This window comes from Myotis yumanensis, unplaced genomic scaffold (genome assembly GCF_028538775.1).
Source record: "Myotis yumanensis isolate MYYU_CA2020_CCGP unplaced genomic scaffold, mMyoYum1.0.hap1 SCAF_10, whole genome shotgun sequence".
In the NCBI taxonomy this organism is placed as follows: Eukaryota; Metazoa; Chordata; class Mammalia; order Chiroptera; family Vespertilionidae; genus Myotis; species Myotis yumanensis.
This window is the reverse complement of record NW_027223761.1, coordinates 44,464,471-44,747,464: the sequence shown is the minus strand read 5'-3', so window position 1 is coordinate 44,747,464 and position 282,994 is coordinate 44,464,471. Positions and strand designations below refer to the sequence as shown.

Genomic DNA, 282,994 nt, shown 5'->3' with positions numbered 1-282,994 from the left:
TTACAGTGATTATAGAAATATAGTCTCGTAGCCACAGCTGACAAGAGAAGCACAGAGTATACGCTGTATTTTAAGTGTGAGATTCTATTAGGACATAGAATTTTTGCATCCTATCATACTCAACCAGTCTCACCATACCAGATACATTCTCATTCATGTCAAGTTCAAAGTCAGTCATATCTCACTCATTCACACAGGCACCTGGGCAGATACAGGTAATACAGGTGTTACCCATAGCAGCACTCCTGTGCAGGAACATGTGCTGACTCACCACCTTAGACCTCCTGGGGCCCAAAACCACCCTTCCCCTAATGTCAGGAGGGAGAATCACCCCATCATTCACACCAAACCTGGCTAAGTTCCAGTTCTAGAGAACTGGACTGCTCCCTTCAGCCAGCAACACTATCAAACCATAGGGTCTCAGGCCTGAACAGCTCCTGGGAACATCCTAGCCAACCTCAAGGCAAGAAGCCTTTTGTAAACACCACACAGATCATTCAGCTCCTGCCTGCACATCTAGTGACAGGGAACTCATCATGTCCTTTGTTGGGAAATCTATAGGACAATTCTAGCCATTGGGCTAAGCTGTCTGCCTAAGCCCCTCAGTTGTCCTAGCTCTGCTTTTTTGGCCAAGAGTATATCCCTTCTCTGAATCGGATATTTTTATACAGAATTTGCCTTTTGCTTATTCTTTTTTTTAAAATATATTTTTATTGATTTCAGAGAGGAAGGGAGAGAGAGAGATAGAAATAGAAACGTCAATGATGAGAGAGAATCATCGATTGGCTGCCTCCTGCACGCCACCTACTGGGGATTGATCCCTGCAACTCGGGCATGTGCCCTTGACCAGAATTGAACCTGAAACCATTCAGTCTGCAGGCCAACACTATCCTCTGAGCCAAACCAGCTAGGGCTTTTGCTCACTCTTAAAACCAATGGCATTGCTGCTTTGGTTTTTTAATTATTTAAAAAAATTTTTTTCTTGATTTCAGAGAGGAAGGGAGAGGGAGAGACAGAAACATCAATGATGAGAATCATTGATCAGCTGCCTCCTGCAGGCCTCCCAATTGAGGATCAAGCCCACAACCTGGGCTTGTGCCCTGACCAGGAATCAACGGTGACCTCCTGGTTCATAGGTCGACACTCAACCACTGAGCCACACCAGCCAGGCCTGCTTTGGCTTTTATTGTCTTTATCAGCAGACTACTAATATCAGAACTGCTTTCCCTTTTTTATACTTGAAGTTGACCTTTGATATCTAATGGAGAATTTATTACATTTCTTCATCTTAGTCTCTGCCCAGAGTTCCATGGTGTCAGAATCATTGTATATTCCTGATTATTAGCTTTGCCATCATGGAGGCTGTTTACAGAATGAGTGTAGACAGCTGGCCCCTTTTCCCTCCTATGTAACCAAAGCGTGCCTATGTAGAACTCCCAGGAAGGACACCACTAGGAGGCTACGCAGTGACTACTACTCATCCAGGAAGAGACCTAGGTAAGGACACATGGGAGCTAAGGTTTCTTATTCATCCTTTCAGTCTCAGCTCAGGTATGTCCTTGAACTCTCCTTCCAAGCTGAACTGGGCTTTCCTTTTCTTTTTTCTTTTCTTTTCTTTCTTTTTTTTTTTTACCTAGTATGACCTCACTGGGCACCACACTGCATGGTGCCAAATGATACCTCTGGTGCTAGGCCCAGGGTCTGCATCCAGGAAATACTCAGTAAGATTGAATTGTGGATGAAATGGAAAATAGCTCAGGCTGGCTATCTTAATGGGATTATACACACCTATGGCAAGACACTCGAAGCCAGTGCTGCACTTGCTCCCACAGGCACTGCCTTGGACTTCCCTGAAAACGACCACGATCAAGAAACACAGCACTCCTACCTGCCTGCTCTTCTAAAGCAGGGAATCAGACTACCACCCCTTCCCATACAGGGAGCTGCTGCATCTCTGGAGGCTATAAGATCACTTACCACTAGGGTCCAACTCTTTCCTATCTCAGGAGTAATCCAGACTTAGTCACATTACCAGGCCTCAATGTTTAACCTTCTTGTAAGATGTATCTCATAGGGCAGCTCATTTAACCTTACCCATAACAGCAATGGAGTTTTCAACCTCTATGGGTTCTTCTGGTGTTAAAAACACTCTTTGAGGGAGGGTTTTTCACTGAGAAAATTTCAGTTGCCTGGTTTCCTGAGTTTTGTGCTTTTGAAGAGACATGGCCTTGTCCTATCCCAGTGAATAAAGCCTCAGACTAGATTTGTCAAGTGAGCCAGCATTCAAGACTAATCAAGAAGGCCTTTGCGGTGGTAGCCACCCTCCCTATTGTCAGGGTAGTCACTCGCCCCAGCACATCTGATCTATCATTAGATTCTTCACCCCCCGGGCTGGCTCTCACCCACAGCCCCCTTCTCCATAAGCAGATGGGAAACTGGCTGCCACACTCTTCTGAGCCTTCTCCAGTTTTCTAATCAGAGCAAAACATGACCAAAACAGAAGAAACAGTTTCTCCCACCAGTTCTTCAAAATTAGGCCCATCTGTTTTCCAAAGCACTAATCCAAAGTGCCAGTGAGTACCCTGGAGGGTCAACCGTGGCCACAGGAGGGAGAGAACCAATTTAGCTGCAGTTTGTGTCTCACCATACTTGCTACTTCAGGATACCTCCCACCCCTGCAGTGGACGCAGAAAGAAGACTCATCTCTCTAGCCCTGTGAGGCACAGTCCAGGAGGAAAGCCAACCCAGAAAAAGCAATCAGTGGCTTTGGAGTCAGAGGACCCAGCTTCCAGGCTATGTCAGGGCCAGTTCCATCCGTCAATGAGGGCCACCCCTTTCACAGCACCCGGCTATAAGGTAATTAATGAGTGTGGTATGTAGACCATTAGGAGCCAAGAGACAACCAGAGATACTGATCAACTGCATTTTTTCTTGAAAATCATTTTAACGAACCTCTTTGGAAGAGGTTAGACCAGATGATTTCAAAGGTCCTTCAAAGTGCTGGTTTACCATGTATGGCATTGACTCATATATCGGTCCTTCAAATTGGTTTGACAAGTTTAGATGAAACAGGGATATATTTGTTCTCTGTTGGATGAGAAACTGCCACCAAGCCAATTTTGATGAGTTCCTGAGCAGTGATTTCAAAAGAGGGTATTTTTAAAAATCAGATGTTCTGGCTCTGGCCAGATGGCTCAGTTGATTGGAGTGTTGTCTTATACACCAAAAGGCTGAAGGTTTGATTCCTGGTCAGAGCACAAAACCTGGGTTACAGGTTGGATCCCTGATCAGGGCACATATGGGAGGCAGCAGATCAATATTTCTTTCTCACATAGATGTTTCTCTCCCTCCCTCCCTTCCTCTCTCTCTCAAATCAGTGAACAAGTACTCTGGTGAGGATTAAAAAAACGTATCAGATGTTCTGAGTAAAGCCCTAATGTGCAAGGAAAATGTCATTCTATGCATTTGTTCTTTACTTGGGTTCTTTTTTGGTGTGTTCATTAGAAGAATGGTTGAATATCAGAATAACAGTTGTAAATTGGAAGTACCTTAGAACTCAGAAGACATAGCTGTACACTACAGAAGCTCCATCTTACCTAATTTCCCCATAATTCTGAATGCCAAAGCAGACATTCCAACATGGGGCATCTCCCCAAGCAAAAGTAGCATCAAAAATCACAGTCACCCAGCCGGCGTGGCTCAGTGGTTGAGCGTCAATCTATGAACCAGGAGGTCATGGTTTGATTCCTGGTTATGGCTCAATACCCAGTGTGGAATGTGCAGGAAGCAGCCAATCAATGATTCTCATCATTGATGATTCTATCTCTCCCTCCCTCTCCCTTCCTCTCCCAAATCAATAAAAATACATTATATATATTTTTAAAAATCACACAGTCTAGGCTTAGCCCAGATTTGCCTGAGATTGCTCTCCAGAGATCAGATTTTTGCCTAGAAACAGAATATTTACTTTCATGAGTTTGCTTTACTATCGTCTCAGCTTGGGCTTCTCCTCAAGAAGGTAAACATCCATTGAAGAATGCACTGTGGTATTAAATAAACAACACATCATCCCATTTGATTCCGTGCCATTTCCTTGTTGGCAGAAGCATCCTTGACAGGGCATGAACTGTTCTAAGTCCTCTGTCTTTGTCAAAATATTCTTTATGCGTGTGAGAGGTGGCCAGCAGTGGCAGTCCACAAGGATCTAGACCCCTTGTCCAATTCTAACGCACACAGCAGGTTGAGTAAAACCAACCCATTTTCTATTTCTAGGTGGGTGGGGGAAAGGCCCTAAGGACAACTGTGTTTGTATGAAGAACTGAGAGTAAACAACACACACACACACACACACACACACACACACGGGCATTTATGATAACCACTAGAGACCCGGTGCACGAAATTCGTGCACAGAGGGGTGCCCCTCAGCCTGGCCTGCAATGACACAAGTGTTCCATGCCCGGCCTGGCCAGAGGTCCTCCGCAGCCGGGTGCGGAACACTAGCCTCATCACTGGGGTGATGACGCAAGCATTCCCCCGTCCCCTGGCCACTCCATGCCTGCTGCCCAGAGGCCCTCCGCAGCCAGAGTGGAATGCTTGCCTTGTCACCATGGTGACGAAGCAAGCATTCCGCCAGGCTGCTCATGCTGCCCGCTCTCCTTGAGACTGGGGAACTCCGGTGGGGCAGAGAGGACTGGGTGCTGCCATCTCGTGGCTATGGGTGCCACCATCGGTGTGATGGAGTGATGGTTAATTTGCATATTACCCTTTTATTAGATAGGGTTGTTTTCCTTGCAGTTACCCATTCTCTCCTCAGGACTTGAAGTGTTCTGCTGGAGGCTAAGGGTTGACCCCACCTGCTCCCACTGGTGGCACAGCTTGGAGGGTGAACAGGAGAATCTGACTGTTGCCTTCTGTAGCCAGGGCCCAAAAGCTACTTAAGCTGTAACAGCTTGATCTTTGAGGAGTCACTGCCTGTTTTTACCCCTTCTTGAATTAGAGAACAGGAAGGTGAGCAAGCCTGACCTTACCTTGGCTTTGTTCAACCAGTTCTTGATTTAAGACACCAGAAAAGGCAGAGAGGCAGCCTGCTCCAAGTTTGAGGTTGCCTCCCACACTTACAAGGCACTAAGGAAGCATTTACTCACTCAAAGCGAAGTGTGTAAATATTTTTCTTAGGAAGAAAAAAAATACTGATAATACATAGAACAATGTGCACATACAGTCTTGGCACTTTCCTTCATCCAGTTTAATCAACCTCTAAACTGGTGACCTCTATATATCTTGAAGTATCTTTTTCTGTAGAACAATCCTCTTAAGAAAGTTACAGTGGATAACACTGATGTATAAGGATACATTTCTGGATCCTCTTTGGAGGAAAATCTATTCAGCAACCCCTTTCCCTAGAATCTCACTGTGCCCCCACACACACACACACCTTCCCCTAAGCAGACCTGCTTTCTCTTTGAGTCCCAAGAATTTATAAGTAGCTATACTAGTTCTAAAAACCAGGCCCAAAGACCTCTCTATGGGTTGAAGGAAAAGGCTGGGTGAGAGAGATTTAAGTCCCTAAGTTCTTGATTTTTAAAGAAAAATGAAGGACTGGCTGGGTTTTAACCCTTGGTAGTTAAAATGACTGTTCCAATAAACATATCACTTCCCAAGGCTCCATATCCACCGTACACTATGGGGATTTTCCCTACCTGGGTGTATATTCAGGGGGATATAGGTGCCTTTTAAATCTAACTTAAAAAACCAGGAAGAAAAACTGTTAAAAACAAAAAGCCTCCTAAATCATTTGGTTGTCCCCCTCATTCTCAAATATTGTGTGTGTGTGTGTGTGTGTGTGTGTGTGTGTGTAACTTAAAAGACTATTTATTCAGACCCTAGAAAACTATAATATAAAATAGGACACAGGGTGCTGGACATCAAGTTCCTAATTTCTTAAAAAAGAAGAGGGATGGCAAGGGGGAGAGTATGACTTGGATCATTTCCATGCCTGCCTATTCCAGCTACATGATATTTTATGGTTATGCTCCAGCCTTCAATTTTTCTTTCCTTCCTCTCCTGCTGGCCCTCCATCTGAATTAAAAGCCAGGCAAGAAAAAGGAAAGAAATCCCACGTTGCTGCCAGCTCCAGTTGAGCGGTTCTGATTGGGGAAGATGTTAGGAGGTTACTAAGTTGAGATGTGGCCATAGATGTGGCCACAGAGCAGTGGTTCTCAACCTTCCTAATGCTACGACCCTTTAATACAGTTCCTCATGTTGTGGTGACCCCCAATTTCATTGTTACAAATTAAACATAATTAAAGCATAGTGATTAATCACAAAAACAATATGTAATTATATATGTGTTTTCCGATGGTCTTAGGCGACCCCTGTGAAAGGGTTGTTCGATCCCCAAAGGGGTCGCGACCCACAGGTTGAGAACCGCTGCCATAGATGCTTTATGCTAAAAGCAGCTTCTGAAGAGATCTTTATTGTCCTATGATCACTGAAGGATAAAATTCATTCTCTTCTGGCAAAATTACTTAGGAAGTGGAAAGCAGTGTTGCAATCACATTCACAAATACTGATGGGAATATCTAAAATGTTCAAGGCAGCCTGCTTGGTGCTAGACAGTATCTTGAATGGCACCATCCAAGATCATCTCTATGAAAGAAGTGGCCTTTCATGAGGCCATTAACAAACTCTCCAGCCACATATACATTCAAATACATTCCATTAGACACGGAGCTCCACAAGAGCAGAGGCTGTCCTTCCCATCTTTGTATCTCCACGGCCCAGCACAAGTGGGCACAAGTTCGAAGCTCAGCCAATGTCATCAAATGGAACAGAAAGGATGAACAACAGCACAGCCTTCGGTCACCAGCTTCACCAGTCAAGCACAGTGGCAGCTTCCGATTTTAGTCAGTTTGTAATCATACTGCAATTAATTAAGCAGCTTTAATCTCTTAAGGGCTTTTTAGGGAAAATGAACAAAAAGCACAGAGAGAAGGCATTCATCACCAGTGCTCTCTCCAGGCAAAAATTTTAAAATTAAATTTACAAAATGAATGAAGCCACTTACAAAAGGTTTTCCTGGGAAGCCTCAGCCAAAGAGAATTAACCTTTTAAAAAGAGGCAATTACATGAAAGGGGCCAAGGGCCGGATACATACTACCCTGATTTGACACCAACCCAACAGGCCCAGGTGACTTCTTCCAACAGATACAATCAACAGAGTCAGGAACGTGTTCCCAAGTGTCATTCCCACCCCAAGGAAAAGGGCTAAGAGCCCCCTTCTCAGGGCACCACATTGCTTAGATTTCCCATCAGAATGACCTCCATCCTTCATAACTTCCCCTTTAATAAGAAAAAACAAAGACTGCATATACACATGAAACAAAGATAGTAGGACATGAGAAATTTGTATGGTGAATCAGATTCCAATGATTTGTGATAAATATGTTTGCTTTGTGAAATAGTGCATCTCTCATTCTAGCTGATAAACCCTCCCCATTATTCTATTTCCCTACCTTGTCTTTCTTTTTCTCCAAAGAATCCATGTCAGCAACTCCATATGTGATCGATTTCACAACCAAGCAACAGGAGAGGGGAAATTTTTCAGAAAGAAAAAGTGTTCAGGTTTTAGTTATTAAGTATGGGAAGAATCTTAAAATACAGATAATACCTTAGTGGTTTTTGCCTCCTCCAAAGCCAAGCAGATTAAAAAGTAAGCCTCATCCCTCCTTAACCTAAACTGCTTTGCATATATTTGAAGTACTACTGCTCAGCTGGAAGTATGGGAAACAACTGTCAATACCATTGTAGGCACCACAGCAGGGCTAAGGGGGAAAGTCAGTAAGCTGGATCCATAATTTGGAATATTCTCTTACCAACAAGTAGCTTTTCACTCTGCACCTGAAGCTAAAACTTGTTGCTACTACTATGTAATTTCTTAAAATGAAAGTATTACTCTGGGGAAATATTTAAAATATATATCTTTTTTCTATTAAAAATATTTATCTTTTTTTCCAAAAACAAAAATCAGTTCCAACTGAAAAGTATTTTTCGAATTATCGGAGATATAGAAAAAAGTGGCAAGTGGAAAAATAAGTCTTTCCTACTGTCAATGAGATTAGCCTCCCAATAATACTAAGATCCAAAAGGAACTAACTGAAACGGCAGTAACTGGTGTTTTCTCTGTGGGCATTTAGTAAGTCACCCTCTGTCTCCTGCAGACCAGTGCCAGCTCTTCTATCCTGGGCACCAATGTGCCCTCCAGCAGCCTTTGGAGGGCATATGTTGCTGGTAGGACCTAGAACTGAAGTGGTGTGAATATAAAGTAATGAGACTGATGTGTTTTTTAAACACACATCTGCATGTGTGTACGCACAGAGAACACAGGATACATACATTCAGGTGAGTGATACTCCCCACCAAAGCAGTCACTGAGGAGGTTCCACATATCACAATGATCACCAAAATGCTCACAGCATCTCTGGAACTTATCTCTGGGAACTGTTTGTGAGCTGCACACAGAATGGCTCTGGTGATTTTAAAGGTGCACCTCATTTATGATTCCAAACCTCCTTGTTACCCCACCTTCTCTCCCAGAGGTTTCAATAGCTTCTGACTAGTTTGGAATTTAAAATTTTCTCTCCTAGATCCCTAAAATATTACAGATTTTCACAGAGAAGGGAGACAAGACTCCTGAGAAGAAGCAAAATAAGGGGATAGAGTAAATCCCTAGTGACCCTGATCAGTGAGTCATTGTTCTGGATCTTAGCTTCTGCCTGAATAAGAGGAAGAAGTTGGAATATTTAACCATTAAAGTCCCTTCCAGTTCTAACATTTTAGGAGTCTATGTTTCCAGATGTTTCTAGACTTTGAGGACAGTTCCAGACATGTTTTCACCAATGGCAACATCATTGGAAAAACGATGCAGTATCCTGTTGGGGCCACTCAAAGGGGACAACATACATTGGGATATATAAGCTCTGAAAGGTTTGTTAAATGTCAGTCATGTGACTTTATAGTAACAGCTCATACATGCACAGGGAATGTCAGCCCATCTGAGATTCCCTAAAATCACATCTTAACCCCTATTCTCAATGAGCCCAGATGGGCAGGAGCACCAAGCACCACCAGGGATGCAAAAGACACATGGTGTCAGCCGCTAAGGAAAATAAACCCCAAAGGTCCATGGGACTGAATTTACCAGCTGCATCCAGCTAGATACCTTTCCATAGTATGGAGTTTCAGCATTGTTCTTGCCTGACTTCTGGGCAAAGTTTTTGGACTTTAGATCAACATTGCAGATAACCCTTGGCCACGTGGAGAGTAATAATGATGTCCAACTGTCTTTTATCTCACAGCCTGGAAAAAAGGAGGCTGTAAACTGTGGGGGGTGGGACTAATTGCACAGTAAAGGTTTATAGTTCCAGTCAATCTCAGGTATCTGCATGTGGGTTTTGCAAAATGGGTACTCAATGCCTAGCCAGCTTCCCCTAGACTCCCCTGGCATGACCTTGGGTTGTAGTCCATATAACAACCTGTCAGTGTGGAAAATCCATGGGATTTGTTGTCAGGAGACCCAGTGGTCAGTCTGGGATAAGCCACTTTGTTGAGAGAACCTGAACACCTGCACTGCAGTTTCATCATCTAAAAATGGGGTTAGTCCCACTTACACGTTAGGTCTCCTGGTAAGACCAAGTTCAACAATGACTGATTGGTCTGTCAACTATATAGCATTAATCAAATGTTACTTTTTAACAGGGAATGTTAATTAGCTTTTGTAGAAGCATAAACTCACTGATCTCATTAGGAATATTTACTTGTGACAAGGGTCAGGAGAAGGGCTAACATGATCTTTTGGAATCTGCCAAAGAACTATACTGTTCCACTTCTTTGAAAAAGATGGAACTTATTTTTATCTGCAAGGCCGATTTAAAAATACACTCTGTTAAAAGAAGTCAGGAGATCTACCAGTTGAGAAGGTATCCCCTCTTTCCGCTACCATTTCTAACTCTGGCCATTGTGCTCCTGAATCTCATTCCAAGTGGGTGCTGCCAGATTTGGCCCGAAGCCCTCAGGCCTGGGTCACCTAGGGGGTGAGGCGCTTCTGGCCTGGGTCACAGGGAAGCAGACACACAGTTCCCTTGGATATAGACTACAAAGGCCCTGGAACCTCTCAGAACCACATCGGGGTGTTTTGCCATGAAGAAAAACCCCAAGTCAGAACACTCTGCTCTTCAGTATAAATGACCAAGCCCAAAACAAAGACCTCTTAAAAGTAGGTAACACTGTTCATGAGGTGCTACTTGGCCCCGGCCATGTTGCTGGACCGTAAGAGATACTGATCCACGCTTCCTTTTCGCCGACTCACAGTCCGTCTCTCATTGTCAAACATGCGCTGCAATTGCAGAGCCAGCTGCCTGTCTTCTTCCTCTTGCTGCAACTTCTGCTCCATCTCTCGCAGGACTGGGTCTGCTGGGGCCAGACCCAACTCACCACTGCTCTGTCGCCGTTTCTTAAGGGACCCACTTTGTTCCAAGTGCTTGGTCTTACAGTGTCTTTTCCGGCCCCGACGCAAGGCAGGAAGTGGCTCCTCACCTAGGTTGTCTGCCAGGACACCATTGGGCAGATCAAAATGATTCACTGTCTGCAGCTGTTTCTTTGTTTTGAGGACCCCACCTGAAACACTGTTTTTGGGCAGCACTGAGTTAATCGCCGAGATTTTCATGGCTGTGCTTATACAAGTTTTGTCTAACTTGGCATCTGGGGTTGACCCTGACCCTTCAAACTTTTCTCTCAAAGAAGTCCCACTGGCTCCCGCTCTGAATTCTGAAGAACAGCAGGTTTCCAATGGGATCTCAGTGCTCCTTTTACTGTCACTGCCCTGTTGTGCTTTTGTTTGGCTAACAGAGGGGAAATAATCCGGGTCAGCGGGGGCAGGTCCAATACACTCAGAGAGCACATGCCCCCTGGACAGTCTTGTATTTAAAGCCAGACGCGGCCTCTCCTTGCTAGAATGGGTAACTTCAGAAACGAGCATGTCTTCCCCTGTTTCTGGAGCCAAGGAGGTGAGGGTGGCTTTCGAAAGGGTTTTTTTGATCTGCCGTTCCTGAAAGATCTGCTCCCACTTTTTGAGGATCCGTGGACTGGCCTCATAAGAAGTCTGCTTCTGTAGGCTTCTGTTTAGGTTGCGGGGTGTTGATTTGATGATGAGGGGGCTTAGCACACGGCCATCAGGGAGTCTCTTGGGAGGAGTACATGGTGAGCAGACTATGGGCTTGAAATGGTTGAGTTCTTCGGAGATGCTGTCATTGCTCTCAGGGCTGATGGAGCGCTCGGGCTTATGCAGGGAAGCCAAGGATGAGAGGGAGCTGAAGGGCAGACGCTTTTCAATGGTCAAGTCAGGGGCGGAGAGGCAGCGGTTGTTCTGAGTGGACAAGAGGACACCAATGATGGGGTTGGAGGTTGGGGTTATAGTTGTGACCTGAAAGAGGTTAAAAAGATTATACATACATACATATATACGTGTGTGTTTTTCTTCATACTTCCTTCATAATGGTAGAGAGAGAGGGAGGGAAAGGATAAGAAAAGGGATAAAGAGTGATATAAGCCTAAGAAAAGGGGAAAATCCCTAACCTAGAATGTACAACATTTTCAGAAATTCCTACAAACTTGAAACAATACAATTAAAAATCTATAGGGAAAAAAGTCATCTAGAACTTCTAAAAATGTTCGTCTATCAACCCTCATGCCAACCACCTGGCTACCAATTCACACTGTCTTCCCATCATAGCTATTTATAAAATTCCCCAACGTAACTAGTCTGCCCAGGACCCTGTGCCTCTTCTCATGGAATGGTTTCTTTCCTGGCCGTGGACAGGCGGTGGCAGACGGGACTGGATGTCCAGGGCCTGTGTCTGAGGTGTACCTTGGCTTTGCTGGTTGGGGCTGCTCGGAGTCTGCTCCTCGTTCTGTCCTGAGCAGTGTCACTGCAGCTCTGACTCCTTTCAACCTTTAGGTTCCTAAAAAAGAATAAATAAAAGACAAATAGTCAAGCGTAGCCCATAATACTAGCTAAGGGGGGAAAAATGAAAATCTCTTCTGTCTTTTCAAAGCCACCCACCAAGAAAGACAATTCCTTTGGGCAACTGCAATGGGAAATGAGTTAATTTGGTAACAAAACACATTCAAAGAACAAATCCTGTCAAAAGAAGAAGAGTTCTCCGGAGAGGACATTTGGTTTAAGCTTTTGTTTCCAAACTAGAACTGCTTCAATAACACAAGACTAATGGCTGTTTTGCTCGTGCTTTGAGAGATACAGGGCTACTTTACCTTCCTTAATAGAGTGGACACACTGTTTAATCACCTTTGCAAACAACAGATTTTCCCCCTTCAAATGTCTCCACAAACAATCTAAATCAGCCATGAAACAAACATTTACGTACCTACAAATATGTAAGTACCTACAAAATGCCATTCACTGATGAGCATTATCTGGGCAGTGAAAACACAGAGAAGAATAAGATATCATCTAAGTCTTCAAGGAATCAGAGTCCAGTGAGGTATACAAATAAATAATTCAATACCATACAGTGAAATGGTACAACAACAAAAAAGTGAGCCTAAAAGACAGACTGGCATAAAAGAGGGGGTTATTAGTTACTTGGGATGGAGTGAGAGCAGGGCTAGAAAAGCCAAAAGTCAAGGTGGACACACAGTCATGCAGATTATTCCAAACAGAAATTATTTCCTTAAGTAGTTTTACTTATCTTTGGAATGGAACACATCATATCTACTTTTTTTGTAGCAAACGACTTACTTTTAAAGTTTTACTATGTCAGAGAAAATTTATAAATGTGGTAATAAGGTATATTTTCAGGGCACCTCTCCTCTTCCTACATCTCTAGCAAAGGCCTGTCCTACCTATGACTTCCATTCCAGCATTTCTGTGTTATCCCTCCCATTCAAAACTTCCCATCCTATGTCTTATGGCCACATCACCTTGCTAGATGGCTTCAATCTGATGAACAAATCTATGCTATGTTGTCAACAGGAGAAAGTGGTGGCCAACCTGCATTACATGTCTGCACTTCAAGAAAATTCAACACTGAACCTAAACAATGTGAGAGTTGTACCCTCTAGTGTGAGGTTTATTTTGGAACAGGCAGCAAACTTCAATATCCCCCTATAAAGGCAGCTTAGAAGTCAGCTTGGTGTGTATTTTACCTAGACCAATACTGAAATCTATCTGTACCCCCAGAACTTACACAAACTGTCAGTGTTGTAAGGCACCCAGAAGTAAACTGGATTGCAGATTAAAATGTCGCAGTGAATAACATGTACTTTGGGTCAGGGGGAATGGATATGGAGCTGAAAAAGACAGCATTATTATTTCAAATATATGACTTGTTTGGCATGATTTCATTGGAGAAAGAAGTAGACACTTAGACATTAATCAACCTAAGAAAGAACTTGGTAACTTTCAATAGTCACAGCAGTTCAGTGATAGCCCTAGGAGGTACTGAGCTCTATGTCATTAGGTGTTCAAACTGAGGCTACACCTATACTTTAAGGTCCAAACATTCCATAATTAAGAATTAGCTTAATATATTTTTAAAAAGTGTTTATAAATCCATTTCATCAGCAGTAACAGAGTCAAATTTAAAGACACTGACTACATCCCCAAGTTATCAGAGGTACAAATGACAAGTACCCAGTGGTAAGGAGAACCTCTTTATATACACACTAAATGCAATTTGTGGTAAAAATAATAAAAAGGCCCAGGAAGGAAAGCTACATTTGCATCACTCAAGCACACCAGAAAGACACCCAAAGCAGTTTCTGATAATTTAAAATCTTTTGGGTAAGCCTCAGTATAACTGAAATTGTCATTGCTTCTTCCATTCATTTGGTCAGCAGACTTTACTGAGCGCCAACTCTGTGCAAAGCAATAGAGACGGACTGACAAAAAGGTAACCTTGACTAGCAAGTGCATCCAGTCACTGAAGTCCACCGCACCAGAGAAGGACAGCGCTATAGGGAAGCAGTATTTATATACTGCCAAACTCTCTAAAGTTATATTCTAAGAGTTGTATAGTTTTAGCTCTTACATTTAGGTGTCTGGTCCAATTTGACTTAATTTTTGTATATGGTGTGAGGTTGGGGTCTTCTGTAACTTTATTCTTTGGCATGTGGATATCCAGCTGTCCCAGTACCATATGTGAACAGACTATTCTTTCCCCTGTCAAGTGGTCTTGGCACCCTTATTGAAAATCAGCTGACCACAGATGAATGAGTTTATTTCAGGACTCTCAATTCTATTCCAAAGATTGATATCTCTACCCTTATTTCAGTACTACACTCCTTTGATGGCTGTAGCTTTGCAGTAAGTTTTGAAATTAGAAAAGTATGAGTCTCCACTTCTGTTCTTTTTCAAGATTGTTTTGGCTATTTGAGATCCTTTATAATTCCATATGTGAATTTTAGTATCAGCTTTTCATTTCTGCAAAAAAAGGAGACTGGCATTTTAATAGGTATTGCAATGAATCTGTGAAACCAGTCGGGGAATACTGGCATCATAATATTAAGTCTTCTAATCCATAAGCACAGTGGTATTTCCTTTTATCTAGGTCTTCTTTAATTTCTTTCAACAGTGTTTTGTAGTTTCCAGTGTCAAGTCTTACACCTTCAGGGTTAAACTTATTCATAACTATTCTATTCTTGTTGATGCTATTGTAAATGGAATTGCTTTCCTAATTATATTTTCAGATTGTTCACTATTAGTGTATAGAAATTCAACTGATTTTTGTATCCTGCAACTTTGCTAGTTTATTAGTTCTAATAGTCTTTCATGAATTCTTTAGGATTTCCTATGAATAACATCAGGTCACTTGTAAATAGAGTAATTTTACTTCTTTCTTTGCAATCTAGATGCTTCTTTTTTCTCAACTTTACTGAGATATAACTGATATATACAGAGTGGAACAAAAGTAGGTATACAGTTTTGAGTACATGAAACACAGTTTATTCTTGTATTATTATTTATTAATTGTATTATTTTCCATACAAACAACTGGGAACCTACTTTTGACCCACCCTGTATTATAATGTTGTGTAAGTTTAAGGTTATTTTCTTAGAGGTCACCCTGGGGATTATAATTAACATCTTAATTTATAACAATCTATTTCAAATTACTATGAACTCAACTTCAATAGCATACAAAAACTTTGATCCTATATATAACTCTATCCCCCCCATTGTGTTGTTACAGGCACACAAAGAATCACAAAAATCATGAATGTGAAAATATTGTATAAACAATAAACATAATATACAGATATTATTGTAGCATTTGGTCACCTTAAGAAGCTTCAAAATGCTGGCTGAAAATAGTCAAGAGCAGTAAACTTGATATTATTCTTAGGCCTGAAAGAGCTCAAACAATACCTTCACTAAAAACAGGGAAGTAACTATCCTCCCACCTTTGTATACATCAGTTTCTGTATCCCCAAACCCTAACACAGTGCTGGGCACATAGTGGATACAGTCAGTAAGTTTCTTGTAAATGAATAAAAATATGTATAGAAATGCCTCTTTTCTTTAAGGAAAGAAAACTTTAACATTTATTAGGAATCTATTATCTGTCAGGCACTGTGCTAAGTGCTTTAAATGTAGTGTATCTCATTTAATCCATACAGAAACCCTATGAGATAGTTATCACCCTCCTCAATTTATGAAGAACTGAGGGAAGTTATCTTTCCCAGGTAATACAGCTGAAGCCAAGATTTCACCCTGTATCTCTATGATCCCAGGTCTGAGCTCTTTCTACTGCAGCATACTGATCTCACAGTCTACTCTACTTTGCCATAGAACAAAACTAGCAAGTCAGGGAAGCTCTCTCTCCCAAACACAAAATTAAATCATAAACAAGAGGAAGCAGCATTGTCTGAAAGGCAACTGGTTTAAAATCTCCACTGCCAAGAAGCCAGACTGTTTCTGGGATGTCTAGTTAGGCTCAAAATGCCCATAACCACAATGACTTACAAACAAAGAAAAGGAGGGACAGCCAGTATAAACATGCAGCTGGAAAGCTAGATTTAATCCTTATAAAACACTGCTTAAAAAGTTTTCAAATGTTAATGCATGGTATAAAACATCAGACAGCTCATACTCTCAATTGCTCACTCATTACTCTCACCCATACCACATTAGTTTCTTTTAATCACATTCTCAGGTCTGACAGAGCTGAGTACCACCAAGAAGCTAAAGGCTGGAGAAGACCCTCCTTCCAGCCCCTGGCCTGGGTGTGTGATCCCCCTTCACCAATCCCCAACCCCACAACATACACACATATTTGAATGAAACCAGCAACTTCCTTAGGCCTAGTTGTAGCTGCCATACAACTAGAAATGGGTGAAATTTTGTTACAATCCTTCCCTTGTGTATTTATGATCTGGGTTATCGGGCTTGTACATACCAGTATTCTTTCTTTTTTTAAAAGTGTACAATTACATTTTTAGTATACTCAGTTACTAAGCATCACCACAATCAATTTAGAACAATCCATCACCTCATACCCTTTAACTAATACTCCCAAACCCCACCCTTCTCCTCCAGCCCTTAGCAACCACTGGTCCACTTTGTCTCTACATATTTGCCTGTTGTGAACATACACTAGTATTCATTTGCAGATGAACAAAAACACTGTTTCCACAGCATAATGCAAAAGGATTTGAGTCTCCTCAAACAGCATGATAACTGGACAGCTTCTTAGATCTCTGTAGCAACCTGGTATCTTTTTAGAACAGGCAGGGTATAAGTTATCCAGCAAAGAGAAGAAAGGGAGCTTTCTGCTGCAAAGGTAGATCATTTCAAGGCAAAGATCCAAGCACAGAGCCTTTTAGCACAGGGTTCTGAGAATGGTTTGATAGAAAGAGCATAGATTTACAGTCAAGAGAGACCTGAGTTCCAATTCCATCTGTCACTCCACAAAGGTGATACATTCTTGGGTGAGTTATTTAACTTCCTTGAACTTCATTTTTCTTAGCTGTAAAATGAGAATAATATTACATATCTTGTAGGCTTAATGTGAGAACTAAATGAAATGAGGTAAAGCATTCAATAAGGCAGGAAGCACTGGGAAAAAGCTAGCTCCCTCACCATCTGGCCAGGCCTCCTAAAAACTACCAGGATATTTCTATCCTATTATATCAGAGATATTATTGACACCTCTAAAACCTGCCATTCTTCTTAAGTTCCACATCACTTCTCCTTAAGTTATTTTCACTTTCTAGCCATATTCCATTACTTTTAACAGCATAGGGATCTATAAGAAGGTCATGGGGACAACCAGTTTTTTTTTTGTTTGATCTAGTAGAGAAGAAGGTCATTAGGAGTAAAAAGAAATAAAATTTAAAAGCAAACAAACCAGTTTTTTAGATATTTAAAATAAAATTTAACTTTACAATTGTATATCAAGTTAATTTTTTTCAATTAACATATATTTTGTGATTAACTTAGAAGTGACCTAGGTTTAACTATTATTCTGTCTGCCTATTTAGAAGAAGTTTCATTTTCGAAGGGCTATAGAACTTCATTAATAGTGCTGCAAAGCCCTCTTAAAGGCTTTTAATTTCTTAAATGAAAATAGAACAAGCAGTTGGCAAGACTCAGCCAGAATCTGTTGATGGATTCCTTCTAAAATAACCATCCTATCAGACCTACTCACGCTTACCTCCTTCATGCTTTTGGGCTCAAGAAAGAAAAGTTTATAAAGTAGATAAGTAAAACAAATGCAGACTTATTTGATTTAAATACAGTTGTAAAAACTTTAAAAGCTTTTACATATGAATACTCTTTAGGAAAAGAACTTTCAGAGAAAAACTTCTGTTGCTGCTTGACAGACAGAAAAAGTGCAGTTGAAATATCCAAAAACTGTTAACGATGCTAATTCTTCATTTTTTAAAATTGTGGTAAAATATCCTATATAATAAAAGCCTAATATGCTAAGTGTCGAGTCATCTGGTCGGCCATTCAACCAATCAAAGCGTAATATGGTAATGATATGCTAAGGCCACTCAACTGCTCGCTATGACGTGCACTGACCACCAGGGGGCAGTTGACCGGTTGACCAGTCACTATGATGTGCACTGACCACCAGGGGGCAGACAGTAGACCAGTTGCTATGATGTGCACCGACCACCAGGGGACAGACAGTAGACCAGTTGATCAGTCACTATGATGTGCACTGACCACCAGGGGGCAGACGCTCCGACCAGTAGGTTAGCTTGCTGCTGGTTTCCGGCCAATCAGGACTGAGCAAGGTGGGTTGGACATGCCCTGGAGCCTCCTGCAGTCCCTCCATGGCTGGCCAACCTCCCACATCCCTCCCCGGCCCTGATCATGCACCAGTGGGGTCCCTCGGCCTGGCCTGCACCCTCTCACAATCCGGGACCCCTCAGGGGATGTTGGGAGAGCCAGTTTCAGTCCAACAGTGGAACGACCAGTTGCTATGATGCTCACTGACCACGAGGGGGCAGACGCTCAATGCAGGAGTTGCTCGCTGGTGGTCAGTGTGCTCCCATAAGGGGAGCGCTGCTGTGCCAGAAGCAAGGCTCACAGCTGGTAAGTGCAGCCATGGTGGCGGGAGCCTCTCCCACCTCTGCGGCAGTACTAAGGATGTCCGACTGACAGACATCCCCCAAGGGCTCCTGGACTGCGAGAAGGCACAGGCCAGGGTGAGGGATCCCCTGGAGTGCACAAATTTCATGCACCAGGCCTCTAGTTCGTAACATAAAAGTTACCATTTTAACCATTTTAAGTTTACAGTCACATTGTTGTGCAACCACCACCAAGCTAATTCTTTTTCAATATATCCAGATGCTTCAACTCATTGTCAGCACTAACAACCCTATATTGTTTTCCCAAATAACATTTGCAACTGGAACTCAATATTTTCTTAAGGAAAAAAGCATGTTGACTAAATAAGAGATGCAATCCACAGTATTACCATAATAGATTTTCCAACCTAAGGTTTCCATGACATCAGTAAACTATTTCCTAACAATCAAATCCAACTGTTTTAATAACTATACTAATAACTGAACTCAGCCCACAACTTTGGATATTGTTAGGAAATGAATACTGAAGTCCAGAAATGTGTAATACTGATCACAAACATTTCTTAACAGTAAATTTTAAGTGAATATATTCCTATAAATTAGACCCATTGTGGCTCAATGATATAGGATAAGGATAAGGATGGGCCAAAGAGCAGGAAAAGAAGATATAGTACAGATATTCCAGAGCCACACATAATCAAAAGCACACCACACCATTTAGGCTTTGTTTTGCCCTTTAGAGAAGAATTTTCTAAGTTCCTTGATAGGCATTTCTAGGTATTGACATATTAACCTGCAACTAGCTTTAAAATAATTAATTACAAGGGTAGACACTGGAACTGGTGATAAATAATTCATCTGTCTAATAGTCACTCCAATTAATTGGGGCAATTTGGCCTTGGCATCATATTTGGATATTAATAAAAACATTTCCAAGTCATTCTAAATTGTGAGATACTGATTTATCACAGATTGGCTAAAGCAACATTTATTTGTTTCAGGAAGTATTTATTGTGACTTGATTGGAAGAATGGCATGACCTTTATCTCTTTTCAGTAGATCCCTCTTATAATCAGTAAGATATGCCTGCTATGAATGGGGGGGCAGGGGGGGGGGCTCCATATACACAATCAGCAGCTGACAATTCTTAGTCAAGCAATCTTTAACTTTAGGGGGATCTATAGTTAACTCATATACACAAAGCAAGCGTTTCATCTTCATCATAAATGTAAAGTACAGTGGCTTACATCTTACATCCTACCTACTGGGTTCCTAATGACATCAGTCAAGCCTAAGTGACAACAATACAGTGTCCATTCAACAAATCAATGAGGGAGTAAATATTCTAGGAAAGGGCCTTCCTGGAACAAAGAGTTACCATTACTAGAGAAGGGAAGGCATTTAAGGGAAGGGGAAGGGGAAGTGACTTTTACTCTCAGAAATAACAGGAAATCAGACTATTCTAAAAGAATATATATAAGCTAGAGGCCCAGTGCACGAAATTCGTGCACGGGGGTGGGGGGGTTGGTCCCCTCAGCCCAGCCTGCACCCTCTCGAATCCGGGACATCCCTCTCACAATCTGGGACCTCTAGCTCCTAACTGCCTGCCCCCCCCCCCCCAACCTGATCACACCTAACCACCTCTGCCTGATGGTCTGATCACCCCTAACTGCCCCCCTGCCAGCCTGGTCAACCCCAACTGCCCCGCTCTGCCGGCCTGATCACCCCTAACTGCCCCACCCACTGGCCTGGTCGCCCCTTACTGCCCCCCCCCCGGCCTGGTCACCCCTAACTGCCCCCTGGCTGGCCTGGTCACCCCTTACTGCCCCCCCTGCTGGCCTGGTCACCCCCAACTGCCCCCCCCACCGGCCTGGTTGCCCCTTACTGCCCCCTGCACCAGCCTGGTCACCCCCAACTGTCCCCCCCTGCAGGCCTGGTCACCCCACGCAGCCTGCTGTTCAGTCATTTGGTCATCCCTCACTAACCCCCCTGCTGGCCTGGTCGCCCCACGCAGCCTGCTGTTCGGTTGTCCGTCCGGTTGTTTCGGTCATGATGGCCCCTGGCTTTTTATATATTAGAATAGGATTCAGATACAAAAACTACATCAGCGATCACAATAGTACATATTTCATAACATTCTTAAATATGGTAGCTTTTTGGGTCATATTTATTAGTGACTAGCTATAAAAAGCCTTCAAATAAAAAGGGTCCAGGTGTATGTCCATAGGGGCAGCAAGAGAGATCGACTTCACAGTGTTGCTGGGAAGGAAGAGAGGAAGACTAGAAATAAAGGTGAGCAATGCCAGCTTTAAACAAACAAAAAAAAAGATTACAAAGTAAGTAATGATTGTCTTTATCATCTTTATATTAAAACAAATCATGGCATGTAGTAGCTGCTCACAAATGAATGATTCCTCTATTTGTTCTTCCCTTCCTTTTCTCTCTATCCTTTCTTTCCTCCCTCCCTCCTTCCCTCCCTCCCTTCCTTCCTTCCTTCCTTCCTTCCTTCCTTCCTTCCTTCCTCCATCCATCCAAACCGGCATTTTTCCCCAATCATCCAACATCCAATTCAATTACTCCCTCTTTTCCTCCCTCGGGCCTGCAAAATCTGAAGGATCAAGAGGTTCCTCTGGCAAGGTCTTAAAAACTTTTCAGCAGTTTTCCCACTTGAAACCTATCAAGATATATTTTAGTTCTAGGCATTGAAAATAAAATCAACTCTGGTCTTCCTACTAAGAGAAGAAAGTCCACAGAGAGAATAGAGGACACGTCAGCTGAGGAAGGCTGCATTGTTTCTCCCAGGATGGAAAGTTCACACTTTGCAGCAGAGCAGTTAGCACAATCTTATCCTGAGGATACCAGAAATGGGTGAGATTCATTTTCTTTAAAAATTCAGGTCAGCCCCTTGTCCCTCAACCATATTTGAAAACCAGTTCCCACCTCCTTTCCCCACTCCCACCTCCCCCAACGTGGCTACCACAAATACTTTTGCTCCCCCAGCCCCTTTTGCCCCAGGACCCAAAATGAAAGAACCCTGACTGAAGTCAGCGTCAGCCTCTTACCCTGCCAGGAAAGCTAAGGAGTAGGAGCTGTTCTTAGAAACAAATGCAGAGCGATGTGTCTGTGTCATCTTGCCTCGGGAAGGTTCTTCATTCTCTGAATCTGAGAGACGCGCAGGGCACTGGCAGGAGAGAAGGGAGATAACAGTGTCCATTGGGGTTCCCATTGATTCTCCCATAGCTACTGTTTCAAATCTCTCCATTATGGCACTTCTACCTGAGCTCCAATCTATGTTTGTGTTTCCAACTGCCTCCTGGAGATCCCAATCTGGATATCCCAAATGTAGCTCAAACTTTATATATCCAAAATCAAACTATCTATCTACTTTAAGCCACACTACCAACCCAATTGGAAGCCTCAATGTCATCTATGACTCTTTTCTTTCCCTTTCTTTGAGGAAATAATAAATTATATAGAGGTTTTGAGTACCCCAACATTTCTAAATATTGTTTCATTTACTGTTTATATCAACTCTATTGAGAAGGGATTATTAGCTGTATTTTACAGATGGAAAACTGAGGCTCAGAGCAGTTGATTTGCCTGGGACTGTAGAGTTAATAAGTAGCTGACACTGGTTCTTAAATCCAGAACATTTGTCTCCAAACTACCTCCATGCTATTTCCACTCTACTCCATTCTACTGCTTAACAGTGGTTCTCAACCTTGGCTGCACATTAGAATCACCTGGGAATCCTTTTAAAATCCTGATTTCTGGGCCTCATCCTCCGGAAATTCTGTTTCATTGTTATGGGGTGGGGCCACAACATTAGTAACAAAGAAACAGAATTTCCGGAGGATGAGGCCAGAAATCAGGATTTTAAAAAGATTCCCAGGTGATTCTAATGTGCAGCCAAGGTTGAGAACCACTCTGCTAAAATGTCTCTTATCTAACTCTTCCCATGTATACTCAATTGTCATTGCCTTTCCTTAGATTCTCATCATCTTCTGCCTGGACTATTGCAATATCTACTACTGGTCTCGCTCTCTTCAGCCTTCCTTCCTTCTAATCCCCTTCATACTATCAAACACACAGAATCCTGCTTAACTATTGGTAACTTCAGGATAGAGTCTAAACACCGCAGCATAATTCAATAATCTTCAAAACTAGACTCAACTTTCTTTCATAGTTTTTCTTATACCAGTTCCCACACAGAGAACTCCTTGAATTCTAGTACAACCAAACTACTTTCTGCTCTCCACATGTACCATAAGTGTCTTTCAAAACCTCTATTCTTTTGGACATGCTATTCCCTCTGCCTAATATTCCCCTTCCACATTCTCTGCCTTTCAGAGGCATCTTAAATGTCACTTTCTCTGAAAGGGCTTCCAAATATCACTAGAGTCACCCTTTTCCACCTTTGTTTTATTTTGAAATCTTTTTTTTTTTTTTTTTAGTCTTTTCAATTTACATTTGAAGTTTCTTTTATATGTGCCTTTTGCATTCAATATATAGTGAGTATTATTTGCCTTGTTACTCAATATGAAAGTCTTTTTAGAGGGAGAAAATAATCTCACTGAACTCTAGTTTCTTATTTAAGAGTCTGTCTTCTGCTTCAGACAATAAACTCTGTGAGAGCAAGTGACCATCTTTTCTTTAAGAATCCCAATGCCATTATAGAGCAGGTAAACAAAACATATGTAATCATTTAATGATTAACCTGTTAGCTAATGATCAAATGACTACCAAAATGAGAGTTACAGACAGAGGCATGCAAGACATCATCTTATGGCTCAGAGTACCCTGCATTCCTGAAATACTTTGTTATTCTCTAGGCCGACAAATACATACATACATACAATAAGCTATGTTTCCTAATAGTTAGTCTTTGAGAAATAGGATTACAGGGAAGCTTTTCAAATTTTGTAGGGTACAACTCCTTAAAGAACTCTGTGGTACAAACTGTTCACTGGAGAAACTTTTAAACAGTACTAACCCATTATAAAATTTTATATAATATTCTCTTTTCAACTCTGAGAGAAAAAAAAAAAAAGCTTTGACACCTATAGACTCAACAGGGAATAAGTAATGGCAATTTCTATTTAGGTGTTTCCACATAATCAATTCACTACCAAATAAAAGAATGTCCAAGTCCCAGCTCTATTACTTAACTATCAGGGTTACTGTAGGTTAGTTGTTTATCTTTCCGAGCTTCCGTTTTCTCGTCTATAAAATAAAGATTGCTCCATCTACTGTTAAAGGAGTTAGTATATTAACAAGTAGTAAGTGCTCAACAAAAGATATATATTTATCAAATTAAATACTATTAATCTTTTAAGAAAAAAAACTTTAGCATTATAATAGATATCACTAAGTTAGTTTTAATTATTGAAAAATACATTTACATTATTATAAAGAATTATATAGATAGACAGTACCTCCCCCCAGCTCTCTATATTTCCATTCCCAAAAAACCTAGAACCATAAGAGAGGAAAAGATTTACCTTTCATCTTTCCCTTTAGATAAAAATAAGCCTATTGCACTACAAATTCCTAAATTGGTATAAAACATGCATAATAAAATCCCAAAGTGATATTTTTTAATTTACATAAAAAAAATTAAAAGAATGACAATATCTAGAGTTGGCAGGGTGTGAGGAAATTAGTTTAGTACTTTCTTAAACTACCAGTGGGAGTATACCTATATACAAACTTTCTGGAGGTCACATTAATAATAAGTACCAAAAGTCTTTAAAAGGACACTCCCCTTGACCTGATCATTCCACTTCTGATAACTTATTTATTCGAAGGAACTAATCAGAATGGTGGTTTAAGATAGCAAAATATCAACAGGAGGTTAATTAATTTAATTCTACTGTAAAGAATATCAAGAGACCACTAAATAAGGATGTAAGATTCTTTATTTACATGGAAAAACATCCATAATTTAATAGTTTATAAGAAAAGGCTTAAGAGAGTATGCACACTGGGTTCCATTTTCTAAAAATAAAAAATATATATTTAGTATATATGCACTTAGAAAAGAAGTTTGGCAAGACATTTACTAAAATGTTTATATAAGTTATCTCTAGGTTGTGGGATGACAAGCAATTTTTCACTTTCTGCTTTATAATCTTTGGTACGACTATAATTGCTATACCAAATTGTTTTCCAATAATTCACATTATTATTGATATCAATTGTACCATAAAAATAATAAAATAAACACTGCCAATTTTATTTCCATTCCAAGCAAATAACAGATGATAATTTCTGATTCTGGAATAAGCACTTTCCTTCCTCCATTTGAATTCAACTTGACAAACTTGCATCAAACACTCACGATATGCAAGGTAGTGTAGGAAATTTTAAATTAGGTTAAGACATTCCCATATTCAAGAAACTTACAAATCTAGTAAAGAAACACAAACACGCAAATAACCATAAGATAAGGGAGAATGAAATAAGTCCTATAAAAGTTACAAAGTAGAGGAAGGGGTTCTGGGAGGGCAGAATGGAGTAGAGAGAGGTGGGAAATCTCTATAGGTTCCAGGAAGGCAACAACTTTTGAACTGGACACTGAAAGATGAATAGCCTGTCAACAGGTAAGTTGGGTGACATTTCAGTGAGATGAAGATGTGAGAGCAAAGACTCTAAGGAGGGAAAATACAGAGTATATACTTGGGGGAAAGCAAATAGCTCCATTTCTTAGAGTTTGGGGATGTAGGCAAGGATGGAAATACAAGCTAAAATAATACCAAGGACCTGAATGTTGGAGTGAAGAGTTCTCACTTAATTTCTCAGGAAATACAGAGTTCCTGAAGTTTGTGGGAAAGGAGTGAAATAATCAGTCCAACTCTAATCATAACACTCTCTATATAAAATTTAATCCTTCATCTGGCTTCCCTCTAAAATCTACTTGAGCTTCTCTTTGGTCTCAATTTGAATATAGCCTTGACTAAACTAAATGAAATTATCCATTCAACACCAAAAATTCTTAACACATATTTAAAGCAAAATTAGAGCCACTTAAAAGGCCTCAAAAATATAAAAGCAAACAGAAAAATGGTAAAAATCACAAAACTCTAAAACTTGAAGTGTTCATAGGTCATATTTTATTCAATGTGTTTTTGCACACAAAATTTTCATAACTGGCTATTACCAATAAAAACAGTTCTGAGAATGTGTACTTCTTGATTCCTTTTAAGATTAAAAGTAGTTTTATGCAATTGATTACTATTTCAAAGATGATAATGGAAAAAGAAAAAAAAATCTTAGAGCAATTTCCCAGTCTTGACATGAATTTATACTAGAGATCATTTCCTGGAGAAAATCTGGATCTGGCAAGGCCAAAACAGCAGCAGGTCATCTTTCTATCCAAAGACCATAGCAAAGGAAAGCGAGCTTCTGCGTTGTTTCGCCTGTGGCCCTAGTGGACTTTCCTGCTGGGGTGAAGTCACAGGCAGAATTGCAGTCTTTGGACCACAGACCATAGTTGGGGCCATTAGTCAGAAGACATACTATATGCACAAGACTATCATTTATTTCATTCCTAGCCTCTCTGATAGCAGTCTTTTTCCTTTTGTAGTTCCCAATAAACAGAGCATTAAGAGTACACAGCATTTTGTGTTTGTTAAACTGAATCTTTTAGAAGGCTGAAACCCTATAAAATGCAAATAGTTGTTTTTAATAATAATTAAATAATAAAAATTATTATTATTATAATTGGATTCAAAAAGCCCCACATGCCTGTTGACAATCAGCAAATACTATCAATCCAAGAAAGCTTAAATAATTGAATTTTTTGAAATTCAGGAACAATGTCTTTGCAAAGAATATATCAAAAGCACAGAGAAATTAAGTAACGTGGCCAAAGTTATAGTCTGTTTTAATGCTGGGACCTGTTCAAGAGGCAGACTTATGAAGCAGAGATTTTTTTCCCCTCTATTCTGCTATATTGTCTGTCTTTATATATGGTAAAGCTCTATTAATTCTGGTTAATTAGAAAGATAACTAAAATACTAACAAGCCTGAATCATAAAATATTTTAAAAGATATGACTCTATAGATATGTTAAGCACATACAGAAAGCAATAAAAGATGTCCAATCCAATAAAACTTATTAAAGAAAAAACTCAATTATAATTACCCATTTGAGCTAATCAGTGGACCCTGCAAAAGTACTTTAAATATACCACTTCTAACCTTTTCCAGTAATTTGCTTGGTAAATAAGTAATGAAAAAATTTCAGGCAAGATTTAGCTCAATTAAAAGTCTAATTAGGTTAAATTTAAACTATGTAATCTAATACCTTATTCCTAGTACTGTGCTGTTTAGAATAAAGAATAAAGGGAAATTCAAGCTTTAACGAAATCTAGTAGAAGATATAAGACATACAAAACTCAAATATGAAGCAACACAAGTCAAAATATGTACAAAATTTACCACAAGTAGTCTACTGCACTAGGTTTTCCCTTTCACCATTTTCTCCCACCGTCCGCTTAATCTTTCTACACATGTGTCATCCCATTCATAAATTACCCTCTCCAGCTCTCATCTGGACACTAACTTCTCACAACACTTAGACTGCACAGTCAGTGACTATTAGTTCACCAACACAGGCCTTTCAGATCCCTGTCACCTGCGCTAATTGCTAATGTTGAGGCAGATGTCCATCAAAACAGTGATCTACTTACACGCTCCAGATTGGTTTTCAGTACCAATGGCTCATCTCTTTTTTTCTGTTCGTCCATTTTCCTTTTCCCTGTTTCTGTGTCCTCTGGTAACAGCTTGTGGATTTTATCTTCGGAAGTTTTCTCCTCTTGTAACTTTTCTTCTTTCAGCTAAAAATACAAATCACACTGAGACAGTAGAATTTTAGGCAACTATAAACTTAAAAATATCTTTTCATCAGTAGTCTATTAGAACAAACATCACATGGCAGTTTTGAGACTATTTTCCTTATTGGATAGAAAACCCTCTTAATTTTTAATTACGTTAGTTTTTACTTGACTCTTGCCAAGCATACACTTCATGGCTTAAGATTTAACTGCTCTGCATTCTTGAGCAATATGAAACCATACAAGCTAGTACACAATCAAAAAATAAAGTTTATTCATTTAGTTAAGAGAGGCTGAATATAAAAACCTTCTTATTCCCATAAACCAGATGGAAGTGTACTGGACCAGGAGAACAACAGAGATATAGGCCACAGAGGGTTAGAGAAGCTGGGCAAGGCAAAATGGGTCTTTAGGCCTAGTAGCAACAGAAAAAATGACTTTGTCACAGTTCCAATGTCCTACAATTTGTGCTATTAACTTTGAGTTCAGAGAACAGGTCAAGACACATGACTTACAAAGAAATTTAAGGCAGAGGTATCTGCTCCTCATTTGGGGGAGGTAGCATACATTATGAAAATAAGATGGGCTTTGGGATAACATGGGTTCTAATGGTTCTGCCACTTATTTACCAGCTAGATGATCTTTGGCAAATGAACCATCATATGCTCACCTGCATAACAGATAATGCTGCCCTGACAGGTTTTTACAGTGGTTAGAGCATCGGCAAACAGACTAAAGGGTTGTAGGTTCAATTCCAGTCAAGGGCATGCCCCTCAGTTGCAGGCTCAATCCCCAGCCCAGGTTGGAGTTTGTGCAGGAAGCAACCAACTGATGTATCTCTCTCACATCTATTTCCCTCTCTCTGTGTCTCTACCTCTCCCTTCCACGCTCTCTAAAAATCAATGGAAAAATATCCTCTTAAAAAAACAGACGTTACTTACTTTGCAGATATAGTTTGAAGAAGTAGATGAGAATAAAGTACTTAATGTTGTGTCTTGCTGTGTACTTACAGTACATCAAGAGTTTCCTTCCCTAATCTCCTTTTTATTCTATTTTCACTGCCCAGGGTTTTAATAAGATTTAAATGACAATGTATATCAAAGCAATTACAGGGCACTAATATTTTTAATCATACTTACAAAAAAATATAAAACTAAAGAATAAATATTTGTCATTGGCTGTTACCTCAGTGTTAAAAAAACAATAAAGATTTAGTTTTATCTTCCTAATTTCTTTAGGTCTGATTCCTACAAGTCTGAACTAGTCTTTAACACACTGAGTCTAATTCAAGGTGATAAATATTAAAAGAACACCATACACAATGTTGTATCAGCAGATTCGAATGAAATAATGTACTCCCAACTCTTCCAAAGTCAAACAAGAACACACGAGGAAGAGAAGCAAATCCATATCCAGGGAGAAAGCAATCATATGCAATGCTAACTGCCCATGTGAATGATCAGTGTTGATGATCTTATATGGGAAATTCTTGTTCAACAATTTGACCACAGGCTACCCACAGGGGCATTTTACTTTAAGAGGATAAAGAGGTAGAGTGGCGCAAAAGAGAACAGGTTTTAGCATCATAATAATCATCATTTCCTGAACTCTATGTGCCAGGTGCTGAGCTTCCTCACTTAAGAAAACTGAGGTTTAAGAGTTGGTAATGTGTTCAAATTCACAGTCATAGCCCTAGAGCTGGATTCAAGTCTAGGTTTATCTCAGTGGTTCTCAACCAATGATCTCACCTCTCAGGGCACACCTGGCAGTGTCTGGAGACACTTTGGCTACAACTCAGGGGAGGAGCGTGTGTGCTGCTGCCATCTAGGGTCTTGAGGCCAAAGGCTGCTACTAAACATCCTAAATGCACACGATAGCCCCCAATAACATATACATGCACAGAAGTTACAATTTTTTAAAAACTAAATATTAAATTTCCTTTAATATATTTTAGCGTTAATGTGTTTAGTGTGTAATGGTATTTACATACTATGCCCTATAGCTGTAAATGTGTGTTTTAGAATGTATCCTTATGGCTCCTAACAATGTTTATCTCTGTTCTCAACGTTTTTGACAACAGCCTTGTGTTGCTGGCAAAACCACCTTTTCACTGCAGTGCTGAGTCTCTGCTAACACAGCATCGTCTTAGCAAAGCTAAAAATTTACACAGTTGAAAAACCCATATACCCATTTAAATCTTCACAAGATCATGTTGGCGTTTTCTCTATGCTGAGTTCTGTAGAAGTTATTTTTTTGTCCTTTTGGTGGTTATTTATAAGGACTTGAGAACTTGGTCTCTAGGAAAGAATTTTTATACTCACGGAAAATGACTCTGGAGTGTCAGAAAGCAGCATAAAAACTTGAGTAAGACATCAATAGCTGTTATTTATTAAACTCTTGTATGTTCCAGGTATTATGTTTATAGAGTTTACCTCATTTAATCTTTAAGGGCTCTGTTTGTATATATCATTATCATTTCATAGACACAAAAAAGTAATACTCAGTATTTCCCAACGTCACCATGATTGAATACTGAAGAACTTGAATTTTATAGTAAACCATTGGTTTCAGATACCACAGCATGACTGGCATTTGGGGTTAGATAACTCTCTGCTCTGGGGCGGGGGGATTGAGCAGAGTCTAATAAGAAGGCTTATGCATGAATACTGGCCCAATCATTGGCTACCGAGGACAAAATGAGAAACTCTATCAACTGTATCTCAAAACTGTCAGTCTGAAGTGAGAAAAAGGGAAACATGTATCTACTGACTCCCACCTCCCAATAACCAAAGTTTGCTCCACATAGTGTTAAACACCCCTCACACTGGCTTGAACAACTTAAGTTCCCAAGGTAGGTACCACAGCTCCTACAAGAGAAAAGCCCTAGAGCTAAAAGCAGGAAGCAAGCAGTTGGCCCCTGAACAAGATCTCAGGTTGCACCAAAGTGAAGCTGCCCACTTCTGTAAGTGGAATGATTTTTATTGCTTCCTTTTTTAGATGCTAATTACTAGAGAAAAACTATTGACTTTTGTACATTAATCTCATCCTCAGTCACACCACCAAGAATACCATGAAAATTTTCCTGAAAATGGCTTCACTTTGCCCTTACATTTAAAAATAAACTTTAACAAATCAAAGTATTATACAGTACACAGAAAAGTATACAAATCATAAATGTAAGGCGTGGTAAATTATATAAAATAAGCAAATCCACATAACCATCACCCAGATCACAAAATGGTATATTACCAGTATCTCTTGTGCCTACTCCTCACCCAAAGTAACCACAATCCCAGCTTCCAACACCAAAAAAAATTTTTAAAAATCGTTTTACCTATTTCTGAATTTTACATAAGTGGAATTATATATACATTATTTCTGTCTTTCTTCAGTCAACATACTGTTTGTAAGATTCATCCATGTAAGGTACATATAGTTTGTTCTTTCTCATTGTTTTATAATATTCTATTGTTTGCCTACAAAACAATTAATTATTCTACTGTTAATGTATATTTGAGTAATTACTAGTTTTTGGCTATTTACACTTAAACCGCTATGACATTTTTGAATATCTATCCTGATACACATACTGTTCTGTGGGGTATATTCTAGAACAGATACTATTTACTCATCACGTATGGGTATGCTGCCATGGTTGTCCAAACTGGCACAAATTACACTCTTACCCCCCAAAGTAGCAGAATGACAGTTGCTCTCAGCCTATTTGTCTATTTCAGACATTCCAATAAGTATATATATTACTGATTATGAATTCAATTTGCATTTCTCTTCTAAAGATGTAGAGGAGTTTTTCATGTTTACTGTTTGGAAATCCTCTTTCACACAGTGCAGTGCCTATTCACATTGTTGCCCTTTTTTCTTTTACATATTTGGGTTCCCCCCTAGTAATTTGTACGAGCTATTTATATATTTTTGGACCCTTATCTTCAGTTTCACTTTCTGCAGTTTTAGTTACCTGCAGTCAACAATAGTCTAAAAATATTAAATGGAAAATTCCAGAAACAATTCATAAGTTTTAAATTTTGTGTGGTGCTGAGTAGCACAATGAAATCTCACACTTTCCTGCTCCATCCCATCCCAAGATGTGAATCATCCCTTTGTCCAGCAAACCCATGTTGTACATGCTCCCCACCTGTTGGTCACGTAGTAGCCATCATCTTGGTTTTCAGATCCACTGTCGTGGTATCATGGTGTTTGTGTCCAAGTAACCCTTATCCAATATAATAAAGAGCTAATATGCAAATGGTCATCATGCCATCACACCATCACGCTGTCACGCCAGGGCCGGGGGACCTGAGGCAATGTCCCCGCCCAGCGCCAGGCCGGGGGACCTGAGGCTGCACCCCCCCCGCCTGGTGGGGCTTGACGGGGGACCTGAGGCTGCGCCCCCCCGCCTGGTGGGGCTTGACGGGGGACCTGAGGCTGCGCCCCCCCGCCTGGTGGGGCTTGACGGGGGACCTGAGGCTGCGCCCCCCCGCCTGGTGGGGCTTGACGGGGGACTTGAGGCTGCGCCCCCCCCGCCTGGTGGGGCTTGACGGGGGACCTGAGGCTGCGCCCCCCCGCCTGGTGGGGCTTGACGGGGGACTTGAGGCTGCTTGACAGGGGTGGGGCCGGCTGGGTCTGGGTCTCGCACGATTTCAAGGTTCGCGTGGGTGGGCGGGGACTTGACTCTGGGTCCCGCGGCACACCCCAGACTCTGACAGGAGGGAGATTTTCATATACATTTTACTAATTTTCTTTCATCCCTGACACTTCTATTATAAAGGGCAAATAGCAATATTAAAATATTTCCTCTAATTCCCTTTTAATGTGCATGAATTTTGTGCACTGGGCCACTAGTTTTATTATAATTGCTCTATTTTAACACTAGTTATTGTTGTTAATCTCTTACTGTGCCCAATTTATGAATTAAACTTTTTCATAGGTGTGTATACATAGAAAAAAATATAGTATATGTAAGGTTCAGTACTATATGCTGTTTCAGGCGTCCACTGGGGGGGGTCTTGGAACATATCCTCCACAAGTAAGGGGTACCATTATACAAAAGAAATATATGTATTTATGTATGTGTGTGTCCATATACCTTTTCCCCCTCATACAGTAGCTTGCCTTTTTTACTCTCTTAGTAGTATCTTTTGAAGACACGAAGTTCCAGGTCTTAATGAAGTTTAACATTAGTGTTTTTATATCCTCTTTAAGAAAGTCTCCTATGTTATCTTTAAGAAGCTTATTATTTGAACTTTCACATTTAGATCTACAACCCACTTAGAATTAATTTTTTAAAATCAACTATGCTAAGGCATACTCTACATAAAATAAAATGAACACTTACAGAATGTATATACCTCAATGAGTTTTGACAAATGAATGTATCTATGTAACCATCTCCCTAATCAAGATATAGAACATTTAAAAAAATTTTAAATTTTTTTATTGATTTCAGCAAAGAAGGGAGAAGTAGACAGAGATAGAAACGTCAATGATGAGAGAGAATCATTGATCAGCTGCCTCCTGCTCAGCCCTCACTGGAGATTAAGTCCACAATCTGGGCATGTGGCCTGACCAGGAATCCAACTGTGACCTTCTGGTTCATAGGTTGATGTTCAACCACTGAGCCACACCGGCTGGGCACTATAGAACATTTTTACCACACAAGAAAGTTCCTTCAAACCAACTAGCAATCCATCTTCCACCTCATTCAGCCCTAGCCACCCCCTAATCTGATGACTATGACTACAGGTTAGTTTTGCCTATTATAAAATCACACAGCATATATTCCTTTGTATCAGGTTTTATTCACTCAGCATATCTTTAAGATTCATCCATAATACTGAATTTATTATTAAGACATTCCTTTTGTGGATGAGTTATATTCCATTGTATAAATGTACCACAATTTGTTTATCCATTCAAGTGTTGGACATGTGGGTTGCATTTAATTTTGGGTTACTATGAATAAAGTTGCTATGAACATTCATGTCTTGTGGACAGATGTTTCTATTTTGCTTGGCTAAATATCTACAAGTGGAATTGCTAGATTGCACAGTAAGTATATGTTTAAATTTATAAAGCAACTGCCAAAATGTTTCCCATGGTGGTTATACCACTTTACTGGCATACCTCAGAGATACTGCAGGTTTGGTTCCAGACCACCACAATAAAGTGAGTATCACAATAAAGCAAGTTGTAATGTTTTTGCTGGTGGAGAGTCTTGCCTTCAATTAAAAAAAATGCAATATCTGTGAAGCACAATAAAGCGTAGTGCAATAAAATGAGTTATGCATGTTTACTGTCACCAGCAATGCATTGTGACAGAACTATATTCTGTTCTGCTGATCTATATGTCTTTTCCTTATGCCAATATCATACTGTCTCAATGACTAGCATTATATGTGTCTTGAAATCTGGTAGTAAAGTCCTCCAAAAACACAGTCGCAATTCACAGACAACATAATCCATGTAGAAAATCTACTAGAACCTACAAAAGGCTACTAGAACCACTAAATGAGTTTAGCAAGGCAGTAGGATAAAATATAAAAATCAACTGTATTTATATACTTACATGAACAATTAAAAATTTTAAATGCCATTTATAGTAACATTGAAAATATGAAACACTTAAGATAAATCTGACAGAAGATATGGAAACTGAAAACCACAAAACATAATTGAAATTAAAGGAGCCCTAAATAAATAAGAGGATATATACATCATGTTGGTGGGTCTGAAGATTCAATATTATTGAGATGTCAATTCTCCCCAAATTGATCTGTTGATTCAATGTATCTACAATCAAAACCCCAGCAGACATTTTTGTACAAATTGACAAGTCAATACTAAAGTTCAGATGGATATACAGAGAACCAAGAATAAGCAAAATAACTTTGAAAAAGAAGAACAAAGAGGATTAACACTACCAGATTTCAAGACTTATTAGAAAGCTACAATAGTCAAAACAGCATAGTATTGGTGTAAAAACAAACAGATCAATGGTACAAATAGAATATAGAGCTTAGCGAAAACTGGTTTGGCTCAGTGGATAGAGCGTCGGCCTGTGGACTGAAAGGTCCCAGGTTCGATTCCGGTCAAGGGCATGTACCTGGGTTGCGGGCACATCCCCAGTGGGAGATGTGCGGGAGGCAGCTTATCGATGTTTCTCTCTCATCGATGTTTCTAACTCTCTATCTCTCTCCCTTCCTCTCTGTAAAAAACCAATAAAATATATTTTAAAAAAAAAAGAATATAGAGCTTAAACGCACAAATATATGGATGACTGGTTTTTAACAAAGGTGAAAAGAAAATCCAACCGAGAAAGGAGTCTTTTCAACAAATGGTGCTAGAACAACTAAGACATCCATATGCACAAAAAGGAACTTGGATCTATTCCCCAGGCCAGATATTAGAATTAAGTTAAAATCAATTATGGACCTAAACATAAAGCCTCAAACTCTGAAACTTCTAAAGGAAAACATAGGAGAAAATCTTTGTGGTTTTGAGCTGGGCAAAGCATTCTTAGAAAAAAATTTATAAACTTATGCACTCTAATTCTGAAAGTTAAAAACTTCTGCTCTTCAAAAGACTACAAGAGAATGAAAAGACTGACACTGGGAGAAAAATATTTGCAAAGCATATCCCTTATAAAAGACTTGTATCCAGATTATATAAAGATCTCTCAAAATACACAATCCACTTTTTGAAAAAAGGGCAAAAAGTATGAACGAACATTAAACCAAAGAAAATATGCAGAAGGCAAACACATGAAAGATGTTCAACATCATTAGACATTAGGAAAATGTAAAGTTAAACCAGAATGAGATACCACTACACACCAATTAGAATTGCTACAATTAAAAAGACTGGCCATAACAAATATTGGCAATGAGAGAAACCAGAACTTTCATACACTACGAGTAGGAATTAAAATGGTAAAATCATTTTGGAAAAGTTTGGCAGTTTCTTTAAAAAAAGAAACTTACACCTAACATATAATTTAATGATTTTACACCTAAGTATTTACCTAAGAGAAAACAAATTACATATCTATACAAGGACTTGTACAGGAATGTTCATAGGAAGCTTTATTTATAATAGTCAAGAACTGAAAACAACCCAAATGCCTATCAACAGGCAAACAGAGAAACAAACTGACAAAACCATACAGTGAAATACTACTCATCAATAAAAAAGACTAAGCCATTGATACATGCAGCAAGTGAATGAATTTCAAAATAATTATGGCTGAGTGAAAAAGCCAAATAGAAAAGCATAAGCAACATCACAATACAAAAGAGAGATAAATTGGACTGCATAAAAACTAAAAACTTTTGTGCACAGAGCCTTAACAAAAAATGAAAAGACGACCCACAGAATATAATAAAATATCTGCAAATCATATATACATCTGATAAAGACTTAATATGCATACTACATAAAGAACTCTTAACAATTCACCATAAAGACAACCCAATTCAAAACTGAGCAAAGGACTTGAATAGACACATTTCCAAAGAAGAAATACAAATGCTCAATAGCACATAAAAGATGCTCACCATCACTGTTCATTAGGGAAATACAAACCAAAACCATAATGAGATACCCACTAGATGACTATTTAAAAAAAAAAAGAAAGCCGAACCGGTTTGGCTCAGTGGATAGAGCGTTGGCCTGCGGACTCAAGGGTCCCAGGTTCGATTCCGGTCAAGGGCATGTACCTTGATTGCGGGCACATCCCCAGTGGGGGGTGTGCAGGAGGCAGCTGATCGATCTCTCCCATCGATGTTTCTAACTCTCTGTCCCTCTCCCTTCTTCTCTGTAAAAAATCAATAAAATATATATATTTTTAAAAATAACAAGTGCCCAGCAAGAATGTGGAAAAACTGGAACCTCATACATTGCTGGTAGGTGCAGCTGCTGTAGAAAACAGTTTGACGACTTCTCAAAAAAGTAAACACAATTATTGTATAACCCAGCAATTCCACTCTTCGATACACACTAAAATAATTGAAAGCAGGGACTCAGACAGACAGTTGCATGCCAATGCTCATTGTAGCATTATTCACAATAGCCAAAAAGTGAAAACAACCTAAGTGTCCATCAAGAGATGAATGGATAAACAAAATTGTATGGAGTATTATTCAGCCCCATAAAAAAGAATGAATTACTAAAATATGCTACCGTATGGATGAATCTTGGAAATAGTATGCCAAGTGAAATAAGCCAGACACAAAAGGACAAATGTTGTATGATTTCACTTATATATTTAGAATAGACAAATTTATAGAAATAAAAAAATAGGTTAGAGGTTATCAGGGGCTGGGGGGGAAGCGGAGTGGGAAGATATTGATTCAAGGGTACAGAGTTCCTGTTTGGAGTGATCAAAAACTTTTGGAAAAAGATAGCAGTGATGGTTGCATAACACTGTGAATGTACTTAAGGCTACTGAATTTTACACTTAAAATAGTTAAAATGTCAATTTTTTAAAAATGATTTTAACTTTATTTTTTTACAGAATTTTATAATTCTGCTTTGATATAAACAGGAAAAATAAAGCTATTTTAATTTACAAAAACTCTCCCTAATCAAATGTTTTAACAAGATATTTTATTTTATGCTAGAGATAGAAGAGGTGCAACTGCTTCTAGAAAATTCTCTAGTTTGGCTTGCAACTAGCATTGCAATGATTTGAAACTGTTCTCTAAGCCATAAAAACTATTATACTAATACAGTAATCGTATAACTACTGATCCTCTCCTCTCATAAATAAAAGAGATAAGGAAAGACAGCACATTGCAGAAATAGCCTAAATAACCTACTATTCTAATTAAATTTAATCATGCTTTTAATTTCCCAAATGTGTTATTTTCTTTAAAAAGCACATTACTTGATAAAATTGTTTTTCCTCATCTGGGTAGTTGTAAGTAGCAAAAGGAAAAAAACAACCATGTTTAACATTTTTAGATTTTGAGCATCCTACAAAACAACTGTTCTTTCCTCCTGCAGTCAAAATTAAAACTTATTCTTTTGCGTTTTCCCTTCCTGGTACTACACAACTTACCTGCTCTTAAAGATGTAGAAGATTCAGTATCTGTTTTCTGGTTCCGGAGAGAGACAATTTCAGCACATGCCATAAGTAAGCATTTCCTCAAACATTACATAACATTTCAGAGGAAGAAAAAAATGTAGCAAAAAGAACTCTAGAAATCTTAAAATACCATTAGTTCTATCATGAGCCAGCTATACATCCTTACACAAGTTTATTCTCTTAAAAGAAGTGGCTCTGAAACTATTTAATCAACAATTAAATTCAATCAGCATTTGATGACTACCTATGTGCAAAACATTATATTAGGTGCAGTGGAGAGTTAGTGGAGAGTTAAAGAGACTAAACAAACAGATCCAACTTGAAAGATTTCACAATCTAATAGGAAAAAATATTTTTAAACAAGCAAATAACCTGCTACTTCTGCAATGTGACAAAACATATTTTAAATTTACCAGGTAAATATTAGCTTCTTTTAAAATAAGTAAATTATTTTTAAATGGAGGGGTCAGGGGTAAGGCCAGTTCAACATTCAGCTAATGATTCATTACATAGCCATATAGATTTAAGTGAAATGTTCAAGTTTTAATAAAGTACATCATATTTTACAGTTCATGGCAGAAAGATAACACAAGAGACGTTAAAGATACATAAGTTCAAAGATAATTAGGTCCTAAAAGTTTACTTACCTTTAAACAAATTCCTTCACAAAAGTCAATGTCTGCATTATAGAGACATTATTCACTTCAGTAACTCATTGACCATATCTGATTACTCTGCACTCTGGCTAAGGACTAAGAACTGCATGCTTACTACTTGAATAATTTAGCCAGCAATGGGGAGAAAATACTCCTCAAAAAAGAACCAGCGGGGAGGAGAAAAAGAAAATGGATAGGTCAGTAAACCAATTCAGAGAAAGCCTAAACCACTCATGTGATCCACAGAATTATCGAAAGCAGTTCATCTTTCCCACTACAGAACCCAGGGAGATAAGCGCTCTAAGCAAACGCTGTTTTTCCCCTACCTTCAACCTTCCAGAGTCCAATGAGTCAAAGACAAACTAGAGCATGCTGGATCACATGTTTCCCAACTCTAACATAAAGCAACAATTATTTAACCACGTGGTCAAAGTTGAGCACCTAACATACTGCATAAACAGAATTACTAATGGTATAAATAAGAAGCTTAATACAACAAATAAATAGAATTTAAAGAGATGGAGTCAATTATTTCAAAAGATAAAAATGCCTAACAATCTCATAGAGAATGGAAACATAAAATGAAATCAATATTAAAATAATTTCTCACTGCAAATTATATTTTCATTTCAACATATTGACTGCAGTCAACAATATAACAAGAATATGTGTGTGTATACATATATATATATATATATATACACATGTATTTTTTTCAAGAATGAATAATTCCTCAAACAATAGCAAGATGGAGGACTGGGCACATGCTAATAATCTCCCTCCACTTAAAATGCCATAAGATGTCATAAAACTTCTTTTTAATACACTACATCTATAAAAGCACAGAAAAGCAACAAAAAAATCATGTTATTGGCAGTCAAAATTGCAAATACCCAAAAGATGGAAATGGTTTTCAGTAAAGATTATAAACAAGCAATTCACAAATAACATATAAATGGCTGGTAAGCATAAGATGCTCCTACTCTCTAGTAATCAGAAAAATGTAAATTAAAGCAATGAGATATTTTATCCAGCAGAAAGCAAAATATTAAAAGGAATGATAACAGTTTAGAGCACGGATTTGAAAAAAAAGGGAGGCTCTCATTTATTATTGGTGAGAGAGTAAGCTGAAAAAGTCTTTTTAAAGGGTAATTTGTTGATATCCACCAAAATACAAAGTGTATATAGACCCTTCAAATCTGCACTTTCACTTCTAGCAATCAAACCTAACAGAAGTATTTGCTCATATATGTTCACGTGTGTTCAGTGCAGTTCAATAACTTTTAAATTGGGGGAAATAAGAAACAATTTAAATGACCAATAATAATGGAATGATAAGTGAATTATGCCTTATCTTCTAGACTATGAAATATTCAGGATGAAAAAGTATCTATATAAAAGTCCTCCCCAGCAAAATAAAAATCATATTGTTGGTGAAAAAAGCAATGGATCATATTATTCATCAAAAATCCAAGCTTCTTTCAAGTATTTACCATCAGACTGACACACCCAAGACCCCTCTTTATGGTAGTCGCCTACCTCTCTGTCCCCTAATTCACAGAAAAACTTATCATCTAAGTTTCTCTCCAACTACTTCAATGATCATTCCTGAAGATTTCAATATCAGAATACTCTCTCAGTTCCTTCACCTCCTAAATAAATCTTTTCTTCCCTCCTACTTCAGTTACATACTCCATGCTCATAACCTAAACCTTGTCATGTCCAATAACTAAATCTCTTCCCAGTCTCACTTTTAAGCCTCCCACATTTAGACCATCACTTCCTAGCTTTCCAGCTTTACTTGTATGCTAATAGCCTTAGTTTTACAATTCTTTACCACCATTAAAACTTTCAGTCCATGGATCATACGGCTCTTTCACTGTCCATCCTGTATCTCAATTCCCTCCTTAAATAACCATGGTCCAAAAACTATAACAACTTCCTTGTATACACCTTAAAGTACACTACATCTCTCCCTCCAACATACTTCTGGCAGAACCCTAACCTTGATTAACTCAACATATTCCTTATTCCAAATGTGTCCTAACTGGTTTTATCTCCATTCTTGATCCATGAGGAAGAGCTGCTAGATGCCTACCCAATATCCATTCTCTCCTTCCTCAATAAGAGAACCTTGATTCCACTTAGGAAGCTAACACACCCAGGTAAACACTCTATGCTTCCGAGCCCCCTGGCAACTACAGGAAGCCTGCGGCACTAGAATCCTATATGATAAAAGGCTAATATGCAAATTGACCAAACGGCGGAACGACCGGTCACTATGATGTGCACCGACCACCAGGGTGCAGACACTCAACGCAGGAGCTGCCCCCTGGTGATCAGTGTGCTCCCACAGGGGAACGCTGCTCAGCCAGAAGCCAGGCTCACTGCTGGCGAGCGCAGCAGCGGTGGCGGGAGCTTCTCCCACCTCCATGGTGGTGCTAAGGGCTTCTGGACTGTGAGAGGGCACAGGCTGGGCTGAGGGCCCCCCCCACAAGTGCACGAATTTCATGCACCAGGCCTCTAAGTATAAAATAAAAGCGAAGTCTCTGGTGGAGCTTTGGAGAAGGCTCTTTAAAAGGATCCAAGTCAGCTGGCATCTGCCTTCTGTATAGATGTGATTCTAGAGAAGGATCTGCCACTTTACACCACAATGAGATAGGTACACTTGAAGATGTTGAAATAGAAAGACAAAAGGAACTTGAATCCCTGATGTCATGGAGCTGCCATATCAGTCCTGGACTGCCTAACTACAGTTTTTTGTTACTTAATAAAAATAAAACTTCTAGTTTGCTTGAATCATTATTTTGTGGACTCTAGTATTCACAGTAAATACAATTCCTAACTTCTTAGGCCCATTGCAGCTTATTCCCCACAAAGCAACCAGGAAACTTTTAAAAGTATAAACCAGATTACTTTACTATCTTTCCATCACATTTTAAATAAATTTAGGTTCCTTACCAGGTAAACTAGGCCTTCTTTGATCTGGCTCTTCTATCTCTCCCAGCTCATCTCCTTCCAAATCCCCACACCATCCTTCCATTCAGCTCTGGCCACACTGTTCCTCAAACAAGCCAAACTTGTTTCTGTCTCAGGGCCTTTGCATTCGCTGCTCCCTTTGCCTGGAATGCACTTTCCTCATACCTTAACTTGGTATGCTCCCTCTCTTCTTTCAGGCTTCAACTTAAATGGTGCCTTCTCTGAAAGACCTCGCCTGATCACTCTTATCTAAAATAGTCCCTTCTACTGACTAGCTATGTCCACACACAAAAAAAAATTCAAAAATAAAAGTCTTTTCCACTCCCCTTAACTTTTCTTATCCTGCTTTGCGTACGTGTGTGTGTGTGTGTGTGTGTGTGTAGTGTGTGTGTGTATGTATGTGTGTGTGTGTGTTTTTATTTACTGTCTATCTTCCCCACGAGAATGGAATCTCACTAAGGGCAAGCACCTCAGACCTCAGGTTATCATATTCACCACTGTATACCCAATACCTGGCATACAGTAGGGACACGGTGAATAAATGAATACACACCATGATTTCATTTATACTGAAAAAGATTAAAGTGTGTACATGCGTTTGTGTGTGTGTGTGTGTGTGTGTGTGTGTGTGTGTGTGTAACGGCCTAGGAAGAGACTGAAAATAAGGAAAAGAGAAACATTCACCTTTCGCTCTGCATATTCCTGCATTATTTTTTAATTTTAAAAAAAAGACAATTTTGACATATGGCAGGAAGAAAATTTTAAACATACTTAGAAATATAAACTTATTTATAGAATCATAAAATTTATAAATCCATAGTAACCTCAGTAGGCATAACACTATCCCATGGGTTGAATAAGCTATGATTATTAAGGAAACATCTTTTAAAAGAACCAGAATTAGGGGAATAAAATTTCTTGTTAACTTTTTATAGCCCGTATAAAGGATTTTACTGCCCCTTACACAAAATAATAAAGTATACTAAATAAAAAATGTATTAATAATATGTTAAACATCAAGTTAGTAATGGGGAGTCCTATAGAGTTCATTTCCACTTACCATCCCTTGCTCAGGACCAGTTTTTAAAGACATTCCTCCCCTAGAGATTTACCTAGATAACTATATATTTCTTTTGTTTCAGAAAATATGCACTCTGAGGCATCTTTTTCTCTATCAAGTTCTCCATAAAATGTCTAGTGCCTTTTAAATTTTTTTACAACTTTATTGAGGCATATTTTACATATTTTATAACTTATCCATTTCAAGTGTATAATTTAATGATTTTCAGTAAATTTCTCAAGTTGGGGAACACACCATAAATCAGCTTTAGAAATGTTCACTACTAAAATAAAATCACACCCATTTATTGTTAATTCCCATTCCTATCCCTACTCCAATCAACCATTAATCTGTTTTTCTCTATACATTTGTCTATTCTGAACATTTTCTATAATGGAATTATATAATACACTAGAGGCCCGGTGCACAAAAATTTGTGCACTCGGGGGGGAAGAGGGGGTCCCTCAGCCCGGCCTGTGCCCTCTCGCAGTCTGGGACCCCTCAGGAGATAACGACCTGCTGGCTTAGGCCTGCTCCCGGGTGGCAGAGGGCAGGCCCAATCCCTAGGTGCAGCCCCTGGTCGGGCTCAGAGCAGGGCTGATTGGGGAGTTGGGGCGCCGCCCCCTGTCATGCACAGAGCAGGGCGGATTGGGAGGTTGCGATGCCACCCTCAGTCACGCTCAGGGTAGGGCTGATTGGGGGGTTGGGGCACCGCCCCCTGTCACACTCAAGGCAGGGTCAATGGGGAGGTTGCGGCGCCACCCCCTGTGATGCACAGAGCAGGGCCAATCAGGGGGTTGGGGCGCTGCCCCCTGTCACTCACAGAGCAGGGCCCATCAGGGGGTTGGGGCACTGCCCCCTGTCACTCACAGAGCAGGGCCAATCAGGGGGTTGGGGCACTGCCCCCCCCCCCCCATCACGCACAGAGCAGGGCCCATCAGGGGGTTGGGGAGCTCCCCCCTGTCACGCACAGAGCAGGGCCCATCAGGGGGTTGGGGAGCTCCCCCCTGTCACGCACAGAGTAGGGCCGATAGGGGAGTTAGGGCACCGCCCCCTGTCACCCACAGAGCAGGGCCAATCAGGGGGTTGGGGCGCCACCACTGTCACACTCAGGGCAGGGCCGATGGGGAGGTTATGGCTCTACCCCGTCACACACAGAGCAGGACCCGTGGGGCGGGGGGATTGGGGCACCACCCCCTGTCACACACAGAGCAGGGCCGATCAGGGGGTTGGGACGCCATACCCTGTCACACACAGAGCCGCAGGGCGATCAGGGGGTTTGGGCGCTGCCCCCTGTCATGCTGATCTGGTGCCAGGAGGCCTCGCGGCTCCGCTGATCCCGGTGCTGGGAGGCATATTACCCTTTTACTATATAGGATAGAGGCCTGGGGGCTGGCTGGTTTGCCCTGAAGGGTGTCCTGGATCAGGGTGGGGGTCCCCACTGGGGTGCCTGGCCAGCCTGGATGAGGGGATGATGGCTGTTTGCAGCTGGTCACACACCCTTCAGGGTGGGGGTCCCCACTGGGGTGCCTGGCCAGTCTGGGTGAGGGGCTGAGGGCTGCTTTCAGGCTGGCAGTTTTGACTGCTTTCAGGCTGGCGGGAAGCTCCCAACCACTCCTTTTTTTCTTTTCTTTTTTTCTTCTGGGCCAGCTTTAGCTCTGGCTCTAGCTCTGAGGCTTCCGCTGCTGGTTTGTTTGCGGTTCTATAATCGAAACAATGTATAACTTCAGCTCTGAGATCCCAGCCGGCTATATTTGTTAGAATGTTTCAAACTGCCAGCTCAGAGTCCGGCAAGTCAGGCGGGGAAAGTTGGAGTCTGCAGTCACTGCAGCAAGCAAGCCTCATGTTCGCTTCCAGCTGCCTGGCTGCCGGCCGCCATCTTGGCTGACAGTTAATTTGCATAAGGATACGCTGATTAGCCAATCGGAAGGGTAGCGGTCGTACGCCAATTACCATTTTTCTCTTTTATTAGTGTAGATGGCCTCTTGTATCTGGCTTCTTTCACTTAGCCTCTTTTTGGGGTTCATCCATGTGGTAGCATGTACCACTGATTCATTCCTTTTTATTGCTGAATAGTATTCCATTGTATGGATGTGCCAGTAGTAACTTTTGATTTTATGACTTGAATTTTCATTTTCCAGGTTGTACAAAGAATGCAGGATAACTTGGGTATTTGGGCATAGATCCCACAGAGAAGGACCTATAGTTAACTTTTATTTAACCAAATAACACGTGTTTTTCAAACACAATTCACTTTACATGATGAGAATGTCCTAGCCTCCTTCAGCATTACGCCATCAGTCCTTTTAAAACCATCTTCCTGCACCTCCCTCTTAAGAGGAACACAAGTAACTCAAGGTTTCTTCTCTCAAGGCTTATAAAAACCTCTACTCTTACCATGCCTTTTGCTTTAACTCCCTTTTCTATCTCCAACTCCTTGTTTTCTCTTTATCTTCAAGCTAATAGCTTTAAACCATATTCTCCATGATCCCTGAAACCCAGGTACATGCCCTTGACCAGGAATCAAGCCCAGACCCTTTGGTCAGAGGGCCAACCCTCTAACCACTGAGTCAATGCCAGGGCCATGTTTTTTGAAAAGGAACATTAGAGCTAATTATCTGCATATTCTAGAATTTTATTTAAGAGGAATCTGTGGTTCTTTTGATGTGGCCCTTGAGAATAATTTCTTACCATGTAGAAAAAGCTTTGTAAGTGATTTTTTTTTAAACACAGAATACAAATAAAAAACTCACAATACCAGTATTAAAGGAGAATGACAGCTCAACTCAGCATATGACATCCTCATTTTTAAAAGGGTCAAAGAATGTATAGTAATTAAGAACAGTTTTCTATTATCTCTTTAGCATGGCCTTGTTAATACTGATTTTTTTATTTAATATAAAATTCTACAAATAATGTTACTGCCTCGCCTCTGCTTTTGAAAATGTCTGAGTCAGATTAAGTGGATTACTCATCTTTATAAAATATTAAACATCCACAGGTAGAATGATTATCTAATCATTTATGAATGTGGGTTAAGAGACGGTGCTACAGGAAGAGGGCTGGGGAAGGATGATACAGATTTTGTAACATACTTCTTATTACTAGCCTTTTTAAAGTCTTAATTCTCTAAGTGATTTCCAGACAATTAGCTTGAAAACATTCCAAATAAGATGATGTGGACACAGGTAAAAGCTTTCCCAAGGGTAAAGGTTCTCTAGGAAATTATTTCATTACCTTCTTACTGGCCTAAGTTACAGTTATTCTGGAGTATTTAACAGAGTAAAAGCAATAAAGGATAATATCAGTTACATGCAATTAGAACCTTGCAAGATAAGGAGAAATAGTAAAAGCTATTATTATTAAAGCTTGAATGTTAGCGTTTAACTAACATTTAAATGCCAAGAATACCTCTCTTGGCGGCCAGTTATTGCAGCAGATATGTGACAGGCGCTATGAGCTACACTTTCATCTTTGAAAGGACAGCTTAGAAGGGGGTTCTTAGTTAAGATTTACTCTACTCCCATTATAGCTACAATCTAACTATGCTGGTATAATGTAATGTGTAGAAAGACAGGCTCTGAATTGTAAATTTAAAAAACCCCTAGGCAAACCAAAACTCTCACTAAGCATTCTTTAATGCCATTATTTTAATTTACTTTTAAAAAATGAATGGCATGATAACATGTATACTATACCTTTCTCAGGCTTTCATATTCCTCACGAAGTTCCCCAGGCTTGCTTAATTTGATTGGTGTTCTGAATATAAACTCTGGAAGAAAGGGAAAAGAAGATTTTTAAAAATACATATTTTTATTGATTTCAGAGAGGAAGGGAGAGGGGAAGAGAGATAGAAACATCAATTATGAGAGAAAATCATTGATCAGCTGCTTCCTGCATGCCCCACACTGGGGATTGAATCTGCAACCCGGGCATGTGCCTTGACCAGGAATCAAACCGTGATCTCCTGGTTCATAGGGCGGAAGCTCAACCACTGAGCCACGCCGGCAGGGCAAGAACATGCTTTTTAATAGGACGTCCTAGGAAGGAACCAACCAACACCTCATCCTACTGCTGTCCCCACATTATCAACTACATTAAAAGTGTGGTCATCTTAACTTGAATATTCATTCATTCATTTAACAAATAATTATTAAGGGTGTAAACCAGGCACAGTTCTAAGCACTGTAGAGAAGCAGTGACAAATAAGATCCTAGCTCTCATGGAGTTTACAATCTGTGAAGGGAAACAGACAATAAACAAATATATGAGTGTATATAATACAACTGATGGTGCTAAGTGCTATGGAGGAAAATAAATGTAAAATGGAAGAAAAAGATTACTTTATATAGAGTGGTCTGGAAGGGCCTGACTGGTAAAGTTAACATATTAAAAGACCTTAAGGAAACACTTTATTTAAAGGTCTTAGTTCAGTGTTACCAAGTAACATTTTAAGTGAGCTAAAGTTTTGTTCAGAATACTTTATTTTTCTATTTCTTTTTAAACGCTGTCACCAGATTGTTTTCCTGTACACAAGCTGTAAATATTTCCAGTATAGAACCAGATTTTTTTTTATCCTCAAAGACTTCAGTGGTTTTGATCTGCCAATCAAGTAAAAACTCTTCAACATGTCATTCAAGGTTCTCCAGAGACTGCACATAAGCATCTTTCTAAAGCACTGCTTCTCTTGACCCTAGTTACAATATATATGTTGTAATCTGTTCTGCTGTGTTTTTAGCTAACATTTTGAATCCGAGATACTCAGGCCACAGGAGGCACACAATATATGTTGGTTATATAAATAGATGATTAAATCCAAGTTAAGAACAGGAATAAAAGATAAGTTGTAAATGTTGTCAAAAAGGAGGGGGAAAGTACACATAAACTCCGTAAGTGTACATGACACTTCTAAAGACCCCTATGTATATTCAGTGATTGAAACAGTATTTATTTTTACTTTTTAATAACTTTACATCCCATTGAGGTTGATAAATACTTGTTGCAGAAAAGTTGACTTCGTCATTTTTCAGTTGTCTCAACTATTTTACAAAGACTCTTATTTAGGACATCTGAGAAGAGTGGAAGATACTTAGAAACATTGCATCTAATGCAGATGTAGAATTAGAGTAACTTAAAGGTCTACCAAGTACTAGAGAACTGTTAGACCCTCGGTATGGGAGATAAAACATTCCACTATACATTGGTGTTGTACGTTCTGTGGATTTTGACAAATGTATAGTGACATATGTCCATCATTATAATATTGCACAGAGTACTTCTCTGCCTACGAATCCTCTGTGTGCTGCCCACCCCTGTCCATCCTGGCAGTATTTGGTGAATGTAAATTGGTACTCCTCCCCTACCCCTGCCCAGTTTTGTTACTCTCAAATAAGTCAAGGCATAGTAAGATTTCAGTCAGTATGTGGAGTACCTACTTGGCCTTATTTATGAACTTATTTCTAAATAAATATTTCAAAGTGAATTTAATGAACTTTAGGTGCTTACATCATTGTAGGTTTACCCTTGGTAACAAGTCTACCATCCTGACATTGATTATGGGGGAAGCTATGTATGTATGGGAGCAGGAAGTATATGGGAAATCTCTCTACCTTTCTCTCGTTGTGAAGCTAAAACTGCTCTAAAAAACCCCAAATTATTTTTTTTTTTAATAATAATAAGCAGAGCAACAAGATGCCAAAAGAACCAGAAAAGAACCTTAGTCCAGGGGAGTTATTCCCAATCTCACCAATCCCTCCACCAGCTTCTACGGGGGGTTTTCAAGTGTTTCTGTCGCACAGAAGCAACCACTCACCCTTCCTTCATCTCACAGAGAAGTGCTAGCAAGGACTTTAGGTGACATGGAGATGCTGAATATTTTGGTATTTGTAAATGAATCTGGTTCAAGTACTTTCTGGATGTCTGTCCTCTGACTATTATGTTTAACAGGAAGGGGAACTCTAACAATATGATGCCTTAAGAATGACACAGACCTGTGGCTAGTAACCTAAGCTGACTACTGCATTCAGTGTAATGTAAACTGTAGGAGCAGCTACACTTCCTTGAAGGTCCTTCCTAAAAAGGATTTTCTCTGGGGCGTGGTTACTGGATATTAATAGAGGCAAACAAACAAAACAAACTACAAGACATGTTGCTAACTGCACCAAACCCTCAGGAATGAAGTGTCATTCATTGTCAAAGCATCCACGCTCAATACAAAATTAGAAAAAGAACCTCACTGAACTTTAATGGGAAGATGCTACCCTGACTACTATGTTTGAGTTTCTTACTCTGTAGGTTCAACTTATCAGTGCAGCAGAATGACTGAATACTCCCACTTACCAGCTATTTGCCCTTGGGCCAATAAAAAAATCTCTTTAGCTAATCTCCATCTCTGTCACCACCACCAGCATCATATGATAGCGGGCCGTTATGTAACACATTATACCAAGCCCATTTCTAAGGACTGCATAATTAACTCACTTAATCTTCATGATGATCTAATGGGGAGATACTATTATCCCAGTTTACAAATGAGGAAACAGAGGCACAGAGCCTTTAATTTGCCCAAGGCTACAAAGCTGTAAGGGAAAGAGCTATATGACTTACACCCAGGCAATCTAGCTCTAGGATCTGTGTTCTCACTCACTATGTCTTATTACCTCTTTAATAATTTTTTAAAAGCCTAAAGACCTCTTTAATAATTTTTAAAGCCATATAAGATGAGCAAAAGACATTTTAGATTTATAAACATATTAAAATCTGTTCAATTTCATTAATATTTCAAGAGATTAAAACCTTTTAAACCAAAATGCTTTTATGTATCAGATAGGCAAAGATAAAAAAGTGTTTGATGAAGGCAAGAGTTAACAAGGGCATCCTTTATCTTAAAGATAAGTATCATACAGATGTACAAAGATGTACACATAAGAATGTTCACTGCAAATCACTCAATACTGAAGACTGTAAACAACCTGTCCTTCAACTAGAGACTGATTGAGTAAATTACCAGATAACTAAGAGACTATGAATATATTTCTATCCTGTCTATGTATATGCCTGGCATGGTTTCTTGGTTTACCTGGTAATTTTCTTAGAAAGTCATTCATTGTACATATATAAAAAACTGTAGAGGTTCTGGATGATATTATATTCCTACAGAGGATTCACCATGTTCTCTGATTAGGCAGTTAGAATGGGGGCGGGACATGAGCTGATCCAAGGCAGGCTGCAATCTTCGCAAAGCTTGTAAAGCTCATTCTACCCTGGTCTGTAGCCTTTCGAGGGTCCAAATGAGTCTGGGGTGTTTACCAAGCCTGCCTTCCTTAGAAGGTCCTAACATTTTCTCCTCAACACTGCAGAACTGCTAAAAAATGCTTTGCTTTTCCGTATCTTTCTGTGAAACCTCTTAGCCTTTTACTCTGCACAGTTTAAGACTCAGCAAACGCCTCAAGAGAAAAAAGCAGGTGGAGGGGGCAGAGGGAGGGGGATGTACCTCCTTTCTCTCTGGTATCTGGCCTCTCAAGTTCTGGTTGCCTTGGCAGCCCTGAACTACATTTTTTTTTTTAAATCTCTAGCTCTATGAAGAAAGCTCCGCTGGCTTTTCTGCTTCTTAATAGCTGCACTCTCCCTTTGCCAAGAATCCACAAATGTCTGAAGGTCCTGGCTGCCTTGGCAACTTACCAATGCCTTCATATAGATTTTTTTCTAAATCAGGCTTTTCTAATTATTCTCAGCAGTAGTTTTGGTCTGCTTCAATCTGTTCCATCACAGCAAGAAGCAAAATCTACGTTCTTCATAAGCAGTGGAGAATATAAAATTCTCATCATGAAAACAGACACCATTACTAACGAGGAATGAGCAATGAGGAAGACGACAAAAGTAGAGAGTATTCCTTTAAGAAAGTCAAGAAAGGCATATAATAAAGGTCGAACATAAATGGTCCAAGTCCTAAAGAAACTTACAACCTTACGAGGGAATGAAAAATATATTTGAGTGAAACAATTATAGAATGTCAGAGAGTTGTAAAACTAAATGCCCAAGTGCTGCATAGAACCCCAAGAGGCAGAAAAACACATGTAAATGCAGGGATACACAGGAAACAAGGGGCCATTATCCGTATTAATCTCAAGGTTACCTGCTTATACTACTCACTAATCTTCCAAGCAACCACTGTCAAATGGAATATGCAAAAAGAGAAATCTGAATGTTAAATTAAGCATCCAGAAGAAGTAAAAAGGTAGAAACACAGGGAGTGAACCACAAATGTGTTTTAAAATCAAAGTAAAGTGGTTTCTATTTTATTTACTATTTTTTGGTTTATCCCTAACTCTCCAAGAGTGCAGATGGCAGCCAAGTACCAACTAATGCAACTGCTCATTTACCCACTTGCCCAAGACAAGTAACAATTTACAGTTGGTAATATAAAGAGTGTTTACCTGGGAAGAAGAGGAAATACACAGAGAAAAAGTTAAAAGCTAATAAAATATTAACATCAAATGTTAAGACTAATTACTTAAGTACCATAACAAACACCACAGATAACTACTGCATTAACTTAAACACTATTTGTGTTTTAAAACTATCCTTTGGCTCCAGAGACAGATGCATGGAACAGACTGTGGAATCTCAGAGGGAAAGCGGGTTGGGGGAGATGGGGGGGAAGAGATTAATTTATGTGCATAGATGCATAATCCATGAGCACAGACAACAGTGTAGTAAAGGCCTGGGGCAGGGGGTGAGGGCGGGCTAGAAGGAGTCAATGGGGGGAAGGGGGACATCTGTAATACTTTCAACAGTAAATATAAATTTAAAAAATAAAACTATCCTTTGGCAAAGAACTAACCAAAATATCATAGCCCACATACAAAAAAAAACTTATCAAATGTTTGTAGACACTTCTCCAAAGTGGACATAAGGATAGCCAAGAGACACGAAAAAAATGCTCAGTCACTAATCATCAGAGAGATGCAAATTAAAACAACAATGAGGTACACCTCACACCTGTCAGAATGGCTATCATCAACAAATGACTAGTGCTGGCGAGGATGTGGAGAAAAGGGAACCCTCATGCACTGCTAGTGGGAATGAGACTGGTGCAGCCACTATGAAAAGCAGTATGGAGTCTCCTCAAAAAATTAAAAATGGAACTGCCATTTGACTCAGTGATCCCACTTCTGGGAATAGATTCTAAGAAACCTGCAACATCAATCAGAAAGAATGTATGCACCCCTATGTTCACAGCAGCACAATTTACAATAGCTACTAATAAAATTGGGAAACAGCCCAAGTGCCCATCAGTAGATGAGTGGATAAAAAAAGTTGTGGTACATTTATACCATGGAATACTATGCAGCTATATAAAAGGATCTTTTACCCTTTGAGACAGCATGGAGGGACTGGAGAGTACTATACTAAGCAAAATAAGACAGTCAGAGAGAGACAAGTATCACATGATCTCACTCATATGTAGAATCTAATGAACAAAATAGATCCAGATCCAGGGACATAGAAACATGAAACAGACTGACAAATCTCAGAGGGTAGGTAGGGGTGGGAGCAGGGGTAGGGGGAGAGAGAGAGAAAAAAAACATCACCTTGAGAGAAAAAGGGATTGGTTGCCCAGTGATCTAACCCACAACCCAGGTATGTTCCTGGACAGGGAAATGAACCCACTATACCCTTCAGTATACGGGACGCTCCAGCCAACTAAGCCACACCAGCCAGGGCTTGCAGTTTTATTATAATAACTAGAGGCCCAATGCACAAAATTCGTGCAAAGGGCTAGGTCCTCAGAGCTGCAGCTTCGTCCAGAAGGTCATCCAGAAGGATGTCTGGAAGGTCGTTCAGCTGTCTGGTCTAATTAACAGATTACACTTTTATTATTATAGATTTTATAGAACGAAACACTAGACAAGCACGAGGGAAATGACAAAATTGAAGGAAATAAAGGGAAAATAAGTTCACTGTTATTCAGAAAAATAAAAACCAAAATTGGATATGTTATCTTCAGGCTTAAAAATTTAATTGTACATACATGTAATGAGAAAAACTGGCTTAACAGCAGTTCATGTGGGAGGAAGGGGGAAGCAATTTTGTTTCTACAAATTCAGTATGAGCAAGGCCAATGTAATTTTTGGTAGTAGTAATAAGAATTTAGCATCGAGATGAAGAGACAGTAAGCTGCATTATACTTTGCATTAGTCAGCCATTATTTAAAGTATAAGGGTCAGTTCTGAGTGGCATCGTTAAAGATGACCAGAAGGGTAAAGAAATTATGACACACACAAAAAAAGAAATTATGACATAGGACCAAAAACTTTAAGGTCTTTTTTAGGAATCTTTTCCCTTCATTAAACATTTACTGAGTACCTAATACATTCTAGGTACCACATTAAGTGCTGACTACACAAAGACATAATCCCTGACCTCAAAGAGTTCAGTGTACTACCGGAAACAGACACACAAACATAGAACTAAAATCCACTGACATGGCAGATGCATATACTCACGTGGTGGCACAAAGGATGGTGTGACTCATATTTGAGTGAGAAAAAATTTCACAGAGCACTTGTTTCACCTGGGTTTAAAAGATGAATATTTTGACAGGAGGATAAGAAGAAGGAGTATCATAAGTAGAATAATCATAGGTGACAAAAGGTCAAAAAGGTTTCAAAAAGCATACTATATTCCAAGAACTCTATGTGGTCTGACCACAATCTTGAGATAGGAAGGAAGAGCACCAAAGAAATGAATTTGAGAACTTTAACCTAAAAATTTAGGCAGAAATAATCATGGTCTTTAAATACTTGAACACTGGCCAGGCCAGTGTGGGTCAGTGGCTGAGTGTCGACCTATGAACCAGCAGGTCACCGGTTCCATTCCAGGTCAGGGCACATGCCTGGGTTGTGGGCTCAATCCTCAGTACCGAGCATGCAGGAGGCAGCCGATCAGTGATTCTTTCTTATCATTGATGTTTCTATCTCTTTCTCTCTGAAATCAATAAAATTATATTAAAAATAAATAAATACTAGAACACTGAAACTGGGGAAGCAGATTTTGATTCACTAGAAAACTTAACTTTTAAACAATTAAAATTGTCCAAAAATAAGAGAGTAATAAGTACCTAGTCACCAGAATGGGAGAAGTATCCCCTATTCCAGTGTAAGATCAATCTCCCCCTGGTGTTCCAGATCTCATTTGCTCTCACTTCTTCATGAACGTAGCTCATTCAGTTTTCTCCACTCTCTCCAGCACCATTGATTTCTCCCTCTCTGCTATAATAATATACAAATTTAACATCCACAAATGATTTATAATGCCACCTGTCATCTACCAAATTCAAATATATGACAGCATGTTACTGGAGTCTACTCTTTTTTTTTTGGACTCTTTAATTATTTAACACTGGTTATTCAACTATGCTGACACCAATACCTGTTTTAATTAATATTTATAATAGTTTAATTTTTGATAATCAATGTGTTCCAAAATCAGCTAGGGCAGAAAGGAACTATTTTTAAAGTGGAACTTATCAATAAGGATGATTAGTGACTAAGAACAGTTAACATAATTTCGGAACACATTGTTTATCAAATATTAAACTATTATAAATATTAATTAAAACAGGTATTGGTGTCAACATAGTTGAATAACCAGTGTTAAATAATTAAAGAGTCCAAAAAATCAATTATTTGCCAATCTTATTAAATCTATTCCCATAATCATTACCTGCCCCCTCTCCCTTTGAATGATTTTGAAACAAATTCCAGATATCATATCACCTTACCCAGAAACATTTTAGCATCTCTCTTAAAGGGTTCTTTTAAAACATGTAACCAGAAAACTACTGTCACACTAAAAACTTAATACCTTTAATACAAAAAAAAAAAAAAGAAAGAAAGAAAATCCAACCTGTATTCAATTCCAATCAAATGCTTTTATAGTTTTTCAAATCAGGATCCAAATAAGTTCATACACTTAAACTGCAGATTTCCCTTCTATTGCTTTTTCTTCTTCACATATTTGTGGGAGAAAATGGGCCATTTGTAGTTTGCATAAACTGAATTTAGCTCGTTGTATCCATGTATTACTTAGTGGGTAGATTTTGCTATTTACTCAATTTGGTTTTTTAGTTCATTTCTATTCACATTTTCCACTTATTTCTGAGTCAGGTTATATTTTTTTAAAAATTGACTATTTTATATAATTTTTCAAATCCATGGGCATAAAGTTTGCCATATTCTACAGTTAATGGGCTTTTAAAAATCTTTATCTAGAGATGTATTACCTGTTTCACTCCTAACGTTATATATGCCTTCTTGCTTTTTATTTTTCCTTGACCAATTTTGCCAGAGACTTGGCTATAATATCGATTCTATGTTAATTCCTCAACTAGATTTGGTTTTGATTATCTTGTTTTCTATTCAGTAATTTGTTCTTTTTCTGATCTGTTACTTCCTTTAAGTTTAATCTGCTGTGAGTTTTCTAACTTCTCCAGTTAGCCACTTAATAGTTTTCGGTCTTCAAGTACCTTACAGATTCTAGGACATACATTTTTCCATATTAACATCTCTGAAATTGGGACGTTTCCTACAATTGGAATCTTATAATCACTGCCAGCCAGCAGCAGTGATGCCACTCTCATTGCTTACATAGGTATGAACATAAGATAATTAAAGAAGAAGCTTACAAAAACTGTATAGTGGTTTGCCAATTAACCCTGATGGCATGATTGGACAATTGTAACCTCTCAATGTTAACCAATAAAACTTTTACAGACCATCTGAGGAAGAGCTGGGTCTCATCTAAAAAACTTTTGTGGATACCTTCTGGCAAGCTCAATAAAGCATTAGCATCAAAACTTTATGGGAGCCAGAAGTTTGAAAGAAAATGCTGGAGATAGTTGTGAAGTACTTTTAAGAAATGCTGTATCACCTGACCAGAGTGGCTCAATGGTTGAGCAATACTATGTAGGAAAACAAAAACCTCTATGATTCAGTCAAAAAATGATTTAGGCCGAAGCCGGTTTGGCTCAGTGGATAGAGCGTCGGCCTGCGGACTGAAGGGTCCCGGGTTCGATTCCGGTCAAGGGCATGTGCCTGGGTTGCGGGCACATCCCCAGTAGGAGATGTGCAGGAGGCGGCTGATCGATGTTTCTCTCTCATCGATGTTTCTAACTCTCTATCTCTCTCCCTTCCTCTCTGTAAAAAATCAATAAAATATATTAAAAAAAAAAAAATGATTTAGAAGAATCAAATCCTGAATATGAGGAAGTCACAGAAATATTCCACTAATTTATTCATTTTCTTTTGTAAACATGTACATAAGTGATACATTAAATCTACATCTAAATAAATTTATGAGCTCTTTCATAAGTATAAAGTTAAAAAGTCTAAGTTGTAGGAAAGCATTGTATTTGGAAAATAATAGCTCATCTTATCAGCCAGAGCACCTTAAGATTCAATGAAATATGATATAGGCGCTTAAATTTTCCTTAGTATGGTTTGAGCTGTATTAAATTCTAAATGTTTTCCAATTCCCATGATTTTGTTTTTCATTTGTACTTTAGTTTTGGGGTTTGCTTTTTAATTTTCAAACAAGGACTTGTAGGCAGGGAAAATTGATTATAGGTGTTATTAATTTCTAATGTTATTGTATTGAGTCAGATAACATGGTTTATATATCAATCTTGAGTATTTGTTGAAACTTTCTTTGTGCCTAATTATGTAAATGTCCCACATTTGTTTAAAAAGGATATATATTCTCTAATTTGGGAGGTGTATCGTTCTATGTGTGTACAGTAGATCAAGTTATATATCATATTTCTTTTCTTTTAGTGGTTACCCTTAAATTTTTAATATGCATCTGACTGAAAGCCTAAAGTTAATCAATATCTCTGTCCTCCTCCTGAACTATACATAGACCATTAGAACTCTTTAATGCTGATCAGTCCCCAGGTTACATTTTATCCTTGCCTGGTATTTTAGTTCCACTTCGGTTTTAGCTCCCACAAATTGTCATAATTATTTTTGTTTTATGTAGTCAATGTTGGCTAAGTTTACCTACCAATTTTTGTTCACCAGGACTTCTTGTATCCTACTCTATCTCCTAAGTTACATTTCTTTCTTCCTGAAGTACACTGTTTAGTATAATAGTTCTTTCAGAAAGTGTGATAAATTCTCTATATTTTTATCTAAAAATATTTTTATTTTGCCTTCAATCTTGAATAACTTAACTGAGTATGAAACTCAGAATTCTCTCAACACTTGGAAGATATTCTTCCATTTTTTTCAGGCCTGTCTTGTTGAGAGAGGTCTGCTCACAGCCTGTTGCTCCTTTCTGGTGCTTTTAATAGTGTCTTTGGTTCATTGCAGTGTGTTTAGCGGTAAGGTTTTGTTTTGCTCATCTAAATTCTGCTGGGAGTCATAAGTCTTACACCTAAGAATTCATGTCTTTTTATTAATTCCAAAATATTTTCAAGTCATCATCTCTTTACATTCCACATCTCCTTCATTCTATTTTTCTCCTTCTGGAATTAATATTAGATGTTGGGTCTTCGTGACATTTTATATCTTTCTTCTTCTTACTGTTTTGCGTTCTCAGGATTTCCTCATATCTGCCTCCAAGGTTACTGATTTTCTCATCTATGTAGAGTAATGCTTAATTTATTCACTGACCTTTTTAACCTACATTTTTCATTGTTTAATTCTTTTTCAAATGTACCTGTTTCATAAAGTCTTATTCATTTCTTTGGATGCCAATTAATCCTTTAATATCTTTAGTCACTTAAAATATGCTCATTTAAATTATCTTTCAAACTGCCATTCTATGATCCCAATTCTTGGAGCTATAATCATCTTTTTATATCTGCTGACTCTTATTTGTGGTAGCAAACTGTTGTTCTTGTGCGTAATTTTAAATTATAAATTCATCTCCAGTTGGGCTTATTTCTTCTTTGAGAATCCCTTGTGGCCTGACATATGGGAGTTCCCCTGAAGTCTTGTTTTTCTGTTCTCTGGGTGACCCAGGATTATCACGAGCTTGAAGCCAGCTTTTTATTTTCTTAAATACATTTCAGAGAGGAAGGAAGAGGGAGAGATAGAAACATCAGTGATAAGAGAGTATCACCAATTGGTTGCCTCCCGCACACCCCACACACTGGGGATCGAGCCCACAACCTGGGCATGTGCCCTGACCAGGAATGGGACCATGACGTCCTGGTTCATAGGTCAACCACAGAGCCATGGGCGTGGAGCCAGCTTTTATATTAATTTCTCAGCATGGGGATACCTGACCCATATAATATAAATTCAGATCCCAAATTTGAGTGAGGCATAGGTTTCATGCTTCAATTTCTCAGGTAAGCTTTTCTTCCATTTTCTCTTTGCATAAAGTGCAGGCAAGTCAAGATGGATTTCTTTTTATTGACGTGTGTCAGTGGGGAGGTTTTTCTCTAGCCCACCCTGTCTCCTAGGGTGCAGCACATCAGATCCCAGATATACACAGAAGTCTTAGTTTTGGTTCCTTCTTCCGAATGGTTAATACGCAATCAGCTAGAAATAGAAAACGAGAAATAACCCCTCACTCCACTCCTTCACCCTGCTCCAGGGCAACACGGCATGAGTTGAGAGCTTACTAAAATTTGGGGTTTTCGTTTCATTTTTGTTTCTGGAACCTGGAGATTTTCCTATCTTTCCTACACGCTCAGGAACATGTTTTAAAGAACTGTTGTGTTGTATCACCCAGCTTTTTGTTTGGTATTTGTAGCAGAAGAGCCTTCAGTTTATCTCAGCCATCTTGCCAACAGAGAATTTGGGCTCTCCGATGCATTTGTTACATTACACCCATAGTTGTGATCTCTCTAAATGCAAAGGTGAACTCCTCTTTAAAACTCTTGGTGGGTCCTCACTCTTTAGCACGGCATCCAAAGTCCACTATTATCCAGTAACTACTTATTTCTGCCAATTCCACTTCCTTCCACTCTCCCTCAAGTACTCTATACTTCAACCACTCCTCCTTACAATCCCTAAAATTCCTTGTTTCATACTCCTATGCTTTCAAATGTAGTACTGTTTTCCCTCATCCTTATCCTGCCATCATCCATTTACCCAATATTCAGTCAAGTGTCTGCCTTTCGCTTCAGCTGGGTTCTCTTTTTGTGAAAATAGCTAACATTTGAGCTAAGCATTCTAATAATTCAGTCCCAAAATTAACCTTTCAATTTTGCTACTATTACTATCACCACTTTCATAATAAGGAAACTAAGGTACAGAGAGGTTAAGCAATGACACATAGTTATAAATGGCAGAGCAGGAATTTGAACACAGGCAGTCTGTCTCTATATTATACTCCCTTCTACAATTATATCTTGCATTACAGTTATAATTGCATTTATCACAACACATTTCAGTTGCATATTTATATACAAACCTCCCAACTACACTGAGTTTGAGAGAATCATGCTTCTATTTGTAGCTCCATGCCGAGCACACAGAAGGCCCTCAAATGGTCACTAAATTAATGACTAAAGGAAACATCCCCACCGCCACTGCTTTCCTCCAGTCCAGCCCCTCTGCATCTCTGGCCTGCATCTCTAAAATAGCCCCCTAACTGGACTCCCTTCCTCCACTTTCTACTCACATCTTTCCTTCACATTCCAACCAATGTTATCTTTCTAAAGCACATTTGTGATTATGTAATTCCACCACTTAAAAATCTTTAAGAGCTCAACTCTTTCTATAGGATAAAGTCCCAAATTCTTTTGGCATGATATGCCATGCCCTTCATGTCCTAACTTCATGGTAGAAGGAAAAATCTCTCTTCTTCCCCATTCCATCTATATTTAATTTCTTGTCGGTCTGAATATGTCAAGTACCGTATGCCTGCACATGCAGGTTCTTCTGCCTGGCGTGGCCATCCCTTCCTCCCTAACTTGGTGAATTCTTACTCTTTTTTCAACATTCAGCTCAAATGCCTTCATCAGGTTTCCTCCTGACTGTCAATTGTCCCATTCATATACCCTTGGCAATTTTCAACTGGTGTGCCATAAGAATTTTTAAAACATGCAACACCTGACTATTTAGTCAGGGGCACTGACCTCTTTTCCCTTAAATGGTTTAAAAAAAAAAAAAAAAAAGCCAACACAACCAAAGCCATCCAGTGTGAATGAATCAAAATTATACCCATTTTTTGGTGTGCTGCAGAATTTTAATAACTAATTAATTTATGTGTGCCATGAGATGAAAAGGGTTGAAATTTGCTGCTATACTCTGTTGGCACCGTGCATTTACCTCACATACCACTTTGTATTGTTATTTGATAAGGTGTGTTTCCCCAACCAGACTGTGGAATTTTAAAGAACAGGGACCATATCTTATTCATCATCTTTTTATTGTATTATCTTACACAGGATAAATGTAAGATTCAAAATGCTCATTGAATTAGTGAAATGAAATTTGACAAACATATCCTACATCCAAGTAAACTCAGATATAAACAAATTCAAGGTAGGCAACTCTTCCAAGATTAACTGGAAGTTAGACAAGAAATATGAATGAACAAAAATGAATACCTCCCAAATTCCTGCTGCTCAATCCTGAATCCTTCTATGGTGATTAATGCTTAGTTGGTGAGGTGATCTCATTCTGAGTTTTAAAAAGCACATAAGTACATGGCAAATATTTCCTGCATTAGTATAACACATAAGGACACTCTCAAATTCTGGAATATGAGTCAGTAAGGATAAGAAGTTGAGTCATTTTTATACATTTTAAAACAAATCCATACAGGCCAGGGAAATTCCTGTCCTTTTACACTACAATCACATGACTTAATTATTCATTACTCCTAAATGCAATTTAGGCTGCACACATAGCAAACATTGTCTGCCAACTGAGTAATAAACGAGAACTACTTGTTTTTCACAGAAAGAGAAAAATGCTTAAATGTATAAATGCTAATCTGAAGTGAACAAGGAGTTTGGGGTGGGATAAAGGGAAGGAAATTCAATTTTTTTAATCTATTCAATTTTTGAAATGCACTTTTAATACTACAAATAGTTACAAATTTTAAACTGCCAATTTAAAAAATTCATCATCCTTTGTCTAGCTTTTCTCTTTAATGATTACCCATGGTAGAAGAAAAAGAACTGTCCTAAAAATGTCTTAGTTTCAAGTTCAAAGGCAGTATAATTTAAAATGAGCATGCTTGATTTCAAATCACAAGGCTAAATGAATTCTTAATATTCATTAATTATTAACAATGGGGCCTGTTACTGTTGTACATAGTTGCAAACCTACCTATGTACACCTGTGTGATAAATTTTCTTTTTTAAAAATCAATGAATCAGGACTGTCTCTAAATTTAGAATATAAGCTCCAAAAGGGAGAGATATTTGAATATTTCAACCTTCGATGTCTCCCAAAGACCTAGAACAGTGCCTGGCAAAGAGTAGGCATTCATTACATACTTGCTGGACATTGCTCCAGATGGTACAAATGCTTTGTATGTCAATATATACAATGAGTGCAGATGCTCAAAGAACATAAAGTTGAAGTCTGGGTTCATCTTAAAATGATCACTGACTTAGCCCTCACAAACAGTGTTGTGCAAATCAACTGATATTATATCTAAAAGCAAATTGACAATATATATAAAAATAAAATAAAAAATTTTTCACAGGAATCATTAAGGTTCTGAACTTTAAAGCTTGCCAAGAAGCTGGCAAAAAAAAATGTCACCTGCACAACTAACATTTTCAACAATCAAACTCTTCCTTTCCCTTTTTTTTTTTAAATAGATGATACAAATACAAAAGAGCCATGAAGCTTCAACATTTTTAAATTGTAAGAATTTCACTTAACACCAATGTATTTACTACAAAATTTTATTTCCAGTAATATAAAGCAGGCCTGACCTTTCTTCTTGCAATTGACTTAACTATGCCAAAAGAATACTAAAAGCAATACTTCTGAATACACCTGAAATTGCTAATTCTGTTTGTTTCTCACTCCTAAAAGTATAATGTAAATTGTTATGAAACTGTTATTTTTAGTTTTCCCTATTAAAAGCCATTATGAGCACTTAACTGTGAATTAGACTATATTTTAGCCTTTATTAATGGGTTACCCTTTCAGCCCTTGTTTATTTGTTACTAACTCACATGACCTGTAGCTGATCTCTTTTCTAGGCCTCATTTCTCTTTTCTGTAGAATGGGAGACCTGAGTTAAAGCAATGATTCTTTTAACCTTTTCTTTGCAAACACTTGAGAATCTGAGGAAAGCTACCTCTCCATAAAAATGCACATATGCACTTATGTAAAAATTTTATAAGCAATTATTTATAATGGGGAAAAATTGGAAACAACCTCAATGTCCACAATAGACAGTTAAGTAAACTGTTATACCCATTCAATGAAATTCCTTGCAACTGTGAGTAGAATGAAGAAATCGTCTATGTACTAATATGAAAAAATTTCCATTGTTACTTGATAAAAGCAAGTTACAGAACAGTGTGCATAATATATAACCTTTTGTGTAAAAAGATAAAAATATAAAATATATTTTAATTTTCATGTATAAACATAAAGAAATTATGGAAGAATAAACAAGAATTTTTGATGGAAGTGGGAAATGAAGATGGGGGTAGGAGGAACCTTTTATTGTGTACTTTCTTACATTGTTTGAATTATGTGAATGCACTGCCTATTAAGTTTTTAAATTAAAAAATACTATATATAACCTAAAGAGGTCCAGACAACCTACTGAAGCTAGAAGGTAATTTCCTGTCCAGCACTATTTTTCTATAATGCATTGATTTAATAACCATGTAATTATATACACTTAATGATCCAACAAGAAAATTTAAGAAAAAAATATTTTCATTGTGGTATTCATATAAACATATGAAGTAATTGGATACTGAATGGATACTAAGTGACTCAATAGATCCTAATTTGGAATCTCGTTTTATATAATTTCCTTAATCACTGATACACTTGGGTAAATTTCTTCAAGGGAAAAAGATTGCATAAATCATTAAGCCATTTTCCTCCCCATTGATTCAAATTTCAGACAGGGTATTTCACAAGGGAGTCCAGGTTTTAGAAATAAAAATAGAAATTTCTATCGTATCTGACCATATAATCAAGAGTACTAAAACAAGGGGACCGGAGAAATGCCGTCTTATCATTTGGACATAATCTCAGACTTCGAAGCAAATTAAATAGCATATGAGAACATCACACAGCATCCCCAAATGAGATGACATTTGAGGAGTCCTTCATCCCTCATCTGAGCAGGAATCAGGTGGATATGGTTTTCATTCCTAGGCTAGTTCCTTAACTTCTCTGGGCCTCCATTCCATCCGTTAAATGGAAATCACAGTACCTATCTCCTAAGGATGTTGTGCGGTTTAAAAGAGGAAACACAGGAAGGCAAGACGCAGAAGGAAAAGATACCCTAGGACCGTTGGCAGGTGTCTGACGGCTCGAATCAAAACAAGCGGCATTCTGGGAGCTGTAGTTCCCAGAGACTGCACTTTCCTGCACAAGCACTGCCTCCTCTACGCCGCCGAAAATCACACCTGGCAGAATTCCCAACGAAAAAGGCGCAACTCTCCGGCCTTTCCCGGCTATGTCTCCTGAAGACCTCCTAGGCAAGCATTTTTTATCAAAGCAGATGTGTTGGCTGGGTGTGTCTCGGGGTCCTAAACGAAGCCATCGCCACAGTTTTGTGTTTCAGCGGGGCACCCTGTCAAGAGCGGCAGGCAGGCTGCAGGCGATCAGAAAGGCAAAGTTGACGGCGGCAGCCCTGAAACTTTTCAATTGCCAGGATGATCGGAGGAAGCCTACCCTGCAGCGGGGAGAAAAGCAGCCCCCGCCAACCCATCTGTTTCCCAAGCTCTTACCCCCCGCCCCCCGGCTTCTTTTCTTCCTGGGGTACCTACCCCTGGAGCTCAGTATCAGTGTTATTATTGAAGCATCAAACCCTGTCGCTTGCCGTTTCCTCGCTATGTGCCAGGCTGTGCTAACCATGCACAACAGGGCGCATTCCCTTCACGCACTCTGATCTCCAGGCTGAAAAGCTCCCATCGCATCCTCACATGCAACCTGTTCCCCAACTCCAGGCACCCCACCAGCGAGCCGCCCCCTAGCTCTGCACCCCACACGAACCAGCACCCCTGGGCCCTCCGGCGCGGCGGTCCCAACCTGGCCCCGACTTGTTGCAAGAATGCGAGGGCGCCCTCCAAACTTCTGACTCCCGCGGGGCGCAGAAGCCCCTCCACGTCCATCAAGCCCCTACTTTTTCTCCAAAGTTCAACATTCAGAACCAGATCATGCACGCGGGCCAAGCCCTGTTCCAACTGCGGGGGAAAGGGCACTCCGCACCCGCCCCCGCGGGCCTGGGACCCTCCACCCGCGCACCAGGCCGGGCTGGGGCGCTGGGCGCGCTCGGCCTCGCCCCGGACCCCAAGAACAGGAGGGGAGGCTCCACCTGGTTCCGCGGGCGCGGTGCGCGGCTCCGGCTCCGGCCTGGGCCCCGCGGCGGCCGCGCCCCCGTCCCGGCGCGGGCGGCAGCGCTCCGGCTGGCGGCGGGCGCGCTCGCCCGGCACCTCCGCGAGGGCCTGGCCGTCGTCGCGGGTCCGACGGCGGGCCCAACCCGGGCCGCGGGCGCGGCAGCGCAGGCAAGCGGGGCCCGCGGCGTCGGCGGCTCGTGGGGCGCAGCCTCGGCACAGCGAGTGGCCGCCAGGCAGGGCCGCCGCTTCCCCCGGGGTCTCCAAGCAGCCGGCGCACCCCGGCTCCTCCGACCGCGGCGGGGGCTGCAACAACGTCTGCGGCAGCACCAGCAGCGTGGGGCCCGAGGCCCGGCCCGGCGCCCCCGTCTTGGCCGCCGCCATCTCGTCACAGCGGCCTCGCCGGCTCCGCCGACTCAGCGCCGCCGCGGCCGCCGCGGAGGAGGCCCGAGTGCTCGGACCCGCCGCCGCCATCTTGTTTCCCGTTTGAGGGCGAGTCCGTTGCGAGGGAGAGGAGTGGAGGGCGGGCCGTGAGCGGCGGCCGCTCATCTGCATATTCATGAGGGGGCGGGGCCGGAGAAGGTTCTTCCTGGACTTGGTTGGTGGTAGGTGCGACTTCATTAGTATCCGTTACAGTGTCGGTAGCGGGTCTTCAGCCTCCTTCGGCAGTCTTTGCAATTTCCTTTTATGCAACCGAATGAAGGTGAGAACTGAGGGGTTTGTTGGGAGTTCTGAGTGACATTAAACTTTATGAAGTAATTGCACTTACTGATCCTGCAGGAGCCTCCTACCTGACGCTAAAGTGCGTGGGGAGCATGTAAATTATCCAGAACCCCGTCTCTCTCCGGGCTGCCTGTGACAGGAGGGTAGCCTTTGTGGCCGACAGCAGGCCTGCTGTGGCCAGAAGCTAAGGGCCAAAAATAACAGCTTCTTGTCCGTCCTCATCTCCATATCCTTCTCCAGGTCCTTCCTGGGGCTCCCCTCCTTTGGCTGGAAAAACACGTTCCCGGGGTTCCTCATTCCCTCAGCCTCTGGCCGCTCTGCCCCCGCTCCCCCCAACCCCCCCCCCCCTCCCCGCCACCTTCCCCCACCTCCTGCGCACAGTTTCTTCCAGCTGAAACTCCCCAGTTGTGTCTTGCAGTCTGGACCTGAGTGCAGCCCTGCATATCCAGCTGCCTGATGGAGATGTCATCTTGGATGGCTGCATCTCTGACGTACAAAGCTGAAGTCACTGTTTGTTGTTGTTGTTTTCCCCACCCTCCTTCCAAAACAGCTCTTCTTCTTTTCCTCATTGCGGTTCTCAACCTGTGGGTCGCGACCCCTTTGGCGGTCGAACGACCCTTTCACAGGGGTCGCCTAAGACCATCCTGCATATCAGATATTTACATTACGATGCATAACAGTAGCAACATTACAGTTATGAAGTAGCAACAAAAATGATGTTATGGTTGGGTCACAACATGAGGAACTGTATTTAAAGGGCCAGGAGGTTGAGAACCACTGTAAGGGACTATTCCTCCCAATTCCTCAAGCTCCAAACCCAGTCACCTTTACTTCTCCATCGTCTCCCACACCTGTCGGTGTCCTAGTTCTGTCCATTCTCCCACCATCACGGCTCTTTTCTCGCCTATCCTCCCTTTATGCCTCTCCCACGGCTCCATTCGGGTCTTTTCACCTCTCACCTAGACGATGGCAGTCGTTTGGATAGATTGTCTTCCTGCCCAAGGCCTCCCTTCCTCTAATCCGTCGTCCACAGCTCGTAGAGTTGCTTTCTAAAAGACACCTCGGACCACGTCATCCCTGGCTGGCTAGGCACTGGGTGAGGTGCTCAGAATTGGATGCCAGCCCCCTTTCTGGGTGCAGAGAGTATGGGAGAAAGAATGGCTCCCCTCTGATACAGGTCCGCTCTAGCAATTCTCCCATCCTTTGTTTTTTTGCGTTATTTTTATTTTTTCGCTGTTGTTGTTTGTGTTTTCGCACTAAGGTAGTTTTGGAGCAGGAAGGCATTAGGAAAATGACATTTCCTTTTGGGAATCTTTATAAGAAAACACGAGTGTTGTACGGAGAGCCAAGTCCAAAGAAGCAACGCAATGCAATGAAAGGCATCAGAGGCCCTGGGTTTCCATGAGGTTGTCCGGAAACAGTGCCTGCGGTGGTGGTAAACCAATCCAAGGCAGAGAGCAGAAAAAAAGAAAGAAGTGGATTCCCAAGATGAGAACCAGATGGCTAGAGAACAGTCAAGAACTGAAGAAGGGTCAATGAGTAATTGAAACAGCGCTTGTGTTTACCGAGGCCCAGACAGTCAGAATGCTGCCAGACACAGAAGTATGGCCTCAGCTGCACTGTCCTTTGTCCAGGGGTCCTCCTCACTTCACTTCCCACTTGCAGTTCTTGAGGACTCTGTGCCCAGATTCTGACAAGGGAGGCCTGTGGTCCAGGGATCAAGCCAACCACCATGAGAGACGGGGCCCTTGGAGTGGGCTGTTCGCTCTTGACAGTCTGGGGCTCTTAATCTGAAGCCTGTTTGCTGTTGGAGGAGCTGAGCCACAGAAGCGTAGCATTGCTTTCTTGGATACAAATAAAGACAGGAAATGTCACTTTGCAGAGGGAAAAAGCAAGAGGTCTGAACAGCGCTCTATCAAAAGCCAGGAGATCTGGGGTGGGTCCTGGCCCCATCGCCCCTTTCATGGACTCATTGTGTGTCATTTCAAACAGGTAACTTTTTTTTCCCTCTGGGCCTCAGTCTCCTCATCTGTAAAGCAAGGCTGTTGGGATTCAGCAGTTCTCAACTGTGGTGCACCTCACAAAGACACACACACACACACACACACACACACGCCAAAGTCCCACCTCAGATCTACTGAGACCACCAACAGATCAATTCAAAGATCTCTTCTAGTTCTAACATTCTAGAAGTCTGACTTCCAATTCCCAGTCCCTTCTCTCCTCCATTGCTGCTGCCCAAGGAGTCTTACTAAGGCAGTAGCAGTGAACGAAGACAAGGCAAATAGTAGAAATCTGGAGAGTTGTTCACTATGTGTGGAAATGAGGGAGACGGGAATGGTTCTAACATGTCAAGCCCAGGAGCCTGAGGTTATGATCATAAATGACAACTGACAAAAAAAGGAAAGGGAGTCTAGAAAAGCGAGGACGTGGTCGACATTTTGTCTAGTTTCGTTTGCCATCAGCACCTAAGCCTTCTTTCTGTTTGGGAGAATGCCCCATCCTGTGCAGTATTGCAGAGACCCGGGCAGCTGAAGCAGGAAGAGATTCTCCCTGTCCTGAAGCAGCCAGAACAGGACAGCTGACCTAGGCTCAGCCACCTGGACACTCCTCTCTGAGCTTTGACTCTTCGGAGAATGCTGCAAAGACACATGGACAAATTTAGAATTCTCCAGAGCCACAGAGGCAGCAAGTGTTCAGATACAGTGGGTCCCGTGGAGGTTGGTGTTCCTACCATGGACGGTGGCCAGGTCAGACTGCTTCTGAGGCATGAACTTGGCTGTGGTGCCCGCTGCCTGGCCTGTCTGGGTTATTACCCATTTTCCATCTTCCGCTCCCGGGCCTTCCCGTCAACAGTTTGTATCCTTTCCGTCAATTTCCCCTTTTCTTCGGTTACAAATTCTGTTTGTTGTTTGCATCAAACAACCCTGACCAGGACATTGGTTTGTTGTTTTTGAGGTGTCACCTGAAAATGCTTGTCAAGGCGCCAGCTTCTCCCTGCTGGACTGAAAAAACTCCCAAGTTGAAGACAGGCTGTTCTCCTGTCTCAGACCCAAGAACCCCTTCTTGCTACCCAGGCACTGAGTCCATCCTGAGACCTCACACATGAGGAAGGAGGAGGCTTAGTCTCTCCGACCGCACCAGCACCACCTCTCCTTTACCTTCCTCATCTCCTCTGGTGGCGTCGTCTTCCTGTCCTCTTTCTTCCTCAAGCCAGATTCCCCCTTGAGATTCGGCCCCTTCCCTTCTGCTTTAAAGATACTTGCTACACTATTACTCATCTTCAGTTCCTTCCCTTTTGTCTCAGAGGAAGAGGTAGTTCTTTTTTGCAATGCTAAACCTTCTAGCCATCTCTTTCCAGCCTCCTCCAGATTCTTTCCAAACACTCTAAAAGTACAAATAAGTTTGATTCCTGGCCCCCTTAAGAGCACAGTCTAACAGAGAGGCAAAAGCATTAATAAATAATTGTAACAGGAAAAAAAAAGAGAATTGTATCAGAATTGCAAGCTCTATAACTAAGACACATATAAGGTGCGGTGGAAGCAGAGAACAAAATTGGGGAGGGGGTTGGAAAAGGTTCACAGAGGAGGGGACATCTGGGCTCTGTTTTGAAAGATGAGCAGGAGTTCACCGGGCAGACAGGGGAAGGCATTCCAGGCAGAGGGAAAACAAGGGCAGAGGCATAAAGGTAAAACCGTTCAGGATCTGTGTGGGACTGGTAAGGAATTCAGTGTGGCTACATGAGTTGGACATGAGGCTAGAAAATTGGGGAGGAAAAGAAACTAGAATATATTGAGCAACTACCATGTGCTAGTGCCTGCTAAGCAATAATATATCTAATTTAAACCAAAAATAACCCCATAAGGTTGATATATTATTTCCATTTTATAGAGAAATTAACTCGGGATATTGAGGGACATTAAAAGGGTTAATATTTGGACCAGGGGAGTGTTACATATGAATTGGAATTTTATAAGAATAACTCTCAATCCTGTAATTATCAGTGAGGAATAAAAATAATCTAAGCAGACTTCATCCCACCCCACGGAGTTGAGATATCTTTGGAAAAAATATAGTGCAGCTAACAGTCACTTACTTAACAACTATTTATTGAGCACCTACCATGTTGCAGGATAAGGCAGGTGCTGAGAACTGAGCAGCAAACATAGCAGGCAAGGTATGGATGCTGAGACCAGCTTGAAATACAGTATTTGACACATTCCAATGCTGTGGAATGAATGAATGTTAACTCCTTAGTTATGCCTTTAAATGTCTAGCAAGGTTCAAAGTACAGCGCATTGCCAAAAAGAAAAAATCCTGTTTAACAAGCACATTAGTGGAGAAAAGTAGTTCTTTAATTTCTTTAAATTTCCCTTCTAGATAACGATATATCCACCTAGAATCTGTCTCTCTGCACCTCCCTCCCATCCCCTTGGTCATCCCTCCTCTCTTCCCTACCCTCAGAGTCTCTATCCTTCCTCCTCAAGGCTCTGGCCTAGTGTTTCAAGCAACCAATTTCTTCTTTGACTTGGTGATTCTTTTTTTTTTTTTTTAAGGAATAGAGGTAACTTTAAGTTCTCAAAGAGCATACTTACAAAAGAAAAAAAAAAGTCCTTGAAGTTCAACATACAGCGATTGAGGAAATATATGGGCAAATGGTCGTCCCTAAGCCCACTTCAGAGAAACAGCCAAAAAACAAACCTGTCTCTGCTAGTTTGACCACCTGTTACAATGTACAGAACATGCCTCATTCTAGTGGAGTCTACCTCTTTTTCCCATCTCATCAAAGAAATCCTCTTACCTTCACTTTGCCTAGACCAGTGGTCGGCAAACTGCGGCTCGCGAGCCACATGCGGCTCTTTGGCCCCTTGAGTGTGGCTCTTCCTAAGCCTTAGGAGTACCCTAATTAAGTTAATAACAATGTACCTACCTATATAGTTTAAGTTTAAAAAATTTGGCTCTCAAAAGAAATTTCAATCATTGTACCATTGATATTTGGCTCTGTTGACTAATGAGTTTGCCGACCACTAGTGCCCCAGAAGGAAGGGCTCATGACCCTACTCCAGGAAAAAGGGGGAGCGAGAAAACCCCCACTTTGTCTTAATTAAATAGATACTTATACTGACCAGAATGAAGAATTGGCCTCAGATGAGAACACTGTGATGGAATCAGAAGAACAAGTCGGGGTGGGGGGAGGAAGGGTGTCACAAAACAGCCTCCCAAGGATTGACTTCCTTAGTTTGGAAATAGATACAAGGTGGATTCTGCTGGAGACTGAGAACAGAGAGCATGGCCTCCCAAGTTCCTTCGTCCTTCAGGAAGATAGGATTCTACACCAAGTGACCAGTGAGAAACCTGATTGGATCTCTTCCACAGCGGTCATTGTCCCACAGTTCCTTTTGTTTCCTTAGCCTCCAGGCTCTGCTATCTCCATTCCTGACAAAAGCCTATGGGCCGCTCCCAGGACTGTGATGTCTCTGAGCGACCACCAGGGGGCAGGCTAACACTACTGAGCTCTCCCCACGGTCTCTTCTACACCGTTTCCATGGAGCCAAACTCGGAATGTCAGAGCTGGAACCGGCTTTAGAAATTTTCCAAAGGCTTCTAATCAAACCTCTTCATTTACAAAGAAAAAAAACAAAAACGAGGACTACAGGAGGGAAATAATTTGTCAAAGCTGCATAGTAGGAACTAGAAACCAAGTCTTCTGCCTTCCCCAGTCCTCTACATGTTCCAGCACACCTAGCTACTGCTGTCTCATATTTAATTTTAGAATACACTGGTTTTTAACGGTACTTTCCTATGTAATAGGCTTGTCGCTACAATTAGATTGTAAGTCCTCAGGACCAGGGATCATGCTTTGACTCGTACATCGTCTTTGGCACCTAGCACATGGCTGGCTCTAATACCAGATGGAGGATTTCTGCAAATATTGTGAAACTGCTAAGTGGAAAGCCCGGAGACAGTTCCTGAGAACACATAGATGGAAATGTACTGTCCCTGCCCTCGAGGAGATTACTATTTAGGGGAGAAAACAGATATGTCAACGAGCAGCTATAATTCAGGAGATGGTTTTTTTTTTTTTTTTTACAGTGGTGCAGGCAAAGCAGTATGGAAGCACAGAAGAGGAGGTGTTTGACTATCTGGATACAAAACTGGGTCCTAAAGGAAGGATGAGAACTCAGCAGAGAAGGCATGGGAATTCCAAATAGAAGGAATAGCAAAATAAGTCAAAACACAGAGACACGAGAACATGGTGTATGCGGTGAAAAAGATTGCTTCTGCGTCGCTGGTGCCTAGTATGGGCAAGAAGTTGGATTGGGAAGGGAGTAGTAAATAAGGAAGTTTGAGGTCAGCGATAAAGTTGATGTCCATTCATTCACTCAATAGTAAATACCCCCATGTGCCGTGTAGCGCTGTTGTTGGCAATGACGGTTGTGAGATGAATAAAAATGAAGGTAGTAATAGTAACTATAAAAATACTACTGTGATTGGTTTCCAAGGATTTGGAGTCTTGAGTTTAAGGTTTATTCCTCACATAAATCAGATAATCCGGGTAAATATTCTATCCTCTGTTTTTTTTTCATTTGTTTTAAAAATAGTAAGCCTCTACTATGTGCTAGGCACTATTCTAGGAACTAGCAGTATAGCAGTGATCAAGAATTAAGGCCCACGCTGTCATGGAGCTTTTATGCTCATGGGAAAGGCAGGTAATATACAAGTGAAGAAATACATTTCTAATCATGATAAGTGACACAAAGGGAATCAAACAAGGCAACACGTCCTGGCTGGGTAGCTCAGTTGATTAGAGTGTCGTCCCCATATGCCAAGGTTTCCAATTCTATCCCTGCTCTCTCTCCCTCTCACTCTCTCTCTCTTCCTCTCTCTCTAAAAAAATCAATGAATTTTTAAAAATCCTTTTTAAAAAGCACAAGGCAGTATGGTAGAAAATGATGGGGACACTATGGGATGGGTTGGGCCAGCGAAACCTCACCAACGGAGCGGCATTTGAGCTGAATGGAGTGTCAGTCAGGGAAAAGGATGAGGGAAGAATGTTGCAAGCAGGAGAAACCTCAAGAGCAGAGACCCTGCAGAGGATCCAGACAGCTTGGTGTACCAGAAAGAAGGCTGGCGTGTTAGAGCAGAGCAGGCACCAGGAGAACGGCCAAAGTCCGAGGGTAGGCAGAGGTCGGGTCATGGAGGGTTTTACAAAATGTGGTATAAGGGTTGGATTTTATTCCAAGTGCAATAGAGAAGTTTTAAGTAAGGGAGTGACATGACCTGATTGCATTTTTAAAGCGGAATCTGGTGGCTCCTCTTTCCCACCTTTGGATGGATAGGGTACCTGCCGCCATCAGGCTGTGGGACCCACGTCACTTGGCACTGTTCTCTGGCACTCTGTCTCCATCTTCACAGACCGGTGGGAAGAAGTCTCTGAGGGCAAACTGCTTTGGAAGTCCCCCTGAGCTTGGAGGAGGCAGAAGCACAAGTTCTATTCTTGGTGCTTGGTTCGTGGGGACACCTGCAGGAGAGGAGACCTCTGGCTGGTGGCAGAGCGTAGGACCTGGGTGAGGGATGATCTCACTCCGTGTCTTCCACTGAGGACACTCTATGCCCACGCAGCTTCCCTCATCGGGGCTCTGTGGAACTGAGGGCTATGTGTTCCTTCATCCTGGGTCCCAACACCTCCTCCATCAGAACTTCTGTGTGCAGTTTGTCCTGGCAAGAGGGCCCACTGAGAGAGAAAAAAGACTTGGGAATATTCACATAGTCACATAAGAACCCATACAAATCAATACAGGATCTTCTTAAAGTGAACCTTGCTTTAAGAAAATCCATTAACTTATTCATACCGATATTGAGTACCCACGATTTACCAGGCATTACTTGGGGGTGTTGAGGTTCATTCACCATTCTACAGACATTTATTTAGGCCAACTATATGCACAATATCTGGAGATCCCAAAGAAGATGTTCTAAAATAATAATATGTTTTAAGTAAGCTAGAGGCCCAGTGCATTCTGCACTGGTGGGGTCCCTCAACCTGGCCTGTGCCCTCTCACAATCTGGGATCCCTCAAGGGATGTCCGACTGCCGGTTTTGGCCCAATCCCCGCAGGCCAGGCCAAACCGTCAGTCCGACATCCTCCAAGGGATATAGTAGTGCAGGAAGCCACAGGCGGCCTGGGAGGAGCCCGAGCACTGGCTGGGTGCCTTGTTGCTCCTGCTCATCCTGGCCCCACTGCGCCTGCCAGCCACCATGGCACTAGGAGGAGGGAGAGGAACACTTGGCGCAGCTGCGCTCGCCAGCCTTGAGCCCGGAGTCTGGCACCTGTTGGTCAGCTGAGTGGTGCTCCTGCTATGGGAGCACACTGACCACCAGGGGGCAGCTCCTGCATTGATCTTCTGCCCCCTGGTGGTCAGTGCACATCATAGCCACCGGTCAAATGGTTGACCAGTTGACAGTTGACCGGTTGCTTAGGGTTTTATATCGATAGATATTTGTTACATGGCTTAGTAACTCTGACCTGGCTGAAGGTTGGGAATAGAATGGAGATTGTTCACTTTACAAATAAATTAACTCTGACAGCTCCTTTAAATAAAACTTTCCTCCTAATGTATCTAAATTGGAGCCAGTCTAAGAGTCTCTCCTTTCAGGACATCATCAAGTAAAGGCAGTATATAGCACCTATCTATATATATAAAGGCCTAAGCGACCGTTACAACCAAACGACCAGAATGACTGGTTGACCAGTTGCTATGACATGCACTAACCACTAGTGGGCAGACGCTCAACACAGGAGCTGCCCCCTGGTGGTCAGTGCGCTCCCACAGCCAACCTCCTGTGGCCAGCCAACCTCCCGAGGTCCCTCCCCTTATTCCTCCCCCTGGCCGGCAGGCCCTGATTGGCCCAGCCCTGATTGGGACTGGGTGAGAGGGCCCCAACTGGCCCTGATCACCGGTCAGGCCTAGGGCCCCACCTGTGCACGAATTCGTGCACCGGGCCTCTAGTAGTTAATAATAGTGTATTGCATATTTGAAAGTTGCTAAGAGATTAGATCTTAAAAGTTATCACAAGAGCCCTGACCACAGTGGCTCAGTTGGTTGGAGCCTCATCCTACACACCAAAAGGTGGTGGGTTCAATTCCTGGTCAGGACACATACCCAGGTTGCAGGTTTGATCACTGGTCAGGGTGCCTACGGGAGGCAACTGATCAATGTTTCTCTCTCATATTTCTCTCTCACACATTTCTATCTCTATCTCTATCTCTATCTCTATCTCTATCTCTATCTCTATCTCTCTATCTTTCTCATTCCTCCTTCCTCTCTCTAAAGTCAATTTAAAAAATCATATCCTTGGTCAAGGATTAAAAAATAAAAAGTTATCACAAAAAAAATCTGTAACTGTGTGGTGACAAATGTTAGACTTATTGTGCTGATCATTTTAATATATATATATATATATATATATATATATATATATATAGTTATACACATGAACTAATATAATGTTATGTTAATTGGGCCTCAATTTTATCTTTTAAAAAAGTAACCAAAACTGGCTTGTAAAGGCTCAGGACAGTTGAATGTTAAATTTTCAGGAATTTTGCAAGCTGATTGTTAAACAAAGTCATTACTAAACATTAAATTATATAAACGTAAGTCAAAACAGTGAAACTCATCACCTCCTAATTATTTAACTACATTTTAATATCAATGTTCTTGAAATTGTTTATATCTGTTGTACCTGTATGATGGAAATACTACATAACGGTGTCCTACTGTACATCTCTTCTCAACTTCACATTCAATGGTGTCACATTGGTAGCTTGAAATTGGCCGTGGTGGGAGTATTTATACCATGGAAATTGGCAACTGCTATAAAACAAGGGCTTTTGTTCCCCTAGGAAGCTGGTTGATAAACATACCACTGATGGAGAGTCTTTATTATGTACTATTAGGTTAACTCTTTTGTGGAGCATCTGCTTTTATTTTTATATTTTTAAATATTTTAAAATTTATTTTAGAGAGGAAGGGAGAGGGAGAGATAGAAACTTCAGTGATGACAGACTTATTAATCAGCTGCCTTCCACATGCCCCACACTGGGGATCAAGCACACAACCCAAGCATATGCCCTGACCAGGAATCTAACCGTAACCTCCTGGTTCATAGGTCGAAGCTCAACCACTTAGCCACACTGGTCAGGCAGTGCATCTGCTATTAGAACCTTTCAGAATTAAGAGGGCTGGGTTAAGAAATCTTTTTCTCGACACTGATCTCTATAGCCTATTGTCATGTTAATTTTACACAATCAAGCCTGAAACCCAAGAGATGGCATATTACCCACAAATAACATGTCACAAGAGAACTATTTGAAGGAACAAGGAGATTTTTTCAACAAACCTTTATTTAATAGCTACTGTGTGCAAAGCTGTGTGCTGAAGACTAGGGAAGATATTAGATAAATAGTAGTCTCTGTTCTCAAGGAACTCACTTTAGGCGAGTACAGGCAGAAGAGCTCAGCACATTTGAAGAAAGAGAGAATTTAATGTGGCATGAAGGGTCCAAGGACTAGAACTGGAAAGGATGAGAGTCTGGAAGAGGGGTTCTCTGCCTCAAATCTCTGTAGAACTCTCAAAAGACAGAAGGAGTTGGCTTGCTCTGTGCAGCCCTGAGGACAGAGCTAGGAGCAAACGCAGGGGGTCCGAGAGAATCAGATTTCAGTTAACGTTCTAACAGAGCTGTCCAACAGTGCAATGGGCTGCCTTGGAAGGCAACGAGTGGGTTCCCCAGGAGGGAAGCGAGCATGTCCCAGACAAACCTGGTGCAACATATTGCTATGCATCGATATAATTTTGGGGGAAGAATTTCTCAAATCTCACTGCTTAAAGGCTATGAGATAATATGTGGACAACCATCTTCAACAGCAATTCTACAGAAGACACACAAATTTTCCTCAAGTGCTTGTTTATGTCAATCATTAATTAACACTGAAGGCAACAGGGGTGCTATAAGCCCTCCCATGATAGAATGATATCTTTCAAATCACTGAGGTCTACACTCATTCATGAAGCAATTATTTGTTCAGTATCTTTGTGTATCAGGGACTTTGCTAAGTGCTGGAAATATAGATAGAAATGAAAAAAGACCCCTGCCTTCACAGGGCAGGGTAGAAATGCAAATAAGTATTTACACTCCAATAATTACAATACGAAGTGATATCAAAAATTCACTTGGCTAAGGGGATCCAGAGAAGGCCTCAGAGAGGAAGTGACTCAGAGCTGACTTTTAAAAATTATTACATTTATTGTGATAACATTGATTAACAGCATAAGTTTCAGCTGTACAATTGTATAACACAACATCAGTATACCCTATTGTGTGCTCACCACCCAAAGTCTAGGCTCCTTGTATTTGACCCCCTTTACCAGAGTGGAATAGAAGGAGGGTGGAGGAGGATGAAGAGAATTGACTTTGAAAAGTAAAAAGGGATTCACTTAATGAAGGAGGAGAAAGTCAGGCAGAAGGAAAACATAGAAAGCTATGGAGGCATGAAAATGAAATGCCGTTGGGGGAGGTGAATGGTTTGTAAAGTGTAGGGTGGGTGGTGATGGTAAAGAGGAGCCAAAATGTGACTGGTTTTTAACCCAATGCTGATGATTTGTTTGTTACCTTTTTTACATGCTTTTCTTGATTTTAGAGAGAGGAAGGGAGTGGGGGGCGAGAGAGAGAACATCAATCAATCTGGGTATGTGCCCTGACCTGGAATCAAACCCAAAATCTTCTGATGCATGGGAAGATGTTCCAACCAACTGAGCCACACGGGTGGCCAAGAAGTCATAGGAGGCCAATGATGTCTTTTTCTGTTATTTATTCACTTAAAATTTCTATTTTTGGAAGAGTTTTAGATTGACAGAAAGTTGCAAAGATAGTACAGAGTTCTTATCCAAGAACCATGGAGGGTGGGGCAAAAGTAGGTTTACAGTTGTGAGTACGCAAAAACAGTTTATTCTTGCATTATTTATTAATTATTGTATTATATTCCATACGAACAACTGAAAACCTACTTTTGTTCGACCCTGTATATCTTTCACCTGGTTCCCTCAGAGTTAACATCTTGCATAGCCATGCCACATGTCTCAAGACTAAAAAACCTGCATTGGAACATTACTATTAACTAAAATATAGACTTTACTCACCAGGTTTTCCACTGATGTCCTTTCACTGTCCCAGAATCTAATCAGGATACCACGTTGCATTTAATATTATTTACTTTTTATTTCCAATGATGGAAAGGTGATGTGATCAGATTTGTCTGTGGAAATGATCAACATAATTTTTACGGCAGGTGCGAGAAAAATAGATTGGAGCGGCCGAGACTAGGGGCAGAAGACTTGTTAAAAGGCTGTTGGGAAAGTCCAGTAAGGGATGATGATGGCCTGAACTCTAGGATAGTAAGGATGGAGAGGAGGGTTGAGACCTTTTTGGTCTCATGGTAGAGACCTTTCCTGCAGTAGAATGAGCAGGCTGTAGGGGAGGCCAATCTGAATCCACCTCTTACATCTAAGAAGTGAATATACAACAACAGCCGATTTTAAACCACCTGGAGAAAGGAAAAGATCTGTGTCCCAGATCCTTGGGGTGACATTATTTCTGCAATTAAGCACTAAATTTAACTCTTTTGTTGTTAATCCTCACCTGAGAACATTGTTTCTGTTGATTTTTAGAGAGAGTGGACGGGAGGGAGGGAGGACAAAGAGAGAGAGGTTAACATTGATGTGAGAGAGACACATCTGTTGGTTGCCTCCCATATGCTGGATGGAACCTGGAAAGCAGGTACATGCCCTTGACCTGGAATCCAGCTGTGACCCTTCCTTGTGCAGGCTGGTGCTCTCACCGAGGAGCATCCTGGGTCAGGGCTAAACTTAACTCTTGAACTCCCTGAAAGCCAAGACAAAAAAGGAAGCTTGATGGCATACACCGTGTACTCGATGGAGAGGAAGAGACTGGCCAGATTGGGACAGGACAAGTTAAGCCTGAAGGGCACTGGGGAGACAGAGCATGTTGTCCCTGGTTCTGAGAGCCCTGAGGAAGCTCTGTTTCTGGGGTCACTGGTTGCTCCCAGTGCCCTCTGTTCTGGAGGGGGCAGACTGGCATCCTCCTCGCTGTTCTGAGGGGGAGCCCGGCCTCAGACCAGGAAGATATCTTTACGGACAACCAGTCAGAAGTGTTTCAACCTGGAAATGTGATTCCCTGCCGGAGTGGGTTGTGGCTCAACATCCCATATCCCTTCTTGCTCCTCTCTGTGTCCTGGAGTTTCCGGCAGCTCTGCAAGAGAAGCTGGGCAGGAAGTTGAGGTCCAAAGCAGGAACGGATGTACTTACCCCAATGTCCCAGCAAGTTCTCGAGAGAGAGCCCAGGTAAGGACCCTGCCCTTTTGATTTCAGAGCCTGAGTGTTCCTTGTCTGGACAGAGCTGGTTGTTCTCTTCCTAGGATCCTACTAATTCAAGTACTCATTCAACACAAGGTATACAGCACCAGCCACGGGCTGGGGGTGTGCAAGGCCGCACGTTAGACCACCAGCCCTTACTGAAGGGGACTGGGCATGGCCAACGCTCTCGGGGAGGTGCAGGCCTTCCCTGCAGAGGCTAAGGGAGATGGTCCTGCTTTGGGAATGGAAGAGGGACAGGGAGGAAGACTGCCAGAGGGGGTGCCAAGGACCCAGCTATGCTGGGTTCAGCCTGGCCAGGGCTTGTGTGGGGAGGGGGAAGCTGGTAGGGGTATTCTAGGCGCCTGGAATCAGGACCTTTACTTTTTCAGATGTGAGTGCTATGACGTTCATTTTCTCAGTTCACTTCGTTGGTAAAGTGTAGGGTAGTTGGCAATGGTAAGTGGGAGCAAAACAATTGTGGGAAGATAATAAATATTAAATATATTAAGATTCCCAGTTGAGAGGTGGGAAAACAGGCTCTGGGATGGAGCGGACAATACTGCAAACATAATTAAGAACAACAAGTGTACTGATTGCACGGAGAGCCCGAGCTCGGTGCACGCACCGCCCAGCTCGCCCACCTGAGCGCCTCTAGGCTCCGCAGCAGCCGGCTTCCCCTCTCACCCTTCCTCACCCGAAAGTTACACCAGAAGCCTGAGTGCGTTCCGCCCTCCTGCACTCTGGGCGCCGCGGGAAGTCAGGGGTTAAAACCCCTGGCCCCGGTGGCCCCTTCCCCCTCCCCAGCCCCCTCGCCTCCTCTCGGCGCCGAGCCTGGAGCGTCCGTCCGGGAGACCTGCACGGGAGAGGAGGGGAAAAAGTGGGCCTGTTCCTCGGGTGGCCAATCCACCGAGCCCGCGGTGCCCAGAGGAGGCGCCAGCGCTAGGCCAGCGCCAGGCCGGGCTGCCTGCTTCCCGCGGCAAAGTACAAATGCGCCCGAGCGCGGCGCCTGGCGCCCTTGGCGTGCACAGCCGGCCCCGCGCAACCTCCCCCCGCGGCCGCCGCGCCGTCTCCGCCGCCGGGACCGCCGCCCCGCCGGGCCCCAGGACCCCGCGGCCCGACCTCGAGCCCACGGAGCCGGGGGCGCCAGCCGCTTCTAACCCGCGCGCCCAGCACAGCCCCCCGGTCCCGCGCGCCTCGCCCAACGCTGCGCGCTCGGCAGACCCCGGTCCGCTGCGGTCTTTCTTCGCAGCGTTTCCCTCTCACCTTCCCCTTTGCTGGGACTGCGCTTCCCCTTTGGCATACCTTCCCCGTCTCCCCGCCTTCTCCCTCCTTTCCTCGCGTTCTCTCTCCGCCTTCCTCCTCTTCCCACCTTAGGCATCCCTTGCGGTCCTCACCGTCGCCTCCACCCTTCTCTGCCTCCCCACCGGAGCAGCACCCGCCCTGGGTCTGTGGACTGCCCTGCGCCCCGCTGCCTCTGTGTCCCTCTCATCTCCCACCTCCCACACCCGTCCCGGCTCGGCACCTGGCGGCCTGGCCCGGGGGGAAGGAAGGATGATTCCCGCGGGAAGGGTCCTCTCTTCCTTGTTGGGACTCGCGCTGCTCTGGTTCCCCCTGGACTCCCACGCTCGAGCTCGTAAGTAGCGGGTGGAGGCCCGGGGTGGGCGGAGGAGGGATGCGAGCCCCCGGGATGTGCGGGGAAAGCGCCGGGACTAGGGACCCCAACGTGGTCTGCCTGCCACCCAGGCAGCACCTGTGCCTACAGGGTGGCGCTCCTCAGCGGGCAGGTATGGGCTGGTGACGGGGAGACGGGGGGTCGGGGGCAGGGGAGCGGCGGGGGGAGGGGGAGTCGTGGCAAGATTCAGAGCCAAGGGGGCTGCTGTCCTGGATCTGAGGATGTAAGGCTGAGGGCAGCCTGAGAGAGGGCTGGCCGTTGTGTTCTGAGGATGGAGGTGGGGGACACTTATCCTTAGCAGCGTCCCCTGTGTTTGGCTGCCAGGGTGTGATGAAGAGGAAACGGCTACTGCATTTTAAAGAGAGCTGGTGGGCTCTAGCCGGTTTGGCTCAGTGGGTAGAGCATCAGCCTGCGGACTGAAGGGTCCCAGGTTAGATTCCAGGATTGCAGGCTCGAACCCCAGTAGGGGGCGTGCAGGAAGCAGCCTCTCAATGATTCTCTCTCATCATTGATGTTTCTATCTCTCTCCCTTTTGCTTCCTCTCTGAAATCAATACAAATATATTTTAAAAAATAAAATAGCTGGTGGAGAGAAAGAAGAGCTACCTAGGATAACCTTCCCCTTCCGTCCTCTCTTTTGATCCTCCCGAGGTGGGTATCATTTGCATTTTACAGATGAGAAAACTTAGGCTGGGAAAAGAAACTTGCTCAAGTTTACGGAGCTAGTAAGCCACCCGAAGCCAGAACTCTACGATTCCAAATCCTGTGCTTTTCCCTGCCCCACGGGGTCTGGGAGGAGCCCTGATTTGGGCTTGGGAGAGTCTGGGAGGCAGCAGGCACAGTGAGAGAAGCCAGTCTTCATTATCCCCGATATGTTGAATACCAGCTGGTGGGAGGCAGGCATGGAGGGCATCTCTCTGAACCTCAGTTTCTTAATCTATAAAATGGGAGTAAAAAAAAAAACCCAGAACTGATGAGAGGATTTAATTAGGGAAAAAAAACCCACCACAAAACATGTAAAGCAACTTGTTGGCATATGGTGGTTTCTTTAAGTGTATCAGTCCCCCAATTCGTGCTTTTCCACTTAGACACAGCGTAACCTCACCCAGTTTATGTGATCTCTGAACCTCAGTTTCCTCGCTGTCCCCAAATAGGCGGGTGGACCGCCCCCCCTCATCCCTTGCCAATCTCTCAGAATGCTGTAACGATATAAAACCAAACAAAGATTCTCTGAATAAGAAAGAAGGAACTTGCCAAAACCGGTTTGGCTCAGTGGATAGAGCGTCAGCCTGCGGACTGAGAGGTCTCGGGTTCGATTCCGGTCAAGGGCATGTACCTGGGTTGCGGGCATATCCCCGGTGGGGGACGTGCAAGAGGCAGCTGATTGATGTTTCTCACTCATCAATGTTTCTAACTCTCTCTATCTCTCTCCCTTCCTCTCTGTGAAAAATCAATAAAATATATTTAAAAAAAAAAAAAAGAAAGAAAGAAGGAACTTGGTTGCAGGCACATCCCCAGTAGGGGGTGTGCAGGAAGCAGCTGATCGATGCTTCTCTCTCATCGATGTTTCTAACTCTCTATCCCTCTCCCTTCCTCTCTGTAAAAAGTCAATAAAATATATTTAAAAAAAAAAAAAAAAGAAAGAAGGAACTTAGTTCAAATCCTGAAGTACCCAGCAAAGAAGTGGAGGCCCAGGAGAGGCAGCGACTTACTCCAGGTGAGGCAGGGCAGAGCCTAGGGTGAAGACCCCAGCTCCGCACCTCGTGCTCCTTCCTCTCCACAGCCCAGCTCCCCGCCTCCACCTGTCTGTTGCAGGTGACTCTTTGGAGCCAGTGGGGCTGGATTTTGTTTCATTCTTGTCTCTGCTCCTGAAGGCAGGCTGCGTGCCTGGTGGCCCCTGGACTGCCAGCGGCATGAGATTTCTAGCAGTTCTCAGTAACAAGAACTGGGAAGAGCTCAGTGTTGGGTTCAAGTCCTGGCTCTGCCCCTTGGCAGTGGTGTGGCTTTCCATACATCACAACTTCTCTGAGACTCAGTCTCTTCATCTGCCCAAGACACATGCTCACCTGGAACCCAAAGGGTTCTTGAGGGGATAAGAGAAGGTGCCTGTGTTCAAGTGCTCGGGACAATGCCTAGTACTCAGCAGATGTCTCCTCCCCCTTCTTGAGCCCTGGAGGTTTCCTCCTAACACTTGCCTGTTGTTTCTTAAGAGGGATTTAGCACAGGATGCCCTCCTTGCCCGCCTCTCCCACTTGGCACAGCCTTCTTAGCCCCCAGGGTTTTCCTCCAGATATTGTTGCCCTTATTGTATCTTGGAAAGATGCCCTGGAATCAGATCATTTTCCAGGATTGCTCACGTCCAACCCTCATTGCCTTCCGTATCTTGTCAGCCCTTCACCTTGCGTAGGCATACCTCTTTCAGCAAACCTTCCCTGGCCACCTGATCCACTCCGCTCTCCTTTCCCTGTGCTGCCACTGGCCTTCAGGTCCGTATCTCTCGCTGGGACCTGTCAGTATTCAGTCTCTGCTACAGCCTGGAACTTAACCCCAGACACACAGGAAATAACAGAGCAGACTTACTGAGTTAGGTGAGGTGTTATGATTCTGGGATGTCAGAGGTGGAACAGCCTTTGAAAACCATCTGCTTCTACCCCTCAATTTTCCTATCCTTAGAGTTAAACTAAGCCCAAAAGGGGTTAGTGACTTGCCCACAGGCACACAGCAAAGTTATTAAAGGGAAGAATAGAGACCTGGCTTGTAGTGTCTGACTTGTCACTTACTGGTTGTGTGAATTGGGACAAATCACTTTACTCCTCTAAGTCTAATTTTGTCTACCAGTGAGAATTTGTAAATCTAGAAGCAACCCTGCAGTCATTTGTCAGTGTCTATGAGTCTCTTATGAAGGTCCTGTCTTCGTTTAAGTCAGATCTCAGGCCTGTTGTGGGTAAGAAACCTCTTGGTGACATCTCAGGTGCTTTCAGAAGCGGTGCCAACAGATGGCAATCCTCAAGTCTGCAGACTCTTGAAGTGGCCCAGCCCTGCAGATGCCGAGGGCCAGTGAGCGCATGTGGCAGCTATTCAAACGAAGGTCATTCTAGCCTTAGCTCTATTTCCCAGCCACAGATGAAGTCCTTTTCCCAACACAGACGGAGTCTCAAACCTTGACCACAGATTGAACCCCAATCCCGTATCCCTGACTTGATCACTGAGCAGTGCTGATTCCAGGCCCAGGTGGAGTCACCTGCACGCATATTGGTCACGATGGGCACTCATCTCTCTATGGAATGAGAACCTGTCTCATATCTTGACTCCCTCTCCAATGCTCTGCCCCCGCCCCATCAGCTCCTCTCTTTTGTGCTCTTCCCTTACTAAATTGCCCCTCCCCTTAAGGTGTTCAGCATGCTTCTCTTCTCTCTCAATTCAGTCCTGCTTTCAGGAGAGTCAGTTATGAAGTAGACACATTGATCTTTCTATCCTTTCTCCATGGGTTATTGTTCTAAGGGACTTGAAGCTTCTGTTCCCAGGTGACAAAATCCCAAACCCCAGAAGCAGAGATGGGGTGGCAAGGGGGCTCCTATGGAATCAGAAGGTCAGGGCTCCAGCTCTGCCTCTACCACCAATTCAGATTGTGACACAGGGCAAGTTCCCTTTCTCTGCCCCTCAGTTTCCCCAACTATAAAGCTAAATGATTGGACCCAAATAGATAATCATTGAGGACCATTCTGGCTTTAACATCCTGTGATTCTTAGACTCTAAGATCCAAAGATGCTGTTGCCTTGATTCTGAGTCTTCTCAGACCTTGGGAAAAGGGAGTTTTGGTGTGGATGGGGAAGGGGTCTGCAGCCTGGTACTCCTGCCCTGCCAGGGAAGAGTAGATACCCTTAGAGAGTACCTAGAGAGTATGGGACAGGGGGTGTAGAGGGAGACTCTCCATTGGGGACCCTGCCTTTCTGTTCAGCTTAGTCACATCCCCATCCACCTGTCCAGATGTACAGGAGTGGGGAGGGGTGCCTGAGTGAAGGCCTGACATCTGGCCCAGGCAGGCCCTCTGTAGGTCTGTCTGGGCAGTTCTGCACCTCCTCTCTCCCACCAGTAGAGGGCTCTGTCTCACTCACTCGCTTGCATACTGCTGAGCCAGAGTCCGGCAACAGCTGCGCAGTTGTGCCAGCTGTTGCACCTGTTCTAGGACTGGCCTCTCAAATTCCCCTAGCGACTGGCCATGGCGCCTGGCTCTGGGAGAGGAACCTTGAGTCTTTTGGACTCCCAAATAAAAGGACTGTTGTGAGAAGGGTGCCCCTGGGAGGTGAGGAGATGATTCAGGCATCCCCTGCCCCTGGGCAGGATCCCATCTGAAGGCTGTTCCACAATTTTCTTCTGTTACTCATTCTTCTACTTGGAATCTTACTATGTCTCACCTGAATTCTTTTGTTTGCAATTTAAAGCCATTTTTTTCTGGTCCTGTTCCTCAGGGGATGGGTATTTCTATAAGCACCTCCCTCAGATCTGAAGACTGGCTTTGGAGTTTGTGCTGGCATAAATTGATGATCTTGGGCAAGTCCTGATTCCTCTCTGGGACTTAATTTCCACATCTGTTCAAGGATTGGACATCATCTCTCAGTCCCCACATTGTTTTAAGATTCTGTGAATTTAAGAGTCATATGCCCAAGGCAGAATAGAACATAAACAGTCTCATCTCTGCCCATGACCCTTTCCTGATTTGATGATCCTCTCCATTGAGGTTAGTCTATGCTTCTGAACATCTGTCACGGGCCAGAGGAGAGGAGTCAGGTTCAGAGAAGTGAGGGCCCTTTCCCTATAGCCCCACCACTGAGGAACTGAGGTTCTCACTTCTGATTCCTTTAGGAGGCCTCCCACATTGGATACCAGTGCTCATAGCAGAGCTTAATTCTTGGAGGGGAGCAGTTTGTTTGGGCAGAAAGGGGACTATAAATAAATAGAGTATGACCATGTGGGCATGAGGGATAAGACATAAATGTTCTCACACTCCTGTGGAGCCTGGTTCATGCAGGTCTCCTGAGTTCTTGCAGGCTGGGGACAGACCAGCCCCAGTTCCAGGCCTCTCTCTTCATACCCCAGCGCTTCCTGATCCCCTCCAGCCTCCCGTGTAGCTCAGAAGCATCTTCCTGGTTGTCTCTTCTGCTTCCTAGTGGAAGAATTCCCAACCGCACTACCCACTATGCGCCCTTTATCTTAGCATGAGAGTTTCGAGGCAGAGTGTGGGATGACTGGGGATAAGACAGTTTGGAAATTTTGACTTACATGTGATTATCATGGATTCATTCATCCTCTACCTGCCCAGGCTCTTGGCCTTTTTGTACATGGTGTTTGGTTTGGTAGGTGGTTTGGTAGTTCAGGTGGTGAGACCTGGAAAGGGGAGGTCAAAGGCTAATTTCTGTTAGGTGGCAAAGCCCAAGTGCTGAGAGAGAGTTGGCTCTCCTATCACATAATGAAGTTCTCTTTTTGTTAAAGAAAGCGGTTTTAAGGAATACTGGCCACCAATCACCTCTTCTTCCAGAACCTCCCCCCTCCATTGACTCCATTCTTTCATCACACATTCACTTACGAGGCATCCCCTCTGTGTAGCTCTGCACAGAGCACTGGAAGTAGTCATTGAGATCTGCTTCTTTTTAAAAAAATACATTTTTATTGATTTCAGAGAGGAAGGGAGAGAGAGAGAGAGGGAGAGAGAGAGAAACATCAATGAGAGAGAATCATTGATCAGCTGCCTCCTGCACACTCCCTACTAGGGTTCGAGCCCGCAACCCCAGGCTTGTGCCCTGACCAGGAATTGAACCATGATCTCTTGGTTCATAGGTCAACGTTCAACCACTGAGTCATGCCAGCCGGGCAAGATCTGCTTCTTGCTCTCAAGAAGCTCACAGTTGAGTAAGGAAGAAGAGCCCATTCAATAAATACTTCTAGCCCAGTGTGATGAGAGTAGTGGTAGAGGGCTGGACTCAGTTCTGTGGAGCCCCGAGGAAGGACTGGCCAGTGGCCTGGGAGGCTGGGGCGGCTTTACAGAAGGGGTGGCACCTGAACAGGCTTTTGAGAATGAGAAGGAGTTGGACAAACATTGGAGGGGGGAATCACTTGTGGGAAGACTCAGAAGCGGGGAATCACTTGTGGGAAGGAGCCTAGGGTAGGGGGTGGGGGTGGAAGAGTGAGAAATTCAGCAAGAGGCGATGAGGCTGAAAATGCTGGTAGGGCTATCACAGAGCGTTTTTTTCAGGAAAAACAAGAGAGAGCCAGGTTATGACAGACTGGGGCGGCCTGATAACATTTGGATGCTGTCCGGTAAACACTGCTGCCCTGAATTCAGATTAGGTCAACTAAGTCCAGTCACTTTAAGTCAGTGTCAAGCTAGAGAAAGAGCTTTGGCTGTGGCTTATCCAAGTGGATGGCTTCCTACAGAAAGGGGAACTAGCACCCAGGACACCCCAGTCGCCTGCAGAGGCCTGCAGGGACCATGGTCACCCCACCTCGGTGCCTTTGCACAAAGCTACTCCTGCCCATCTGCACCTTCTTAGCTCCTCAAGACTCAGCTCAGGCATCTTCTCAGGGCAGCCTTCCCTGAAGAGCTGATGCTTCCACTGTCGTAGCGTTGGTCAAACTGCACACAGTCCTATAGACTGTGAGCTCCTTGAGGGTGGACATTGTGTCTTACTGTCATGTACCCGGCCCATGGACCTGTCTAAAACTTGATATATAAAAAGCTCATTAAGTGAATAGCAGGGAGTAATGTTACTGTTACTAATGATAATAGCATGTGCCGCTTATTGTGCCAAGTACCCCAGCTCACCAATTTGCTCAGCCCTGAAAGCTCAATCCCATCCTGGCTGCTCCTTCACCCTCCCCACCCATATCCAGTCTGTCCCCAAGCCTGCCCACTGGAACTCCTAAGTGTTCCTCAGATCTGCACTTTCGCCCATGGGCGCTGCTCCTTTCTTGGTCCAGGTCCACATGATCTCAAAACAGATGACTGCAACAGCCTCCCCCTGGCCGCTCTGAGTCTTGTCCTCCAATCCACTCTTCATTCCTGCGGCCACAGTGATGCTTCTAAAATGCAAACCTGGCCACTGGCATGCCCTGGTTTAAAGCTTTTCTGTGGCTTTCCTTTGCCCTCAGGCTGTCAAGGCCTATCTGGGTCCCTGCCTCTCTCTCCAGCCTGATCTCTGGTCTCTCACCCACGCCATTCCATTCTCTCCTCTAACTTTTCTGGTCCACTTTCATCTTGTATCCCATCCGAGGTCTGTGTAGACACCAGGTGGGGTCGAGAGTCTGGCTTGTGAGTTGGGCTAGGACAGTGGTCAGCAAACTGCGGCTCGGCAAACCGCGGCTCGTGAGCCACATGCGGCTCTTTGGTCTCTTGAGTGTGGCTCTTCTACAAAATACCAACTTCTGTGCATGGGCCACGAAGTTTCAATCACACTATACATGCACGCCCGCACGTGGTATTTTGTGGAAGAGCCACACTCAAGGGGCCAAAGAGCCGCATGTGGCTCGCGAGCCGCAGTTTGCCGACCACAGGGCTAGGAGAATACCAGCAGCCACCAGAAACAAGGTTGGTGAGGTTGAAAAGGGGACTTGACTTAGATGGCAGGTTCCATGATGTTCATGCCCTAATAGGTGCCCGGGGCTACTCATAGAATTCTGGGAATCAAAGAAATACCATAAGAAACAGACTGTCAGCAATTTGGGGGAGCAAATTTTTAACCTACCATTTAATTGAGCATCTAATATGTATCAGGCACTAGGCATATTACATATATTATCTGATTTAATTCTATAATAATCCCAAGAAGTAGAGATTATTACTCCTAGTGGAAACTGAGGCCTGGAATGGTTAAGTAACTTGTCTAAACTCAGGCTGCAAATGAAAGCAAAATCCAATTTGAACTCTGGCCTATCTGACTCCAAAGCCAGAGTTCACTGAGTGAGGAGTTTTGAGGGGGATGAGACCTCTTTAACTTCAATTCTTCTCTGTCTCTATAAAGCCTAAAACAGGGCCAATAACTCTTGTCAAACAAAAACTTCCCCCACTAGCAGTCTTTTCCCTGGTTAGACATCACAGCCAGGGGCCATTAACTCCAAAGGCCCACTTGGCCCTCTGACTTGGAGAAAGATGTGGTACAGGTGGTTGGGATGAGATTTGTGGTGGGGTGGGGAGAAAGCAGGGCAGGCCCAAGGTCAGGGCAGGAGTGGGAGGCCACAGAGGACTAAAGGGAGTAGAAGGGAGGGGATGTGAGAGACAAACTTTGCCTTCTCCGTGTCACTCAGGATACGCCCGCCTGGCTCCCTGAACCTGGTCCTACCTCCCCTTGGAGCCCCTGAGAGTCTGGGTGAATGGGATCATAAACACATGCTAGCTTATGGAAGCTGAAAAAGATAGAATGTTAGAACCACAAAATTGTACAATTCTAGAGGCTTCACATTCTAATGAAATGCAGGCTCTTAGAAACATGGAATTTTCAGATCTTGAATCTTCGACACCTAGAAACTTGGAGTCTTAGAATTTTGAAATCATGGATTTATAAACTATCTGTGCAGAAAACTGTTGAATACACACACACACACACACACACACACACACACACACACTTAGTCTCAGCTGGGAAACTGAGACTCAGAGAAGGGAAGAGTCTTCCTCCATGTCCCAGTGCACTGGTAGCATGAGGACCTATCGCTCCTTCCATCAGCCATGTGCAAGGGCTGGGGCTAGTGCCAGGACTGCAGGGACAGAGCAGAGACCACCCCTGCCTGGTTTTGACATGGCCCTGGGTACTCACCTCCTTAGAGGAAGAGGGGGCTCCAGGCACTGTCACCCTTCCTTGTGCCTCTCACCTAGGAGGGCTTGGTGAGGTGGGGACTGTGGTTGCAGTTGGCCTGGGGTTGAGAGACGGCCTGCCAGGCCCCCCACACTCTCAGCCGCTGCCAGGTCTGTAGGTGGGGGAAAGGGCCTCCTGGCCTGGCCATGGGCTGAGACATTCTCTCTGTCTTCATGCTCGGGGCAGGCGGTGAGGGGCGGGGGTGCCAATTGGCACAGGAGTCAGGCTACAGGGCTGCCCCAAAGAAGGTGGGACAAGGTTTCTTCAGCAACACGGCTGAGATCTAAGGCCACGGGAGTGTTGCAATCGCCCCTCCCTGCTGGAGGAGGGGACTGAGGAAGAAAGACATTATTCAATCCTTGGAGAGTTGGGCTGGCTCCGACAAGGACCCCAGCTGGGCCCGTGTCCCGCCCTCTCTGCCAGCGGAGGCTGAGAGATAAACACTCCTCATTTGATACGGGCCAGCCGGGGCCTTGCTGGGAACCGGATCTGCTGCCTGATCCCCTCTTCTACTTTGGGGGGCCGAAGAGGGGTAAAGAAGGAACTACGCCCCGTGTTCCTCAGTCCCCAAAGGCCATCGAAACACAGACTCTGAGGCATCATGACCGTGGCCTCAAACCCTTGTTCTGGGAGCCCCAAGAGGCAGAGCAAGAGCAGTGCGGTGAGCCAGAGGGAAGCCAATTTCAGCCTCTTGCAAAGGAAGTTTTCTAAAGGTTGGGAATGGCCCTTGAGCGCCTAGGCTCTGGAGCTGTTGTGCCTGGGGCTGAGCACCAGCCCACCCTGCCCTGAGCGGGAATTGGGGCATTGTGTGTGAGCGCCCCCTACAGTGTCCTGCTTCCAGCGATTCTGTAAGTTTAAATGTCTGTTCAAGATGATAATGTCCATCCTGCAGGGTCATTGTCACTGTGATGATCATAAGTCAGAAACTGAGCCAAGTAAGCACTTTACAAGCACTAACCCATTAGTGGTGGAAAGAAGGGGATGAGAGATGGGTCACACTCGGGTCTCCCATCTCTCCCAGCCTTCTTTCCACCATTAACAGGAATGTTAATGAGGTAAGTCATTTATGTAAAGAGAAGATAGTTAATAAATGTTAATGAGGTAAGTCATTTATGTAAAGAGAAGATAGTTAATAAATGTTAATGAGGTAAGTCATTTATGTAAAGAGAAGATAGTTAATAAATGTTAATGATAATGAGGTAAGTCATTTATGTAAAGAGAAGATAGTTAATAAATGTTGGTTCCTTTCTCTGTATTTCAATCTTATTTAACTCAACAAGCCTTTGTGGACATTTCGCTTGTACTGAGGCTCCTGGTGCCTCCCTAAAAGAACTCAGATTAGTCTTAAGATGATGGAGAGCTTTCCTATAGGAACGATAGCATTTCTTCGGGATGTAAAAATCAGCAGGTACCTGAGTGGAGGAGAGTTGGAAGGATTGGGCAAGAGGCAGAGGGGTGGGGCCTAGAGCATCAACCTGACCTGGAGCCCTGACCTGCTGCTAGGCAGTGAGAGGATAAGAGGTGAGGGCTGGTGGGTTCTAGAAAGAGCCTAAAGGACCGTGGGAATGGTTGGCTACGGGAGGTGAGAGAGAGGTGGACATTTCAAGAAAACAGTATTGCAACAGCACGGATGGAACTGGAGAGCATTATGCTAAGTGAAATAAGCCAGTCGGAGAAAGATAAATATCACGTGATCTCACTCATTTGTGGAATATAATGAACAACATAAACTGATGAACAAAAACAGATCCAGAGACAGAGAAGCATCGATCACACCGTCAAAACTCAGAGGGAAGGCAGGGGAGGGTGGGGGAAGGGGGAGAGATCAACCAGAGGGCTTGTATGCATGCATATAAGCCTAACCAATGGACACAGACAACAGGGGGGTGAGGGCATGAGTGGGCTGGGGTGGGGGGGCAGTGAGGGGATAAGAACACATATGTAATAAAGAAATATAAATAAAGAAAATATAAATAAAGAAAGAAAGAAAACAGGATTGCAGGAGAACTAGCAGACATCATGTAACTATTGCAAACATTCTTAGAAGCATTCATCTCCATATTGACAACGAATATGCAGATGACAAAAATAATTGATGTGCAATCACGCACACAATAATCAGTTGACAGTGCAATAGTACCGATGACTATTTTTAAGGATATTAAAGTCAGTTTTCTAACCTTTCACTAGGCCAGTGATGGCGAACGTTTTGAGCTCCACGAGTCAGCATTTTGAAAAACCCTAACTTAACTCTGGTGCCGTGTCACATATTTTGATATTTTTTGATATTTGCAACCATAGTAAAACAAAGATGTATATTTTTGATATTTATTTTATATATTTAAATGCCATTTAACAAAGAAAAATCAACCAAAAAAATGAGTTCGCATGTCACCTTTGACACGCGTGTCATAGGTTCGCCATCACTGCACTAGGCAGTACTTTATTTTCCCAGTTCAAGCACTATCCATCACAGCTGGCTGAGATATAGGGACACAGTATTGAATGAAAGCAAGGAAACTGCTGTGATCGGCTTTATTCAAAAAGGAGGTCAGAGAGAATGAAGGGGAGCAGCAGAGGGCAAGGGACGGGAGGATAGAGACGTAGTAAACAAATAAGCAAAATGAGACAAAGGAAAAGGAAAGGAGCCAGTCAGGCTTAGGCTGCCATGCCTGCTTGGTGACCGGCTTGCTGGGTGACCTTAGGAGTGTAATTTATCCTCTCTGGGCTTCAAACTATCCATCCAATCATCACTAGCATTTATACCACAATTTGAATCTCTAAAGCACTTTCACTGCTTCATCCCTTAACTCACCCCTGAGAGAAGTGTTAAAGTTCAGAGAGGGGCAGTGACATGCCTGAAGTCACCCAGCAAGGGAGCGGTCAAGCTGAGATTCAAACTCAGATGTTCTGGCCCCCTGACTGGGAGAGCATGTCCAGTGGGTTCTCTTTTGCCTGAGTGGTCCAGATGACATTCTTTCTAGAACCAGAAGAAGGAGGGATGAGGCAGGGTCTTTGGTTGGAGCCTCCCGGGACTGACAAAGCACTGGTTGGTTTGCCAGGCCCAGACATGTTCTGCCTTTTCCACGGGAAGAAATACTCCCCAGGTGAGAGCTGGCACCCCTACTTGGAGCCACAGGGCCTGATGTACTGCCTTCGCTGCACGTGTTCCGAGGTAGGTCCCTCTGGCCGCCTGTGTCCCTCTCCTGACTCTGCTCACCTGCCACCACCACTGCACCCCTTGCAGAGATGTCACACAACGGTCAGCAGCTGGGCTGGGCCGGGACTCAGGTCTCCCATCTCTCATCCCAGCCTTCCTTCCACCTCTGCTGGTGCCAACATCCCCGCTTCCTATGTGACACAAAAGAGCCTTGCTGGCCAGGCCTCCCATTCCTTCCTTTCCTCATGCTGTTTCCTCCAGCCCTCTCTTGCCACCCCACCTTAGGATGCATCCCCCCAATTCCACTGGTCCAAAGGGTTGTTCTTCAAGGCTTTGGCCAAATGCCACCTCTACCAATAGCCTCACTTGATATCTCACCTACAAGCATTTTCTTCTTCTGGGTCCCACATAAGTTTCTCGGTCTCTTTATCCTGGTCACTGTTGGCCAGGTATAGTAATTATCTGTCTGTCAGTTACTGCCCCTCCTGGATGGAGCCTGAGAGCAGGCTTTCCTGGGAGCTTGCTTATGTCTACTTCAGTGTCCTGCCGAAGGCTGAACAGATTGGGGCAGGACCCTGTCTGTTTGTTCACCTCTTCTCTCCTGCCACCCATCTCCAACCCAGCAGCCTTCATAGGCCTTGTACAATCAGCTGGGTGGAATAAATGAGACCTCCGTGTGGTCCAGAATCCTCAGGCCAGGTATAAGGTTGGAAGGGTAGGGAAGGAGGGAATGGTTTAGGAGGCTTGAAACTTCCCTTGGTTTAGTTTAGTTGCTTGGAGGCCAGCCTGATTGGCATGATGTCCTCACCAATCTCTGACTGGTGCCGGTGTTTGGAGGGAGGGTGTACCTAGCTCTCAGCTGGAGCCAGTACCCTAGGCCCTCCCTCTGCCTTCAAAAGCTATGAGAGGAGTGCAGAAGGCCAGTAAGGGCCTCCCTTGTTAAACAATCCTCAGCTCAGGGTGGGAGCAGAGAAGAGCATCTGAGGGGACCCTGGCAAGTAGACGGTCTGTGGGCCAGCCCCTCTCCTGATCTGATCACTGGGGTCTCCCTCCTCCTGGGGCCGTTCCCTCTGACTCCCTACTGGTTCTACCATGTTGGCCCAGGTGGAACTCTGCTGCCAACAGGGGCACAACCCCCCAGGACTGCCTCCCCTTGCTTTTCCTTAGCACATCTGAGGCCAATCAGCTTTTCAAAAAGAACTTTATGAAATACAGCCAAAGAACAGGAAGGAAACCCAAACAGAAAATTCCAGACATATTATGTGGTCCAGTTGACAAAGTCCAAGTTTTGTGATCCACGGAAGCTAATTCATTTCTCCCTCCCCAGAGTTTACATACACAGTTTTCTCAACCCAAAGAGCTATAGCCAGTACCCCTAAAATATACCCTGAATCCCTTCACTTCTCTCACCATCCTGCTCCCCCTAATCTAAGCATCTTCATCTCTCAATCTCTCACCTGGATGCTACGCAAGGTTTCTGATGGGCCTCCCTGTCTCTTCTCTAAACCCATACCTCACATAGGAGCTAGAAGGATCTTTGCTGAACATGAAACTGATCATGTCATTCCAAAGTCCCTGAAACCCTCCAGTAGCCTTTGGGTGCACCTAAAGTAAAACTCAAACCCCCTACAGTGTCTCTGTGTGATCTGACTTGCGCCTTATTTCTCCAAACTCATTTCCTACCCACACCAACACTCCAAACTCACTCCTACTTGTTCCTCCTCCTGGAATGTTCTTCCCCTGGATCTTCTCACAAATGGTTCCTTCTCATCTCACAGTTCATAACGTAAGTGTTACCTCCTTATGAGGCTTTCTCGGACTTCTGTTTCTAAAATAGTCTAACCTTGTTAACTCAATCACATTACCCTATGTGATTATTATCATAAATGTAACATATTAAGTGATCATATATATATATTGACTTCAGAGAGGAAGGGAGAGGGAGAGACAGATAGAAACATCAATGATGAGAGAGAATCATTGATTGGCTGCTTCCTGCCCCCCAACTATGGATGGAGCCTGCAACCCACGCATGTGCCCTTACTGGGAATTGAACTGCGACCTCCTGGTTCATAGGTCGATGCTCAACCAGTGAACCACACCGGCTGGGCATGAAATGATCTTGTTCCTACTTGTTTGTTTTTTATGGTCTGTCTCCATGAGAGCAGAAACCTTGTCTGTCTCATTCACTGCTAAGTCCCTGGCTCACAGTAGTCACGCCGTGAATGCATGAGTCCCCGCTCCGTCCACCAGAGACAGCTCAGCATCATGGAAAGTGCACGGCCCTGGAGGTGTGTTTACCTGCTGTGGCATCTCAGGCAACATAACCTCTCAGAAGCTCTTTTCTCATTTTGAAAGTGTGGACAATAGTATCCATCTCTAGGATTCTTGAGAAGATGAGGTGAGATAATACATTTCTGTTTAACATAAAGCCCCTACCTAGTAATCACTCACTCAGTACACAGTAGTTACGATTTTCCTGAGAGGCACCTTTGGCTGCAAGGCACCCTGCCCTTTCAACCCTGGCCTTTCTCCATCTCACTTCCTGCTGCATGTCGCTGATCATCTTCATCCCTGGGATCCTTCAAGGACAGAATCGAGAGAGAGATTCTGCCTCTTCAGACCACACAGTTCCTGGCACTCTACCCTACTTCTCACCTGAGGGCTCCGTTCACCCTCTGGACATTTGTGTGCCAGGCCTCTTGGAGGCCCCTTATGGAGCTCAGACCAATTCTGTGGACTCTATGATGCCTCAGCCCAGATTACTCCTAGGGAAGCAGTGACTCCAGAGGGACTAGGGCCTGGTCCTGGGTTTTCCATGGGGTAAGAGGCTGCCTCTGGGAGAAGCGCTGTTGGGCACTCAGATGTGCAAGGAAACAGGAAACAAACTTGCCAGCTTCAAAATTTGAACAAAGTTGGCTCCATTTCTCTAAGAGAGAGACCATCTATTCCTCCGTTCCTGGCTCTCATTCATTCACTCACTCATTCATTCAAACTGTAGCAGGTACTAGGCTGGAGCCAGGCCCTATGCTGACAATTCAGAGATGAATGGAATGAGACTTGGTCCTTGTTCTTGGGAATTGGTGGTGAACAGATGACACGGTTGTACATGTTCATTACAGCACAGCCCAATGACCCTCACAACAGGGGAGATAAGGTGTGGGAAGCCTAGGAATGGGAAAACCGACAAGAGGTGTGGTGGCCTCTCTCTCTCCAGCTCCTCATCTCTCTCTGTCCTGTTTCTCTGCTCCCTTCTCTTCCATTTGCTGAACCTGAAAAAGCGTAAGAACTTCGGGTTCTTCCTTCTCTGGTGCCAAGGTCACCAGACCTCCCCGAGATTTAGGGAGTGAATCCCAAAGCCCTGGGCCTGCTCCACATCAGGTTTCTAGTCTTGTTTCCATCCCGTCACCTGTCTTATGTCGCATTCCTCTCTTAACCTTCATGAAGTTTAGGCTCAGAGGTCAAAGAACAAAGCCCTGAAGTTAAAATAACACAGTCAGGTCAATGTAGAAGTAACTCAAGGCTTTAACTTGTATGTCTCAAACACCATGAAGGGGACACAAGGTCTGCTCAAGCCCATGTTCACTGTGCCTTCCTCCGTGGTCAGGGAGGAACATGGATGGGCGAGCCACACAGGAGAGCAAGGGAAGGGGCGAGACTGGACACACGAGTTTATTGTTTTTATCCCATCTCACGCTTAAAATGAGTGGGTTTGGGGAGAGGACGGGTTCAGGAGGGAGGCAATGGCTCTTTGGAACCAGGACCAACCGCCGTGTCTCCTTCAGAATGCCCATGTGAATTGTTACCGCCTCCACTGCCCGCCTGTCCACTGCCCCCAGCCTGTGACTGAGCCACAGCAGTGCTGTCCCCGGTGTGTGGGTAAGTAGCCTCGTTCATCCCTTGTACCCCCTGACCCTTACCTCACCTCCGATGCAAGCCTCTGGCAGAGGGAGGCCCCTGGAATGAGAGGGGCAGTCTCTCTGGTGAGAGATGCTGAGACACCAAAGTGCTCAGGGGAAGAAACAGCCTGGATACCCAGTGAGGGCTGGGGCAGCAGCAGCTGCTCATTCTTAAGTAGCTGTGCTTAGCAGGAGCGGGTAGAGACCGGAGAGTAGCCGAGGGAAATAGGGCGTGCTTGGCCTGTTGATGGCACACGTGGCCTCCAGTCTCTGGCTGGCCAGAGCCAAGGGAGTGGACCTGCCTGTCCAAGTGGAGGTGAGTGATCTGGGGCTGGAGGCCCTGCAGGGAGCCCCCATGATTACAGCTCTGGGCCTGGGAATGACCAAAGGAGTTGGAGTATGTGTCTTCTGAGGTTCTTCCCAGCACTGTGGTTCAGGGACTTTTTGTAACTTGATGCTAAATGTCTATGATTCCATGAGTTTAAGACAGGGGTCCTCAAACTTTTTAAACAGGGGGCCAGTTCACTGTCCCTCAGACCGTTGGAGGGCCGGACTATAGTTTAAAAAAAAAACAAAAACTATTAACAAATTCCTATGCACACTGCACATATCTTATTTTGAAGTAAAAAAACAAATGGGAACAAATACAATATTTGTATTTGCATGTGGCCCGCGGGCCATAGTTTGAGGACCCCTGGTTTAAAACTATAAGAGCCTCTAAGATCGGGATTCCAGGAAGTAAAGGTAAGAGAGAGGAGAGGTAGCCTGCAAAGAAACTGGCAAAAGCAAGTGGCCAATGAGAGGCAGCCAGTGGGAGGCCGGTTTGGAAGAGTGTGGGTGGGAGATGTTGAGAGGAGAATCCATCCTTAGGAGCATCAGGAAGGGGCTGCGGGAGGCTGAACATTACAGCTCAGTCTTGGCTCTGAAGCCAGGGCTCTCCTGGGAAACTAGGCTCTTGTGTGGAGTGGAATTAGAAAGGCTCACTTTCCAGGTGGGACTGTAGTGGGACCTGACCGTGGCTCTGCCTTGGGTCACAGAGATTCTTGGCTCGGGATTCCCTCAGGGAGCAGGAGCTCTGAGCCTCGTCCTGCCTAGTGAGGGAGCATCATGCCTCCTTCTGTCTGAGGTTGACCCCAGGAATCCTGACCGCTCCTTGCTGACTATGCCTTGGCCCAGGACCCTTCTTCCTCACATGCTTTTCTCTTTCTCTCTCTCTCTCTCTCTCTCTCTCACTCTCTCTCTCTCTCTCTTTCTTTCTCTTTTTCCTGCCGCTTTGCCTGCCTGGCTCTACATGTTCTTCATGACTCAGCTCAGACATCATTCCCTGACTACCCCACCCACATGTGCTGGCTGAGTTAGTGACTACCCCTCTGCGCCGAGCCCTTACCATGCAACAGCATCGCTGCTTATGGAATGTCTCTTTGCCAATCAGATTGTGAGTTTCTTGATGGGCGGGGCTGAGTCTTGTCAGCACTCCATTCCCAATGCCTAGCACAGTGCCTGGTACAGAGGTGTTTAGTAAAGGTGTCTGAGAGGATGAGTAGGTCCTCTCAGGATGGGAGCCTTAGAGGCTTGCCCCTCTACCTGGCAGGATGAACACTGGCTAATCGGTAGGTGATGGGGAGGGAGGCTCTGGTGACCAGTGAATGACAGGAGCTTACCCCAAGCACAGGGACAGTCTAGATCAGTGATGGCGAACCTTTTGAGCTCGGCGTGTCAGCATTTTGAAAAACCCTAACTTAACTCTGGTGCCGTGTCACATATAGAAATTTTTTGATATTTGCAACCATAGTAAAACAAAGACTTATATTTTTGATATTTATTTTATATATTTAAATGCCATTTAACAAAGAAAAATCAACCAAAAATATGAGTTCGCGTGTCACCTCTGACACGTGTGTCATAGGTTCGCCATCACTGGTCTAGATCATCTCAGCTGACAGCACTAGGATGTCACCCCACGAGGAACTTTGTTCTGTTCACTGCTGTGTCCCCAGCACCTAGAGCAGTGCCTAGCACTAGGAGGTGCCCCATGGACGCTCACCGAATGGACTGACACAGGTCCCCACTGAGTGGGGCTCAGTGGAGCTGAGGTTTCTGGCCTGGCCTCTGGCTCTGGTCGGGACCAGCTCAGACACTGGGGGGTGAAAGGCCATGGTGAGGAGCCATAGGAGGGAGTGACAAGGTCAGATGTAGGTGTCAGCAGGACCTCTTCTTGGTTAGCTGATAGGGGGACTGTCTGGGAAGAAGAAACCAGAACTCAGTTTAAATGCCAAGAGATGCTAAAATCCAAAATCTTCAGAAAAGTGGCCCAGTTAATTCTGGCGAAGTTCTGAGATCCACGTGGAACCTCATTTTTCTTCTTTCTCCTGCCCCTCCCCACCCGCAGAACCTCACACGCCCTCTGGGCTCCGGGCCCCCCCAAAGTCCTGCCAGCACAACGGGACCATGTACCAACATGGAGAGATGTTCAGTGCCCATGAGCTGTTCCCTTCCCGCCTGCCCAACCAGTGTGTCCTCTGCAGCTGTACCGTAAGAAGCTCCTGCCTTCACTTTAGCCCAGGCCCACAGTCTGGGCCTGAAAGGCATGGTGGTGTGGGCTGGGAGGGAGGGAGGCGGTTCTCCCTGGTCAAAGCAAAGTGACAGTGAATGGGCTCAGGAGCACCTGCCCTTCTCTGGGCTTCTGCACCCTCCTGAGCTGCCTGTTACAGCCAGGTCACCTGGCACTGATATTGGCTCGTTTTTGTTTTCTCCAGTAGACTTTGTACTCCTGGAGGGGAGGGGCCATACCCAATTCATTTCTTTATCTTCCACTGCTCCTGGCCCAGGGCCTGGCATACAGAGGATGCCTTGAATGAATGAATGAATGGATGAATGAATGAGTTTAATAATCAGTTATCAGCCCTGGGGCACAGAGACAGGGCCAGATTGTAGCAATTGAAATTTAATCTGAAGCTGCCTAAACTCCCCCTGTTGTATGTAGTCAGAGTTGAGCCTAGGAACAGGCAAGGCTGACTCTGCAGTGTTGCAGGGTACCAAGACGGAAGCCAAACAAGGTCTGATCTGGAAAGCCTTCACCCTCCTCATTTGGGGGTTCTAGGTATGGCCCTGCCAGAGGTGTACAGAGGTTTTCAGCCTGTCACTCAGCTCCTTGCCTGTGCCTTGTCAGGAGAAACTCCTGTTCTCCAGATTTCCTTACTATCTGGTCACCAAACTTCTCTGGGCCCCAGTTCCTTTGCACGCATATGGAGTCTGGCCAGTGTCCTCTCTGTGTAAAATAATCATCAGATTTAGCAGTGGCACAAGGGGAGGAGGTCTAGACTAGTGCTGGACACCCCTGTTGGAGCTCTAGCTCTTCCATGGTTCCCTGTGTGACCTTGATGAGTGGCTTCTCTCAGCCTGCTTCTCCATCCCTTCAGTAGGGCTCTGACCCTTAAAGCATCCGTGCTGCCGAGCAAACCACTTACAAATGAGGGTGACTACTTATAAGTCAACCCAGAGAGTGATTATTTTTGCAGGGCCAATGTTACTCTGTAGTCCTCCATGGTACCTACTAGATTCATAGAAATGTCTCATGCTTATATACAAGCTCCCAAAGACCCCAGGAGAAGGATCTCAGGTGAAGAAATTGAAGCTCAGAGCAGTTAAGCAATTTCCCTAAAGTCACCCAGCTCGTCAAGTGGCAGAGCCAGAATTCAGACCCAGGGCCACATAACTCCAAAACCCGCGTTCCTTTTCCTGCATCGGCTTCCTATGAGGTGACAAGGGCCTGGTGTAGGAGGGGGCTGTAGGAAAGGACCAACATGATGATGGTGGGGTGGTGAAAGCATTCTTGTGATTTCTTCTCCCTTCTCCCTGAATACTTGGGTCTCCCCTTCCTTCTTCTCATGCCTGTTTATATGGATCTGACTCCTGGCCTTGTCTGAGGGATCAGAATCCTTTAGAGCAGTGGTTCTCAACCTTCCTAATGCCGCGACCCTTTAATACAGTTCCTCATGTTGTGGTGACCCCCAATTTCATTGTTACAAATTGAACACAATTAAAGCATAGTGATTAATCACAAAAACAATATGTAATTATATATGTGTTTTACAATGGTCTTAGGCGACCCCTGTGAAAGGGTCGTTCGACCCCAAAGGGGTTGCGACCCACAGGTTGAGAACCGCTGCTTTAGAGACTCACTGGAAAAGATACTAATAAGGAAAGGACTTGAGGTAATATCACTTCCTCCATTTTAAAATGCCTTACATTTTAAAAAGGATTTTTCACAACTGTCCCCTCACTTGATCTTCACAGCCCAGATGGGTGTGCCCCCATTTCTCAGAGGAGGAAACTGAGGCCCAGAGAAGAGAAGTGACTCATCAAAGGTTATCTGACCTCCTGATTCCCAGAAGGCCCTTTCCCCTGCAGTGTTGCCTTTCTGGGCTGAGTCCCAAAGTTTCAGATTTAGGATTTTTCTTGAGAGCATGGTGAGCCCAAGGTATCCGCCACCAATGTCCCTCCCTAATGTTGGGTCCCCCTTTCCAGGCCAGGGGAGAGGACATTGATTTCAGTAGGAAAAGCCCGAAGACTGGGCTCTAGTCCATTCTGTCCAGCCGTGTCTCTGACTTAGCAGGCTAGGCGCCCCTGCAGGCTCTCCCCATCTGTAGGTGGGAAGGGTCCCACCTCAGCCAATGGCTGTGAGAGCCTACAGAGAGACGGGGTATGAAAACACGTTAGAAACCGGAGGATGATGTTACTTCAGGGCCTGGAGTGGGAGTGGGAGGGTACAGAGGACCCTTCTTCTGAATTGGCTGGGCCTTGCCCACACCACTCTGCTGCTCCCTCCCTCTCCCACCTCAGGGGAGGCCTCAAGGCCATATGCTCCCAGGGCAGAGGCTGATCCTCATCAGAGCTCACCTCCCAACTCCCGTTTGCTCTGTCTGTCAGGAGGGCCAGATCTACTGCGGCCTCATGACCTGCCCGGAACCAGGCTGCCCTGCACCCCTCCCACTGCCCAGCTCCTGCTGCCAGGCCTGCAAAAGTGAGTCTGCCCCTAGATATGGCAGCGCACACCCACCCCACCCCAGGGACCCAGCCATGGACTGTTAGAGCAGGGGGAACCTCAGAGACACTCAGCATGTAGCACACCATTCCTTCCTCATGGGTGGGAGCTTAGCCCAGCGCTCCCAGAAGGCTGAGCCTGTGCAGCGGCTGCTGTGCGTTTTTTATTGCCATCCCAGGGAGCGGGAAGGAGGGAGAAGCAATGTAAGGATGCCTTGGGGAGCTGCCTCTGCTTGATATCAAGTGTGACCTATGCTCTACGTCATCTCCTGCTTCTCAGGAAAGTCTGGGGTTGTAGGAAGAGGAAGAGGTTGTCCCCCGGCCGCTAACTTCCATTGGTCAAGTGGCTGCCCAGGGGACTGGGACTGAGCAGGCTGCAGGGATGGGATTCTGGGCCGCCCATGATGGGCACTGACCAAGAGCTCTGGCCCAGCCAAGCAGTTCAGTGCTAATGGTGACCAGGAGGTCAGTGTGTGAAAACTGGGGCAGCAACCCAGATGTGAGGAGACACCATGATGAGAAGTGGGAATAAGGCCCCGCTGGGACAGAGGGACTTGCTGGGGTTTGGGGGCTGCAGAAATAGCACCAGGCCCTGGAGGGGCAGAGCCTGGAGGTGGAGGCCTGCCGGTCCAGCCAGCAAGGCTGAGGAGGCAGAGGCTGATCGGACTTCCCTTTGGTTTCCAGATGGGTCAAGTGAGAAGTCAGCTGAAGAGGACACCGCGCAGTCACACCGTGGGGCGGTGAGTACACAGATGTACCGACAGGGTGGGGAGACGAGGTGCGGTGAGCTGGAATCCAGGGCCCACGTCTCCATGACTGTGGAGCAAGTAAACCCCATTTCTCATTTGTCCCCTGGGTCAGCTCCATGAGCCCCACCTTGTCCAGCCCCTCTCCTTAGCCTCCCATCAGGGCTGATGGGCCAGGAGGGGCCAGGAAAAACACCAAACATGCAGGCGTAGGCCCCAACTTACCGATTTCCCTCCTGGGAAACCCTTTGATACTGTTCCAACTGTTCCATCCAGAGCCCTTGTCTGTCCTTATTCAGGCCACCTCTGAGCAGCATGTTCCCTGAGGGCGTGGCCTCTCATTTTGGTCAGCCTTCCCCACCCAGCTCCTGAGATGCTGGTTCTTTGTCTGGAGGCTACCTCTCTGGGTTCCCCCTCTGTCTTGGCCCCTTTCAGTCTTGACCTTCTTAATGCCGCGACCCTTTAATACAGTTCCTCATGTTGTGGTGACCCCCAGCCACAAAATTATTTTCGTTGCTACTTCATAACTGTAATTTTGCTACCGTTATGAATCGTAATGTAAATATCTGATATGCAGGATGTATTTTCATTGTTACCAATTGAACATAATTAAAGCATAGTGATTAATCACAAAAACAATATGTAATTATATACGTGTTTCCCGATGGTCTTAGGCAACCCCTGTGAAAGGGTCGTTCGACCCCCAAAGGGGTTGCGACTCACAGGTTGAGAACCGCTGCTCTATTCCATTTGACAAGCATTTCCTAGGGGCCTCCTAGGGACTTGGGCCTGTGCTGGGGCCTTAGATAGGGTTTCTGCCTTGGGAGCTCTTGTGGGCTCAGTCCAGCCATCAAAGGACTAGCTGAGACTGTGCAGAGCTGGAAGGGGCTGTAGAGGAAGGAATGGGGGTGATTAGGGTCGGTGAGGTGAATTAAAGCTTTGCCACTTGCCCCAGGCCACTGGCTCCTCTCCCGTGGCCTAGAGCTGCCAGTTCCCAAACTATGCAAAGCTCCTGCCCCGTTACACTGCCCTTACCACACACCTTTTGCTATCCCTCCCCCCTACCCATCTGGTCTGGAGCTGAGGGTCTTGGGATCTTGGATTCCAGGGGCTCAGGAAGGGAGGGCGGGGCTGGAGCTCTGGAGACCCTCTGTGCCCGGAAGGGGCCGACCCCTCATCTTCCTGCCCCCTGGGTGCTGGTGGGACCTTCAGAGCCTGTCTCCTTGTCCCATCACCTCAATCTTCTCAAAGAAGGTTTTCCTGACATTCACCCTCCCTGCATTCTCACCTTCTATTTCTTAAGCATTAAGTTCTCCAGGTCCCTGATCACTTATGTCACCCAGATAAAGACCCAAACCCTTCTGCCCACCCAGTGCCAGGGCCCTGGCTCTGACAGGTCTAAGAAGGGCTTGTTGGAGGCAGGATTTCCAAAGCACTACCTTCCAAGTTTTCAAAGATCCACTGTCTGAGAACATCCTGGACCCTATCCAGATCTTCCTGTCCCTAGCCCAGCCCTCTCTTCACTGGGAAGTCATGCTGGCGTCTACCCTCAGGCCACTCGCTGCAGCCTGGGCCTTGCTACTCCTTCACTGCCGGCGGCCTATCGGTGATCTTGATCCTTCCTGCCATTTGCAGAGACATTCCCAGGATCCGTGCTCAGGGGACGGTGGGAGAAAGAGAGGCCTGAACACCCCAGCCCCCACCGGGCTCAGCTCCCCTCTGGGCTTCATCCCTCGTCACTTCCGACCGAAGGGGGCAGGCAGCACCACAGTCAAGATCGTCCTGAAGGAGAAACATAAGAAAGGTGGGGATGGGAACCTCCTCTAACCCCTGAGGTGGGGAAAGGGGGGCCCCCAACTGCTCCTGCCTCCCATTCCTATACCCTGACACCGTGGTTCTCCAATCTCAATTTGGCTCTGAGCTTATCGATGCTAGAACACCAAAATGAAAGAGTCCTTAAAGGACGTAAGGTCTGATTCCCCTCTTTGACAGATGACACTGAGGTTCAGAGTATTGAGTTAGAGGTTGAACCAGCATCTGCCATGTCTTTGCTGGGAATTGAGGAGCACAGAACAGAGAGATGAAAAATGGTCCCTGTCCTTGAGGGGCTCCAGACATGTCAATCAATTACTCTAACTTCAGGAAGTGCTGAGGGGAAGTTCTTGACAACAGAAGGAGCGAGCAGAGCTGGGCTGCAGGAGGACAGTCAGGATGGGCTGGGAAGGAGGCCACCTGGGCAGCCATGGCAGCAGAGTGGGGAGGCACCCGATGAGGGAGTGGGGATGGTTGCAGAGGCGTCTGTCCCAGCCCTTTCCTGTACAGATGGGACAGTGAGGCTGAGGAAGGGGGAGGGACCTGCCAGAGCTTGCACAGCAAGGCAGTGACAGAACTGGATGTCATATCTCCCACTGTGAGCCATCGCCCTCCTTGCTCCACCACAGGGGCCCGTGAGGGTGGGAGAAGGAGTCTCCATCTTCAGCAAGTCCGTACTGAGCATGTCACAGCCCTGAGTGCTGAGATGGTGGTCGCGGGGCGAGTGTCAGAGATGTGGGGCTGGTTTTGTATTCTGGCCTGCACTTTGCAGTCTGTGTGGCTGGGCCAGACTGTGGAGCAGGGGCTCTCCAAGGCCCCACCCCCGCCGATGACTTGACTCTGGCTGGAGTCCAAGGCACTGACCCTCCTCTCTCTCTGCCCTCCTTGGCCCAGCCTGCGTGCACGGTGGGAGGACGTACTCACACGGGGAGGTGTGGCATCCAGCCTTCCGCTCCTTTGGACCCCTGCCCTGCATCCTGTGCACCTGTCAGGACGGCCGCCAGGACTGCCAGCGGGTGACCTGCCCCACTGAGTACCCCTGCCATCACCCGGAGAAAGTGGCAGGAAAGTGCTGCAAGATCTGCCCAGGTACAAAGAGATGCTGGGGCAGGGGGTGGGCACCAGCCAGAGTGAACAGCTCTGACGTGGACGGGGCGTGGGCGCAGGGCCACAGGATGCAGGGTTTTAGGTGCGCAGAGTGCTGGAAGCACAGCAGCAGCAAATGCCAGGCTTGTAATGTATTATCTGTAGCACCAGCTACTGTTACAGAGACAGTCAGAGGCTTCCAACATGTATACGTAGAATCAAATAGTGTTCCCGACTCTGTGAAGTCACAACATCTTAGGGTATTAGGACTTTTAAGAGAAATAGCCAATGTTTGTTGAGCACTTACATGTGCCAGGTATGGATTTGCATGCATGGATTCGTGTAACCCTCACCACAGCGGACAAGGCAGGTATCCCTGTTTTACAGAACGAGGAGATAAATACCTGTCCCAGGTCACACAACTGACTGTCAGTGACAGAGCTGGGACTTGAACCCTCATCTGTCTCACTCCAAAGACCATACTTTTGGCCTCTGTTGTCTTCCTTCAACCCTCATCTACTAGTACATATGGGAAAACTGAGACCCAGAGAAGAGAAGGGACTTCCCTGTCACACAGCGAAGTAGTAGTGGAGCTGAACTCAGGCTTCCAGACCCGCCGGCTGAGTTCTTTCAACAATGTCCCGTGACCCCAGGATTGATGAGTGTGCAGAAGGGAACTTTGGCCGGAGTGTGTCATTGAGAAGCACAGCCTGTGCGTGTCAGCAGTAGCTGATGTGAGGGGCAGGCCTATTCCCTGCAGCCTGGAAAGAAGGCAGGCGGGAGTGGGTAGGAGGTGCACGGTGAGATTGTGCCCTGACCGCATCTGCCTCGAGGGCGGGGTTGGAAAAGCTGAAAGGAGAGGGACGGAGGAGAACAAGAGGAAGGAAACATGCATCAAGAACCTGCTAGCACCAGGTGGTTTCACACGTTTCATTTAATTCTCACAACTCCGTTACTTCACAAATGAGATAGGGGAGTGGCTACAATTGCCCTAAGTCTCCGCCTACCCCAGCACTGAACGCCAGGATATTTGAGTTCACGTTAGCTTGCTTATGGCTTATTTACTTGCCTAACTTACTGTTGTGAGCTTGGACAAGTTACTTTCCCTTTCGGAGCTTCAGACACAGGGTTGATGAAAATGCTTTATGAATTGTAAATCAAAACCCAAACATAAGGAATAACTATTGTTTATCAGAATAATATGCTGTTGGGACAGGCTCAGCGGGGGAGCATGACAGGATGGGGCCTGGAACACGAGGGGTGGGGGTTCAACTTGAATTCTCTCTGAGCTTGGCTGAGGCTCGCTCCTGAGCTCCTTCACAAACAGACCTGGTCTTGGGTCCCGCCATCAGCATCCAGTCTATTTCCTTTTAAAAATATTGAGACTGTAACAGCTCTTAGCTGGACATCTCTAAGGGCTTCGTAACTAGTAAGTCTAGTATGTCTGTGGACTTAGTCCTTCGGTCCCTGAAAAATAGTCAGGGGATGTTGGTGCATGGAGAGCTCTGGAGAATGTTCTTGGAATTCCAACATGTCAAAACTTTAAGACTGTATCCAATTTGGCACCAAAAAAAAAAATTACCACCATTCCCACCATCTCATCCTCACCCCCACACCCTCCCACTTCCGCCACTACCATCCCCATCATCGTCATCTCTTCCACCACCACAACCATCATCCTCATCACCGCCATCATCACTTAGCCCTCTCACACCTTCCATTCTGTGTGTGTCTGCTGAGAGCCTGTGCTTGGTGTGAGCGACTCAAAAGACTTGAAGGACATGGTTCCCGCCCTTCACCTTTCTCTTTTAAGGAGAAAACACCCCCCGAGTGAAACACTTACAAGGCAATGTGGGATTGAGGGCACGAGTGGGAGTCCTGGGAAGTCATGAAGCGTTTTAAAAGCTGTGAGTGGGAGGAAATGGTGGGCTGCCTGGAGGAGGTGGAAGATGAGCTGGGCCCTGAATGGTGGGAAGTTTTCTGATATGCTGATCACTGGGGGTGACAGGGGGAGATGCCCCTCTCTTCCCCAGAGACCTTCTCCTCCCAGGGCCCCAGAAGTTTCGCCAGGACCAGGAGACCCCGAGGGGGACTCAGACCAGTGGCCCCTCTTTTTGAGCCGACAGGGGTGGGGGGACAGAGCATTCACAAGCTGCTTGTGTCTCCCAGAGGACAAGGCAGAGCCTGGCCACCGTGAGATCAGTGCCACCCGGTGTCCGAAGGCGCCGGGCCGGGTCCTCGTGCACACGTCAGTATCCCCAAGTCCAGACAACCTGCGTCGCTTTGCCCTGGAGCGTGAGGCCTCTGAGCAGGTGGACATCTACCTCTGGAAGCTGGTAAAAGGTGAGCGTTGGCGTCCTCCCAGCTGGGCAGACCTCAAATCTGCCCCCTTTCCTGGGCTCCAGGGCCCCTTAGGGGCGTGGTGGGCACGGTTTGTTGACCAAGTGCCCTTGAGTGAATGGCACTCAAGATGCCTTGAGATGGCAGGCCTTCCAGGTTTGAGTCCCCGATTCCAAGATAAAGGGAGACACTGATTCTGTCTGATTCTCTGACAGTTCTGATAAGCTCCCCTACTCTGAGATGCCAGGGCCTGGAAGTGCTCCCTCTCCTGGGGAGAAGGGGTTGTTGCACCTTGCAAGGAGTCAGGGCCGAGTACTGCCTACCCTGATGAAAGAGATATTAATAGAATTCCAGCATCTTTTCAGGCAGGAGGGCCCGCCCAGCGTCCTCAAAGAGGCCGGTCTCATTCAGCCTCTTCTATGTGGTAGGTTCTATCACTCCACGGTAAATTAAAATCAGAATATAGTTCTCATTCTGTGAGCAACTCACCCTATTCAACAGGCTACTCATGTCACCAAATGAAGGTCAAGAGACGTTTTCATAAGGAAATTGCTGAAAGTTCTGTTTTCTGACTCTCTTGAGAAAAATAAATCCCCTGGGTAGAGTAAAACAAACTAAACCCTTTAATTGTGAATTAGTTCCAAGGTCACTTTTCATTACTGATGGGTTTGCCTGGGGGTGGGGGGTGGAAAAAGAGGGGACAATAAGAAGGGGACAGGAAGGGGATAATAAAAATAATGACATGATAATAACCGTTGTGTGTAGCACTTCAGAATTTACAAAGTGCTTTCACGTTCGTGATCTCATTTGATACTCAGCGATCCTGAGAGTTAGGTATTATTATCCCCATTTTACAGATGAGGAAACTGAGGCTCAGAGAGGTGAAGTACCTGGCTCCAGGCCACACAGCCAGTAAGTGGAGGAGCTAGAGCCCATGTCTTGTGACGTCAGATGCGGCTCTTTCCCTGCTCTACTCTGCCCCCTGTCGTAGGAGGAATGGACGAAGAAAGCGGAGCCGTTCAGCCTGGAGAAGAGGAGACTCAGGGGGAAGGACCACTGGCTTCCTGGCTCTGAAGGACTGCTCCAGGCAGAGGGAGCGGCTGTGTTCTGACTGACCACAAGGGTCAACAAGCAGGGGCTTTAGAATCAGACCTGGGCTTAAATCCCGTTCCTACCATTTCTTAGCTGTGTAGCCTGGGCCATTCACTTGACCTCTCTGGGCCTCAGTTTTCTCTTCTGTTAATTGGGGAGGAGGGCGTATGGAGGATTAATGAAATAACGTAGGTACAGCCTCTGACCTATAGTAGGTGCTAACCATGTCGCTATCCTTCTCCTCGTACCTCATTGACTCCGTCAGCATTGCGGTGAAGCAGGTCTCAGCCAATAGAGAAAGCACTTTCTCATGCTTAGAGCCTTCCTGTAATGAAGGGAGGGAGCAAGCTCCATTCACGGGAGCTTGCCGGCAAGGGCTGGATGGGGATTCTGCCAGCAGCTGGCAAGTAACCCTTGCAATTCTTTCGTACTATGAGATTCCATTGGTCCCTGGACAGGTGCTGGCTGTATGTTTATTCTGGGACTCCCCTCAGCCCACCAAATGCTGGGACCACAGAGAATAGTTTTTCGGCGACTTGGGTGCAGCCAGAGCTCACTGGGAGCTGAGCTGACCAAGGAAGGCTTCGTGGGAGATGGGCCTGGGGCTGGATGGGATTTAGAAAGGCACACTGCGGGCAGGGTGGTAGCAATGGCCTTAAACGCTGGCTCTAGAGCAGCGGTCGCCAACTGGTGGTCCGTGAGGTCCGAAAGGTTGGCGACGGCTGCAGAGCCCACACTTTTATGCCCTGTGCTCTGTGATTGGTGAGTAGCAGGCACTACATATAATGTGCTTCATGTAATCCACATAAGAAACCCGAGGGGTATGTATCAATGCCCCATTTTGCAGATAAGAAAACTGAGTCTCAGAAGTAAAATAACTTGCTCAAAGGCATACAGTTTAAGCAGTAAAGACTCAAACTCAGGTCTGACTGTCCCCAGGGCTGCCTCCACAGAGGTGAACTAATGCTTCTAGGGAGGTGTCTGAGGAAGGGCAAGGGGTGCCCAGAATGGTGCAGATTGTAGCTCCAGGCCAATCTCATTACCACCAGGCCTCTCAGAAAAGAGGTGAAATGGTGCGGGTGTGGGTGCGGGGAGGGGGGGGGGCGGGGGGGGAGAGGCTTTTCAACTTCACAGTGCCAGGCCCCACCATGCTGTCACTAACAAGTCTCCCCCTCCTCATCTCCTGACCTCCTGGGTGGCCCATGTGCCCCATCCACCTCCCACTGCCTCCCTATCCCTGACCATGGGAGTCAAACACTCCCCAGGTGTGACTGTCAGTGGGAATCGCACTGTTCTCTCATGCAGAAGCGTGGAAGCTGCAGGCCTTGGAGGCTGGGAGAGGGAGGGGAGGGTTGGCCTGGAGACAAAGTGAGCAGGTAGATGTTGAAATCTGGGCTAAGTGTGGCCACACCACCGTGGAGAGCCCCAGGCTCCAGAAGCAGAACAGAGAGTTGGCTTAGGGTTAAGGGCCTTTTATATTCTGGGGTTCCAGAGTAGAAGGGGTCCCAGTTCCTTCCCCCACCTAGGAGGGAAGTCCCCCTGTGGTCTCACTGATGGTCTCTAGTACACACACGCCCACCCACCTCCAGACCCGCCTGCATCCCTGTTACCTCCTCTCCAATTTGTGTTTGTTTGGTTTTTGTGTGTGTGTGGCGGGGGGGGGGGGGGGGGGGGGGGGGCGGGGGGGCGGCGCGTGTGCAGTGGCAGGCCGGAGCACAAGGACCCATCCCCATCTCATGCTCACGACGTAGCTTGGACCTTTGGAGTCAGTCTCTCCCACATCCTGGTCCTTGACATCTGGGCTTGGGTTCCCAAGGCCATTCTGGCTTCCTAGACCTTAATCTCAGAATCCGTGCTGTCCATTGCCCTTGGTGAGATCCCACTCAGATTCCCATAAGCAAGGCCAGTTCTTGGTTTCCTTGAGGGTGGTACTGGCCTACCAGAGGCCTTGCTGTCGCATCTGTTCTTTCTGGCCACTGACCCTGGTGGTAACAGCTGGTGCGACCTCACAGCCCATGTACGCAGGGCTTCAGCACCATGTGTGGTGCCAGTGGCCAGCTCCCCATGGAATGCAAACAGTAGGAGATCCAAAATAATACCTCATCTTCCTTCAGGGCCTGGCCTAGAATGAGTACACATGTATTTGCTGATCCCTCCCTCTCTCCTTCCATTCATTCATTCCACATGCCTAATGTGGGCCAGACTCAGGGGACCCAGAGAGGAAAGCCCTCCAGAAGTTCCCAGACTGGTAGGGGAGGCAAGAATAGACACAATGAACCTGGCCGGCGTGGCCTTGTCTGTGCTCCAATTGTGCCACAATGAGCATCGACCTATGAACTGGGAGGTTCGATTTCCAGTCAGGGCACATGCCTGGGTTGCAGGCTCAATTTCTGGTGTGGGTTGTGCAGGAGGCAGCCAATCAATGATTCTCTCTCATCATTGATATTTCTATCTCTCTTCTTCTCTGAAATCAATAAAAATATATTTTTAAAAAAGAATAGACACAATAGCACATTAGAAATAGATACAATCATCAACAGAAGCCAACAGCTATGGGTAGTTATAACTTCCTCCTTGGGACCCAAGGCAGAAGGAAGTTGTAACTACCTGGGGGTGGGGCGTGAAGGAAGACTTCCCAGCTAAGGCTTGGAGGATGAGTAGGAGGGAGTTCCCTTGGTGGCGATAGGAGAAGGAGCTCCAACAGGTAGGGTGGCACATGTAAAGGCTTGGCCCTCGGGGGTCTTCAAGTAGTTGGTTAGGGCAGGAGCACAGGAAATGCCACTCGGGGGGTCTGGTGAACTGCACTGAAAGGGGGCCTACAATTCTGACGCTTGTTAGTGTTTTGGTGTCTGAATAAGCACACCTATTGATTTTTATCTTCCTTCCTTCGTTTCCTTCCTTCCTTCCTTCATTTCCTTCCTTCCTTCCTTCCTTCCTTCCTTCCTTCCTTCCTTCCTTCCTTCCTTCCTCCCTTGCTCCCTCCCTCCTTCAGCCCTCCCTTCTGTATTGTGGACATGTGAGTGGTATGAGAGCAGGAGGGTGATGGAAACCAGAGCAGGACCAGCAGAGAAGCGACAAGAGGTCAGGGGAGGGGAATGACAGGGAAACTATATTTTTGAATGACCGCAGGTAGGATCATAGGTTAAAGGGGGAGTAAAAGTGGTCAGAAATCTAGTGCAGTGACTCAAGCAAGACATGAGGGGGCCTGAATGGGGAGAGTGGCAGTGGAGACAGGAGAACAGACTCCAAATACTTAGGAAATTTAGTCCACAGGATTTGGGGTTCTGATCAGAACAGGGGAGGGCAGGGAGGTGACAGGGTCCATTCCAAGTCTAAGTCACCCCGTTTCCCTGATCCACAGCCCTGCCTTGCCTGCTCATGCCCTTGTTTCTGCCCTCAGGAATCTTCCACTTGATTCAGATCAAGAAAGTCAGGAAGCAAGACTTCCAGAGAGAAGCACAGAACTTCCGGCTGCTCACCGGCACCCACGAAGGTGGGCCCTGGGGCTGAGACTGGGGCCTGGGAAGAGAGCCTGGCTAGAGGCCAGGGCCTCTCGGGGAGTTTCAGGCTGCTGGTGCCGGGAGGGGGGTTGTGAGCCACAGACGTCAGTTCCCGGCACAGGAATCCAGTGGGTGTCTGCGCCAGAGATTTCTCAACTCCAGTGCTGAGGAGCTGGAGGACAAAGTAGAGCCTTGCTGGATTTGGTCTTGGGATGGGGGACACAGGGCTGGAGAGGAGGGAGGTCTGAGCCTCAAACCCTTCTGCTGCCTCTTCCCTCTCTACTGGAATCTTTTTTTTTTTTTTTAATATTTTATTGATTTTTTACAGAGAGGAAGGGAGAGAGATAGAGAGTTAGAAACATCGATGAGAGAGAAACATCGATCAGCTGCCTCCTGCACATCTCCTACTGGGGATGTGCCCGCAACCCAGGTACATGCCCTTGACCGGAATCGAACCTGGGACTCTTCAGTCCGCAGGCCGATGCTCTATCCACTGAGCCAAACCGGTTTTGGCTCTACTGGAATCTTTTAACATCCTTCTGATGCCCTGAATTCGCTCTACACTGCACTGAGGAAGACTGGACCCAGCTGGGCTTCAGGTGGTGGGGAAGTCACAGATGGCAGTGTCACCAGCGAGTGTCAGGGAACAAGCCCAGCCCCCAATTGTTGGTTGGCTGAAGGTGGGGTCCTGTGCCAGAACTGATCTGGATATGGGGGTATGTTGGAGATACCGCCTCCTTCCTCCCTGTGGGTTCCAAACACAGGTCCACACAGTCCTCCTTGCCCTGTCTTTTCTCCACCAGCCACTAGCCACCAGCCACATACACACACACACACACACACACACACACACCACATTCCCCAGCACACACACACCTACACACACAACTCTTCTGCTTTCCTCCATGCAGGTCACTGGAACGTCTTCCTAGCCCAGACGCCGGAGCTGAAGGTCATGGCGAGTCTGGACAAAGGGACCAAGACCTTATAACAAAGACCTAAACTGTTGCAGATATGAGCTTTATTATTTTTGTTGTTATATATTAATAAATAAGTTGCATTACCTTTCAATCCTGCCTGTTGAGTTTGTGTTGGCACAGTGACTGCAAGACAGGCCTGGTAATCCATTTACATTTAAAGTGATTATTGATAACTATGTCATTATTGCCATTTTGTTAATTGTTGGTTGTTCTCCGTTTCTTTCTTCTTCTCTTGATCTCTTGTAGTTTGCTGAGCTTTTTTTTTTTTAAATCTTTATTGTTAAGATTCTTACAGATGTCCCTCTTTTTCCCCCCCATTGACTCCCTCCACCCGGTTCCCGCCCCGCCCCAGGCCTCCGTCACCCTATTGTCTGTGTCCATAGGTAATGCATATATGCATATAAGATCCGTGTTTAATCTCTTCTCTACCCCTACACCCCTTCCCTCTGAGAATCGTCAGTCTGTTCCATTTCCATGCTTCTGATTCTATTTTATTCACCAGTTTATTCTGTTCATTAGATTACTTATTCCTTTATTTTGATTTTTAGATTCAATTGTTGATAGGTATGTATTTGTTGCCATTTTGTTGTTGATATTTTGTATCTTTTTCTCATTTTTTCTTTTTCCTCTTCTTAAAGAATACCCTTCAACATTTCATATAATACTGGTTTAGTGGTGATGAACTCCTTTAGCTTTTTCTTGTCTGTGAAGCTCCTTATCTGACCTTCAATTCTATATGATAGCTTTGCTGGGTAGAGTAATCTTGGTTGTAGGTTCTTGCTATTCATCACATTGAATATTTCTTGTCACTCCCTTCTGGCCTGCATAGTTTCTGTTGAGAAATCAGCTGACAGTCGGATGGGCACTCCCTTGTAGGTAACTAACTGCTTTTCTCTTGCTGCTTTTAAGATTCTCTCTTTGTCTTTAGCCCTTGGCATTTTAATTATGATGTGTCTTGGTGTGGTCCTCTTTGGGTTCCTCTTATTTGGGACTCTCTATGCTTCCTGGACTGTAAGTCTATTTCTTTCACCAGATAAAGGAAGTTTTCTATCATTTCTTTAAATAGGTTTTCAATATCTTGCTCTCTCTCTTCTTCTGGCACCCCCATAATACAAATGTTGGTACACTTGAAGTTGTCTCAGAGGCTCCTTACACTATCTTCATATTTTTGGATTTTTTTTTCTTTTTGCTCTTCTGGTTAGGTATTTTTTGCTTCTTCGTATTTCAAATCATTGATTTGATTCTTAGAATCCTTTACTCTACTGTTGAATCCCTGTATATTATTTTTTATTTCAGTCAGTGTATGCTTAATTTCTGACTGGTCCTTTTCCATTTTTTTTTTTTTTGAAGTTTCTAGACACTTCTTGAGTAACCTTATAACCATGGTTTTGAACTCTATATCCAGTAGTTTGCTTTCTTCCATTTCTTTCATTTGTGACATGTTTCTTTGTCTATGCATTTTGGCTGCTTCCCTGTGTTTGTTTCTATGTATTGGGTAGAGCTGCTATGTCTCCTTGAGTTGGTAGAGTGGCCTTGTGTAGTAGGTGTCCTATAGGGCCCAGTGCTCAGCCTCCCCAGTCACCTGAGCTGGGCACTCTAGGTGCACCCCTCTGTGGGCTGTGAGCACAATCTTGTTGTAGTTGAGACTTTATTACTGTTGGTGTCACTGGGAGGAATTGACCTCCAGACCAATTGGCTGTGAGGACCAGCTGGGACTACAGTGGAGAGCTGCTATGCAGGAGATACCTCTATGGAGCAGGACTTGCTTCAGTGGGGCTTTGGTGCTCACAGTGTCTGCCCCTTGAATGTGTCACTTATGGATGTAGAGTTGTAATCTGGTATGGTCTGGCACTGACCACTGGGTACACTGGCTCTTGGGTCTCCAGGGAGGTACAAAGTCAGCCACTACCTGGGGCCATCCAGCAGGAGCTACAGAGAGATCTGTAGATTCCTCCTCTTTGTATCGAGTTTGAAAGTGCCCAGATGAGGCCCAACTATGAAGCAAGGCAGGCTGGTGCTGGTGCTGGGTCTTGGGCCTTTTATTGATAGTTGGGACTCCCTGACCTAGCTACAGCTTGTTGAGAGATTTTAGCCTGAGCAAGGACAGGCCATTCATATGCAATGGTGGGATCCCATCTTGGGTGGGATTGTAAATTGGATGAGGCGGGGTTTTAGGGAATCACCAGGGCAGAGCAAACAGAAATGGCTGCCAGTCAGCCCTGCAACTGGGAAGGTCCCAGCATAGGAACAATGATCCTGGTGAGCACCTCTGTCTGGGAGAAAACCTCCCCACCGAGTTTCTGCCCCGATGCCAGACAATCCAGTTCCTCCCCATATATGTCTATGTTCCCCAGAGCCTCACCCTGGTGCTGGAGCTCAAAGGAAGCAGGACCTTGTAAGTTCGATTTGTGGTACTGGCCTTTTAAGAGGAACAGCTGAGTCTCCAGCAGCCTCTGTGTCACTAAGCCCCAATCCGCACTGGATTTTATAGCCCATAGTTCTTACTGCCCACAGGGACTTCTTTTCCAAGCTCTTGGACCCTGGGCTGGGGGTCTGGTGTGGGGTTGGGACTCCTTGCTCTTCATGGGAGGCCTTCGCAGAGATGATCTCCCTCCCAATTGAAAAAGTGGCACACGTGGGTGCCGTCCAGCCTGTCCCACACCTCTGTACTGCCTACCAGTCTCAGTGTGCTTTCTTCTTTACTTCTCTAGTTGTAGGACTTCCATTCAGTCAGCTTTCCAGTGGTTCTGGATGGTGGTTGTTCTGTGTTTTAGTTGTAATTTTGATGTGGTTGTGGGAGGTGGCGAGTATAGGCGTTTACCTACGCCACCATCTTCCGCTGGGCTTTTTTGTTTGTTTTTGGTGTTTTGTTTGGATTCCTTTCTCTTTGTTCTTTATATATCTTTTTAAGGGTTTTGATTGATGGTTACTATGGAGTTTATGTATATTATCCTATATCTATAGTTGTCTATTTAAGGTGATAGTTATGGCCTTTCCTTTTCTGCTTAAAGAAGACCCTTAAACTTTTCTTGAAAAACTGGTTTAATTTCTTATAAAGCTGGTGAAGAACTCCTTTGGTTTTTGCTTACCCAGGAAACTATCTCTCCCTCAATTCTGAGTAGTAACCTTGCTGGATAAATTATTCTAGCTTGTAGGCTCCTTTCTTTCAGCACTTTAAAGATGTCCTATACTAGTAAAGTAGCTGCTGAGAAATCAGCTGAAGGTGTTATGGTGTTTCTTTTGTATATAATTTGATGTTTTCCTTTTCTTCCTTCAAGATTATCTCTTTATCTTTAACTTTTTTTCCATTTTAATTACAATATGTCTTGGTGTGGGTCCCTTTGGGTTCATCTTCTTTGGAACTCTCTCTGCTTCTTGGACCTGGATGTCTATTTCTTTTCCCAGATTAGGAAAGTTTTCAGCCATTATTTCTTTAAATAAAGTTTCTCTTTCTCTATTTTCCTTCTGAGATCCTTATAATGTGAATGTTTGAGCTCATGATGTTATCCCAGAGGTCCTTCAAACTGTCTTCATTAAAAAAAATTTTTTCTTTTTGCTGTTGTGATTGGTTGATTTCCACTAGTCTGTTTTCCATTCTTCTGTGTTAGCTAATCTTCTGTTGATTGTTTCTAATGTGTTTTTCATTTTAGTTATTGTATTCTTCAGTTATGCTTAGTTCTACATTTACTTTCTAACTCTTTGTGGAAGTTCTCCCTAAATTCTTCTATTCCACTCTCAAGTTTGGTGAGCACCCTATGGCTGTTTCAGTCTTTTATAAGGCAAATTACTTATCTCCATTTCCTTAGGGTTTTCTGGGGATTTTTCTTGTTCCTCTATTTGAGAGGTATTATTCCATCTTCTCATTTTGTTTGACTTTCTATATTTGTTTATATGAATTAGACAAAATAGCTCTCTCTCCCAACCTTGATAAGTCGGCCTTATGTAGAAGCGGCCCCTTTGTAGGCTGTTGTGTGCCAGTGGTTTTGGCTGGTCGTAGGAGCCAAGCGGGTGCTTTAAGGCATTCGGGGCACTGCCTTACCAAGCTGGAGCAGGGCCAGGTGGGGAGGCCAGGTGTGTCCTGTTGATTGATTGCGCTTGCTCTTTAAGCTTGGGGCCAAAATGGGCTTGGCCCCTGTGGCCAGAAGAAGCTGAAGCGACCCTGCAGGTAGGCTAGAGCACCTGGATAGAGCCCCCTGCCCACCCTATGGAGGTGGAGGGGGTCGTAAACAATGGTTCTTACTTGCCTCTTGGGCCTAATTCCCTGGCTCTCAGAAAGCTCCCACAGCTCTCTAGCCTTCGAGGTACATTTTCTCTCTTGTTTGTTACCAAATTGGTCCCGAGTAGAGGCAGCCTCTGTGTAGGCTTTCTGTGCTGGGTGGTTTTGGGAAGCCGGTTGGAGCTGAGCAGGTGGTTACAGCGCCCGGAACACAGCTTTGCCTTTGTGCTTGCTGCCTTGGTTCAGAGGCAAAAAGCTCAGCATCGTAGCTGAGAACAGTCTGTGGTGACCTTGCAGGTAGGCCAGAGTCACCCAGTGAGCTCCCAGCTGCCCTACAGAAATGGGGGCTGTAAACAATGGTGCTCAAGGGCTCCTCTGGCCAGAGAGTTCTTGCAGCTCTTGGAAGGCTCCCGCGGCTTCCCAGCCTCCTCTATCCGGTCTCTTTCTCTTGTTTGTTGGTCAGAGCTGTTCATCCAGCCCTCGGTTGTCTCTCAGGAATAACTGCTCCCTACACCTGTGTGTATTTGAGTTTGCCCATGGGAGGGGCGAGTTTAGTGTCTTCCTTTCGGAAGCTGCCACCATCTTGGGCCTCCCTGACCCTCATTTTAGAGAGGATCAGCCAGTGTCTTACCCAAAGCCTCATAGAGATGATTGGTGAGGCCAGGACTAAAGCCAGGTCTACTCACTACCAGAACCCTGCCTCTCCCCAGTACAGCCGCACACCCCCATCCTCAAGCCTGATGAAGCCATGGAAAGATGGTGTTAAGTGGCCGGTTGGCTGCGTTCTGCCACGGGCACCACTTCGGGTGCCCTGGCTACTGTCTCTGGAGCCTGATCTTGTATGTGGGTGTCTGAGGTCTGGGAAGTATACTAAGCATCCTACCAGTACTGCCCTCACTGAGCAGGGACGGGTGTCACCCTCCCCTAACCATCCGAGGGGCTGCTTTGAGTCTAGGGCAGCCGTGGGCAAACTACGGCCCGCGGGCCGGATCCGGCCCGTTTGAAACGAATAAAACTAAAAAAAAAAGACCGTACCCTTTTATGTAATGATGTTTACTTTGAATTTATATTAGTTCACACAAACACTCCATCCATGCTTTTGTTCCGGCCCTCCGGTCCAGTTTAAGAACCCATTGTGGCCCTCGAGTCAAAAAGTTTGACCACCCCTGGTGGGTCTGAGGGACATGGCTGAATCTTCCCCTTATTTTCTGAGTTAGAAGAGCTTCCTCACAGGCTCTGCCTGCCTCTCCTAGAGAAGACACCATCCCTGCCTTGCTTGCTCACCACCTGGGGTTAACTTGGAACTCTGGGAATATGTTCTTGCATTTAAAATGTAGGAATCTGAAAACTCGGCCATTCACATGGTGAACTCTGGTCATCCTTCATCCTCGCTCAGATAGATGCTTTCTTCTAGTGAAGGCGTCCCTGCCACCCCCATCCCACCCCTGCCCCCTGCACAATGGCCCCTCCCCTCCGCTGGAGAATGAGGTTGGAGGCAGGGCTCTGCAATCAAAGGCAGCTCTGGGGCCTCAGGACAGGAATGGGCTTCCCTGTATACTTTTCCTGGTGTTGCAGGCCAGCTGCCTTCCTGGTTTCTCTGATGGGCTCATCCGAAGTTTGTGGAGTCCTTCCCAAACCTCCTCCACCAGGGGAGGCATGTTTAGCACATCAACACCTCCTCACTCTGGTCCAGACCGTTCTGAGGGTGTAAACACAAGGCTTGCCTTGGGAATCTCTAAGCAGCTCTCCCTGATGTTACACCTGAGTTGTTGTCTCTTCCATGTATTCATTCATAAAACACTCTCCAAGCTACTCTGGGGTAGGACATATGCTAGGGCACCGACAGTGTGAGGAACCAATACGGCCCTGCCTGTCCTTAGGGAGCCAAGCCTTAACTGGAGACTGAGAGAAAGCATCACAACACCAGAGTGCTCAGGGCTGTGACAGCAGGGCCATGGGGAGCACGGCCCTGCTCAGACTGAGGCCATTTCAGCACGCTGTGAAGGATGAGCAGGAGTTAGAAGAAAAGATGGAGGGAGGGAAGAGAGTGGGTGATGACATAGGAAGAGACAGATGCATGGAAGATGAAAAATAGCATGTTATAGGTCGAATCAAACAGCGTGGTGTTGCTGGATAAGAAAGTTTGAGACAAGAAGCAAAGGAGGTGGGGCTGATGCCCAGCCAAGAAGCTTTGGCTTCATCCTGAGGGCAGCATGGAGCCCAGGAAGGGTCAGATTTGAGGTTTAGAACGCTGGTTCTGCCTGCTGTGGGGAGAACGGTGTGGTGGAGTGAGGTACAGACCAGGTCGGAAGCTGCTGTGGGAATCTATGGGATGGCAATGGCCTGGGCAGGAGAGGCGATGGGATGGAAGGGAAGGCAGAGCTGATGGCAGACCGGACGTAGGGCTGAGGGAGAGGGAGGAGTCTGGCGTGTAGCTGGTGTCTCGTGTGGTGACTGGGGAGAGCCCACAGGTCCAGCTGAGCACCCAGTGAGTCTCCAGAGGCACCCTCTGGTACGTTATGGGTCTGGAGACAATGCTGGGCCAGAGATCAGGATTTGAGAGCTGTTGGCCTGTGGGTGGCAACTAAAATGAGGAGATGGTAGACACTGGCCTGGGAGAGATTGTAGAGTAAAAAGGGGCCCTAGGACAGAACCCAGCAAAGAAACCACCGTGTGTGCCAGAGAGAAGCCAGGAGAGTGCGATAGCTGAGAGCCAAAAAGATGAGGCCTGGAAAGGGTCATGTATCTGAGGACAAGGGGCTTCTGGTGCCTGCGGCAGTGGATGCTGTCAAGAGAGCTGGGAGCAGGGGCAGGTTTGGGGGTGAGGCAGGTTTGGGAGGTGAGGAAACAGACAAGTCTTTGAAGAACTTTGGTGGTAAAGGGGAGAGAAGCAGGGCAATGGCTGGTAGTGGACATGGGATGGAAGAAGAGGGTTTTTCAGGCAGAGGAGATTAAAGCAGGTGTTGAGGATGAGGAGGCCTCACAGAAAGGGGAAAAATAGAAGAAACAGGATGAGGATGGAGGAAGAGAAGGGACAAGTTAAAATCCACTTCCCCTCAGCCACTAACTTCCTGTGGGTCTCCCCTGAGTTTGAGGAGGGAGAGGAAAAGGGTGGTCTCCCAGGGCGGCCCAGCTTTCCACAGATGGGGCTTCCTGAGACTCCAGCAGGGAGTCCTGTGGGATCCACTGTCCTGCTTGGTGACCAGGCTCTGGAGGAAGTAGTCCTATCCCCTCCCATGTGCCAGGCCATTAGTTAACAAAGCACATTCAAATCTGTTGTCTCATCGCTTGTACCACCCAGTGAGGTGGGGATTGTTGCATTAAGAGATGAGAAAACTACGCGGCCCATGTTGCTCAGTGATTGAGTGCCGATCTATGAATCAGGAGATCATGGTTTGATTCCCGGTCAAGGCACATGCCTGGGTTGCAGGCTCGATCCCCAGAAGGGGTGTGCAGGAGGCAGCCGATCAATGATTCTCTTTTATCATTGATGTTTCTGTCTCTCTCCCTTCCTGTCTGAAATCAATAAAAATATGTTTGATTTTTAATGAGAAAACCAAGGCTCAGGGAGAGGACGAGATCTAATGAAGACCACATGCTAGTAAATAGAGGGGTTGGATTCTAGCTAAGGTCTGGGATTTGGAGTTCTGATGGGTCTCAGAGCCTCGGGGCCAGGTCCTGGGACCTAGGCTCCGAGCCTCTGTTGCACTTCACCTTCCCAAGGAGCTTCCTGGCCCGAACCTTGATCATCTTATTTAATGCCAAGCCTGGCCTCCAGGTTTCCTGGGAAGGCTTCCTCCTCTTTCTCCAGCAGCTGTGAAGCCACCTCCCTCTGTCCCCCCACAAACCCTGGGCTCTGGGAAATGGTAGTGTTTCTGAGAAGTCGGATAGGGCCTGTGGTTTACGGCTGGCCTGGGGGTGAGGGAAGGCCTGAGGCCCCACCAGACACAATAGCATCTCCAGGGCAGGCCCAGACACCTCCTTCCTCCCACCTGGTCCCTGGAAGCCACCTCCTCCTGCCTTCTCTTCACGCAAGGTCAGACATGGAAGATGAATAGAAAGTGTTGTGGGAAGTTGGCTGAGGTTGGAAGGGGGAAGGGTCGCATGAGTACCTATGTTCAGGGAATCATCTCAGACCGTCTAGAATGGGAATTAGGCCTGGATGTCTGGCCCACAGCTCAAGGCTGTTTGAATGGACACATAACAGGTGTTGTCTCACCCCAGTCCCACCATTGCCCACCACCGCACAGAGCTCATGGAACTTGCCCAAAGTCAAACAGCAACCAAACGTTGGGGCTGGTCTGGGACCTGCAGGGTCTGACTCTAAAGTTTGCCCCCTGTCTTTACCCCATGATGCCTGGGCCGAGGATGAGATCAGCCTTCTCACCAGCAGCCCTGCTGCCAGCCTTTCCCCTTCTCCCCTTCCTATTCCCCTTCCCAGAAAGTCTTGCCTAACATTCCAGAATAATCTTTGAAAAATATCAATCTTACCCTGTCTCTCCTTCATTAAGGCCCCCCTTCAATGCTTTCCCTCTGCCCTCAGGATAACATCAAAGCTCCCTCTCCTGGCTCTTTAGGATTTGGCTCCTGTTGTCTCTTCAGCCCTAATTCCCTCACCACCTCTCCCAGCAGCACCGCAGGGGCCAGTGTGCTGCTCTCTGACCAAGATGGAATGCATCTGGGCTCCAAGAAGACCTGAATCACAGACTGACACCCTCAGGACATTCTCTCTCTGTTGCCCCCTGCATATCAGCACTTTCTTTCCAAACTACTCTTTCAAAGGGCAGACAAGACATCATGCACTGCTCAGCAAGTGCCTTAATAGACCTCAGTCAGACAAGGTATAAAGAATCTGCCCTTCCACTTTCAGTGGAAAGATTCTGGGGAACAACTCTAATCAGTCCATCAACCCATCACAATCAGTCTTCAGTGGTCAGGGATGAGGTACTAGAATCATGTGATTGGAGTGGCGGGGGCGGAGGCGGGGGGGGGGAGAGATGTTACCCCAAATAAGGGGATGGGCAACAAATAGATGATCATGAAAGGGATCCCTGTTCCCAGGCTGCCATAGCTACAACTTCAGACCATTTCTTAAACAAGTGTCCTCTTAAACCAGCGTTCCCACTTTCTGGAATGCCTTTCCCTGTTCTCTACCTATAGCACTCCCGCCTCAGAAAAGCCCTCCATGGACCTCTCTGCCACCCCAGCGTTGTATGCTCTTCTGTAATCAAACTTACCCTTTTGTGCTGCAATGATCTGTTCCTAAGCCTTTCTCCCAGGGGACAGTAAGCTTCTTCTTTTTTTAAAAAAAAAAAAAATATTTTTATTGATTTTTTTACAGAGAGGAAGGAAGAGGGATAGAGAGTTAGAAACATCGATGAGAGAGAAACATTGATCAGCTGCCTCCAGCACACCCCCTACTGGGGATGTGCCCGCAACCAAGGTACATGCCCTTGACTGTAATCGAACCTGGGACCCTTGAGTCTGCAGGCCGACGCTCTATCCACTGAGCCAAACCGGTTAAGGCGACAGTAAGCTTCTTGAGTCAGGGTGGTCATCCTTGTATTTTCATCCTCTAGCATGGCCCCTAGCCCACAGGAGGCATTCAATATAAGCTTAGTGAAGAAGGAAATGAGGGATGGAAGAGTGACATTGATGGTGAATACAACCAAGGTGAGATGTAGTTGATTGACATACAGTAGGTGCTCACTAAGGAGTTGTTGAGCCCTTGAATGATCAACCATTGTCACTGCCATTACCACTGCCACCACCACCATTACTGCCACCTCCACCACCAGAACCACCCTTTACATTTGCAGGGCCCAGGTAGGAATATGAATGGAGTCTACATATCATATACTAAATATTTTAAAAAGTTATAAACCAAACTATTAAATAAATATGTTCTATCTTCTTATCTTGACAAATATACCTTCTTAATGACCTCGAAGGCCAAATCCAAATTTGAAATTTTCACACTTCTCTGAATTCTTTTTAAAACATGGAGGCACAGGGAGACAACCCTTGGTCCCTGGCTTCCAGCTCTTGGCCCAACTCTCCCCTCATTCCAACTCTGCCCTGTACTGTGAGGGACACACATGTGAACACACCAGTCTGCATGTCTGTGGTGGTTTTAAAACAAATCTATGAGTGCTTTTATCTCCTTTCTTTGAGAGATGTGGCTCATGTCCCTTCCTCTTAAAACTAGCTGTGCTGTAAGTCATTGGTAACCAATAGAATGAAGCAGAAGATATGCTAGGTGACTTCCAAGGCCAGGAAAGGCAATGCAGCTACTGCTCTGTTTACTGAGATATTACTCTTGGCACCCTGGGCAACTATGTAAGAAGTCTAACTACTCTGAGGCCACCATATTGTGAGGAAGCCCAGAGCACACAGAGGCCTCACAGAGATGCTCCAGTCTATAGCCCCAGCTGAGCTCCCAGCCAGCTATCAGCATCAACCTTCAGATATATGGAAAAAGGCCCCTCCACGGAGTCTTCCCAGCTGAGACCCCAGACATTGTGGATCAGAGACAAACCATCCCCATGGGGCCCTGTCCAAGTTCCTCACCCGCAGGAGTCATGAACATTACAAAATAGCTATTTGAAGCTGCTAAATTTTGTAGTAATTAGTTAGATAGCAATAGTAACTGGAACAATGTCCAAGTTTTATCCAAGCACCTCTGCCTCCTACAAACTACCCCTCAAGTTTAGAGAACAGATTTGGGGAAGAAGGGTGTGCAATCCTGGAAGCAGGCTTGGGCTGCTTGGACAGAGAATTCCAGGATCCTGGGTTCCCTGGTCTAGAATAGGGGGATAGGGGAATACATCCAATTGATCCCACAGATTCCTTGTGCTATGGATAGGGATGCAGTTGAAAGCAAGTCAGAATGAGATGCAGGGTGGGGGTCCCTCTTCCCTGGATCTGAGTGGTCCTGCGCTCCACTGTCAACACCACCGCTATCATCACCTATTGCTACCAGCACAGTGATGCAGCTGTCCTCTGTGTCCCACTGGGCCTTCAAAACACAGTCTAGCCCTGGATTGTGTAGCTCAGTGGTTAGAGCATCAGCCTGTGCACCAAAGGGTCTTGGGTTCGATTCCTGGTCAAGGGCATGTAAGGGGTTACAGCTTCCATCCAGGCCCCAGTTGGGGCACGTGTGGGAGGCAGCCAGTCAATGTGTGTCTCTCTCACATTGATGTTTCTCTCTTTCTCCCCTATCCCTCCTCTACTACTCTCTCTAAAAATTAATGGAAAAAATATCCTCAGGTGAGGATTAACCAAAAAATGAAACAAACAACAACAACAGCAAACAGTCCAGTGAGGAAGAAAGGTACATAATAAAAATGGAGAGTGACAAACACTCTGGTAGAGAAAGCAGAGGGCGGCTGTGAGAGACCATGGTGGGGGGGAGGGGTGTCGGAGAAAGCATTCTGGAAGAGGGGACACCCAAATAGAGACTTTAAAGAAGTAACCAGAGAGAATGGAGAAATCTTATTCCAGTTCTAGGAAATGGCGTGTTCAGAGGCTTGGTGACAAGTAAGAGTGGTCCACTTGAGGAAGTGCTAGCAGGACAGCCTGGCCAGACAGCCAAATTGGGAAGTGGAGGTGGGTGGTGCAGGCAGCAGGGAGAAGCCTGGAGAGGTGGGCAGAAACAGCTCTTCCAGGGCCTCAGAACAGGGGCGATGCTCGGGGGGAGGGGGGGGTTGCACTGGAATGGCTGTCAATACCGGCACCTCTTCTGATTGCCCAGGGCCTGTTCCAAACCAGTAGTTTTTCTGAATATTACCGCTATTTTTTTGAACCTGGAAGTTTTTTGGGTTTTTAAAAATATATATTTTATTGATTTTTTACAGAGAGGAAGGGAGCGGGATAGAGAGTTAGAAACATTGATGAGAGAGACACATCGACCAGCTGCCTCCTGCACACCTCCTACTGGGGATGTGCCCATAACCAAGATACATGCCCTTGACCAGAATCGAACCTGGGACCTTTCAGTCCGCAGGCCGACGCTCTATCCACTGAGCCAAACCAGTTAGAGCTGGAAGTTTGTGTGTGTGTGTGTGTGGGGGGGGGGGGGGGGTTTAGCAGGTATGTGAGTCAACACATTTGTGATTTTTTACAAAAATTTTCAGGTTTCTGTGAGAGAAAGGCTTGGAGGGAGCCAAGAATGGATGCAGAGTGATACATACATTATAGCAGCGCTCCATGAGAGATGATGGCCGTCTGGACCAAGTTGTGGCAACAGCGATGGAGAGACATGGAGGTGGTTAAGCACTATTGAGAGGGTAGAATCAACAGAAGCCAGGGGGAGTCAGACATGGCCTCGGCCTTCAGTGAGCTCCCAGTGCAACAAGAGACAGCATGGACATACATGGCAACTAAACTCAGCTTGTTTAATCCTCATCAGGAATCACAGAGGCAAATGCAATATGCCTACTTCACAAGTGAGAAAAGGCGATGTCTCGTGGCCAACATTGTTGCCTGCCCACCCAGGAGTCCTTCCCTGCCTCCTCTTTGCTGGTGGAATCCTAGTTGAATAGTGTTCAGCACTTGGGGCGAACCATGACTGACCAAAGCTATCCTTCGCTAGTGACAGCTCTCCTCTGCTAGTGACTGGTCCAGGGCTGGGTACAGACTCCAGTTCTGGTGAGGGGTTGAGGGGGAGGAGCTATTCCTCCTCATAGGAGAGAGTCACATGAAGAGAAAACCTGTTTTCTGCTGCCCTCCCTGCTCTTCCTACTTAATTTTTTAAAATATATTTTTATTGATTTTAGAGAGGAAGGGAGAGGGAGAGATAGAAACATCAATGATGAGAGAGAATCACTGATTGGCTGCCTCCGGCACGCCCCACACTGGGGATTGAGCTCACAACTTGGGCATGTGCCCTGACCGGGAATCAAACTGCAACCTCCTGGTTTATAGGTCAATGTTCAACCACTGAGCCACATTGCCCGGGTCCTGTTCTTCCTACTTTAGATTGAGGGCATGAGACATGGAGCTCTGACAGCCATCTTGTGACCATGAGGCTGAGGATTATGAAAGCCAGTAATGCTGCAGAAAGCTGTAAGGGGTTGAGTTCTCAATGACGTTAATAACCAGTCTGGGTACCAGCTGTGGTTTTTTATTTTTGTTTTTGCTGCTGTTGTTTAGGGGGAGGGGAGAGAGAGAGAGAGAGAGAGAGAGAGAGAGAGAGAGAGATAGATGTGGGAGAGACACATCCGTCCGTTGCGTCCTGCACACGCCCCGAGTGGGAACCAAACCCACAACCTAGGGATATGCCCTCACTGGTAATTGGACCCTCCGCCTTCTGGTGCGCCGGACAGGATGAGGCTCCAACCAACTGAGCCACACTGGTCAGGGGCCAACCTAACGTTTCTTGATAAGAAAACAACAGATGTCCTTATAGCTGTGCCACCGTGGCAGCACTGCCAATGACCCTCTCATCACTTTAACATTTCAATACACACCGGCTCCCAGTCCCCGCGTGCTTCCACTCCCAACAGCCAGCACCTGCTTCTCTTTGTCAGAGGACCACCCTCGAGCTTCTGGATCCCACTTTCCCTGTGAGCACAGAAACCCAGAAGGGCCTGGGAATTTAAACTAGCTCCCCCGCCCCCCGCAAGGGTGCCCCTTCACCAGTGACGGAGACGGAGGTGTCAGTCCTCCAGCTGCCTTGCGCCGGTCTGCACAGCTCTGAGGAGTGGTCCGCACTGTCCCTAGGCCTTCTCTGTAGGATGGAGCCAAAGTTCCCCTTCATGGGACTTGGCTTGATGTCATCCTCCCCCGCCCAGTCCCACTTCCCCACTTCCCTACTACTGGTGTGTCTCGGAAACACTTCCTAATACATCACTCTCACGTGACTCCTCATCTCAGGTTCTGCTTCTAGGAATCCCAGCCCGAGACAGTCACCATTAGTCAGGGTTTCTGTACTTGCAGCCTAAAGCATCCTCACAGACATAGCAGAATAAGGTGAAGGTCTAATAGCAAGTTTGCCCAAAGGTAGCTTTTCCTGCCTGCAAAACCTATGGTTCTTTTAAGCATGCTACTTAACAAGCTGATGATTACAAGCATTTATGTCAAGGGCCAGATTCTAAACATAATAACAATGTCCGTTAATTACCTCCAATTACTGAGAGCATCTCCCATGAGCCAAGCACCAGGCTAAGGCTTTACCTCAGTGACTTTCTTTAATCTTCACCAACCGTATAAGGTGGATACTGCTTATATTAGTGTTCTATGCTGAGGAACAACACAGTAAACAACCACAAATTTAGCAGCTTAAAACACATTGATTATTTCATGGTTTATATAGGTCGGGAGTCTGGGCACAGTTTAGCTGGGTTCTTTAATTTAGGGTCTCACCAGCCTGCAATCTAGGTATAAGCAGGGGTGTAGGTCATCAGAGCCTCAACTGGGGGAAAGATCCACTTCCAAACTCCCTTGGGTTATTGGCAAAACTCGTGTCCTGTGCTTCCAGAGAGAAGGAGGTCCCTGTTTCCTTCTGGTTCCTAGACACCACCGTACAGTCTTTTCATAGGCCCTCTCACAACGTAACTGTTTACTTCCTCAAAGTCAGAAACAGAGAATCTCTGACTTCAGGGAAGGTCCAATTCCGCTTTACATTATTAAATCCATACTCAGGATAATCTTCTTTTAAAGTAACTCAAATCAACTGATTTGGGACCTTAATTACATCTGAAAAATCACTTCACTTTTGCCATATTCCACGGGCCAGAAACAAAGCACAGGTCCCCCTCACTCAAAGAGAGGGATTATACATTGCATGAACATCAGGGGGCCGCACTATTATTACCCCTATGGTAGAGTTGAAGAAGCTGAGGCAAAGAAGGGTTTAGTGATCCTACCCCAAGCCATACTCTAATGAGAAGGGGTAGAATATGGTTTCAAGCCCGTGCACTCTAGTCCAGAACTGCTCTCTTCACTGTGAGCCTGCACTGACTACACACTGCCCCAAGTCCGTTCCCATGTGTATATGCCCCTCAATAATCATGAGGCGGAAATGGAGGCTCACAGAGGTTAAGGGACTTGCCCAAGGTCTCACAGTGGCAACGTCAGGACAACAAATCAGGTTTATCAAACTTCCAAGCCCAATATTTTAACCAGTATAGAAAGTCATCAGTTCTTTAACAGAGGAATGGAGTGCTGAAGGAGTTCATAGGACACAGGGAACATCCCTAGTGGGGCAGGTGGGCAGGAACGGAGGAGGTAACCTTTCAACAGGGTCATAAAGAAAGAACAGAACCTGGCTATTTGAAAACAGGGTGGGGGGAGAGGGAGAAAGTATATATCCAAGGAGGGGACAGCTTGGGCAAAGGCAAGGAAGCAGAAAAGCACAAGTGTTTGGGATGGGGTGGGGAAGAAAGTTCGTTTCAGACCAGGATGGGGGACTGTGAGAAAGGAGGCTGTAGCTATGACCTGGACCCCATTTGGAACACCAGTGTTGACCCTGAGAAGAAGCTGTCTGCCCCATAGGACTCCTCATGGTTAATTGGGCTCAGATTCATAACCAGAATGTAGCAAACATTGTTTACAGAGGTTCCTCCCACATGCTACATTTCCTCAGGCAGGCTGCAACTCAGGGAAAAGCCACAGAGGGGTTGCCAAGCCACCTGCACTGTGTGCCAGTATCTGTCCACCTTTATAAGTCCCCTCCTAGGATCAAAATTCGACTAATAAGACTGAGACTTTCCCTGTGCAATAGGGGCTGTGCAGCTATATCTTCATTTGCATCCTCACAGACCAATCAGATGGTGCTATTTGAACCAATCAAACTGTGAGGACTCGGAACCCTCATTTGCATAGAAATGGGACAATCAGGGACCAGATGCAGGCTTTCTTCTCTATCAAGCCAGCTTCCCTCTGCCACAAGGGAACATGTTTTCAGTTTCCATTGAAGACTGTTTCTTTGGGTGCAGCTGCAACATCCACTGGGCTGTGTCACAGTTGTGCTCTTCCATGATTGAGCTGTTTTCACAGAATAGTCTCCCCATTCACCCCATTCCAGATCAGGTCCTCCTGTTGGTGTCAAATTGGTGGTGATGACTTTTGGTGGCCCCCAGAATAAAGAGCCAGAGCTTTACTTTGAATGCAATTGGGAGCTACAGAAGGATGTTGAGCAGCAGCAGCAGCCATACACACAAAGGCCTTTAGAGGAGTTAATATCAGGTGTGGGAGAGGGGACTGTTAACAGAGTTTTTCTGCCTCCAAAGGCCATTCAAGGGCACCAGAGCCCTAAGAGGGAGGGTGGATGAGCAAGACTGTGCCCATTTTGTGGGCAAGCACACTGAGGTCCACTGAAAGACACAATGCTTTATGAGGGGAATGAGGCTCAGTAGTGGGGGTCAAATGTCTCGTTTCAGTCATGGTACTGGGGGAATGAGAACCAGGGATTATATATATATTTTTCCTACAGACTATGGCTCATTCATCTTTTACACCAGGATCTCAACATGGGGATTGTTTGCAGTGTCCATTCTGGGGCCCGAAACCCAAAGGTTCTGACCGGGCAGGTGTGGCATGGGGCCAGGTATTGGCATTTTAAACAAGCACCCCGAGCGGACTGGAGGGGCCAGGCTACCCTTTCGGACACCCTCCAGAGCGTAAGGGTCAACATCTGGGCCTTTGCGCTGCCCATGATGCAGCCTACAGTCCCAACACCTTCTCCCCCTCCCCATTCCTCCGGGGGCTGCCTCGGCCGAAGTCAGACCTCATCAACCCTCCAGGGACATTTGAAGGGCTGGTTGCCTCCGCTCGGTGCTATGGCGAGGGAAGAATACGAGGAAACTGAGGCTCAGCGCGTCCACAGCGCGCCCCGGGTCCCTGCGCTGTGCACGGTGAGATTCGAACCCGAGGCGGCGGCTCCGGGAGGACTCCGCTTCCCGCGGCTGCCGGCAGGGGTACGCGGAGCCCCGGGACCGGGGCGGGAGGCGGGGGTCGGGGCGCGGGCGCTGGAAGAACGGGGGCTTTGATTCGCATCCCCCGGCGCAGACCCAGACGCTAATTAAAATCGCCTGGGCCGCGGGGGCGGCGGGGCGGGCACAAAGCCGGCTTTGAGCGGGCGGCGGCGGCGCTGGCGGGCGCGGGGCCGCGCGGCACAGGGGCCGCTTGTGGGACGTGTTTGTTTTTGCTCGTAAAGCGCAGCAGCCGAGCGGTGCCCGGGTGGCGAAGGGGGCCGAGCCGGGAGAGGGCCCCTGAGGCCACGGCTGTCCGCCTCCGCCCGGCCGGCTGCGCGCGGCTCCCGGCTCAGCTGCCCTCGCCCACCCCGGCGCCCTCGGGCCGGTCCCTTCCCACGCGGGGCCTCAGTTTCCCTGCGTAGTACACGGTAATGATGGCAACCTAATAGCATTACCAAGAGGTGATATTTATTGAGCGCTCGCTGTAGCCTATGTCCTGGGCTAAGGCTTTCCCCACTTCCTTGTATTTCGTCCTCCCAACTCTTACTATCCCCGTTTTAGAGCTGAAGGCCAGAGAGGTTGAGTGCCTTGCCCAAGGTCACACAGTTGTTTCTTTTTTTTAAAATTTCTTTATTGATTAAGGTATTACATATGTGTCCTTATCCCCCCCTATTACCCCCCCCCCAGAGCCCCCCAATCATGCCTTCCCCCCCCCCACCCCCCTGGTGTCTGTGTCCATTGGTTAGGGCTTCTATGCATGCATACAAGTCCTTTGGTTGATCTCTCCCCCCTTACCCCCACCCTCTCCTACCTTCCCTCTGAGGTTTGACAGTTTGATCGATGCTTCTCTGTCTGAGAGAGCAAGGCCTGCAGAGCGAGAGCAGGTGAGGGCCAGCTGGGGGCGCACAGGAAGGTGGGTTTCAGCAGAAAAATGTTACTGATCACAGTCTGCTCATTCCCTATCAAGCTGCTCATTGGGGTGAGCTCCCCAGCGCTGGGGTATTCAAGCAAAACCCTAAACACAACTAGCCATGGTTCCCGGAGGTCCCTTCAGCCCAGGTCTTCAGGATCCAGGGCTAACCACAGTGGCACTGCCCTGCATCTTGGGCTGCATGGGAGTTGGGGGGGGGGGGGGGGGAGAGGTGGGGTGGGGTGCAGGTCAGCCAGGATGATGGGAGCCAGGGAAAGATGGGAGCCTCCTCCTTGGGCGTCCCCATGGTTGGTGGGATCCCCTGACCTCCATGGTCGGGGGATCACTTAGGCTCCCGCTCCGGGCCTTATACTCCCTGAGGAGAACCTGCTCCTGCCTGTGTGGATCTCTCTCCCACCCACTTCTCACCTGCCTTCTACTCACGCTGCAGCTGTCAGCTCAGAACAGGACTCCTCTCAGCACCCACCATTCGACCTCGGGAGTAGCTGTTGTAGTGGCAGTGATCTGTTCAAGGTCGGTGCCTTCCCTGCCAGGCTTGGGCCCGTCTGGGTCTTGCTCACCTTTGCCACCAGTTCCCGCTTGATGAATTGGGCGGGGAAGATGCATTGGGAAGTATTTCCTCTGATTGGAATAGGCTCAGTTAAGGCCTGGCTGGGGGACTTGGGGTGAGGGTGGGCATCGTCACAGAGATACAGAACCTTGGTTGGGGACCCATTTCACTGCCTAAGGCAGTGACAGACCAGGCCCTCTCTCTCATCCAGTGACGTGAATGCTGAGATGTCTGTGGCTGCATGTCCTGCCACCCCTCTGACACTGGGCCTCCAGCAACCTGCGCTCTAAGGCTCTCCAGCTTCCTCTGCCCCCACTCCCCACCCGCTATGTTCCCTGTCTGCAGGCTGATAGCTGGGAAGGGATCGGCCTGGATGGGATCTCCCACTAATCCCAGCCACCTGTGAGGAGAACTCGAAGGAGAACAGGGAGGGAGCGTTTCTCAGACTCTCTCCCTCCCTAAGCCCTGAGAGCCAGAGCTTGGACAGAGACACTATTAACACAAAATTTGCAAACATGGCTTCTAAAAATAGCTCCACTGGCAAGACCCACCTGGCACAGGCTGCACCTTTGCGGCTGCTGGCCCGGTCCCCTCAGAGCGCCGCCTCAGTCTGTCAGCAAGTGTGTCACTCTGCCTTCCCCCCACCCATCATGAGGGCGGTCACAGCCGTGAGTCCAGTCCAGAGGAGAGACCCAGAGAGAAGACGAGGACTGTCCCCATCCGAAGAGGGCCTGGGATGTACATGCTGAGAGGGAAGATAGCATGGCCCATAGGGAACTCCCTAGACGGGGTAGGGGTGGGGGTTGGAGCCACATGTACAAAAAGACCAAAGGAGGGTTTAAACTCCTGAAAATGAAAATAGCCCCATCAGAGTAAAAAAAGAAAAATACCAAGAGGATGAAGAAAGAAAACACGAAGGGAGGGAGGCAGGGCCAGGAGAGTGGGTCCATGGCCATCATGGACCCAGACAGGGGAGGGTACATCCTCCGGACCAGACAGCCAAGAAGCTAGCTGAGCGCTCCTCTCACCAAAGCCTGTCATTGAACAAATGATGAAGTGAGGCCCGGACTGGCGATGTGACTTGCCCCAGGCACCCCAGCAAGCCAGTGGCCGGACGGGGCTGGGACTTGGGTCTGCTGGCCCAATGCCTGTTCCAGCAGGCCCCTCGGTCTCCCTCGCTGCTGGCTGATGGAATGGTCGTCATTAATAATGAGTCTCAAAATGCCCCCTTTGCATTGTTGGTTTTTTGAGAAAAGATTTACTGAGCATCTATTGTGTGCTAGATACTGGGGACACGAAAGTGAACTGGACAGACAGGCTTCTGATTTCTGGTACGTTCCGTTACAATTGAATGTCAAGAACTGCTCAGGTGTGCACAGCGCTCTGCTGGCTCAAGGTGCTTTCCCCTAAACTCCCACAACAGAATATACACTGTGTTTCCCAGGTTACAGTCAAGGAAACTCGGGCTCAGGCTCAGTCAGTCACTTGTCCAAGGTCACCCAGTCACGCTGGGACTACAGCTTCCTCGTGTTGCCTCAGGGGCCTCGGGTTCCTGCTAAACCAGTGAGGATGGCTTGTAGGAGGCCAGCACTTGCTCCTGGAAGCCTCCTGCCCTGGATGCCCTCATGGATGAGAGTAAGAGGCACTGGGAGGCCCCGTGACCAGATCGCCGCACAGATCACTTCTGGTTGGATTCAGTGACTTCCCCTGGACACATTACATAGGTAGATCCTGGCCCTCATAGAGCTCTTGGGAAGCCTGGCTGCTCCCTACTGGGCAGCTGCTACCTGCTCTCCCAAGCCCTCCCCTGGATCAATCCAACCAGACACAAATGCCCATTCCTGGGATGGGAAAGTGGAGTCAGAGCTGTAAGCTTCCTGGTCTTCACACAGGCCTCATTCTGATTCTATGGTGGGCGGTCAGGAGATGTGAAGGCATATGACCTCTCTCTGGGTGCGGGGGGAGGGGGACTTGCTGTGCTGGGTCCCTCACAACAGCCCCTGGCCACTGCCCCCCTGTGGTCTCTAGATCCCTAGGCTCACCCGGGGTGAGGACCTGTGTACATTTCTTTCTCTTTTGATGCCACAGTGAATTCTACTCTGCAATGGGCTCATTCCGGGTGAGCTCATCTGAGGCCTGCCATTCACTCCAACCACTCCCCCACACCCACAGGGGCACATTCTTACATGTGCACCTTCCCGCTTGCTGCCTAGAACTTTCCAGAACACCATGCTGCAATGCTCTCCTTGAGTCCCCATCTATTACACACCTTGTGGGCTGGCAGGGCCCTGACCATGGATGGACCCAGGTGATAACTGGCTGGGATCCGCTCACACTAGCGAGGCATCCCCTGCCTCAGAGAGTCTGCTACCCACACAGCATTGTCTGATCAAAATGGCTGCTCTAGACACATACATTGCCAGTTTTGAGTTCTATCCCCCCTTCCACCCCAGCCACACCTAGAACGAAGGTGCCCATCTCTGGGCTGGACCTAAGAGAGTGGTGCTCTATAGATGGCCTCGCTCTGGAATGCTGCCCCCTAGGGCACTCCAGGGTAAGTAGCGGCAAACCCAATCTGAAGGCACTAAGGATGTGCCTTCCCTGGCCAACATTTCATTCTGGCAACTATACTGCCACACCCTCTTTTTTAAGAAAGTATATTTTTTTTTTTTTTTTTTTTTTTTTTTTTTTTTTAAATATATTTTTATTGATTTTTTACAGAGAGGAAGGGAGAGAGATAGATAGTTAGAAACATCGATGGGAGAGAAACATCGACCAGCCGCCTCCTGCACATCTCCCACGGGGGATGTGCCCGCAACCCAGGCACATGCCCTTGACCGGAATCGAACCCGGGACCTTTCAGTCCGCAGGCCGACGCTCTATCCACTGAGCCAAACCGGTTTTGGCAAGAAAGTATATTTTTTATTGATTTCAGAGAGGAAGGGAGAGGGAGAGGGAGAGGGAGATAGAAACATCAATGATGCCCTTGCCGGTTTGACTCAGTGGATGGAGCATCAGCCTGCGGACTGAGGGGGTCCAAGGTTCGATTTCAGTCAAAGGCACATGCTGGGGTTGCGGGCTCAATTCCCAGTGGGGAGCGTGCAGAAGACATCATTGATGTTTCTATCTCTCCCTCTCCCTTCCTCTCTGAAATCAATAAAAATATATATTTTTTAAAAAAGAAACATCAATGATGAGATAGAATCATTGATCAGGTACCTCCTGCATGCCCCCTACTGGGGATTGAGCCCACAACCCTGGCATATGCCCTGACTGGGAATTGAGCCGTGCCCTCCTGGTTCAAATGCTGACGCTCAACCACTGAGCCACGCCGGCTGGGCCCACACCCTCTTTTAAGGAAGCAGTGATGGGCAGGTGCTCGCCCAGGGAAGGTCACTGATGGGACCAGAGGTAGGGAGAGCACAAGCTCACAGTTCCCTAGACCCCCAAGGTGGCCTCTGGGCAGAGTCGGCACAGTGAGGTGATAAGCTCGCCAGTGGTGAATAGCTCAGCCTATCTGGATGCTCCCTCCAGGGGTCCGGACTGAGGCCACCAAAGCGATGGGCAGGTGAAAGTGGAGGAGGATGGAGTGTGTGGAAGGCTGTCTTGTTGTTTGAGCCCTTCCCAGTTTCAGACCATGTGTCCTCCCTCCCCCCCAAAATGGATTCCTAAGATGGCCTGAGAGAGAGCCTGTGCTTCTTTCAACCAAAATGCTTGTCTAGCTGATAGATTCTGCCTCTCAGGAGGTTTAAATGGGAGGCCCAGAGTCATGGGACCAGGAGTGGCTAAGGTTGGAGCTGAGAATGCACCCCCGGAGGCCGCTGGAGGGGAGGCTGGGCCAGCTGAGCTGCATTTACATACTGATATCGAAAAGGCTGTGCCACCAGAGAAGTCCTTCTGTGCTCCCTCGCCGTCCCCACGTGCCCTCACAGTGCCTCGGTGGATCCCTGTTCCTTGCAACCTGAGCAATTGACACTTCCCCGAGGGACTCCTGCAAAAACCCGTGAGCTGTAAGGGAGGAGCCCCAACCATGGCGTCAACTGCTCGGTGGCCCAGACAGGTCACTCAGCCTCTCCCAAGCTCAATTTTCTCATCTGGAAATTGGGGAGACCAGTCCCAGTCTGTCCACATCCTCCCACTAGACATGATGTTGGCAGGGGGAGGGGTTGTACGAATGAAATGAGATCACAAATTGGAAGCCACACCAAGACTCAGCATCCAGTTACATGTGATTCATCATTTATGACCTCACCAGCTTGAAAACACCAAATGGCAAATCCTCGCCTTCTCTCTCCCACCTCCCCCCCTACCCCCACCCCCGGCCTAGGTTAGCAGATTATTCAGCCACTTGGTCAGTGAATACAGAAAAAGCCCCACTTGGGTGCCTGGCACCACTTGGGTCTGGGGAGCACAAGAGAAAAATACCTCCAAGGGCTCGCATCACAGTCTGTCTGGGAAGATGAGATTCGCACAGAGCATAATCGCTGCCATTTTCAGAAGCACCTACTCTACAGTGCGGTGCAGTGTGCTCTCTACATGACATGCCATTGAATAGCTATCCCATCAGGTGGGTGCTACTGGCCTCAGCCTAAACATGAGGAACCTGGGGTTCAGGGAGCTGCTGGGGAGGCTGGTTCAGCATCACACAGTGAGTGGCACTGGGCCGGAGCCCAGGAGGAGCGACCTCTGAGTCCGGGGTCTTTGCAGCATCCCTGGCTGCCTGGGGACGCTGTGGAGCGGGGTCTGGGTGCACCGGGAAGGGCTGCCCACTGTCACTCCCGAAGTCTGCCCTTGCCTGGCCCTGTGCTGGGCACTGACATCTACAGCACAGCCTTGAGCTTTTACCTCTGAAGAATACATGGTGTGGCCAGAACTGCCTCTCAGACCCTCACCTCCCAGTGTACCCACCCCTTCCCTAGCACGTCTGACCCTTCACCTGTAAGAATTGCAGCTCCTGTGTGCACATAGCCAGCTTCCAGGAAAGACTGTGAGCGCTATATTTGGAATGAATCCCCTCCCCTTTGTCTCTTTATGGCAGCGGTTCTCAACCTGTGGGGCGCGACCCCTTTGGCGGTCGAACGACCCTTTCACAGGGGTCGCCTAAGACCATCCTGCAGATCAGATATTCACATTACGATGCATAACAGCAGCAACATTACAGTTATGAAGTAACAACGAAAATAATTTTATGGTTGGGTCACAACATGAGGAACTGTACTTAAAGGGCCAGAAGGTTGAGAACCACTGCTCTATGGGATCAAGTCCTTGGTGGGGGCCTTAGCAAGGTCTAAGGAATTGCATGCAGCTCAAGGTCTTAGCAGCAGCGGTCCAGTATGAGCCCCGGGCGTCTGCGGTAGTCATGCAGCTGCTATTTCCTGTAGTTAGATGTGTGCTAGGCTCTGGGCTGGGTACCCGCCCTGAATTATCTTATTTAATCTGCACATTAAACATTATTGCCATCCAATTTTACAAATGCAGATATGGAGGCTCAGAGCAGTTTAGTGACTTGCCCAAGGTCATTCAGCTGGTAAATGATGGAGCTGAGCCTCCATCCTGTCTCTTGACTCCCTGCATCCCACAGCAGCCTTTGAGTAAAGATCAAATTCTTCACGTAGCATTCAAGACTTTTTGCAGGATGACCTCAGAACCATCAACCAGACAGGTCTCATGCCTTCCGGTGCCTAAGCAGGCCTGTTCCTTCCCACCCACACCTGTTCACACCCTTTGCCACCAGGATATCTCCCCCTGCTCCTCCCCATCCTGAGCACATAAAGGATGGGGAGCGGGCGCTGAGGAGGGGGAGAGCTGGGAGGGGAGGGAGAGAGCAAGGTGTCTCAGAAAACTAGAAACAGGGGAGGGGAGGCCAGCCCTCCTCTGGCCCATGGGTTTCCTGCTCCCCCGCGGCATGCTGGTGTGGGCAGACACTGAGTCAGTCGACTGAAAGCCACAGACTGTGCGTGTTACCCTGGTCAAAGCCCAGTCTCTCTGAGCTCTACCTTCCTCCCGCCTGGAAGGAGTGGGCTCTGGATGATCGCTGAGACCTCACCAGCTCTGATCTCTCCTGAAAGGACGCAGCTGCCAGGCCCTCACGCCCCCTCTCGTATCCCTGCTCAGGTGCTCCTCGCTCCAGACAGGACAGTGGCAGTGAGCAACACCCCAAAACCCGCCCAGCACACAACACACCAGTCCTCGGGGAGCAGGCTTCAGGAGGGGCCCGGCCCTGGTGGGTGCTATCCAGTGGGAGGGGTCTCAAGAGCACGGTCATCACAGGATCTTAGTAAATTAAAGAGGGAAGTAGAAGAGGGAGTGTAAGAGTGGTTCCATGTAAGAAAGACCTGACCAGTCAGTGTTGGCTTTGAAGATGGCAGGGGGCCATGAGCCAAGGAATGCGGGCAGCTTCTAGAAGCTGGAAAGAGTAAGAAGTTGATTCTTTCCTGAAGTCTCCAGAAGGGAATTTCAGACCTGCTAATGCAGGGGTCCTCAAACTTTTTAAACAGGGGGCCAGTTCACTGTCCCTCAGACTGTTGGAGGGCCGGACTATAGTTTAAAAAAAAACTATGAACAAATTCCTATGCACACTGCACATATCTTATTTTGAAGTAAAAAAACAAAACGGGAACAAATACAATATTTGTATTTGCATGTGGCCCGCAGGCTGTAGTTTGAGGACCCCTGTGCTAATGTCTTGATTTCTGCCCAGTGAGATCCATTTTGAGCTTCTGCCCTCCAGGACTGTAAGATAATAAATATGCATTGTTTTAAGCCACCTAGTTTGTAGTGATTTGTCATAGCAGCAATCAGAAACTAATACACCCATGTTGGCTCAGTGGGTCTTTTTAGCTGACTGCTCCATGAATGTTCTCCTTGGAGTGTAAGAGAACTCGTCTAAGCTCCAGGAGAGCTGGGTTCTAGTCCCCGCTCTGATACTAACTCACCCTGGGGCCTTGAACAGGTCAGGTGAATCCCCTCGGGCCTCAGTTTTCTCTCCGTAAAATGGGAGCCAACACTCCCTGCCTCATCTCTCTTTGTGGGGGGTGGGGAGGCTTGTCCAACATTCAATGATTCATTCTCTGCTAGCTCTGTACTGAGGCTGGGACACCAAGACGAACCCAGTATCTTAATTTTTTGGTGCGATGGTAAATGGGATTGCTTTTTTAGTCTCTCTTTCTGTAAGTTCACTATTGGTGTATAGAAATGCCATAGATTTCTTGGCATTCATTTTGTATGCTGCTACCTTGCCGAATTCATTTATTAAGTCTAACAATTTTTGATGGAGTCTTTAGGGTTTTCTATGTATAGTATCATCATCTGCAAATAAGGACAGTTTTACTTCTTCTTTTCCAATTTGGATGCCTTTTATTTCTTCTTCTTGTCTGATCGCAATGGCTAATACTTCCAGTACTATGTCGAACAGGAGTGGTGAGAGCGGGCATCCCTGTCTTGTTCCTGTTCTTAGGGGAAATGCTTTTAGTTTTTGCCCATTGAGTATGATGTTGGCTGTAGGTTTGTCATACATGGCTTTTATTATGTTGAGGTATGATCCTTCTATTCCCACCTTGCTGAGAGTTTTGAAAGGGTGTTGGATTTTGTCAAATGCTTTTTCTACGTCAATTGATATGACTGTGTGATTTTTAGACTTAGTCCCAACCCCATCCCTGCTCTTGAGAAGTTTCCATTCTGGATAGGGATACAGGCAACCGTGTCAGCAGGTAATTTAAACTCAGGATGAACACACAGATAGGTTATTATGAGTGTGCAGAGAGAAGTATAGGCCACAGGCTGGGGGTGGGGAGATGGCCAGGTAAGGCTTCCTGGAAAAGGTGAACCAGAGCTGGGCCTTAAGGGATGAGTAGGAATCGCCAGGCAAAGCAGACAAGGGGACAGGGGAAAGGAGGAAAGAACAACTCAGGCAGAGGACACAGCAGAAGCAAGACCCCAGAAGTGTAAGTCAGCACAGCGTGGGGACAGAGGTACAGGTACCTTGGAGTATTAATTGGAAAGCCTGAGTGTAAAGAGGATGCTGTGAGGATTAAGTGGGATGATAAGCAAAGGCATGACGTGAGCATAAGATCATGTTATCGGTCTGTGTATCTCTCAGACCAGCGCTGGGTCAGGAGATGGTTCGTCATGTGCAAATCCTCTCAGGCTGGCTTAAAGTGATATCTTCTGGTTGTCTCATTTCCCCCAGACATGTGCCAAAGGCCTGGCAGCTCCCCCAGCCTACCAGGGGGGTAGGGTTGGGAGATGGGGCCGTGCAAAATTACAGCCACTGCAAAGAGGCCGGCATGACCTCAGGAGCGTGTTTCCTCATTCTGAAACCATGCTCCTGGCCTTAGTCAGAGGCAGAGCGGTGGGGAGGAGAGGGTGGGAAAACAGAGTGGGTGGCAGCAGGGTTTGGGCAAGATGCCAAGGCTGGAGGACAAAGCAGCTGGGACCAGAAAGGGGTGAGACTCCAGCTTGGATGCTGTGTGACCGCAGGCCAGGTCCTTGCCCATTCTGGGTCTCTCTGGGCAGCATGGGTTCTTGGTGCCATTCCTGAGAGCTGCTCCCACGGGAGCCTCTTTGTGGAGGGCAAGAACCTTAGGGCCCTTCTGGTTATTCCCTTGGATGAGGGGCCAACCTATAGAGATGTAACAGTGGGGAATTGTGACCCACCCCACCATTCTTTTGCCATTGTTTCTGTAAATGCTGCCTCTGACTAACAGGTAGCTTGCATGAGAATCCTAGGAACTAACTTTAGAAGATATAGACTCTGACCTTCCGTCATCCAGCTCTAGGAGAACTGCTGACCTTCAACCATAGAACCAGGATGACGAAGGCCAGCATGACCCACAGCAGACTTGGCCAGTTTCAAGGTCCTTATCAGAATGGACTGTGCTGGTCTGCACATAGAGAGCTTTTCATACACACACACACACACACACACACACTCTTGATCTCTTTCTTCTGCTTTGCCTCTCCCTCCTTATGAAAACCTCTGCCTGCACTAAGATGGAGAGATGGGCTTTGGACAAGAGACCCCCATCTTCTCAGTGGCTGACTCTTTCCTTTTCCACCAGCACCGGTCTCACCAGTTTTCGTGGCAGCAGGCAACAGAAGCTTGGTTTCAGTTACAGAGATATCTTGAAACTTCGTGTAACTGAGCTCACAAAGGCCAGATGTGCCTCCCTTTGCATTCTGCATCCTTTGCCAGTTCTTTTAAGCAGTGGTGACTGGGTGAGGCTGGGTGTACTAGTCTGCTAGGGCTACCATTATTGAGTACCATAGACTGGGTGGCTTCAACAACAGTAACTTATTTTCTCACAGTTTTAGAGGATAGAAGTCTAAAATCAAGGTGTTGGCAAGGGTTGGTTTCTTCTGAGGCCTCTCTCTTTGGCTTGTAGATGGCAGCCTTCTCCTTGTGTCTTCACCTGGTCTTGCCTCTGTGTTTGTGTCCTAATCTCTTCTTCTTATAAGAACACCAGTCATAGTGGATTAGGCTCACCCCTGACCTCGTTCAAATACAGTCACATTCTGAGGTCCGGTGGTGGGACTTCAATATATGAATTTTGAGGAGGACACAATTCAGCCTAAAACACTGGACTTTAAAATCACCAGGGGAGCTTTTCTAAATACAGGTGTCTGGCTCCCAGAGCTTCTGAGTATAACCTCCAGGAGGGCAGGGTGGGGGCTTTGCCCAGTGCTGTGTCCCTACTGCCTAGAGCTGCGTGCAGCACATCGTGTGTGCTCGACACATATTTGTGGAATGAAAGGGTGACTTAGGAAGGTGGGATGGGGCCCATGTGTTTGTCATTTAGAAAGTTCCACGGCTGGATGGGAAGCCTAGGGCTCAGTAAGGAAACGAAATGCCAGGCCTGGCACGCCACACAAAATTGCGGGCTCATTGGCCCTGATGGGCATCTCCCAGGAGGCCCAGGGCAAGAGGGAAAAGGGAGGGTTGGACCTGACATCACTCTTTGAACCTCTTTATTTGTCTCTTCATCTGTTTCTTTCATAATATCCTTTATAATAAACAGGCAAATGTAAGTAAACGCTTCTCTGCATTCTGCAAGCCACTCTAGCCAATTAATTGAGCCCAGGGAGGAGGTCATGGGACCCTCCAGTTTATTTCCAAACACACCTCATTTACTTGTGCTTCGCTTTATGCGCTGCACAGGTGTTGCGTTTCTACAGATTGCACGCCAGACCCTCCACCGGCAAAAAGATTACGACTCCCTTTAGGCGGGGCCTCGGGATCCAAACCCACAATGTCGGCAAGGTCAGAAGCACAGGTGGGGGCAGTGTTGTAGGACTGAGCCCTTAACCTGTGGCATCTGACGCTATTACAGCGTCAGCATTCAGCTAATTGCTTGGTGGTGGAAAACGCACGTGGGACCTACCTTCAGCACCCTTCCCATGTGGCCTCTGCGACCCCCAGGCTCACTCGTCCTGACTCCTGCACAGCCTGTGGTTCAAACCACCCAATCTAGCACTGTCTCCTGGGTCTGTCATCCTTCTCCCCTTCTCCCTTCAGTGTGGGCTTCCCTGGACCCTCCCCCCACCATGTTTGCCTAGGAAATGTCTTCTTAAGCCCCGCTTGAGCTCCAGGCCTGCTCTGAGCGGCCAAGGCTGGGGTAGAGAGGCTGGGCCTCTGGGCCCTGCGCTTCCTTCTATCATCTGCTGGTCACACTGGTTGCAAAGGCCCATGCTGCGGGCTCCTCCACCTGACTGGGTCCACCGCCACCGAGGGCAGGACTGAGCCGGTAAGTGTTGTCTGGGTCCAGGTGCCCTGAGCTGTGCAGGGCGCTGAGTTTACGTTCCCAGAAGGTTTCAGGGAATGACGAATGAATGTTGAAGAGGAAAATGGATGCTCTGGGAGGTGGCTGAAGGAGGGATAGTTGAAGCTCCTTCCAACACAGGGTCTTAATGGAAGAGTCGTGACATTCTTTCTCTGCCGGCTCATACTCGTTAGTGGCAGAGCTGGACCTGGTGTTGCAGTGCCTGACCTCACCTTCACCTCCCCCGTGCTCCAGCCCCCCTGTCCCGGGAGTGTCCCTGGGGCAGCTCAGGGCAGCAGTGAGCTGGCCAGGGCAGAGCAGATGCGGGAGGCAGAATCTGAGCCTCAGGTGGAGACCTCGGGTGGCAGGGCTGGCCAGGAAGCTCAGAGAGAGGTGAGAGGGCAGTGGCCCTAAGGGCCAGAGACTGGAAAATACCAGTAATGGGGAAAGGAGGGAGGGCAGGGATGGACAGCTGGGAGGCCGGGGCCTGATTTCTGCTCTCAGTGCCATTGTTCGGCCTCAGAGAATCTCCCCTGATCTGACCTTTCAGTAAGTTCTTGACTCTCCGGGCCTCAGATTCTTTACCTGAAAATGGGAGTGGGCGGGCTGGACTAGAAGGTCAAGATCCTCTCTAGTCCTGGCCAAACAGGTTTGAGAAGCGTGTGGCTGCCTCCGAGAGGCCTGTCTCCGGGCTGGCAAACACATTGCAGGAGCTCACACCTAGCCACGCATTGGGGGGATGTGTCTCTGGGCCTGGAAAGAACTAGAAGCAGCTTCCCCAAGCCTCCTGCGCTGGACCTTATCCCACAGTTTGGCAGGCCCATGTGGCCTTCAGGCCTGAGGCTGGCCACCTGAAGAGCCATAGAAACCCAGCCTGGCCTATTTTGAAACCACCAAACCCTGAGGTGATGCTCCTGAACGTGGCCTGAGGACTGGGCAGCACCCTTCATGGGCCACCCGGGACTCCAAGGAGTATATCTGGCTGGGGGCTGGGGAGGAAGCTCCAAGCTGCAGGGGTCCAAGGACAACTTCTGTTGGCCCCGCACTCCCTGGGTCCCACCCTGCCAGGACAGGGCCTGCTGTCCTGGGCTTGTGCCTGCAGCCATTCCCCGGGTCATGATTTCAGATTCAATTGGTGAAGACAGGCCTCCCGGGATGAGCCAGTTGGCCCCGCTGTTATTTGCTTTTCAAAGTTGGAAAAACTACACTGTGCACCTGGCAGTACTTGCTGCTGCTGGGTTTTCTTTTCTTTCCTTTTTTTATTTTTATTTTTTTTAGAAACAGAAAGTAAGCCCTGTGCTTACTGCAACCAAATCCACTTTATTGGCCTTATGAATTTCCCACTGCAGTAATAATAATCCCGTACATTTGATGAGTCTTTACAGTTTACAAAGCACTTTCTTATGCATTCTCCCTTTGGTTCCATGTCACAGCTTTGGGAGGGAGGGAGGGCTGGCATTATCAGCCCTGTTACAGGTGAGGACAGTAAGCCTCACTCTCTCAGTAAGATCCGCTGCCCAAGGTGATGCAGCAGGATGAAGCTACAGCAACGAACCTGGGCCATCTGACTCCAGGCCTCAGTTCTTTCCCCCGCCCCACACACCCCTCGTGTCACTTAAATGCCCAGGGTCTCAGATGCCTTCTTCTAAAAACATGAAAGGGCAGAAGGCTCAGCTGGCCCTGACTCTGCTCTTTTCATTTCTGAACTTTTCCCCTTGGTGAACTGAAATCACTTCTAAGCCGATGACTTCCATCTGGCTTCCCCCCTGGGACCGGAGAGCTTTAGGTTCTACCATGCTTCTCTAGGCCTCTTTAATGTTCCCTCCTGCCCTTCACTCATCCAGCTTGGAGAACTCGGCATTAACTCAGTTTCGTTTCTCTTACACCTTTTAAATCCAGTTGGCCAAGTCCTGGGCATTGTATTTAAGCCACTTACTCATCCAGCACGTACTGATTGTATGCTCTACCTTACCAGTCTTCTCTGCCTCCCACTGTAATATCGTATGTAGTCTTGTGTGTCTGGCTTCTTTTATTTAGTGTGATGTTTTAAGGTTCATTCATCTTGTAGCGCGCACCAGTACTTCACTCCTTTTTATGGCTGAATAATATTCCATTGTATGGATCTACCACATTTTATATATCTTCTCATCAGTCGATGGACATTGGGTTGTTTCTACTTTTTGGCTTTTATGCATAATGCTGTTATGAAAATTTGTGTACAGGTTTTTGAGTGGACATATGCTTTATTTCTTTTAAGTGTATACCTAGGAGTAGACTATGTGGGTCCCATGGTAATTACAGATTTAACATTTTGAGGAACTTCCAAATAGTTTTCCAAATGGCTGCACCATTTTACATTCCCACCAGCAAGATATGAGGGTTCCAATTTATCCATGTCCTCAGCATTTGTTATTGTCTGTCTTTTTTACTGTAGCCATTTCAGCAGGTAGAAAGTGGTTTCTCAATGTAATTTTGATTTGCATTTCCCTAATAACTAATGATACTGAGCATTTTTTCATGTGTTTATTGGCCATTTGTGTGTGTGTGTGTGTGTGTGTGTGTGTGTGTTAATCCTCTCCCGAGGATATTTTTCCCATTGATTTTTAGAGAGAGTAGAAGGGAGGGGTAGAAACAGGGAGAGAGAGACACACCTATGTGAGAGAGAGACACCAAAGGGTTGCCTCCCGCATGCAGGATGCACTCCTATTGGGGCCAGGGTTCAAGCCTGCAACCCAGGTACATGACCTTAACTGTAATGGAACCTGGGACCCTTCAGTCCAAGGGCCACTGAGCCAAGCCAGCTAGGGCTGTATATATTATTTAGAGAAATGTCTGTTCAGATCCTTTGCCTGTTTCTCAGTTGGGCTGTAATAGTTCTTTATGTATTCTGGATACAATTCCCTTGTTAGATAAATGATTTGTAAATATTTTCTCCCATTCTATAGGTGGGCTTTTCATTTTTTGAGGCTGTCTTTGAAGTCCAGTTTAATTATTTTTCCTTTGGTCACTTATGATTTTGATGTTTAAGAAGGCTTTGTCTAACCCAACATCACAAAGATTTACCTCTGTTTTTTTCCTATGATCCATTTTGAGTTAAGTATTTTTATTAAAATTTTTAATTTATGGTAAAATATAACCTAAAATCCACCATCTTAACAATGTTAAAGTTCAGTAGTGTAAAGCACATTTATATTGTTATGCAACCAATCTCCAGAACTTTTAATCTTTCGAAATTGAAACTGGATATTCGAAGAACTCCCCATTTCCTTTTACCCTCAGGCCCTGTTGAGCTCATTTTTATGTATAATATAAGAAAGGGTCCAACTTTATTCCCTTGCATGTGAAAATCTAGTTGTTCCACTACCATTATTGAAAAAACTATTCTTTTCCCATGAATTGTCTTGGCATTCTTGTTGAACAGCAATTGACTATAAATATAAGAGTTTAATTCTAGACTATCAACTCTGTCCCATTGATCTGTATGTCCATCCATACAGATCAGCTGGTATCAGACTGTCTTGATCACTGTATCTTTGCAATAAATTTTGAAAACAAAAAGTATAAGTACTCCGATTTTGTTCTTCCTTTTAAGATTGTTTTGACAAATTTTGTTCCTTTGCATGTCAGTGATTCTCAACCTTCTGGCCCTTTAAATACAGTTCCTCATGTTGTGACCCAACCATAAAATTATTTTCGTTGCTACTTCATAACTGTAATGTTGCTACTGTTATGAATCGTAATGGAAATATCTGATCTGCAGGATGGTCTTAGGCGACCCCAGTGAAAGGGTCGTTCGACCGCCAAAGGGGTCTCGACCCACAGGTTGAGAACCGCTGGATCTGTATGAATTTCAGCATTAACTTGTCAATTTTTGCAAAAAAAAAAAAAAAAAAAAAAAAAGCCAGTTGAGATTTTGATAGATATTGCATTGAATCTGTAGTTCAATGTAGTAACTATCACCATATTAACAATACCATTAAGTTTTTTGATTCATGAACATGAGATGTCTTTTCATTTATTTAGGTCTTCTTTAATTTCTTTCAACAATGTTTTATGTGTTTCAGTATATAATTTTTGTACTTTTATTAAATTTATTTCTGAGTAATTTTGTTCTTTTTGATACTATTCCAAATAGAGCTGTTTTCTAATTTCATTCTCAAATTGTTCATTGCTAGTTTATAGAAATATAAGTGGATTTTGTATATTGACCTTGTATCCTAAATCATGCTGAACTTGTTTAGTAGGTCATATAGTTTTTTTAGTGGATTCCTTAGGATTTTTTCTATAGATCATGTCATCTGACTATAGATATAGTTTTACCTCTTCCTTTCCAATATAGGTCCCTTTTATTGCTTTTTCTTGACTAATTGCCCTTCCTAGAACTTGCAGTACAATGTTAAATAGAAGTGGTAAACACATATACCCTTTTCTTGTTCTTGAACATATGTGGAAAGCTTTCAGTTTTTCACCATTAGGTATGATGTTAGTTGTGGGTTTTCATAGATGCCCTTTATTAGGTTGAGAAAGTTCCCTTCTATTCTTAATTTTTTTAGTGGGCTCTTAAAAATCATAAAACGGTGTTGAATTTTGTCAAGTGCTTTTCCTGACTCTAATGAGCTGATCATATGGGTTTGTCCTTTGTTCTGTTGCTTAGGTGTGTTACATTAACTAATTTTCAGATGTTAAACCAATCATACATTCCTAGGAATAAATTTCACTTGGCCATGGTGCATAATCCTTTTTATGTGTTGCTGGATTCAGTTTGGTAATATTGTGTTGATAATTTTTGCATCTATATTTACAAGAGATATTAATCTGTAGTTTTCTTTTCTTCTGAAGCCTTTTTCTGGTATCAGGCTAACAATAACCTCATAAAATGAGTTAAAGTGTTTTTCCCTCTTATAATTTGTGGAAGAGTTTGTGAAGAATTGGTAGTAAATTTTCTTTAAGTGTTTGGTAGAGTTCATTCCTTTTTATTGCTGAGTTGTAGTCCATTATATGAATACTAGAGGCCTGGTGCACAGATTGTGCCCTCTTGCAATTCAGGACCCCTCAGGGGATGTTGGACTGACAGTTTCGGCCCTATCCCCACAGGCCAGGCTGAGGAACCCCACCAGTGCACAAATCTGTGCACCAGGCCTCTAGTATGCATATAAGATCTTTGGTTAATCTCTTCCTGCCCTCCTCCCGCCCCCCATCCCTCTGAGATTCATTAGTCTGTTCCATGTTTCCATGCCTGTGCATTGAGCGTTTGCCCCCTGGTGGTCAGTGCGCATCATAGCTACTGGTCAAACAGTCAAATGGTCACTTAGGCTTTTATATATATAGACTAAAGGCCCAGTGCACGAAATTCATGCACTGGGGGTGGGGGCTGTCCCTCAGCCCACCCTGAACCCTTTCCAATCTAGGACCCCTTGGGGGATGTCCGACTGCCTGTGGAATCAGGCCTAAACTGGCAGTCGGGCATCCTTCTCACAATCTGAGACTGCTGGCTCCCAACCACTCGCCTGCCTGCCTGCCTGCCTGCCTGCCTGCCTGATTGCCCCTAACTGCTTCTACCTGCCAGCCTGATCACTCCCTAACTACTCCCTTGCCAGCCTGATCAACGCCTAACTGCTCCCCTGCTGGCCTGGTTGCCCCTAACTGCCCTCCCTTGCTGGCCATCTTGTGGCTGTGGGCGCCACCATCTTTGAGGGTGTGGCAGTTAATTAGCATATTCCCTCCTTATTGGCTGTGGGTGCCACCATCTTTGTGACAGCGTGAGGGTAATTAGCATATTCCCTCTATTAGGATAGGATAACACAATTTGTTTATTCATTCACCTATTGATAGATATTTGGGCTGTTTACAGTTTTGGAATAAAGCTGCTATAAACATCAGTGTACAAATCTTTATATGGACATATGTTTTCATTTTCTTGGGCAAATATTTCCAAGTGGAATTTCTGGGTCATTTGGTAGGTGCATGTTAATTTTACGAGAAAGTTCCAGAGTAATTATCAAAGTGGTTGCATCACTACACTTCACACTCCCACTAGTAATAATTTTGCTTACTCCACATCCTCACCAAATTAGGTGTTGCCAGTCTTTAATTTTAGCCATTCTATGGGAACATTGTGATATTGCAGGGTTGTTTCATTTATATTTTGCTGATGAATAATGATACTAAACACATGTTCATGTGTTTACTGGCCATTTGTATATCTTTCTTTGTACAGAATCTGTTTGTATCTTTTTTTATTTTTATTTATTTTTTATATATATTTTTTATATATATATTTTTTTTTATTGATTTTTTACAGAGAGGAAGGGAGAGAGACAGAGAGCTAGAAACATCGATGAGAGAGAAACATCGATCAGCTGCTTGTATCTTTTTTTTTTTAAAAAAAAGGACTTTAATTGGGTCTTCTTACTACTGAGTTATAGGAGTTGTTAATAAATTCTGGATAGAAGTTCTTTGTCAAAAAGATAGATAGATAGATAGATAGGCAGGCAGATAGATTGATTGATTGATGATAGATAGAGAATATTTACTCTTTGACTTCCCTACTCATTTTCTTAAGTGTCTTTTGAGCAGCAGAAGCTTTAAATTAAATTTTGAATTTTGATTAATTCCATTTTATTGATTTTTATGGTTACTACACTGTGGGCCCTGGCTAAGAAATATTTGCCTATCCAAAGATCATGAAAATAATCTCTGTCATAGCCAGTGTTTTTAGAAATTTTTGTTGAACAAACTGTACTCTCCACACTAAGTTACTTTTGCCCCTTGGATGAAACTCAATTAACCACTCAATATTTCTAGGCTCACTATCCTATCCCATTGATCTTTATTTTATTTTTTTCTAGCTTTATGCCAGTACCACTGAAGAGAAAAATTAAAGCAACTTATTGTAAGCCTTGATATAAGGTAAGGTAAATTCTTCACCTTTGTCTTATTACAAGACTGCCTTATTCTAGATCTTTTATATTTTTTATATTTTCATATAAATTTAGAACCAGTTGTAAATTTCTTTAAAAAGAACTGCTCAAAATTTTATCAGTATTGCTTTGAACCTATTGATCAGTTTGGGGAACATTGACAAGTTAACAATATTGCATTCATTTGATCCATGAACATGGTATATTTCTCTCTTAGTTTTAAGTTGCTTTAATTTTTCTCTTCAGTGTTTTGTGGTTTTTAGCGTAGGGGTCTTGCAAATACTTTGTTTTCAGTGTTATTATAAATGGTATTTCAAATGTTTTATTTTCCAATTGATTTTTGCTAGTATTTTAAAATACAATTGATTCTTGAATGTTGACCTGGTATCCTGTCACTTTAGTAAATTTATTTATTGGTTTCAGGAAATTTTTTGTAGATTTTTAAAGATTTTCAATGTATATAATCAAGTTCTTTGAAAGTAAAAATAATTTACTTCTTTTTCTATTTATATGCCTTGTACTCAATTTTCTTATTTTATTGCATTGGCTGGAAGCTCAGGGAATATAATATTGAACGAATTAATGTTAAACGGATATTATTGCTTTGTTTCTAAACTTAATGGAAAAGTCAATATTTCACCAAGAGTATCATATTTAGCATGGGTTTTTGTAGATTCTGCTTTAATGAGGATGTTTTGTTCTATTTTTTAGTTTTGGGAAAGTTGGCTTTTTTACTTTTTATCAAGAATAGGTGTTGAGTTTTGTAAAAATACACATGGTTTCTCTTCCAAGTGCACTTGAAAAGAACAGGTATTCTGAAGTTGAGTGTAGTGTTCTGTGTCAATCAGATCAAATTGGTTGATAAGGTTTTTGAAGTCTTGTCTATTATTGTACTGACTGCTTTTTTTTTTAACCAAATGTGGGTCACATGTCACACTTTCCCATTTCTTTGCATATCTTGTTTTTCAGTTTTGTTAGATGATATATTCTAGCTATTCTGATATCTGAAATCTACCCCACCCCCACCCCCACCCCCAAGGGGTGATTGTTGCTTTTGCTTGTATAATAAATTTTCTGGACTAAATTTGTGGAGCCTGTAGTGTGTAGCCACTGGTGTCTTTTTTTTTTTTTTTTGGTTTACTTTAATTCTTGTCTTTATTTTTAAGCCTTTCTTCCTAGGGATTGTCTCTGTGTCAGTATTGCTACATACTCAGTCAATGATTGGTCAGGGGTTGTGCGTAAACACATTGAGCCCATAATACTTCCACCTTCTTCGATGGCTCTGTGATAAATCTTTTGCATGGGTTCAATAGTACATTCAAAACTTAGGTTGTTTACCAGTCTGCCCAAGCTTTTGCTTTCTCTTGGGCACTTTCATGTTCCCCTTACCTGTTTGCATGATCTCAAGTTACACCAGGAATATGTGCTAGCCAGGGCACTCTTCGGTCTTTCCTGCTCATTTGCTTTGCCAGAGATGTGGGAGCTTATCAAGACCCACTATGGCTGTCTCATTCCCTGTATATCCTGCTGAATTTCTGGTCCCTTGTTTGCCTGGGCCAGGATCTCAACCTTAAGCTAGCTGAAGTGTTGGCCTTCTTGGTTTTTTGTTTTATCCCTGAGATTGTTGCTGTTTCTTTCAATGTCCCCGGGCATGGTATTGTTTAAGCTCTGCTCCAAATCAAGTGATCCCCTCCTGAAGCAAAGCTGCCGTTTTTTCATGGCTTGCCTCTCTCTATAGAACAATCACCATGGTGACTGAGCTGGGGTGGTGGTGCGAGGGGAAAGGGCGAAGAGCCACCGCAGGCTCAGATACAGACTGCCACTGTTCTTACAAGACATGCAGTAGTTTTTCATGAATAAATGCTTTTCAGTTTGTTATGAGCCTTTAATCTCTTTTATTTTTGATAATTTTGTCCAGTTTTAACATTTTGGTTTTTCGTTTTTGTTTTTTTAATGAGGATTTTCTGAGCTCCTTACTCTGTTGTTCCAGAAGTCCTGCCTCCATCATTCCATATCCTTCTAAATTGTGAATGTATCTACTTTTTTTTTTTCAGTTCTGTTTTTTTAATCTGTAATTCCCAAATAATATATGATATGGAGCCATGTGTATATAGGAGGCCTTCGAATAACATCATTTTGTTCAATGTCACTTCATTATATTGTTGATAAGAAAACAAAAACAATTGCTGGCCAGGGCTATTGTCTGTGTGGAGTTTGCATGTTCTCATGTCTGCATCTCTGGGTATTTCAGTTCCTTCCCACATGCCAAAGACATGCATGTGAGGTTAATTGGCCTGTCTGAATTGTACTAGTCTGAGTGAGTGTGTGTGTGTGATTGTGAGGGCCCCGCATTGGGATGGCGTTCTGTCCAGGGTTGGTTCCTGCTGGGATAGGCTCAGCCACCTGCACCCCTGAACTGGAATAAGTGGGTGGGAAAATAATTATCGTATTTGTTTTTCTTAATCTTTCTTAAATGTATGTGTCACATTTATTTCTGTGTTTAATATTAGAAGGGTTTTGGGTCTTTGTTTAGAAGTTTGGAGATGTTTTATGACTGGAAATATGCTGTAGGAACCTAATTCTTGTTTGTATCAATTAGCCTGTGGTAAAATTGGTTTGGCTATACATTATTTTGCTTAAAGTCATGTTTCTCAGAACCTATCAATGACTTACTGTGAGGATTTACTGTGTCTTCTAGATGAGGTATCTAAGTCTTTTGCCCCTTTTTAAAATTGGGTTGTTTGTTCTCTTATTATTGAGTTTTAAGAGTTCTTTGTATATTTCAGATAACAGTCTTATATCAGATATAGCAACTGCAAATATTTTCTCCCAGTCTGTTCATTGTTTTTCATTCTCTTAATAGTATTTTAACAGAAAAGAAACTTTTAATTTTAATAAATTTTATTTTTCTATAAGTTCTTTCTTTCATGGATCATGTTTTTGATGTTGTAGCTAAGAAGTCATTGCCATACTTACAGTCATCCAGATTTTCTTATATGTTTGCTTCTAGTAGTTTTATGCTTTATATTTAGGTCTATGATCCATTTTGAGTTCATTCCTTTTTTTCTGCGTGTGAATGTCCAGTTATTTCTGCACCATTTGTTGTCAAAGATCGGTTGATATATTTATATGAGTCAACTTCTGGGTTCTCTATTCTGTTACATTGATTTATTTATCTATTCTTTCACCAACATCCCACTGTCTTGATTACTATAATTTTATAGTAAGTCTTGAAGTCAGGCAGTTACTCTGAATTTTGTTAGTATCCTTCAGTAATGTATTAAATATTCTGGATCTTTTACCTCTCCATATAAACTTTATAATCAGTTTGTCCATGTCCACAAGATAAATTCCTGGATCATTGAATCTATAGATCAAGCAGTACATTTTAAAGAAAGTTTTTGTATTTTTCAGTTGTGTAATTTCTATTTGATTCTTTTGAAAATAATTCGCATGTATACTAATATTTTTTGCTGGACAATGTGGATGCTACATTGTTGGGTGTCTGAATTTTGTTGTCTCCCTTAGTGCGGTGTTGAGTTTTGCTCTGGCAGGCAGATAGTTTACTTGTGGATAAGCTTGATCTTTTTGAGGTTGGTTCTAAAGCTTTGTTAGGGTGCATCTAGAATAGCCTTTTCTCTGGGACTAGATTAGCCTTGGCCTTTCTGAGAGCTCTACTGACTGCTTGGAGTAATGAGATCTCAACCGTCTGGCTAGTTATAATTCAAATGTACCTCAGTTCTCTGCATGCAATGGTAATTGCTTATCTCCAGTAATTCTTCTCTGCCTGGCCCATGGAGTGTGGGGGACTACAAATGTATAGTGGGCTATGGATGTGTAGGTGACTCCCCTGAATATTTCTAGAGCTCCTTTTCTATGCAGCTCTGTTCTCTCTAAAACCCTGCCTTACAAATTTCAGCTGCCTCAGTAGCCCTGACTTCTAATTTGTCTCGTCATCTTAGCAAATGTTTTGTTTGGCTTCTCCTTCCCTGGATTCAGGTCTAGAAAATGCCTCTAAATTAGGTGATGATGGGGCATATGGCATCTGTTTCCTTTCTATTAGGGATCACATTTCTATTCTGTCTGTTGTCTAATGTCTGAAAACAATTATTTCATATTTTGTATCTAGCATTGGAGTTGTTATGGTGGGAGGGCTAATTCAGTACCAGTGACTCTGCATGGCCAGAAGCAGATATCCCTCTATCATTTTTTTAACTGTGTGATCTGGGACAAGTCACTTAACTTCTCTTAGCATCAATTTTTTTTCATGTCAAAATCAGACTCATAATAGCTACCTCAGAATATTCCCGATGGTGCCTGAGCATTTGCAGAAGCTCCCACGTGAGCATTGTTTATTGCCGTGGTGATGTTACAGTGTGTTGAGATCTGTACTGGGCAGATGCAAGTGAAAAGGCTAACCGGAGAGCAACACTGTCAGGTGAAGAATCACACCTGAAGCCACAACCTCGCACCACCCTACCCAGCAAAACTTCAGTTGCAATGACACAGCCTGTGGCCTTTGGGTCAGGCTAACCAGCTACTGACTTGCCTGGCTAAAGGATGGTGTTCTGTAGCCAAGGGCCAGGTAAAGGCCAGTGCCTACAACGAGGAATGAGAGTGAGAGCGTCAGGCACAAGGGCCCACTGGGATATAATGGAAGGAATATACAGGCTTCGGGGTCAGGCCTGGAGTTCAATCCCAGATGTGTTATTTGATCTTAAATAAGCCACATCATTTCATGTATGAAATAGGGAATGATATGTACCTTTTAAAATAAATACTGTGTGTAAAGTCTCTGGTATATAACTGTCATGTAATAACTAACTACTACTATTATCTTTATCATCTGATTATATTACTTTCTATCTTAATAACTTTCCTTGGTTTTATTTCCCTTAAGAAAAAAAATCCAAACTCCTAAATATGGTTTATAAGACCCTCCATGACCTGATCCTCTTATTCCTCTTCAGCCTTGAATCTTGCCTCTCTGAGCTTCCTTGACTTCGTTTCAGCCACATTAAACTACTTTCTTAATCTTTTCAGGCCTTCGCACTGCCTTTATCTCTCCATGGAATGTTATCCCTATCCTCAACTTGGCTTACCCATTTAGACATCACTTCCTTCCTGCATTCTTGTGTTCATTTATTCATCAAATATTTAGGGAGAACCGTCACGTAGCAGGTGCTGGGATACAGGAGTGAACAGGGTATATACTGTCTCTGTCCTCCTTGGAATGCACCTTGTAACCTACTCACATCATCCACGTCTGGACTCGGGGCTCCCCGCTATGTACTTTCATGGTTCCCTGTACTTCTCTCATAGCCCTTCTCTTGATATATTACAATTTCGTATTACCTATTATTAACCCTCACTAGATTGTAAGCTCTATGGGGACATGAACCATGTTGTCCTAATTTTCACTTTACTTCCACTCTCTAGCACAGCGGTCACCAACCGGTGGTCCGCGGACCACTGGTGGTCCGTGAGGTCTGAAAGATTGGCAACCGCTGGTCTAGCACATTAAATATTTGTTGAATTATTGGCAAATTACTGAAAGCTCGCTGGGCTCTGAATCATACCCAGAGCACCTACTGTGTGCAAAACACTGTGGGAAATAAAGATATGGGCCCATCCCATTAGGCCAAGTGGGGGGCAACAACACTGATGTTTCTGAGTCTTGGGCCCAGGTTCCCACTTGCTGAGATAATCAGCCCATGCTGTTCCTCTCTCGGTTCTGCTGGCGGTGAAAGCTCACTGCCGCTCTTCCCAGGGCAGCTTCTGCTGGAAAAGAGTTTCCTTCCTCCTCAGTACTTTTAAGGCCCCACTTCAGAGTTCTATCAGCTTCATAGACCCTGCTTACGTCTCCGGGAACCACACCAAGTCCTGAGCAGCAGCAGCTGCACATGCAAGTGCCTCCCTGTGAGTGAATGAGCAGACCCCTTCAGGCACCTTCTGGCTTCCTCTGAGGCCTCAGGGAGTTTCTGCCTCACTTGGTTGGACACTACGTCTCCAGCTTCCTCTTCTCTCCTCAGTTAAAATTGTCAAAACCCAGTTGTGTTTCCTGACTCGAAGTGAACAAAATAAGTACATCGGCTTTATTCCGTTCTGCTTAGGTTACATTACATTGGCCCCTGTTCCCTGAAGCAGTAAGCACGTCATTCGCATGCACTGATGATAAGCGTCAGAATTGGTCCAACCTGAGGGAGGGCGACTTGGCAATATGTGTCAAGAGTGTCTGAAAACGTATATCCTCTGACAAAGCAGTTCTCTTCCTAGGACTCTATCCTGAGGATAAATTCAAAATACATCAACAATTTGGTGGTGGTTACCCAGGATGCAAGCATCATGTTCCGGAGAAATGTGTCTTTCTCAGATTTGCCTAAAAGTTGCTCACAAGACACTCAGTTTTCAGATGGGCGTTATTACTACAAGGTGTTCAGCTCCCAAATGTAGGCATTTGGAGGTTTTTGAGGGGGAAACTCTCTCAGCTCTGCAGTGAGGTGTTGAGAGGCGTGGACTAACCTTTTAAAGATCGAGCTCCACCCTGTCCGGCGGTGGTAAGTCCTCTGACCTCCCTGGGCCGGTCTTCTCATCTGAAAAGGGGGTAAAATCTGGGCGACCTGCCTTGGACAGGCCTGTGAGGAGAGGCCCCCGCTTCCCCTTCTGTCTGTGCTGGTGAGCTCCCTGTAACAATAGGAACTGTCTTGGTTGGCTTCCTTTTCTATGCAGCTCAGAATGACAGAATCCTAAGGTTCCTGACATGGTTACGTCCCCTTACTACATCCTCTCTCAGTGCCGTCTGCAGATCCTTTGTAAGGCCCATCGCAGTGGTCCTTAAATACCTATTCACGCCATCATTTATTTGGTTGCCGCTCCCTTTCAAAGCCCCATGAGGGCAGGTTCTGTTTCTGACTTGTTCCTGATTGTATTTTTTAGGGCTTGGCAGAGTGCCCAGTGCAGAGACATGAGGTACTCTGTTAAATGAATGAAAGAGTATCAGAGATAAAGATGGAAAGCCTTCATTTCACAACTGACAAAACTAAGGCTCAGAGTAGAGAAATGACTTTTCCGTGACCACATGGCCAGTTAGTAGAAGAAACTGTTTTAGAATTCATTCATTCATTCACTCATTAAATATTTCTAAGCATCTACTGTGCTCCAGGCACTATCTGGAGATAGCTGCTGGAGCTCAAATGATGGCCAAGACGGCCCCTGACCGCCTAGAACTTACTGTGTGGTGGAGATGGCCAATGAGCACTTATCACCACCTCAGACACCATATATCTGTGAAGAAAGAGGTGCTCTGAAGACAAGATCACACAACCAGTGAGGACTCATACCCATGTTTTCTGCTTCAAAGTGCAAGGCTCTTTCCACTACACCACGCTCCTGCCCTGAGTAAACAAACAAAACCATAATTTATGAGGTTCCCTCAGCGGCCTGTGTGTGTGCCCGGTGGGGTGAAACCCTCATGCTGTTCATGAAAAGGGGCCAAGATCAGCAGAAGCAGCAGCTGACTGGCTTCCCCGAGAAAGCAGGTGTCACAGTGTTCGCCAGCCTGGCCTCTGCTCTCTTGAAACTTCACATCTGGCGCCCAAAGAGAGAGGGAGTGTGTTTAAATAAGACGGCTATTGACCAAGCAAACCAAGGAGCGTTGGAGTTGGCCGGCCTCTGGGAATGATGCAAACCACCAGGGGACGGTACTCAGGAGGTGACCAGAGAAAACAGATGGGCTCAAACTGCAGGCGTGACTAGCGCCTGAGCACCCAGACATCACCGGGGGAGCGAGAGGAGGCCCTTCGCCGCTGGAGATCTGTTTGTTTGTTTTTGCGTTTATAAAGGCGCGCTCTGATGCCTGGACTTGGGGAAACAGCATGTCCACTCAGACCGCTGGCTTGCCTCTAAACTGTTTGAAGTAGAAACGTGGTTGAAACAAGAGTGTAGAACGTGTGCAAAATGACTCAGCAGCCCGGCCCGAAAGGGATGGTGCTGGTGGATCAAAGGGGGCGGCATGAATTGGACAGGCGAGCAGAAGCACAACGATGCCACCGAGAGGCTGGGTCGATCAGCACTCCCTCCTCACTTTGTCATGGCATCCGTTTTGATAGCCTCGTGTGTTGTCTGTAACATTAAGTGGACACTCTAATAAAGAACACTTGAAAAAAATAAATGAAGGATGACAACTCGTTCTTCTCACATGGGTAAGATGAAAGCCCAAGGAACTGCTTTGAAAATGATAATATTATTTACTGACCAATCGCTCTGCCCCGGGCACTTTGTATTTATTATCTCGAATCCTCACAGTAATCTTCAGGTAGATACTGTCTTCATCTTCCAGATGAGCAGACTTGAGGCCGTTTCAAGTTAAGTGACTTTTTACAAGTCACACAGGCTGTCCAACTCTAAAGTCCAAGTACTTTCTGCAAAACCGAGAAGCGGCAACCCCTCGCCTAATAGCAAACAGTGACTGCCCCTGGCTGCTCTCTGCTTCTAATGTTTTACAGGCCGGGAGGCCAGCCAACCCCCACTGAGAGCTACGCGCGGTTTTATGTAAGGGTTGGGGGCTTCATGCAGGAGATTCGGGACAGCGGTTCCCTTATTTTAGGAGCGAGCTTTTTGCAGCAGAAAACTTACTGCTTGGGAAGCGTGTCAGACAGTCCCAGGTACAATGGCTGTTTAGCGAGTGCACCCTGATGTGCACCCTGATGATGGCATGCAAGACTGTTTACTGCACTCCGCACCAGTGGAAAAGAACCCACGTCAAGAACAGATGACGACAGGACACTCGCCGTCTGCCCCTTGAATCTGAGCTCTACCCTGTGCTCCTTAGCTGGGCAGCCTCCCTGCCAGCCAGCCTCCTAGTCCACAAAATTGAGCTGACAGCTACATCTCACAAAATTGTTAAGATTAGGTGACATCAAGCAGATGAGAGCACCTGGCATGGACGAGGTGGACAATAAATATGACTTGGGGTGAATTCAGTTGGCCAGTCTGGGACTCTGGGTCATTTTAGCCCAGAGAATTCCAGGGAGATGCAGTCAGCTCCAGGTCTAAATCAGAGTGTGTTTGTGCGTCAGAGAGTGGCCTGTACGTATCCTTAGTGGAGCTGTGGAACCAATCCCATCTCCATGGTTTAACCAGGACCATGGCTCAGGCAAGAGCCAGAGGATTTCCAAGCATGAGATGACCCAGCAGACATCCTGAGTTTCCGGGGGAATCAAAGGAATCGTTTGCCTCAAACTGAACTAAATCCAACTCCATATTATTTTCTTCTGCTTATTCTAGCTCAAGATGCAGGTACAATTGGACTCTTGGGGACTTGTATCCTATGTCATACCCATCTCTCTTCAGGCTACAAAGGGTGATTTTTCACATGAACAAATCTGACATTACAATTCTTCAGTGGCTTCCTAGCAAGCATGTCAAACTCACGGCCAGTGGACCGCATGCCTTGTTTATTTAAATGAGGCATATGGCCCGTCAGCCTCGAGTTTGACATGCTTGCTAAGCTGCTTAGCTAAGACCCCTGTGATCTGGGCCCTTCCTACTTATTTGGCCCCATAACGCACTATGCTACCTCTCACCAAATGGCTTATAACTCTAAACACTCCATGATTTTTCTTGTGCCCCTGATGTTGTATGTCCTATTCCCTTTGCATGGGATTACCTTCACTTTGCCATTTGGCAGATTCCTGTGCTCAAGACCTGCATTTAAGCATGTCCTCTGTGAATCCTTCATCCCTAAGGCAGTCATAGACAACTCTTCCCTGGGCCCACACTGACTTGTGGGTCCATACCTCCTCTAACACAGAAGGAAGGACATGGTACAGTAGAGAAACACCAATATAGGCCTTAAGTCAGAAAGTCTAGCATTCAAATTCTGGCTCTCCCTCCAGGTCAGCAGGAACACCACCCAGAGGAAAGTCTTATTCTCCAGCCTAATGTATAGCCACTAGCGTGGCTGCCTTTATGTCAGCGGTTCTCAACCTGTGGGTCGCGACCCCTTTGGCGGTCGAATGACCCTTTCACAGGGGTCGCCTAAGACCATCCTGCATATCAAATATTTACATTACGATTCATAACAGTAGCAACAGTACAGTTATGAAGTAGCAACAAAAATAATTTTATGGTTGGGTCACAACATGAGGAACTGTATTTAAAGGGCCAGAAGGTTGAGAACCACTGCTTTATGTGAAGGTAGATGCAGGGGATCACAGCCAAAAGATTCAGGATCTGAACCACTGGCAAGATCATCCCGATCTGGGATCGGCAATTTTAAATGTGTAATTCATTTTACTCCTTTTGTTCCAACTTCCATGCTTGATTACAAACACATCAGACAGGGAGTCAGCTTCCTATACAGGTTTGCTAATCATAATCATTCCAGTATTCTAGTTCCTCCAATTTTTCATTATAAATGTATTATTAAAAATAAATACATCTCACCTCTGGGCAAATCATTTAAACTCTCTGACCCTCCCTGGTTTCACTTGTAAATGAAAAATGTGACATTTAGAGAAAATGCATTTAGATATCTAGCACACATTTTGGCCCATGGTAAGTGCTTACTCATCAATATTATATTACTACTATAGCACATTATAATTATTTGTCTATGTCTTCCCTCCACCAGACAGTAAATTCCTCAAGGACAAGAAGTTCATCTCTGTATCCCCAGCATCTAACACAACAGTGCTGAGTACATAGTAAACTTAACCAAAAAAATCAGCGGGAAGGCCGGGGAGGGTTAGGGGGCAGGAGGGAGCGGGGTAATAGATCAACCGAAGGACTTGTATACATGCATATAAGCATAACCAATGGACATAAGACACTGGGGGGTAGGGGAGACCAGGAGATTGTCAAGGGCGGGGGAAAAAAGGAGACATATGTAATACTTTTTGTAATACTTTAAGCAATAAAACAATTAAAAAAAATCTTTCATACATGAACATGCACATGACCGTCAGTCCCTAGAAGGCGAGGACTTGTCATGTGCTTCTCTTATACCTTTCACAGCAGCCGCTGTGGTTCTTGGGCAAATCGGTAAGCATTCATTCAAAGCAGCTTATGAGTGGACCAACATCTCTCTTCCTTGGGAGTTGCTAATCAGTGGAAAAGTCACATGGTGTCAATGAAATCTGAAGACCTAGGATCTAGCCCTGGCTCACTTCCTGACTGTGAGATGTTGGGTTAAACCTAGACTAGTGTTGTGCAAAATGGGTGTCGGAAATTCTTATGGGATGAAATAAGATGAAGTAAAGCACCATGTAAGTAAAGGTAGGGCAGCCCTGGCCAGTGTGGCTCAGTTGGTTGGAGTGTCATCCCATACACCAAAAGGTAGTAGGTTCAATTCCTGGTCAGGGCACATACCCAGGTTGCAGATTCGATCCCTGGTCGGGGTGCATGTGGGAGGCAACTGATCGATGTTTCTCTCTCATGTTGATGTTTTTCTCTCCCCTACCCGCCCTTCCTCTCTCTAAAGTCAATTTAAAAATAAAATCAAAGCAAGGCATAACTACCTTTTGAATTATTCCTTATCTTGTGAGCCTGCAGCATGGCTTAAGTAGGAAAAAGAAATGCCGAATTTCCTCTTGCTTTTCTTACAAAGGTTAAGTCAAAGACAAGAACAAGAACTCGAGAAGTTTTTTCAAGGAAAAACATTGTTCTTGATTTAAATTAAAACCAATTAAATGGATTACGTAGGAAACTATGCTCTATTTAGAAGCATTTCCTGGTGATATAAAATTAGTCAGAAAACTTTATTTTATTCTAGCCTCTCTTTAAATTCTTCTTAACATTTATTAGTCTACTTACCTAACTTTGTGATTTACTAAGTATGGTATACTGAACATAATTGAATCTTTGTTTATAGATTTCAAGACCACTTGGCAGGGATACAGTAGAGAAGACAAGCAGATGAGTGGTTGAGTTAGATAAATATTAAGATTGCTTTAAAATCTGACAATCTGAGATCTGCCCAACTAGTTGTACTTGTGCTTATAAACACAGACATGAATCACCATTGAGCAATATGGAAGTGTGAACTAATACACAGCCAAGAGCACTATAGCAGGCACTGAAGCCAAATTGTCAAGATTTATATCTTCCTGGCTCTGCCGCTTGCTAACTCTATGACCTTGAACAAGTTACTTCTTGGCCTCAGTTTCCTCGTGTGTAAAATGGGAATAAAAGAACCTATCTTATAGGATTGTTATGAGGATTAAGAGTTAATACATCTAACAGACTTGGAACAGTGCCGGGTACATAGTTGGTGAGCAAAAAATGTGAGCTATTCTGCTCTGTTTTAGCTTAACATATGTCAAAATACTAGGGGCTGCCCATGCCGTGTTTCATTAAAGCCTTAAAACAACCCTTTAAGGTGGGTGCTAGCTCATTACCAAGGTGAAGAAACTGAGGTTCTCAGAGTACTTACAGGTTTGCCTCCAGAGCTCCCTGAACCCCAAACCCTGTGTTGTTTCCATCACCGCACCCTGCTTGCCCAGTATGCTATAGTTGTGGGGGGTGTACACATAGGAGTTGAATTTATGCTAATATATCCCATAAGGTACCCTTTAGGATTTTCCTTGGCACCTGCTTGTTGTTTTGTTTTGGGTTTTTTTTTGTCAATATTCTCATTCTTAAGGAAGGATGGACATCATTAAGGGTTCACTTTATCACAGTTTACTTACACCATGATTGTGTAAATGGTGAGTGACATTCAAACAGCTAATAAAACACAGTCAAATGCTGGACCTTCCTCAGCCTGTGTCTTGCTTTAAATCCTTCGTTGCTCTTTGCACAGGACTATAAAGTTTTGCCCATTATTATCATCCCAGTTCTTCCTGAAAAATTAAGTCCCTCGTCTACCCCTTACCTAAGCATCTTCTCAACTGCTCTTCAGTGTGTACGTCTTGTCGCTCCAAAACGGTAACCTCTGAGCTCTTGCAATCCCTAAAGTATCTCATCCGGGACTACACATAGCTAGCTTTCAGCAACTGCTTGACACTTTGGATTTGGATGATCCAAAGCAGATACTAAACGACGCGGTTTTTCCACTCTTCAAGAGCATTCCAGTGAAAGATATAAAATAAGAATCTTGAGAAAGAAAGCCTAAAAGGCCAAGAAGGAAGTTAAAGAAGGACTAGCCATGAAGAACTTTAGTAAAAAAAATAAATAAAAATAAAGGAGAAGGAGATGAAGCAGAAGAAGAGAAGCCAAGGTGAGGCCTCAAGAAACAAGGAGTCTGGCAAGAGCAAACGAGAAAAAAAGAGGAGAGCGGGGTGGGGAGCTAGGCCGTATTTAGCATTTGAAATGGAAGCGAAGTCTAGAGTTAAGGTGGGTTTGGATCAGAAGCCTGACCAAGCTTCTCTGGCTAACGTGCCTGGGTGGCCATCTGTGGGTGGCCCACACTTAGGAAAAACAACAACAAAAAACACAGGCTGGACACCGACACAAGTGGCGAGAAGTGTCATGCCGCAGGGAGTGGCGGGCGTCCATCCGCAATGCAGTCATGTGGGTACAATGTGCCCTTCAGAGAGGGCATGGTGACAGCAGGGGCTAATTTACGGAGCTGCCAGGGCAATAACTCAGCGAGCAACACCGCCTCCTCACAACAAAACGAGGCAGCCCCAGAATGTCTCATGGTGCTAAAAGCTGCATCTCAGCACAGTGAGATCCCGGAACCAATGAAAGGAGACAAGTTTACCAAAACGAGTCTTGACACAGAGTACGTTTCTGGCAAATGCATTATGCACTCATTCTACTCAGGTCCTGGGGAAAGTATTTCGTTTCCTTATATGGCCCTTCTCTTCAGCTCTCTCCTGTATAATAACTAATGTCTTCTTAGAGAAACGAAGAGAGAAAAAGAATAGAGCTGTTCCACTCGCTCCCTCTCCCTCCTCCCCCACCGTTTATTCCAGGGAGGTGAGTAGGGGCTCCTATCACACTGACAGTGCAGAGAATGGCTGACTGGCTTTTAAAATCACTTTTTTAAAACAAATTATTTCTGCTGGAGAAATCTATGTTGATGGGGGAAAACAAAGTAAATACTTCAATTGTCTAAACTGGCTGCCAAGCAGCCTTATTTTAACCATGACATTTTGCTTTAATCCCATTTGAACTTTCATTTTAATACTACCAGAACTAAGATCCAGTGTGCATGTGTGGGTAAAACACTCACAATATAGCACACAAAGTCAAAATGCCAGCTGTCACTCTGTTAAAATATATTTTTTTTCCTTTTTACCCATTCTCCCACCTCCTCTCTTTGGGCAACCATCAGCTTGTCCTCTGTATCTATGGGTTTCTTTCTGTTTTGTATGTTCATTTGTTTTGTGTTTTGTTTTAGATTCCACCTATAAGTGGTATGTGGTATTTGTCTTTCTTCGTCTGACTTATTTCACTTAGCATAATATCCTTTAGGTCCACCATGTTGCAAATGGCAAAATCTCATTCTTTTGTATTGTTGAGTAGTATTCCGGTGTATATATGTACCACATCTATTTATCCATTCATCTATCAATGGACACTTAGGTTGCTTCCAGATCTCAGCTATTGTGAATGATGCTACAATGACCATAGGGGTGCATATATCTTTTCAAATTAATGTTTTTGTTTTCTTCAAATGAATACCCAGAAGTGGAATTGGTGGATCACATGACAGCTCTATTTTTAATTTTTTGAAGAATCTTCATATTGTTTCCCAAAGTAGCTGTACCAATTTCCAATCCCACTAGCAGTGAATAAGGATTCCCTTTCCTCTATATCTTCACCAGTATTTGTTGATTTTTTTATTATAGCCATTCTGATAGCCATCTTGATGTTGAACATTTTTTCATATGTCTGTTGGCCATCTGTATGTCCTCTTTGGAGAAATGTCTACTCAGGACCTCTACCCATTTTATAATTGGATTTTTTTTGGTGTTAAATTGCACGAGTTCCTTATATACTTTGGATATTAACCCCTTATCGAATTTTTATTGGAAAATATCTTCTTCCATTCAGTAGGTAGTCTTTTATTTTGTTGTTGATGGTTTCCTTTGTTGTGCAAAAAATTTTTAGTTTGATGTAATCCCATTTGCTTATTTGTGCTTTTGTTTCCTTTGGAGGGAAGGAGACATATCCAGAAAGATACTGCTAAGACCAACGTAAAAGAGATACTGCCTATGTTTTCTTCTAGGAGTGTTATGGTTTCAGGTCTTATATTTAAGCCTTTAACCCATTTTGAGTTTATTTTTGTATATGGTGTAAGAAAATGGTCCACTTTCTTTTTTTTTTTTTTTTACATGGATCTGTCCAGTTTCCCAACACCACTTATTGAAGAGCCTGTCTTTACCCCATTGTATATCTTTACCTCTTTTGACTTAGATTAACTGACCATATGGATTTTTTTATGAGTTCTTGTTCCATGAAAAGGTTGTATATACAACGTGGCCCCCAAATGCCAAAGGAGCCAAGAGACCAAAGAATGAGGCAGAGAAGTCCAGCTTGTTGGTTAATGAGTTTAATAGGAAATTTACTTACAGAAATGCAGTCCTGGGTAGCAGCAAGTCTTTCATATCTCCATGTCTTTTACCCCTAGACCACCCATTTTTATTCCCACTCAGATATGAACCCATGAGCTAGGAAAGGAATATGTAGGTGATCAAGGGAAACAGAGAGTGGATAGTGGGAGGCTCTGGCACCAAGGTGAGCTAAGAGTTAGATAACTTCAGGGGCGTCTTGGCTCAGAGGAAGCATCAATGGAAATTCCATGATTAACCCAAAGCCTCTGTACACATTCCAGAGTCCACCCAGGGGGTGTCGAGGGGTTCAAACAAACTGGTTCATTCTCTCAGAAATTAAGCTGGTGGATTAGCTTCAAGATGGCGTCAGTTCTGTCAGCATAGCTCTGTAGTCTATTCCATTTATCTATATGTCTGTTTTTATTCCAGTATATGGATATGTTTTGATTATTGTAGCTTTATAATACAGTTTGGAATTGGGGAGCATGATACCTCCCAAGTTCTTTCTCAAGTTTTCTTTGCCTATACAGGGTCTTTTGTGGGTCTATGTACATTTTAAGATTAGTTGTTCTAGTTATGAGAAGAATGCCATTGGTATTTTAATAGGTATTGCATTGCATCTATACTTTGCTTTAGGTAATAAAAATATTTTAATATTAATCCTTCCTATCCATGAGCATGGTATATCCTTCTATTTATATGTATCCGCTTCAATTTCTTTTTCAACATCTTACATCTTTCATCTCTTTGGTTAAATTTATTCCTAAGTATTCTATAATTTTTGATGCAGTTGTAAATGGGATTTTTTCTTAATTTCTTCTTCTGATCATTGGTATTGATGTATAAAATGTAACTGATTTCTGAATATTAATTTTGTATCCTGCTGTTTTACTAAATTTATTAGTCCTAATAGTTTATTGTCCTATATATAGAATCATCTTGTCTGCAAATTAAGACAGTTTTACTTCTTCCTTTCCAATTTGGATACTATTTACTTACTTCTTTATTTATTTTCTGATTGCTGTGGCTAGTACATCCAAAACTATGTTAAATAGAAGTGGTGATAGTGGGTATGCCTGGTTTGTTCCTGGCCTTAGAGAAGCTTTCAGTTTTTCACTATTGAATATATTAGCTGTGTTTGTCATATATAGCCTTTATTCTGCTGAGGTATGTTCCTTCTATAACTACCTTATTAAGAGTTTTTATCATAAAAGGATTTTGAATTATGTCACAAGTTTTTTCTGCATCTATTAAGATGATTATATAATTTCTATCCTTGATTTTATTGATTTGCTGTATCATGTTAATTGATTTACATCAGATATTGAACCATCCTGTGTCACTGGAATAAATTCCACTTGGTCATGGTATATAATCCTTTTAATTTATTATTAAATCCAGTTTGCTAATATTTTGTTAAGAATTTATGCATCCATGTTCATCAAGAATATTGGCCTGTAATTTTCTTTTATCATAATGCCTTGGTCTGGTTTTAGAATCAGGGTAATAACTGGCCTCATAAAATGAGTTTGGTAGCCTTAGCACCCTTCAAGTTTTTGGAATAGTTTAGGAAGAATATAAATTAAGTCTTCTTTGAATATTTGGTAAAATTTACCTGTGAAGCCATCTGGTCCAAGACTTTTGTTTGTTGAGAGTTTTGTGTGTGCATTTCATTTTCACTGATTCAATTCCATTAGTGGCTGTTGGTTTTTTCAGATTCTCTGTTTCTTCCTGAATCAATTTTGGAAGATTGTATGTGTTTAGGAATTCATTTATGTCCATTTCTTGTTGTCCTATTTGTTGGCATAACATTGTTCAAAGTATTTTCTTATCCTTTGTATTTCTGTGATGTCAGTTATCGTTTCTTCTCTTTCATTTCTGAGTTTATTTGGGTCCCCTCTCTTTTTTTCTTGAGTGTGACTCAAGGTTTATCAATTTTGTTTCTCTTTTCAAAGAACTAGCTCTTGGTTTTATTGATCCTTTCTACTTTTTTTTTAAGACTCTATTTCCACTTTTATATTTATTCCTTCCTTATACTCACTTTGGGCTTTGTTGTTCTACTTTTAGTTCCTTTAAGGTTAGATTGTTTGAGGTTTTTGTTGTTATTGTTATTTCTTGAGGTAGGCCTGGTATGACTTTTCCTCTTAAATTATTTTGGCTGTGTCCCATAGATTTTGAGTCATTGTGTTTTTGTTTTCATTTGTCTCAAGGTGTCTTTTGATTTCTTCCTTGATCTCATTATTAACACATTCATTGTTTAGTAGCATGTTTTTTAGCTTCCACATTGTTTGTGTGTTTACTAATTTTCTGAAAAATTGATTTCTAGTTTTATACGATTATGATCAGAGAATATGCTTGATATCATTTCAATCTTCTTTACTGAGATTTATTTTCTGTCCTAGTATGTGGTCTATCCTGGAAAATGTTTCATGTGCACTTGAAAAGACTATATACTCCACTGCTTTGTGTGAAATGCTCTAAAAATATCAATTCAATTCATCTGGTCTAGTGTGTCATTTAAGGCTGCCCTTTCCTTGTTGATTTTCTGTCTGGAAGATCTATCCATTGATGTCAATGGGGTGTTAAAGTCCCCCACTATTATTGTCAATCCCTTCCTTTATGTCTATCAACATATGCTATATGTATTTAGGTGCTCCTACATTGTGTGCATAAATGTTTACAAGAGTTATATCCTCTTATTGATGTCTTTATTGTTATAAAATGCTCTTCATTGTCTCGTTACATCTTGGTCTCCAGCAGCTCTCTATCTCACTCAGCCACAATCCCTGCTGGTTTCCACAGCCATTTTTGTGGGGACTTCTCTTCCTGGCATAGAGTTGTGGTCTAGGGAGACAGGTCTGGGACTGGGAAGCCTTGCTCCTCTCGGGGGATCTCCACAGCTGAGATATACCTCCTGCTTCTTAGCCACCACACCATAGGTATGGGACCTGCCTGTTTCATGTCTCTGCCCCTCCCACCAGTCTTTACATAGCCTCTTCCTTATATCCTTTGTTACATAAATTCTGTTCAGCTAGTATTTAGGTAGTTCTCAATGGTGTTCTATAATTTAGTTGTAATTTTGATGTGGTCATTGGAGGAGACAACACAGCATTTACCTACTCCACCTACTTCACCAGAAATGATCTATTTATCTTTAACTTTTACTAAAATATGCCTTGGTGTAATTTTGGATTCATCTATTTGGTCCTCTCCATGCTTCCTGGACCTGGATGCCCATTTCCTTCCCCAGGTTAGAAAAGTTTCCAGCAATTATTTCTTCAACTTCCTGCTCCTTTATCTTTCTTCTCCTTCTGGGAATCCCTATAAATGCAAGTGTTTGTGTGCTTGATGTTGTCCCAGAGCTTCCTTAAATTATCATTTTTTTTTGAAAAGAAAAAAAAAGTACTTATATTTTGCTGATTTAATTGGTTGATTTCCATTAGTCTGTCTTCCAGGTCACTGATTCTTTTATCTGTATTAGCTAATCTGTTGTTGATTCCTTCTAGAGTATTTTTCATTTCAGTTACTGCATTCTTTAGGTCTGCTTGGTTCTTTATTAACTCTGTTGTTCTCCCTAAATTCCTCTATTCCACTCTCAAGTTTGGTGCGCATTCTCATAATCATTTAAGTCTTTGTCAGGCAAATTATTTCCATTTCATTAGGGTTTCCCTGTCCCCACTCCTCCTGCCCTGGGGATTTTTCCTACTTTTTTTCACTTGAGAACTATTCTTCTATCTTCTCATTTTGTTTGACTTCCTATGTTTATTTCTGTCACTCAAACAAAATAGCTATCTTTCCCAGTCTTGAAAAACTGGCCTTGTGTAGAAGTGATCTCTGTATGTCAGTAGTTTTGACAGGCCGGTTGGAGCCAAGAGGGGGCCTATGCAACTGGTGCACCAGCCTATTGGGCTGCAGTTCCTCCAGGTGGGGAGATCTGGTGCATGTAATAATGTATTGATCCTGCTTGTTCCCTTTGTTCAGAGACAAATGTTTGGACAATGTGGCTGGGGATGCACTGTGGCAATCTTACAGGGCTACTGTACCTGGAGAGAGCTCCTGCTCACTCTATGAAAGTAGAGAGGAAGTAAGCAATGATGCTCACCAGCACTTCGGATAATGGAAATTTTCCACAGATCCTGGAGAACTACATCTTCCCAGTCTTCTCTATAAGGCATCTCTCATTTGTTGTGAAGTGATCTTGTGTAGAAGCAACATCTGTGTGGACTGTGTGCCAGGTAGTTATGGCAGGCTGGTTGCAGCCAGGCAGATGCTTACTGTGCATGGGTGTTGGCTTGCCCAGCTGGAGCAGCTCTGGGCAGGGAGACCAGGTGCATGTGGTGACACCTGGTTGATCCTGCTTGCTCCCTGTTTGGGCCAAATGGATTCTGAGCAGTGTGGTTGGGAACGTGCTACAGCTATCTTGCAGGTATGCCAGAGCACCTGGATAGAGTTCCTGCTCACTCTACCAAGGTGGAGGAGGATGTCAACAATGGCGCTCACCAGCTCCTCCAATCCTGTAGAGCTCCAGTGGTTACCCAGACTTCTTTACTCGGTTTCTTAATTCATTTTTTTGTGCAGAAGGTGTTCAATCAGCCTTCAGTTGCTTCTCAGGAGGAATTGCTCTCTATATAGGTGTACATTTCAGGTACTCGTTGAGAGGGAGTGTCCTCCTATGCCACCACCATCTTGTACCAGTTGTCACTCTTAAATGAGAATCAACTTGTTACTCCTCTTCTTAAAATTCTTCACTTGGAATCATATTTTTCAAACAAAATCCAGACTCCTTAGCAGAAACCCCAACTTCATTTCTCAATAGGTTTTCTCCCTATTCCTAAATTCAACAGTCCATTTCCCCCCCAAAGCCATACTCCTCTGCCTGAGAAATCCTTTTAGAGCCTTTGCTTGGTAAAATCCTACTCATCTTTCAAAAAAAATGCTTGGCTTCTCTCCCCTAGGAAGACTTCCTCCACACCTCCTCTCCTATGAGCTCTCAGAGGACCCTGTGCTAACTTGTCGCTGCACTCACCACATTATTTTATTTTACTGGCTTGTCTTTTCCACTAGTGAGGACAGGGGCAAATCTAGGATCTATTATATCCTCTAGTAGCCAGGTCAGAGGCCTGACACAGCATAGACACCCAATAAATGTTTTAATGAATAGTAAATACAGCCATCTATAAATCTCACTTTCTTTCAATTGGAAAATATCCAATCTCTCTAAAACCTTTTCAAAATCAGACCATTGTGTTCCCCCTTTGACCACATTTATAGCCAGAATGATGACTCTGAAAGACTAACATCTGGGTCATATCCTTGATAACATTTCAGAGTTAGGAGCTAAATGCATCATTTATGACATCAGGAAGGAAGCCACCATTAGTAGAGCACCTATGTGCTGCCATTGTACACTAAGTGTATGCTATACATTATTTCAGTCTTGACAATTCATGGTAAGTCTTTTTAGCTTTTTTGGTAAAGAACCTGAGGCTTAGGAATTTGCCCAAAGTCACACAGCTAGCAAGTAAGGAAGCCAAACTAATACAATGTGCAAGATCAGGACTAAATTTTCTTCTAAATGAACTAAAAAAGTGAGTTTGGCTGGAACTAAGATTTCCCACAGGGCTGAAAAAATGATGAAGGCAGCAAATAACTTGTCCATCTCAGACTATGGGTATGCAATTTTTAACAATATAAACTAAAAAACAGCCTTGTTCCTGTTCAGTTTAAATAACTGCACACTGTTGCCATCCTGTCAAATAACAGACTCATCAGACATTCAGTTTGAACTATTTTAAAACAACTTCTCAAATTTATTGAACTCATGGGATAATATGGTAGAGTTTTGTGTAAAGAAAAAAAAAGCCACCACTTACTAAATCTTGCAGACAGCTCAGAGGTTAGGCAGCATATTGGGCATAGTAATCACAGGATCACTATCACAGAATCTGCATTTTCCTTTTAACCAGCACCAGAGGTTTCCAATTCTAAGTTTAGTTTACTACAGATCTCAGCATAACAACAACAACAAAAAGACTGAGTTGATTTTTTTCTTTACTTCAATTTAGAAAAATGACCAGAGGCAATGACAAAAATATCCATTTAAACGGGATCCCTCTCTAGACATTTTTTGTAAAGGTCCAGGCTTTCCCTCTTTTTCTCCATCCTTCTGGATTTAAAAAAGAAGAGGTTGGAATATGTCATCCTTTACTCAGCTTGCTACACAAAGCCTCTGCCTTTACAAGTCCTAGATGTAATGCAAGGACTCATCCCCCAAACCTCTGGGCTTAATCAAGTCCATGGGTGCCTGGCTAGAGAGCCCTCGGTGACTCCTTCCTGCTCAAGAAACTGCTCTTAATCCAAGGTCCCTCACAAATACTGACTTTAAACAGTAGATGGCTGACCGATCACTTAGGACACACACCAGGCCAAGATGGAAAGAAGTCAGACATCCCTCGTCTCTTCGCAGTGAATCACACCAGCAGCCAAGCCTGTGCTTCCTTCCCAGAGCCCACTGCAGCCACTGCCACACCACCTCCATCCACTGAGCTCACTGTGCAGCCAGAATGGAAGCTGTTAAAAGTTATCACTGCAATAGATGACTTTCCTTAAGTAACAAATGAAAATATTTTATTTAATAGCAGTTTAGTCCTACTAACAACTCAGTCTCTCCATCACTTTTTGGGGAACCTGGACTTTTAGGCAAATGGGAGGGTTAAAAATACAGAGGAGCAACATCTGTATAATGTGTGCTTTTATCGCTTCCTCATGACCTTAGGAAATTCTTGTTTCTGAACATTCAGTTTCCTCAAGAAGAAATTTTACTTAACTGTTACATACTGCATGTGGGAAGGGAGAGAGGGGAAGAGACAAAAATCATAAGAACAGTGTAAAGTGCGTGCTGTGTCAGCAACAGGACACGTCCTCTAACGCTGTCAGTGCTGACTCCAAGTAATTTCTGGTGGAGGTGAATACACCGTTACATTTCTATTTGCGCTCCGCCTGAGGCTTTGCCCTAACCACTAATTGCGAATGAAGGTCTAGAGAGCTTTTGTAAAAGGGGTAAAACACAAGTAGTGAGCTGGTATGCAGCCAGGTGTCAGTGTACTTTATAATGGAGGAAAAGAGGATTACAGGGAGATTTCTGTTTCAGCCTCAGTCCAACCACGATTTAAAAGACTTACAGAACACGGCTTCACACAGAACTGTGTTAGTGGGGAAGGGATGATAAGGGGAGTGGTAAACACATCCAGTAAAATTCAGGGATAAAAAAAATACACAAGTCCATGGAATACAAAGGAACACAGAGGAATACTCCCTGAGCCGTAAGTGCATCAGGGCACAAGATAGGTAGGGTGCAGTGGATTAGCCACTAAATGGCTTCAGTGATAATGATAATTCTGAAACCTGTTCCAATTTTTTTTTTTTTTGAGAAATTCTTCTCCTGGACAGGTCAAAGATTGTGCTTTAAAAATGTCATTAGAAGGTAACAGCTTTTTAAATATTCTTTTGCCTCTTGCTTCCAGGTGATTTCTTTTTGGTTAAAAGCCAGTAGTATAAACCTTTCAAGATGGAAGAACAGTCTTCTGACATAGGTGAGGTGAGGCGCTGGATGAACTTACACAGTAAGTGAGAGTCTGTATGTCTTGGTCTTCTCCCTGACCATCCACATCTCTGACCTATAGAGATAGCAGTTCATTTCCTCTGGAAGAAGCCAGTAATGGACACTTGTCTATTGGCTTTGCCCAGAGCAGCAGTCCCTTTCTTGGGGCCCTTTCGTTCCTCTTTGGGTTCTTTTTTCACAGTCATTGCTGGGGGTCTGTGTATGGAAGATGTCTTCATCTTAAGTTCTTCTTCACTATCTGTGCAGGATTCACTCTCGAAGACTTTTTCAGTCACTGGTAGAATAAGGGGAAAAAAATGAAACATGAGTGGGCTGAGTCATTTAGAATACTGTTCTATCAAAAGAATGAAAAGTCTTGTTCACCCAGATCCCCTCGGACACTCTGATCAAGGAAGGTGTGCTCATCTACTACCAAAGTTTCCTCCCACTGGGAGATCAGATCCAGCCTCAGGTAGCAAGTATGTGGCATCTTGAGATCACAGTCTCTAGTTGGGGTTCAGAATCAATACCTTCCCTTATTCCCTCACTGCTATATCCCATATCTTTATTTATTTAAATATATTTTTATTGATTTTAGAGAGGAAGGGAGAGAGAGAGAAACATCAATGAGAGAGATCATTGATTGGCTGCTTCCTGCACATCCCCCACTGGGGATCAAGCCCACAACCCAGGCATGTGCCCTGACCATGAATCAAATGGCAACCTCCTGGTTCATAGGCCTACTTTCAACCACTGAGCCAGACGGGGCTGTCCCAGGCCTTTATCATTTGACTGCCCCAATCCTGCTTTTGGGTCTTGCTTAATTTCCTGAGCTCTAAGTGGTGCTTGCCTATTTCCACTGATCATTTTCCTGGTCTTAATCTCTGCTCTATTTGCCAGTTTTGATCCTGTCTAGTCAGGCTCACCGCCATGGACTCTCTGACTAGCTATATCCTGATGTCACTCATTCTCTGCACATCCTAAGTACAGAGAATTGGAGATTAGTTCAACTGTTCAGTTCTTGGTTTTGAATGACTACTAATTAACCCAAGATTTACGTGGTCTAAGTTTACATCATAAAGAGAACTGTCCCAAGCAAATTCTATCAGATGACAAACTTGATGGTTTTTTACAGAGAGGAAGGGAGAGGGATAGAGAGTTAGAAACATCGATGAGAGAGAAACATCTATCAGCCACCTCCTGCACATCTCCTACTGGGGATGTGCCCGCAACCAAGGTACATGCCCTTGACCGGAATCGAACCTGGGACGTTTCAGTCCGCAGGCCGACGCTCTATCCACTGAGCCAAACCGGTTAGGGCGAAACTTGATAGTTTTAAGGAAGGACCATAATACGATGAGAACCATAGTTACCAATTCTCTTACTCCCTATCAGCCAAAGGCATATTTTACTTTTCCCCCTGCCAATAAAACTCAATGAAACCTGCCTAATGAAAAGCATTATACTAGTGAACAGGCATAATAAGAAAGCCCCAAAGGGCACAGACCATGTCACAGAACTGATGAGGTGTCTCTCTAATATTATTGCAATGTATATACCAATACAAAAAACAGAACAATGCCACCTTCCTGTGACTTTAGAGAGCTGAAGCAGCTGTATAAACAATGTCATCTAAATTCTTCCTCAGCCTTCCTGGTTGTAGCAAATGATGGTAGAAAAACATCTTTTCTTAGCTGAATAGAATAACCCAATATACATAATAAAAGCTCAGGTGATTAAAGTGAAAGGTATTTTTTCCCATGTAAGAACAATGATAGTTTTAAGCTTGTAATTACTGATCATTTCTAATAAAATATATTAGTCACATTGTTCTACAGGCATAAGCATTGGAATCAACATATCTATGTTCTAATTCCTAGTCTGCCATTTATACAATTTCAAACTTCAACGTGTATCAGAATCACCGGGAGGGCTGTTAAAACACAGGCTGCTGGACCCTGTTTCCAGAGTTTCACATTCAGTAGGTCTGGGGACCTCGTCTTGAGAGTCACTTCCCTTGCCTTCCATTAAGTGGGAATAACACTGCCTCAGAACGTACAGATGCACGTAGTAATCTTTGGTAAGCATCCTTCAGTACTATTTTCTCCCTCGCAGTGGGCTATGCTGGTGGTCAACTGGCTACTCCTTCACTTTATTCCCTCTGATGTCATTAAGGTTGCATAATTAACAGTCCCTTCCCCAAGAGTTGCCAGGATTTGTCATTACTTTCAAGAGCCCAGAATTTACTTTGCTGACTCCTGCCAACTTAGAGGCTAAAAACACTGATAAGCGTTAAATATGTATTAAGTGTTCTCGAAGGCCTTCCTACTCAACTTTGTTCCACAGACAAGAGGGCATTAGAAACTCCCATGAGCTCATTAGAAATGCAGAATCTCAAGTTCTACTGAATCAGAATCTGAATTTTAGCAAGGTTTCAAGTCATGCATCTACTCAAAGTTTGAGAAATGTTGCTCTAAAATACTTAGGGAATTTCCTTGATATACCTATTAGTTCAGCAATTACAATCCCATAACACCATCCCCATCTTGTACGCAACTTCAAAAGCATTATGTAACTCGATTACTGGAATAAAATTAAAAGCTATTATTTACTCAGTATCTCAAAGTCTGAAGAGCATCTATACAGAGAAAAGAAACAACTTACTAATTGCTCCTTCATAAGCTATATTCTGTACTCAAATGGCAGCATGTCTACAATATTAAACTCCAGCATCAATTAGTTCATTTCATTACTTATTAATGAAACCACTGGTTGTCTCATTGCCAATTTTGCACAAGAGATTGCTTGGGGGTGGGGGTTAAAAACCAGTCAGGGCAGCACACTGAGTATACCTTATGAGCTAAAAGGAACATTTTCTATACTCAAAGCTGTAGCTACTTCAAACTACAGGACAAAAGGGATTTTAAGTTAAAAATACAGGATCTTTATTTTAGCTGAATAACAGGCCATTTTTCTCAGATACCATTTAAAAAGTCCCGGTTTGAAAAAAATAAAATAATAAAAAGGCCCATTTTGCATGGGTTAAACATCAGAATTCTTTTCAATCAACTGTTTTGCTTTAGAAATTCACCTTGTCCAGAAGTCCACCACAAACTTATCAGTCCCTGCAGCAAACCCACAGACCAACCCTGATCAAGCACAGGACAGGGCAGGCCACTGTGCCGATACATCTGAAACAGTCTGAGCAGAGAGAGGAAAGCAGAACTCCTTTGTTGGTAACAGAAGCCAAGATTCATTAGGTTGAACTTGGACTAAAAACCTTAAAAAAAACACCACCACCAAAAACAAACAAACAAAAAACACCAAACTGCTATGTGAGCATAGTTTTCATTGTTGCATCCAAGGCTCTTAAAAGTCTTGTCTGGAGACAGGACTACAAAAAGGTCCACATCCCATACCTGGCCAAAACTTGAGTACAGTTTTTCAACAAAACACAATAGGTAATTAGTCACAAATTCCCAATGAACACTCACAAAGATTTGACATTTTTATTTTGGAGTAGAAGGAGAAAGAAACTAGCACTGATGCTTTTGTTCTCTTATAGTTAAAAGAAACTTAACAGAAAATACATATATTACCACCAACAGTCAAACTAAGAGGCTTGAAAACGCACTATTAGAAGACTCAAAACAAAAAAAACTACTACTCAAAGTTCAGAATTCATAGGCTCACAATAAATCTGGCACTGCAAAGACAGAATTTCCACGTGTAAGGAATTTTATTCCCCAATCACATGCTACAATTAAAATGTCAGAGGTCTTTTCAAAGGAATGGGAGGTGGGACATAATGAAACCTGGTTCACAATTTATGTCTTCACTAGTTTTAACAACCACATGCCTATGAAAAACTGATTCTTCAGCCAATCAATATTTTTGAGTCAAAAATTTGAACAAAAAAAAAAGTAAAAAAAACTTCTCTAGGAGAACCAAGCTGTGGCAGGTGCCACAGAAGAGAAGAAACAACAATTATGGGCTAATCCAACTAACAACAGGTTTAAGAGGCTCACCCATAACTCTTTCAAGTATAGAAATATAGTACTAGGATCTGAGCATCCCATCAGGCCAAATCCTAAAAGCTCCACAGAAGTCTGGTTCAATTGTGGAAAAGGTACAACAAGCTGAAACATGGCCGAAGGATAAGCCAATGACTCAAAGCCTGAATTCTTTTCTTACAATTGAAGTACACCACTGTATATTGTAAAATGATAACCACTGTAGGTTTAGTTAGTAGGTAGCATCCATTATCTCACATAGGTAAACAAAAAGAGAAAGCAAAAGTTTTTTCTTTGTGAAGAAAACTGTTCAGGTACATTCTTTACTTTCACATACATCATATAACAGTGTTAACAGTATCATCACACTGTACATACATCCCTAGTACTTACTTATCCTGTAAGTAGAATTTTGTACCTTTGACCACCTTTTTCCTATTCCCCCTGCCTCTGGTAACCACAAATCTGATTGCTTTGTCTATGAGTTGTTTTTTTAGGTTCCACATGTAAAAGAAGTCATACAGTATTTGTCTTTCTCTGTCTGATTTATGGTTAGCACAATACCCTCAAGGTCCATCCATGTTGTCACACATGGCAGGATTTCTTCATGTTTTTTTAATATACATATTTTTATTGATTTCAGAGAGGAAGGAAGAGACAGAAACATCAATGATGAATCATTGATCAGCTCCCTCCTACACACCCTGTGCTGGGGATCGAGCCCACAACCCTTGACTGTTCAGTCCACAGACTGACACTCTATCCACTGAGCCAAACAAGCTAGGGCTTCATGTTTTTTATATGGCTGAATAATATTCTGTACACACACACACACACACACACACACACCCCAACTTCTTTCTTCATTCATTCATTCATCTGTCAATGGATACTTAGGTTGTTTCAAAGCCTAAATTCTGTTCCTCTCTAGGCCTCCATAAGAAGCACATTCTTTTACCCAGCATGGCTTACAAAAAGGAAATATTAAGGAAGTGAATTGGAAGAGTCAAACCTCTATGAAAAACAAATGGAACAAAATACGAAAGACTCATGACACTCTCTTCAGTCTAATCATCTGTAGAAGCTTCTTTTCCACTGTTCAAATGTATAAAATGACCATTCTAAAAAAACTAATGTTTCTCAACATCAATGATAACATCTTAAGCTGGTATTGTAATTTCCATCTCGAAAGTGTTTTTAGATATATTACCTCACCTGAATCTTCACAATAACCCACATGTAGGCAAAATGGAAAATTTTACCTCCATTCCATAGATCAAGAAATTCCCCACCAGAGGTGACAACTTTCATCCAAGATCTCAAAGCTTATTTTTATAGTGTATGGTCCAGACAAGACCAGGTGTTCTACCTATAGTTGTAGTGGTCTCATACAATGCTATTCCAAGTGTGGGCCACAGACAGGCAGCACCACCGGGGGTGAGTCCCATGCACACTCAAGTTTGGGGCACGCTGCTCTATGAAGGATCATGGTGCCTCTCTGTGGTAATAACTACCTCTGAATTTAAACCCCAAATTTTTCTTACCTATGCAGCCTTCCTCATCCACAAAGGTTTTAGATTTCATCACCCGCTTTCGTTTTCTTTTGTTTTCTCCACTTAAGCTCTGAAAGATCAGAGGTTATAACATTAAGGTGACCAATAAAACTACAAAGAAAAATAGAAGTTTAATTTATAACAAGCAACCTCCAATACCCCACGATGGTAAGCTGAACGAGGAATTCTGCACATTTCCTGTTAGAGGACCAGCCCTACCACACAGACAAGTGATGGTCACTGTATGTGCAGGCTTGATGTTTCATTGTTCATGAGAAGAAAAGTAACATATTGAGCAAAAATCTGAGTTCATTCAGTAACATACTTTTGTTGAGCAGTGCAGGCACCATGGGTTAAAAAGACCAACAGGACAAGAACCTTAATGGAGAAGACAGACAGGAAAACAGACCATTTTGATAAAGGCATTACTGGAGGGCCGAGGCAGGTATTATGGGAGCACACAGGGAAGGCCCCTAAACAGACCAGAGATTTCCACGACATCTGCCCCTGCTGTAGATACTTGCTATTTCAGCCTTGTCACTGCAACACAGGCCTGTCTAATTTAGTCTCAAACTGGTATTTTACTTTCCTCTATCTCCACTGGTCTTTAATCCCATATGCTCTTAGGCTAATGAAGAAATCAATGCAAAATTTAAATGACAGTCTTAATACAATGAATTCAGGAAAAATGATAGACATAAAGGAAAAAGAAACTTGTCAGCACCCATCTTCTCAACTCTTCATTATTTACACTAACAGACACAGACAAGATGCAGCTCAGGATCACTCAAAACTACATTTCCCCATTTGTTGCCGGCTTTTCTCATCCAGGCCTTTTCTGGAAGAGTAACCAACATGCATAAGCTGTTTGTTCTATCTTTCACACACTTTGCTTTGATGCAGGCAAGACTTCATTTTGCACAATTCCAACGGGAGTTGGGTAGCACCGCAGCCCTGATGCTGGAGGTCATGGAAAACAAAGAGCTCCCTCTGAAACTTTGACCTACAGCTGAAATCTCATGTCAAGTGAGAAGACATATTACCCTGTCTTCTTACAACCTATAGGAGAGAATGAGACAAGAGCCATCTACTGGCACTTGTGAAGTATACAGCAGAGAACAGATTTAACATAGCAGTTTTAGGCCCTTGGGTGAAAAAGAACACATGGAAGGGTAGCCATCCCAGGAAAGCTGTACCTTGACAGAAGGAGGCTCTGGCTCAGTCTTCGTCACTGGTTCAGGAGGTGGAGATGCAGGAGGAGGTGGGGATGGTGACTCAGCTTCATAAACCCCAGGAGAATCTGGTATGACTGAAATTATGAAACAAGCTTCAGTAAGAGAACTACAGGCACTATCTGGTACATCGCCTTCTCCACTGGCTCAGTTTCCATATCCAGCAAAGGACATTTTGCAGGCAGTAATTCATGACAACCAAGGACTCTGCAGTTACATATCTCTACACAAATATATCCTTAAAAAATGCATATTTTATACAAAGAAAATTAGAGAATCAAGAATCATTAGAGCTGGAATGTACCTTAGAGATGATCATAGCTAAATATTATTTTACAGATATGTCAGGTATGAAGTTGTTTTATAAATATCCACTGATCACCTCCTATGAGTCATGTATATCACATTGTTTCACTTTATCCTCACAACAATCCTGAGACAAATATTATTCACACATTGGAATTGAGTAAACAGAGGTTCAGAGAGGTTAGTTAGACAAGGTCACGAGCTTACAACTGAGGCAGAAGGTTTTAAAGCAAGTCCATCTGATTTCTCAACCTTACTACTCCAACTATCCCACGCTGCCTCACCATTCAGGACCAGACATTTTCTCTTAAGATCAAGTAAGTGGAGATCATCTCAGATCATACCCAATGTGCCATGCCAGAGTCTCTGTGACTGTGGTCTGAGGATTCTTTGCAATCACTTGAGATGTTAGACGGAAACTTTCCAGCTGATGTTAAGAGCATAAACTTGGGGGCGGGGAAGGGGGGTCATCTTTGAAATGATTACAATTAGAGCTCTAACAACTAAGACCTGCTTATTATGCTGTATGGCAGGCGTGGGGAACATCTGACCCACGGGCTATATAAGGCCTGCGAAATTATTTGGTCTGGCCCCGCCAAGGTAATAGGGGTGAGTTAATTAAATGTTTGACCCAATATAGCAGGCTAATTTTTAAAGTTGATAATTTTATATGGCCCACAAATTATGTTATAAATATCCAACTGGTCCTTGGCAAAAAAAAAAAAGTGCCCCACCCCTGCTGTATAGGAACTATTTCTAGTGATGGCCCCACTGATGAGGCCAGTTTTGCTATACTAAGAACACTTTTCTGAAAGAAACATTGCTAAAGAAGTGACATCACCGAGAGGAGAGCGCCACCAGGAGGATCCCATCATTTCCAAATAGTTCCAGAAACAGTGGTCTTAGAAGGCCCATGAGAGGGGAAGTGAAAATCCTCAGCTGACCTATTGCTTAATCACCACAAAGAAACTGCTGGTCAAGGGACTGCGTAGCTGCTTAGCCACACCTGCTCTCTGAATCTCCTGGCTGTATTCAAATTCTTAGCACAAGTCTTGGATCTGAAATCCTCCCAACTGATTAGCTCAGTGTTAAAAATTATGACTGTGGAGGGTTCAAGGCCAAATGACCTAAAGAGGTGAAGCAGAACGAGAGCCAGAACAAAACAATAAATATACACTTCAAGTATGAAATGGGCCCCCAAACTTTATAGGCTCTGGGACACAAGAGAGACACATAAAAAGAAAGTGGTCCAGCTATCACCCAGCTCTGGGAGGCTAGAACCTGATGGGTGCTCAAGCAAGCAAAAGGAAAGTTAAACCACAGAACCAAGCACCCATTTTTTTTCTGACCTATAACTATTAAGAAAGCTGTGTCCCAATGTGTTAGAGCGGTAGGAGAAAAGTTTATGCAGTAAGGAAGCCAAAGAAAAGGAATTCTGAGTACCCACAGTAATAAACTCAGGAGTACTTACTCTATTTACAGTTCTGTTAAGTACCTGACTTAAGCAAGGAAAACACTTAATGCTAGTGGCACCTTCTAAGACCCCTTTTTCACTTCAATGTATGAAACTGTTTATTTAGATTCCCCCTCCAGACTCTAAGCTCCATAGAGGTATAGGTACCATGATTTCACTGGCACTGAACACACAGTAACAATAACTTCTTATTTTTAAATAAAGAAAAACAATTATTTTCTGAACTAAATCTGAGATGAGGGGTTTCTCTGTCAAGGAAGATTCAGCATACACCTCCCTCTTCACTCACCCCAGAGAAAAACATTATAATGATAAAGGAATGAAATGTAAATACCCCACCCCACGCTAGGGAAGAGAACAAAAGAGAAGCCAAACACTCTTAATGAGTAAGAAATTTCAACAAATCCCTGGAAGACAGAAGGCAGATGGCTGACAGAAGGTTAACAAAAGAAGCACCAACCAGTTAGATGAGTCAGATGGAAGATGTTACTATCTATTATAAAACTTCCGTTTTATCTGATTTTTGAAATTGTAATAAGGTATTTTAAAAAATTTTTTAATGAAAATATTTTAAGGAAGAAATTATAGGGAAAACAACTAGAATTTTCTGGACTTTACAATCATTCATTCTCATAATAACCCCACAAAGTCATTATTAAACTGAGGTTTCATCCAAAGACATTAAAACAAAACAAAACAGAAACAACAAACAAACATGCCCTAGCTGGTTTGGCTCAGTAGATAGAGCGTCAATTGTGAATTTGATTAACACTTCTATTATAGAGAAAGGGCGAATAGCGATATTAAAATATTTTTTCTAATTTCCTTTCAATGTGCACGAATTCGTGCACCAGGCCACTAGTCAATGATGAGAGAGAATCACCTATTGGTCACCTCCTGCACACCCCACACCGAGCATCAAGCCCACAGTCCAGGCATATAGCCTGACTGGGAATCCAACTGTGACCTCCTGGCTCCTAGGTTGACACTCAACCATTGAGCCACACAGGCCAGGCTGAGTTTATTCTTGTATTATTCCTTAATTATTGTATTATTTTCTATACAAACAATTGTAAACCTACTTTTGTCCCACCCTGTCTAACTGTAAAAAATATGCAGTTTTTCAGTAGCGAGACATCACTTACAGTGCTCTCAACAAAAGAAAGCATCCTTTATTGAAAGGAGAACAAGACTGTAGCAAAACAAATTTTAGGGATCCAGCAAGGTAACCACTGTTGATCAGAATTTTCTGGCAGAGACTGGTAACTAGAATTCCTGGAAATCATAGCTTCCTAGGAAATTTTTTTTACTACCGATCTTAGCCTTCCAAAGGGGGTCATTTGCTTAACATTCTCCATAAGCAATCTGGAAGGACTGAAAATGTTTAGCAAAGACAACATATTGGTTAAAACTATTTCTTCCTAGCAATGTAGTTCTTAATGTTACTTCTTTCTGGGTTCAGCCTTCTCTTACTTTATGAAGAGAGTAATTGTTAAAAGTGCTGACTGCCAGGGAGAGAAGAAAGGAATAGCCTCTTAAGTAGAGAGTTAAGGAAATGAAGGTGGGAACTTTCTGAGAGAAGGCAGGATGACTATATTACTTATTCCTACTGTTAATTACTGAGCACCTCAACAGGAAAGGTGGAGGGAGAAGAAGAAAACCTCGTTTGTGTCAAGCACTCTCCTGGCACTTTTTTTTTTCCTTTCTTTTTTTTTTTTTTTTTTTAATATGTTTTTTGATTTTTTAGAGAGGAAGGGAGAGAGTTAGAGATAGAAACATCAATGAGAAACATCACTGATCAGCTGCCTTCTGCATGCTCCCTACTGGGAATCTAGTCCCGCAACCCGGGCACGTGCCCTGACAGGGAATCGACCAGGGGATCTCTTGGTTCCTGAGTCAACGTTCAACCACTGAGCCACACCTGTCAGGCTCCCCTGGCACTTTTGACACATTATCTTATTTGATGTTCATAAAAAGCCTACACAGTTTCTAATAATATCTCCATTGTAGAGCTGAGAAAACAAGGAATTGAAGTTGATAATCTGTCTAAAGTAGTGGTTCTCAACCTTTCTAATGCTGCGACCCTTTAATATAGTTCCTCATGTTGTGGTGACCCCCAACCAAAAAATTATTTTCGTTGCTACTTCATAACTATAATTTTGCTACTGTAAACAATATGTAATTATATATGTGTTTTTCGATGGTCTTAGGCGACCCTTGTGAAAGGGTCATTGGACCCCCAAAGGGGTCGAGACCCACAGGTTGAGAAACCACTGGTCTAAAGAGTCACACAGTAAGTGGTGGAGGTAAGATTTAAATGCAGACTGTCTGACTCCAAAGTCCCTGCCAGCAAGTCCACTCCTGCTGCTTATGTGCTAACTTTGAGCTCAAAACAGCATACTAAATGGCACATATTCAGTGTAACAGAAATAAAACAAGAATAGGTTAGAGACTGTGGAAAGGTTTAAAATAAAATCCCACTGGCTTTGAGACAAAGAAATTTAGAAGTAAATTGGCCATGGTTTATAAATTTAGTCAGATGCCAAAAATTATTTTTGCCAGAGTAAAAATCTGAGAGCCTCTGCTTTACATCATCTGTTACTATAGGTTGTCCATTTCTATCACATTTCTTCTCACTCATTTCCAAACTAAATAACCCCACTCGTATTTCAAATCACCCATGGGTATAATTGTTGTGGGCTAAGGGTCAGAATCACAGAGATTATTTCAAAAGTATGTAATGAGTGCTCAATCAACCACAGTAATTCTTTGACTTAGAAGCTGACTCCTTTACTAATACTAGAGTATCTAGTTTCCCTTTCTAATATACATTAGGCTCATGGCTTCAAAGACTTTTCCAGAATCTTCCCCAAGTTCTTTTCCTGGTTGAAAATAGGGAAGACTGTTCCAATTAACATATATCCCTAAGTTACTTCCAAATTATTTTCCCATGTGTCTGCAGAGAGTTGCCTCTATTTTCTCAATTCTTAACTGGTCAGAATGTTCCTTGATGGTTGTTTCATCAACACACTTGGGAGTGTTCCTTTAAGTAGTCATGGTCAAAGCATTTTGATAAATGTCACAGAATGAGTATCTAGCAACTGCCCCTCTGGGATGCCCACAATGCATTCTCCCTACCCATTCCAAGGATTCATTAAAAACCATGGCTCTGTTGGGCACTGTACCTCTCACTTACATAAACTTGAACATGTAAGCATGACTTGGGAGGATCTAAATCCATGGAAGAGTCAAAAGATGTACCTCCTGTCATAGCCAGATTCAACCTTTTGTACAGTTTCTTAGATCTATTCCTTTCTTTTGCATTATGTCATCTATATATACTTTTTTTTTCCACTCAAGAACAGGAGTTATGCTTGAGCTCATACCCCCTTTTGGAGAATTTCTGTTATCATTTTCAGTTCTTATAGTAGTTTCTAAAAGTAGAATTAAAAAGTTTAGTTTTGTCCTTCAACAGCACAGCAGGTTCTTTTTTTTATTTTCCCACTCATTTTTCTTCTTTAATATTGCTCAGCATCGATTTGTTTGTTTTTGTCTATGTTCCTTTACATGATACTGAATTCCTTTGGACTAGCATTCCTCTCTCCCCTCCCATTACTTAAAATGTTTTATACCCATTATAGCAAGAACTCATGGAGAATCCTAGCTAATAAGAGGGAATATACAAATTGACCATCACGCTGTAACACAACGGTGACACCCAAAGCAGAGGCGGGATATCCTGTAACACAAGATGGCGGCACACACAGCGGAGGCTGGGTTCCCGTAACACAAGGTGGCGGCGCCCAAATCACACTGAAGAGAAGGTGCCTGTGTAAACTGTGAAATGCATGCCCTTAACGAAATTCAAGAGGCATTCACATTGCATGGAATGAAATGTTCACATTTCAAACTTCCAGACTATCCTTCATTAATGAATACAAATACATGTGATGAATCGTACGAACAACAACGGGCACAGGTTTTGATAAATTCTCTGCATGATGAACAGCTGGCAGCCTTTCAGCCATCGAATATCAAACTGTACACCCCAAATGCTTTTTCTTGGATAGTCCAGGTGGTAGTGGAAAAACATATCTGTATAAAGTTTTAATACATTGTATTAGAGGTCGTGATGGTACTGTTTTACCCACAGCATCTACAGGAATTGCTGCACATTTACTTCTCGATGGAAGAACCTTTCATTCCCAATATAAATTACCAATTCCATTAAATGAAACTTCAATTTCTAGACTTGATATAAACAGTGAAGTTGCTCAAACCACGAAAAAGGCCAAATTCTCATTATTGATGAATGCACCGTGGCATCCAGTCATGCTATAAACGCCACAGACAGATTACTAAGAGAAATTATGAATTTGAATGTTACATTTGGTGGGAAAGTTCTCCTTCTCAGAGGGAATTTTCGACAATGTCTCAGTGTTGGGCCAATGCTATGCGATCGGCCATAGTACAAACGAGTTTAAAGTACTGTAATGTTTGGGGATGCTTCAGAAAGTTGTCTCTTATAACAAATATGAGATCAGAGGATTCTGCTTATAGTGAATGGTTAGTAAAACTTGGAGATGGCAAACTGGATAGCAGTTTTCATTTAGGAATGGTTATTATTGAAATCCCCTGTGAAATGATTTGTAATGGACCTATTATTGAAGCTACCTTTGGAAATACTATATCTATAGATATTAAAAATATATCTAAATGTGCAATTCTTTGTCCAAAAAGTGAGCACGTTCAAAAATTAAATGAAGAAATTTTAAATATACTCAATGGAGATTTTCACACATATTTGAGTGATGATTCCATTGACTCAACAGATGATGCTGAAAAGGAAAATTTTCCCATCGAATTTCTTAATAGTATTACTCCTTCAGGAATGCTGTGTCATAAATTAAAATTGAAAGTGGGTGCAATCATCATGCTATTGAGAAATCTTAATAGTAAATGGGGTCTTTGTAATGGTACTAGATTTATTATCAAAAGATTACAACCTAACATTATCAAAGCTGAATTATTAACAGGATCTGCGGAAGGAGAGATTCTTCTGATTCCAAGAATTGATTTGTCCCCATCTGGGCCTCCCATTTAAATTGATTAGAAGACTGTTTCCTGTGATGCCAGCATTTGCAACAACTATTAATAAATCACAAGGACAAACTCTAGACAGAGTAGGAATATTCCTACCTGAACCCGTTTTTGGACATGGTCAGTTATATGTTGCTTTCTCTCGAGTTCAAAGAGTGTGTGATGTTAAAGTTGTAAATACTTCATCACAAGGGAAATTAGTCAAGCACTCAGAAAGTGTTTTCACTCTTAATGTGGTGTACAGGGAGATATTAGAATAAGTTTAATCACTTTCTCAGTCATTGTTTGCATCAATGTTATTTTTATATCATGTTTTTGTTTTCATATCATATGTTTGTTGTTTTATACCATGTTTTTGTTGTTAAATCATTTTGTTATTGTTTATTAATAAATTCATATATTATTTTCATATACATTTTACTCATTTCCTCTCATCTCTGACACTTCTATTATAGAGAAAGGGCAAATAGCAATATTAAAATATTTCCTCTAATTAATACCCTTTTAATGTGCATGAATTTTGTGCACCAGGCCAATAGTATAAATATATTATAGCAACTCAAGCTTTTCACCATTGGTTCTCAAAGCAGGCTTTTGACGGTAGAAGTCATCTGGCATATCAATTCAAACCAAGGGTCCTTCTCTTAAGCCTCTTTCTCTGCCTATACACTTTCATTAACACAACTTGGAAAGAGATTTTGGCTCTTAGACTTAATACAGTCAAACCTCCATTCTCGAATGTCTCCCATCTCAAACAATTTGGTTCTCAACCGAGTTGTTCATGGAAAAAAATGTCTCAGTTGTCCAACAAAACTTCAGTTCTCAACCTGACAACCCTTTCATGCTGGTACATCAGCATGACAAAAAGCATCTCAGACCACAAACAAAAGAAAGAATGCACCAGTATTAGTCAGTTTACAGCTAAACCTTGCCTTGTTAACATCTCAGGAAACTGCTGTAAATATATTTATGGTGAGGTTTTTTTGCTTTTGTTGTTGGCCAAATGGATGATTAGCACAATTTTAAACCATAAAGAGGCCATCAAGAGTGCTAATGCTGCTAGAGTGTGACAGAAACAATGATCAAAGGCAATTGAAGAGGTAGAAAAACTATTGATTTGGATAAATGAAAAGCAATTAGCCAGTAACAACATTTTTTAGTCCATGATATATGAAAAAGTGAAGACGCTGCATAATGACCTCCTGAAAGACACCCCTGGAACAAGTGCTGAAAGTAATTCATTTAAGGCTAGTAGGGATGGTTCAATCAATTTAAGAAAAGCAGTGTTTATAGAGTAAACAGTACATTAGACATACCCTATATCAGGGGTCCTCAAACTATGGCCCACGGGCCACATGCAAATACAAATATTGTATTTGTTCCCATTTTGTTTTTTTACTTCAAAATAAGATATGTGCAGTGTGCATAGGAATTTGTTCATAGTTTTTTTTTAAACTATAGTCCGGCCCTCCAACAGTATGAGTGACAGAGAACTGGCCCCCTGTTTAAAAAGTTTGAGGACCCCTGCCCTATATAATAAAAGGCTAATATGTAAATAGACCGAATGGCAGAACAGCCAAACAACCGGTTGCTATGGTGTGCACTGACCACCAGGGGGTGCACGCAGAACATGGCAGATGTTGGCTGCAGCGGGATGGTAGAGCAGGTGAGCGGGGCACCAGACCAAGGTGGGGCACTGGTCACTGTCATCAGGGTGAGCCTCTGGTGGTTACTGAAAATTCTTTGCTCCCGTATGCCATGGTCCCACTGGGCGCTCACACCCGCTGCCGGTGGAGCCGCCGCTCGCACCCGCTGCTGGCACCTGGCGCCAGTCCCAATCACTCGGCGCCATCAGCGGGTGTGAGCAGCAGCTGCCAACCCCGACTGCCCCTCAGGGCTTCTCCACCTCCCCTGCTTCTGAGGGGCAATGAGGGCCAGCAGCCGCCTCTCGCACCTACTGCAGTGACGGCCCCGCTCGCACCCGCTGCTGGTGCCAGCCTCAATTGCTCCACGCCGTCAGTGGGTGCGAGCAGGGCCAGCGCCATCACCATGTGGGAGTGGCAGTGGCGGGAGCAGGGCTGCCAGCAGATAGGGGGCTGGGGGCCGCAGCAGGAGGGGCCAGACGGGGGCATGGAGGATGGGCCAAGACCTGCCCCTGTGCCCACCACAGCCTCGCAGCCCACAGTTCCTTTCAAGGTGCATGAATTCGTGCACTGGGCCCCTAAGCACTGTATATAAGAAAGATTAAAACGGAATCATTTGGGGGGTCTGGAATGAATTAATTCAATTTACACTAATTTTCTAGGTGAGAATCTCACCTTTATTCTGTTTATTATACAAGAGTGTCCATGAAAGGGCCCATGACATCATTCTCTTTCAATGATGACACTATAGATTCTTCATCTTAGCATGGTTTTACCAACACCCTCGATGCCTACAACATAACCTGTTTTTAAAGATTCACATGAATGGAACATCTCCAGTTTATTTTTTGAAAAAGGAAAGGTCTTCAGCTGGTCTTGGTGTACCCTGAGACTTCTGCTGAGTGGCCTCAGACCCACTGGTGCCAAGTCTGAATGTTTATATCATCCTGGTGTGAACACTATGTGCCCCTACCTGGTGTGACTCACTGAGAACCTGCTTTAAGTAATTCATGTACCACTAGGCCGGTTCTCACCTTCCTAATGCCGCGACCCTTTAATACAGTTCCTCATGTTATGGTGACCCCCAACCATAAAATTATTTTCGTTGCTACTTCATAACTGTAATTTTGCTACTGTTATGAATCGTAATGTAAATATCAGATATGCAGGATGTATTTTCAGAGGTCGCAACCCACAGGTTGAGAACCGCTGCACTAGGGGCTCTTTTAGTGACTAAACCCGATAGATAGCCAGCATGTGGAGCTGGACCCAGGAGTACCTTGAGCCTCTTGATGACCTACCCCAGGCTGGGTACTGGTGGAAGCAGGCCTCAGTATGAAGCGTGGCCCTTCCCACATGCACCTTGGCCCAGCAGAGGGAGCCACCAACTGTGGATCACTTTGTAGCTCCTAATAGGTAGCTCAGAGCCAGTCACAGGCAGTGTCTGACACTGACCTGCACCAGAGTCCTCTCCATGGAGTCCATGCTTCAGTGAGTGGTAACTGCTGTTTTGGCGTATGTAAAGATTTAAATTTCGAGATAAAGTGATCCAAAAAAGGTCTGACTTTGTAAAGATGGTCTGTTACATGCTGTTTGTGAATTACCATTCAGATGGAAGAATATAAGTATATGCTCAAACCTCTAATAGGTTTTGGAAATATGGGTGATTCAAATAAAGGACCAGTTGACCAGTAATCTTTCCATTCTGGCTTCTTCATTAGTCCCATCAATAAAATTAAATCAAGAAACTTCTTTATATCCACATAAGGACTGTCAATCCATGGTGAAGTTTTAGTCGAGGTTTTGTGGTATATTTCCATTTGGTGATGGTATAAATTGGTTTGAGGAGTAAGGAGATTGAAAAAATCCTTATCAAAATAAATTGGTTGCCCTAACTGGCTTGGCTCAGTGGATAGAGCGTTGGCCTGTGGACTGAAGGGTCCCAGGTTCGATTCCGGTCAAGGGCATGTACCTTGGTTGCGGGCACATCCCCAGTAGGGGGTGTGCTGGAGGCAGCTGATAGATGTTTCTCTCTCATTGATGTTTCTAGATCTCTATCCCTCTCCCTTCCTCTCTGTAAAAAATCAATAAAATATATTTTTTAAATAAATAAATTGGTTACTTCACTTATACTTCGTGGGTCTTCAAATTAAACAGTTATGCCTGAAATATTTATACAAACCTCTAAGGCTGGTAAATGTCTTTTTCTGCCCATACTTCTTCAGAATCACTTTTGCTGTCAGGTATTATCACATTTCTCTTTTGTCTTTGTGATGGTCTAATGTCAGACTTATTACTATCTTCCAACAAAATACTACTATCTTCCAGCACATAATTAACTCAAAAGTTCTCTGCCGCAACATGTCTTTTTTAACCCTTTGCACTCCGCTGTTCCCTCTCAGGGGACATCGGAATTCTAGCATATCACTCGGATGTCCCCTCTCAGGGGACATTGCAGTTTATTAGTGATTACGGAGAATTGAGTTATTTCAACGCAACTTTTTGAGACATGCATGTTTCCCTGAAGTTTTATCTTGAAATGGCACAAGAAATTAAATCAAAATATCATAAAATTACTAAGATATATACAAGAAATGTCAGCGGGTTTTGTGTCGGATTAAACAATAAACTACATATTCCCGATGTGGAACAAAGAAAATGGGACTGCATTGTGTGTTTTAACAGGAAAACACCTGGTGGCAGGCGTCAAACCACTTATTACTGTCAAACATGCACTAATCAGCCTGCAATGCATATTGGGGAGTGTTACAAAACTTATCATACTGTACAAAATTATAAACAATAAAATATTGTGTTTTTTTTTGCAAATATACATTCCTCGATGTCACCCAATTCATATAAGTCCAATATCATTATAATACATTACTTGGTTCCAAAATTATACTAAATAATACAAGGGTCTGTAAATGCACGTTTCCGCCGCAAAGTAGCGTCGAGTAGCTGGTAGCCAATGTCCAGAATGGTTCGGAGTGCAAAGGGTTAAAACTTTTGCCATAATAAAAAATGGATAGAAAGAATTAGATGTATTGCTTGTCACATCTCTTGAAATACTGACTCACGAGTTGAGAAAAAGACACACATAATGAAGAGGAAAACTAGGGACAGCCAAAAAAGTGCCAAGTGGTGAAGTGGCTCATATCTTGCACCTCTTATAATCTGAGCCTAAACAAAGATAACTAAGAAAGCAGTCTAGAGCTCTCTTTTAAAACTCTATATTGCTTTCAGATCTTAAAATTACTTAAATTAATGTAAGTGCAGACACGAGTTATCTATGACCAGTCAATGCAATTTGGGAAAGGAAACACAAGTTAACCCGTGACTGGTCAGCAACGTTCAGACGCAGAAACATGAGTATACTCATGATGGATCAGCAAGGTGCTAGGATGTTCAAGGAACTTAGGGGATGAATGGAGGAACTCAGTAAAACTGTAACAAAGAGATAGTAAGCATAAACAAATGATATAGAAACCATAAAAAAGAGCCAGTCAGAAATGAAGAATACAATAACTGAAATGAATAATACACTAGAAGGAATGAACAGCAGATTAGATGAAGTAGTGAGTCAAATCGGCCATTTGGAAGACAACGTAACAGAAGACACACATTCAGAACAGCAAAAAGAAAAAAATAGTTTTTAAAAGGAGTTTAAGGGACTTCTGGGACAACATCAAGCATAACAACATCTGCATCATAGGGGTAATGGAGGAAAAGAGAGAGACAAAGGAATTGAGAGCCTGTTTGAAGAAATAATAACTGAAAACTAGTTTCCTAACTTGATGAAGAAAAAAGGCACACACGTCCAGGAAGTACAGAGAATCTCAAACGAAAAGAACCAGAGAGGCCCAGCCACATCAAGACACTTCATTATTAAATGGCAAAGGTTAAAGACAAAGAGAAGTATTATAAACAGCAAGAGAAAGACAGTTAATTACCTACAAGTAAGCTCCCATAAGTCTATCAGCTGATTTCTGAAAATATAACACTAGAGGCTGGAGGGAATGGCACAAAGTATCCAAAGTAATGAAAAGCAAGAACCTGCATCCAAGACTACTCTATCTAACAAGGCTATCATTTAAAATTGAAGGTGAAGTAAAGAGCTCCCCAGACCAAAATAAAGGTTAAAGGAGTTCATTATCACCAAACCAGTATTACAAAAAATGTTAAAGGGACTTCTTTAAGAAAAAAAGGAAACATAAATATGAATAATAAAATAGCAATAACTACATACTTATAAATAATCATTTTAAATATAGATTAAATGCTACAATCAAAAGACATAGGGTAACTGAGTGGATATGAAAACAAGAGACTTCAGATAAAAGACACACACAGACTGAAAGTAAGGGGATAGAAAAAGATATGTTATGGTAATGGAAATAAAAAAAAGAGCTGGAGTAGCAATACCTATATCAAACAAAATAGACTTTAAAACAAAAGCTATAGTAAGAGACAAAGAGAAGGACATTACATAACGATAAAGGGAGCAATCCAACGAGAGTACATAACCCTTGTAAACATTTATGCACCCAACATAAGAGCGCCTAATATATAAACAAAGCAAATACTGGACATAAAGGGAGAGGTTGATAGCAATACAGTAATACTAGGACTTTAATACGCCATTGACATCAATGGATAGATCTTCCAGACAGAAAATCAACAAGAAAACATCAGCCTAAAAGGACACAGTAGACCAGATGGACTTAATTTATACTTTCAGAGCATTTCATACCAAAGCAGCAGAGTATGTATACATTCTTTTCAAGTGCACACAGAGCATTTTCCAGTATAGACCACATGTCAGGACACAAAACAAGTCTCAATAAATTTAAGAAGATTGAAATCATATCAAGTATCTTCTCCATGACTACAATGGTATGAAACTAGAAAGGAAGTATAAGAAAAAAAACAACAACTGAACGACACAAACACGTAAAGGCTAAATAACATGCTACCAACCAATGAATGGGTTCATAATGAAATCAAGGAAGAAATCAAAGGATACCCTGAGGCAAATAAAAATGAAAACACAACAACCCTAAATCTATGAGACACAGTGAAAACAGTCCTAAGAGGGAAATTCATAGAATTACAGTCCTGCTTCAAGAAACATGAAAAATCTTGCCTACCCGGTTTGGCTCAGTGAATAGAGCGTCAGCCTTTGAACTGAAGGATCCTGGGTTCAATTCAGGTCAAGGGCACACACCTCAGTTTTAGGCTCAATCCCTGGCCTTGGTCGGGGTGTGGGAGGCAACCAATCGATGTTTCTCTCTCTTCTCTCCCCCTCCTTTCCACACTCTCTAAAATTCAATGGAAAAATATCCTCGGGTGAGGATTAACAATAAAAGAAACATGAAAAATCTCAAACAATATTACCTTACACCTAGAGGAACCAGAAAAAGAACAAAGTCCAAAGTGAGTGGAAGGAAGGAAATAATAAAGATCAAGTGGAAATAAACAAAATAGAGTCTAAAAAAAAAATAAGAAAGATTAATAAAACCAAGAGCTGCTCCTTTGTAAAGATAAACAAGACTGATAAACCTTTAACCAGACTCATCAAGAAAAAGAGAGGACCCAAATAAATAAAATCAGAAATGAAAGAAGTAACAACTGACACCACAAATAGACAAAGGATTATGAGAAATTATGAGAAACTATATGCCAACAAATTGGACAATATGGAAATGAATAAATTCCTAGAAAAATACAATCTTCCAAAAGTGAATCAAAAAGGAACAGAAAATCTGAACAGATTAATTTTAACTAATGAAATCAACGCAGTATTCAAAAAAATTCTCAGCAAACAAAAGTTCTGGACCAGTTGGCTTCACAGGTGAATTTTACCAAACATTTCAAGACTGACTAACACCTGTTCTTCTCAAACTATTCCAAAAAATTCAAGAGGAGGGAAAACTCCCAATCTCATTTTACAAGGCCAGCATTATCCTAATTCCAAAATCAGATAAAGACACTACAAAGAAAAAAAATTATAGGCCAATATCCCTGATGAACATAGATGCAAAAAATCATCTATAAAATATTATCAAACTGAATTAAGTAAAACATTAAAAAGATCATACACCATGGTACAGTGAGATTTCATCCTAGGATGCAAGGTTGGTACAATATCCATAAATAAATGTGATACACCACATAAACTAACTGAAAAATATAATATCAATAATGCAGAAAAGGCTTTTGTCAAAATCCAGCATCCATTTATGATAAAAACTCTTAGCAAAGTGGGACTAGAGAAAACATACTTCAACATAATAAAGGTCATATATACAATAAACCCACAACTAACATTGTACTCAGTGGGGAAAAACTAAAAGTGTTTCCCTTAAGATTAGGAACAAGATGAGGATATCCACTTTCACCACTCTTATTTAGCATAGTACTGGAAGTCCTAGCCATAGCAATCAGGCAAGAAGAAGAAATAAAAGGCATCCAAACTGGAAAGGAAGAAATAAAACTGTCATTATTTGCAGACAACATGATACTGTATATAGAGAACCCTACAGATTCCACCATAAAACTAGAACTGATAAACGAATTCATTAAAGCAGCAGGACACAAAATAAATATTTAGAAATGGGTAGCATTTTTATATACCAACTAGAGGCCTGGTAAATGAAATTCGTGCATGGGTAGGGTCCCTAGGCCTGGCTGGCAGTCAGGGCCGATCGGGGCCTTCCTTTCAGCTGTCAACCAGGGCCTTCCTTCGTTCCATGCCACCCCCTGGTGGTCAGCACACGTCATAGCGAACAATTGAACTGGTCTCCTGGTCGAACTCCCAAGGGGACAATTTGCATATTGGGCTTTTATATAGAGAGATAATGAACTATCACAGCAATTTCAACCAGTATGCTGCAAGGATTTTTAAAACATGCAATACCTGACTAGTCAGGGACAATGACCTCTTTTCCCTTAGATTGTCAAATAAAAAAATGACAACAGCCAACACAACAATAGCCCTCCAGTTTGAATAAATCAAAATTAGATTTATTTTTTTGTTCAGATCAGCAAAAAATGTATTTTTGGGGGTGCCGCAGAAATTTAGTAATTAGTTTATGTGTGCCATGAGATGATAAAGATTGAAAATCCCTGAACTATCAGAAAGAGAAATTATGAAAACAATCCCACTTACTATTGCATCAAAATAAAATAAAATACCTAGGAATAAATTTAACCAAGGTGGTAAAATACTGGTAATTTGGAAAATTTTAAGACACTGAAGAAAGAAATTGAAGAAGATACAAACAAATGGAAACATATACTGTGCTTATGGATAGGAAGAATTAACATAATTAAAATGCCCATAATACCTAAAGCAATCTGTAGATTCCATGCAATCCCTATCAAAATACAAATGGAATTTTTACAGAACTAGAATAATCCAAAAATTTATATGAAACCACAAAAGACCCCGAATAGCCAGAGCAATCTTGAGAAAGAACAAGTTAGAGGTATCACACTCCTAATTTCAAACTATAAGACTATAATAAAATTGCATGGTTCTGGCATAAAAACAGACACACAGATCAATGGAACAGAGTAGAGAGGCCAGAAATAAACCCACACCTATATGGCCAATTAATATAGCAACAACACTCAATAGGGTAAAGACAGTCTAGTCAAGAAATGGTGCTGGGCCAAAACCGGTTTGGCTCAGTGGATAGAGCGTCGGCCTGCGGACTGAAGGGTCCCAGGTTCGATTCCGGTCAAGGGCATGTACCTGGGTTGCAGGCACATCCCCAGTAGGAGATGTGCAGGAGGCAGCTGGTCGATGTTTCTCTCTCATCGATGTTTCTAACTCTCTATCTCTCCCTTCCTCTCTGTAAAAAATCAATAAAATATATTTAAAAAAAAAAAAAAAAAAAAAAAAGAAATGGTGCTGGAAAAAATAGATATATGCAATGAATGAAACTAGACCACTTTCTTATACCATATATAAGAATAAACTCAAAATGGATTAAGGACTTAAATGTAAAACTTGAAACCTAAAACTCCTAGAAGAAAACATAGGCAATAAAATCTCTGACATTTCTCTTAGCAATACTTTTTTCTAATATATCTCCTAAGTCAAGGAAACAAAAGAAAAAATAAACAAAATGGAACTACATCAAACTAAAAAGGTTTTCTAACAGTGAAAAAACCATCAACAAATGAAAAGACAACCTACTAAATGGGAGAAGTTATTCACCAATGATATATCCAATGAGGGGTTAATATCCAAAATTTATAAAAAACTCATACCACTCAACACCCCCCCAAAAAAACCCCAAAAAATAACCAATTCAATTTAAAAAATGGGTAGAGGACCTGAATAGACACTCCTCCCAAAAGGACATACAGATGGCCAAAAGAAATAGGAAAAGATGATCAACATCATTTATCATCAGAGAGATGCAAATTAAAACCATGATGACATATCACCTCACACCTGTCAGAAACTGTGTCATCAACAAATCAACCAGTGTTGGAGAGGATGTAGAGAAAAGGGGACTTTCTTGCCCTGTTGGTGGAAATGCAGATTAGTGCAGTCACTATGAAAAACAGTATGGAGGTTCTTCAAAAAATTAAAAATAGAACTGTCTCATGACCCAGCATTTCCACTCTAGGTATATACCCAAAGAAACCCAAAATACTAATATGAAAGAATATATGCTCCCTTATGTTCATTGCAGCATTATTTACAACTAGTGGCCTGGTGCATGGATTCATGCACATTGAAAGGAAATTAATTAGAAGAAATATTTTAATATTGCTATTCACCCTTTCTCTATAATAGAAGTGTCAGCCAAATTCACGATCAACAATGACAAATCGAAACACACGCATGCGATTGGGACTAGCGAGAGCTTTATATGTATCGCGCATGCGCGAGTCAACTTAGCCTTTTATAGATATAGAATAAACTTGCTTAATTAGACCTGCTTTCTGATGTAAACTTTTCCAGCCCAGTGAAGCACCCCAACTTCTCTTTCAGGTAATTGTCAGCAACACAGCAGTAAACATCAACATGAAGCAGATTATTATTGTAGATCACACAGGGAGAACGAAGGGTAAAATATTTAACTGCAGCAGTGTTTGACTATATTCTGTGCAGTGAGAAAACCTGAAGTCATTTTCAAGGTCCACCATTTCTTACTTCTTTTCAGTCAGGTCAAGTTTCTAAGCTTTCTAAATCTCCGTCTTCTGGCTAATGAAAAGAAAATAGGATTCCACCAAGTCTCCTATCTACCTACTCCAGGACTTCTGTGAGGATCAAATGAAATGAGGCAAGGGAAAACACTTCACAGACATTTGGTTACAGTGTAAAATGTTTCCACCTGGCTCTAAAGCAAGTCGTGTTCCTGGGCTGAAGAAACTGCAAAGAGGCTAGTCATCACTAGGGAGAGGAAGCCGGGCGTTGCTTTGTGACGTTATTACCCGGACGGACACTTAGCATATTAGTCTTTTATATATATAGATAGCCAAGATATGTGCTCATTAACAGATGAGTAGATAAAAAAAAAAGTGGTGGTACATATATACAATGGAGTATTAGTTGGCTATAAAAAAGAATGAAATCCTACCATTTGCAACAGTATGGGTGGACCTGGAAGGTATTATGCTAAGTAAAATAAGTCAGACAGAGAAAGACAAGTACCATATGATTTCACTTATGTGTGGAATCTAAAGGGCAAAATAAACGAACAAACAAAACAGAAAAAGACTCACAGATACAGAAAACAAACAGATGGGGGGACAGTGCCAGGGTGGTGGTAGCAGTGGTGTTTGTGGGGCTGGGTGAAAAAGGTGAAGGTAGTTACAAAAATGTCCTGGGGATATAAAGTACAGCACAGGGAACATAGCATTATTGTAATAACTATGTACAATTCCAAGTGGGTACTTGAAATATCGGGGGACCACTTTGTAAAGTATATTGTAATCTAACCACTATGCTGCACACCTAAAACTAATACAGAATAATACTGAATACAAACTGCAATTGAAAAATAAAATTTAAAAATAAATAAAAAGAAAAGGTTTTTGATGATATATATGTTAATAATCCTTATTTTCTTTTCCTTTGTATTGTTATTTTGGCAAATTACAAGAAAATGATAGTTCTGGTCAAAAGGCTAAAGTAAAGTAGATTTTAAACAGAAATAGGTGCTGTATGTGTCTGAATGCTAGGATTACTAGAGTAGTTGTGACCCATACTAAATTACTTTTTAGCTCTTTGAGCATCATAGTAAGAATTGACCCCTGCTGTGGACTGAATGTTTATGTTTCCCCAAAATTCCTATGTTGAAGCCCCAGTCCCTAATGTGATGGTCCCTGGAAGTGTGGATTTGGGGAAGTAACTGAATCAAGAGAACGGGGCCTAATGAATGAGATTAGTGCCTTTGCTAGCGACATGAGAAAGAGGATTTCTCTTCCTGCCATGTGAGGACAGAGCAAAAAAGATGTTCTTCTGCTAACCAGGAAGAGCTCTCTCATTAGGAACTGAATCAGCCAGTATCCTCATTTTGGACTTCTCAGCCTACAAAATTGTGAGGAATAAATTTCCGTTGTGTAAGCCACCCAGCCTATGGTATTTTTGTTATAACAGCCTGAACTGACCGACAATCCTACTAGCCAAAAATTAATAGCAATACCCACCTTCATCCTCACTGCTATCAGACTCAGGAAGTTTAAGTCTTCTCCTCTTTTTCTTCACGTTTACAGTTTCTTTTGTCTCATCATCAGAGAACTCCACTCGCTTCCCCCTGTGGCCATCCAGGAAAAATTGAAGCATGTTACACAAAATAAAATTATAAGTATTCATATGCTACTACTATGGGTCTTGCATCATAACTCATGGTCTTAATTCCAGAGGACAGAAAAATCAGTAAGAATTCTTTTTAAGGCTAACTGACCAGAACTAGGTTACTTCATGGGATGACCAGAATAAAAATTTTCTCTAGCTCTCTCTAGACCACTGGAAACTACTACCAGATTATTGAGCATCTTCCTAAATTCTTACTGCCCCTGTTGGCCTTTCAATAATTAAACAAGCATTCAATAAGCAGCTACTAACTACATATATGAGGCTCTTTGCTAAACAATGAGGATGTAAGGATCAAGAAAATACTGTTCTCAAGGAGCTTTAACTGGAAAAACAGGTATAAGCACTACTGTAATACAATGTGACCATTTTATCGGACAAATGTTATGGGACATGAGTCTTACTTAAAAACTTTAAAAGCTAAGTATAAGTTCATCAGATAGAAAAGGGGTACATATTTTATAGAGAAAAAAACAATATGAGCAAAAGCATTAGACCTCAAGGTGTATCTAATGACATAATAAAAAACCTATACTCCATCCCATCCTGACATTATTTCACTCCTCTGGATACTCCATCACATTATTCATTCATTAAAGGGCCCACTGTATGTTAGAGACATAATTTATATCTACAAGTATTTTATTTCTTATATAACTTAAAGTATCAACTTATTTTTCTATCTTAAGGTATGAAAAGACAAATTAAACCCAAAATAAATAGAAGGAAATAATAAATATAAGAGCAGAAATCAATGAAGTAAAGAAAATTAACACAGCTAAAAGGCATTACTTTTGGGGGAAAAGATTAATAAAATTAAAAAGCCTTTTACAAGACTAATAAAGACAAAAAATATAAAGAATGAAGGAATCTGCAGTGGTAACTACAGGTACTCAAAGAATAAGGATATATTATGGACAACTTTACCCAATAAGCTCAACAACTTAGATAAAATAAATTCCTTTAAAAACACAACCTAACTGACTCAAAAAGAACAAAAGAATTTGAAGAGCTCTATTTAAAGATATAAAATTAATTTCTTTAAAAAAACTTCCCAATAAGAAAACTCCAGGCCCAGATTCACTTGTGAATTTTATCAAACTTTGAAGAGAGAAATACATATCATATACAAATAGAAAACAGAGGAGTACTAAACTCCTCCCAACTAATTTTAATAAGTCGGCATAACACTAATACTAAAATATGATTAATGTTACTAGAAAAGAAAAGATCCATAGACCTTGTAAATGTAGGGGCAAAGAATCCTTATAATATTAAGTAGAATCCAGCAATATGTAAAAAGGCTAATAGACCACGACCAAGTTGGGGTTTATCCCAAGAATGCAAGGTTGGTTTAACATTTGAAAACCACTCAGTGTAATTCACTATATTAACAGAAACACTGTATGACCATTTCAATAAATGCAGAAAAACTATCTGTCAAAATTCAACACCCATTCATAATAAAACCTCCCAGCAAACTAGGAACAGAATTTCTTCCATCTAATAAAGGGCACCTATTAATATATAGTTAACGTTATACTTAGTGCTGAAATACTGAATGCAATCCTGTCGATAACCATCAAAAACAAATGCACCCATGCTGGGACATTTTAATCCACCCATATCACATGTTCCTAGGAGGTGAGGCCAACTGGACAGAGCCTTGACCCTGAAACTTCAGCATTTTGTTGATGTTTTCTATCAGAGTATCCCCAACCTTGCCACAAAAGTAAAGTATTTCTGGGCCTATCAGTGCTGACAGTGTCCTTTAGAATTTCTTTCAACAGACTAATTCCTACCAACTATGAGGTAGTGTCTCAAATTCCTGGATCCATTTTTAACAGCTTGTGTGCTTTTTATTTTCTTTTCTAATTACATTTTACCACTTGAAAAATAAACTCATTGATATAAAAAGAAAACAAAGAACTTTTTCTCTTAAATTTGACTGGAAAGAGTAACCTTTCATTTGCAATTTGAAGTGAAAAACAGACACACCATCAGGCCACTTATGCCATGTCCACAAATTCAAAATAAAGGAGAAAAAACAATTGATTTAGGTCAATGGAGTCCAAAAAATAGACTTTGGGCTTTAAATGTCCTAAAATGCAGATTCTAGGTCTACTTCACTAAACAACTAGACAAGCTATTGAACTTCTCCCTCACTTTGGTTATGTAGCCGTATCCTGACGGCATTAAGTAGGATTTAGTGCTCAACTGAAAACTGCCGGCTGTAAATGAGCCCAGACAGACCTTCTCAACCCCAGAAGAAACACACTTTCCCCAAAAGTGACAAAATCTTCCTACCTTTTTCTCTCCTTCTGCTGCATCTTAATAGGCTCTGCTTTTTTGCTGGGTTTCTTCAGACCTGCAGGGGCTGCCAGCTTTGGTTCAGTGACAGACAGTAGAGGTTGTTCCACTACTTTTTCTTCTTTCACTTCTTGTTCTGAATCCAAGTTGACTTTAAGTTTATCTAGAAATCAAGTATAGCAGACAATGTACAATCCCATCAGGCAGTATTAATCTATCATTCCTTTGACAGCCTACTAAGTGCCAGGTAATACGTTAAAAGCAGGGACTGAGGGGGAAAAAATACATTCCCTGTCCTAACAGAGCTCATGGTCTAGTCAGAGAACATTTCTCCTTTCCAACTACCACTCTCGCTATTACTGTTTTCTTTTCTGCCTCCAGCTAATCCCTCTTAATATCACAGCCCCCAGGGCAAGTGATAGTAAAAGCAAGGCTTAGGAAAGAAATGAGATATCACTATTCTCATTAGCTAGATGAGGAAACTAGCTCAGAGGAATTGAAGAGTCAGAGGACTTAAAATGCTTCCCAAGAGAACACAGCTTACAAATAGTGACAAGAGAAATTTGTGCTAAAATCTTATTTTCTACTAGTAGCCCTGCGCACAAATCCGTGCGCCAGTAGCTCTCTGCCTGCTGCCCCGCCCTCCTGTAGCTCCCCCAGCCTCCACTCTCCCACTCCCCTCATAGCTTGCTGCCCTGCCCCCTCCTATAGCTCTCCGCTGCCAGCTTGTGGCTCGCTGCCCCACCCTCCTGCTAATCCATGATCCAGTGGTTACTCGGTCGGTTGTTATGCTTCAGGGTGTAACGACCATTTGCATATACATCTTTATTATATGGGATTAGACTATCCTTTTAAGCCTACTTTTATATCCTACTACCTTAATGATATAATTGAAAGACTACTTTGGAATCAGAAAAGTTTGGTTCAAATCCTACTTCATTCTGGGCAAGTTAATTTAAAAGTCAGTCTTCTCTGTAAAAACTGGAATAATATTTAGAAGATTATCATAAGGATTAAAAGAGATCAACATATGAGGATAAGTTATTTACTTTAAGGTAACACTGATGGGAAAGGAAGAGCCAGTTTAACTGCTCAAAGTCTTTACCCCTTTTTCTACACCAAGCTGAAAAACACAAAAACAACTATGGTGTAGTGCAGAGAAATTTAAGCAGGATGGACCTTCCATCTGAGAAATTATAGAAGAAATATACAGAAACTATATGCTATATTCAGTAATAGTTGGATTTTTTTAAAAGAAAATTCACACAATACTCTCAGAAAGTTGTAAACAGCCTCTTCAATAAGTAGTTTTGGTTTTAAGTTATAAAATAGCTTAAACCATCCAAAGTTCAAGAAAAAATTATTGCTATCTTAGTTTTTGGCTGTTACACATAGCTTAGTATAATAGTTTATAAATAAAGTATATTATTTGAAAAAATAGATGATGGATAAAAGTGTAACATGCAATCTGTTTATGCTTTCTTTCTTGAAAACTTAAATGGGGAATCTGTATGGTTGAATCCACCATGGTGTCATTCTCTATTGCATTTTTACTACTGCTGTTATAAAGTATCAGTACTTCTCAAATTTTCCCACCTAACTGTATAGAAGAGTAAACATGACCCGAAAAAAGTTCGCTGAAGTTGCATGTGCATCTTTAAAGTTTATGCAAATTCTGAATTCTATCATATAACTGACATTATTTTGTTAGTATCTATTTCAAAATTACATCATGAGGAGGAAAAACCTCCAAATATTTCCTACCTACCCCATGGGTTAAAGAAAAAGAGGCTATTAATTTCAGAAAACTGATCTAAACTAAAATACCTTTGATCAAATAGATTTAGCATCCAGAGTTTTATTCTCTGTTTTGATTTCACTTCATTTTGGGAACTCCAATTTATACATATATAAAACTATAATTGGCCAATTAGCTGGTAAAGAGGCAGTTTATTTGTAACAATTTCAGGCAACTGTTAAGAAAAATTTAATCACATTTTCTCATTACCTGAATGGTCAAGTTACTTGTACCATCTGACTAATTAAAAGCATCTCATTTTTATATTCAAGAAAATATAAAACCACTTTTCAAGCAAAGAAAAGTAACACAATGACTTTAATTGTCATCAGAGCTGCAATTGTCTTAACATAAAAGGCATTAATTTTTTTGGTTATTGAGATATAATTCACACATCATAAAATTTACCCTTTTAAAGTGTACAATTCCGCCAAAACCGGTTTGGCTCAGTGGATAGAGCGTCTGCCTGCGGACTCAAGGGTCCCGGGTTCGATTCCGGTCAAGGGCATGTACCTGGGTTGCGGGCACATCCCCAGTGGGAGATGTGCAGGAGGCAGCTGGTCGATGTTTCTCTCTCATCGATGTTTCTAACTCTCTATCTCTCTCCCTTCCTCTCTGTAAAAAATCAATAAAATATATTTAAAAAAATAAAATAAAATAAAGTGTACAATTCAGTGTTTTTCATTTGTGCAACCATCACCAGTATCCAATTTTACAACATTTCATCACTCCCAGACCTTGACAAGCACTAACCTACTTTCTCTATAGATTTGCCTATTCTGGACATTTTGTATAAATGGGATCAAACAATACATGGCCTTTTATTTTTGGCTCCTTTCATTTCTCATGTTTCAAGTTTCATCCATGTTGTAGCATGTACCAATACTTCATTCTTTTTTGACTGAATAATATTCCATCGTGTGGATATGCCCCTGTAGTATATCCATTCATCAAATTATGGACCTTTGGGTTGTTTCCACTTTTTAGCTATTATGAATGCTGCTGCCATGAACATCTGTGTACAAGTTGTGTGTGGGCATACAGTTTTAATTCTTGAGTAGATACCTGGCAGTGGAACTGCAGGATACCTCCAGATTTAACTTTTTTTTAGTATTGCCATACTTTTTCTTAAAGAGAGCACATCATTTTACATTCCCCACAGCAATGTATGAGAGTTCAACTTCTCCTCATCTTTGCCAATGCTTGTCCAGCATTAAGTTGTAAATGTTCAAGTTCCCACAGTCACCTCTCTTCATCTAGCTCTCAAGCTTCATTTTCATTGCAATGACCTTGTTATGTGTAAAATATAAAATATTCATCAATTTAACTTTAAACATTCAGCTTTGAAAAAAACGTTAATCAACTTTGTAAGCCATTCTTTTTATTAGGTAAATATTGAATTATTTTATATTATTTAGGTTTTACTCCTCTATTACATTCCATCATAACACCCTTTACTCTCTGCCTAACAATTACAATCATTAACTATTTTATTGTTTTTATATTTATTTGTGTCTCTGCCATGGAATGAATATAAGGGCCACGAGGGCAGGAATCTTGTTTGCATGTTTTGATCCATTGTAGCACCAATGCATAATGGTGCCAAGCACATAGTAGGTGTCAGTAAATACTTGCTAAATAACACACATGAATAAATGTATACTTCTGTATAGTTTGATTCCCCCCCCGCCACCCCACCCTTTTCAGGCCCTTCCAAAGCAGCAGCGACATCTGCCATTTGCTATTTTCTCAGAGAAGAAGCTGATTTTATTTTTTTACAATTAGCAAATATTCACATCTTACGTATTTTAAAACTAATTTAAAAATTCACCCAGTAGTGTGGCTCAGTGGGTGAGCGTCAACCTATGAACCCGGAGGTCAGGGTTCAATTCCTGGTCAGGGCACAGGCCTGGGTTTCAGGCTCAATCCCCAGAGGAGGGCGTGCAGGAGGCAGCCAATCAATGATTCTCTCTCATCATTGATGTTTCTCTCTTTCCCTCTCCCTTCCTCTCTAAAATAAATAAAAATAGCTATTTAAAATTCACTGGTTATTAAAGTTAAAACGCATAAAAAGCAAGCAAACAACATTACATGTGAACCTCATTGAGGCTGCCAAGAAACCACACAATCTAATTAGGTACAGTGGGCAGAGCAGTACCAGCCGCACCGGCTAGTGACATTAGCATGATGTATCTTCATAGATGTAGGGAGCCTTTTGTTCACTGTACTTGCAAGAATACAATTGTGCTTCCCAATATTCTGAAAGTATCAAATTTTCCATATGCTTTCAGAACACAAAAATGTTCTTGGATAGCTTTTATGACAAATAAAAAACTATCACTCCAACCCCTCTCCCAACCACCAATTGGACCATCACGGAAAAGCAGAATTCTGACTAATTTTGCTTGCATACGCCCTTAATAAAATGCTTCCCCACAAAATCTTTATAAAACTGATGCTCCAAAAAATGCTATAATTATCCTGCGGCTCCTACATTCTTCCTGATATTCTGCCACATACCCTCAGGGGATATTTACTTGATATAAGAAGTATGAAAATATGTGACTATTGGTTCCTTCCATATGAAAGAAATCCTATTTTTAGAAATATTTTTAATAAAGGAGATATTTTTAAAAAGCCAGTTTAGATCCCTATCTGAGCATTTCTAATTCACACTGAGGTCTAATCTGCAAAAATAACTAAAGAAAGGCTAAAGCTTTGTTTTTGCAGCCCCTTGGGAGATAGGGATAGTAATGGTGACACCAGGCAAACCGTACCCAGCATCCAAGATATTAACCTCAACACTGTACTGCTTAACCAGGCAGCCTCCCTTTTGTTTTAATTCCCATTTTTAAGAGCTCTATAAAACAAATATTTTTTTTATTTTCAAGGCAGGAGGTAAAAATAGGAATAGTACACTACACTCCAAAGCAACGGTCGCCAACCGGTGGTCCGTGAGGTCCAAAAGGGTGGCAACCGCTGGTTTAAGGAAACCTTTGGAGCAGCGGTCGCCAACCACTGGTGGTCCGCGAGGTCCGAAAGGTTAGCAGCTACTGCTCCAAAGGATCTAAACTGAACCAAACTCACCCATAAAATCCACGATTCCAGTTGGGTTAATTTCATCGATATACTGAAAACTAATGTTAAGATTCAGGAATGCTATATGGTAGTGTCCCAGATGGGTAAAACAGGCTTTCATCTCAGATAGGTAATAAGTTGTTATAATAATATTCATATATTAGTATTCAAAAAGAAGGTAAGAACATGCTTACTCATAGCAGCTTTTCCAAAAAAATTGCTCATCACATTCCCTTTCCCTGGTGCCTTGTTGCCTACTGAAGATGCCTAAAAGTATAGAAAGAGAAAACACAATTTTTTTCTTAGTGTTTAGGCTGCTCTTCAAATATCAGTCTCAAAAACACTTTCTTCAACAGCAGAGCACACTGTCATGATGGTTCAGTCTTTATATAATCATGCCAAACGTGTATGCATTAGATATAAGAACAAATTCAGACCCACCCGTACCAGTATTAATCTTCAAAGCTTAGGTCCTCACAGTTCTTATAAAATTATTATCCATGAATGTGTCTAAAATTTTCTAGAGTGAATTTAAAAACTACTTAGTTTGACAAAGTTAAAATAGATCAGAGGCAGTATGGTATGCGATGGGGAAAACCCTGCAAAACATGACATTTGTAATCATTAGAAGTGGATTTAATGCTGGTTCCACCACTTAGTAGCTCAAGGCTTAGTGAGAAGCATTATCAAAAGAAAAAGACCGTTTCATATGAAAATATCAAGAATTAAAGGATTCAAACTGAAGTATAAAAAATAGAACTAAATATCGGAACCTTGTATAATCAAACTACTACCACTGGAACTATTTGTGCTTTGCTAGTTACCCATTCTGAGCTGAAAGGTATACCTTTAAAGAAGACTTACATTTGTTACCTCTTTAGCCTCCGTTTTGGTTTCTTTGTTGGTATCTTGGTTTTTAGAAGCAGCTTTAGAGGCAAACATTCCCATAATTCCTTTAGGTTGGTGGGAAATCTGTTTGGAAGTAGGTGGGCCATGACCATTGGTGGTCAACTCACTATTGGCTTGTGTCTCACTTGATACCTGAAGATTTGACTGGTCAAAATTTTCAGAAGATGAGGTTTCAGCAGAAGCTCTAGGAACTGCAGCTGCACACTGTATGGCACTAAACCTGAGACAGAATGTAACATTAATGTCAATATCAAACCTTACTTTCAAACTCTTGCTTCTTCAATGTAATACTTTTTAAGCCTAACACTATTAAAGGAGAAAATTTCAGAACTAGAATGAATTTTAGAAATTATTTTCTGCAAAGCACTCATTCAGATAAATATTAGAGAGAAGCCAGTGACTTGTCTTAGATTATATATCTAGCTAGTAACAAGACTAGGATTGGAATCAAAAGTAGGATAGGGGAGGATTTGAGATCTTGCTCCTCAGCATGTTGTCAATTTGGTTCAAATAAATTCTTATAAAAATCCAAACAAAACAAAAACCCTAGGATATGGAATCTATTATACCGCATTAAATATTATTTTGAAAAAAGCATCCTGATTCTAAAAAGTAAGAATATACCAACCAATAATAAAAGATTAGTAATTTCACCATACTTGAGAAACCAAATAATCTTTTTTTTTAATATTTTAATATTTACCCCATGTCATCCTAAAGGGCTAGACATGCAATAAATACTAACTAATTAAAAATTAAGAACTCTATATATTAACAGATTTCCTGGCAACTCTCCTGGCCAGAGTGGATCATGATTAAAACATGTAAGAAGCCAAACACCTAGTCGGTTTGGCCCAGTGGATAGTGCGTCAGCCTGCAGACTGAAGGGTCCCAGATTTGATTCCCATCAAAGGCACATGCCAGGATTGCGGGCTTGATCCCCAGTAGGGGGCGTGCAGGAGGCAGCCAATCAATGATTCTCTCATCATTGATGTTTCTATCTCTCTCCGTCTCCCTTCCTCTCTGAAACCAATCTATACTAATAATAGAGGAATATGCAAATTGTCTGGGACGCCATCACAGTAACAGTAACGACCAAACAACAGGCTGCATGGGGCAACAAGGCCAGCAGGGGGGTTAGTGAGGGATGACCAAATGACTGAACAGTAGGCTGCATGGTGTGACCAGGCCAGCAGGGGGGCATTAGGGGACAACCAGACTGGCAGAGGGGGCAGTTAAGAGCTTAAATAAGAGGTGGTTAGGGGTGATCAGGCTGGTGGTGGGGGGCAGTTAGAGGCTATCAGGCAGGCAGACAGGTGAGCGTTAGGAGCCAGCAGTCCCATATTGTGAGAGGGATCCCAGACTAGAGATGGTGCAGGCTGGGCTGAGGGGACGCCCCCCCCACACGAATTTCATGCACCAGGCCTCTAGTAAAAATATATTAACAAACAAACAAAACAAAAAACATGGAAGAAGCACCCTGCCCACATCATTCAGTTGGTTGGAGCATCATCCCAATTCGCTAATGTGTGTGTGTGGGGGGGGGGGGTTTGAACTCTGGTCAGGGCACATATAAGAAGCAACCACAACCAATGAATGCATCAATAGATGGAACAACAAATCCCCCCTTCCTCTCTCTCTAAAATTAATCAATAAAATTTTTTAAAAATAAAAAATGGAAGAAGCTGGGAAAACAGCCATTGCCTCCTATAACCCGTGGTCCGTAACAATTGTTTGTTAATAATTTCTAATAATACCAACTAACAGCACCAGAAAAGTATGTCCAAAGCCAAGTGAAGAAATTTGGAACTGTTTGAACAGGTATTAAAGGGAACATTCATTGTAGACATGCCTGTTTCACACAAATCCATAATGTAATATTCCACATTGTGAAGGGATAACTGATCTAGCCTCCTCAAACGGCTATCCTTGAAAAGCAAAGTTCCCCAACTTTTCCTAACAAAGAACATTTTATTTCCCAGTCTTTTGCTTATTGCGGGTATGTAAGAGCTCCTTGAAGTTAGGGAAATGTACCATTCATCATTTGTATTTCAGGTACTCAGTATAAGACCTGGCATATAAAAGTGTCAGGAAATATATACTGAAAGAATGATTATTTAAGCCACTGAAAGTGAGGCTTCTGGCTTCTCTCCCGTCTTCACCTCAACTTGGGGTGGGAGAAGATGGAGGTTAAACTATGTGGTGAAAGCAATTATCTTAGAGATCAACCAGGCACAAATTCAAGATTAACTGCTAGAATAACTGGCCTAAGGAAAAAAAACAAAACAAAAAATAACCCTGATAAATCATTTAATTTCTAAAGTAACTTCAGATTGAACAGCCCCAAAGCTAGAATTTATAGTTCCAAAAATCTTCCACTGATTTATTGTGGTCCACATTAGAAAACCCTACATTAACACAAATATTTTGTGCATCAGAATTATGAACAGACGGAAATCATTTCCTTTCACCCACAACTCTACATCTCTGGCCTTACAGTGCTTCCATGTACAAGGAAAAGAGCAATGTTTTATTTCACCGTCAACATCTAAAGTTGGCCCCAAGACAACTCTTTCTCCATTTGGTCTACATTCCACACCTTAGGGTCAGGACCAGGAATTGGCAATGAGGAAGAGACCAAACTAAGCTGGGAACTTGTCCGAAGAGAGAAGAATCTGCTCAATCCTAAAATTTCAACTTTCTTCCTGTCACAGCACTTCTTAAAAACACATGAAACAATGAGTCAGATCTCAGTTGGCCCATAATTCTCAGGACCAAATACTAAACTTCTTTATTGGAGAGAAATTCTTCACATTTTTACCAAAGCTACTTCAAGTATTTAAGTAAAGTTTCATTAAAGTGCTTGCTATTACCACATTTCTACGTGCCATATTTATTTTAGAGGTCCCTGTGCAATTTTTTTGAACCTTTGAGTCACCTTTATTCTTGTTTGCTTACTTGCTAGATACAACAGAAGAAATAATTTTTAGAGCTTGACATACCATGACTGGATTTTAATAGACTATTTTTGAAATCTAGTATAATTTATATAAATGTATCAGGTATTATTTCCTATAATCTTTCCCTAGAAGACAAAGACATAAATATTACTCTTCAGTTATATAATTATATTTAACACATATATGTATGCCTATTACACTGAAGGTTCTAAACTAAAGGAAAAAGAACTAATGTTTAACATTAGTTCATTCAACAATTATTTATTGAGTGCTTATCATCTGCCAGGCACCATTATGGGTAGAGAGTGGTTAACAAAATAGACACGATCCTTATTTTCATAGACCTTACAGAAATTGTGTTTGGCAATTCTATATCTATTTGACCTCTATCAGTTATCTCATCTCCCTAGTATTTTCAACCATTTCCTCTTTTATGGCTCTTTCCTAACAATACAAGTTCAAGGCACTCTCAACTTTAAAACTGTGTATGTCTTCCCTTAGTCTCAGTTCCTCCTTAGCTACCTCCCTCTTTTTCCCCCATTTTATAGTCATAATTTCTAGAAAGAGTTATCTGTATTAACTCAGCTGACCAGAATCTGGCCACTCCACTGAAAATGCTCTTTCCAAGACCATCACTAAATCCAATGGACATTTTTCAGTTCCTATTTTACTTAGCTTCTCAGCAAGGTTTGAAATTATCAACCAGTTCCTCCTTGAAACTCTTTCCTTAGCTTTCAGAATTCCACATACTCTTGTAATTTTCCTCTTGTCTCTAGCTGCTCCCTCTCAGGCCCCCTTTTTTCTGACAATCCTTTAAAAATGGCAGAAACCAAGATGGCAGCATAGGTTAACGCCGGAGTTTGCTGCCTCGAACAACCACTTCAAAAATACAACTAAAAGACAGAACGGACATCATCCCAGAACCACAGGAAGGCTGGCTGAGTGGAAGTTCTACAACTAGGAGGAACCGAGAATCAGAGGAGGCGCAGTGCTGAAGTAAAATACTAAGGTGCGGAGTGCGCGCGGCGCGGGCTGGTGGCTGAGGGCGCGGTTGTCTGTTTCAATCCGGAGGGAGCCTCAGACTCTGAGCTCCAGATCCGGGCGAGTCTCTAGGGACCCAGACTCAAACGGGAGAAACGGGACTGTCTGGCTTCGGTCCCTCCGAGGTTTGCAACGGTTGCTGGGACAGAGAGGCAGAGCCCCTGGGGACAGACCGAAAGCAGCCATAACTGCTCCCTCCTCCGCCCTGTTGATCCCCTGGGACCTGCCCCGCCCAAGCCCTGCACAGAGCCATTTGCCGGATAGCCTCAGGCAAAGGCTAGATTAGTACCTCCCTAGAGGACAGAAGTTCTCCCACTGCAAACACAGCTGATTCTCACAGCCAGTTGGCCTGGAGGTCAAGTAGTAATTACCTATAACAATCAAGGCTTGACTTCAACAAGACTGCTCACAGAGACCACAAGGGGGTGCACCAAGAGTGTCTTCCTCAGGTAATTGGAACACTTAACACGGAAAGCCACTCTATCGACACAGCGAAGCATAAAAAAATGCCAAGACAAAGAAACAGGCCACAAAGGACAGAACCGGAGGAAAGCAGGCTACTGGATATAGAATTCAAAACCACACTTTTGAGGTCTCTCAAGAGGCTTCTAGAGGCTGTCAATAAACTTGATGAGATGTACAGGAAATCTAATGAGACCCTTGATGGTGTGATAAAGGACCAACTAGAAAGTAAGCATACACTGACTGAAATAAAGAATATTATACAGACTCCCAACAGCAGACCAGAGGAGCGCAAGAATCAAGTCAAAGATTTGAAATGCGAGGAAGCAAAAAACACCCAACCGGAAAAGCAAAATGAAAAAAGAATCCGAAAGTGTGAAGATAGTGTAAGGAGCCTCTGGGACAGCTACAAGCGTACCAACATCAGAATAATAGGGGTGCCAGAAGATGAGAGAGAGCAAGATATTGAAAACCTATTTGAAGAAATAATAGCAGAAAACTTCCCCTACTTGGTGAAAGAAATAGATTTACAAGTCCAGGTAGTGCAGAGAACCCCAAACAAAAGGAATCCAAAGAGGACCACACCAAGACACATCATCATTAAAATGCCAAGAGCAAAAGACAAAGAGAGAATCTTAAAAGCAGCAAGAGAAAGAAACTCAGTTACCTACAAGGGAATACCCATATGACTGTCAGCTGATTTCTCAACAGAAACTTTGCAGGCCAGAAGGGAGTGGCAAGAAATATTCAAAGTGATGAATACCAAGAACCTACAACCAAGAGTATTTTATCCAGCAAAGCTATCATTCAGAATTGAAGGTCAGATAAAGAGCTTCACAGATAAGGAAAAGCTAAAGGAGTTCATCACCACCAAACCAGTATTATATGAAATGCTGAAAGGTATCCTTTATGAAGAGGAAGAAGAAGAAAAAGGTAAAGATACAAATTATGAACAACAAATACACATCTATCAACAAGTGAATCTAAGAATCAAGTGAATAAATAATCTGATGAACAGAATGAACTGGTGATTATAATAGAATCAGGGACATAGAAAGGGAATGGACTGACTATGCTTGGGGGGGAAAGGGTTGTGGGAAATGCGGGAAGAGACTGGACAAAAATCATGCACCTATGGATGAGGACAGTGGGTGGGGAGTGAGGGCGGAGGGTGGGGTGGGAACTGGGAGGAGGGGAGTTATGGGGGGAAAAAAGAGGAACAAATGTAATAATCTGAACAATAAAGATTTAATTATTAAAAAAATAAATAAATAAAAATGGCTATCTCTTAAACAATGCTTACTATGTGCCAAGCACAGTACTAAGTATTGTACATACATTAATTCATTTAATGCTCTACAGCCTGACAGGTTGGTTAGCTTCATTTTGCTGATGAGGAAACTGAAGCACAGAGAGGTTAATTGGCCCAAGGACCTAGAGTTTTATGATCTAGAGTTTTACTTTCTGTCTTTCTTTCATTCTATACATTCTCTCTGTATGACTATGTCTACCCAACTAATTACCTATTTTCTTTGATTCCAAAATCTGTATCTTCATCCCAGATAATCAGAATATTAAGCAGGCACTGGGCCATATTCACTCTATGGAGTGTAGCATGTTGTAGGTACACATCCGATCTTTGTTGTATGAATTTAAGTTATCTTTCTTAGTATCTATCAAAGTAGTAGGCATTCAACATGTATCTGGGGAACTGACCTGAACCCTCAATATAACCCCACAAAGTAGGCATTACATATCTAATTTAAAGATGAAGAAACCAAATCTCAAAGTGTTTAAATAATTTGTCCAAAGCCATGGAGGAGTATTAAGCAGCAAAGCCACAACCCACACTCAGGACCACCAATTCTCAAAACCCACATGCATTATAGTCCATCACTTCCCTGTGCTATCAAAGATATCAAAGATGAACAAGATCAATACTGACTACGGAGGATCAAAAGCTCTTGGATGGAAGGTGAGGGATATCAAATTAGGAATAGTTTTTTGAAGGAAAACATTTGAACTGGTTCTTAAGAGATGGGCAGAATTTAGACCAGCTGAGACTAGGGTAAGGGAGTAATGAGGGGACACAACAAACATTTCTGGTGACAGTGACAGGATAAATACATGAGAAATAGATTTATGGGGAGTCCACTGGGGTTTGCAATATGGGTTGTGGCTGCTATTTTTCACCTTATGATGTACTAATAAAACCAGGCATGTGTCTCACTGCAAGATAAATGGGGTTTTACTAGACCTGGCATTCACTCTTAAGAGGCAGCCACTGTGTAAACATCTTACAAAATCAATTCGTAAAGAAGCCCACAAGGAACATTAAGGAGCTCACTTGCTGCAGTTCTGCAAGTTGCTTTTAAGGATGTCATAGTCGGTATTGAACAGAGGCCCACTGTCCTTTAGCATGGCTTTCTGGATGCTGTACACATGGACGCTGGCAGTCACAGCTAGCTTGGACTTCACTGCTACAAGTCAACAGGAAAAGCAGTCTGTTAACACACAACCTTCATAGCATGTGGGGACTTTAACAAGAAACCCTTCTGCATTAAAACCATTTACAACCTGTGGTGGTCCAAAAAGCTCTAAAAGGCCAAAGAGCCACATACTGGTATACAGTATAACATCACCTCTTCTGTCTCCAACAGGGACGTTATGTATGACAAGGTAGGTGGTGGTGAGTCAGTTCTAAGCACAGCACCTGTGAGGGTATCACTCATCCAGTGGACACTTAGTAAATACTAATGAATGATTGATGATGACTGTGATTTTTTTTCCAGTCAGGCAAGATTCTTACACTCTAGCATATAATGAGAAAGCAACTCTATAACAAATACTATTAACCAGGTGAGTATGCAAAGGAAAAACACAAATGAACATCAGAGGAACAAACTTTAGGTTCCATAAAGGAAAGGACTATGCCTAACTTGTTCCAAGTCTCTAGTGACTAGCCCAGAGCTTGACACAGAGTATACACTATGTATTGGTTATCAACTGAATGAATCTTGCTTTGCCTACCAATGTGGGAACTCAGAAAGAAAAAAGTAGACAACTCCACCCTCCTGAATACATCATATTAATTTGTAATAAAACAACTCCACCAGCAGGAGTCTTTCTTTATAAAGTATAATTGTGTAGCCCTGGCTGGTTTGGCTCAGTGGTTGGAGGATCAGCCCGTGGACCCAAGGGTTCAATTCCAGATCAAGGGCATGCACCTCTATTGTGGGTTCCCTCCCCAGCCCCCCCACCCCCACCCTCCCACCCCCGACCTGGGTGCATGCGGGAGGCAACCAATCAATGTGTCTCTTTCACTTCGATGTTTCTTTTTCTCTCTCTCTTTCCCTCCTTCCCTCCCTCCCTCCTCCTTCACCCTCCCTTTCACTTTCTCTAAAAATCAACTGAAAAAATATTCTTGAGTAAAGATTTTTTTAAAAATAATTTTTTTTAAAAGTACAATAATGCAGTTTTGTCTTGAGGCATAAGTCCAAGATCATGTGGAGCCCACTGACTGTTATACAATTCTTTTGAATTGAGTTTTTAAAAAATAGAACAATAGTAGTTTGAAACCGATAGACAAATTTAATTTAGAAATTATATTGTCTGACTTTAGGAAAGATTCTTTTTCTATCTAAAAAAAACTGTTACAGAACACAACACATTTAGAGAATACTATCTTTTTACAGTTGATTAGATGCTCCATATGGTATTCATGATAGTTTTTTGTATGTCTGTCACGAGTTTTGAAATCCTGTGATTAAAGTGCTTTATAAATGTTATCAGCTATTGACTTTAAAAATGGGAAGTTAGGCAGACGTAGTATATTTTAATGTTTCAGAAACTACTTATAAAAAGCATATACAGATCTTCAGTTAAATAGCTAACTATATTGTATGTAAATGTTAGGGGCAGATTTTTTTTTTTTTAGTGTACCTACATTGATGCCATAAAAGTAAAACTTGCTAAATTGCTAACTTACCTTCCAATTTATCTTCTCTCACTACTGCAACCTTGTGGCACTGTAAGGAAATAACACTTCATTAATGTTAAGTGCAACTTGCGATTTTAAAGTTTCCTAGCCAATAATTCAATTGCACTTGGATGTAAAATTAGGAACATTAAGTACCCCTGAAAATATGTTACAGTTTAATAGTTATACTCATTTTTAACTTGCTTATATTAAAACTTCTCAGTGAGGTTAAGTGATAGAATATAAATATCAATACAATTTTTTAAAAACCCACAGCATCTCAAATCAGTGCGAAGAAAAGAGGACTTTTTAATAGATAATGTAATGAGAATTACTGTTTAATCTCATGGAACTCAATAAAAATTGGACATGTCTCTCACACCATAGAACAATAAATTCTTAATGGATCTGAGATCTAAATGTAAAGAATGAAACCAGCCCAAGCCAGTTTGGCTCAGTGGATAGAGCGTTGGCTTGCAGACCGAAAGGTCCCGGGTTCGATTCCGGTCAAGGGCATGTACTACAGTTGCAGGTTCCTCCCCGGCCCGGGCCCTGGTCGGGCCACGTTCCAGAGGCAACTAATCGATGTGTTTCTCTCACATCAATATTTCTCTGTGTCTTTCCCTCTCTCTTCCACTCTCTCTAAAAAAATCAATGGAAAATATCGTTGGGTGAGGATTAAAAACAACAAACAAACAAAAAAAGAATGAAACCATGTAAGTACTAGAAGAAAATATGGGCGAATTCTTCGATAAACTAATATGATCTGAAAATGGAGAAGTTTCCTAACTGTAATTCAAAACTAATAAAAATAATCCATAAAAATTGACAACCAACTTTTAGATGACTAAAAAATAAAAACTTTAACCAAAGTACAAAGACAAATGATAAAGTAGAAAAAAAGTCCGCAAGTTACATCACAAAGGGTTAATATATAGCTTCTAAAATAGAGAAAACAAAGACTAGCAATCCTTTAAAAAATGAGCAAGATGTATGAACAGACAGTTCACAGAAAAAGAAACACAAATAACCCTGAAACATATGACAAGTGCTGTGTGGAAACAGGCATTCACGTAACATTGCTGCTGGGAATGGAGAGGTATTTGGCAATACCCAACGAAGTACATAAACATCCTACTTCTAGGAATGTAACCTTTAAACACACTGGCAAAAATATAGAGAACACATATACGCTGAACTATTCACTACAGCACTATTTGTAATAGCCAAAGATTATAAATAACTCAAATAACTGTCAATAAGTGACAGCTGAATAAACTAAGGAATATCTACTAGAGGCCCAGTGCACGAAATTCATGCATGGGTAGGGTCCCTAGTGGCCGCCTGCTGCCACTGCCACCAGCCCTGCTCCTTGGTTGAATTCCCGGTTGAGGGGACAATTTGCATATTGGGCTTTTATTATATAGGATGTAGGATCATGTGGCTGTAAAAAGAATGCAGAATATTTCTGTAACTACTATGGAGTAACGCTCAGGATCTACTATTAAGTAGAAGTTAAAAAAGCAAAGTGCAAAATAGAATGTAATGCATAAAAATTATCTAAAAAGGGGGGGTTATATGAATATCACTAATTGGTGGTTTAACTACAGAGGAATTATTTCAAGTGATTCTAAAACATAGACTAATTGTGCATCTCTAGTAGGATATAGCCTACAGACAAAAACAACTGCAAAGAAGTGAAACCATTTTCAGTAATTGTATTGTTTCTAAAAATATTGGTTTTGCTTTTCTAAATCTTATATATTTCGCTAAAGCAGACACATATTTATGTTAATGTAGGAACCGCCAAAATTCACATCATAAAAGAGCAATATAAAATCAAATAGCCTTTTTTTAAAAAAATGTAATTGTAAATCTAAACAAAACAGGCATTCTTAAAAATGTCATATTCTGCAAAGCTGTATAATAAAAATTACAGAGCTTAAGAGAAAAAGAGCATTAGGAACTAACCACTCAAACCTATGCAACTTTGTATTAAGAGCCCTAAAAGTAATAATTTCTACCCTCGGAAAAAACTTGGACAACCCAGAGAGCTCAGTGTGGCTATATGCTACTTCATGGGATATTGAAAATGCATAAAAACAACTCAGTGGAAATGCCAGCTTGCAGGTGCTAAAACAACACACACCAGAGTAGAGCTCCAATTCAGTTGGTTCCTATTAAAAGGAGGGCACAGGAGTAAGTTCAGTATTCACAAACCCAGAGCCTGGCTGAGGCTCAGCCCCCTTGCTTTTTAGCACTTAAAGAAAAAGGAAAAACATGGCTAGTTATTGATAGCAAGTTCTTCTTTATAGAAAAATTCCAGCCAATGGCATGCAGAAAGAATGACAGAAGTAGAGCACCACCATTTTGTGAATTAATGATCTAGGCCAGTGGCCGGCAAACTCATTAGTCAACAGAACCAAATATCAACAGTACAATGATTGAAATTTCTTTTGAGAGCCAAATTTTTTAAACAAACTATATAGGTAGGTACATTGTTATTAACTTAATTAGGGTACTCCTAAGCTGGCCTTTGCTAAAACATCCTCAATCTGATTGAGGTACGTTCGCTGAGGTCGACCCCTCCCAACTCCCCCATCCACACTCGTCTTGTATACTTTGTTTCGTCTATCTCCTTTCCGAAAACCGACTTCTGCGCATGGGCCGCGAAGTTTCAATTGCACTGTATGTGCGCGCCCGCACGTGGTATTTTGTGAAAGAGCCACACTCAAGGGGCCAAAGAGCCGCATGTGGCTCGCGAGCCGTGGTTTGCCAACCACTGATCTAGGCAATAATAAAATCAATCTCAGCTAAAACATTAGATGAAAAAAGCTATTAGGGCATTTCATAAAGGATGGACAAGCTGACAACCTCTAACAACACAAAAAGAACCAACGAAATGTCCCACTGAAATGTGCAAACCGTTCTTTAGGAGACTCTGGGATGAGATTAGAGGGAGGCTTTTACTTTCTATGTACCGTTAAACATTTTTTACAAGAATCATGATCACTGGAAAAATAAAGTCTAGTGTTGTTAAAAATCCATACAAAGTCTCTAATGTATCTTTTTCTTTCTAGAAACACTTAAAACTTAAAGAAGAAATTAAAAAGAACAAAACTTGAAATTATGCTTAATATTCTGCCTTCCCATAGGAGGTCTCTCTTTAAGGAAAAAAACATGGGTAACATCATCCACACTTGGTCAGTCATTCTCAGGGTTCCACAGAGCTGCCCTGTGGGGCTGTGAGGAGGGTGAGAACAGGGCTTCAAAATCCTCACAATCACTTCAACTGTGGCAATCCTACTCTCAGTATATTTTTTATATTAGGATTCTAAAGATTTCATTTGAAAGCATTCTACTGCTTAAAAAAATATTGGCAGAACTTAAAATTTAAAAATAAAAGGCCTTTATAAGCAAGCCACAGAAGTTATCGGTTACACATTATTTTGAAAAATGGTCTCAAAAAAATGCACTGAGGAACACAATCTAAATGCACTTTCAGGGGTTTTTCCAGGCATCTCCTGAATCCCAAAGACCATGAAAAGTTCCCAATTTAAGAACCTCTGCTTAAGTGGCTTAGAATAAAAATCTACAACTTGATCTTAAAACATAAATTCTTAACCTTAAGTCCTGCTCCAGAAGATATGTGAACACTTATAATTTTATGAATTCTTTCAGATTCTCAAAAATAAATAAATAAATAAATAATCAATCAATCAGTGGCCAAAAAATTAAAACCCATTGCTTTAAAGAAACACAATGATTCCCAGGTAAAGAATTGACTATTACTAGACTAAAGGCCGCCTTAAGAAAGACAGGAGAGAGCTAGTTAACCCTGGAAAGAAAGGGAAAGGAGACAGCCAAATGCAAACTCTGGCAATCCTATCTAATAAAAGACAAAAAGGGTAATTGACCGTACCTTGGCTACGCTTCCCATTGGCTAATCAGGGCAGTATGCAAATTGACCGCCAACAAAGATGGTGGTTAATTTGCATACACAGGCTCCAAGCAAGCGGTGGAGCAAAGCCAAACGTACCCGAAGCCGCCGAGCAGCGAGGCCTCACGGCCCCGGGATCAGCGGAGCCGGGAGGCCTCACCACCCCGGGATCAGCGGAGCCGCGAAGCCTGATGGCTGGCGGGGGCGGGGGGCTCTGGCCGGAGCCCAGCCAGAGCGAAGGCCTGGGTCCCGGGTCCCAGAGGAAAACTGGTGCCAGCAGCCAAGGGAAGGGAAGGCCTATTGCACGAATCTTTTCGTGCAACAGGCCTCTGGTATCTATGTAAGAGCCATACAAAGAGAGAACTCTGGTGCCAGTTTTATTTCTGAGAGTAAATGAACAAGGTCTGCTTAATTTGTGTTCAGGCATATAATGACATCTGATTCTCCACTTGCAAATATCTTGATTATCACCTGGCTTGCCAACTAACTTACCAACAAGGAAAGAAATTTGCTGGTCAGAGAATATAAGGATTTGATCCTCCAACAATTTTGTTTCTCCTTGTAAATCACTAAATTGCCATTCTAGTTTTATATCTCATGTGCCTGGGACTCTGTTGCTATAAGACAAATCCAGTCAGTATTTTGAGAAATCAAGCTTCTTAACGTACGAGTCTGAAGGAAAGTCAAAGGGAAGAGGAACACATATATTAGTGGATCTCTGAGGAGCCCTGGTCCTTGGGCTAAGTTCTGTAGGGCTGATGGTAGTGGAAAAAGCAAAAAGAATCTTCAGTTAGGAGGTTACGGGAAGTGAGAACAGAAACAATGTGCCTTAGAGGAATCAGAGAGGAGGAATTATCAAAGTTCCCAAGGATCAGTCTGGTGCAGAAGGAACAAGTTATTGCAGCAGAGCTTCCAAGTCATGGGAGTAGCAGAATGATCCCTTTGCCCCTCGGAGGGACATGGAAGTAGCTAAGAGAAAGTCAGTAGACCTGAGAAAGTTTAGTGGTCAGGATGATGAAAATGCAGCAGTGACCTGAGTTGAGGGGTGACCAGACCGGAAGACTAGAATGAGAATAAAGATGTTCCCAACCCACACCTCTGCATTCTTAGCCCCCATCCTTCAGCCACTTAGACATAAGCCTACTGAAATGAATGATCAAATTAATATCAATTTCATTTAAAAAATAATAAAATTATACTTTCTGAACACCTGTGTGTGTGACTTGACATTTGAACAGGATGGAAACTAACAATCATTTTCCCTAATACATCTTCAAGAGGAAGAAAGAGAAGTAGCAGAAGCAGTCTCCTAATGTCTTGCTGCCGAGGAAAATTACTAATAATGTTATAGTCTCTGCATCACAGCCAAGATATTACCAAAACTTCTCAGAGTTTTAAGTTTAGTCTAAAATTCAAAACAATCACCTATAGGTAGCTTTCTAAAACTTCCATAATACTAAATTTTATGTTCCCCTTCCCCCGACTCCATGTTATTTGACAGGTGATAGCTCAAACATATTTAAGCTCATTGTAAGATTCTGAGAACTTACCAAATGTCCATTCTGAACAAGACTGCCAGACACTAAATAGGTGACATGCAGTTGGGCTCCTGAATTTTCCTTTCGCTTCCTTTCAACATAATCATACAGCATCCTGTTCCAAACAAAAGGCACAATAAAGCCATTAGTAAGAGTTTTTTACCTCATCAACTTTTAATTTGTGACTTGCAAGTTAGGTATATTAAATCTGACAGTTCATCAAATTTTCTACAGAATTTTCGCTCAGTTTATGGACAGAGAGTTAGACTGGGGTCACTTACTGAATTGGCACAGTGACCCAGTTCATAACTGAAATAAAAGAAATCTAGTAATAGGCCCAGAGAGAGTGAACCTGCAATAAAACAGTAACATATAATGAATAGAACACTCAACCAAGAATAAGTTCAATCACTATGTGATTCTGGATAAGTTAATTTTTCTAGGCCTCTTAATATCCTGAGGTATAAACAGGAGGGTACTATATAGATTAGTGATTCTTTTCCATGGGATTCATTGGCCATCTATAACCCTCCACCTTTCAAATTGGGAGGTAAAATGTGTTTTTATGCAGGGAGACAGTTCAGGGTTCTCAAAGGGTTCCAAAACATTAAGAACCACTAAGTAAATGATCACAAATGTCCAACTTTGAAATCCCAGTTTTATAATCACTCAGATTCAATGCTGTTTCAGAACTGCAGAATGAACAGCTTATTCCCACTGCCCAGTGCTCTGAGTATCCATTAAACTGAGACTGTCAAACACCTGATATAGAAATAATGTTGCTTTCAGTAACATCCCTAAATTCATTTTATCCTTATGATCCAGCAAGTATCAGAGGTTGGCTCCCCTCAATAACTCACAGATTAACAAAAACAACAAAAGAAATATATCATTTCTATCTTTTATTTCAAGAAATATATACAGAGTCTCTATAATATGTCAGATTTCTGCCAAGAACAGCTAGAAACTCAAACTCAAAAATTCCAAGGGAAACTCAACCCTACACGGTTGACCACTCTCTTCTTGAAGCATCTGCTCTCTTAGCCTCCATGATCCTGTGCCCCAATGAGTCCCCTGTTACCTAACCCTCTAACTGCCCTGCTCCATTTCCTGCACAGACTTGATTACCTCCTCCTTTTCCATAATAGTTAGGGCTCTGTCTTTAGCTATCTTTTCACTCTGTATATTAGTGACCAACCATCTGGGTTTGCCTGGATTTGAGAGGTTTCCTGAGGCATGGACTTCTGGTGCTAAAATCAACAGTCCTGGGCCAACCAGGATGGTTGGTCTATTTCATTCATCCCCATGGCTTCACTAATTCCTGACAACAACATCTGCCTAAGCCACCCAAGCCAGAAATCTGGGAGTCATTATCCTTCACTTCTCCCTTTCCAGTGAGTTGCCAAACCTAGTCAGTTCTCCTTCCCAAGTAATTCTTGATTCCATGCCCTTTAAATCTCTTGACTGGACTATTTCAATTCCAAGTGTCAATTCTGCACCCCCACCCCTTCATTATCCACAAGGCTGCCACAGGAAAATGCAAATCAAGTCATTAGGTCAACAAAACTTTACTGAGTGGCCAGTTCCTGTTCTATGCCTTAGGGAGAGAGCAGTAACAAAGCAAAGTTCCTAACCTTTTAGACCTTACACTGCGGAAAAGAGAGACAAACAAATAAGTAAATGTATGTTGAATGGTAGCAAATCTATAGAGGGAAAAGTAAGACTAGAGAGTACCTGAGAAGAACTTTGGTTATTTTATATAAGGTGATTAGAAAAGGCCTCATGAGCAGAGCCCTACAGGAAGTGGGGAAGCCACCACTGTGGATATCTTGGGAATAATGTTCCAGGCAGAGAGATCAGCGTATGCAAAGGTTCTGAGGCAAGAATGTAGGCAAGGTCGGAAGAACAGAAAGGGGGCAAGTGTGCTGACACAGAATAAGGAAGAATAGTGGTGGCAGAGACAGCCAAGTGCCAGGGCTTTGTGGCCCTGTGTAGAACTGGAAGCAAGGAAGTCATCAGAAGGCTTAGAGCAGAAATACTATGACCTCACTTTTAAGAAGGGTCCACTCTGACTGCTGTGTGTAAAATACATTGCTGATAGGTAAGGAAGGAAGCAGGGAGACTAGTCAGGAGGCTACTGCAGTAACCCAGGCTAGAGATGATGGTGGCTCAGATGAGGGTGGTCACAATGGTAAATTAGTGGAAAAATTCTGGGAGAACATAAAGGGAAAAACAACAGTATTTCCTGATGGGTATAAGAGAAAAAGGAGTTATGAATGATTGAACTAACCAGCTCAAAGAATAAAGTTATCATTCACTGAGATGAAGAAAAGCAGAAGTAGATGTTGGAGGCAGAAATCAGGAGTTAGTTTTTTGGGCTTGGTAAGTCTGAGATGCCAGTTATTCATTAAGTGATGTTGAGAAGTAGTTGGTATTCTTGTCTTTAGTATTATACTTTCGTCAAATTTTCAGTAGCTCTCCATCCCCTAAGGATCAACTCCAACTCCCCAGTAATGACATGTAAGACGCTTCATGTTCTGGACCCCCGTATCTCTCACACTCACACTATTTTCAGTCTTACTGAGGCAGGATAAGGAGCTAGGTAGATTCCTTGGCAAGTGGAGTGGGTAAACTGAGGCAGATAGCTGAACAAACTGGCCAAGCAATTTATAGCCAGATACAGAAGGTCACCTCCCTAGGGATAACATTTAGGCCTCAGTTGTGTTTCAGCTCCCAGCCTAGAAAAGCAGCAAAACCAGGTGGATGACACCAGGACCAATTGTAACGACTAACAACTGCCTGCCCTGGCACTGACCAGTCAGTAAGACCGTGACCCTGGTAAAGCACACCTGGAAAACTAGTGAATATTCTACTAAAACCCTCCCCTGGAACCTCTCCTAAGATTCCCACCTATAAGAAAGAGAGAAAAAACCCCCAAGACAAAGGACCCAGCTCATGCTTTCCCTTTGGGGAACACCCCCTCCCCTTCCCCTTTCTCCTCTTCTTCCCCAAGAGGCACGCATCTCCTAAACTCTAAGGGTCCCCAAGAGACTTGCAACCAGGGGAGCAATGGGAAACGGCAGTTTGTCCGGGGCTAACCCCCTGAGCCTGTCTCCAAAGCCCCCTTTTCTCTGACTTCCCAGTGAGCTAAAGCACCACAGCCTGGGCTCCCCTGTTGCGTTTCCTATGCTAAGATCTTCCTTAATTCACTGTTGTCAGCTTTAATAAATGTACTCTCATGGTCACCTGGACTCATGTTGTGAAATTTTTACTGCACAAAGTCAAGAACCCACACACTACGGGCTGGCCCTAGGCAGGCAGACATGTTCAGGGCCAGGTCCCCTGTCCCGTAACATCATGAAACATTCTGCAGTTCCCTTTGCTCCTTTGTATTCCCTTTCTTCTGCCTGGAATGCTCTGCCCAGACCTCATCTACCTAATTCCTTACACAGACAGCAGATCAGTTATCACCTCCTATGTGAAGCCTTCCCTAGAACCACAGGCCAGCAGGACACCCTGCCATCTAAGCTCTAATAGAGTCTATCCCATATCTGTTATTAGAGCACGCACCACGCTGTTTTCTAATTGTTTATATATCTGCCATCCCTAGTAGGCTATAAGCTCCCTAAGGACAAAACTGTACCATATTTAGCATTTTTATTGATCGCTCTATCTTGTTCTCTTTAGTGTTTCCTTCCATGCAGCAACTGAATTAGGGAAAATAAGGTAACACAAATTCATGAACATTTTCGTTTACTTATGCTAGTTAGGACCATGCTAATAGAAGAAATGATAGGCAGGTACCATGCCCAAGATGCTCTCAAGCTTGCTGACTAAATCTTTTATCGACAAGTCTATCATCACAGACATCCTCTAAGTATTTATCTCTCCAAATCAACTCCAGTTCTTTTATATTAACAGGGAGGTCAAAACTGCACAAACTCTTTTTGAAAAATGTCATTCTGCATGCCTTCTCTAAAACATGTTTATCTCATTTGATCACACAAAACATTTTACCAATAAAATATGCAAAATATTCTTAAAGATGAATGAAAATATATATGAATTCTTATAAGATGCCCTTCCTACAGATATGATTAACTATATCGTCTCATTTTAATTTATTAATTTTCCCTCCTGATCAGATCCATCCATAATTTTTACCAGGACAAATACAGTGTATAGGGATACTGCCTTCCCTAACCCAATTTAATTCCTTCACAGTATTTTTACAACTTGAAATTATCTTGTATAAATCAATGATGGGAGGACCGTGTCTATCAGGTTTGCTGTTTTATGACAGAGACTAAAATAATACTAAATATATAGTAAGAACTGAAAAAAATACTTCTTTAATAAATCAAGCAAATCAATACCAATCATGCCCAATCACTGCCCTCAGTGCCAGCAATGATACTTTACATGCTTCCACTATAGAAAAAGCCAATAGTAGAAAGACAAATACTGTATGATTTCACTCATATGTGGAATCTAATGAACCAAATAAAATAACAAGCAAAATAGAAACAGACTCATAGATACAAAGAATAGACTGACAGCTCAGAGAGGAGGGGAGTTGAGGGTTAGGTGAAAAAACTGAAGGGATTAAGCAAAAAACAAAACACAAAAACCACAAAAAAATTAAAGACACAGACAACAGTATGCTGATTACCATGGGGAAAGGGGGAGGTAGTAGAGGATAAAGGCAGGGGGGATAATGGTGACAGGAGACTTGACTTTGGGTGGTGAACACACAAAACAATGTACACCTGAAACCTATATAATTTTATTAATCGATGTAGCTCCAATAAATTCAATAAAAATTTAAAAAATAAAATGAGAATATTTCAAATGTTAAAAATAAATAAGTAAATAAATACTTATACCATCTCTTATATAAAAGGCCCATGGTCATCCCGCCATCATGACCAAATGAGCAGCGGCTCTCACCGCGGGGCAGAGTGCGAGCTACTAGCGGCGGAGGGCGGGGCAGCCAGCTGAGGCAAGCAGAAACGAGCTATTCGTGCACGATTTTGTGCACTGGGCCTCTCGTAGGTAAAATAAGAAAAGGTGACAGGACACTCAAGTCTCAATTTTCTCAACTGTTCAGAGATTGATAACATCCATTACATTGGACTGCTAACAAGCTTATGTGAGATAAATGTTTGTGAAAATATCTACCATAGGACTTAGTATTCAACAAATATTCATTAGTACCTATTATGTGCCAAGCACTAAAGGTACAATGTGACATACTGTTTTTTCCGAAAATGTCTGCAACAATGTCACCCATCCCACATGCCCTTCTATGTCCACCCAGAAAGAGGTGAACTCCATCCCCTCCTCTTGAATCTGGGAGGGCTAGTGACTCATTTTAACCAAAAGAATAAAGTAGACATGAAACTGCTTGACTTTTGAGGCAGACAGCGTCTGCCATGTGCTGGAACACTAGCTTTTAAAGTCCCAGGTTGCTGTGTAAGAAGTCCGACTACCCAGAGACACCATACTCTGAGGAAAGCCCAGGCCATACTAAACAGACCACATGCAATGTCTGGTCAACGGCCTCAGCCAAAGGCCAGCATCAACTGCAGGCACAAAGAAGCCTACAGATGATAGGGCTCCAGACACTGGGGATTCTCAGCTGAGGCACCAGACACCATGGAGCAGAGATAAGTTATTCTCACTGTATACCACCTAACTTGAAAATGATAGAGTAGTCTTACGGTGAGAACTGAGGACTTTTAACATATTAACAAGCACCTGGTACACAGAAACCTTAAATATAGTGATAATTATTGGTGTAAGAACTAAAACTACAAAACTCTTCGAATAAAACAGAAGTAAATCTTCTTGACCCTGTGTTAGGTAAAGCTTTCTTAGACACTATAGAAAAGCACAAGCAACAGAAAGGAAATAATATATTGGACTTCTACAACAATAAAAACTTTGGTGTTTCAAAGGACACCATCAACAAAGTACAAAGACAAGAATGGAAGAAATTTTTTGCAAATCATGTATCTGATCAGGGTCTAGTGTCCAGAAAATATAAAAAAACTCTTATAATTCAACAATAAAAAAAGACAAATAACCCAATGAAAAAATGGGCAAAGGATCAGAATAAATATTTCTCCAAAGATATACAAATGGCTAAGAACATGAAAAGATGATCAGCACCATTAGTCATTAGGGAATTGCAAATCAAAACCATGATACCACTTCACACCCAATAGGATGGCTAAAATTAAAAAAAATACAGATAATCATGAGTTGAAAAGAATATGGAGACATTGGAACCCTCAAACATTGCTGGTGGGATTATTAAATAGCATAACCACTTTGAAAACAATTAGTCAGTTCTTCAAAATGTTAAATATAGAGTTGTCATCTGATCCAGGAATTCCAATCCTAGGTATATACCCAAGAGAACTGAGAATGCATGTCTCCACAAAAACTTGTACTCAAATGTTTATGGTAACATTATTTGTAACACCCAACTGTGGAAACAGCCTAAATGCACATCATCTGATGAATGGATAAACAAAATATGGTTCATCCACATGTTCTGGGTTGAATTGTGTTCCCCCAAAAAGATATGTTGACCTCCTAATCACCAGCACCTCAAAATGTGACCTTACTTGGAAATGGGATCTTCGCACATATAATCAGTTCAGATGAGGTCACACTAGAGGAGGGTGGTATCCTTATACACTGGCCACGTGAATATACAAACACACAGGGACAACAAATGCCATGTGACAATAAAGGCAGAGCTGGGGTCATGCAGCCAAGAATGCTAAAGATTGCTGGCAGGCGACCAAAAGCTAGAAAGAGGCAAGGAAGGATCCTTCTCCACAGGTTTCAGAGGGAGTGTGGCCCTGCTGACATCTTAATTTTGAAATTCTAGCCTCCAGGACTGTGGGACAAGATAATTCTGTGATTTTAAACCACCAAGTTTGTAGTACTTTTGTTATAGCAGCCCTAAGAAACTAGTAACACCATATAATAGAATAATTCAGCCATAAAAAGGAATGAAGTACAGCAGGTCTTCAACTGAGGTCATTTAATTATCATATTGATGACATACTGTAGGAACTTAACTCTTGTTTATTACATCATTTAGCCTATGGTGAAACTGGTTTTATTAGAAGCCATTTCAGATGATGTTAAGTGAGGACTTACTGTCCTGATATGCTACAACATGGTCAAACCTTGAAAACATTATGCTAAGTGAAAGAAACCAAGCATGAAGTTTATATACTACATGATTTCATTTATATGAAATGCAAATAAGCAAATCTACAGACAGAAATATATATCAGTAGTTGCCTAGGGTTGGGGGAAGAGGAGGCAGGCAAAATTGCAGGGAAATGGTGAGTGAATGCTAAATGGATATAGGATTCCTCTTGGAGCTGATGAAAATGTTTTAAAATTAATTGTACAACTCTTTGGATATACTAAAAACCACTAAATTATACATTTTCAGTGGGTGAATTGTATAGCATATGAATTCTCAATAACATTTGTGTGTGCTTTAAAAAAAAATACAAAATAAATACATATGACAGAGAGTTGGGGTGGGGGGGGGGGGGGTTAGGGAGGGGGGATACCTGAAATACAGCATCAGGGGAGAGCTGTTCCAAGAAGTAATATGTGAAATGTGACCTGAAACCTGAAGGATGATGGCAACTGGGAGAAGAGCATTCCAGACAGAGGGAACGGTGTCCATGTCCTAGGGTGAGAATGGGCTTGGCATTTTTGAGGAGCAGAAAGGCAAATATGGCTAGAGTATGAGATGTAGAGAGTGGTGTGGGATGAAGTGGGTCATAGACAACATCTGCACATTTGCAGGTCAAAAAACTTTGAAGTTAATTCAAAAGCTTGCTTTCTTCCTTTTCAGCAAGGAAAGGTGATACAGCAAAATTCAAGGGCAATGCTCTGTGCCACTCTAAACATTTCTGTTCTAGTTCCCCTTACAAGGTTCTCCCCCGTCTTAAACTGTTATACAGCTTGTGTCAAGCACCTGTTGACCTCATTCTGGAGGTATTTCAATAACACCTCAGAAGCATGTGTGAAATTGTAATGAAGATGTAAGATAACAGACATATAAATCTGAGATGTAAACAGAATTAGCTAGCCCATTTAATAAATCTAAAATAATGAAGTGACATTAACCAGAGAGCAAGACTACAAATAAATTCAGGAAATTTATTACGACACATTTGTATACAAGTATACCTATCTCCTAAATAATAGACAAAAGTAGTAAAAACAGTAGTCTTTCCCATTTTCCAGGGAAAAAAATAGTTTTGACCTAGACTCTAGGTCAGTGGTCAGCAAACTCATTAGTCAACAGAGCCAAATATCAACAGTACAACGATTGAAATGTCTTTTGAGAGCCAAATTTTTTAAACTTAAACTATATAGGTAGGTACATTGTTATTAACTTAATTAGGGTACTCCTAAGGCTTAGGAAGAGCCACACTCAAGGGGCCAAAGAGCCGCATGTGGCTCTCGAGCCGCAATTTGCCGACCACGAACCTAAAGGCTATCTATGAGGCTATAAACAAAGCAAAACAACAAACAAACAAAAAAACTCCAACGTGATGAAAATTAGTAGTTAACTGGACTTACTGTTTGGCCTGGTTAACATGAACTCCTAGTGTATAGCTCAGCCATTTGTATGTCACCTGCAAAAAGAAGAAATTTTTTAAACATTTATGAAGTAACTCCAGAGCGCTAAAGGCTCTTAAAGATTCCTAGTCTTAGATGATTATGCCTTATCAATTATAATTAATGCCACCCCAGTTTTGCCCAGAACCATCCATCTGGGCAGGCAGGACTGAGATGTTTATCTTACCAATACTAGGAAGTTGGTTTCACAGACCAATTAACGCAAAGGATATAAAAAGAAAGGCTATACATCAAGGAAAAAGCTCTCATTTTCCTCACGCTCCTTGCTTTATGAAGGCCTTTTCCATCTTCTGTCCTTTCTGAGGACCACCGCCAAAAACTCTACTAAAACTCACCCAGAAGCTAGATTACTTTGAAGTGCATGGCTCAGAAAAACTCCTAAGGACAGTTGCAGCCTTACAAACAAGCATTAAAGGGCACAGGTGGTGCAGGGGTCAGGGAGTGAAGGAGGCGGATGAATACTGTGTCAGAGGGTTAGATTGGGAACTCCTGGCCTCAGGACTAGCTCTTCCCTCCACGCTTCCTTGACCCTCCTGCTACTCTGCTCTCAAGGTCTCCCAGTTCTAAATGCTGAGTTTCCAATAATGACCAGTGTCACGCAGGTTAGGCAAAGGCAGCGCAAGGCATGAGAAAGCATTAGCCCAGTGGTTCTCAACCTTCCTGATGCCGCGACCCTTTAATACAGTTCCTCCTGTTGTGGTGACCCCCAGCCATAAAATTATTTTCGTGGCTGCTTCATAACTGTCATTTTGCTACTGTTATGAATCGCAATGTAAATATCTGATATGCAGGATGTATTTTCATTGTTACAAACTGAACATAATTAAAGCATAGCGATTAATCACAAAAACAATATGTAATTATATACGTGTTTTCCGATGGTCTTAGGCGACCCCTGTGAAAGGGTCGTTCGACCCCCCCCCCCCAAAGGGGTTGCGACCCACAGGTTGAGAACCGCTGCATTGGCCAGAGCCAGACCTGGACTGGGAAGCTGCCCATCCTTTCCGAACCACAAAGAAAGGAGTTATGGGGCCCCTCTGTCGGCTTCAGCTGCCTTTCCTACCGACCTCCGGGCGGGCCACTGCAAATAAGTGCAATGACGCGTCTCCACAGGTGATGATCTGCAGGGCATTCACACACACTGTCTGCCTGGATCTCTACGCCGCCCCGGGAGACAGGTCACGCCCGTATCGACACCGAATTTCCAGTAAGAGGAAGCCGACTGTCCGAAGGTTACACAGCTTATCACCCAGGCCCGGTCACAGCTTCCGCAGCTGTAGACGTGGGGCTTCACACGCCCACCCCCTTCTCAGACAGGTGTGGGGACGCCTTAGAGATGGTACCCGCCAACGCCCCTCCCGCCGCGGCCCCTCGGCGGTGCCCGGGGCGCAGCACGACCCCGAGGGGCGAGGACTCGCGGGCGCGCCACCGCACCTCTCCCGCGAGCTCTCGCTCGCCTCGGGGCACCACCAGGCAGGGGGACCCGTCTCCCGCGTCCCGCCCCCACGAGGCCACACGCACAGGGGCCAGGGACCCCGCCACCCGCGCTGGGCCCAGGACCCCAGGCGCACGCCCGCGTTCCCCAGGCCTAGCTGCTCACGATCTTGTTCTGGTCCGTGACGAACTCGTCTATATTTTCCAGGTAAAGCTGGTCCGCCATGGTCTGAGCTCCGCACGCCGCCACAACCGCAGCTCCCGCCGGCGGGAAACGTCTTTCCTCCCACCCGGATCCCGGGCCGTTTCCCACGGCAACCGCGGCGACGCGCTACGGTGGCCGGCCGAGGGCCAAACTAGTCTCGGAGACGGTGCAGGCGAAGTAGGCGGGGCCCGTGGGAGCGGGCGGAGGAGAGGAGCTCAGGCGAGGGGCGTGGTCCGGAGGGTCGGTGTGCGGAGCCCTGAGTTCCAGTCTCACCTCGGCCGTTTCGTGACTGACCCAGGGCAAAACGCCTGACCTCTAGGAGCCACAGCCTCTCTACCTACAAATTGGCAAAAGAATCCTTGACCTTTCATATCTTGATTAAACAAGTATTTGTCAAGTTACCTCTTCTATTCCAGGCACTTCTTAGGCAATGGGTTTCAGAGCAGTGAACAATAAAGAAATAAACAAGTAATTTTAGTAGAGTGATGCCAGCTGGGATAAAGCGCTGCTTGGTATACTCCCTAAGCATTGAGAGATTAGGGAAGGTTTTTCCAGAGCGGGGGGGGGGGGGGGGGGGGGGGGGGCAGTGGTTCCTAGAGGCGGGAGCATTTGTTGGGAAGAGAAATGAGATCGTTATGATTGAAATGTCGGAGGAAGAGACCAATGAGGAGAGATGAGACTTGGGAGACGCCCGCAAGGCTGTGTGAAGGGGCACCGGAACTTTATGCTAAGGAAGAGTCTTCAGGTTGAGGAGTTCCAACTAAAATTTCTCTTAACGTCAGCCAAATGTCCCTTAATAATTGACTTCAAAAGAAGCCACTGTAGCTCCATAGGGCCGCATAGTGGATAATCAGGCAAGCTCCAGAATTAGTCCCTGGAATTGAAACTGACTTTGATATTTGTTGTGACCTTACATAAACTATTTAACCACTGCACACCTATTTCCCTGTCTATACGATGGAAATAATAATAGTACCCACTTCAGAAGTTTGTTGCATTCAAGACACACCAAAAGCCTAAGAGCCAGGCACTGTTTTGGGTACTGGGGTGCTGGGCATACAGCTGTGATCAATAATACAGGAGGCCTGGTCACCTGTAGCTTGTGAAGAAACTTAAGTGAGGGATGGTAGTGGCTTAAAATAGGAAAATGGTGGTAAAAACTAAGAGAATCTAATGATTTGGGTTTTCTTTTTAGAAACCTTCTGATGAATTAGTTGAGTGGAATATAGGAATGACAGGAATTAAGGAAAATGCCTAGATTTGGAACCTAAATTTTTAGGTAAATGATGATGCTTTTGGCTGCTAAAATGAGGAAGACTGAGAGAAAGAGCAGATGAGAAAATAAGTCTATTTGGCCAGAGTTATAAACAAGGTAATATACATAAAACCTTCACGTCATGACTGCACACAATAAAAATCGATAACCGTTGGCTATACATTGCTATAGCCATGCACACTGCACCAGGTGCTTTGAGGGTGAGATTTCACTTAATCCTCATAGCAACTCTGCAAATGGATTGTGTTTGCCCATATTTCATAAACTAGGTTGCCAAGGCTTAAAGAGGAGATGTGGATTTTTTAGGTCACAGCCTAATGTGGTAATTAATGCTGGGACTGACACTCATTTCTTGTCATTGCTCCACAGGAGTGGGCTATAAGTCAAGTTAACTGACCAGAGTCTCGATACTGTCCCCCACATCAACAGAAGCAGGTAATACAGTATAGAGTACCTGGCCCAACTTGGTCCTAAATTGCCACTATTAAAAGATTGCATCGCACTAACCAATTTGGCTCAGTGGATAGAGCGTCGGCCTGCGGACTGGAGGGTCCCAGGTTCGATTCCAATCAAGGGCATGTACCTTGGTTGCTGGCACATCGCCAGTAGGGAGTGTGCAGGAGGCAGCTGATCAATGTTTCTCTCTCATCGATGTTTCTAACTCTCTATCTCTCTCCCTTCCTCTCTGTAAAAGATCAATAAAATATATATTTTTTAAAAAAAGATTGTATGATTTCTAGAGGCCAGATTAGTTGTTACCCTTGGGAGGGTAAACTGAAAGGCTTCAGAGAAAAGGGTAACATTCTGGTTCTAGATCTGGGTGCTGGTCTCATGGTATGTTGAGTTTGTGAAAATGATTTTAATTGTACACTCTGACACCTATAGTTTTCTGTATGTATATTCACACCAATAAGAAGTTTAAGACAAGTTTAAGTAGTTAAATATCTTAACTACTATGCCAAGCCTTCTTAAACCAAGAAAATAGAAAATTGGTACATGTGTTAGAAAGTATGTGTCTAGACCGGCTGGTGTGGCCCAGTGAGTGGTTCAGCATCAACCCATGAACCAGGAGGTCACAGTTCGATTCCCGGTCAGGGCACATGCCCAGGCTTCTTCATAATTTTAGTTTAAAAACAGTCGTAGGCTGCCATGGCTAGTCTCTACCACCACCTCTGTCTTTTGCCCTGTCACTGCAGATTTTCTCAATAATTCCTCATTTTGAAATTCCTAAGTGGTTGAACCTGATTTGCTTGGCTTATATCAGGTTTTTGGTTTTTTAAATCTCAGACTATCAATACCTATCTATTTCAGCATACTGAGCAGCCAGTGGACAGGTTCCTCTTGATAGGTGCTCCTTCCTTCATTCATTCTTTAATTGTTCATGGAGTTCCTTCTACTAACTCACTATATATGTGAGACACAGGAAAATAGAAGATACATATGGTGCTGATTAGAAACAGGTAAGTTCACAGTTACAAGATCATGTTATAACAGGGTGCACCCACAAGAGACGTCCAGTAGGCTGTGGGAAATGTCTGTGCTCAGAGGCAGAGTGTGATTGGGTATCCACAACATACAGACGGTAACTGAGGCCATTGGAGGGGAAGGCTAGATCACTCAGGGACAGAGTTGAAGGCAGAACCCCAGGGAACATCACAGGTTAAGGGACAAGCACAAAAGGAAAGGCCTGCACAGGGAACTGAGAGGAAGCAGCAGCACTGGGAGGGGCTGGTGTGGAAACCAAAGGAGAAGAGTTTCAAGGAGGGAGTTATGGAGAGTGTAAAATGCTTCCCCAAAATGGTGTTGGGTAGGGACTGGACTGGCAGAGATGCACTGAATTTGGCAATTGGGAGGCCTCTGGTGACACTGGCCTGAGGAGCGAGAGGCACAGAAACCAGACTGCAATGAGTTACGGAGTAAGGAAGAGTGAGAAGAGGAACTGAAAATAGAGGGTAGAGCCCACGCTGGCGGATTAAGTATGTGTAAATGGAGAAGTGGGTGGAGAGAGGGTGTTCATGAACTTCACAACATGTCTGCGTGAGTGATAGGGGTGGGAGGTGATGATGGGCGTTTGTTTTAGAAAACAGTGTGACAGCCATTCTGGGGTCTTTTCCATCTAGAATGTCCTGTATCGGGGATGCCTCAGACACAGCAGGCCAGAATCTGCAGGAGGAGGGCATGTAGCAGACCCTCAGTTCCCAGGGATGGAAGTTCTTCAAAGACCTTTTCATCCTGGATTCCCAGCTCCCATTGTGGCCACAGCTGGCATGGATGGGTAGGCCCTTGGCAAATATTTGTTGACTGAATAACTGAATGGCTGAATAAACTGAATGAATGGATGGATGAAATTGAATTAAATTTTGTTCTGCTCTATAATCCCTTTTGTTGATCTACAGCATAGTGTTTGTGGAAGGTGTTGTCTACCTTTCATTCCACCACTGAACTTGTTACATAGTCTGTTATCAGCGTGAGCATTAATGATAAGCTAAACCGGGGAAATACAGCTTCCTTCAAAGGCCCAGTGATTAATGGGGGGACGGGGGGACCTTTTATAGATAAAAGCTCAGACCAAGCCCAGGTCCTAAACAGCCTTGAGAGAGGCAAAGAACACTGTTGCTGGGGACTCCAAAGGGGGGCTTCAGACACCCCGACATGTATAACCTTAATACTCAGCGTTTTAGCTGTAAACACTCCATGCATTTGGGGTGGACTCATTTGAATTATCTTAACTTTGAATATTTTCTTCCAAGACTTTAGAGTAAAAGACAAAATCAGATGGTAGACTTCCCCTAAACTAGTTCTTTTCACTTCCCCTTTCTCAGTCCCACAAAGAGATGCCTTCATCACACCTCTGATCACTCTCTGCTTGCCCTATTTCAGATGCTCCCTATTAGCAGTCTTAAAAAAACAAAACATTTTTCTTCTTATAAAGGAGATTCATGCTCACCCTTGTCTTCTCTGTTCCAATCCGCTGCCGCCACCCCCACCCATTCATCTGTAACACCTGTTCCAGGATGGTGTTTCTAAAAGATATGATGATGTTACCCTCCACTCCAACCACAGTCCAGCAGCTGCACTGAATAAAGACCTCTTACTCTGGTGCCAGCCAATCCATCACTAGAAACCACAACCCCGAATGGACACACCTGGAAAACTGCTGAATATTCTACTAAGATATTTCCCTGGGACCTCTCCTACGATTTCCACCCTTAAAACTCTTAGGATGGAGGGCCCAGTGCTCTCTCCCTCCAGGGAGCACACCCATGCCTTTCCCTTCCCTCTCCATTTTCCTCTCCCTCTCCCTCTCCCTCTCCCTCCCCGGGCACATTACCATTAGCTTCCTCACTCCCAAGCTCCCAGGGCCCTTCCTTTACCGCTAGAACTTGTCCACTAAGCCCATTTCTTCTCGGAATTACTTTTTCTACCTCTGTGATTTACCCAATAAATGTTCTCATAAATAAACAAAATCAAGTAGGTAGGTGTCTTTTCTGACTCCAAGGACAGTTGAGGACTTTTTCTCTTCGCTCCCGTAACCTTAACGCTTCTCTCTATCAAATGTGATTGTAATGTCAGTTTGACTGTTTCCTTTACTAAGTGAAGCGTCCTTAAGGGAAGGGATGGTGTGTTACTTATGACAAAGCTGGTGTTCAGTGAATGTGTTGAGCGCATAACTGAATGAATGGCTCAGTCATTTAATAAGTCTGAACTGAGTACCCACCATGTGCTTGGTATAATGCTACCCACTACGGGGCCCACAAAAGAAATACAAGATATGTACGAAGTGTTCAAGGAATTGTTAGTTAAGTTGGAGAAACAAGATCTACTCAGGAAAACTGATTAGAGGACAAAGTAACAAAGGATTAAGCTGCTGAAGAACAGGGGACACGCGGATCTCTGTTCTGATTCTGGCTGTACGTCCTTGGGAAAGGTGCCTGACCCTTCTGACTTGAGTGTCCACATCTGTAAAATGGAGCTAACAGCCAGACATGAAGTCCTAGTGGAAAATAGTGCTAATAATTAGACAACACCTCTCATCTGGACAGAAGTTTGTAAAGCTGATTTTATATCCTTTTCTCCTTTGATCAACTCTGTGAGATACATAGACGGGGACTGTAGTTTAGCAGCTATGGCAGCTTGTGAAAACGACTAGAAATTATTCCCTTCCTTCTGTCTACACCTTTTGAAAGGGTCCTTCCAAACTGACCCTGGTTTGGCTTGGACTAGAAGAAACATGCCCGAGGGTGGGGACTTGCCTTCTCTTGTTGCACCTGGAATCCTGAGACCACCGAGTGAATAAGCCTTAGCGAGGCTGCTGGAGGGCAAGAGGCCACATGGAGGGAACCAAGGTGCCCAGACAACAGTCAGCCAGTGACTGCCCATCACTAGATACAGGAGGAAGGCCATGCTTGGTCATCCAGCCACCACCTGACTTGATAGCTGACCAGAGACCCATGATGGACCCCAGAGTAGATCAGCTGAGCTGGCCAAGATTAGACAACCTATAGAATTATAAGCTAAATAAAATGATCATTGTTTTAAGATACTATGTTTAAGAGTGAGTCATTTTACAGCAAAAGCTTACTGATACAGAGTAGTAAAGCTTTGTAGCTGAGCAGACTGGGTTTTAAGTCCAGCTCTGCCACTTACTAGCTGTGTGGCTTTGGGCAAACTATGCCATCTTTCTGAACTTCAGTGTCCCCAGCTCAATAACGGGGTTAATGGCAGTGCCCATCTCCGGGGGAGATGTTAGAAATTAGCTCATGTGCTGTTTGGCTCAGCAGACTGCCTCATACAGGGAGCCATTGTTCCGATGAGTAAACTAAACTCCCAGGAGTTTAGTGACCCTCCGTCTCCCTGATCCCCCCCCCCCCCATCCCCACCCACGACTACACATGTCAAGAAAAGGACTGAACCTGGGACTCTCATTGGGACCTCTTGACCCCCACTCAGTCTAAGATTCCTAATAGAATAGTAGGGGAGACTGGCTGTGGGTGGGGAAGGGCATTCAATGCCCGCCTGGTGACAGATTGCCTCATGTCTAGTCTCAGTATGAAGCCAAAATAGGCTGGAGTTAATAAATGATCAAACTGAAGGCTTATCAAGATTAATCTGGTAGCACAAAGTACAACTCATTGGCAGGCATTGGAAGTTCCACTCCTTCAGGCTCTGGATCCCAGGTCTCCCCAGTTCTGTTGTCTTTCTCTACTGTTTCCCACAACTTAGCTCACAATTCTGTAGGTTGTCTAATCTTGGCCAGTTCAGCTGACCTACTCTGGGTCCCTCATGAGTCTATGGTCAGCTATCAAGTTGAGTAGTGGCTGGATGACCTAGCATGGCCTCACTCCCGTATTTAGTGGTGGACGGTCTCTGGCTGCCTCTTTCCTCTGCATTTTCTTACCTGAGCACTTGCCACACTCCTGGAGCTCTGCAACCGCCTCCAACCTCCTTTGGTGTTTCCCACGCCAATCCTCTCTCCTCTCCCCACACCCTTTTCCAGATACATTGGGCTTTGTGCCAGCACATTTCTGATGCTCACCAGAGGACAGATTTGCTCGTGGGCTCTACCCAGCAGCTGGCTAGATGGCTTCTGGGTATTGGGATGAAAGATTTCCATGTGTCAGGCACCTCATCCATAAAACGAGGGGCCCACAACAAGGCCTTCCAGATCCGGCCCTTTCAGACAGAAGGTGGCGCCTGAACCCTAAGAAATGATTGGCAGGTATATACCGTCAATGAGCAGCAGAGGGCAGCGTCACCTCTCCTTTTGTCATCTCCCATTAGCTGCTGGTGCTCCTTCTCACAGGAAGAATAGCAATGGAGGTAGGACCTCAACAACCGATTGAAAACACTTTGTGGACCCAACATTAATTGAATTGATTGTCTGGATTTAAAGAATAGGGGGTTTCACATTAAAATCATGTTTCAGGCTTTATTTATTAACCCAACATCTAGCTGCTATGTTTTGCCAGGGCATGTGCTGTACTGCGGACTTTAGTCCTTATCATTCCCTATGGTCTCCCCAATACTTAAGCCATGGGTCTTTTGCCACTGGTCAAAGTATTCATACTGTTATTTTTCTTAAACCTTTTTCTTATAGGTGAAATATTTCTTGACCTTGTCTTCAAAACAAAGGTGGGGGGGGGGGGCCTAGATTGAGAGGACCACAAGTTTTTTAAAAAGGGAGGGAAGAAGAACCCATCTTTTGCAAAAATGAAGTAAGCACAGTGTGACTGTTGAAAGAACACAACCTAATAAGCCATTATGAAAATTAAGCTCCGTAAGAACTAAGAAGACGACTGTGGAAAAGATGTGAGATGAAAAAGCAACAACATGAAAGAAAGGATTAAAACCTCAACAGAAGGTATTCTTTTGAACACAAATGTTTCTGTTACAAACTATAATTAAATGGAATAAATTATAAGTGAATAGAATAGAATAGGTGAAATGGTGACACCCTACATAGTAGGTGTTACTGTCTCACGCTATATCCTCTGCTTATCCATACACCCAGAGGCCATGGAGCTTGACAAGCATTAGTTCAGTTGATGAAAGGAAGTGTAGTGTAGGGGAAAGAATATCAAATTGTGACAGAGAGTTGTAGATTCTGGTCCCAGCTGTACCACTGACTGGCTGTGTGACCTTGGGCAAGTCACTTATCCTCTCTGGGTCTCATTCTGAACATCAAAGTAGGGAGAAAGCAAAACTCAAGATTTTGAAAGTTAACTGGGAAGTTTCTCACATTAGCCAATTACGGCCCTTTTGTTCTGGAGTGAAGAACTTGGCCCCAAGGGAAAGGTGAAAAGACCTCATGGTTATAAACAGTGGTTCTCAGCCTTCCTAATACCGCGACCCTTTAATACAGTTCCTCATGTTGTGGTGACCCCCAACCATAAAATTATTTTTGTTGCTACTTCATAACTGTAATTTTGCTACTGTTATGAATCATAAATATCTGATATGCAGGATGTATTTTCATTGTTACAAATTGAACATAATTAAAGCATAGTGATTAATCACAAAAACAATATGTAATTATATATGTGTTTTCCGATGGTCTCAGGCGACCCGTGTGAAAGGGTCATTTGACCCCAAAGGGGTCCTGACCCACAGGTTGAGAACCGCTGGTTATAAAGAACAGAAATCAATTTGGGCTGATTAGAATAAGAAATAAATTTGTTATCGTCTGTATCTCATGAAGTCACCAGAAAGCCCATTTTAAAGTGGGCAGGAAATGAAAGCATATACCCACACACTTATACACAAGTGTTATAACAGTATTATTCATAATAGCAAAAATGTGGAAGGCACCCAAATATCCACCAACAGACAAATGGAGAAACAGGATTTGGTATACAATGGACTGTTACCTGGCCATAAAAAGGAATGAAGTACTGACACAAGCTACAATATAGATGAACCTTGAAAACATTATACGGAATGTAATAATCCAGTTACTAATGATTACATACTATATGATTCTAGTCAAATGTAAGTCCAGAACAGATAAACTTATAGCCAGAAGTGAAAGGGCCAGATATTTGCTTTCCCAGCCCTCCCTTGCAGCTAGGGTATGCACATAGGATCTACGCTCTATCAGTCAGGTACATTCTCCCAGAACTTAGAATATGACACTGGTGTTGCAAAGAAGCAGGGACAATGGAGAGAGTTTACCTTGGCAGTGGTAGGGCAGTGGCAGTAACACCTAGGTTTCTTGGCAGCAATGCCAGCAAAGGGAGTGGTGTCCTCTGGGTCCGGTGTTCAGGGCAGGGGTAGAGGGGGCAGGGGTGCAATTATTGAATTGGTTCTGTAGCATGATGTTGGCTGAGGTTGTCCCTGCCTTGCCTCCCTTTGTTTCTGCCAATTTTTAAAACCGCTTTACACTTTGAGATATAATTCACATCCCATACAATGCACCCACTTAAAATAGACAATTCACTTTTTTTAGTATATTCATCGGTATGTGCAATCATCATCAGAGTCCATTTTAGAACATTTTTATTATCTTAAAAAGAAACCCTATACCTTTATTATTCCCCCACCTCCTTACCCTGCCCTAGTCCTGGGGAACAACTAATCTTCTTTCTGGCTATAAATTTATCTGAGTGTATGTGTTCCTGAGAACCACCTACATGCACATTCACAGTCACACACACTTACACCCACACACACATACTTTCAGACAGTCACATCCACTCACACACTCCACTTAGCCCAGAGGCTGCCCTCAGAAGCAGTTCAATTGCGTGTGTCATTACAGGGTTCTAGATAAGAGAGCCAGCCCCACAAGCACCCCTAGGGGAGCACCTAATCTGATCATCCGATTCCTTCGTTGGACAAATGAGAAAACTGAGGCTCAGAGAGGAAAGAGACTTGTCTAGGTCACGCCTTCATTAGTTGCATCCTTTCCCAGAGAGTCAGTCTTCATTCCTTTTACCCCTTTTAGGTCACCCAAGTCCTTCTGGGTTCCCTGGAAAGGAACTGAGGGCCTGGGGCCCGATGACAAGGAAGGAGTTGCTGAGGGAGGTCACTGTCCACTGGGCAGAAGGAATCCTCCCGACCAGAGTATTGCTGAACACTTGGAAGCTGGGAAGTCAGCCAGCGTTTCATCTTTTGTTTTTTCCTCCTGGGGCTTCCTGTCCCAGAGGTGGATGGAGAGAGGTCATGGGGACTTCCTGACCTCAACAAATAAACCTTTCCGTTGTCGTTGGGGAGGCAGTAGTTTCAGGCCTGGCAGACCAGGTTAATGGGCAGTAACAGAGAGAGACAGCAATATTGCCTGCAGAGGTGGCTCACCCCTAGTTCCATCAAAGGTCCCAGCAAGAGGAGGCATGCACAGGGCTGGGGTCAAAAAGACGGTCATGTGGGAGGCCAGACTGACTGTCTATTGTAGGGGTGGGTGAGGTGAATGGCAACTGTGTCGGGGAGAAAACATCAGAGAGTGTGAAGTTGGAAGGTACCTCAGAGTTCTTCCGGTTTGTTCTCTGCAGATTCCCAGTGCTCAGAACAGTTCCCGACACATAATAGAGGCTCAATAAGCATTTACTCAATAAACGAGTGAATCTAGTCCAGCACTTTCATTTAACCGAGCAAGGGAAGAAAGGCCCAGAATGGAAAAGAAAGTGTCCCAAGGACATACTGAGTTAGAATCAGAGCCCAGACTAGAGCTGAATTCCACACCAATGTTCTTTCTACTGGGTGACATCGGTGCAAAGGAGATTAGGGGACTTCTAGAAAACCACTCAGAGAGCTTGACATGTCCCCTTGAAGTTTGGGGATCATAGACACAGAGTTTGACACATGCTGGAGGAACTTCAGGATGAGCGACTGATAAAACTTTGTAGGACAAAGAGAGAGATGATTGTGCTGAGAGCCAGCTGTTCTCCCACTGGCCATAGGGCAAATATAAATGTGGCCTAGGGACTGATGTGGACCTACAAGAAGGGAGGTGACCTGGGATTTTAAGTCTGGGCATGGCATTACTCAACTCTCTGTCAGGGTCTCTCTAGGCTGGTCTGGGGCTCAGGGTCTTCTTTCAAGCTCACTGGTTATTGGCAGAATTCTGTTCCTTGTGGCTGTGTGACGGAGGTCCCTATTTTCCAACTGGCTATCAGCTGAAGACCCCTCTCGGCTCCCATAGACCACTCACAATACCTTGTCATGTGGCCCTTTATTATAGACTGAATATTTGTGTCCCACCCTCTCCAAATTTATATGTTGAAGCCCTAACCCCCAATGTGAATGGCATTTGGAAATGGGTCCTTTGGAAGTTAAAATTAAGGTTAAGTGAGGTCATAAAGGTGGGGATCCTGGTCCAACAGGAGTAGTCTATAGATATAAAAGCCTAAGCAACCATTCGACTGTTCAACCAGTAGCTATGACATGCACTGACCACCAGGGGGCAGATGCTCAAAGCACAGGCATGGAAACATGGAACAGACTGATGAATCTCAGAGGGAAGGGTGGAGCAGGGAGGGAGGGAAGAGAATAACCAAAGATCTTCTATGCATACTAGAGGCCCGGTGCACAGATATGTGCACCGGTGGGGTCCCTCAGCCTGGCCTGTGGGGACCGGGCCTCTAGTATCCTAATAAGAAGAGATATCTTAGCATGCTCTGTGGGCCATGAGCATACAGAGAGAAAGTAGTCATCAAAAAGCCACGAAGAGAGCTCTTACCCAAAATTGACCATGCTGACACCCTGATCTCAGACTTCCAGCCTCCAAATCAATAAGAAAATTAATTTCTGTGTGTAAGCCCCTCAGTCTGTGGTATTTTTCTATGACAGCCTGAGCTAAGTACCTCCCCATTCAGTTCCTAACACAAATGTTTGCTTTCTTCCAGACCAGACAGAGTACATCTCTCTGACTTTACCTTCTTATTAATACTTAACAGGAATTGGAGAAATTTCATTAACTGAACAATAAAACAAACAAAATAAACAGACCAAAAACTTAGGGAATTTGCCCAAGACTTCATCTAGTGGCTGGGAAAGTCCTATTTAGTAACTTGAATTTTAGAAACTGGTAGGAAAAATAAGATATCTACCTGCAACAGTATGAGCCCAGGTCATTCAACAAACTAGTCATACTTAGATTGTAACAAAGGAGGTACAAATACAATAACATAAGTCCACAGCATAATAACAAAAACATAATAGTTTAGGAATTAGCCGTAGGAGAGGAATTCCCAGACTGGAAGTTGGGAGATGGGATTGTAGTCCTGATTCTTCACTGACCACTTCAGTTGCAGTGTGGAATATATACAAGACAAACTACCTACAGACAAAAATGGACAAATGATAATAATGTAAACAGGCAATTCATAGAAGAGGAAATGCAAATGAACAATAAACATGAAAAAATGCTCAAACAATTATTTGTCAGGAAAATGCAAATTTTAAAAAATAGGATAGTTTGTCAACAATATGTCTGACAATAAAATAAGTGTTTGACAATATCCAGTCCTTGTTAACAAATAAGGAAATGGATATCATTACACATTGCTGGTGGAGGTATATCATTATACTCAGTGTCCAGTTTCAACAAAAAATTATGAGACCTGCAAAGAAACAGAAAAGTGTAGTTTATACACTGTTTTATTTTTAAAGCAGCCAACAGAAATTGCCTCTGAGAAGGTCTAACAAGACTTCAAAGAAGCTATTATGTTTTATGGACTCAATATTCAGCATCCAAAATTCAAAGAACTCAAAAGAAACACGCTTAAAGAAGCAAAGGAGGAGTGATGACAAAGTCTCATCACATTGAAAATGTTAACAAAGAGACAGAAATTATAAAAAATAACCAAATGGAAATTCCTGGGTTGAAAAGTACAATAAGTGAAATGAAAAATTCATGAGAGTGGCTCAACGGTAGATTTGACTGAACTTGAAGACAGATTTATAGGAATTATGCAATTTGAAGGACAGAGAGAAAGAAGAATAAAGAAAAGTGAACAGATCTTCAGAGAAATGTGGGACACTATTACGTACACCAACATTTATGGAGTACCAGAAGGAGAGAAAAGAGCAAAAAAAATTATTTGAAGAAATAATGGCTGAAAATATCACATATTAGATCAAAAACATTCATCTACACATCCAAATAGCCCAAGTGAAACCTAAGAAGGGCAGATAGAAAGAGATCCACACTCAGGTTTATCATAGAAAAAAAAAATGCTGAAAGACAAAAAGATCCTGGGAAGATTAACAGTTGACTCTTCGTAAGATTTAATGGAAGCCAGAAGTCAGTGGAATGGCATATTCAAAGGGCTAAAAGTAAAAAACTATCAACCAAGAACTTATGTCCAGAAAAATTATCTTTTATAAATGAAGGTGAAATAGAAACATTCCCAGAGAAATAAAAGCTGAGAGAAGTTTTAGCTAGCAGAGTCACCTTACAAGAAATTCTCAAGTAAGTTCTTTAGCTTGAAAGCAACTCTCACCCAGATGGTAATTCAAATCCACATTAAAAATAATAATAATAAAAAAAGCACTAGTAAAGGTAATTGTTACTTCTTATAACTGATTTTAAAAGCAATTGTATTAAGCAATACTCATATTTCTTAGGGAAGACATGAAAGCTAAAACAAAAAAAAAGATAAAATTGCTATCATCAAAATGAAAAATGCCTGTGCTCCAAAGGACATCATCAAGGAAGTGAAAACCCAACACACAGAATGGAGGCATCAAATAGTTCCTTCCACTCTTATGATTTTCTAATGTGAGTACTATTCTTATTTATTATTGTTTTGCTTTTTCTTTTATATTTATGAGCAGATTCTGACTCTCCTCGAGGGCAGGAAATGGGTCTCAGTTATTTTAGCATGGTTCAGTGAGGACTTTGATAAATAATTGTTGATAGTGAAGATAGTCTGAACACACCACTGCAGGGAAAGAAAACTTCTTAATAGAGGGATGGTTATACATGGACTTACTAGAGGACTTGGAAAACTTTGCCAGCATCTATTGTAATTTCCTGTGGGAGTCAGACAGGAGTTACCCTGGAGCCAGCTATGACTTCATCGATGTTAATAAATTATTATTTTAAAAACAATCTCACAGGCTAAGGGATCTTTCTTTCCTGATAACAATCTGCCTACTTTAGTTCCTAATAAAATGCTCTGCAAAGTCCAGACAAGAAGACGGGCATTGGCCGTGGACTCCTGGGAGTAGCTGAAAGCAGATGCAATGATTTTTTGGTGGTGTCATATCTAAATAACTCAGCACAAGGGTGGCACCATATAGACAGGTTTGTGAAATGAATGAATGCATGACACTTCGAGGGAAAATCTTTCAAGGCCTGAAACAGAATATGTAAGAGAAACCTTTAAAATAGAAAGTCTTCAGCCCCCATGAGAGAACATCAGGAAAGGATATAATAGTCGTCTTCAGGTCTTTCTATCCTGGGACCAGTGGTACTGGTTAAAGTTTAACTGATCTCTAAGAAAAAAAGCCCTCGTTTGTAGTTTAGCTGATTTCAATGGTATACGTGCTCCTTCAACGGCCAGTTTCAAACTACTAACACGCACACAGTCAGCTTTGAGAGTCAGTTCACTACTGCCTGCATCATAAAGTATTTCAACACTGGGGCACATGTGTGTGGCCACATGATGTTTACTTTCTTAGTTTATACCTCCCCTGGCTTTCTCAGTACTTTGCATTTTAAGCTCCATGATCTTATTAGCCTCCAGCCTTTTCCCAATGCTTAATTCTCCACGTCTTTAAAGTCTCAGTTCAAGAATCACCTCCTTTGGCCCAGCCAGTGTGGCTCAGTGGTCACGGTTCAATTCCCAGTCAGGGCACATGCCCGGATTGTGGGATCGATCCTCAGTGGGGGGCATGCAGGAGGCAGCTGATTGATAATTCTCTCTCTCCCTCTCCCTTCCTCTCTCTGAAATCAATAAAACCATTTTTTTTAAAAGAATCACCTCCTTTGAAAGAAGTCATGTTTTGACTACCCCAACTGGATTAGGTATCTCCGTTACACTCCCGCAGTCCCCAGATGTTCCCTATGTCACAGCACTGATCACCCTATATCGCTTTATTTGGTTGCCTCTCTTTTCTGCCCACCATGTAGTTCTGGTGGGAGCTGCCCATTACAATATACCTTCCCCTTAGGAGTGAAAGAAGCCATACAAAAATCATACATACTATATGAATCCGACTATATTCAATTCTTGAAAATGCAAACTAATCTATAGAAAGCTGATTAGTGTTTGCTTGGGAATGATTGAAGGGGTCAGAGGAAGGGATTCCCAAGGGGCATAAGGACACTTTTTGGGGTAACAGAAATGTTCATTATCATTATTGCAATGATGGTTTCACAGGTGTATTCACAGTTTATTGTATGTCAATTATACCTCAATAAAGCATTAAAGAAAAAAAAGTAAAATGAACCAATTCTGAGCCCTCCCCAATATCTCTAAGGGTTAGAAGGTATTTTTTTTACCTACTTTGAGCCAATGCAGGTTGCACTGAATTGTTGCAGCAGCTCTGCTGTGTCCCGTTTCTGACCATTGCCTTGGCCCCTGCTGTACTCTGTTTCTGGCCCACTTTGCTCCTCACCGGACATCACACCCAGCTCCCCACTGCCCACCGCCCACCGCCCATCTCTAGCCTCCTTTTTCCCAAAGTGGCACTGACACAAGGCTATAACTGAAGAGTTTCAGGGAGAGTGATTACACCACAGACAAGAAAGAAATGGAATGTCAAATATTACTTTCCTAAAGATTTATTAGCCGTCTCCTGTCAGAAAGATCTCCCCACTGGCTACATCATTCTCCCTCTTTAAAATTTATACAGCTCTCCCCTCTCTGTTCTTAAGCTTCTTACCTTCGAGTCACTCAAGCTCCCGTGAAGGGTACCTAGACTCACTATCCTCTTATACAACGTGTACCTTTCTTTGTTTTACCCTCCCCCTCCAGATCATGCCCATTCAAGGGGTAAGAAAGAAAGGTTCACCTTGCGCATCCAAAAAGGCTGATCACGGTATTTGTCTAGACAACTAAAATCTTGTCTCTAATGATGAATATAGCAGTCACTAGAAGGCAAACATGACTATGGTAGGTTTTGTCTTCAATGTCCATATTTTCCCCCTTCTTGCTTTAATTCATGAAGATATACTACAATAAATGTAATCTCAGGAAATGCCTTGCTCCGAGAAGCTTAATCCAGCCACAGGTCTCATGTCAATATTCCGGCTACAACTATAGACGCACAGAACGTGAAAGATAGGTAGGATTTCACCAAGCACCATTCCACATATTTCCACCCCATTTTACAGAGTGTGAGGCCCATATAGCTCAAATGACTTGTCCAAATAGGACAGGGGTTGGAGCCCAACTCTCCTGACTCCATTCAATTCCATTCAATAGGACAAACACTTCAGTGAGGCCCTGGGAAGCCGGCCAAGGAAAAGGAGTGGTGGGGTTTTCTAGGAAGGGGCTCTGGATGGAGGTGACTTCACTGGGTGTGAGCTGAGAGCCAGAGAACATTCGATTGTTCCCCGACCCCAGATAATCTGTCCCCATCCCCCACCCCCAGCGGGTGTGTCCTGGTTAAACTGACCCTGTATGATACAAAGCTAGATTAAATTCCTGCAATCATGAGGCCAAGCAAAGGTGGCCAAACACTCAGGAGGAGAGTTTAATTCTGGTAAGAATTGTTAAAAGGCAGGCAGGATTTCCATAGGTGGAGCTGTCAGGGTGTGAGTATTTGGGGTAATGGTCACAAGCAAAGGCCATTTACATGGGTGAGAGTTAGGTTTGAATCCCAGCTTAGTCATTTGAGTAAATTCCATTCACCTCTCTGAGCTTTCTTTCCTCCCCTCCCCTCCCCTCCCCTCCCCTCCCCTCCCCTCCCCTCCCCCTCCCCCTCCCCCTCCCTCCCTCCCTCCCTCCCTCCCTCCCTCCCTCCTTCCTTTCTTTCTTTCTTTCTTCCTTCCTTCCTTCCTTCCTTCCTTCCTTCCTTCCTTCCTTTCTTCCTTCCTTCCTTCCTTCCTTCCTTCCTTCCTTCCTTCCTTCCTTTCTTTCTTTTCTTTCTTTCTTCCAACAAGCATTTCTCCCAGCTTTACTGAGGTATAATTGATATATAACATTGCAAGTTTAAGATGCACACATGACTTGATATATGTATGGATTGCAAAATGATTACCACAATAAGTTTAGTTAACACCTCCATCATTACCTTTTATTTCTAATTATGGTGAGAACATTTAAGATTTACTCTCTTAGAAACTTTCAAGTATATAATGCAATGTTGTTAAGTATAGTCACTATGCTGTGTCAATTATCTCAATAAAGCATTAAAGAGTAACACTCCTCTTACAGTTAAAGAATAACCTACTCATCTTATAACTAGAAGTTTGTACCCGTTGACCAATATTTTCCCATTTCCTCAACCCCCTAGCCTCTGGAACCACAATCCTTCTCTGTTTCTATGAATTCAGCCTTTTGAGATTCCACATATAAGTGATTCTTGAGCTATAAAATTGAGGTAAACTATCTTCATGCAGGCTTGTTGGGAAGACTGAGATAAAACAGGAAATGTGTTTAGCATTAATGGTGGCTATTAGAACTATTATTAATGTATTCCAGGCCCTTGTCCAATTAATCCTCACAATAGCCCTGAGATGTAAAGTTTTATTAGCATGAATGTATTTCAGATCAGGGACCTTAAGCTTGGAGAAACTAAGGTCTTTACCCAAATTACTTAGTAAATACTACTACGTCGTCAACCTCTGTGGCATGGCTACAGCAGAAGGTACACATTGGGGGACAGCAGAAAATAGTCAAGTAAATGTTATATGTACCTCATAGAACACTGTGCACCTTTTTCTGAACTAAATAATAATAGGTTATGGTTCATCTTTTTCGAGGTCATTTTGATCTCAGGTGGCCAGACTCCCCTTAGACTCAAAGAAAAAAGTCTTTTTTTGGGAGGGGGGTGAGTTTTTAATTTTATTGCAAATAATTTGCAAGACTGGAAATAATTAAACTGTCACACATTTCAATGTTAATAAACCCCATGCAGAAGGATCAGTTACAACATAGTAATTTACTAAGATTATAAGGAGTATATCATTTTTTTCAATATATTTTACTGATTTTTTAAAAAATATATTTTATTGATTTTTTACAGAGAGGAAGGGAGAGAGATAGAGAGTTAGAAACATCGATGAGAGAGAAACATCGATCAGCTGCCTCCTGCACACCCCCCACTAGGGATGTGCCCACAACCCAGGTACATGCCCCTGACCAGAATCGAACCGCAGGCCGAAGCTCCATCCACTGAGCCAAACCGGTTAGGGCGAGTATATCATTTTTAAGAGCTCATTTTTTATTTTTTTAATGGGATCATCCTGAATTTTATTTATTTATTCATTTTTCTTTATTGATTAAGGTATTACATATGTGTCCTTATCGCCCCATTGCCCCCCTACCCTCAAAGAAGAAATTCTTAATGAGAATGGTTCCAAGTAGCTAACAGAATGTTTCTCAAATTCAAGTAATAGATGGGCCCCTGTTTAAAATTCCCACAGACTCACACCAAAGTTGACTTGAATTATTTTAATTTTTAATACCATTTACATATTTATAAGCACAAAACTGAGCATATATATCCCTGTGCTTACAGCTCTTCTATAACTCTAAGCTAAGACAAACAGAAAATAAGCAAAACCACTAAACCTATAAATTCCAATAAAACTTCAATTTAATGTGACAAAAGGTCACATTTGAAACCTGACCAGGGCACAGTTCTTTCGAGTCTGGCACGCCCACAGCACCGTGTACAGCAGGCAGTCCCATCATGCTTCTCTGGTCACACTCCTGGAAAATCATGCTGACAGAGCATCAAGGCTCCATTTGACTTCCACTTGGCACAGGAACATCATCTCCTTGGATTGGAATGACTGGGTCACACATTTGTGCATATGCTGCTCTTCTGTTTCCCCCTCCATCTGCCTGGTGGCTTTCTACTTGCCCTTTGAGTGAATTCTTCCTCTGAAAGCCTTTACTGGCCTCCACAAGCTAAGCATGTCTCATCTACTCTGCACCCCTACTATGCCCTATACACTCAGTCCCAGCCCTGTAGCCCCTGGAAGTAAAATCACTCATTTACTCTCTTGTCTCACTCCAGATTATCCCCTCTGTCCCTTCGACTGCAAGCTCGGTGAAGGTAGGAACTGAGTCTGATCCATTTCTGGTCCTCACTTGCCAACACAAGGCCAGGCACAAGGTATTTGCTCAAAGAAGAATAATGAATGAATGAATGAATTGAGTTAGGTGGCCTCTCTTCTAGGTCTGGGATATTCAGCTCCACCGTCCAGATCAGCATTTTCTTTCCTCTCTCAAACTCCCACTGTTGTTCTCTACAAGGGCTTGAAAAAAGTATAGCCTAGACCAGCCGTGGGCAAACTACGATCCGGCCCGTTTGAAATGAATAAAACTAAAAAAAAAAAAAAGACCGTACCCTTTTATGTAATGATGTTTACTTTGAATTTATATTAGTTCACACAAACACTCCATCCATGCTTTTGTTCCGGTCCTCCGGTCCAGTTTAAGAATCCATTGTGGCCCTCGAGTCAAAAAGTTTGCCCGCCCCTGGCCTAGACTCATAAAATATTAGAGATAGAAGAGCCCTATGTGATGACTACAATTAACATGCAGAGAGGGGGACTGACTTGCCCCAGGGTACCCAGCTAGGATGTGAAAACACCAGACCAGAGGCCATGTGCTCTGATTCCCATTTCAGGGTTTCTTCCAAGACATTATTTATCATTTCTTCATTTTTGGCTAGGGCTGCCTTGGGGGAAAGCAAGTTCCCTGGGACCTCCCCTCCCCATGGCAGTGTTTTGGGAACAAATTGGATTCTCACGGTTCTCCCAATGGTGGCAGAGTGCCCATGTCAGGCAAGATAATTTTCATAATGAAAAAGAAACAGAGATAGCATCAGACCTCATTCGTAATTTCCCCATAGCAGCCGGAATCTAAAATCTCTTTGTCTCCCTTCTCAGCTTATTATGCTGCCCTTGTCCTTAGTAAAGTGGACCGAGAAAGTGGACCTGAGGGCTTTTAAAAAAAAACACGGTACTTATTTATTTACGTATGTATTTACTTCACTTCCAGAAGCATTTATTTTTGCAACATAGGCCAATATGGACATCCTGCAACTCCCACCCGCCTCTCCTCACTTCTTTCCCGTGGCCAAAACCACTACTGTCATCCCTGACCCCGGACGGACATCCTTCTTCCTTCCAGACAGGCAGGCAGGCCACCTCCTCATGCCTGGCCTTCCCAGCCAGCTGGCCTGGCTTTGACCCCACAACCACCAGATCATCATTCAACATTTAATCACTTCCCCTTTCGACACCCATCCTGTTCTCCCTCATCCTGCCTCTTGGCCAAGGCTCTGGACCTCAGGTAAAGAGAAATCTAGAAGGAAGAAACTCAGACATGTGGCTCATCAACTGTGTACCTGGGACCAGGCTTTTTTGTGTGGGGGAGAGGGGCCTGGTTTTTTTTAGTCCAAATATTTATTTATTTTTATTGTGGTAAATATATACATAACAAATTTTACCTTTTTGCCAATTTTTAAGTGTACAGTTCAGTGGCATTAAGGACATGTAAATTGTTGCACAAACATCACCACTATCCAAGGTTACCTAACGGATATGTACCAAACAACAGAGCTGCAAAATATGTGAAGCAAAAACTGATAGAACTTAAAGGAGAAATAGCTAAATCCGCCTTTATGGGTAGAGACCTCAACACCCTCCCTTCTCTGAACAATTGGTAGAACAACTAGAGAGAAAGTCAGCAAGTATGTAGAACTCACCAACACCATCAACTGACATATTCTAATTAACATTTCTTGAACACTGCACCAAACAGCAGCAGAATACACATTCTTTTAAAGTGTTCACAGCTCGGCCAGTATGGCTCAGTGGTTGAGCATTGACCCATGAACCAAGAGGTCCTCCGTTTGATTCTCAATCAGGGCACATGCCCAGGTTGGGGGCTCAATCCCCAGCGGGAGCATGCAGGAGGCAGCTGATCAATGTTTCTCTCTCATCCATGTTTCTAGCTCTCTATCCCTCTCCCTTCTCTCTGAAATCAATAAAAAAACATTTAAAAAATAAAGTATTCACAGTACATATACCAAGATGAACCATATACTGAACCATTAAAAAAAAATTTAAGAGAATTGAAATCAAACAGAGTGTATTTCCAAACTAGAAATCAGTTTGAAATAAAAAATATAACATACTTAAAAAAATAACCCAAGGGTCAAAGAGGAAATCTTGAGGGAAATAAAAAATACATTAATTAAATGTAAACTCAGAACATATCAAACTTTGTGGTATATAAATAAAGTCATACTGAGCGGGAAATTTTTATGGCACTAAATACATACACTAGTAAAGAGGAAATATTGCAAATCAATTATCTAAGCTCCCACCTAGAAAACATAGATAAAGAAAAACAAAAGAAACTCAAAGCAAGCAGAAGGAAGGAAATAATAAAGATAGGAGCAGAAATCAATGGAATTGAAAACATTAAAACAAGAGGAACAATGAAACAAAGAACTGATTCTTTGAAGAAAATTAATAAAATTGACAAACCTCTAGCAAGACTGACAGAGAGAGAGAGAGAGAGAGAGAGAGAAATTAGCAACATCAGGAATAACAAAAAGGACAGCTACAGACCATGTAAACATCAAGAGGATAATAAGTGAATACTACAAACAGCTCTATTTTTTTTTTTTTTAGTTTGGTGATGACTTTTTAAAAATTTCTTTAAATGTATCTTTATTGTTGTTGACTAGAGGCCCAGTGCATGAGAATTCATGCACTTGGTGTGGGGGTCCCTCAGCCCAGCCTGCGCCCTCTCACAGTTCGGGACCCCTCGGGGGATGTCCACCTGCTAGTTTAGGCCTGCTTTCCAGGGGATCGGGCCTAAGCTGGAGTCAGACATCCCTCTGGCAGCCCGGGAGCCCTCAAGGGATGTCCCACTGACAGCGGGCCTAAGCCACAGTCGGACATCCCTAGTGCTGCAGAGGAGGCTGGAGAGGCTCCCGCCATGGCCGCTGCACTTGTAGCCCTCAGCCTGGCTTGTGGCTGAGTGGAGCTCCCCCTATGGGAGCACAGTGACCACCAGGGGGCAGCTCCTGCATTGAGCATCTGCCCCCTGGTGGTCAGTGTGTGTCATAGCGACCGGTCTTTCCCGGTCATTCCACCATTACAGTCAATTTGCATATTACCCTTTTATTATATAGGATAGTATTATAGATGTCGCCTCTGTTTTTGTTTTTTCCCCATTGATACCTTCCACCCTGTACCCGCCCCTCCCAGACCTTTGCCAGACAGTTGTCTGTGTCCCTGGGCTATGCATATCTATATATATAAAAGGCTAAGTGACCGACCGTACAGCTGTCCAACCATCTGACTGACTGACTGGCTGGTACATACGATGTGCACTGGCAATTTAAAAATAAACATTGACTTGTGCATGCGTGATACATATAGGCTATGTGACCAACCATATATACGTCCAACCATCCAACCAACTGATTGGCTGGTACATATAATGCACACTGGCAATTTAAAAATAAACGTTGACTCGTGTATGTGCAATACATATAATGCTCTTGCTGGTGCCAATTGCACATATACAGGGAGATATTAGAATAAGTTTAATCAATTTATCAGTCATTGTTTTTATCAATGTTTTTATATCATGTATTTGTTGTTGTTATATCATGTCGTTATTGTTTATTTATTAATCAATTTATATATTATTTTCACATACATTTTACTAATTTTCTTTCATCTCTGACACTTCTATTATAGAGAAAGGGTGAATAGCGATATTAAAATATTTCTTCTAATTAATTTCCTTTCAATGTGCACGAATCCATGCACCGGGCCACTAGTATGCCTATAAATTCCCCGGTAAATCTCTCTCTCCCATCTCCCCACCCCGCTTTTCCTCTGAAATTCATCAGTCTGTTTCATAATTCATACACATAAACTTGACAATTTAGACATAATGAACCAATTCCTTGAAAAACACAAACTACTACAACTATCCAATATGAAATGATTTGAATAGCCCTATAATTGTTAAGAAAATTAAATATATAATTTTAAAACTCCAGAGAAAGAAATCTCTAGGCCCAGATGATTTCACGAAGAATTCTACCAAATGTTTTAAAGAAGAATGAAAACAATCAACACAATCTCTTCCAGAAAATAGAAGACAAATACTTCCTAATTCAATTTATGAAGGTAGTATTACCCTATACCAGAACTAAAGAACCACACAAAAAGAAAACTACAAAACAATATCTCTCATAAACTTAGATCCTCAACAAAATTTAGCAAATCAAATACAACAGTGTATAAAAAGAATTATATACCATAACCAAGTGGGATTTATCCAATTCTACTATGCAAGGCTAGTTAACATTTAAAAATCAATTAATGTAATCTACCACATTAACAAGCTAAAGAAGAAAAATCACATGATCATATCAACGACTGCAAAAAAACAACAACCCACGTTTTTTACAAGATTCAATACCCTTCATGATAAAAACTCTCAGGAAAACAGGAATAGAGGGAAACTTTCTCAACTTGATAAAGCTCATCTACAAAAACCTACAACTAACATTACACTTAACAGTGAAAGACTGAAAGCTTTCCTCCTAAGATTGGAAAAAGGCAAGGATGTCTGCTCTTACTGTTATTCCACATAGCTTTGGAAGTTCTATTCCGTGTAATAAGGCAAAACAAGGGAATTAAATGCATACCTATCAGAAAGGAAGAAAATAGAAGTATCTCTCTTTGCAGAAGACAAGATGGTCTGTGTAGAAAATTCTAAGGAATCAGCAAAAACACTCCCAGAACTAGGAAGTGAATTTAACAAGGTACATTATAGGATGCAAGATGAATATGCAAATATCAGTTCTATTTCTATATATTTGCAATGAACATATGGAACAGAAATTAAAAATGCCATACCATTTACAATCACTCAAAAAGAAATACTTACATATCAATGTAACAAAATATGTATAGATTTTATGCTGAAAGCTACAAAACACTAATGAAAGAAGTCAATGAAGATCTAAATAAGTGGTGAGATATACCATATTCATCAATTGAAAGACCCAATGTGGCAAATATGTCAATTCCCTACAAACTGATATAGAAGGGTTAATGCAATTACTATCAAAATCCCAAGATTTTTAGATATAGACAAGACTTGATCTAAAATTTATATGGAAAAGCAAATAACTAAAACAATTTAGAATAACCAAAACAATTTTGGAAAAGAAGAATAAAGTGGGGAAAATAAAACCACCTGCTTCAAGATTTATTATATAGTTACAGCAATCAGAATTTGTGATATTGGTGGAGGGAAAGACACAATGGAAGAGAATCCTGAAATTGGCCCACACAAATATGCCCAACTGTTTTTTGACAAAGGTGTAAGAGCAATTAAGCGGAGAAAACACAGCCTTTTGAACAAATGGTACTGGAGCAAAGGGACATCCATAGGAGAGGAAAAAAAAAACAAAAAAAAAAACAAGACCAAAGTCTCAGAACTTAGGGAAAAACACAGGAGAAAGTCTTCAGGATCTAGGGTGAGGCAAAGACTTCTTAGACCAAAAGCATGCCATAAAAGCAAAAGTGGATAAATTAGACTTGATCAAAATTACAAACTTTTTCTCTTCAAGAGACCCTGTTAAGAGGATAAAAATACAAGCCATTGAGTGGGAAAAACTGTTTACAAACCACATATCTGACAAAGGACTAGGATTTAGAATATAACTCAAAATTGGAAAAACAAACAAACAAACAAAAAAAAACATGGAATCAATTAGAAAACCGACATGAACAAACATTTCATTGAAGAGGATATACAGATGGAAAATAAGCACATGAAAAGATATTCAACAGATTACCCATTAGGGAAATACAAATTAAAATCACAATAAAATATCACTATACACCTATCAGAATGTCTACAATAAAATAAAATAAATGACCATGCCAAATCCTGGCGAGAATGCAGAGAAAATGGATCATATATATGGATATATATATATATATATATTGCTGGTGGGAATGTAAAATGGTACAGCTATTCTAGAGAGCAGTTTGGCAGTTTTTTGAAAAACTAAACATGCAGTTACTATATGACCCTATCATATACAATACAATAAATGCACTGGACATTTATTCCAGAAAAATAAAAATGCATGTTCATACAAAATACCTGTATGTGAATGTTCGTTTATTCAGAATATTTGAAAACTGGAAGTAACCTAATTATTCTTCAATGGATGCACATTTAAATAAATTGTGGTAAATCCATACCATAGAACACTACTCATCAATAGTTAAAAAGAAATTAACTATTAATATGTGTAATAACTGGATGAGTCTACAGAAAATTATGCTGTGTAAAAAAATTCCAATTCCAAAAGTATACATACTGCATAATTCAATTTATATAACAGAGGTTGGTGTTTGCCAGGAGTTAAGTAGGAGTGTAGATATAAAAGAGCAACAAGAGGGATGTTTTTAATGGTGTCAACGTTCTGTGTCTGACTGCATCACCATCATCAACATCAATACCTAACTGTGGCATTGGGGGAACCTGGGTAAAGGGTACACAAGATTTCTCTGTATTATTTCTTATACAATTGCAATGTGAGTCTACAATTTTCTCAAAATAAAAAATTTAATTTAAAAAATTACCTGTATGTATGCCCTAGGCAGTTTGGCTCAGTGGATAGAGTGTCAGCCTGTGGACTGAAGGGTCCTGGGTTCGATTCTGGTCAAGGGCACATGCCCAGGTTGCGGGATCTGTCATCATAATGCTTCTCTTTCTCTCTCTCTCTCTCTCTCTATCTCTCTGTCTTCCTCTCTGAAATCAATAAAAAATATTTTTAAAAAATAAAATAAAATGAATATACTTTAAAAAAAAAAACCTATATAGTTTCTCTCTCATCTGAAGGCTGATGGATGTAATATCCTTCATCACATTAGGGAATTTCTCTTCTCTTCCTCGTTTGCTGAGAGTTTTAGTCAGAGTAGGTGTTGGGTTTTAGCAACTGCTTTTTCTGCATCTATGGGAAATAGTCATATGGTTTTTCTCCTTTATGATGAATTATATTTTTTATTTTAGAATGTTAAACCAACTTTGCATTTCTGGGATAAATACTACTTCATCATGATTTATTAATCCTTTTATACAGTGCTGGATTCAATTTGCTAATATTTGCTTAGGATTTCTCTTTTTCTTTTTGTTAATTCTCACCCAAGGATATTTTTTTCCATTGATTTTTAGGGAGAAAGGGGAAGGAGAGAGAGAGAGAGAGTGAAACATCAATGTGAGAGAGACACATCTATCTGTTGCCTCCCGCCCACACCCCCTTGGGGCCAGGATGGAACCTGCAACTCAGGTATGGTGCCCTTGACGGGGAATGGAACCTGAGATTCTTCCGCGCTGAGCAACACCGGCCAGGGCTGCTTAGGATTTTTATGTACACATTAATGAAATGTCTCTCATATACCTATAGGAGTGATCAATGTCATTAGTATCTAAAATTATAAAAGACATGAGCAAACATTTTTAAAGTATTAAAATTTGGCAAGTCTAGATGCTGAGTAAACAGTAATTTGTTAAATTATTCTCCATACTTTTCTGCTTTCTTCTTTTTATTCTTTTTTCTTTTCAATTGAATGATCCTTGGCTGTAGCTTGGAAGACTGATTCAGAAGATACACTGAGGACATAAAAACTGGGTTCTAGCTCTAGCTGGTTTGGCTCAGTGGATAGAGCGTCAGTCTGCGGACTGAAAGGTCCCAGGTTCGATTCCAGTCAAGGGCACATGCCCAGGTTGCAGGCTCCATCCCCAGTGGAGGGCGTGCAGGAGGCAGCTAATCAATCATTGATGTTTCTATCTCTCTCCTCCCTTCCTCTCTGAAATGAATAAAAATATATATTTTTTAAAAATGCAGTGACTCTTTAAAAAAACAACAAAAACTGGGTTCTATTAGGATTGCAGGGGTGGGATGGCCTTGTGTATCCTCTTCACCTAGCAATGGGCCTAACACATCGTTGGTACTCCGTAAGTTATTGAATGACTTCGGATCTGTCCTTTAAAATAGCGCTCCAATACCACATAATGAATGCTGTGGCCCAGATCTACCCTCAGGACTCAGCCAGTCCTTCCCCAGTTTCTGGGAGTAGATTGCTCATAGTTCATAACTCGTTTCTGGGAATTGTCCTCCACCGAAGGAAACAGCCATCCTCAATTACAGCGCCTCTCCAGATACAGCCTCTATCTATCACTGGTCAATACAAGAATATAAATTTCTGGCCCCTTCTTTAATTTGGAACAGCTCTGAAAGGTCATCCCAGGCTCAGAACATTCTTTGGGACTGGCTGAGGCCTATGCTGAGATTGGTGTGTGTGTGTGTGTTTTGTTTTGTTTTATATGTCCGTATTGACTTTTAGAGGGAGAGGAAGGGAGAGGGATAGAGAGATAGAAACACTTAAGAGAGAGGAACATCACCAATGCACACCCCTTACTGGGGATCAAGCCTGACACTCGGGCATGTGCCCTGACCAAGAATCAAACCCTGACCTCTTGGTTCCTGGGTCGATGCTCAACCACCGAGAACACTCCCCTGGCCCCTGCTGAGATTGTTTAACTTCTCCCTCGGCCTAATTCTGCTTCTATGCCGCTCCTCACAGGCCTGGTCTTGAAAGTATCTCCCCCCGCTCCGCCGCCACCTCCCACCCCCCAACAACACCTCCTGTACATTAACCTCCTTTTGAGACTCTTTCTTGGGAATGACACATTACCCTATTTTGTTTTTCTTTCATGCTTTAATGCTTGCTTATTGTCTGCTGTAAGAATGTAAGCTTCCCAAGACAGACCTTTTCTTCTCTCCTTGTACACTGTGCACCACTGTATCCAGCGTCTATTGCACACGCGGGCCCTAAATACGGGTTTCTGGAATGAATGAATGAATGGAAGAGACACACCTCATTGGGTCTTGACATCACAGCCTCCCAAGAGCCTGTCACAAGCACTTTGGAGCTGCAGCTCGACTTGCTCCCTAGGCCCCGCCCCTCGCGGCACGCCCCCCAACACAGGCAAGAGGCGGGGCCGCGCGGGCGCCGGCGGGCACCATGCTACTCCCCGCAGTGAGGCTGGTGCGGCTGGGTCGGGTGCCGTATTCGGAATTCCTGGCGCTGCAGGATCGCTGGCTGCGGCGGCTGCAGGCGGAGCCAGGCACCGAGGACCCGCCGAGGACCGAGGCGGGTGCGCTCCTGCTCTGCGAGCCCGCGGGGCCCGTGTACACGGCCGGGCTGCGCGGCGGCCTGACGCCCGAGGAGGCGGCGCGGCTGCGAGCCTTGGGCGCCGAGGTGCGCGCGACAGGCCGCGGCGGCCTGGCCACCTTCCACGGCCCGGGCCAGCTGCTCTGCCACCCGGTGCTCGACCTGCGGCGCCTGCGCCTGCGCCTGCGCACCCACGTGGCGGCGCTGGAGGCGTGCGCCGTGCGCCTGTGCGGGCTCCAGGGCCTGAGGGGCGCCCGCGCGCGGCCGCCGCCCTACACCGGCGTCTGGCTCGGGGAGCGCAAGATCTGCGCGATCGGTGAGCGTCGCGGGGCCAATGGAGGCGTATGTGGCGCGGGCTTTGAATCAGAACTACCCCGTTGGCTGGAGTGTTTCAGCCTCTTCACTGATGTATTGTATTCAGAGCCAGAAGGACCCTTAGAAGTCACCTTGTACAGCTTTCCAAATGGAGAGACACGAGCAGTGAATTGCCAGGTCACGTCACTGTGTCAGGACAATAAGGGCACTTAAGTAGTTCTCACGCGTTTTTTTTTTTTAAGCAACAATCTCTGTGTTGAAGACATTTCCTGTAATCGCCATAATAAGTGCAGCATACCACTTCCCGCCCCTCGTACCCCTCTCCGATCTGTGCGCAACCCCTTGGGTGCTCCAGGCACAGTTGGAAAATCAGTGATCCGGCCCAGCTCCCTAAACACACTGAGTGGGATCCTGCCGCCCGGGGAGGGAGTGTGTCGCCTCTAACACCCTTTGGCTTTCTTGCAGGAGTGCGCTGTGGAAGGCACATCACATCCCACGGCCTGGCCCTGAACTGTTGCACGGATCTCACGTGGTTTGAGCACATTGTGCCCTGCGGGCTGGTTGGGACCGGCGTCACTTCCCTGAGTCAGGAGCTGCAGAGGCACCTCACCGTGGATGAAGTTACACCGCCTTTCCTGGAGGCCTTTAAGGAGACCTACAAGTGCACCTTGATCTCAGAGGACACTTCTAACTGAAAGGCAGTCATGTTATCAGCCAGGAGGTCCTCCCTTGGAAAGCACCACGCCTCTCTTGGAGTCACTGAAACCCAGATTCTGGATTTGGTCCTGTCATTCACTCACCACGAGACTGGGCAAATCAGGAGCTCTGAGCCACTGTTTCCATATGTAACCTGGTCTATTTATATCTTCCCCACCTACCTCAGATATAGAAATGAAAACTTGAAAAGTAACACATGCTTATTCAATACAATGTATTAGCCCAGCCTGCGGTTGAGGGTCGACCTATGAACCAGGAGGTGATGGTTCGACTCCTGGCCAGGGCATATGCCCAGGTTGCTGGCTCGATCCCCAGTGTGGAGCATGCTGGAGGCAGCTGATCAGTGATTCTCATCATTGATGTTTCTATCTCTCTCCCTCTTCATTCCTCTCTGAAATAAAAATATATTAAAAAAAATAAATACAGTGCATTGGCACTACTATTAATACCACTTTCTAAGCTTATAGCGTCATTTCTCAATTATTACTTCCTCAATACTGTATTTAATAGGGCAATTTTGGGCTTCCAGTTCCATTGATTTTATAGGAGTCATGTCTCTGGTTGACCCAAGAGAAGATGATGTGATGTGGTGCTTCCTGCAATAAAGGGAAATCTCTAAAGCAGAGGTTCTCAACCTGTGGGTCGCGACCCCTTTGGGGGTCGAACGACCCTTACACAGGGGTCGCCTAAATACATCCTGCATATCAGATATTTACATTACGATTCATAGCAGTAGCAATATTACAGTTATGAAGTAGCAACGAAAATAATTTTATGGTTGGGGGTCACCACAACATGAGGAACTGTATTAAAGGGTCGCGGCATTAGGAAGGTTGAGAACCACTGCCCTAAAGAATAGGATCCTGTCTTCCTGTGTTAGACTCCCCAAGCCTGATAGCTACTTTTAGTTAGGTAACCTAAACTAGGCCAAAGCCTGGGGGAAGGTAAGAACATTTCCCAAAGATAGAAGATTGTCTATATGAGATCTCTTAAGTATACAGAGCTGTGTATTAGTTAGTTATTGCTGCATAACAAATCGCCCCAAAACATAAACTTAAATTCTTAAACATTTATTATCTCATATATAGTCTATGGGTCAGGAATTTGGGGGAAACTTAGCTGGGTGGTTCTGGATCAAGGTCTCCCAGGAGTTGTAGTCAAGATGTCATCTGGGGCCGCTGTCATCTGAAGGCTTGACGGGCTGAGGATCAGCTTCCAAGATGGTTCACTCACATGCTTGGTTGTTGATAGGAAGCCTCAGTTATTCACCATGTGGCCACTCCATAACGGCCACTTAAATATCCTCATGACTCAACAACTGGTTTCTCCCAGGAATTACACGGAAGCTACTAAGGTAATTCACCAAACATTTCAGGTACGCCGCAGGATTGTGCTTTGTGGCCCCCTTGTGGCCAGGTAACTTGTTCTGGTCGATGAGTTCGGAATGGAGGTGGCATGCCACCTCTGAACTGGAACAGTGAATTGCTGGTATCAGACCCCTTACAGTTTCTCTCTGGAACAGTGACCAGCAACATTCAAGATGGTGGCTACTTTCTGGGGGACTGCAATGAGCAGAGCTACATGCAGCTGATGGATATGTAGTGGAATTAGGCCACTGAAATGTGGGGGTTGTTCATCACCACAGCATAACCTATTCTGATGGACAATGTTTATATTAGTTAGGACTCTCGTATTTGCGCGTGTAGAAACCCAACTCCAACTAACTTAAGCAAAGACTCAAGAACAGAATTAGAGCATGTAGCCTTTTATGAACCCTGATCATCTTTTCTCTCCTAATCTCTGCCAGGATTCTTGGTGTGTTTGCTTCATTTTTTCTTGCTTTTATTGGTTTGCTGTTTCCCAGGCCACCTGGTGGAAGATGGGTGCTGCTGCTGTTACCCATGAGTGTTGGCGTAGAGACAAGGAATATCCCTAGGTTGCTGGCTTGAGCAATTGGGTGGATGCTAGAAGCATTGCTGGGATGGAGAACACTGGATGAGGACCAAGTTTGGAGAGTTCAAGTTTAGATACGTTTGAGATGCTTGTGGGAGTTACCAGTGGAGAGGGTCAGTTGGGTGTGTGGATCTGGAGCATGGGTGCGTGTGATGATGGGTTAGGTCTGGGAGCCCAAGGAGAGGAGGGCAGAGGACTGATAAATGTGATGCGCAGGCTGAGGAGGAGCAGGCCAAGGAGACTGAGAAGCAGTAGGCAGAAAAATAATGTGGGGCCTAGAATGAAACAACATGACAATCTCAGTTACTCTCTGGCAGCATGGTGAGATAGGATTATTTTATGGATGAGAAAACTGGGGCTCAGGGAGGCTAAGTGACTTGTATGAGGTCATGCCCTTAGGGGCAGACTCAATCCCTGACTCCCAATCTGGGTCTCTCCACTCTCCCACAGCTGCCTCTGAAGGGTGAGCGGGACAGGCATCCTGGAAGAGACATGCCTCCAAGAACAGGTGGACCGGGGGTCGGCAGGGCTGGGAAGATGCAGAGCAGAAGGCCGCAGTTTGGCTGACTCTTCTTCCTGCCTGGATAGAGCCCACCTCCGGTTTCCCACGGGGGCCCTTGCTCAAGGAAGGAAGCTGAGCGGATGAAGGGGGATATTTAACACTCTGGCTTTCCCGCCTCCAGAAAGCCTCTTGTTTGTGCAGAGCCTTGTCTCCATAAATAGACAGTTTGTCCAGGGTCAGGTGAACCAGGGCTGAGTGTGAGAACGTAACCAATCGCAGTGACTGATCCAGTATCTTGTTCCTCTGGCGAGGCTAGCAGGAAACCAAACAGAACCAGCTCTGGCAGTGTGACCAGGTGCACCTCGCTTCGTGGGAAAAGCCTCTCTCTGAAAACCCTAAGGAAATTAGATTTTTGTGATCTAAATCTGGTTTTTCTTTTTACTGCATTGTAATTTACCATATGTACTAACATACCCTATTATAACATCTATAAAGTTTTTTTACAAAACAGCATTTGCACTCCCAACTAACAATACATCCCTTTCATTTGTGTGTGTATCTAGTTGTTGATCATGAACAGACATATTGTATGTATATTTAATTATCATGTGGGTAAAATTTTGAATACTCTTTAAAGCATACATATTATAGATATTTTCCATATAGTCTTTATATTTTAATATGTTAATTTTTTATTTCTTTTAAAATTTAGATTGTGTGTTTTTTTAATATAGGTTATGCATATACATTTAATAAAATTAAGAAGACCCAAAAGGGTAGCTTTGAAATGTAAGTCCTGTTCCTATTCCTTTCCCCTGTAAACCCACTTCCCTTTCCTGGAGGCCTAAATGATAGTAAATGTCTTTTTCATATACTTTAGAGATAGTTTATGCATAAATAAGCATACATGATTTTATATATATATATATTTTAATCCTCACTGAGGATATTTTTTTCATTGGTTTCTAGAGAAAATGGAAGGGAGGTAAGAAGGGAAGAGAGAGATGGAAGGGCGGGAGGAAGGGGAGAGAGAGAAACATCAACGTGAGAGAGATACATCCATTGGTTGCCTCCAGCATGTGCCCCTACTGGGGCTGGGGAACCTTCAACCCAGGAATGTGCCCTTGACCAGGAATCGAACCCAGGACCCTTCAGTCCATGGGTCGATGTTCTAACCAGCCAAGGCTATATATTCTTTTCCATATAGTAGCATACTCTACACACAGATGGTTTCAGATCAGTATGTAAAGAGAATCCTCATTTTATAAAATGACTATGGAGTATTCCATTCAGCGGATTTACCCTGACTTACTTAGCTAGTACCCTACTGAGGACATTTAGGTTACTACTAATCTTTTCCTTTCACAAACAAGGCTGCAATGAGGATTCATATAGAGCAGCAGTTCTCAATCTGTGAGTAGAGACCCCTTTGGGGGTCGAACGACCCTTTCACAGGGGTCGCCTAAGACCATCGGAAAACACATATACAATTACATATTGTTTTTGTGATTAATCACTATGCTTTAATTATGTTCAATTTGTAACAATGAAAATACATCCTGCATATCAGATATTACATTACGATTCATAACAGTAGCAAAATTACAGTTATGAAGTAGCAACGAAAATAATTTTATGGTTGGGGTCACCACAGCATGAGGAACTGTATTAAAGGGTTGCGGCATTAGGAAGGTTGAGAACCACTGATATATAGATACGTGTGTATGTGCATGTGTGTGTGTGTGTATTCTATGATACACGGTGAGTACAGAGATTGCATTTCTAGAAGTGATTTTCTGAGTTAAAGGATATGTGCATTTTTATTTAGATAGTGTCATATTGCCTACCATAAAAGTTATACCAATTTATACACCCATCAGCAGTCTACAGGGAAGATGCCTGGATTTTAATATTCCCACATCTTGGTGTTGTTGTTGTTGTTTTTTCATTTTAAAAGTTTTTTTTATTATAAATGTTTTTAACTTTAATGAAACCTTTTTTTATTAAATTTATTGGGGTGACATTGGTCAACATGAATATATAGAGTTCAGGTGAGGGTTTCTATGTTATAAGTCTGTATATTGCACCCTGTGCCCACCACTCAAAGTCAAATCTTCTCCTGTCACCATATATTAGGACCCCCTCTCCCCTCACCCCCTTCTGTCTGGCAACCACCACACTGTTGTTTGTGTTCACGAGTTTCAGTTTAATATCCCACTTATGAGTGAAATCATATAGTTCTTAGCTTTTTCTGACTTATTTCACTTCGCATAATGTTCTCAAGGTAAAATCTTTTAACCGTATAACAATGAACCCCTGGGTATAATCATGTGGCTAAAACAATCATCAACTCACGGTCAATCTTCGTTTATCTAAACTGGTACCCACTTCCTACTTCCTCTCTGGACTATTGTGAAGCAAATCACAGAGACCACATTATTTCATTGATAAGTATTTCAATATGTATTCCCAAAAGATAAGGACTATTTATTTTCATTTATTTTATTGTATTATTTTTGTTAATCTTCACCAGAGGATATTTTTCCCATTGCTTTTCAGAGAGAGTGTAAGGAAAGGAGGAGAGAGAGAGAGAGAGAGAGAGAGAGAGAGAGAGAGAGACTTTATAGGTTGCCTCCTGCATGCACCCTGACTAGGGATCAAACCTGCAACCCAGATGCATGCCCTTGACCTGGAATCAAACCCACCAGCCTTCAGTGCACGGGCCAATGCTCTAATGCTCTAAGGACTGTTTTTTAAAATAGTCCTTATCTTGCCCTGGTCATGTGGCTCAGTTGGTTAAAGCATCCTCCCATACACCAAAAGATTGCAGATACAATTCCCAGTCAGAGCACATACCCCAGTGGGGGTGCTTATGGGAGACAACCGGTCGATGCTTCTCTCTCACATCAATACTTCTCTCTCTCTCCTTTCTCTCTCTTTCTGTCTTTCTCTGTCTCTCTCTCTCTGTCTTTCTCTGTCCTGTCTCTCTCTCTTCTTCCCTCCCTCCCTCCCTTACACTCTCTCTTAAACAAATCAATGGGAAAAATATCCTCTGGGTAAGAATTAATAAAAAAAATAAAAATAAAAAAGCATAACCATAATCATAATATCATTATCACACAGAAAAAAATGTTTATTTGATATCAACAAATATTCAGTTAATATTCATAGTCCTCCAATTTTTTTTTTTTACAGTTGGTTTACTTAAATCAGGATTCAAACCAGGTTTGCATACTGCATTTGGTTCATGTGTCTTAGAAATATCTCATAGTCTCTTTTCATCTATAGGTTCCCTCTCCATCTTTTTAAAGATCGTCTTCTCCTATATTTCCTGTAGGTTGAAAGGCAGATTCTAATGCTTGGTCTGACCCAGCTATGATTTTTTTTTGGAGGTCGGAGGGGGTGGAGATGAAGAGGGGAATAGGACTAAAAGTTCTAACCTTCTAACCACATGGTTGGCTCCCCTGGCAACCAAATCTCAGGTGGGTGCTTTCCAAAAGTCACCTCTTTAAGACAGTAAAAGACACCTTCGTCACTTAGGAAATTCCAAAGGTTTTAGGAGCTCTGTGCCAGGACCAGGTCAAGAACAAATATATATATAACTGATGACTTTATGTGGGTGTAAGGGGTGGGAACTGTTCACCTCAGGCTGGTTGTGCTGGGGGATTAATGTCCCTGGGGAACAGCCTTGACCAATGACTGACTCTACTAGTGTCCCTGCCTCTCCCGGGTTCCAGAATAACCGCTTCACCCCTCGCCCTCCCAGCCTCGCAGTACTTTCCCTCCCCACTGGTGTCAGCCTGGCAAACCTGCACTTTTCCTCCTTGGTTTCCCAAACCCTCCTCCACGCTTTCTCCAAATTACCCAGTTTCAAGGTGCCACCTGCTCCAGTCAGAACCGTGACTGACACAAGGCCCTAATCTTCAGGCAGAGGCTGGACTGGGGTGTGCTACGCCCTGTGAGATGCAGGGTGCTTGCTGGGAGCTATTCTTTTTTTCTTTTCTTTTCTTTTTTTATTGATTTTTTACAGAGAGGAAGGGAGAGGGATAGAGTTAGAAACATCGATGAGAGAGAAACATCCATCAGCTGCCTCTTACAGTTGGTACATGCCCTTGACCGGAATAGAACCTGGGACCCGCAGGCTGATGCGAGCTGTTCTTATTCAGCTTAGCTCAACTCCACCACACTCACCCCTCTCCAGCCCAGCTCACAAGAGTGCACGGCGGTTCTAAGTGCTTTACGTACGTTATTTAATCTTCACAGCTAATAACAAACCTGCAAGGTTGAATTACTGACTATATTTTCAGAAGAGGAAAGCAGCTCAGGTGAAGATTTGCCCAAGTTCATGTAGTTAGAGGCAGGTCAATGGCTGTGAACTCGAGCCTGGACTCAAACCTTGTGCCTTAAACAGCACCCCACAAAGCTGTGCATGAAACAGACTCCCGCTCTGCTTTCCTCACAGGGCAGGCGAAAGGCTCAAATGAGACAACAGGTGTGAAGGTGCTTTGGAGACCCTGAAGAGCCAGCACGCCTGGGTGGCCTGAGGACTTTGGTGAGTCCTGTCCCTCCTCAGGAGTCTTCGGCAGCGCTGGCAGGGGCCCCAGAGAGGACAAGCGGTTCCCCTAAAGTCCCACATTTGCTGTAGGAGCCAGGATTACAATCCAGACGGTCTCAGACACCCACAAACATATCAGGGAGAAAGATGTGGCATCCCCCTTAGAGAAGAGTTTGAGAGACAGGTGGGGTGGGGACCAGGATGGGGATGGGAGAGCTGATTTCCTGGCTAGAGAATTTCAGATTTGGGGAATGCAAAGGGTCTCATCTAGACTGCTTCTCTGATAGTCACTCTGACAAAGAAGCTGTGCTCCCACCTCGAGCAGTAAGAAGCCCCTTCCCGCCAGAGACAGCCTGTGAGCGGAGATCTGGATCCTGTGACTCCCCCATCCCCAACCCACTTGGTCCCAGTCTTCTCTCCAGGACTGCACAGAACAAGCCTGCTCCCTCCACCTCCGAGGTGTGAGTCCTGCTCACAGCACATTATTCCCCTCTCCTCCCTTTTGCTTGGCAGGGAATCTCCGGGGTGTCTCCCTCCCTCCTCTCTGTCTGCCCAAATCATATCTGTTTTCCAAGGCGCTCTTAGAGGATACTTGTTTCAGCCTGCGCGGCTATTCACCCTATTTCTACAATAGCATCCAAATTTTCCTTAGGGAATCATGCCTCTCTACCACCCATTTCAAGTTTGTGCATTCGTTTGTTTTTAATTGAGGTATAATTGATATATAACATTATATTAATTTCAGGTGTATAACATAATGATTTGATATTTGTATATATTGCAAAGTGGTTACCACAATAAGTCCAGTTAACATCAGTCACCATACACACACACAAAGTTTTTTTTTTCCTTGTGATGAGAACTTCCAAGATCTCTCTTAGCAACTTGCAAATTTGCAATACAGTATCATTAACTATAGTCGCCTAGTCACTATGTTGTACATTATCTCCCCATGACTTTTTTTTTTAAACTGGAAGTTTGACCACCTTCACCCATTTCTATGACCCAAGTTTATGTGGTTTGAATAGAGACAGTGTCCTGCCATCCTTTCCCCCTGACTTCTGTGCAGGAACAGGCACTAGGCCTATTTCAGGACAACAAGAGTCTGACCAGGACTTCTGTTGGGAGGGTTGTGGGGAAAGAAGTTCTTTCTATTGGTTTTACTAACAGAAGAGTGTATACCTAGAACTCAGCCGTCTTGTTACCACAAAGTGGAATCCTGCCTGAGAACGGAGCATCAGTCTGAAAAGCAAAGCCCAGAGATGAAAAAAAACACCCTCTGAAGACATCCTCTGAGCTCCTGGACCGAGCCACACCGGAAGCCATACCTCTGGATTTTGGAATTATATGAGCCAATAAATTCTTTTTCCTACATAAGTCAGTTTGAGTTGGGTTTTCTTTTGTTGCAACTAAGATTTCTGACTGATAACACCCACCTCTTCTGCAAACCCTGGTCTTCTCTGGCCCCACTTTCTTCTGCATCCCCATAGCCCTTATTGTTCAAACCATAAGATTCAAAATTCCATATTTACACAACCATGAACACACATGCCCTCATTAATAGTTATTCTTTATAGAGCACCAGCTATGTGCCAGTCACCAAGTGAAGCACTTTACATATATCTTACTGTAATCCACACAACCAGAAAATGTAGGCATTTTTATCCCCATTCTACACATAAAGAAACTAAGATTCAGAGAGGTTAAGCTCTCACAGCCAATAAGTGGCAGGGCTAGGATTCAAGCACAGCTAAGAGGCCGTGTTCTAGACCACTGTGCCACCTTGCCTCCCAGGACACAACATGTGTGATTGTGAAGTGAAGAGAAGAGGCCACCAAGATCTTGTCCCCTGACACCACATCGTCCCACCCTTGGTCCACCTCCTCCAGTGCCCTTTGCACTGTTCTGTGCTGTCTGCAGGGCAGGAGGGTGAAGCACAGAATGAAATGCTAAGACAAAGTGTCCTGAGGGTCACAACTGACAGATCAGCAGGAGACAAGATCACGGAAGCACAAACTCTATTTCCTGATGAGTAATGGAATAAAATAACTCGATGTGGTCATTAAACTTCCTCTGTGATTCATGCTGTATCTCCCCTAGTGGCCCAAGCTTCCGAGACTCTTGACAGACACCATCCATGCTCACCCTACCTCCCAATCCTTCTCCCCCACCTACTAGACAGACATTGGGTTATTCTATGGTGAAAAGACACACCTGGTTCTCATAGTGCTTACAGTGTAATGGGAAAGGCAGACCCTAAATCTGTATGCAGAGAAGTAGATGACTGGGTTGAGTTCTATGAAGAAATCAGAACTGGACGGATGATGGTTCCATTTACTGAGAGAAGGCTGAGGGGAGCCAGGGAAGGAAGTCGAGAGTTTCAGCCCCAATACATTATCCCAACAGAGATGGAAAGTATGTAATTAGATATGGGAGTCTAGTGCTCAGAGGAGAGGTCTGGTCTACAGCCTAAAAAAGCATCCTGTTATCCTTTCAGGCTTTTTCAGATCTAGCTCTTCTTGGAAGCTTTCCCGAGTGATCTTTTTATTCATTCATTCATTCATTCAACAAGTTCTTGGTAAGATTTACTCTGTGTTGGATTAGTGTTGGCTTAATGCCCTCAAGAAGCTTATGTTCTAGGTATGGTGTCAACAAATAGAGTAGACAATTATAGAACAGAATGGTAAGTGTGGTTGTCAAGGGAACAGCAAGGGGCTATAGAAGAATGGGCCTCGCCCTAACCGGTTTGGCTCAGTGGATAGAGCATCGGCCTGCGGACTGGAGGGTCCCAGGTTCGATTCCGGTCAAGGGCATGTACCTTGGTTGCGGGCACATCCCCAGTAGGGGGTGTGCAGGAGGCAGCTGATCGATGTTTCTCTCTCATCAATGTTTCTAACTCTCTATCCCTCTCCCTTCCTTTCTGTAAAAAAAATCAATAAAATATATTTTTTTTAAAAAAAGAAGAAGAATGGGCCTCTTATCAGCCAGGTCTAGGAAGCAGATGGCCATCTAATGTCAACGTGTTTTGAGGAGGCTCTATTCGAAAAGGTGGGCAGGGAATAGGGCAGGCAGAAGTGGTGGTGAAGTACCCTGGGACTTGAAACATTTGGGCTTTATTACCTCCCCAGTCCTCAAAGGGAGAATAAAGAAGGTGGCTGCAGGAATCCAGAGTTGGGGAATAGCAGAGAGCACTGAGCTTGGACTGACAGCCTGGACTTGTGAGCTTCAGCTGAGGGGTGCGGCAAGAGCAACAACAGCATAAGATTTTTAAAGAATAAGTGAAATATATAAAATGATGTTAGGTGTTAAGGAATAACATGGCAGGGAAGGTGGTTAGGGAGGACAGGAAAGGAAGGGATTCGCATTTGTAAATAGGATGGTCAGGGAGGGCTGCACAGAGAAGGTGGCACTAGAGCAAAGACTTAAACAAGTTCTATCTCTAGGTGACTCTTCCACTGACCCCTTCAGTTAGTCCCCACCTCTCCTGCTGCTCCTTGTCCTAAGGTCAGGCCCTGAGTTAGAGAGTTCCCTGGAGGTTCTTCTCTCACTATGGTCTCCCCAGGACAGGAGGCGTTTCATCCTTCCTTTTGTCATCCAATAACAACAGAAGCTGCCACTTTCCAATGACCCCGTGGCCAGCTGCCTTCCCTAACAGGGTTCCTGCCCCATCCGCACTCCAGAGAAGGGGAAGGAGAGGAAATCTTAAGTTTCCAAAGAACTGAAAAGGGGAACAAAGATTAGGCATATACTTTGTCTCCAAAAGGCACAGGAACCAAAAGGTAGAAGTCAATAGGAGGCAGTTGTTGTCACAATGTGAGAATATCCTAACAATCAGAACCTTAGCTGCCTCGGAGGCAATGAGATTCTTGTCACTAGAGGTGTGTAAAAGAAACTGCACAATTTCATGTCAAAATGGAATATAGGGGATTCTGAAGGAAGGGATTTGACTGGATAACTCCGAGTTCTTCCAACGTAGGTTCTACCACTAAATACTTCTAGAACTCTTAAGCTGTGTGAGTCTAAGAGTATGATTCTAAAATCTTATTAGAAAAATATCCCTATATTAAAAGAATTCACAACCTGGTAGACAAGGTGGGGAAATAGTTACTTTTGATAAACTGTAATAAATATTCCTGTAGAGCAGTGGTTCTCAACTTTCCTAATGCCGAGATCCTTTAATACAGTTCCTCATGTTGTGGTGACCCGCAATTTCATTGTTACAAATTAAACATAATTAAAGCATAGTGATTAATCACAAAAACAATATGTAATTATATATGTGTTTTCTGATGGTCTTAGGCGACCCCTGTGAAAGGGTCGTTCGACCCCGAGCAGGATGTAGGAAGGAACCCTAACTGAGCCGGGGCTGTTTCCTCAAGGCTGTTCTCAAGAACCACTTTGCAAGAGAATCATCAGAATCGGTTGGGCATCTTAAAAAAAAAAAAAAGTTAATTTCTGGGCTACATTCCAAATCTCCTGAATCAGAGCCTCTGGAGTGGAACCCAAAAGTCTATTTTCCCAAAATAAGCTCCAAGGTGAGTTTTAGGCAGAATGAAATTTGAGACCAGGCTCAGGATTACTTCCCTGCGCGGTGATTTCCAGACTGAGAAAAAGGTGTAGCTGGGTCAAAATACACACCCGCAGAGATAAAACGGAAGTAACATGTTTTTGATGAAGATTCATGCTTTTGTACAACACTCCCTCCGTGCGGTAGGTCTTTCTAAAGTGATAGCACTTCCTAGATGTAATCTGTGATTCTGTGATGGAGGGTATGTGCTTTAGATGTCCTGGAACAGGTCTTTGTTTGCAAGGGGGCAAGAGCTGGCCTGTTTGTCATTAATTATTCCAAGGCCAACGGCTGATAAAGAGGAATCTGATAAGGACTCCCACAGCGTCCCTGAGAGGCTTTTCCCAGCCGCTGTCCACTCCCCTGCCCCTACCCCCTGGCCATGTCCCAGCTGTCCCTAGCTGCTTCTCTCTTCTGGAGCCTGCAGAGTCACCAGACAGTAGTTTGAGTGAGCCTGGTGGCCAGAAAGTGAAGGGTGTTCTGAGTCAGGGACCAATGAGGTGTGTGGCTGGACACCAGTTGTCTGGACGGTGAAGAGCCACTGAGTCTTGGAGGAAGGCGACATCAGTTGGGGTGAAGGAGAGAGAGTGGTGTCCTGGCTTCTGAGTCTAAGTGCTGCCACAACTTCCTTGGTGAACCTGGGCCATTGTCCCCCCAGCTGGGCGTCCATGTTAGAATCAGATTTCTGCAGTGACCATTCGGCTTTAATACTTTGGATTCTAAGATCTCATCTGACCCTAACCATCACCCTGTGAAGGATGCATGCAGGATCGTAGCTATTTTATGGCGAGGAAGCCAAGACCCGGTGAGAAACAGTGCCTCGCCCACCCTCACGCAGCCACTAGGAGCAAAGCCTGCTAGCCCCAGCACCGGAGGTTCAGCTGCATTTTCTGGAGACTGGCCTCGGGCTGGGCAAGCTCAGCTCAGCGAGAGGCTTTCCGCCGCGGGTCCAGGAAGCAGGCGCTGCAGGGGACGGAAGGGTAGGCGCCCACAGTGGGGTGAGGCCGTGCAGCTGGGCGGAGGCGCCCGAAGCCAGCGCACGGAGAAGGGGGTGTGCTGGGGGGCGGGCGGGGCCGGAGGAGGGGACGCCCTAAGGAAGAAAAAAGGGAGCCAAGTGCGGGTCGGTAAGCAAAGCTGAGGGGGCTCGGGGCGGTGTTGGGCAGGCGCTGCACGCGGAAGGGCCATCGAAACGAAGGGTGCAGGGCGGCGCACCCTCCAGCACAGGGCAGGGCGCGGTGTCCCTCGCCCCTCGGAGCCTTCGGGAGAGACAGGTAAAGCGCACCCGCAGGGCTGGGAAGGCTGAGCGGGCGCGGGGAGTAGAAGCGAGGTATCTTCTCCTCTCTTGGGACTACGGAGCCGGGGAAGGGGGGGTTGGCTCAGAAACGAGGCTGATCTACTCCAGGACGGCGCAGCGGGGTTCCCGGGCGCACGTGGGAGTGCGGAGCTGGGCTCCTGGTCCTCCCCGCCGAGAAACCGTGGGGGCCTGTGGAGGGCGGCACGAAGGCTTCTTCCACATCCACAGATGTGCAGGCGAACACCTGCGGGTCAGCCCCGGGTGCCCACGCGGAAATGGCACTCCGGGACCCAGAGTGGCCTTCTTGCTTGGCCGGAGCCGCTTGCTCTGCAAGAGGTGACGTGCCAAATAACTACTCCCTATATGCACCCCAATCCTGGGAAATGCCCGGGGACTCCCCAAAGCTCTTCTGCTGCTAATAACATCGGTCTAGGCTGGGAGTCCAAGTTGTAGTTCTGTGCCAGTCGCCCACCTGCTCTATGCCTTGTGCTTTCTTTTCCTGTATCCCCACCCATAAAACGGACCTCTGGGTCCCGCTGCCCGTGCACGCCATGTGACATGAGGGGGTAGGGGTCTAGACCTAGGAGTCTCTTTTCTAGAAGGTAGATGATGAGTCCAGACCCTGTGTGATGGCCCATGGAGCGTATCTCCTTCTCACAATCTATTCCCCACCAATTTATATATATGGAAACTGAGGCCCAGGGGGAGATGACTTGCCCAGGGTCACACCAGGGAAGAGAAAGAACTCAAGCTCCTCACTCCTAGGCCAGGGCTTTCTCCACTTCACCTACACAGGTGCCTTGTAAATGTGTAAGCTCCTCCTGGCATCCAGCTGCTCCATCTCCAAATGGAAGAGACCTGATGCTGGCACCATGGAAACAGCTTGTGCATTTTCTTGACTCCTTGAGATAATAACCAACAGCCTTCTTCATCCTCACTCACTCCACACTTCTCAGAACACATTTCTATCCACACTGAATGGGTAGATGCTCACAATACCTCCTAAGAGTTAGGCAACACAAGAAACCCCATCTTACCGATGGGGAAAATGAGGCCCAGAGTGGAGACGTGACTTAACCAGGACACATGGCTAGACACATTGGCAAATAGGAGCAGGTCTTTTGATTCCCACTCTAGTGTGTTCTCCATCAATGACAGGACTATAGAATGGTGCCCCTAAATGGAAAGAGACTACAGGACTGATCAGAGAGGATGAAAAACAAGCAAGGCTTCTGAAGAATCAAGAGGAATAATATGAACCGCTGGGCTCACAGAGGACATAGGGAGGCTGTTCTTGGTAATATTGGGGTAGCTGGGTGGGTAAAGGAACAAGGTGACCAACTGCCCAATAATTATCTCTCATGTTTAAATAATACTTTGCAATTTCTAAAACACCTTCCCCACTAATGCCTCCCCGAGTTCCCCTGTGAGGTAATCAGGGGTAATTATCCCCATCTCTTAGATGAGTTTCAGAGAACATAAGTGCAGTGATCAAGGTCACTTAGCCGAGCATGAAGCCAAGATTAGGACCATGAAAGGAACACTTGAAAGGCAAGATCACCGGCTGAGTGACTGGGAGTTGCGTGAGTGCAGTGGGTGGGTGTGTATGGCCACGCCCCGGGTAGGTACACAGGAAAGAGGGTTACAAAGCCACACCGGTGTTTTGGGGCCAAGAATGTTTGCCCTTTGGATTGAACGGGGTTCAGGTCAGGGAATGTCTGGGTTTCAAAGCCCTGACTCACTTCCCCACCAGACTGAGATGGTTTCTTTCCTTTGAGTTTCCCCTTTTCCAGACCAAAAGGAGTCTGTTTTGGCTTGTCCTTGAAGTTGTTTCTTAAGTAATGTAAGCTGTTGGGTGTGCTGGAGAGGGATGGTCTAATAAGAAAAGGTATTGATTAATTTATTCTACAGTGCCTGCTATGTGCCCAGGCCCAGGGAATAAAGAAATGTATGACAGCCCTGGCCCCTGTGGCTTGGTTGGAGCATCCACCGAAAGGTGGCAGTTTGATTCTCTGTCAGGCACATACCCAGGTTGTGGGTTTGATCCCTGGTCGGGATGCATGTAGGAAGCAGCTGGTCTATGTTTCTCTCTCACATCAATCTCTCTCTCTCTCTCTCTCTCTCTCCCTCTCTTCCTCTCTCTAAAGTTAATAAAAATTTAAAATTTAAAATTTAAAAAAAAAGAAGAAATGTATGACAGGTACCTGTTCTCATACCTCACAATGAATAGATAGATAGATTCTATTTAGATACTCAGACATATAATTTCAGTACAGCATAATGCTCTAATAGGGTTTTATGCAAAACACTCTAGGAATGAACAAGATGGAGTGAATAACCAGCTAGAGAGCAGGAAGGGGTGTCTCACGAGAGAGTCTACAGGGATGACATTGGAGCTGTCTTAAAAGATATTGGAATTCACCGTGCAGATGAAAAGAGGAAGGGCATTCCTGCCTACGAAAACGGCGTGAGCACAGGAGACAGGTGTGCAAGTGCAGGGCATGTTTTGAGAATGGCCCGTAGCTCAGTACCAGGGGCTACAGGACACAGGGGAAAGCTGTGGTCAGATGGGACTAGAGGCAGGGTCACCTCCAAAGGAGCTTAAATGATAATTAGAGAAGATTAGACTGTTCTATAGGCAACAGAGAACTTAGAGTGGAAAGATTTGTGGACTGGATACCTGTTTCTGGTCCCAGCTCTACCCCTCCTAGGTTATGAGACATTAAGCAAGTGATTTTCTCTCTGGGGAGCCCTCTTCACACTGGCTGAATGAGGGGGTTGCACCAATGACATGATTTTTAAGATCCCTTCTAGTTCAGATTTTATTCCTGCTTCTCCTTCCAACTATATGAAAAGAACCATTCCTGCAACTCTTCTCTCATCCATTGGCTCCCTAATCCATGGTGACAAGATCTCCAGAAGGACCAGTGGCAAAACTGTGCATGCCAGGAGTTGTCTCTGTATTCCCTACATGCTTATGTGACTCCCCCCACTCTGCCTCTATCACATTTCCAGGCACTTAAGACACTCATTTTTAAGAGTAGCTGAAACAGAGCAATGGGTAAACCAAAAAAAAAACCCCAATGGTGGTGGTTCACTTTCCCCCAGAAAAATCTGAAAGAAAATGTCACTAAGATACCCACTTAATCCTCTAGATCACAGCTGTATGCCTCCACCTCCAAGTTAGAAGTCAGGTGAGTTCAAGCACAGAACATTTAGGGAGAAACTGTTAATGTGCAAGAAATAGTAGCAATAGTCTGTGGAAGAAGAGAGTGTGTCTGGCTTGTTCAGGGGACCAGGAGTAGGCCTGGAGCAGAAAGGGCCATGAGAGAGGAGACTCTAAAGGAAGATTAACTCCTCCAAAACTTACCACCTTGCCCTCTTACTGGATCCTCATTTAAGATGGGCCAGAATCTGTAGTGCAGGAAAAAGTAGTAGTCATGGAGCTAGAGGAGATGATGCCCAGAACACAAGGAGGCTGTGTTTGGTGTGATATGCAGCTGAGATGTCAAGGAATGCTGCCATTAGTAGTAAAAAGAGCACCGAACAGCATTCCATGGGTCACTTACCTACTGAGCTTCAGTTTCCCCATCTACAAAATGCAGGGGTTGGCCTAGAATCTAGATGCTGAGTGATCTTTTGGTTGTTGTTGTTAATCCTCACCCAAGGATTTTTTTCCCCCTTTGATTTTTTAATTTTATATTTTTATTGATTTCATGGATGAAGGGAGAGGGAGAGAGAGATAGAAACACCAATGATGAGAGAGAATCATCGATTGGCTGCCTCCTACACACCCCCTACTGGGGATCAAGCCCACAACCCGGGCATATGCCCTTGCCTGAAATCGATGTTCTATCCATTGAACCAAACTGGCTGCCCGCCCCCCTTTGATTTCTTTAGGGAGAATGGAAGGGAGAGAGGGAGGGAGGGAGAGAGGAGAGAAGAGAGAGAGAAACACTGATGTGAGAGAGACACATTGATTGGTTGCCCCCTGCATGTGCCCCGGGGATCAAACCTGCAACCCAGGTACATGCCCTTGATTGGAAATTGAACCCATGATCCTTGGATGTGTGGGCTGATGCTCTAACCACTTAGCAACACCAGCCAGGGCTAACTGATCTTTAAAATCTCTTTCAGCTTGGTCAGTTCCTTCCTAACTGGCCTATCTCCTATTTTAAGTTAAAGACTCTGCAGGGCAATAGCGTTATCTCCCTTGTCATTATGAACTTCATAATCAGTGACTATCTTGGAGCCAAGGAACTCAGAAAAGAGGAACAAAACTGCAAATGTTCCCAACTGCCAGATCCCCAACTTGGGACCCAGAGGCAGGTCAAAAAGAACCAACCTGTTCCTTTATCAGCTCTCTGCCTCTCCTGACCCAAAAGGACAGGATGTCCTTACACCTAGTCCCTCTCCCCCACCCCAATCCAGCACATAAAAATCAGTAACTGTGGCTTCTTTTCTTTTCCCTTCAGACTACAAGCATCCAGGTCCACACAGAGAAGTCCTCTCACTGACTCTCACCTTAAAGCCTACCCTAATCCTCTGTCCCCACTTTCTGCATAGACTCTGTCTCCTCCTCAGGCTATCTCACCCCGGCAGGTGAACTATTAAGAGGAAAAATGAATAAATCAAGCAATTTGGTTCTCAGTTTCTCTAGGCTGGAATAGTAAGTGTAACTCAGTCCCAGGGCTCAGAATTTTAACTTGTGCGGAACAAGTCTGCAGCCTTCTCTATCTTGTGATTTGAGAGGCTCTAGAAAGCCCCCAAAATGCTTTTCCCACCAGCCTATCTGATCTCCCATAACCTCACAGTGTGGTTTTGTGATGTGTACCCTCTTTGGATATTAGAGCTGGCCGGAAGCTATAATAAAACCCCCTCAGATTATAGATGCAGACAGAAGCCGGGGGCCCAGAAAAGGGAAGTCACATGCCCAAAGGCACACACACAATCGCTGAACCAAGACAGCTCCTTGGGTTTCCATTTCCTTCCCTGTAAAATGACGGGCGTTAGACTGGATGGACTCTGACGGCCCTGCCAACCTCTGTCCCACAAAAATAAAACCACCACCACCATGTCTGTGGAGTGTCTGGTGCCAGACACTAAGTGATTTTCTTTAATTTTCACAATGAGCTCTGCTACAGGTAGTGCTGATGCTGTTACCATGTGTATACCCAGTATATCCAAATAGGCTATTGTGATATCCTTTGTTCCTATGTAAAATATCAACCCAACTGCCAACTGCCATTCTACCACTTATATCATTCCCTTGGCTCTCCGGCCCTTCCAGTCTTTCAGAGGCTCCTGCTAAGACACCAGTACCCTTGAAAAAGGGAATGTTTTAGGCTGGTCCCTGAGCAGGAGTTAACATGTTAAACTGAGGTTCCTCAGGAAGTCTCCCAACTGAAACATTGTGGGCCTGGAGTTGGGGGGCAGCAATCAGAGGTCCCTTGGCCACTGTACAGTTCCTGTAACTGTAACCCTAGGCTGGCCTGGCCCAGCTGCTGCAGGAAGGGGAGGAGAAGAAGGGGGGGTCAAAGCCCACAGCAAGGCTATTGCACAACCCTTGGGGCCCAGCCTGGGGCGAGCCACCCTGGTTCTGAAGGTTTTTCTTTGTTCGCTTCCTTCCTTTTCTGCCCCCTCTCCTGCTTTCCAGTTCTGGGCCTCCCAACTCCGAGAGTGAATACTGAGACCGCAAATGTGTCCAGAGACATCCTAAAGAGGCTGAGGGGCTGAGGAGCCCTAGGGCGCCCAGAAGGAGATTCCTGAAGCCAACTCGGACCCAGAGGAATTTGCCGGTATTTGGTGAGTTTTCCAAAGGACCCTTGTCACTGGGTTTTCTGCCTTAAATCTCGCCCTCAATTCAGTCCACAGAGCAGCCAGAGTGTCCTCTCCAAGCACAGATCTGGTCCTTTTAAACTATTCATGACTATTCCCCAACTACAGATAAAGTTCTAGCTCTGCAGATCGGGGTTGCCCTCCCTCTGTCCTGTCAGTTAAAAGCCCCCTGTAAGAATATCTAAGAAAGCTGGTAACAGTGACTGCCCTGGGCCACTAGAAATAGGGAGACTTCCCCTTCATTGTATGTCCTATGAGTCCATATTTACTTCTCAAAAATGAAAAATCAACTTTCATTTACATGGAAAATCATGTTTACATCAAAATGTTTATAAAATCTTCTTCACCATAATAAAAGTATATGCTCAAGCAAGCCTGGAAGGAGGCAAGGCAGGGATGATAATCTTTTTTTTTTTTAATTGTGGTTATAAAAAAAACCGCATAACATAAAATTGACCATGTTAACTATCTTTTAAGAGTACAGCTCAATAGTATTAACTATATTCACATTGTTGTGCAGTCGTTTTCTATAACTCTTTCATCTTGCAAAACTGAAACTCTATACCCACCAAACAACATCTCCTTATGTTAATCTTTTTGATAGATGTGAAAACTAAAGCCCAAATGGGGTGAGAAATTTATTTCTCTCAAAGTGGGCCCGGAGGACAACACCGCCTGTCTGTTGTCTGAGGCCCCTTCCTCCCTCAACCCTTGCATTAGCCATTTCCTCCCCAAATGCCTCTCACATCCACATCTGTCCCTGCCCCCACCTTGCCATTCCCTAAGCCCCAGCTCAGGACTAAGTGTCTTCCAGCTGAACTATTTCAAGACCCTTGTGTCACTGGGTTTTCTGTCTTAAATCTCACCCTGAATTCAGTCCACATAGCAGCCAGAGTGTCCTCTCCAAGCACAGATCTGGTCCTTGTATCCCCTTTTAAAATACTGTTTCATGGCTCTCCCCCAACTACACATAAAGTTCTAGATCTGCAGTCTGGCACTCAAGATCCTCCATGATCTGGTTCAACCAGTATCTCCATCCCACATCTTATCGTAGCCCTCCATACATCTCACACCCTAACCGCCTAATGCTCCTTTCCATTCTTTTAAACATTTCATGTGCTTTCTGGTTGTCATGCTTTTATTCATCTGTTTCCTTTTCTTGCCTTTTCTGCTTCCTAGAAACCCTTCGAGGTCCACTGGAATGCCTCCATCACTGTGAACACTTTCCGAGACCTGATCAAAATTCATCTCTTCTTCCTTAAGCCCCAGTAGACCCTGGCTTGTCCCCTGTATTATAAAGAGCTGGCAGTGTGCCCACAGTACAGGGACTGGATCTGAGCTTACCCAAGAGTGAGCCTTCATAAATGACGACTGGTTGAATCATTAGTTGAGCCATTAATTTCATTGTGCTGTTCCTGATTTCCATTGGCCTGTATGAGGGGGAAAGGCACAGATTTGTTGCCTGACAAGTGGGGTAGATGAGAACTTATGCCTCCTGGGTCTTTACTCAGCGAGCCCTTGTTCTTTTCCCCTTCTCCATCCAGATCAGGTAGCCCAAGTGCTATATAGCATGGGGCTTCAGAGGCCTTGTAGGAAATGTGGGCCAGTCCTGGACTGTATTATTTAGATTCTCCCCCCCCCCCCCCCCCGCCCCCACACACACACAACTTCTGCATTCTTAGAGTTGTTCATGAATTTTATCATAGTTCATGAATTTTACCGTCATCTTTTCTGGGAAAGAGACCTTATGGTTAATAATCAAGTTTGTTAACTTTGGTTGGTTGACAGCTCTACCTAGACAAAGGAGGGCTTCCGAACCAGTCAGTAACTCTTGAGTGCTTGGACTATGGAGAAGCCCCTAACCTGGCCATCTTTACTCAAGACTATTGAGGAAAGGAGAACACCCAGCCAGTCTCAGGTTAGAGCACCAGGGAAGGAGAATTCCCAGGCAATCTCAGGATAGCCCCATAGATGTAGGGGAGAGACACAGCTCTGCTGACCAGGAGCATGTGGTCTGCTGATACCTTTATCAATAACAAGAGAACAGCCACACAAAGCCTTATATGTAAGTGCTGGGCAAAGGGAAGTCTGTTCTGATAAAGCTTGTGGAGTATGGTTAAGGGGTGGGGAATACTCAGTGAAGGTTTCCAGAAGGAAGTGGGTGTAGAGCCTTGTTTAAAGGGAATGACATGGTTTTTTAGAGACTAGGACACAAGGCTGCCTTCGGATGTGGCTTTCTATATTATAGACTAAGGGTCTCCAGAAGAAGGAAAAGAAACATTTACCGTCACCTATCATATGCTGGGTACGCAGTGACTGTGTCAGAAGGCAGGATAGTTGAGGTGCTATGTCTTCTCTCTCTTGAGGGGGAGGTAAAACCCCAAACCAGACTGAGTGGCCCTGTCACTCCCCATCCTCCAGCCCAACCCTATTCTCTTCTCCAGTGCCTGCAGGGGTTATCAGCCTCTCCCTGCTTCCCCAGCCATTCCTTTCCAATAGAATTTCCTACAGAAATTCTTCTCAGCAAAATCCTAAATAGGTAGGAATACTCAGAGTGCTTGGGACATATGGTGCTTGAGAAGTCAAATGGCCCAGCTCCTGGTTCTAGGTAAGGTGAAATCCAAGCCATCCCCAAACATCTCAATGGGGCCTGTGGAGTATAAAAAAGAACGGTGCTAAAGGAGAGTCCTGAGGAAAACTTCCAGTAATGCCACACAGTCCTGCCAAGAGCTGGCATGAGAGTTGTGAAACTCCAACTAGCCATCAAAAAGCAGGACTCAGTCTAAACTCTACCCCTGAATATTCTCTGGGATCATGGTCAAGCCACTTATTCTCTCTGTTTCCCTGTATGTATGTATGTATGAAGGAGGTGGATTAAATAATCCCTAAATTTCTTCTATCCTAAAGCTCAGTGACTTACAGAATAAAATAAAATAAAGACAGATGGGTTGCAAAGGCCAAGGAAGGCTTTATTCCACAGGTACTTATTGAGCATCTATTGAGTGCTGTCATGAGGGCTTGTATAAAGCAGTGAGTAAAACATAGTCCCTGCCTTCATGGAGCTTGCAGTCTAGTGGCGAAACAGACAAGTAAACACGTAGAATAAACTGTGATGTTGGGGTTTTAGCTGGGGTCTGAAGGAGTGAGATCAGTCAAGCTGCAGGTAATGGAAACCATCCTTCCTTTTTCTGTTGCCACCAGAGTGTCCTCCAGTTCTTCCCCACCTGAATCCCTGTTGCTATGGAGACCGCCAATGGGACTGAGACCTGGTATCACAGTCTGCACGCTGTTCTGAAGGCTCTAAATGCCACTCTTCACAGCAACTTGCTCTGCTGGCCAGGGCCAGACAACCTGACTGAGGAGAGGCGGGCCAACCTTCCCGGCCGCGATGACAACTCCTACATGTATATTCTCTTCGTCATGTTCCTATTTGCTGCCACTGTGGGCAGCCTCATCCTGGGATACACCCGCTCCCGCAAAGTGGACAAGCGCAGCGACCCCTACCACGTGTACATCAAGAACCGTGTGACTGTGATCTGATGTTGGGAACTGGGGTGGCTGAAGATCAAGACAGCTGAGGATTGTCTTCTGGCGCCTCCAGAACTCAGCCATGGATCACATCAGGCCTCTGTTCCTTTCTGTAAGATCAACAAGAAACAGTGCTAAGGGATGCCATCACTGGGCTGGGAGGAGAGGGGCCTCGTGGAACAGGACTTTTTTCCATCAAAGATAGACTTGATAGTGGGAACTATGGACAATCATATAGAAGTAGCAAAAGATAATAACCAATGACTGGTCCTGTGGCTGGAGTATTGGGGGCTGGGAATTTTGGACTTGAGGAAGGAGAAAAGGAAGTTGCAGCGGAGGGAAATAAAACAAGAAGATGTACTGAGGACACATTTGTGTGTGTGTTATCTTTAGTGACCACGAGAAGCAGAAATTATTATCCCATATTACAGATAGCACAATGTTACTTACTTATTTTTGTTCACATTTTATGTTTTTCAACCCATTTAACATTTGTGATTTTACGCCCCTGTGAGGGAAGCATGCTGTCCATTTGGGCCAGAGCAGTGCCATGAGTGGAAGTCAGAAACTCTGATCTCTTTGCCCAGTGCTTCTCAAAGCACTGTGCTACACAGGAGTAGATCAAAGCCTAAAAGTCAGTCACACAATTCTGGGGGTCCTCCTTAAAAAGAATTCAAAAATATCCTACTTATGCAATTATTACAAAAGTATATTACCACTAGAGGCCCGGTGCATGAAATTCGTGCACTCAAGGGGCGGTGGGGGGGGTCCCTCAGCCTGGCCTGCTCCCTCTCACAGTCCGGGAGCCCTCTGGGGTGGGGGTGGGGTGTCCAACTGACATCCTTAGCACTGCCTCGGAGGCAGGAGAGGCTCCTGCCACTGCTGCTGCATTCGCCAGCCAAAAGTCCGGCTTCTGGCTGAGCAGCGCTCCCCCTGTGGGAGGGCACTGACCACCAGAGGGCAGCTCCTGCATTGAGCATCTGTCCCCTGGTGATCAGTGTGCTTCAGAATGACGGGTTCCACTATTTGGTTGATTTGCATATTAGCCTTTTATTATGTAGGATGTTAAAACATTTCTAGGACCCTCCTGAGACCTAAGAAGGAGCCATGCGTGCACAGGGCTCTGAATGTTAAACCTCATTAGCTCCATGGTTCTGTGCCTCTCCAGCCATGTCACGGTGGTGCCCTTCCCAGCCACAACTCCAGCATTGAGGTTTCACTACCTCTAACGCAGCCTCTTCCATTTGGATTGAGTTATGTGAGAGATTTTCTGATACCAAGTTGAAATCTGCTTCTACAAGATTATTATCACACCTGGAAAGTTATCCTATTAAAAGAAGCAGGGTGTGCAAGGCCAGTACCTGGTTCAGTGGAAAGAGAACCAGTCTTGATTTTACCGCTAATGTGATATGTGACACTGGCTGGACACTTCTCTCTCTGATCCTTTTTCCTCTTTAGCACTGAAGTGAAACTGTTAGACTTGAAAGACTCTAAGAGCTTTACCAGTTCTGACCTTCTAGGCTTCATGTACAGTAGGTTGAACCATTGCCGTGTTTCTGAGCCAAAAACAGCCGAATATCAGCAGGTGAATACTT

General features: G+C 43.4%; 5 protein-coding genes across 15 annotated transcripts; 3 read left to right on the top strand and 2 right to left on the bottom strand.

The window, feature by feature from the left end:
* Window positions 1–5,154: 5,154 nt before the first annotated feature.
* Window positions 5,155–64,237, bottom strand: RNF169 (ring finger protein 169). Its single transcript, XM_070425621.1, has 6 exons — window positions 63,745–64,237; window positions 45,951–46,024; window positions 27,312–27,458; window positions 21,681–21,799; window positions 11,927–12,020; window positions 5,155–11,482 (listed from the first exon to the last, which is right to left on the bottom strand). The coding sequence occupies exons 1-6, from the start codon at window positions 64,235–64,237 to the stop codon at window positions 10,301–10,303; spliced, it is 2,109 nt and encodes a 702-aa protein (XP_070281722.1). The 3' UTR covers window positions 5,155–10,300.
* A 14,752-nt stretch (window positions 64,238–78,989) lies between these two features.
* Window positions 78,990–112,167, top strand: CHRDL2 (chordin like 2). Of its 2 annotated transcripts, XM_070426858.1 has the most exons (12): window positions 78,990–79,552; window positions 91,499–91,611; window positions 95,382–95,475; window positions 97,885–98,027; window positions 100,425–100,518; window positions 101,223–101,278; window positions 102,920–103,088; window positions 103,991–104,185; window positions 106,352–106,525; window positions 107,380–107,434; window positions 111,015–111,107; window positions 112,026–112,167. In XM_070426858.1, exons 1-12 carry the CDS (start codon window positions 79,471–79,473, stop codon window positions 112,114–112,116), a joined length of 1,359 nt encoding a protein of 452 aa, XP_070282959.1. In that variant the 5' UTR covers window positions 78,990–79,470; the 3' UTR covers window positions 112,117–112,167. The 2 variants fall into 2 exon arrangements, with proteins under 2 accessions (XP_070282959.1, XP_070282960.1); XM_070426859.1 differs by lacking the exon at window positions 107,380–107,434.
* A 57,514-nt stretch (window positions 112,168–169,681) lies between these two features.
* On the bottom strand, window positions 169,682–255,699 carry POLD3 (DNA polymerase delta 3, accessory subunit). 2 transcript variants are annotated; one of them, XM_070425620.1, is made up of 12 exons: window positions 255,536–255,699; window positions 228,296–228,351; window positions 219,677–219,779; window positions 214,196–214,235; window positions 212,555–212,687; window positions 205,700–205,964; window positions 205,030–205,102; window positions 199,957–200,122; window positions 197,484–197,590; window positions 178,251–178,363; window positions 177,046–177,124; window positions 169,682–171,783 (listed from the first exon to the last, which is right to left on the bottom strand). In XM_070425620.1, exons 3-12 carry the CDS (start codon window positions 219,776–219,778, stop codon window positions 171,581–171,583), a joined length of 1,281 nt encoding a protein of 426 aa, XP_070281721.1. In that variant the 5' UTR covers window position 219,779; window positions 228,296–228,351; window positions 255,536–255,699; the 3' UTR covers window positions 169,682–171,580. The 2 variants fall into 2 exon arrangements, with proteins under 2 accessions (XP_070281721.1, XP_070281720.1); XM_070425619.1 differs by lacking the exon at window positions 255,536–255,699 and adding an exon at window positions 229,956–230,095.
* Window positions 255,700–257,980: 2,281 nt separating this feature from the next.
* Window positions 257,981–259,583, top strand: LIPT2 (lipoyl(octanoyl) transferase 2). Of its 2 annotated transcripts, none has more exons than XM_070426856.1 (2): window positions 257,981–258,446; window positions 258,911–259,583. In XM_070426856.1, exons 1-2 carry the CDS (start codon window positions 257,981–257,983, stop codon window positions 259,138–259,140), a joined length of 696 nt encoding a protein of 231 aa, XP_070282957.1. In that variant the 3' UTR covers window positions 259,141–259,583. The 2 variants fall into 2 exon arrangements, with proteins under 2 accessions (XP_070282957.1, XP_070282958.1); XM_070426857.1 differs by having other exon boundaries at window positions 257,981–258,464; window positions 258,891–259,030.
* An 11,689-nt stretch (window positions 259,584–271,272) lies between these two features.
* Window positions 271,273–281,768, top strand: KCNE3 (potassium voltage-gated channel subfamily E regulatory subunit 3). 8 transcript variants are annotated; one of them, XM_070426848.1, is made up of 4 exons: window positions 271,826–271,863; window positions 273,192–273,330; window positions 277,690–277,838; window positions 281,073–281,768. In XM_070426848.1, exon 4 carries the CDS (start codon window positions 281,112–281,114, stop codon window positions 281,409–281,411), a length of 300 nt encoding a protein of 99 aa, XP_070282949.1. In that variant the 5' UTR covers window positions 271,826–271,863; window positions 273,192–273,330; window positions 277,690–277,838; window positions 281,073–281,111; the 3' UTR covers window positions 281,412–281,768. The 8 variants fall into 8 exon arrangements, with proteins under 8 accessions (XP_070282952.1, XP_070282955.1, XP_070282949.1 ...); XM_070426847.1 differs by lacking the exon at window positions 271,826–271,863 and adding an exon at window positions 271,872–272,010; XM_070426851.1 differs by lacking the exons at window positions 271,826–271,863; window positions 273,192–273,330 and adding an exon at window positions 271,273–271,544.
* Window positions 281,769–282,994: the final 1,226 nt, after the last annotated feature.

Bases quoted from the DNA above. Each gene is read 5' to 3' on its own strand.
- RNF169 (XM_070425621.1), bottom strand. From the start codon at position 64,237: ATGGCGGCGGCGGGTCCGAGCACTCGGGCCTCCTCCGCGGCGGCCGCG. The intron at 12,021-21,680 runs GTAAGAGGCTGA...ATTCTTTTTTAG, and splicing joins TCCTTAGCTTTCCTGGCAGG to GAACCTAAAGGTTGAAAGGA. The intron at 11,483-11,926 runs GTACACCTCAGA...AACCTCTTTCAG, and splicing joins CCCCAACCAGCAAAGCCAAG to GTCACAACTATAACCCCAAC.
- CHRDL2 (XM_070426858.1), top strand. From the start codon at position 79,471: ATGATTCCCGCGGGAAGGGTCCTCTCTTCCTTGTTGGGACTCGCGCTG. The intron at 104,186-106,351 runs GTACAAAGAGAT...TGTGTCTCCCAG, and splicing joins GTGCTGCAAGATCTGCCCAG to AGGACAAGGCAGAGCCTGGC. The intron at 106,526-107,379 runs GTGAGCGTTGGC...CCCATTTTACAG, and splicing joins CCTCTGGAAGCTGGTAAAAG to ATGAGGAAACTGAGGCTCAG.
- POLD3 (XM_070425619.1), bottom strand. From the start codon at position 230,015: ATGGCGGACCAGCTTTACCTGGAAAATATAGACGAGTTCGTCACGGAC. The intron at 228,352-229,955 runs GTGAGCAGCTAG...TTCTTTTTGCAG, and splicing joins TCACGGACCAGAACAAGATC to GTGACATACAAATGGCTGAG. The intron at 214,236-219,676 runs GTAAGTTCTCAG...ATTTCCTTACAG, and splicing joins TTGTTCAGAATGGACATTTG to TGCCACAAGGTTGCAGTAGT.
- LIPT2 (XM_070426856.1), top strand. From the start codon at position 257,981: ATGCTACTCCCCGCAGTGAGGCTGGTGCGGCTGGGTCGGGTGCCGTAT. The intron at 258,447-258,910 runs GTGAGCGTCGCG...GCTTTCTTGCAG, and splicing joins GCGCAAGATCTGCGCGATCG to GAGTGCGCTGTGGAAGGCAC.
- KCNE3 (XM_070426851.1), top strand. From the start codon at position 281,112: ATGGAGACCGCCAATGGGACTGAGACCTGGTATCACAGTCTGCACGCT.